Source organism: Rhipicephalus microplus, chromosome 7 (genome assembly GCF_043290135.1).
Source record: "Rhipicephalus microplus isolate Deutch F79 chromosome 7, USDA_Rmic, whole genome shotgun sequence".
Taxonomy (NCBI): domain Eukaryota; kingdom Metazoa; phylum Arthropoda; class Arachnida; order Ixodida; family Ixodidae; genus Rhipicephalus; species Rhipicephalus microplus.
The window spans coordinates 80473315-80717107 of NC_134706.1; the positions used below are offsets into that span (position 1 = coordinate 80473315).

General features: G+C 46.9%; 1 protein-coding gene across 6 annotated transcripts; it reads left to right on the forward strand.

The window, feature by feature from the left end:
• Positions 1-15863: 15863 nt before the first annotated feature.
• On the forward strand, positions 15864-243583 carry LOC142767517 (japanin-like-RA1). 6 transcript variants are annotated; one of them, XM_075869323.1, is made up of 10 exons: positions 15864-16012; positions 33050-33088; positions 40484-40543; positions 40822-40926; positions 45065-45105; positions 82121-82261; positions 95680-95699; positions 136685-136746; positions 161543-161641; positions 241556-243583. In XM_075869323.1, exons 1-10 carry the CDS (start codon positions 15955-15957, stop codon positions 241852-241854), a joined length of 924 nt encoding a protein of 307 aa, XP_075725438.1. In that variant the 5' UTR covers positions 15864-15954; the 3' UTR covers positions 241855-243583. The 6 variants fall into 6 exon arrangements, with proteins under 6 accessions (XP_075725438.1, XP_075725440.1, XP_075725439.1 ...); XM_075869325.1 differs by lacking the exon at positions 241556-243583 and adding an exon at positions 210714-210872; XM_075869326.1 differs by lacking the exon at positions 15864-16012 and adding an exon at positions 32912-32983.
• Positions 243584-243793: the final 210 nt, after the last annotated feature.

The following is a 243793-nucleotide window of genomic DNA, read 5'->3' on the forward strand; positions in this document are numbered from 1 at the left end:
ACGCCTGTTCTTTGACTGAAGTGTACTAACCTGCCATAACCAGGCCACAGGGACCTTGACTAGTTTCTGCATTGGAAATCGTTGTGGTAGAAGGGAAAAATTGGGAATTGTTGCATGTGTGAACGTTATTTTCTGTCCTAAGTGCAAATAAGGTAACGTTATGCAACAATGAGTTGAAATAAAATGCTTTCTTGACTATTATTTCTAATACATTATATCTTTATTCGGGCACTCTATTCGTCGCCCTAACGGGCGACGTTTTTGTTTCATCTACGACTGCCATGCAGTTTGTCTGCTCGTGCCGTTTGTTTTCCCGGTGCTTGCGTGGAAAGTTTTAAAATACTTTAAAGGTAAAAACTCGGTTTCTGTGAGTTCGAATGCGCTTAAAATTTTGGCGAACCTAGGAAAAGGACACGAGGGTTGCTTTGCTGCTTCGTGGTGCCACAACTTTGAAAGACACCACTCAGCGAAATTTTCCTGCTTCCCGGTGGACGATAGGTTTTGTTCGGTACGAAGAATAAAGTGCTATCCATCTTAAAGCAGCTTCAGGACGAGTCAAAAATTTTCTATTGTTGCTCTACAGTGTTTTTTTTTTGTTTGACACTGCGCATTTTTCTGCAATGTTGTAGACTTCTGAAGCTACTTCTGGACAGTTTCTCGTGAGCCGGTTGATGGCAGCTGACGTTCAGACAGAAACTTTATTTCGGTATACGTTTTACCTGTAGCAGCTCTGCGTCGTTTTTTTTTTCGCAAAGAACTCTTGCGAAGCATGCTCGCTGAATGCGTCTCCTAAACGAACTGAATTGTTTGGCTTACGAAAATTCGGATGAGAGTGACTGCTTGCTCTCCGTGCTAAAAGAATTCGTGTTACCTTTACTAAGCGCGAGCTACGCTTCGCTTTCAAACCTATGACATACTATTTCTTGCCATTTTGCCACCTCATATTTGTGATTTTCTTAAGTGTAGTTTGTGTACATCCGTGGCGGTATTTGTTTTGTTTTCTAGGTGCGATGTATAGCAGAATCAAGCCAAAAGGCCAGTCCTGCAGGGATTAACACGAGAGCAATTGTACGGTGGCTACCGCCTCTTCTCGGACAACTTTGCCGAAAGTGCCTACGCCAACCTAGTCAAAGCACCGCCCTTGTATTCGACTGTTCACACTGTTGCACAGGAAGTTGGACGCATGAGCGACGAAGGTAAGAGAGAAAAATAAACTTTATTTTCGACCCGGCACGCCTTCCCTTCGCCCAGAGAAGGCTTACTTCCTCATTCTAGGTAGCAAAACAATTTATGTGTGGTTGGGAATATGTGTGCCGTTGCAATTCATTATTGCACCTTGTCGCTTGAGGCATAATCCACACTCAATATTTCTGCATATGTTCAAGCTGTCTTTTTGCATTGCACTTCATTCAACCGCGTCAATATACTTTACAGCTGGCTTCCTTCGCCACGTAGTGAAACGAGACCTACATGTACCTGATATTCAAAGACTCTTTTCAATGACCGTGGTTGAATAACCCCACGGTTAAAAGAGCGTCGCCTAGGTGGCAAGTAAGCGCTGGCTGATTGTTGATTTTGGGCACCGATGAAGGCGACGTGTATCTTTGCTTTGCGTAGAACTATTATTCAGGTTGAGGAGCAAGATCGGAAAGCATGAGCACTTCTTTCTTTTTTTCCATCTCGTATGCTACGGCTTGATGTGACCTTACGCCGAAAAGTTTGTGCCACGTGCGCCAGGAAACTGCGTACGCTTCTTTTTTTAATGTATGATTGTGCGTGGTAAAGGTGAAACTAACAATGCAAATATTTCCCACATTCTTGGTGCAGCCAAAGTTGCGATTTTTTTCACAGCGACAGAATTCACGCTCCTAAGAAGCCGTAGTGTAATTGGCCTGGCTGTAAACAATACACATGTCATCTGGCGTTGGCACGTATCGAACTTGAGGTTATATTTAGAACCGCGGAACTAAATCGCGTTTCAAAAAGGGCAAAGTTAGTGCATGCCTCCGGTGGTCGAACTAGTTCACAGTCACTCATTACGGCATGTCTCCCACACGTATCGTTGTCGTTCGAACGGAACAGTTCAATACGACAAAGCCAAGCCTTGCGTAAGCGCTACAATGATCTCCGTAAGTTTGGTTGTGTAGCATAAATTTTACACTGATTCACTGATGTTGTTTTTCTTTTTACAGATAGATTACGATAAGTAATTTTAATTTCTGCACTTTGAGTAGTAAACGAAGTAGTAAACGAATCGCTTTTTATGTTGTTTTTCTGTCCGTTTTTTTTCCTTGTGTGTGTTAAAGCAGATTCTTGCTGACATGCAATATCCCTTCTAACGTGGGGTTATCTAGGGGATAAACACACTTATAGACGAAATGACAGACTGATGAAAAAGTTGCGCGATGAATTGGAGAAAGTCCGCGTTCAGGGTTAGAATATGGCTACCGCTTACGACGCAAAAGTAGGTGAACTCACGAAGAGTGGGAAATCTTGAGCGATTAGTGTGATGACATTGCTGGGAAGCTTGCCTCCTTTATTATCAAGAATAAGTTACCAAGTGAAAATAAAACGAGGCTCTTACCTTGAAGAACAACAAATTGACAATGCAAGTTTAGCAAAACGAAACATAATCTAATCTTAACAATATAGCGATCAGAGGAGTCCCACATGATGAAGATGAAAACATAATTGAAGTGCTGTGTAGAATTGTCATGAAGGTGAAATATGAAGTTAAAGCATCAGATATTGACGCGGTCCACAGCATTCCCACACCAAATAAACTTAAAACCTGATTCTTTTCCTGTGGCAAAAAGAATAAACTTTAAATGAAGTGCCTGAAGCAAGACTCGCAGCTGAAAAGCTTGGTTTATGCAGTGAGCCGCTAAACATCAAATTCAATCACCATTCAGGTTCCCAAAACAAATTCATTTTTTTCTGCTGCCTAGAAACTTAAGAAACCAAATGATTGGCAGTTTATGGGGACAGATTAGTGCGTGATAGAGGCCCGCCGGTATGCATTCAGTGCCGCACACAAAAACAAGTCAATGGAAGACCTTCGTATTATCACGGATGGTCATACTCAGTAACTGTCGTCACTGCTCGACATGTCTGTTAGCTTGATGTCTCTTGAATCGTTCGAATATTGAATTCCGTGACCTCCACGTTTCTCTCCTTTGCACTTAAACAATTGTAGTCTGTAATGTCCTAATGATGAATTTCACCATGTGTGCATCACGTTGAGACATCCGTTCGACATCATTGGCGTATCCTAAACTTGGCGTCATGTATTCACTATCATATTCCGGGTTAAAACCTAAAGTAGAAAGTAGGTGATCCACAGCAGGCACTTCTTTGCACGGAGGTGTAGCTCTATACCTTAAAGCCCGCATGAAGTACAAAGTTTGCCGAGGCCTATGTTTTACAACAGAACGGTGCGCATCACTTTTCATAGAAACTCCTTCCACTTTTACATCAATAAATTGTGTACCACATGAAACCTAATTTACGCTTATGGGTGCGATATACAGACCCCCACAAAACTGGAAGGAAGACTTACTTGAAGCACTACACGTTTTTCACTGAACACGTAACCAATCAGACAAACAGTTTTGTCAATGTTACCTCAACATTGATAACTCTGGCAAGAACAACCTAGCTTGCGAGTGCTTTGGTGTTTTGGCGTTTCATGGTCAAATCCAACTAATGAATAAGCCAATTCGGTATGGTGGCACCAAGCACACAAATTTAGACCACTTAGTATATAAATATTCATACCCTTGCAATACAAGTGGTACAATATCTGTTGATATACCAGACCATAGTTGTCATATTCGTCATTTATAGCAGACCACTTTGTCGTTTTCTGCTGAAGGTGAGAAGAATATGTCCGCAAAGTATATGCCTACAAAACCATAATATCCAGATAAGGTTTAAAAGCATCTGACACTGTTTATAGTACCACTACTGCTGATGGAAAAGCTTGATGCGTTTGTAAATACGCTACATGGTCCCACGAGCACCTCTTGCACTATTGTATTTGTTTGTAAGAAAGATGTAAACAGAAAGCCATGGATTACCCAAGGCCTAATGTAGTCAAAAAATATTGAGAATAATCTACATAAAAATTTTAGGCTTTATTCTTATACAATATACTTAGACATAAGATACAAACTGTATAAAGACACCTTGAAAATTATTGAATACTGCATGGCCGATAATTATCATTCACAAATAATTCGTACCACTAATAATGCTAATACGTGGAAAGTTTTCAACTCCACAATGCATATTGTAACAAAGCCATTATTGCGATAGCTATTACTGTTGCTAGCACTGCCATCACGAATTCAGGTGCACTGGCAGAAACATTCGTTAGCTAAACGCGAAGCATTTCTTAGCGAACTTTGTCGACTTTGCCGTATCTATCTATCTATCTATCTATCTATCTATCTATCTATCTATCTATCTATCTATCTATCTATCTATCTATCTATCTATCTATCTAAGCTCTTCTGACCGTTTCAATAATAAGCTCTATACCAAAATTGGTATGGCATGACATGACTGTATAAGCAGCATAAGCGGATAGTCATAAGTTGAAAATCATGACACATATGTCATGAATGTCATGATTTACATGTCATGGTCTTGCTGCTCCTGCAGTGGTTTCCTTCACGTGACATATTGCGAAACTAGGTATGGTATGACATGAGTGCTAGGAAAACGTAAGTGACCGGCCCTAACGTGGAAATTGTGACATCCATGTCATGCAAGTCGCGGCTACACGCCACGCTCATGGTGCGCTTGCGGTCGTTTTGTTAGCATCAAATACACGAAATTTGGTATTACGTGACGTGAATGAATTACGAAAGGTATGCGTTTCATGCAAACATGATGATCATGACATGCGTGTCATGTACGCACAAGGCTACATACTAAGCTCATGGTGTACCCGTGGCCGTTTCGCTAGCTTCACATATATCAAATTTAGTATAATGTGACGTGAGTAGACGACGGAGGTAAATAACCAGTCCGAACGTAATGATCAGGACATGCGTGTCGTGTAAAACATGACTGCATGCCACACTCATGATGCTTTGGAGGCCATTTCGCCGGCTTGACATATACTAAATTGGTATTCCGTAAAGTGAATGGACGATGAAGGTAAATGACACGTCCAAACATGATAGTCATAATATGCGTGTCATGTAAAACACGACTACACGTTACACTCATGGTGTGCTCACGGCCATTTTGCTAGTCTCACTTATACCAAATTTGGTATTACTGACGTGTACAGATGACGAAGGTAAATGACACGTCCAAACATTATAATGATCACATGTTTTAATGTAAAACATGATATCATGCCATTGTAACAACCTCATAACAAGGATTTTCTATTTATAAGTTTATTAAGGATGAACATATGCCAAAAGCCAAAGGAACTACACAGCAGTTATGAAAATAACTGAACGGCCGTAGTCCTTGCAAACCTCTGCCTCGAATATCGTTGTTTTGCCTTTCAGGTGCGCTGGCCGCTCAGTGGAAGCTCGTGCACGTGCTGTGATGAATCGTGCATTCCGGCTGGCGTCATCTGTCGTAGTGGGGCCGCCAGCGTTCCTCTTCGTTAACAACTGCGTTGTACTCTGCGTTAACACTTATTTGGCGCATTACCCCCACTTTTAAGCGGTATTGCCTCGATACGTGCGATGAGGCTGTCTAGTACCTTTTGTCGACAAGTTTGTAAAATTGAGGTAATAGTACATCAAGAGATTGCGGTGACTAGATTTTATATCGGTCGTAGTACGGCTTGATTCGTGCAATGTGTATACGCTTTGTGAAATTGCATCGCCTCGATTGCAGTTGGCCTGCAGGCGTGACTGCATAAACGAGTTCACTGTGTCGCTGTGGTGTCTCAAAGGGTCCAAAATATAAGCAAATTAGTTTTTAGAGAGGTCTCATCGTCGTACTGGAGCCCATATCCACACTTAGTCGCCAACGTCATACCGCATTTCACGTCTTGCTCGGTTGTCGCGGCCGACTTCAGTCCCATGTTGTTTTTCTATTTGGTATCTTGCTAACTGGCGGACCTCTTTCACTCTTTTTAGAAAGTCGTCACAATCGGAGGTGGTCGGGTAGTCATCTTTGGCAATTCGTAACATGGGGTTCACTGTTGAGGTAACGGTACGACTGTAAACTAGTTCTTACGGGGTGATTTTGGTGGTCTCTTGCATGGCGGTATTGTAATAAAAGTGACGTATGATTAATTTTCGCTTCACTTCGCTGTGCTCGACACCCGCATGCATAGATATTATGTCAGCTCGAGTTCTGTTAAGACGTTTGGTCAGGCCATTCAATTAAGGATGATATACGGTAGTTTTTCTGTGAGCAGTGTGAGTCATGTTCAGCACGCACTTCATAAGTTGCGCCGTGAAAGCCGTTCCGCGATCTGTGTTCACAACAGCTGGAGCACCACGTTGGAGAACTATGCTGTGTACAAAGAATTGGGCCACTTCTTCCACCGTTCCCCGTTCTAATGAGTGTGTTTCGGCATATATACTTAAGTAATCAATCTCGACAACGATCCATTTCTTGCCGACTAAAGATGTTGGCAAGGGTCTGAGGAGGTCCATTCTGATTTGTTAGAAAGGCGCTTTCGGTAGACCTATAGGTTTTAGAAGGCCCACCGGTTTAGCACTTGATGTTTTCTGTATTTGGCACTCGCGACTTGTTTCTACATAGTGTTACACTGAGACAGTTAGCTTGAGCCAATAATGATGCAGGCTGATCCTTGCGAGCGCTCGCGTCAGATATGGGCTCATTGTGGTGCGGTCGTAATATTTCTTGCCGCATGGTTACAGCAACGCAAGCAGGAACTTCTCACGGTCGGGCTTGAAGTTTCTCTTGTATAGAACATTTCTTCGGAGGCAGAACAATGCGAGGTTTTGAGAAAATATACGGGGTACTTGTACGTCAGATCCTTCCGCGTGTTTCATGAGCGAGAATAGTTATTCGTCTGCACGTTGAAGTTCGGCGATTTGAGTAGCCTCGAGAACATCCACAAACAGAAAGTTCTCCTCTTCTGGTAGTGGTGTCTATAGAAGCCCGTGACAAAGAATAAGCATCGGTATACTTCCTCCTGGAGCGGTATACCATGGTTATATCTTATTTTTGCAGTATGAGGCTCCATCTTGCTAGTCTTTCGGGTGGGTCCTTCATCATCGCCAGGCAGCAAAGTGCATGATGATGGCTGACTGCATTGAATCCTATACTGTATAGGTATGCTGAAATGTACTGATGACCCAGAAGACGGTCAGGTATGTTTGCTCTGTGGTCGAATAGTTTGTCTCCACTTTTGTTAGAGTCCAACTGGCGTAAGCTATCACTTTTATTTGCCTATATGCTACTGTAATAGAATGCATCCAAGGCTGATGTTACTGGCATTTGTATGTATTTTGTGTCAGCTATCTCACCAAAGCTAGAAATAATCGGGGGTTTTTCTAACTCTTTTCTTAATTCGTTGAAAACGCTCTATTGCTCATTTTGCCACTGGAAAGGCACATCATCTCTCGTAAGTATCGTTAAGCGTTCTGCGATCTTCGAAAAATTTCTCACGAAGTGCCTATGTTAGGCGTATAGACCTGGTTATCTCCGTCCTGACTTTTTGTCTGCGTGCACTGGAAACCTTGTGGCAGCGGCCATCTTATTGTGATCAGAGCGAACACCTTGTATTCTGATGACATTGCCAAAACATCAAAGTTCTTCGAAACCTAATCAGCACTTCTCTGGATTGATTCTCGAATATGTTGAACAGATTGCCTCTAACACTGACCGCAGGCGCTTGATGTGCTCCTCAAGTGGAGCCGCGAAGATGACCTCGCCGTCTAGTTATACTGTGCAACACTGCCAATTCTATCCGGAAGTACAGTGCCCATCATGCCTGGGAATGTTGTTGGCTCGCAACAGAGACCAAACGGGAGAGCCGTATTTTATAAGTCTGCCCGGTATAACAAAAGCAGTATTCTCGCGATCACCTTCACCAACTTTGATTTGCCAGTATCCACTTTTCTGACCATGTGATGAGAAAAACATTGCACACCCAAATCTATCTAACGTGCCATCGATGCGTGGAAGGGAGTGCACATCCCGTTTATTCACATCATCCAGTTCCTGTAGAGGACAAAAAACCGTAGCCTGATATCCTTTTTGGCAAGCACAACGGAAAATGACCACAGACTGTTAGAAGGCTGGATAACATCATCTTCAAGCATCTCCCGTACCTAATAACTTCCATTTATTTTGGTGAAACACCATACAGGTGCTGAAATACCGGCCTAGTAGACTCGTTCGTTATGCTCCTGTGTTTTGTACTGCTCGTGAGCCATACCTTTGAACTATCGGAGAAACAGCTGCCGAATTCTCGTACGAGGTCGTATAGCTGTTGACGTTGAGTCTATCGGTGGTTAGGATTTGCGTATATTGTGTCGAAAATGTCAGATGATGCTTTTACATTCGTGGACGTCCTTTCAAGACTCAATATTTCTGTGGCTTCACAGAACTCCTGAAGTAAGACTATGGCTGTCCCCTGCCTCATGTGCTGTAATTTGTTTTTCGAAATTTGTCAGGAAAATATTTGGGCACACATTTCGCAGCTGGACAATCCCTCGTGCCACACATACTCCTTTTTCAAAAAAAACATCCATGTTGCTCTCCACCACCGCTTCGTAGTCACTAAAAGCATAATTCTTCACGAGAAGCATTACACTGATACATGGCAGTACAATGCCATCATCATCAACGACGCGCAATGAAGGGGTAGATCACGTGTCTGCTCGTGCTACCTTTATAGCTTTCTCCGTCGAAAATGACACGCTCGACGTCTGAAAATCGATGATCGCACCATTAGCTTGTAGGAAATCCATTCCCAGTACGACTTCCCTCGAACACACGGGCAAGACGACAAAGTCGCCGACATAGAAGAAGTCCCATATTCCAACTCTTGCGGTACATCTGCCGAGAGGCGTTATAAGGTGTCTGAGGTTGAGCGCATTCAGGAAGGGACAGAGTTAGATGCGCTATACCTCAGATACTACGGATAACCAACAAGCCCAAGTGCAACATTAGTCGACTACAGTTCTAGTTTTAAGGTGACCACCTGCGCTACGTATTTGACATGCACTCCATTCAGTCAGAACGTACCTGAGTCGCCTCGCTAAGTTGCAACGTATCATTCAGTAATCTGCACCAGTATCGTTTAAGCGTTGCTCTCTATTCTGTGAATTACCAACGGCAAGTCTGAAGTTATTTTTTTGGCTACCGTGCTTCTTTACCTGTAAATTGTGATCGTCTTCGTCACGCTGGTAATTCAATGGAGGATTTTCATATTCGAGATTAGCAGCGGCCTCGTCGCCACAGGTCCCGGGTTTGGGATAGGCGAACGATGGCTATGTGGCCTTGGGAAGTGACTTCGGCTGGGTGAACAGTGGCGCATGAGAGTGGTGAGTGCGGTTGATGACGACGAGGTAGGTCAAAGTTCTGGCACGAACATAAGTACTTTTCGATTTCGAATGGTCTCTCACCATTTTGTGGACACGGTGTGTTGATGGCGAATCCCCTAAGACCAGCTTGATTGTATCGGCAATAGCGGTAGAAGGGACCAGCCTCTCCGAAGTGGAACCACAAGGGCCTACGCATAGCGTCTCGTCATACATCGCTCTTTCTTGGAGTTGCCGCTGTCGCATGAGGTACACTGCGTGCTGCTTCTACAATATGAGGTGGACTGCATGTTGTCTGCGCGCAAGTAGTCAGCGTCGCTATCGGCAAGCAGTGCAGAGCAGATCACCTGAGCACTTCAGAATACGTTACCGCACATCGTGTCGCCGGCACATCATTGCGTGGCTCCAGCATGACCTGCCGTCTTGGTCAACTTCAGTGAAAGACAGCTCTCCCGCATACTACCGCATAACTGACCGAACGAGCTCCCGCAAAATGCCAAGATTTTCAACAACGCCTGCTGAGTAGACTTCTGCTGACGTACTGTCGGGCTCTCTGCTGCAGCTTCGTTTCTATAGTTGTTGCTTCTGACCGAAAGTCAGCAACAGATCGAGGCGGATTTTGAACGAGTCACCCGAGCAGCTCTTGCTTTACGCCATACATGGGGTAACACACCTTCTTGTTTTCCTTCGTGCCGATATCAGCTCGCTTGCAAAGACAAAACATGTCTTAATGTAAGACGGAGTACTGTACGCAAATGGTAAAAAGATATTCACAGCAGCTGAGACTGAGTTATACCAAAAATAAGCACACCCTTAACAGGCTCCCGTACTGGCTACACCTAACTAACTTATAAACTTTTTGAAAAGAGTTTTTATAATTTTCTTTCAAAAATATGGCAGTCTGTAACGACGAAAAACTTTTATTCAAGTTGCTCTAGAAAAAGTTCGTGAAACAAATTTCTTAGGCTTAGTCATAGATAAACATCTGACGTGGCGCAGTCATGTGCGTGATGTACCAATGAAGATTTTTAAAAATTTTACTGATAATTTATAAGCTACAATATTTATTTCAACATGCATGAATTGTGATCCTTTAACGTAGTTTTGTTCAATCGCATGTGCCATATTGTATTTCAGTCTAAAGTTTTGCATATCCAACAACATTATGGCCGATTCAAGTACCTCAAAATATCGCTTTGCAGATCATTTGTTCTCTATAGCTTACTAAATCATTAACATTTGCTTCATCATCATCATCACTATCATCAGCCTGACTACATTCACTGCAGGACAAATGTATCTCCCATGTTCCGTCAGTTAAGTCGGTCCTGTGCTTGCTGCTGCCAATTTATACCCACAAACTTCTTAATCTCATCTGCCCACCTAACCTTCTGTCTCCCCCTAACCCTCTTGTATTTTCTGAGAAACCAGTTAGTTACCCTAATCACCAGCGATTGTCCTGTCTACACGCTACATGCCCGGCCCATGTCTAATTCCGCTTCTTAATTTCAACTATTATAACATTAACCCCCATTTTTTCCCTAATCCACTCTGCTCTCTTCTTGTCTCCTAATGTTACAGCTATCATTGTTCTTTCCGTTGCTCACTGCATCCTCAATTTAAGCTGAATCCTCTTTGTAAGCCTCCAGGTTTCTGCTCCGTAGCTAAGTACCGTCAAGATACAGCTGTTATATACCTTCCTCTTGCGGGATAGTGGCAATCTACCTGTTATTTTGAGAGTGCTTGCAAAATTTGCTCCACTCCATTCTTATTCTCCTAGTTACTTCAATCCCGTGGTTCGGCTCCGCGGTTATTACCTGTCCTAAGTATACGTAGTCTTTTAGAACTTGAAGTGCACCTATTGCCTATTTCGAAGCGCTGCTTTCTTCCAAAGTTGTTGTACGTTACTTTTGTTTTCTGCAGAATATTTCAAGACCCACCTTTCTGCTCTCCTTGCCTAACTTCTTAATAATGTGTTGCAATTCGTCCCCTGAGTTACTCAGCAATGCAATGTCATTGGCGAAGCGCAGGTTACTAAGGTGCTTTCCATTAACCCTTATTCCCAACCGTTCCCATTCTAGGCCTCTGAAAACCTCCTGTAAGCACGCGGTAAATAGCATTGGCGAGATTGTATCCCCCTGCCTTCCATCCTTCTGGGTTGGTTTTCTGTTGTTTTGTTTATGAAACACTAAGGTAGCAGTTGATCCCCTGTATATTTTTTCCAGGATGTTTATATATGCTTCATCGACGCCTTGATTCCGCAGTGTCTGCATGACTGTTGATGTTTCGACAGAATAAAACGCCTTTGCGTAATCAATTAAGGCTATGTGTAGTGGTAGGCTGCATTCTGAGCATTTCTCCATTGCTTGATTGATAGTATGAATGTGGTCGATCGTTGAGTAGCCTGTTCTAAATCCTGCTTGTTCCTTTCGTTGATTGAATTCTAATGCTTTCGCAACTCTGTTAGCAATCACTTTTGTAAATAGCTTGTATGCTACAGAGAGCAAGCTGATCGGTCTGTAATTCTTCAAGTCATTGTCCTCTTTTTCCTTATGTACTAGGTTGATGTCAACATTCTTCCAAGACTCTGGTACTCTTTCCGTCAGGAGACACCTCGTAAACAGGGTAGCTAGTTTTTCTAACACAATCTGTCCTCCATCTTTCAGCAGATCCTATGTTACCTGATCCTCACCAGCAGCTTTGGCCTTTTGCATGCTCTCCAAGGCTTTTCTGACTTCTATCATTACTGGTGGGGCGTCATCTGAGATACTGCTAGTTCTCTTAGTATTAAGGTTGTGGTTGTCCGGGTCGCTGTACAGATGACTGTAAACCTCCTCCGCTATTTTAACTAACCTATCCATATTGGTAGTAATTTTACATTCAAGGTACCTTAGTGCATACATTCAATTTTTCCCTAACCCAAGTTTCTTCTCTGCTTTGACACTTCCTCCGTTTTTGAGATCGTGTTCTATTCTCTCCATGTTATTTTTTATTTTATTTTATTTATTTATTCAATACTGCCAGCCACCCTTTGGCAGCCAGGGCAGGAGTGGTACAGTGCAGAGTTTAAACACAAAGTTTACACGCGACCAGTAACACGGTACGCGGTACACAGGGAAGCAATAATACAGTAAGCTTACAGATTGTCACGACACACAAGCGCACGCAATCAGTAACACGGCCCACGATTTGCAAAGCAGCAGTAATTCTCGTTCAAATAGCTACATGAATATACAATAAAACCGGCAATGCTAGTCTAATGCAAGCACACACAAAGTACACTACGCGCATTGACCTGGAAGCGTGAAAAAAAAAACAAAAAAAACATACAGTGTGCGTTGTGGCATGGTAGCAAGATAACACGTGAAATATGTTAGTTCAATAGGACAGGGGAACAAGACCAGCACTTCCAATCATACACAATTTTGAATAGCCGTTGAAAAAGCATTTTGATTAGTTAAGTTAGTAACGTCGCGTGGCAAAGTGTTCCATTCTGCTATCGTTCTCGGGAAAAAGGATAGACGGTAAGCGTTTGTTCTCGTGAAAGGCATTAGGATTGTTTTGTTGTGCTTGTTCCGGGTGGGGCGTGACATGTTGAATTCAAGATAAGTATTGAAGTCTAGCTTTGAATAACCATTGACTATACTGTGTAATATTTTAAGTCGATGTAATTTACGGCGGGACTCTAGTGTTGGTAGGTCAGAACGCCTGCGCAGTTCTGTCATGGATACACGCCTGCTGTATGCGTTGTGAATAAATCGCAGCACTTTCTTTTGTACCCGTTCGAGCATCACTGAATCCGTCTTCGTGTGTGGGTCCCAAACAACGTCTGCATATTCGAGCAAGGGGCGGACCAGCGTAGTGTACGCAACGGTCTTCGTTCTGCTTGTACAGTGCTGAAGTCGGTGTCTTAGAAGCCAAAGTCTGCGCAGTGCTGATGATGTAATATTTTGTATGTGTTTGTTCCAGGTGAGGTTTGATGTCATGGTTACACCCAAATATTTGAACTCGTTAACAACCTCTAATTCAACATTGTTAATTTGATAAGCATATTGAAATGGAAACTTTTTGTGCGTTATTGTCATTTGGCGGCACTTTGTTGTGTTGAGGCTCATGTTCCAATCGGCACACCAATTACTCTCAGCTGTTAAGTATTTGTTGAGAACTTTCTGGTCATTTACCGATTCAATAGGGAGATAAACAACGCAGTCATCGGCAAAGAAACGGAAACGCACCGGACAGTCGAACTGTAAATCGTTTAAATAGATAATTAAAAGCAACGGACCTAAGACGGAGCCCTGTGGGACTCCAGAAACAACCGATGACAAGTGAGAGGCAGAGTCACCTATCTGAACGTACTGATACCGGCTTGATAAGTAGGAGTCCAACCACTGAGTTATTTTCTCATTTTTGACCAAGTTTCGAATTTTTAACATCAGGTTGCTATGGGGTACTCGATCGAAAGCTTTTTCGAAATCCAAGAATATAGCGTCAATTTGCCCCCCCCCCCCCCTTATCTAAAACTTTTGAGATGTCGTTGGTCGTGTGTATTAGTTGTGTAACCGTGGAAAATCCACGCCGAAAACCATGTTGATTGCTCGTAAAAAACATGTTGCTCTCAAGATACGTTACTAGGTGTTTAAATATAAAGTGCTCCAAAACTTTACCGGCTGTACACAAAAGGGATATGGGGCGGTAGTTTTTTACAGAAAGTTTGTCGCCGGATTTATGCACCGGAGTAACTTTTGCAGTTTTCCAATCGTCTGGAACCACACCACTTTGTAGACTTGGTTATGCCTTCTTACATCGGATACCTTACGCTTAATAATCAACTTCGAAATGTCTGACAGTTCTATTTTGTCTGTTGTACTTGGGACTTTCGTGCTTTGACGCTTCTTCATGAGATTCTTCGTTTCCTAGGAAAGCTTGCCAGTGTCCTGTCTAAATACTCTGCCTCCAACTTCCACTGCACACTCTGTAATAATGCTCGTCAGATTATCATTCATTGTATCTACGCTAAGATTGGTTTCCTCAATAAGAGCCGAGTACCTGTTCTGAAGCGAGACTCTGAATGTCAGTACTATCCCTCTCAGTGCTAGCTCATTGATTGGCTTCTTCTGTATCAGTTTCTGTCGTTCCTTCTTCAAGTCTAGGCGAATTCGAGACCGTACCATTCTATGGTCACTGCATCGTACCTTGCCAACCACTTCCACATCCTGTATGATGCTTGGGTGTGCACTTATTATGAAGTCTTTTTCGTTCTTATTTTCCTGATTAGGGCTCGTCCATGTCCACTTACGGTTTTTTCGTTTTCGGTAGAAGTAGTTTAAAATCCGTAAACTATGACGTTCTGCAAATTCTACTAGCAGCTTTTCTCTTGAATTTCAAGTACCGATGTCATAATCTGCTACTGCCTTGTGTCTAGCCTGTTTTTTTCCTACCTTTGCAATAAAGTCTCCCTTCAGTATAGTATACTGTGTATTTACCTTACTCATTGCCGATTCCACGTCTTCATAGAAGCTTTCAACTGAAGCGTCATCATGGCTGGCTGTAGGCGCGTAAGCCTGTATCATCTTCATCTTCTATATCTTATTGAGTTTAATTACGATACCTACCAAGCTTTCAATAATGCTATAGTATTGCTCTACGTTGCCAGCTATGTTCCTGTGTATTAGGAACCCCAAGTTTTCTTACCGCCTAATAAATATTCTACCGCTGCATTATGCCAGTCTTTTCCGCATTTGTATTTTCACGTAAACATTTCTAAGAAATATTAAACACAGTCCGTCAGTTCAATTGCATCAACACGTAATGCATTGTGCAAAACGTTCTTCTTCGTTAACGCTGTTAGCAATTTCGCGTGCACGCACAAACTATGGGGCATTTTCTTTTATAAATACTGCAGCCAGTCATTGCAGTATTTTTCCTGGAAAGCTCCCTTTATATTTCATTCAACATTTTCCAATTCACTGCGCCAATACTTCCTGTGAAATCTCTGAAAAAACAACCTTGTTTTTTGTGTTTTATCTACCACTCAGTGGTTTCTTGTTTTTCTTTTGCTTTTATGATATGTTTTTGCCCTATGCCAAGTTTTCCTTTAATAAATGTATAAATAGTTCTTTTGTTGTGCGTACGTGTACGTTTAAAATATTTCACTGTGATTTTTTTATATTTTTTACATATTCACTCTCACACCCTTGTACAGAAATATAAATGAAACTTTTCTCATAGGTGCCCCTTCCGCACCTCATGCTGAGTTGTGTAGTCCCAACTGTATGAATATTACCAACCGTACTCTATTTTTGGTACAAATTATAAACTGATTCGTTATTGTCTTGCTGTAGCAACATTGACGTACTTGGCTGGAAGATAATGCGTCTATAAAAAGTGCGATCCAGTCCAACGACTCACTTGGATACATGTACACGCATCAGCGCAAGCTGACAGAAAAGAAATGAGGCTATACCTCTTTCATGCACTGTTCGCATGTATCTTCATGTTTGCCATATGCGGTAAGTGCTATATGCATTATTACTACGACATGTTATAAACTAGACTTTTCATGCACGTGTTCTATAACTGCAGCAAAATAACAGAATAATATGGACTACCAAGCTTCCGGTCATTAAAAGGTTATGTAGAGCACGATTCAACTTTGCCTTCCAAAGCAAAGGTGATCTAAGAACGTGGCCCCATTCACATTGCTTTATCAGTCGATTACATGGCGTGGTTTCTCGGTGGACACCTAAAGTATCCTGAAAAAAGGTAACGTCTATAGGCCGAAAATTTGGCGTCTGAACTATAATATATCATCTGGCGCAAGTGATGTTGCAAATTGACCGCGACGCTATAGTTGTTTCTGAATCAACTAAGTACCCACTACGCGTCCATGAAGTAACACGCTAGCCTTGTGAGCTGCTGACTTTCGTGATGGTTTAGCTCTAGATTATGTTTAAGTATTTCTGAGCGTGCTGTAATGAATGGGCCTTCAAACGACTGACTTGCTGTAAACGATAAATTCATTGACACCTGGTGCGATTATAGGCTTTGGTGACGTAACATTATTTACGTTGACAAGACTTACTTTCCTTAAAAATAGCGTTTCAGAATATTGTTCAGTCAGGCATAAGATACAAGAATGTTTATTGAAACTAGCACTTAATTCGGCAGGCCAAAGCCTCCTACACGAAAATGGTGAGCTCGTTGACCCGGACGTGGGCTGTGTAAGCTCGTTTACGACGTCACCCTTTCCCTGCTCACGGCCTGTGACTTTAACGAAGATTGGCAACAGTGCGTGCCCGGATGCCTCCCCGCACCTCAGATTGTGTGCAGCGTGCGTGACGTGCGTTGGTCCGACGCGCCCGAGTCCCGCGGCAGTGAGCACTATGTCCTTGCTATTGAAGTCTGCACCTCTCTGTACAAGCCTCGCGCACACGTGGGATGTCATAATGTGTAGGACGTGTTTCTAGAACGTCGGCTGGACTCTGCTACCTCGAATATTGAGGAACGTTTGCTGTGGAAAAACCATTGGCGGGCGGACGTCGATCTGGTTGCCCTCTTGATTATTGCCAAGGCGGGCCATCCATCATTTGACTATCCCTTCGCCCACCTACGGGCTGCTCGCACGGGCCTCACCCACTGGTGGCATAAACAATGGTACACCCACATCTCGCGCCCTAGCATTGTGAATCTTGTGTGGAATTGAGCAACAAACCACTGGATTTGCCCATACAAAAGTAGAGGTAGTACGTCAAGAGCACGGAAATAATTACTCTCATCAGAGTTACTACTTAACTTGGTGAGAGAGTATTGCAGTGTGCCGTCGAACTTACTCTTTTCTTGAAAAGTTAGTGAAAGAAGCTTGAAGTCCTCTGCTTCGCTGGTGGGCTTTTAGTTCATACAACTCTTGCGCTGACGTGGCGTCACTGAAATCTCGTACTCTGTCCTAGGTTTACGCAGTACAAGCAATTGCCTCAATTTTACCGCCAATGACGAAATGGAATGTAGCTGTCTGGTAACCTTTCAGCTTTAAGCGAAGACGCTGGGAGGAAACTCGCAGTGATAATAAAATCATGGTTTTGTTAACCTGAAAGTTCAGTTCTAAAAACGCCAGTAGCAACACATTTGAAGCAAGGAAAAGCGGCAAGGTCTAACGTGTGGGCCGGAATTAGTTTATGGCACAGACATATTGCCACTAGAAAAGTGTACACGCTCAAGACAATTACAAAGTAGAAAGTGTTTACAAAGAAACGTTAGAAATATTTAGAATTGCCCCCTTCATATTTCTAGGCGAGTACTACAACACTAAGCCACGTCCCACCGTGCTTACTGCGCAGAAAAAACGCCAGGCCTGCGTGGTAGGCGCAGCACAGTCACAGCGAAAGCTAGAAGAGCGGCCTTTCAGAGCATTTTCACAGCACACATTAGGGTAACTACTGCAAGCACAGTTGATAGGTACCCACTAGGGCATTAATAATAAACATTTGGGTAGTAGGCCGGCATTCGCTATGCTGTTTTTTGACATTCTTCTGAGGAGTGTAGTATCCGCTAAACACTTGCAAGAGCTTTTGTGCCAATGGTTCATGCAGTGACTGACGAGGATGGGTAATTATGACTGAAGCGCGTATGCCCCACAGGTAATAGGGGAACACGAACAAGTTTTTGTAATGGGTTGGAGCATTAAACGACCCACTCGTTAGGCTATTCGCATTGTGCAACGACTGGTTGTTCTTTCGCTGTTTTAAACCGCTTTATAAGTCGCATTACAGCGATTACTTTCCGGTCATCAAGCCTGTGTGAGGCAAGTTTGACAACAAGTCTTAAGCACTGGTGTAGCTCAGCGGTAGCATACTGGGCTGGCACCCAGCGGACCCGGGTTCACGCCCCACTATGTCATTGGTCTTAGGTCATGCCTGCCTAAGGCAAGTTTGGCAACAAGTTACAAGCGCACGTGTAACTCAGTGGTAGAATATAAGGCCGCAGCCAGCGGACCCGGGTTCAAGCCCCACTGTGTCATTAGGACAAGATTTTCAAAGACGATATTTTTCCTCGGGGACCTTCGACGCAAAAACTTTAATCTGCCTGTCTGTCTGTACATTTGTCTGTTTGTCCACCGTAACCGTGAACTGGGTCCGCCGAAACAGCGCCAGCCGAAAGCCCGAACGGCCGACCCCATCCACAGCGCCCACAATGCTGCTCAAGAATAGCGTTCATACCTGTGCGATTGTCAATTAAAAAGCAATTATTGCGCATATCTCAGGTACCATAACAACGCGTATATATTCTGCATATTCTTATTTTACTAGAAAAGGCATGCATGAGTAATTCCAAGTACCGTAGCGCTCATCACGCTGCGCGGACCATGCAACGCTTGCACGAAGAAGCGAGTGTTTCCAATGCTTAGCTAACACGACACGGTGGTGGCACCAACCCACCGCCTTGCGTTCTACACTTTATAACCTCTGAAACGGGTGCGCACGCCCGTCTCACGCCCACGTGCTTTGGTTTCCAAATAAAACTGCCAGATGGCGCTCAAGTCTCAAGTTTGACGGGTGGGAGTTCAGTTCGCACTGGCACGGTGAATGGCCGTGTTTTTTGAGCGCTCCCGATCGACTGCGCAGATAAGTGGTTTTGCATGTTTTCAGCTTGCCTTTATAATTAATAATGCAGCAGTTGAAATCTTTGTAGCAATAATTACATTCTACGGCTTTTCCGGGGGTCAGTCACCAGGTATTTACTAGTTTTTTTGTGTGTGTGTGCGTTTGTTTCTTTGTGTTTTTTTTCTCCTGCCACCCCGTGGGGGTAGGTGCACGTACATAGAACGCGCAAATTTTCGTTGTAGAGCTTAGACTTTCTCGTAGGGCAAGGATTGTGTTTTGTAATTATTGAGTGAGACAAGTCTTAAGGACAATTGGTGTCATAACGACATGGTTAAAAAAGCTGTAGAGTGTTCAGGATGCAGGGTAAGTTTGAAAATGGACCCAAGTGCAGAAGCTAATGGAGAGGAGGCTGACGGAAAGTGTAGGCAATGTGAGGTCGAGAAAACACAGGAGAAAACGATGGCTGCCCAGAGTGAACAGCTGTAGAGAATCACCGAGCTGGAGACTGCGTTGGCAGCAGAGGAAGAAAAACGAGGGCAATGGGAGAAAGGATGAAGTCTGCCGAGGAAGCACTAGCCAAGCTGAACAAAGGAGCGGCCAATGTGAGAACAGTAGGGCACCGGCAACAAGACCGGCGGACAAAATAGAGCAAGCAAGTTTGGAAAAAACAGGTTCAGCCGGTTAAACTGTCGCAAGGCCAAGCTTCAGCGAAGTAGTGGTGGGGTTGGGAGGGGACAAAGCAGCCGGCACAACAGGTGCAAGTAACCCCCAGGTGCGGAACGCTCCAGCTGAAAAGTCACAGCATGTGATAATCGCCTGGGACTCGAATTCTAATCGATGCGCAGTAGCAATCAAAGAGAGGGTAAGAGGTGACAAGAGGGTTGCAGTAGGGACGTTCCCAGGACGCAATCTGGAAGCAGTCATGAGGCAAGCGAACGCAAAACTCAAAACTACCGCTGATAGACGAAACCTCGTGATAATTTCAGGCGGTTTAAATGATGTCCTAAATAAAGATACGGCTGGACTAGCGACCACACTGGCGAAAGGGGTCAATGACATGCGTGCCACAACTCCTCAGGTACAGGTAGTGATATGCACGATACCGGAAATACCAGTGCGTGACGACCACCTATAAAGAGCGGTTGTCAACGCAAACCAAGAGATATGGTGGGTGAGTCTAGATTAAGGCTTTGAGGTGGTAGAAATAAACAAAGAGGTGCATAGGTGGGGTGGTTTTCAACGAGACAGAATTCACTTCGATGGGTGGCTAGGTCACGAGGTGGGTTGGCGACTTGCAGGACGCCCAGTAGCTTTTGGGGGGGGGGGGGGGCACGCGGGCCCGTTGGGGTGCAGGATAGCTTGTAACGAGAAACCCAACCAGGGAGACTTTTTGACAGGTGTTATGGACACATACGATTTCAAAGTGGCACCAGTATCTAAAATAGGTAGAGTGTGGGGCAGAAATAGACGTAGCCACAAGCGCGGAACCAATTCAGACATAGCTTATATAAACATGGAGAGTGGCAGGAACAGGCTGAAGTGGGAAGATATCGAAGAACAGATCAGGGAGGATAGGCCGATGGTATACGGTTTGGTAGAAATACATCTTAGGGACATGGAACAACCTCCTAAATATCCGGACTACGCGTGGAAATATTTTAATAAAACAGAAAGCAGCAGAAAAGGAGTGGTATTGGGGCATTCATTCATAAAAGTACAGACTGGCAAAGCGTCAAGAAGGAGTGCAAGGAACATTTATGGCTAAACGAAAAAGTGGCAGGGCAAACTACACTCCTTGAATTGGTGTACTTGTGGACTGGAGCAATGACCAGAGAGGAAAACCAGGCAGTCGTAGAGTGCCTAACAAAGGATGTTGAGGAATTAGGAGGAGAGTGCGAGATAATTATACTAGGAGATATGAATGCGCGCATAGAAGATATAGATGGGTATACCAACCAAACAGGCCGAATGATCAAGGATATGTGTGAAAGGCATGATTTGATCATTTTCAACAGTACCGAGAAGTGTGAAGGGCAAATAACATGGGAGGTAGGAAGGCTGCAGTCGACGATAGATTACACATTGATCTCACGTATGATGTATGATAAGCTCAGGGTTATGCACATTGGTGAAGGTGGCTCCAGAAGTCGCGGTAGTGACCACAAACGTATCAAGCTAAGTTTTGAAAGAGCAAGGAAAATGGGAAGGCGACAAGATGAGCAACTACAAGTAAATTTTTATTCAGAAAGACAAATAGAAATAGCTACAAAACAAATGAAGAAAGTAATCACTGAGGATAATAAAACAGTGTGAACATACATAAATCTAATTAAACTGTTTGAGTCAGAGTTTGCAAAGGCACGTGACAAGTCACCCCGGAAAAGAAGACACAAACCCAAGAGTTGGTGCGATGAGGAAGTCAAGAAAGCCATAGCAAAACGTCAGGAAGTGTCAAGGGAACACAGACATGCTAAGCAGCGGGGTGAACCGACCGATGATGTTGAAAGGAAATGGGAAATCTTTCTAAGCTGTAGAAGGCATGCATCCCTTCTGATCAATGAAAAGATTAGAAGAAAGGGAGCTCAGTGGCTGGCAGAAGTACGTGATAAGATAAAAAGTCAGCTGCAAAATTTTGGAACCATCTAAACTCCCTGAGAAAGGAGACTAGCCTAGAGCAAAGTTTCATAATTACAGTTCAAGGTGCTAGGCTTGAAGGGGACGAACCCATTAAATATATAAGAACAATAATGATGAAAAAGTTTCAACAAAGAAGTGCTTCATGAACCACAATAGACAAGGATCAATCAAGTGACGCAATGGCTCCATTTTCACAACAAGAGTGGGAAAGGGCTGAGAAAAAGCTTCCTAGTAGTACATCAACAGGCCCAGATGGCATTCCAATTATGCTGATAAAGACATTAGGTCCGAAGTCTAAACAGACTTTGAGAGAGGCAGTGAGCAATAGAATAATCGATGATGAAGTCCCCAATGAATGGAAACTTAGCAGGATGAGCATAATCTATAGAGGAAAACGGGACAAAGCTGACACAAACAACTACCATCCTCTAACAGTGACATCAGTGGTCTACAGGCTGGTGATTCAGATTATAAAGGAAAGACTGAAGGCATAAATAGATGATGAGGGGGTGCTGAGGGAACTGCAGAATGGGTTTCGGAAACACAGGAGGTTGAAAGACAATCTGTTCTCACTGACGCAGTGCATCGAAATAGCAAAAAAAGAACACGGGCCCCGGTCGCTAGCATTTTTGGATATCAAATGAGCGTACGACAGCGTGGTTCAAGAAGACTTGTGGGGAATACTGTACACACTATGTGTGGAAGGTGGAGTCACTTATCTTTTAGAGAATACCCATAAAGGTAACAAGGCAGTTATAAAGTGGGAAAAACAGGTATCCTAGCCTGCAGAGGTAAAACAGGAGCTTAGGCAGGGGTGTCCTCTGTCACCCTTGTTATTCATTATGTATCTACAACGATTAAAGGCCAAATATAAAGGGAAGTGGACTGGGTTTCAACCTCTCTTTTGTCAAAAAAAGAAAACTCATTGAACAGGCACTACCAGCATTGATGTACGCAGGTTATATAGTGCTAATTGCCGACGACAAGGAAGATTTGCAGAGATTTATGGACATGTGCGGTAATTATTGAGTTAGGTAGGTTTCAGATTCAGTAAGGAAAAGTCAGCAGTAATGATTTTTAATCTTAATGAAGGTAGTGAGCTTAGGATACAGGAGGTCACGCTAGAGATAACAGATAAATACAAATATCTGGGCGTATGGATAAGCGATGAGGCCAAGTACCTGTGGTAACACGAAATATACGTGACGACTAAAGGTAACAGGAATGAAGCGGTGATGAAAAACGGGCACTGTGGAATTACAATAGGTAGGATGTTGTGAGAGGAATGTGGAAAGAAATCATAGTTCTTGGTTTTACGTTCGGAAACGCGGTCTTGTGTATGAGTACTGAAGTTCAAGCAAAATAGAAATTAAGCAACGTAGAATAGGTAGGCTTGCCTTAGCAGCTCACGGCAATATAGCAAATCAGGTAGCACAAAGTGATATGGGATGGACATGATTTGAGGGCAGGGAAGCTAGCAGCAAGATAAAATTTGAGAAGCGATTGAGAGAAAAGGGGGAGGAGCGTTAGCTAGGAAGGTATTCAGGAGCGTTGGGCTAGAAAGACAAAGCGCCCTTAATTCCTGCTTCTCGGGCATGTCACACCATCAGCACGGGTTTGGCCAATCCGATTAGACAAAAGCCATAGCGTGTTTTGCCAACCAAGCAGCGGATTATTAATGAGCAGGTGAACGAAATCATTCGAAACGGAGTCATTCAAGAGTCGGCGAGTCCATGGGCAGCTCCAGTAATTCTTGTTAAAAAGAAAGACGTCTGCTGGGGATTTTGCGTCGATTATCGCCGATGGAATGCTGTAACGAAAAAGACGTGTACCCACTTCCACGTATTGATGATGCCATCTACTGTCTACATTCGGCTTCTTACTTTTCCTCTGTGGACTCAAGATCGGGCTACTGGCCGATTCCCATGCATCCTGAAGATAAAAAAAGACAGCCTTTGTAACCCCTGACGGCGTTTTCGTATTCAACGTGATGTCATTTGGACTGTGCAATCGACGTTCGAGCGATTTATGGACACTATTCTCCGTAGCTTGAAGGGGAGTACTTGCACGTGCTATCTCGCCGACGTCGTCATCTTTGCCGCACCTTCAGCGAACACGATTCACGTCTGGATACTGTACTGACCTGCATAAGAAACTCTGGCCTTGTTCTTAACTCAAAGAAATGCCACATCGGAGACCGACAAACCCTTGTTATTGGACACCTAGTTGATAATAATGGCATCCATGCAGATCCCCAGAAGACAGCGGCTGTTGAAGCATTCAGTGCGCCGCGCTCTGTTAAGGAGCTCCGTAGTTTTCTTGGGCTTTGCTTCTGTTTTCGCCGCTTTATACCCAAATTTGCGGATGTCGCGTATCCGCTGACATGTTTGCCACGGAAGAATATTCCCTTCGAGTGTACTCCGCAGTACGACTCCTCTTTTCGTCAACTGAAGTTCCTCCTGACGTCACGGCCTGTTCTTCAACACTTCAACCCTCAGCTCTAACATAACTGCACACGGATGCCAATGGCATTGGAATCGGTGCCGTCCAAGTTCAATGCCATGGTAACTGCGAGCACGTGATTGCATACGCAAGTCGCTCCTTGGGTAGGCACGAGCAGAGTTATACTGTCACAGAACAAGAATACCTCGTGGTAGTATTTGCGATTCAGCTGTTTCGGTCTTACTTATATGAACGCCCTTTTTACAGTCGTCACCGACCACCACACATTGTGTTGGCTCATCAACCTCCAGGACCCTTGCTGCAGTCTAGCGCGCTGGGCACTTCGGCTCCAAGAGTAAAACTTCATAGTCTCGTACAAAAGCGTTCGACGACATGCCGACGCAGATTGCCTTTCGCGCATGCCACAGAGCACTACAGAGTGTGACGCTGATGACGTTGACCACCTTGTAGCTTCTGTGTCACCAAAGTTTCCCTACCGGAATACTTTCAAAGACAAACAGCGAAAGGAGACCAGACTATCATAGCTCTGCACAGCTCCCACGGCACGCCATTTCTGTGCACGCTAATGGACTTCTGCATAAGAAGAACTTTTCCAGCACTGGCGCATGTTACCTCCCGGTGGTGCCGGAAAGCCTTCGGACAGCGATTTTAAGTGCTATGCACTACGATCCTACGTCCGGACATTTAGGTTCTGCGCGCATGCTCTACTGTGCTAAGGAACGCTCCTATTGGCCGGGAATGCGACAGTCCGTCGGGGTGTATGTGGCCAGCTGCAAGCAGTGTCAACGCCACAAACGCTCATCTACTGCTTCGGCTGGTCTTCCATAGCCCTTGCCACCTCCAGGCACACCTTTCCAACTAGTGGGCATTGACCTACTGGGTTCTTTTCCGAAGTCGGCTAAGGGCCATCGCCGGATAATTGTATGCGTTCAATACCTCGAGCGCTACTGCGAGACGGCGGCCATACCAACCGCAACTGCCAGTGACATCTCTGTGTTCCTGCTGCAACACGTTATCCTCTGACATGGTCCACCTCACGTGATCATCAGTGATCGTAGACGACTATTCGTGGCAGATACAGTTGAAGATCTGCTTCGATTGAGTGAGTCCCATCTTCGTCACTCGTCGCCATACCATCCACAAACAATTGGGTTCACGGAGCGCACCAACCAAACAAATGTAAACATGCTCTCTATGTATGTGGCATCCGACCACAAGAACTGGGATGACGTGGTACCGTTTATAACGTATGCGTTTAACACGGCTAAGCACGAGACAACAGGCTATAGCCCCTTTTTCTCGATGTACGCACAACCACCATGGCACACACTCGACACAGTTTTGCTATTCTCGACGCCCGACAACCTCTCTGTCACCGAAATCATCTGCCTTGCAGAAGAGGCACGTCGTATTGCTCGTCTGTGCACTTTGATATCACAGAAAAAATAAAAGGCGCGCTACGACGTCCACCATCGGTCTGCAACTTGCCATCCAGACGACTTTGTGTGGCTCTCGACTCCGGTACGAAGATGCGGGTTATGCCAAAATTTTTTGGAAACATATGACGGACCGTTTGTTGTTGCCAACGAAATCACGGAAATCACGTATACAACAGCTCGCCTCACGAGAAATGGAAGAAGAGCTGCTAAAGCCGAAGAAGTTCATGTCGCTCGACTGAAGTTGTACACACCAAGGTGAATCAATTACCTTGCCCGGCAGGCTTCGTCTGCAAGGGGAGGAATGTTGCGCATGCCTGGAAAGAAAACGAAGGTGGGTGAACGTGCTGGCCACCCCAAGCGGGAGCAAGAGGGAAGACGACGACGCTGCGATCATCAACCTGTTGGCCACTTCGGCGCTTCTCTTCGCAACCAAAATAAACGGCTTCTTCAGTCGTGTACGTCCTGGTCCTCTTTGTGCGTAACAATATCATTCTCTGTTCCTTTCGTTGTAAGCGGGACTGAATAAGTGGTCTCAAACATGGTACGTGGATGATAGCTTTGTGGTTCACGTCGTTTTCACAGCCATATTGGACATATTTTGCAACACGCAACCAATAACATCATGTCCCATGTTCAGGCCACTGGTCTCGTTTACTCGGCAGCCAAATCGGCTTGGCGTCTCATGCGCCCTCCTGACAAGCATTGCTGGAAAAGTCTTCAAGCCACCTTCACGCAAACGGTACACCACTCTACCCGCAGTCGTTTCGCGTCTCCGCGCGATCAGGCTGTTAATACTGTAGTGGGGAATTCGCAAGGCAATGACTAGTGGGACCATCGCTGAGTGCGAAGCGCGAGCGGGAGCACGGGCTGTAGACGCTGGACTGCCCGAGCATTTGTTTCCGTACCGGCTGTCTGCCTATTACCTGGCGTCGCTATTAAACCCCCTTACAAAGTGGTCGAAGTGTGCTGGGTACGCAAACCTGGAACTTCGAAGGCGGAAGCTGCCCACTGCATCAGCAATGCCTGATCAGACGACCGAGCAAGGCACCACCCAGCAAAGCACGGCCCAATCTCAACTGGTCATCGTGCTTACCACCCTGCGCCAACGAGATCCGCCCTTCTTCATCGGCACCGAGGACCAAGATGTGGAGGACTGGTTGCAGCTGTTTGAGAAAGTGAGCGCCACCAACAAGTGGGACGACCCCTCGAAATTGGAGTACGTCCCATTTTATCTCAAAGACGTCGCCAGCCTGTGGTTCACAAACCACCGTACTGAATTTATCACTTGGGCCGGTTTCAAGACCACCCTCGCAGCTGTGTTCGATCGCCCCGCAGTGCGCAAGCTGCGTGCTGAGCAGCGCCTACGCGGACGTGCACAAAGGCAGGGCGAAAACTTCACTAGCTATACTGAAGATGTAATCGATTTATGCCGGCGCTTCAACCCTGAGATGACCGAACATGACAAGATCAGGCATATCTTGAAAGGCATAGACGATGATGTCTATCAAATGTTGCTGGCAAAGGGCCCAAGTACCGTATCCGAACTTGTGACCTTGTGCCAGAGCTTGGAAGAAATTCGAAAACAACAGGCAGCAGTTCGGAGGTCGACGACTGCAGACGACTCTCTCGCTGCCCTGGCCGTTGGTGGTGACAGCTCCCTGCTGGAGCAGATAAAAGAATATGTACGCGAAGAGGTCGCACGACAGCTTTCATGTCTCTCGTATCTGCCGACCACCGAAGCACCAACGAACCGCCTAACGCCGACAATAAGACAGGCTATTCAGGAGCAGGTCTCCGAGGCGTTGCCATTACCTACGCCTGCCTCTCAACCAACGCCTGTTGCCGCGCCACTGACCTATGCGGCCGTCGCGGCAATGCCTCCTCCATCTCGTCTGCCAATGTATAAGCCACAGCCTGTGCGACCGTCCACCGCGCCGTTTCCAGTTACACCGCAACACGCCGGAAATCCTTGGCGCACTGCTGGCAACCGGCCTATATGTTACTTTTGCGGAATTCCAGGTCACGTTGCACGTCTATGTCGTCAGCGCTTCACAGTTAACGTACCAAGATATCCTGAATATTCGTTTCGGCCTCCATACCACGCGCCTCACGTACCACCCGAAGTTCACGAACGCGATGCGCTAACTGCTTCTGGCGCCCGAACATTCGCTTCTAGACGTTCTACTTCCCGCTCGCCTTCACCTTCAACAAGTCGTCGTTCTGTATCGCCTATGCGTCGACGAACCACCCTCATTGAGACGGAAAACTACCTGCCGCAGCTCCGGAGGCACGAGCTGCGTCATCGTCTAATCGTTTAAGTCCTCGCCTGTCTCCCGCCAATCTTATCGATGTAATCGTCGAAGGTGTACGAACACTCGCACTCATCGATACCGGTGCCGCGATATCCGTGATTAGTCAAACACTCTGCCGCTCTCTTCATAAAGTGACGATGCTTTCTCCCGTGGTTTCTCTTAGTACTGCGAGCGCCCAACAAATTGAGCCCGTCGCGGCATGTACGGCAAAAGTGGTTATTCGAGACGTGTTGTACATCATTGAATTTCACGTGTTGGCTTCATGTTCCCACGATGTCATCATAGGATGGGATTTTTTATCACGTCATCACGCCGTCGTGGACTGCGCTCGGGCCGAAGTGGAGCTGTTACCGTTTTGTGATGCGCCTTTTGTTGATGCGGCCGTATCTAGTGTGGCTAACTTTGTCGTCGCGACGGACATAGACCTTCCTCCTTTCAGCGCCCAGTTTGTCCCTGCCTGCTGTGCTTCACTTTCTGACGCTACCGTCCTATTCACGCCATCAGACATCTTCGGTAGCCGCCACCACACATCGCTGCCATTCACCGTTCTCGAGCTTTGTCAAGATTTACCGGGATATTTATTTCCAATCCCAACTCGTGCCCCCTCAGTTTGCGCCGCAACGAGACGATCGGCCACATTCAACTTATCGATGAAGGTACTATCATGCCTGCCGATTTCTTCGACACCAAGCCGAATATGGAGCTGAACGCGTTGGTTCCTCACTTTGCCTCGAACAGCGTATCTACCGATGCATTTCACCGTTCTATTGACAGCCATCTCGCCCCGGCTCAACGAGAGCAGCTTGTTACCCTGCTGCACGAATTCAAGCGTTCGTTTGACTTTCCCCAAGCGGTGCTAGGAAGAACGAACACCGTTGTGCACACAATTGACACAGGAAAGAGTACTCCTTTGCGCCAGCGCCCTTATCGTGTGTCACCAGCGGAGCGTCGGGTAATTGCAGCACAAGTAGACGACATGCTACAGCGTGGAGTCATCAAGCCTTCTTGTAGTCCTTGGTCTTCCCCAGTTGTACTCGTCAAAAAAAGGATGGTTCAATCCGGTTCTGCGTAGACTACAGGCGCCTAAACAACATTACGAGGAAAGATGTTTACCCTCTTCCCCGCATAAACGACGCTCTCGATTGTCTCCAAGGTGCAGAATTCTTTTCCTCGCTTGACCTTCGCTCGGGTTATTGGCAGGTCCCAATGGCTGAGTCTGATCGTCCAAAAACGGCGTTTGTCACACCGGATGGCCTCTATGAATTTACCGTGATGCCATTCGGACTCTGCAATGCGCCTGCCACATTCGAGCGAATGATGAACAGCATTTTACGCGGTCTCAAAGGAACATTTGCTTGTGCTATCTTGATGACGTAGTGGTTTTTTCACCCGATTTCACTTCGCATCTCACTCGTCTGCGTAAGATTCTACAGTGCCTTACAAATGCCAGGCTTCAGCTTAACCTGAAGAAGTGTCACTTTGGGGCTAAACAACTCACCATAGTTGGTCATGTCGTCTCGAAAGCCGGCATTCTTCCCGACCCTGACAAGCTTCGTGCTGTTGCCGAATTTCCTTAGCCGACTACTGTTAAAGAACTATGGAGCTTTGTGGGTCTGTGCTCCTATTTTCGTCGCTTTGTCCGGAACTTTGCCTCCATCATGGCTCCACTCACCAAACTCCTTGCTGGCCCTGCAGATCTTTCGAATTGGACAGCAGCCTGTGACGAATCCTTCGCAACACTGCGCCAACTCCTTACATCACCACCCGTACTGCGCCATTACAACCCTACTGCGCCAACTGAAGTACACACCAATGCAAGTGGCGTCGGCCTTGGTGCAGTACTCGCGCAACGCAAGCCAGGTTTTACGGAGTATGTGGTCGCCTATGCCAGCCGCGCCCTCACTAAGGCAGAAGCCAACTATTCTGTCACGGAAAAAGAGTGCATTGCGATTTGTGGGCGTTAAACAACTTTCGCCCCTATTTGTACGGCCTAACTTTTGATGTGGTAACTGACCATCACGCACTCTGTTGGCTGGCTTCGCTTAAAGATCCTTCCGGCCACCTCGGACGTTGGGCACTACGCCTCATGGAATTCGACATACGCGTCGTCTACCGATCGGGGCGAAAGCACTCTGATGCAGATGCGCTTTCACGATCACCCGTGAAGTCTGATGATACGGATATATCAGCCCTGGACCTTGCCCTCTCTGCCGTCAGCGTCACAGACATGCCATCCGAACAGCAAAAGGACCCTTGGATTGCCTCGCTCTTGAATATGCTGTCTTACGCATCAACTTCCGGTTACCCGCGTGCTCTTCGCCGCCAAGCAATGCATTTCGCCATACGGGATGGCCTGTTATACCGTCGCAACTATCAAGTGGCTGGTCGTAAATGGCTGCTAGACATACCCAGCCATATGCGGTCTGATATCTGCAAATATTTTCATGCTGAACCGCAAACGCACACGCCGGTGCGCTAAAGACGTATGAGCGGATCCGCCAACGTTACTACTGGCGGGGTATGTACACGTTTGTACGCAAACACATTCGCTCATGTTCCCAGTGTCAGCAGCGCAAGACATTCCCTCATTCACCCGGTCAACTGCAGCCTTTGCCATGTCCTGCACGCCCATTTGACCGTGTTGGGATTGACCTATACGGCCCGCTACCGTGCTCTGTTGGTGGTAATCGATGAATGATTGTGGCTGCCGACCATCTGACAAGGTACGTCGAAACGGCAACGCTACCTTCGGCTGGCGCTCGTGACGTTGCAACCTTCATCTTGCACCGGTTTGTTCTTCGTCATGGTGCACCACGGGAGCTCCTGAGTGACAGAGGACGCGTATTTTTGTCCGAAGTTCTGCAGCAGCTCCTACATTCATGCCGTACGGTACACCGCACATCAACAGCCTACCACCCTCAGACGAACGGCCTAACGGAACGTTTCAACAGAACCCTCGGAGGCAAGCTCGCTATGTATATTGATTCTGACCACTCCAACTGGGACGTTGTTCTTCCTTTCGTGACGTACGCCTACAATACGGTGATTCAATCAACAACAGGCTTTTCTCCATTTTTTCTTTTATATGGTCGTGACCCATGCAACACACTCGACACAATTCTGCCATACAATCCTGATGCCTCCGAGTTTAGCCCAGTTTCTGAAATGGCCGAACATGCCTAAGAGTGTCGTCAACTTGCACGGTCCTTCACAGCCGATAACCAAGCCCTCGAAAAAGATCGCCACGACCATGATCTTGTTCAGAATACCTTCCCCGTCGGTTCTCTCGTGTGGCTCCGACTGCCTTTCCACGCTCCTGGACTGACTCCTAAGTTTGCACCGAAGTATACGGGCCCTTACCGCGTCATACAGCACCCTTCTTCTGTCACCTATGTGATTGAACCACTCAAGCCGTCCACGGACAAGTGCCGCCTTGGTCGTGAGATGGTCCACGTCAGTCGCCTCAAGCCCTGTTACGACCCTCCTGTTCTCTCGTCACCTTGAGTCGCCAGGATGGCTCGTCTTCGTCGCCGGGGCATTGTAGTGGGGAATTCGCAAGGCAATGACTAGTGGGACCATCGCTGAGTGCGAAGCGCGAGCGGGAGCACGGGCTGTAGACGCTGGACTGCCCGAGCATTTGTTTCCGTACCGGCTGTCTGCCTATTACCTGGCGTCGCTATTAAACCCTCTTACAATACAAACGGTTACAACACGCCCCTCATTGACAAGCTCGCGTTCTTGATGCAGCAGACAGCGCGTACGCTCGCCCGTGTCCGTGAATGGTATGCGTACGTGTGAGAACAGCTCTTCTTTATCGACGCTTTCATGATTTCCCATCTCACGTACTGCCTCCTTTGTAGTAATCTCCTCAAATCACAGTCAAAAAATTGACGTCCTCGTCGGTCGAGCATACCAGATTGCTCTCGGGGATCCCTCCAACGCCTCGAAAGATTGTCTTCTACATCTGGGTGTACACAGCACACTCGACGAGTTCCCTCAAGCTCGTCCCTCCACTTTGGTGCAACATCTTTACTGTTCGTGACCTGTCACCATATTCTTTTCTCTATCGGTCAGCACACATCCTCTCACCTACCGAAATTAGTCTCTTAACCGCATGCTGCTCTAGGGGCCTTGTCCATCTAGCCACTTTCGAAAGATACGCTCGTGGGCTACCAGGAATATTGCCGCAAAGCATCTGAGTAGTCTACATGGATGCAGCTCCAGTATGCTCAGCCAGGGACGCCTTCATAGTCGTTTTTCTGTCACCCTGATCAGTGCCTTCAGGTCCAGCAATCATTGTTAGCAGCATTTGGACACAATCTGCCGAAAAAGAGGGAGAGGGGGCCATCACTGCAAGCTGCAATCTCGACTGACAATCAGCAGCGCCACTACTAAGAGGACCAGGACCACACCCACTCGAGGCACCCTTGCAACGAGGCGTGTATAGTGAATTGGCGTGTATAGTTTTATATGGCGTTTTGTGTCACAATTCGCACAATTGCAAATCTTCACTGTGTATGGTGACCTTTACACTGCAATTTCTTCAAGCTAAAGATAAAAAGTGCTTGCTAGTGCTTCAACATCTTCTAGTGGTCTACCAGCGCTCGTGATAGAATCAACTTTCCATATACAGGGCGCCCCGGTTTCACGGAGTACTAATAAAAAAGATAAACGGCGTTACGCGAAGCACACCTAGTACATATATAGTTTCCAATGTACGTGAAGTAGCTGCAACTTTTTTTTTCCTTCAATTGCCATTAACTAATGAGTCATAAATGTATTTGGAACTCAAAAATCACTCCACTAAATATGCAAACGTCAATGAGGCAGATGTGCTTATGTTTAAATGTCGCTGTCTTTGCTGCTTCTTACAACGTATAATTGGTAAGCTATTTTTATCTGTGAATAACGAAAGCCTGAGCAATTTAATTAGAATTTATAGTCCCACGTAGCGCTGTCTTTTTTGCTTTGTCTTCGTCAGTGCCTTTGACTAGAATTCCTTCTGACGATGCGCAGAGAACAAGTATAGTCAAGTACTATTATCAATGTATTCAGCATGTTCTTCGTCGCGTTGCTTACTGTCATATGTATCGTTGCAGATTTCATACGGACAAGCTTGGACTCCGATCTATGCGCATGTAAGTTGGCCATCGATGTCGCAGCTTTTCACAAATAACTGACACGAATGCTTGTGGAGTTCCGGGACACTACAGCGCTACAGAAACTGTTTGCGTATCTTGGTATAATATTTTTGAGAAGGTTTCATCTGAAAGTAAGCTCATTCAGGACAATATCTGCAGTGTCATGTAGTGGCATACGTCTTTTCCTTTTCACGATTGGTTGATTATTCACGCTACAGGGTCGACCATATCGAAAGTTACAACAGCATTAGTATTCAGCCTAATGAATTTGATTCGCAATTGATGTGTTCAGGTCATTATGTTTATTCAAAGTATGAAAAAATGAAGAGTACTTTTCTGCACTATGTATTAGACATCAGCTTCTGTGGTCTCGTCTCGTGTTCGGTGAGAGCTGGAGTCCCATCTACGTAACTATATTCATTTTATTAAAGACAGCTTTGTTTGGTTGGGAAATATGCGTCTCAAAAAGTTAGCGGGTCAGTGCGAAACACGCAGTCCTGGTAAAGCTATTAAGGTAGCTTTTATGAAAGCTTTTTTTAAGTCTTATGCCAGCTACTAGTGCAACTACCCCTGCATGGAGTCCTCTCTGCTATAAACCATCATAACTTTGGTGACGTAGGAAAGGAGACTGCGTCTTTATTCGGTCCTCAGAGGACCGTAGTATCTACTGCACACCTGTAAAGCATTACGCGCACTTTCTTTATATTGTGCCTGATGACATTGGGCAGTGTTCTGTAATTGTTTAGAAGCAGTGAGTGACAAACCCGTTACGTAATCCGCATGGTGTGCCGCCAGCTTGTAGTTTTACTTCTTTAAAATGCTCTACTACACAAGTTAACGTAATTCTTTCCCGGTATGATGGTTAAGGACGTTCGTCACTATGCTTGTCGATAGCGGACGAGAAAGGATTAACATCAACAATTGATGCGAACAAAAGAAGCTTTATATTGCACACTAGAGAGGAAATGGCAGGTGAAAATAAAACTATATATCCAACCCTACACGCCAAGCATCACGCCACCTGCACGAGAGTCAGACCTCTATTATGCGGAGAGCTCGCGGCTACGCTTACTCAGTGTCCAGCGCGTATAGCTCTCGGTTCGCAAGCAGAAACCGCCGCCTCACAGTTTGGGTCCCCGTCGTCCCGACATGATGCGGTCGTCGACGTGCGCAAGGGCGAAGGTGGCACGGCTGGAATGGCTGACGGCACACGGATGCGCTACCGTGTGCAGCGCCGTTTAGTCGGACGTCGCGGCCAACCCAGCAGTCATGGTCGCAACTCCTGAGGCCCAGGGTCAGGCTACGGCTCACGAGGACCACGCCCAGTAGGCCTCGCTCACGAACCTGCTCCTGGCCACTGCACCCAGGCAGGAGCCACTCAGCAGGCCCCGTCCTTGGACCTTGTACAGGCCGACGGACTCGACCTCGAACGGACACACCGGAGCTCGACCTGGCCGACACGCACGGGTCCCACGTCCGGCTCAGGAACGCTGCCAGGAACTCGTCCTCTCGAGCTGCGCACCACTTCGTCTCCCTTCGTTGCCTCAACTCTCGAGCTCTCTTTCGCACGTTCCTTCTTCTTGGCTAGCGCACCGCCAGGTACCCTCGGGTGCACACTGCAGCTCATGAGCTCGCGGCCCACGTCCGAGTCTGGCGCGTCGCTCGGTACGGCTCGGCACCGCTCGGCGATCCTCGATTCAGCCAGAACTCCCCTGGCACCTGGATCCTCGGCCACCCTGAACCTCGCCCGGCTCGGTGGTCCTCCGAACACACGCCCGCGTCTCGCCCGGCAGAACGTCTCGCTCGTCCCTTGCCGATGTGCGACGCTCTGGTGACACCGGCGCTTGATGGCATGGGTGCGGCTACGGAGCAGTCAACCGGCATTGGAGACGCGATGCTCCATGCGGGGAATGGCCAGCCCGTCCAGCGAACAGCTTGCGTCGAGACGCGATGCTCGGCGCAGCCGTGACCATTAGCCAGGCCACGTTCATCGCTGTGCTGAACGGCTGACCGTGGAGACGCCTCACCGAGATCCGCGATGCCCTCGGCAAGGAAGAGAACAGCAGGCCAGGCCGCGCCCCGAGATGCAGTACTCGTGCCGGCAATGCCGCCCCAGCTGGTGGTTGGACGGCAGCAGCGTGGACGGCCGCGTTCCCTGGCCGGAACCTGGATCACCTGCGTCCGACGCTTCGGCCCGCTGTCTTCCGTCTGCCGCTGCTTCGGCTCGTCCCCAGCCACAAAGCTTACTGCCCCGTAATGGTCACACGTGGCCCAATCGTGGCACGCCACCTCTATGGGCCACCACAGGTCTTCAGCTGATTCGCTGACACTCACGCGCACATTACACGCGCCTTGCCCCGCACTTCCGTCGTTGTCGTTTTCTTCACTCATCACACCCGGACATGAAGCCTGTGTAAGGCATGTTTGGAAAGAATTTTCAAGCACTGGTGTGGGTCCAAACTTGTACTTGCTGTGAAAGTTTTTCATTCAAAATTAAATTTGTAAATAAACTTTAGTATTTACTATAAGAGAGCAGTTGTCTCCTATGAAAAACAAATGTCTGCAACTATTATTTGAGATCAGGAAGCCCTCCCTAGAGCAACCCCTCTCATCACCCCAACAACCAAGATCACAAACAGGGAAATACTCAACAGAGCTGACACTGCGATACAAAGTGAAACGCTGTGCAATAATATAGGCAATTCAAAGTCATTAGGTCGAGAGGAAACAGACGTCCTGATAAGGGCCTCAACTTTTAACCAATCAACCACACAATTCATGAATTCGAGCTTCGCGGATATTTCACAGAACTCTAACGACAAATGCTCATTAGTTTTTTCGCCGACAGCGATGGGACAGAAACAGACACAAAACACACAGGACTCAGTCTACTTGGGCCCTGAGCTGGAACGTGTAGTTCAACTTTACTTTTATTTTGAAGCTATCGCAACAAAAGTAATATATGTATCTAAAACAGCTATGAAATCTAAGCACGTTAGTGCATCAGAGAGCCGCATTACTTCTAATTTCAAATCACGTGAAGTCGTTATAATTAAGGAGGCTAATAGGAGAGGAAGCATAGCCGATTCTCCAATAGAGCAGTACAAGCACGAAACTTACAGACAACTGAAAAACCCTGAATACTACCGTAACTTTGACAGTTAACACGCAGTGCAATGCAAACTCATCATGCTTAGCAGCCTGGCTTAGATTCCTTTTAGCAGATCAATTGCTAACGCCATCAGAATTCAAATTTATGAAACCCAACCACCGTGGGAAGGAAGGAACGGACACAGCCTGCGCCATAAGCTGCTTCACATCGGAAAGAAATATATCGGAATAAAAAAGCAAGGTCACAGTCAGCTTCAAATGCTCTTTAAATAATCTAATACACTGTCTTGAGTATGCCGTCTGCACAAAACAATATATAAGCGATACTGAGCAGCAAACTCATGTAACACTGTAAGGACACCGCACTTGTTAAACTAGTTTTTCTCTACACTAATATGTAGTCGGCGCCAATTTGAGATCATCAAAAGCAACAGCATAACTACTGTAATAACTAGAGGCACAAGATACGCTGCCAGTGTAACATAGAATCGCTCTAGCGCACATAGACTATCATTGTGCTGTTTTGATTTTTTTTAATTTATCTATATATGAGTGTGTATTTGGGTATTTATTATTATAAAGTACTGATTTTTAGTACCTTCAAACAACCGCTTTCCTTCCTCTTTCCGCGACACTAAAACCCCTCCTACCCAACATCATCAATGTAATTTTCAACCATGTTAGTTCTCCACATCCCTTTCCATATTTTTACCCCACCTTACTCCTCTCTCCTCCCTTTATTTGTTTCTTTTAGAATGCGGAATAGCTCTACGACTCACGTGTGTAACACTGTTCGTACGTGGATCCGTACGAACGCGTCGCTACGCGTACCCGTTGCCGCAGGTGTTGAATCGGTGCCGAGTAGGTCAGGCCGGAGCGATCCGTTGGCATCTAACTCTTCTCGCACGCAGGTGCACGCTGACGTCACACTCTCCGGCACCCGCAGCATGCTCCTCGAAGCGCCTGCAGCTGCCGGGTCCTCTACCCACTCGGAACACACTTCTCTCTCGCTTCGCCCTTTGTACCCCCCACAATGCTCGACAGCAGATCAAGTGGAAACACTCTTTTGAATCGTTTATCTGCATTGAAACTTAGACGAAACCCAGCCGGGCTACCGCGTTTTGCCTCTCAAACAAACGTTTACTTTAGTAAACGCTACACCGAGTTTCGCTTCTACCCGTTCTTATAGCACATGCGTCGACGCTCGTTTCAACCAAATCATCGTCATGGGCACCGCTGCCGCTTCGCATCTTATCAGGGTTTCCGTCGGGATGATGAATTATAATTTATTGTCGTTGCCTATTTGTTTCCATTTTTCGATTTTTTGAGCCTTAGGTGGCATGCCACCCAATTTTTTAACAAACTCTCGTCACCGCGCCACCTAGAGTGACACTTGAACCATAGTTTCGACAAAGACTCACACGAAAAATACGTGTTCTTCAGATTTCATTGATATGTGGGGTTTAACGTCCCAAAACCACCATATGATTATGAGAGACGCCGTAGTGGAGGGTTCCAGGAATTTCGACCACCTGGGGTTCTTTAACGTGCACCCAAATCTAAGCACATGGGCCTACAACATTTCCGCCTCCATCGGAAATGCAGCCGCCACAGCCGGGATTCGAACCCGCGCCCTGTGGGTCAGCAGCCGAGTGCCTTAGCCACTAGACCACCGCGGCGGGGCTACGTGTTCTTGAGACATCCCTGGTAGTATGGCTTACCGTCAACACCTTAACTATAGTTAACTAGAATATACTCTAGTGGCACGACCGGCGGGCCACAGCTGCTGCCTCGGCGGCCCAAAACGAAACGGATGGCGCTATGATTATTAGCCGCGCCACTGCGCCTTGGGCGCAAGCGAACGCCGGCAGCGTGTTCTCTTGGAGGCCCGGGCCACGAGGCAGTCACTCAGCGCATGTGTGTGAGTATACGCGTGAGTTGGACGCGTTGAGCCAACACCACTTAAATTCATTTCATCAAGGCCTGGAAGCTCTACTGCATACGTCATATGGGCAACGACGATGGTTGATTTGTGCACTGTGGTGACGCACAACGCAACCAACGCCGAAAATTGGCGGCGCCTTTGCATAGGCGTTTCAGTCCCTGCAGTATTATGCTGCATCACTGCACTTCGACGCTGGTATCGGACTCTTCTTCAACTTGCGGGCAACCAATGCTGAGTGCGCCGTTGTAAGCAGCGCGAGAAAAAAGCATGTGGCAACGTCCTCTTTGTGCTTTCGGAATCTTCATATCTGTGATGAGGCGTGCCTATGTTTGTGCTCGTGTTCGTCGGTGAGGGAACATATCGGGAGCAGCTGCAATGCCAAAGAAATTTTGCAACCGGATTTCTTTGAAAATCATGCATCTGATTCGCGAGTGTACGTATTTGGATTTCCGACTGATCAAGCCGCGCGAAAGTCATCTGGACGAGCAGCGCCTCTTCTATTTTTTTTTTTCATTGCCTGGGCGAACGCTCTTCTCAGGCCATCGAGTGCGTGCTCTGCCTCCACTTGCTGCTGTGGCATGGTGGCGCTGCGCGAGTAGACAACGTAAAACGCCTTCATGTGCGCGCGTCTCGCGCGCACACGGAGGCTTTCTAAGACGACGGGAAGCTGCCTCTGAACAGCAGCGCGTATTAGGAAACTCGCGAATTCCTGTTTCCATGTGAGTTAATTGACATTTTTGCCGGCTTTCACAGGTACAGGAGGATGAAAAGTATCACGGACATAGTGATGCGCTGCATTCACCGGGCTCCAACCATGGTTGCAACAAAAAGATGCTATATGGTCATTGTCACGTGTCTAACTACGTCTTCTTATCAATCCTCCAGGCTACAGCCCCTTAGAAATTAATTCGAAACAGAAACGTAGGTTGATACAGCATGTCCACGTTTCTTTCTAAGCTCACTGTACGAATTCCGCAAGTAGTCTCTCAGGCTACGTGCTACTAAATTCGATATATACAGTCGGGTTTTATAGCATTTGATTTTTACAACATTCGCGTTTTATTTTCTCTCTCATACTATTGCGAACTCATCTTTTGCATGCCTCAGTATATAATACTGCTGTGTTTAACTATGCATATCTGAAGAAACGTCATCAGATTGTTCTTGCAAACTTCTTTGACAAAAGACTGTACAGGCGCTTTCTGTGCAAGGAACCACGTAACATGTGCAAGATATCGTGGTAGAAGAGTGAAATAAAATCCAGGCGTCACAATACAAATTGCGTCACAATACAATACAAATTGCCTCACGAGTGCACTCGCGAGGCAATTTGTATTCTGTGACGCCTCGTTCTATACGCCTCGTTCTATTTGTATTCTGTGGCGCCTTTGTAACAGATTGGACGCATTAAAATAACCATGGTTACTTTAATGCGTCCAATCTGTTACAAAAGACCCAGTAATAATTGTTCAACTTCTTCAGCCACCGTATCACGTAATGGCGGAGTGGGTACGTTGCGAAACGCAGTCGTATCTTTGGTTCACATATATTTATAGTTTATAGCACCACCACAGTTTTAGCTGTGACGGTGCTGCACTTATGCACAGGGTTCTCATTTTTACCTTTTGTTTCCTCAGTGATGTTGGTGTTCTGGTCACTTTTACTGCTTTCCACAGAGTCCGTAAACAGTCAGTTGTGTGTGTAGATTTTTCGTTAGACACTGCATGATTTGGTGTCTCTACCAGCGTGGTACATTGAGCACACGTCCCGGTAACCCGACTACAAGTCATGACACACCTTTTTTACGTCCCCACTCAATGTTCATTTTGCTCTTTGCTTAAATTTCTGAGCTCTAATACTGAAATGGAATACTTTTAGTCTCCATAATGGGCTTATAATGCACGCATGTCACCTGTATGTTTACCGTTTAATAGTCTTCGAATCTTTTTTTTTTGCACCAACACATTAGGAAAATAAAAAAACAGGGCACTAAAAAGGCACCATATATCATGGTAAATCGAAGGACAAGCGTAAAGAAATAGCAGAGCAAACACGTTTATGCCATGCCCCCAAGCAGTCATAACCTTCCCCTCAAAAATTCAACCCTTTTTACCCCGTCCTGCTCTACTCATTTGAACCCAATCCAGCATACAACATAAATCTAAAAGCGCAGCCTGGAAGTACATGAATGTGGTGCGTGCACATTTCGAAGCATGCCTACTTTGCCAAATTTTTGCTACACAATGCATAAGTATATTTCTAGTGACTTTTATGAGCTGCTATATGGTCCTGTTAGGATTTGTTTTGTTGATTACGCGAGTTTTTATTTTTTACAGTTGAAACAGACGCAGGAATTATATGCGTGAATCGCACCTTGAACTCTACAGTATGCCCTGGTAAGTTGACTACGACAGTCATGGGTGTTCGGGCTATACATAAATCTGGTTATTGCAGTTATGCTTGTTATTTTATCTACAGTTTCATTGCTTGTTCTCTACGTAAAGTTGACACATCGTTTCACAACGCGCCAGTGTCTCGTTTCATTTTTCTAAGTCACGTATTCAAGGATAGACTAAGCTGTTTAGTCTACTCTCAAGCGCTGTTAACACAGCTCGTTCGAACTGTGAAGCTGGACATCAGTTGTGATTACATGCATTCTGTATTTTGTATCCAGTTGCTAGTAACGGCTCAAGATTACCCTGCGTGAACATTACTTCGAACTCGTCATGCAGAAAAGAGTTGGGCATGGAAGCTACACAATCACCGGAAATGAAACTGGGTAAGACAAAATATCACTGATTCTAATCTTGGCTGGAAGAAGTACGTCCATATTGCCATAGATTGTTATGCACCACGTAATAGGTAGGTTTTATGGTGCTGTGTATATTGCGTTTTCGGCCGGTGCATGTGAGACAGTGCTAAAAAATTTTCTACAATTCTTTTTTTAGGAGCAAAGCTTCTCAGGGCGTGGGCTGAGCGTTCTGTCGTAATTGTATGTAATGTAGCCTCTTCTCATTAATTTTTGAACCGATTAATAGAGAGTAGTACTTGTACATGTAACGAAATGCATAAATGCTGAAAATGCAAATCCTACGATACTAGAGGATGTTATTTGTAATATGGTAAAGGATAAAAATCAAAGCATATTCATAGAGTGAATGGTGATGAATGGGTTGAAGCGTTCATAAGTCCGTTCATGCTTCCATCCGCTCGATCATCCTTGCTTCCGTGCGTCTCTCCGTCCATCCATGTGTCAATCCGTTCATCCGTGCATCCGTGGTCCATTTGTGCCTCCATTCATGCATCCGTCCGTCGGTCCGTCCTCTCATGCATCCATCTGTTGATTCGTTCATTCGTGTGTTCTTGCGTCCGTCCGTGCGTTCATCCATTCATTCTTGTGTCCGATCATCCAACCGTGCGCCCGTCCATTTGTGCATATTTCCTTGCGTCCATCTGTCCCTTCTCTCGTGCGTATACCCGTGTGTTCGTCCATCCGTCCATGCGTCCATCCCTGCATTCTTCTATATGCGTCCGTCCTTGCATTCGTCTATACATCCATCCGTGTGTCCATCCGTGCGTCCGTCTGGTAGTGCACCAAATAGATGGACAGACAGATGACAGATGGATGGATGCGGCCAGCACGTGATTCATGGTTTTCCGATAAAAAAGTATGATACCCGCGATAAAAAATGGCAGCATACCCATGGAGTGAATGATGAAGAGTGGGGCGAAGCATCCGTCTGTCCATTTGTTCTTGCTTCCGTCCGTCCATGCGTCTGTCTGTGTGACCATCCGTGCGTCCATTCGCCCGTCCGTGCGTGTGTCTGTTCGTGCATTCACACGTGCATCTGTGCGTCCGTCCTAGCGTTCGTCCATTCATCCGCACCTGCGTCCGTCCATGCGTCCATCCGTCGGTGCAGCTATCCGTCAGTCCATCCATGCATCTGTCTGTGTGTCCGTTCGTCCATCTAGTCAACGCTCCAAGTACCACCATCTCGCATCTTTTCATCATATATTCCGTATATGCACCGCCATCCAGTGGACATTCCAATGACTAAACGAGAGGTGCCACACGCACACTTTCTTACGGCTCGCGCTTCGTGTCTACTTCTCAGCTTTAACCACCTCGAGTTCATGGTATATACTAGTTCACTGTATTCATGGCACTGTGGCCCAACGCTCGCTAAACCTTTTTAAAACCAAGGAGGTTATGCCCAGCCAGTATAACGTAGCAACCATTTCTTGTCAGATAGTGCTCAATGTACTTGCCAATGGCTGCTAAGGGGGAATGAGAGACAGGAGAATTCGGCTTTTAGTTAACGAGCACGCCACGAATTTCTTATCGTTCAACAACGCACAGAAGAAATCTCTCACCGGCACCACCTTGGAGGTCAGAATGAAAGACTGTTTACACACTGCGACTACAACTGCTACAAAGAGGGACGAACGGGTGCCGCTATAAGGAACTTCGCCCCTAAAAGTATGATACGCGCGAGCGCAAGGTGCGTGCTCACGCACCTTGCGCTTGTGCGTACCATAATAGGAATGATGTCACACGAAGACGTTGGCGATCGCGTGTTCGTCGGCGGCGCCGTACGCCAGGGGGCACGTTGTAGTAAAATAAATGCCGTTTTGGCGCGCGCGCACGTTCAGATGGTCGGCGGTTGAACGAGGCTGCAGAGCGGTGGCGGCTCGCACTCGAAAACGAAACCCCGGTGTGCGAGCGCACGAGGCAGGAGCGTGCCGCGAAGCTGCGCTGCGGCGCAGACAAAAACCCGGCGTACAAGAACGGGAGGACAAAGCGGCGCGGTAGCGGCGTGCGAACCCAGCTTCACTCCACTCTCCATCATTCACCACGTAGATAAGCTGTCATTTTTTTTTTCAAACTCAAACATTCATACGGTCTCTACATTAGTTGGTTGGCATGAGAATAAACACTTCCCAGTTTTTTTATCAACGAAATACCTCGAGGGACATCATTGCCAGTTTATTTTTACAAGGCGAGTAGTTCTAGAATGATTGAACCGTACAAAAAAAGGTGGTAAACGACAGTTGATAAGTGGCGCGTATTGCACCGAAAATCCACTGATCAAACGTGATGTACTACCACTTTGACGCAGCCTGAAAAAAAGTAAATTGGCCTAAACTAACCCATTGTGCCACTCATGCCGTACATCACGCAAGAAACGTCACTAAGTACCAAACAGCCAGCCAGTGTGGTCCTAGAGAGGACTCGGTTGCTTGCAGTGGCCTAGTGTCACGTTGGAGCGGAGGTTTTGCCACCCTGCGCGCTACGCACCCTTTAAACTGCCTTTGAATCGTCTGCCAGTTTTGAACTCGGAATCGAATTCTCCCAGTCTTCGTAGTTGTTGAATTCCTGTAACAGAACGCTCTGCCAGAACAAGTGGGCCAAAGTGCAGAATTCTCGCCTGCGATGAGGGCAAACAGGATCTATCTTATGTGCAGCCTGCTAAGCAAAACCTCTGGATGGATACGAACCTAGATGAAGCACCATGGTCGTGGAAGTCTGCTCTACTTCGCTTTAGATAGTGAGTCAGAAAGATCACCATTCCTCCGTGAAATTAGTCGTAATTTGTTGGAACCTAATGTGAGAGTGTCCGTGCCCAGTACTTTGCGAACTCATTGTGGCCCTTCTTCCGTCGCGGTGCTTAAGTTCTCGCAGAGTTGGTAACAATATCTATTGAGTTCAAGCGACCCGAAAGGACGTCCTGTTCCATGTGGGCTGGGAGCCAATTCAGCTAATTGACGTGATGAACACATTCTGCAACCTATTTCTTTTTTAGAATTGCTATCTTTAAAAATCAAGTTTGCTGTCCACCACGCAAGGGTCTGTATAGCACGCAGTCATTTGTTTAGATCCAGCTTCGTGATTGCGAAGGCAACATGCCCAGTCGCACCGACCATACTGGTCCTTACTAAAGTTGCGGACAAAAGTGCTCTCCAGTGATTAACTGCACAGGTTGAGAACTTAACCAATCAGCTATACTCAGTGGCATCTACTAGAGATACAGTATTTTACAGGCACTTTAAGATAACCTTACATCACGTCACTCATTTTCTCTGATTACACTGTTGGTGATCATTTAAAGACACTATAAAAACAGAGTTGGTGGCTCTGATTTTAAAGTGAAGTGATAACAGCTCTTTCTTCCTCAAGCTAGATCGAATACCTGCTGTCTACAAAACACACCGACCAGCACTAGAGCAGAAAAGCCTCACAACCTGTGCAGGCCTTCGAGTTTTCACAGAGTTTGAGGGCAGTGTTGTGCACACCGTGCTGCAGCAGTTTCTGTGATCAGAATTTTCTTGCCCCTTCTCGCCATTTTTTTTTCTTGAAAGGCTCAAACAACATAAATGACGTGGATCATGAGGAATACGTATTGTGCCGTGAGCTGCTTGTCCTCACTAATGCTCTTTTTCTCATAAGAGACTGTCATTGTCAGTTTAAGAATGTTTTCAGTTTTAGATGTACGATGACCAATTACGTTGACGTCGCCGCTCCTGGAGTGAAAAAGCAGTAGCCCGTGGGTTTAGATCGAGTCAACACTGAGACTGTTTTGGCAATTCCTCGGCAATAACTTTCTTTTTGTCATTGAAATAAAAAGGACAGGTGGCATTTTATCCTGTCTTGTAATGAACGGGATGCGCTCTATTTAAAAGTAGTGTGAGTACTAGTGATGAATGGTACTCGCGACTCTTAACGGCATCAGGCTCATTACTGAATGTTCTTCTTGTAGCTCATACTGTGTTCAATATCTTTTTTAATTTGTCCATTAGTATAAAACTGTTGGTTTTATTGATTGTTTAGAGATTATCTGACACTGGCCTTTCACTCTCACCTCAATGTCTATTTGTCACTGAAGTCCCTTTAAGCCACTTTATTTCTTTATTCACAGAATATACGCCCATCGATAATACCAAACCACCAGATTACCCGGTAAGTAGTCTTAGAAAATGAAGTAGACATTCTTAAACTTAAATAAGAATAGCGATGATTATACGCTCCCCAATGACGATATGATTATGGGAATGCTGTAGCGGGGGACTCAGGTCATTCAAAACGACCACAGGCCTTTCTTACAAATTCTTTCATCCGAAAGCAGACTTCTTTATGTCCACCTTAGCCTATTTTAGAGGCGAAGCTCTTTGAGGCGTGTGTCGCGCGCCTCCTGTATGTAGTAGCCACCTCTCGTATTAGTCCTCGGTATGTCCGCTGGATGGCGGTACTTGTGTGTGATGAATATATGATGAAAAGATGCGAGATGGCAGCACTTTGAGTGTTCACTATATGGACGGATGGTCGGACGGACATGCGGACAGACAGACAGACAGACAGACAGACAGACAGACAGACAGACAGACAGACAGACAGACAGACAGACAGACAGACAGCGGATGGACGGATGGTCGGTCAGTTAGTTGGACATACGGACGGACGACCACGGCCAAAGGATGAATCACGGTTTGGCGATGAATCTCTTCGAAGCTTCACCCCACTCATCCTCATTGACCCCGTGCATATGCTGCGCTCTTTTTTTTCAATTTTGTAGTGATAGTTACATGGGCCGTATTCTCACCGTTTCGCTGTAGCTGGTGAACGCACCAATCATCGTGCCGTGTGTCATGACGTCGGAAGAAAGCTAGTAAAACTGCCTTGAAACAGTGTTTCCCGTTCAAAGCCAGCGTTGTATGTGTGTGTTCCACACATTATAACCGCATTGCAAATGCGTTTCTAGGTAAATGTCAGAGCTGTATTCCTATTTGTGTGTTATAATCTATTTGTGTTCAGTAGCACTGTTTGAACATAACAGAGGAAGGGCTGGTGCTACATTTTGTAAAGGAAGGGTGGGCCGAGCAATGCAATCAATTGAAAAGATAAGAAAAACAAAAAAGGGGTGGTCACCGTTTTCAGGTTATGTTATATGAGTGTGCGAGGAAACATGCGAGTTTTTTCGGCGACAGTGGATCGTTCGATAGAATAGCGTCCCCTTTAGGATGGGCTGGTGACCTGTGCTTTACTAAGCTCCAAATTCTAACTGGTAATGTTACTACTGCTCATTCTACTACTGCTATTGTTAACATTATTATTATTATTATTATTACTTATATTATTAATAATATTATGATTAATAATAATAATAATAATAATAATATTGTAAAATCTTGTCCTGATAAGTCAACGTTCTAGTCCTATAAAAAAGCCTTATAAAATCATAACCCATTATTCTCAGCAGAATAACATTGGTTTACCTGTTTTCCCTTCTTTTATTGACAGTGAAAGCTGTTATGAGATCAAAACTTGGGCCACATTCAGCTCCATAGTTGTCCGCCGCCACCGCAGACGGTGTCCGTAACTACCTTCGCCTAGTTCCAAGTACACAACCTAGTACCAATGACACAGTGGGACTAGTACCCAAGTGCACTCCATGCCAGCCAAGTATTCTACTCCTGAGCAACTTCGGTGCCTGGTACTTGTTCGCAAACTTGCCTTAGGTAGGCTTCATTTCGTGGAGGAATGGTGGTAATATGATTAATAACGCGTTTAAGAACAGCAAAGTAACAAAGAGGTGTTGCGCAATGCGAATAGCGTCACGAGTGGGTCGTGCAATGTTACAACCTATTACAAAAGCTTGTTTTTATCACCTGTTAATTGTGGCACGTACCAACTTCAGCCATAATTCTTCATCGTGGTAAGCCACTGCATGAATACTTGACCAAAATTTCCTTGAAAGGGTCTGGCAGATGTGACGCTTCCGAGAAGAATGATGAAGAATGGCATAGTGAATGCCGGCCTACTACCCAGAAAATATTATTGATAATGCCATAGCTGGTACCCTGCAAATGTGCTTGCAGAAGTTACCCAATGAGTGTTTAGAAGAAAAGGAAAATAAGCAGTTACCCAGCAGTTACCCAGTGAGTGTTTAGAAAAGCCTCTGAATGATCCTTCTTTTAGCTTTCACTGTAAGTGCGCTGTGCCTTCCACACTGCCTTGGCGCTTTTCACTCGGCTTTTTTCTGCCACCAACTCCTTCAGAGAATTTACTTATTTGGAGTGCCGACTTGTTAGCCTTTCTAATGTCCCTTAGCCCCAAGGTTCAAGTGGGCTAGTGCCCTCACACAAACCCGAGTCACGTCTTCACATTCAACCAAACATATGCCGTCTTTTCCTTACATTCCCTACGCGTATGCGTTTCTCTTCAATAAATTTCACTTTATATTTATGCATACTTGGCCAACCCGACCTTGCTTTAGATTGCAAAAGACATCTATTCATCAAACTATAACGAAGTGCACCTTTGCTTATGCAATAATATTAATAATATTAGTAATATAATAGTTTATTTGCCATCTGTGTGAAATACACATGGGGGATTGTCAGCAAAAAGCTGTCTATGGACTGTTTGAATATCCCACAACCCTTTGTATTTGACTGTGAGGCTATGTATATATATATATATATATATATATATATATATATATATATATATATATATATATATATATATATATATATATATATATATATATATATATATATATATATATATATATATATATAGGAAAAAAACACAGTATTTTTGCTGGCGTTTCGGCTGGTACACCAGCTTTTCTCAAAGGATGGTCCACCAACCGAACCGTCAGCAAATGTACTGTGCGAAAATAACGTGCGTCCTATTTACTACACTACTATTTACTACATTTCTCTTCACTCATCATGCCGTCATCGACTGTGCTCGCGCCGAAGTGGAGTTCACGCCATTATGCGACGCTGCTTCAATCGACCCGCTCCTTTCACCTGCAAAAGTTTTCGATGCCGCCGACACTTCGATATCCCCGTTCTTATCCGCCCTAGTCCCGCTTTCCTGTGACGTCTTCAGTGGCTCAACTGTTCTTTTTACGCCTTCTGAAACCGCTGTTCACCGCAAGAGCTTCCTGATCCAATTCGCCGTTCTGAACATTGACGATGGATCAAGTGCAATTTAAGTTTCCAATCCATTTCCCTCGCCTTCCAAGTTACTGTGCAGAGAGTGCCTGGGGTTCGCCGATGACATTGATCCCTCGACTGCACGTGTAGTTCCTGACAATTCGATTACGCTACCTTTTGGCGCTGTTGATTGCTGCGCGTCACCCTTTTCTCCATCATTCACCGACGCAATTTCGCGCTGCATCGACCCCAACCTTACGGCCCAGCAGCGCGCCGACATCATCGCCCTCCTCGAGCGTTTCCGCGCCTGCTTCGATCGACAGCAACTGACTTTGGGCCGTGTTTCCACAGTATCTCCGAAATCGACACTGGCCTTTGCGCTCCTTTACGTCAACGTCCATATCGGGCATCGACATCTGAGCCTCGTATAATCGCGGAGCAAGTTGGTGACATGTTGAAGCGCGGCGTTATTGAGCCCTCTAACAGCCCGTGGGGCTCCCCAGTTGTTCTAGGCAAGAAAAAGGATGGCTCAATAGGATTCTGCGTCGAGTACCGACGTTTGAATAAGATCACGCGCAAAGATGTTTACCCGCTACCTCGCATAGACGAAGCCCTAGATTGATTACAAGGCGCGGATTTCTTGTCGTCACTAGAGCTGCGCTCAGGTTCTTGGCAGGTTCCCATGGCTGAGGCTGATCACCCCAAGACAGCTTTCGTTACCCCCGATGGCTTATACGAATTTAACGTCATGCCATTCGGGCTCTGCAATGCACCTGCCACTTTCGAGTGCATGATCGACAACATCCCCCGTGGCCTGATACGGCAGACATGTCTGTGTTATTTAGACGATGTCGTGATATTCTCAAGCGACTTTTCAACGCATCTTCAGCGCCTCGAGACAATGCTTACTTGCCTCACCTCCGCTGGTCTACAGCTAAACTTGAAGAAGTGCTGCTTCGGCGCTCGAAAACTCCTAGTTTTGGGCCATTTTGTATCTAGAGATGGCATTCTTCCGGATCCGACGAAACTCTGTGCCATTGCCGAATTTCCTAAGCCGAAACCCTTAAAAGAAGTTCGCAGCTTCTTCGGTTTATGTTCATATTTTCGTCATTTTATTCGCAACTTCGCCTCCATCATATCGCCCTTGACTGACCATCTTGCCGGCAACAGCGACCTTTCTGATCGTTGTCAGCTGGTGATGATGCATTCGCCACACTCTGCCACCTTCTTACGTCACCTCCTATACTGCGACATTTTGATGCTCTTGTTTCGACCAAAGTACACACGGATGCTAGCGGAGTTGGTCTCGGTGCTGTGCTCGCCCAGCGTAAACACGGCTTTGATGAGTACGTCATCTTTTACGCCAGCCGTGCACTCACAAAAGCAGAATTCAGTCACCGAAAAAGAGTGTCTAGCCATTATATGGGCCATGGGCAAGTTTCGACCCTATCTTTACGGGCGCCCATTCAGCGTGGTTACAGATCATCATGCATTATGTTGGCTCTCCTCGTTAAAAGATCCCACCGGCCGGCTCGCCCGTTGGGCGCTTCGGCTACAAGAGTACGACATTCACGTCGTTTACCGATCTGGAAGAAAACGTTCCGACGCAGACGCTTTGTCTCGATCACCTCTACGACGTAGTGACAAGTCGCCGTCTTCGCCTGCCCCCCACATATCTGCACTTAGTGTCAGCGACGTGCAACAGGAGCAACGAAAAGATCCTTGAATCGCTTTACTTATCAACTTGTTCAGTCAAACTCCCTCGCAAAATATCCCTAGAGGTACGCGCCGTCAAGTACAGCACTTGGTTATCAGAGATGGTTTGCTATACAGACGGAATTATCTCTCCGAAGGACGCCCATGGCTCCTAGTTATTCCCAGACGTCTCCGCTCAGACATATGCGCCTCCTTTCACGCCGACCCACAATGCGCCCATGCTGGAGTGTTAAAAACTTACACCCGCCTGTCCCACCACTACCCCTGGCGTGGAATGTATCGCTTTGTTCGTCGCTACGTACGTTCCTGTCTCGCTTGCCAGCGCCAGAAGAATCCCACTCCAAGTTCTCCAGCTCCACTACAACCGATACCTTGTCCTGTCCGACCGTTTGACCGTGTTGGTATTGATCTGTATGGACCTCTTCCGATTACACCGGCTGGAAATCGCTGGGTAATCGTCGCTATCGATCCCCTTACGCGCTACGCAGCAACGTCACAACTCTCTCCTGCGTCAGCGAGTGACGTTGGTCATTTCATATTGCATCAGATCATTTTACGTCACGGTGCACCACGTGAACTCCTGAGTGACCGAGGGCGTGTGTATTTGCCGGGCGCCGTCGATTCGCTTCTCAAGGAATGCCAAGTGATTCATCACACCACCACCGCATATCATCCTCAAACTAATGGCTTTACAGAACGATTCAACCGTACATTAGGAGATATGCTCTCAATGTACGTCGCAACCCATCACTCCAACTGGGACAGTGTTCTCCCATTTGTAACATACGTGCATAATACTGCTGTCCAGACAACCACTGGTTTCTCTCCATACTTCCTCCTTTATCTTTGCGAGCCCTCTGGCACGCTAGACACCATCCTTCCTTACCGCCCGGATGTTACTGAGTCGACGAGGATGTCACAAGCTGCTAAATACGCAGAAGAGTGTCGTCAGCTTGCCCGCTCCCTCACAAGTGCTTAACAGCAACGCCAGAAACACCACCGCAATAGCCCGACGCCTCTGGCTTCTTATGCATCAGATGACCTTGCCTGGCTTCGGATCCCTTCAACAAGCCCTGGTCTCTCAACAAAACTGATGTGCAAGTACAACGGCCCTTACCGTGTGGTTAAACAAACTTCACCCGTCAATTACATCGTGGAGCCGCTTGAGCAACCCCATGTTCAACGAGCCGTGGACGTGAGACCGTCCACTTAGACCGCCTAAAACTGTATTACCATCCCTCTATTGTCTCCTGCCCATGAGTCGCCAGGATGGCTCTTTTTCGGAGGGGAGGAAAATGTAGTGAAGAAGATGAGTGCTACTCGGATAGGCAAAAGGTATCAATCAGTCTGTGAAGAGGACGACGTTTGGTTAGCTGGGTATACAGGCTGGTTCCGCCATTACCACTTAACTTGTCGTGACCGCTCTCCTGTTTTATAAAAGAGTGCCGCTCTAAAATGCCTTAGTTTATATATATATATATATATATATATATATATTTTTATATATATATATATATATATATATATATATATATATATATAGTCTAGTAGATCCTCCGTGAGCGGTCACAACGTGGTTTATTTCGACGTTTCGGCCTAGAGTCTGGCCTTCATCAGGAATAAAGATACAGTTTGTCGGTGCTCAGCTTCATACAATCTCAAATCAGAGGGCAAGGAAAGAGGGAGAAAAAAAAGAAAGAAAAAAATGATAAGAAATGGAAAGAAAAAAAAAGAGAAGAGAAAAATAATATACGGTGGACGCCCCTCGGGTGCCCCCTTCCACTTTTCCTTCCACTTCCCCCCTCATCTCTCTCCCCCTCTCCCCTTCCCCTTTCTGATGTCAGCGGTCTGTGTATGTTTCCGTTCACTAGCGCATTCCTCCCGATCAGACGTCCCCTCCTGGCACTGGCAGTTCGGTGTGGGGCAAAAAAGAGCTTTTCAGGAAGTCCTAAGCCTTTAACTACTCGGGGTCCCGTAAACAATTCGTCGTAGAAGGACGGGGGCCGCGTATTGTGGCAGAGGCTGGTCAGCGGGCATTTTAGGAAGTTCTAAGCCTTTAACTACTCCGCACCCTGTCAACATTTCGTCGTAAAAATAGGGGTGCCCCGTATTGCGGTAGGCTGTGCAAGCGCGTGCAATGCGAATTCCTGGCCCGCTTCTAAATTACGCGTGTCGTGGGGGCCTCCCGGCTGTGCACATGGTTGCTGTTGGGCATTTCGTGCATGGCACAATTGTTTGGGTAGTAAAATAAAGCAGAAAACAAACGACAGCTGCACTTAGGAAGAGTAGTTACACTTGGAATTGTTTTGGGTTGTCCAGTGCCCTTCGCAGCTGCAGTGCCGTGAACTCGGTTACTATTTTCATCGTTGCCGTTATTGTTTTCTAATGCTTTATGTGCTGCAAGTGTACCAGGATTCTCATTTATTCCTCTATAGAGGGTGTTAAATCGGTGGATAAGGTTACCTTATCTGCAGACGCATGACCTTAACTGCAGGTTACCTTAACTGCAGACGCATGATGGATCACCTTTCGGGAGTTTCTCATCCACCAAACGCGCGACTCCGTCGTCAACTCCTGCACTTTAAGCTGGATAATGGGGTTCTCTACCGCCACGTCTACCACCCTGACGGTCAGCGCTGGGTTCCTGTACTGCCACGCTCTCTTCGACTTCAGGTGCTCGAAGCTTTCCACGACGACTTGACTGCTGGTCATCTTGGTTTTAAAAAAACTCTTGACCGCATTCGATGTCGTTATTACTGGCCTGGCCTTTCTTCTAGTGCAGCGCGGTACGTCAGTTCCTGCTACTCATGCCAGCGTCGTAAACTCCCTACGTCTGCACCTGCTGGACTTCTACAGCCACTTCCGTGCCCGTCAATGCCTTTCGAGGTTGTAGGTGTTGACCTTTACGGGCCTCTCCCCATCTCATCCGCTGGCAAACGATGGATAGCGACCGCCGTGGACCACCTGACACGATACGCTGAGACTTCCTCTGTTATTACAGGCTCAGCTGTGGAAGTTGCAGACTTTATTCTTCACGCCATAATCCTGCGCCATGGGGCTCCTCGTGTACTGCTAGTGATCGCGGCAAAGTGTTCCTGTCACAAATGGTAAATGAAGTACTGCGCGCTTCTGGAACTACTCACAAGACAGCTTCAAGCTACCACCCTCAGACAAATGGCCTCACAGAAAGATTTCACCGAACCCTTGCAGACATGATAGCCGTTTACGTCCAACCCGACCACAAAAACTGGGATACTCTTTTACCATTCCTGACATTCGCTTACAACACCGCCGTTCAGCGAACAACTTGCTACTCACCGTTTTATCTCGTGTACGGACGCACCCCGACTACCTTTCTCGATGTCTCCTTCTTTAGCAGCCATGGGAATCCATGTCAGTCTTCTAGTGAAGAATACATTTCCCGCCTGGCCCAGTCTTGACATCAGGCTCGCATCAATACTGAAGCGAGACAGCACGAGCGGAAGATCACCTATGACGAATCCCACCGCGTTGTGTCTTTCCAACCTGGTGACGAGGTGCTGCTTTTGACACCTATTCGCACTCCTGGTCTCTGTGACAAATTTCAACCACGCTTCATCAGGCCATACATTGTTTTAGAACAGACTTCGCCAGTTATCGCCAGTTATCGTGTCACACCACTCGTCGCCCCAACAGACCGCCGCTACCACAGCACAGAGATTGTACACGTTTGTCGCATGAAACCTTTCACGCGACGTTCCCCGTCACTTTGACTTACGGCGGCCAGGGTGTCCGCTTCCAGGTGGGGGGAATTAGTGCGGGCATTTGTTACTTGCATCGTCCTCAGCCCTGCATGATCACAATCACCATCATCCGCTTGTCTCTTTGTCCTCATTGCCACTCTGGGTCATCATCATCGTCATCGTCTGTGTACTGGCCCTGCCCGTTCGTTTTGTGAGGTCTTTCCTCAATTAAACGCTGTCGCAACCAGGACTACCAAGACTTCATAATATATATATATATATATATATATATATATATATATATATATATATATATATATATATATATATATAACATACCCCTGAACTTTTACACAATTATACACCCCGCACTGTGAGATGGTCCGTAGCGTCACCATGGACCCGAGCTAACCCCACGCATAGTCCTCCTTGGCTAAGCCGTGTCCAGTGAAAAAGGAATTCTGGGGGTTGAGGCGACGCCAGGTGATTGGACCTTTAGCCCCCGCCCCCCCGGGTGGAGGCAACACACCCCATTGGCCCCGGCTTGAAGTAGACGGTGCCCCTGGACTGGCTCACCCAGGGGAAATCGGCAGTCGCCTATCCTCTCCCTACACTTTTGTCCTTCCATCACTTTTTATCTTTCCCGTCTTGTTGTTTCTTCATTTTACTTCCAATTTCTCTGGCGGTGAGGGTTAACCCTGTGCAAATAGCCTACCTTGGTCTAGAAGCAGTAGGTTATAATGGCGTTGTACGCCAGGCGTCCCCAAGTTTTTGGTATTTACAAACTTGTAGCGTCCCCTCGTTGGGCTTCATGCTGAGTGATCGCCAACGCTGCTGAATAAAAACAAAACCGGCATGTATAGAGCATGCTCCTTACTTAGCGATCGCACCGGCTTGAAGTGGGTACGTACCGATGACATAAACTTTTAAATTCGAAGCATTTCTTAGCGAACTTCGGTGACTTAGAGCATATCTATCTATCTATCTATCTATATATCTATCTATCTATCTATCTATCCGCCAACAACTGTTAGTTCTCCTGGCCGTTTCGATAATGGTATAGATACCAAACTTAGTGTGGCATTACATGACTGTATAACGAGCATAACTGACTAGTCATAACATGAAAATCATGACGCGTGTCATGGATGCCATGAGTTACCTTCCAGGTTCTTGCTTCTCTTGCGGTGCTTTCATTCGCACGACATGTTGGAAACCTTGTACGGTTTTACATGACTGCATGGGCAACACAAGCGACAGACTCTCACATGTAAATTACGACATGCGTGTCATGTAACATTATGACTACATGCCACACTCATGATGCGCTTGCGCCTGTTTCGCTAGCTTTGCATATACCAAATTTTGCATTACGGGACCTGAATGGATGACGGAGGTATGTAACTAATGCAAACATGATGACTAAAAGATGCGTGTGATGTAGCAACATGACTACATGCAACGCTCATTATGCACTCGCGGTCGTTTCTCTAGCTTCCCATATGCGAAGTTTCGTATTGCGGAACGTGAATGGAAGACGAGGACAGGTGCGAACATGATAATCATGAGATTCTTGTCATGTAGCAACATGACTAAATGCCACGCTCATGATGCGCTTGCTAGATTCAAAGGTAGCAAATTTCGTATTACGAGACGCGAATGAATGACGAAGGTATGTGACTGGTGCAAACAAGATACTCATCACATGCGTGTGATGTAGCAACATGATTACATGTCACAGTCAAGGCGTCAACACATTTCGACGTAACCCAGCACGCGTGTGCGCTGGCGTTCATTTCGTCGCGTCATGCCGGCGATGCCACGCCAGGCGCTGATATGCTTGCGTGGCTTGGACCTTTGCTTTGACGCATGCGCGTTTGAGCGCGCCCTGCCTCCGTCCTTGATGAAGAGGGGCAGACGAAGTGCTGTTTGGTTAACGTCATCGGCGCGAAATGCAGCCTGTTGCATTTCGCGCCGGTTGCCGCTGGGCCACGCATACGGACGCTTGTCGCGCCGGTCGCACTTGGCGCCAGAGTGCTCCCGTTTTCTTAGCGTAGCGTCGCTGCATCCAGCGTAAGGGCGCGTCAAGGTTACATAGAAGTATATTGGGCCCTTCATTGTGCGCTCGCCGCCATTTCGCTAGCTTCAGATATACCAAACTTGGCTTTAGGGACGTGAATAGACGATGAAGGCATGCGACTTGTGCAAACATGATAATCATGAGATGCGTGTCTTGTAACAACATCACTTCATGCCACGCTCATGATAGGCTCTCGGTAGTTTCCCTAGCTTTACATGTACCAAATTCGGTATTACGTGACGTGAACAGATGATACAGGTTGTGGGAATTGAGGCTAGCCCACTGCCTTTGCGCGGGCTTTGCCGCCTTTTCTGCCGTTCTCATGTCCCGACATGTCTGCCCTCCTTCTCTGTCTGCCGCGCTGAGAGAGTGGAGTGACGTTTAACTCCCTCACCCGGTAGCGGATGTTGACTGTGGCGCCGCGCGTGGAGCCTCCCGAGAGGTTTTCGCGCGCTGCGTCAGGAGCGGACAGATACTCTCCGGGACAGCAAACGGTGAGCCACGCAATCTCTTCCGTCCGTCGACTCCCGTAACTCGGGGCTCATCAGACTTCGCTGACGGCGCCTCGCGCCCGAGGCGAACGCTTACCTTTTGTTGCCCCGCTGCGTACGCACGGCCGAGGGGTGGTACGGTGTCCTAGTGTGTGAGCGCCTTTGCCCCAACGCGAGCGCCTTTGCCCTCGCTCGAGCAACCGGGCCTTGGTCCCGGTGTCTCCGTGGGTCACCTTTACCGCGGAGATGTGCTCGTGGCACCCTGTGTAGTACTTTGTGCCCGTGGCGTGGATAAGCCTATTTGCTTTCCCGCCGCGCCTTTTGCAACGGGCTGTACTGCGTTTGGTGTTGCCACAATAAAGTGCTGCGACTTTGAGCAGTATCGTGTTCTCGCCACGGCGACGGTTAACGCGTGCCCTGCGGCTCGCTAAGACCGGACCCACGCTGGTGGCCGTACTCCTTCGGGATACGCGTACACCACACTGGCGCCCAACGCGGTATCAAAAGCTCCAGCTTTTGACTGCTCTTAGCGAGTCAGTTCGCCTGCGCGATTCGGGCTCGTCGCAACATGGCTGCTTCGCGGGATTTTTGCCCGCTGTCCCTTTTGGCGGATGCCGCGTTGCACAAGGAGGTCATTGCCTCTATTGACGGGAACCCTTCTGCACCCGTCCGTGTCGGCACCCCCTATTGCGGTGACGACACGAGGCGCCTAGCCGCTCCCTTTGGAGATGGCGCGTCGCTTCAGAATGGGCCTCTTGCCCTACCCGAACGTTGCGCACAAGCGCCTCCGACTGCTAAAGTGCCCTTCGGCATGCATGGCAGTTCGTCGGCACAGCGCTCGCAGTCGGTTCCCGGCGGAATTGACGGGGCGCGGGCCTTGGCCCTCGCCAACTTTTGCCCGCCATCAGCCGTGCAACCGACACTTCGACCACACGATGAGCAGGTGCCTGAATTGTCGATGGTAGCCGCACCAAGTGCGCCTTTGGTTCGACAACAGGCCAATCCCACAAGGAGCCTATTTTGCTCTGGTATTGGCGCGCAGGGCGGTGGTCTGTTTGAAACCACCCCACTGATCGAGCTGGGCGACTGCTCGCGTTCGCTCGACCGCGCCGCTAACGCACCAACGGTTTCCCTACGAAGCCGCTGCGATGACGCAGACGTTGCTGCAAAACGCCGTGCAGATGATCCAAGCACTCTCGGGAGCTGTGCAAACGCTTTCGGCTGGTCCGAAAAGCGGTCACCCCGCTGTTATGTTGCCTTTGCCAACCTACATTGGATACCGTGATCAGCTCACCGCCCGAGATTACCTCGACTCTCTGTCACGTTATCAGAGAGCGTTGGGTTTGGATGATAAGGTGGTGCTCGAACGTGTTGTTCCAGCTGCACTGACTGACGCGGCGGCGAGGTGGTATCGACTTACCGGTTACCGTGCAGCAAACCCTCGAGGAGTTTCGTGGGGTCTTTTTGCGCGAATTCCTACCCGCTGACTACGAAAGTAGGATGCGGCGAGAGCTCGAGCTCCGTACACAAGCTCCTAACGAGTCTTTACAGGAGTATGTACGTGCGATGGATGAACTTATTTCTATCGTTGAGCCCCAAGCCTCGAACGAGGAACGCGTCGAACGGGTGATACGGCAGGCCCATCCGACTTTTTCGGCATACCTGCGCGGCGGTCGCTTACGGGACTTGGAAGAGTTGGCCGCCGAGGCGAAGCGCATCCAAAGCGACGTTCTCGCCGCGCGCGCCTATCGCCCGCCGCCGCTAGCCAGCGATGCCCTTGAGCCGCCCTGCGCTTGGAGAGGGGCCATGGCCCTTCCCCAACGGCAACAGCCTCTCGGCGCCGCCTTTGCGGCTGCAACCGGCTGTGCGTGGGAGTTGAGCGATTGCGTTCTTGACCCCTTTACACATGGAAGGCGGGCAGCCTGCGCTGCCCCGCCTGAAACCTCCATACAGGAACGCTTTTCGACCCAACGTAATGTAGGAGGTGTGGCTCGCAGAAACGTATCCTACGATAACGTAGCGATTTGATCACGACAGCTCGAGGCTGCTCCATCTGGGAATACAGACCGTGACGGAGTGCGCTGTTACCGCTGCCGTGAAAGAGCGCACATAGCAAGGGAATGCACCGGATCCAGGCCTCCTGCGAGGCAGGGAAACGGGGTTCCGGGTCGTACGTGAATGCACGAGCGACCCAATCTTTGCTTCTTCCCTCTGCGTGCAGGGCACGCACTTTTCTTGCTGATACGCACGCGCCGTTCATTCCGGTCACCATTGCCGGCCAAGAATTTTCGGCTTTGCTGGACACGGGCGCTAGCGCCTCGTTGCTTGGCAAACAGGTGTCCCACTTGCAGAAGCACTCAGTGCGCTTGCAGGACAGCCGAACGACATTCACCCTTGCGAAAGGCGCGGCCCGTTCGGCAAGCGCTGCTAGGTTGACTGTCCGATGGGGAGATCGAATGAGACGCTGCCGTGTTGTTCATCTTCCAGGGCTCAATGTTCCAGTGATTCTCGGTCGGTACTTTCTCCTTAATACCGGTATCGTTGTGGACATTGCGAATGGCGGCTATCGTGATGGCCCATTTTGCCAACTCAAGCCGTTCATCAGCCCGCCGGCGCTTACCGTCGCATTTGCGGCAGAAGCGTCGGAAACGTGCCCTCCGCAGAGTTCGGGGCCAAGCCCCCGCTCACCGCATTTGCCCTCTCACAGTCCCCTTGGGGAATGAGATGCGCGGCACGAACCGTGTCGTGCGCCAACTCCGGGGTCGTACCCTGGCGTTCCGCGCTCGTCGGCTCGAAACCCCTGTGTGGATCGACCGACACGACACGAAGAGGCACTACATCCTTTGGTCGCCTGCGCGACTCAGTTGGATGAAGCACAGAAGGCTCGTCTGTCGACACTGTTACGTCAGTACGACAAGCTCTTCACCGATCAACCTGGCTGCACCGATTTAGAGAGCCATGTGATCGAAACTGGTGATGCGCTTCCTTTGAAGTGTAACCTCAGGCCCGTCAGTCTCGCCAAAAGGCGGATTATCGATAGGTTGCTAGATGACATGCTTGCGGCTGGCATTATTCGCCACTCGTCTAGCTCCTGGGCGTCTCCGATTGTGCTGGTTCCTAAGAAAGATGGCAGTCGTCGCCTGTGCGTCGGCTATCGCCGTCTGAATGGAGTGACTCGTAAGGATGCCTATCCGCTCCCCACGATAAACTCTATCGTAGGTAACCTGGGTGATGCATGGTACTTTACCACGCTTGACGCCTCTAAAGGTTACCTACAGGTCCGGATGGGTAATCGTGACCAGTGTAAAACTGCGTTCACGTCCCACAGAGGGTTGTTCGAGTTTACTCGCATGCCCTTTGGTCTTTGCAATGCTCCTGTGACGTTTCAAAGACTCATGGACCGCGTCCTCGGGGAAGCAAAGTGGTCATACTGCATGTGCTACCTCGACGACATCGTGATTTATTCACGAACCTTCGAAGAGCACTTGGCTCATGTTGCCGATGTACTCGAGAGGTTGAGGACCACTGGGATGACATTTAATCCCGCTAAGGTCCAATTAGCGCAGACCCGTGTTCAGTTGCTCGGGTTTACGCTGGGCGAAGGCTCCATAGAGCCGGATCGGGAGAAACTTCGAGCTATTCTCGATTTTCCCGTGCCCAAGGACGTACGTGGCCTTCGCCGCTTTCTAGGAATGGTCAACTTTTACCGTTCCTTCATTCCGTCCTGTGCCCTACTGCAGGCGCCCTTGAGCAAACTCTTGGGTAAGTCTGCTGAGTGGCAATGGGGACTTGAGCAGCAGGAGGCGTTTCGCCGACTGTCTAACGCCATAGCGGAGACAGCGCAGCTCAAGCTCCCCGACCTGACCAGACCGTTCGTTGTACAAACTGATGCGAGCGATCTGGGTTTAGGAGCTGTTCTCCTACAGGAATACGATGGCGTGTTGCAGCCATTGGCCTTTGCCAGCCGCTCCTTGGTCTCTGCAGAGAAAAATTATTCTGTGACCGAAAAGGAGTGCCTTGCCAGCGTGTTTGCACTGCGGAAGTTTGACGTCTATCTTGATGGGACGAAATTCGTAGTGCAAACGGATCACAGTGCGCTCAGCTGGCTGATGCGGCTCCGTGAGCCTGCCGGCAGGCTGGCGCGCTGGGCTCTCCTGATACAGCACTGTGACTTTTCGGTGCAGTATCGAAAGGGGAGCAACAACGTGGTAGCTGACGCGCTATCTCGTGCTCCATTGTCGGCCGAGGACCTTGATCCCGGTGCGACAGCCGCTAGCGGTGCCTTAGCACATGCAAGCGTCGGGGGCGAAACAGCAGCTTCGCTGCCATTCGGCGAGAAGGGTGAGTCCCCATGCGGACAAACCTTGGCTGCTAACCAGGTAAGCGGTGCACCGCGAAGCGGCCGAGTGGGGGAGCTTATCGAAGGCCACGAGGCCGAGAGCGAACCCGCAATGCCGACTCAAGCGGTTGTTGCCGCGGTCCTGAGTGGGCGCGATACCTGACTCCCTCATTTTGGGAGAATGGCCATCGCTTTCAGCAGAGAAGAGCTTCTGAAGGCCCAGCAAAGTGACCCGTTTTGTCGCGAAATATGCGACGGTCTCGGAGAGATGGAGCGCCGTGACGCTGCTTGTCCTGCAGCGGGCGCCGATAACGACTGTCTCGACGAGATGGAGCGCCGTGACGCTGCTTGCCCTGCAGCGGGCGCGAATAGGGGGCTCGAACCAGCGTGCGTCGCTGAGTCCGAGTCCCCGGCGGATTTATATTTGCTGGACCATGACGGGCTCCTGCTGAAGTATATCGCCACTGACGACGAGTCCATAGACCCGTTTAAGGTGGTTATGCCCAAAAGTCTGAGAGTCGCACTGTTGCGATCCTCTCACGACGAACCCATGGCCGGTCACCTGAGTGGCTCGAAGGTTTTTGCAAAACTGAGCCGCGTTGTGACCTGGCCTGTCATGAAGCGAGACATTTTTCGCTATTGCCGTTCTTGCCGCGTATGTCAGACGGTGAAATCAAGGGGTGGCAAACCGCCCGGTCTGATGAAACCGATTGTCAGTGAGCGTCCGTGGCAAGTGGCCACGTGCGATCTAATGGGACCGTTTCCCAGAAGTAAGCAGGGGTTCATTCACCTGATGGTAGTCGCTGATCACTTTTCGAAATGGGTGGAACTTTTCCCACTTCGGAAGGTGACAGCGCGAGCAGTGCTTGAGAATCTACAGGAAGTGTTTTGCCGGTTGGGTTTCCCGGAAAGGCTCATCACTGACAATGCTTCGTATTTCACCGCTCAGGCGTTTGGTGTCACGGGCCGTTCCCTCGGAATTGATCACTGAACCACTTCACCCTACCATCCTCAGTCCAATTTGACAGAGCGTGTCAATCGTACGCTCAAACCGATGTTGGTGGCCTTTGCCGAAAGTCAAAGGGACTGGGCAGACCATTTGAGTGAGCTCGCGTTCGCTATTCGAACATCCGAGAGTCGCTCAACTGGTTTCTCGCCCGCCTTCTTAAATTTTGGAAGGGAGTGGGCAAATACGGTGACCAGCGTCACTCAATGCCAGCTCGAGGACGAGGAGGCGCGGGCAGACTGCTCTGCTTACGCGTCGTCACTTCGGGACAGGCTTTGTCGAGCTTTCTGCAAAGTGAGGCAAAGTTTGGCGTCGGCCAGGGCTCAGCAGAAGGACCAATATCACCACAAGCATCGCCATCTAGTTTCTGAGGTTGGCGATCTTGCCCTGAAGCGCAACCACGCTCTTAGCCATGCTGGTAAGGGGTTCTCAACCTCGCTCGCTCCTAAGTGGCTTGGTCCGTACCGAGTGGAAAAAGCTTGCACTCCACTCGCGTACTTGCTGAAAGATCCCCATTCGGGAAAACTCAGCCGTGCCCATATCGCAGACCTGAAACCCTTTGTCTCACGGTCTGACGAGCTCGCGCCAGCGCCCCGCGGCACTTCGCGCAAGCAACGGGGCACACCCGCGGTGGCGGACCGCATTCGGACCCCGCACCGGTATAATCTGAGGAAGTGGTCACCCTTGTGATTTCGCGCCGGACGGCGGACTTCTCCGCGACCGAAGGCCCTCAGTTCACTGTCTAGCCTCAGTATAGGTTAGCTTCTTTACGGCCTTTTCTCGTAAAGAAGTTCACCCCGCCCAGTCTGCTGCCAGTGTTTTTTCTAAGTGTTCATGTGTATTTCATGTTTTTTTGTGTAGTAGTGTTATTTGTATTTTATGTTTTTTGCCAGATGTTGAGCGTCATTTTGCTTTTTACTTTTTTTCTTGTGTTCGTTTCGTCTACCGCGAAGGGAGCTGTGTGTGACCTTCAGTGTCGGTGCTTGCCGGGAGTGAGAGACGAAGGACGCTTTGCACCTACAATCGCGCAGCTGTCGGCGGTGTGTGTGCGTGCGTGCTTCTGTGCGTGTGTAAGTGCGTGACGCTTCAGTGCGAGCCCGTGAAGAGTGCGCCATGGCTTTCCTCCCATCGACGCCGACACTGGAAGTGCTGGCGGGGGGGGGGGGGGCATTGACCCACTGACGTCAGACCATCTGGCTGTGCTCTGCTCTCGGCCGCCGTCGAAGAAGCCCTGCTGCCTTTCCCACCATGGCTCCAGCGCGAGGCCAGCTGAAAGCAGCTATATGCTGCCGGCTAACGCCAGGGTGCCTCGCAGCCAATTCGGGTTCGGTCTCCCTGACCACTGGAGAGGCCCGGCTACCCGCAACGTCCAGCTCCGTCATCGAGCCAGAAATGCGGGGCCTCCGAACAACCGAAGCGGCTTTCGTCGGACTCGCGGCTTATCAAGAGCAGCAACAAGCCATCAATGAGCCCCCTCCCGTACCTCTGATCTCGCACTCGGGCATCGCACCCAGCGGACACTGTCACGCCCTTCCGCCCCTCCGCGCAGTGGACGCTATCCCGCTTCAGCACCACGAACACTAGTCCCACATTTCTGTGCTCCCTTTCGCAATTGTTTTATAGTTTCATGTGTTTATTTTGTTATTTATGTTTTGTTTCTCCTTTTTCATTTCATTAGCAGCAGTAACAGGGCTGGACTGAGGTTAGCTGTCGCTCATAGCAGTGTCATTATAACTGCATGGTTGACGTCCGGCTGCCTTTTGCAGACCGGTAAAGGGAAATTTAGGAGAAGGGGATGTGTGAATTGAGACTGGCCCGCTGTATTTGCGCGGGCTTGGTCGCCTCTTTCTCCGTTCTCATGCCCCGACATGTCTCCGCTCCTCCGCTGTCTGCCGCGCTGGGAGAGCAGAGTGACGTTTAACTCCCTCACCAGGTAGCGCATGTTGACTGTGGCGCCGCGCGTGGAGCCTCCCGAGAGGTTATCGCGCGCTGCGTCAGGAGCGGACAGATACTCTCCGGGACAGCAAACGGTGAGCAACGCAATCTTTTCCGTCCGTCGACTCCCGTCACTCGGGGCTCGTCGGACTTCGCTGACGGCGCCTCGCGCCCGAGGTGAACGCTCACCTTTTGTTGCCCCGCTGCGTACGCACGGCCGAGGGGTGGTATGGTGTCCTACTGCGTGGCCTAGCTACGCCGACCCATCTCCCTTTTAAGCCAACGCGGGCGCCTTTGCCCTCGCTCGAGCAACCGGGCCTTGGTCGCGGTGTCTCCGTGGATCACCTTTACCGCGGAGACGTGCTCGTGGCACCTTGTGTAGTACTTTGTGCCCGTGGCACGGATAAGCCCATTTGCTTTCCCGCCGCGCCTTTTGCAACGGGCTGTACTGTGTTTGGTGTTGCCACAATAAAGTGTTGCGACTTTGAGCAGTATCGTGTTCTCGCCACGGCGACGGTTAACGCGTGCCCTGCGGCTCGCTAAGACCGGACCCACGCTGGTGGCCGTACTCCTTCGGGATACGTGTATACCACAAGGCAAATAACACATCCAAACATGATAATCACGACATGCGTGTCATGTAACATGACTACATGCCACACTCATAATGTGCTCGTGGTTGTTTTGCTGGCTTCTCATATACCGAATGTGGTATCAGCTGACGTGAATATATGACGAGGGTAATAACGCATCCAAACATGATATTCATGACATGGAAGTCATGCATGGCATAATCTACCTCTGCCTCGTAAAGTGGGGCTGGTTTTGAAGCGACATATCAACCTTCCTCATTCGTGCTTCGCATATCACCGATTTTTACGGTACGTGGAATTGCCAATTTTTTAACCAGCCAGCAGAAACATTTCCTCACTTTCACGTCATTCACTCTGAGAAAATTGGAAAGCAAGCCAGGACCATATCTCCCTTCGTATTTTCCAGGTGTCTTACTGAAAATCTCGCGGCAGGATACAAGGTAACCAAAATAGCTAGCGGAGACCTCCTCATTGAAGTTCGGAACGAAGAACAGTTTGAAAAGGCTAGACCATCTCTCACCTTTCTGTAGCACACCGATCATCGTAACACCACACAGATCAATGAACACAACTCGCGGAGTCGTATCTCACACAGACTGCTTAACCGGACTGAGACTGAACTCTTGAAAGGGTGGAAGAGCCATAATGTGACCAATGTACAGAGAATTATCAGCAGAAGAGACAACAACGAAACACCAACGAGACACCTAATATTCAAGTTAGCTTCCAGTAAACTACCAGAAGCAATGCAAACAGGTTACATGAAGACCTCTCTCCGACATTCATACCAAACCCCGTCGTTGCTTCTAATGTCAGAGGAATGGCTATGGCTTCAAAAGCTATCGTGGTCGCCAGTCCTCTGCACAATGTGGAGTCCTGCGCCGCGTGTCTGAGAACTGCAAAGAGCAGCCGCATTGTGTAAACAGTGGCGAAAACTATGCTGCATATTCAGGTTCTTGTCTATACTGGAGAAAGAAAAGGAGATAATAACGCTGAAAGTGAAAGAAAACATTTCTTTAAGGAAGCAAGGAAAAGGGTCTCGCCGTTTTATGGCCCAACACAGGCTGACGCGGTGCGTCAGGGGCCCTGCCATACCGGCCCCTGCCACTTCTTCGGCCCACGCATACCACTGGTTGTTGACACCTGCTCCAAAGGTGGCTGTAGTCCAGGCTACTCCTACTCCCGAACAGAGATCGGAGACTCCAGGGTCCTCAAGTTTCAGGGCCTCGCCTGACGAGCCGAGGCCCAGAATTCGAACTAACATCTCTCACGTGCGGGCATCCAGTGCCCCACATGAGGCAATGAATACTTCAGTACCCTTGGTGCCGAAAGAGCGGCGTGGCTCCTTAGAGCGCGTCAAAAAAACAAAAAATCAGAAAACAGGGCCTCGTGACAGCCATGTTACTTCAATTCACACTTCCCGCCTCAACAGCCACTCGCTCTTTGTACATACAGCACTACTTTACTTTTACCATGAACACTCAAAAAATACAATGAAACGTCAGGCAGGGGTCTTCTCAGGAACCTTGACGATGTCCAACCACTTTTACACTCACTAGAAGTCCTGTGTGCACAAGAAACACACCTAAATTCAAAACACACCAGCTTTCTACGTAAATGTGCTATTTCCCGAAAAGACCGAGATGATGCCGTGACATCATCTGAAGGTGTTACCATCATAATGAATCCAGGGATGGCTTGCACATACTTCACACTCCTAACATTCATTGAGACACGGGTCCTGAAACGAGCGGAAGAAGTCATCGAGAAGCACAGCCTGGCAGCCTTCGTGGCTTAGCCTCCCTTACCCCTCACCCCTTCGACTAATAAAGTTGTTACTCACTTGAGGCAGTGACTGTTCGAGCTGTGCTTTTCGACAAAGTGATCACAAGGTGCACTTTTTACATACCTCCGAGCTATCACCTACAAGAACAAGACTTACTGTCCTTAATCAATGAACTTCCGGAACCTTTTGTTCTTCTTGGAGTCCTGAATGCTCATAGCAGGCTATGGGGTGACTCGCGTTGTGACGCCCGAGGTCGACTGATTGAACAGTTTCTTCTCGCTTCCAGCGCATGCCTCCTGAATCGAAAAGAGCCAACCTATAATAACCCCGCTGACAATACATATTTTTCCTTAGGTCTAAGCATAGTGGCTCCGTCGCTTGTGCCTCTACTCAACTTGAAACGCATCACTAATCCCTACGTAAATGACCATTTTCTCGTAGTTTTGAGCACACCTACACCAACTGAATGCCTGCAACAGGTTTCCAAATGGCTATTAGGCAAAGCTGCCTGGGAACAGTTTTATACCGTTACTCATTCAGGTTGGCGCGATATATGTACTTTAAGCCCTGATTCTGCAGTCAACTACCTTAAAGTGTTTTGGATTGAGGCGGCAACAAAACACAGCCCACAAACAATTGGACACCCTGGAAAAATACGAGTGCCATGGTGGACCTCTAAGTGCTGAAATGCGCGCATGGAGCAAATCAAAACATGGAGGTTGCTTCGGAACTCACCGACAGCCGAAAATGTTGACAGCTTTAAGAAAATAAAGCCTCAGGGCAGGAGAAGGCGTCGTCAGGCCAGAAGAGAAAGCTGGCAGAACTTTCCTTCAGGAATCAATTTATATACAGAGGAGGCTAAAGTCTGGAACATGGCTGTAGGGTAGCAGAAAGACAAGTACACACACTCCCACTCCTAAGCACACAGGGCGACTTCGTGGAAGATCAGGTGAACTTCCTCAGCACACACTTCGAACGGGTGTCCAGCTTATCACTGTACTGATGCTTTCCGAAAATACAGAACAAAAATAGAAAAGCAAAAACTCGAACACAAAATGTACAAAATACGAGGCGTACAACCAAGCTTTCAGCTTAGCTGAGTCCAAACATCACTGGATTCCTGTAGTGGTTCCGCCAAAGGTTCTCGCCGTGTGGTGTATGAAATGTTATAATATAAAACCTACCAATCGAACCGCTAAAAAATTTTACTTTGTACAATGCTATATGTTTCTCTGGCACTATTCCTACTTCCTGGAAAGAGGCTGTGGCTACTGTTATTCCCATTTGGAAACAGGCCAGGGACCCTTTTTCAGTTTTGAGTTAAAGGCATGTTGCACTTACAACCTTCCTGTGCAAACTTTTCGAAAATAAGGTAAACTGCCGACTTGCACACTTCCTTGGCCCAAACAATTTCCTCGACCAAGTCTAGCATGGGTTTCGACTGTGTAGGTCCACCACCGACCTCTCGTATCGAGGCAGAAGTAAGATATGCTTTCGTCCACAAGCAGTACGTCCTTTCTACGTTCTTCGATATCAAAAAAGATATGATACAACATCGCGCTTTGGGATAATGAGAGACCGGTCCCAAGTTGGCGTGCAGGGCAGAATGTTTACCATATTCAAAAGTTACTTGTCCAATCGATCATTTCGTGTTCCAGCGGACAGCGTTCTTTCTTAAACATTTGTCCAAGAAGCAGGTGTGCCGCAAGGTGGATTTTTATTATGAGAATGAATTCTTTTTATTTTAATAATAAAAACCACGTATATAAATAAAAAATTATCTTTTTATTATCAAAATGAACTTTTTATTATCGAAATGAATTATTTGCACTTGTCAATAGTTCTTAATATGTTTTACTGCACATACACTGATGACGTCAAGCTTAGTTTCAAGTCTTGTAATCTGCCAATGTGTGAGCGGCAGGTTCAGCTTGCTCTGAACAAAGTCTCCGATTGGGCAGAAGAAAACGGGTTCCGACCGAATGCACAGAAAAGCACGTGTGTCTTGTTCTCCGGGAAGAGAGGCATTCATACCGAACGCGATATTCAACTGCTTGGTCAACGACTCCCCGTCAATACCGACGATAAATTCCTAATCTAATCTTGGACACCAAGCTAACCTTCATACCGCAGATCAAGTATTTTAAAACAATTGCATTAAATCCATAAATGTTACAATAGTGTTGTCATACACTACGTGTAAAAGTGACAAGAAGTGTTTGATGAACTTGTATAAAAGCCTCATAAGTACTCGCCTATACTGTGGGACAATAACATATAAGTCTGGGACACCTACTGCCCTTAAAATGCTTGATCGTGTTTATCATCTAGGCATTCGCCAGTGTACGACTGATTTTCACCCTAACCCCGTGGAAAACCTGTAGGTGTAATCGAACGAATGATCACTCCATCTACAGAGATGTCATATGTCTTTTAAATATTATCTTAAAATGAATGCAGACAAGGAACACCCTTGACATGCTACAATAAATGATGTGTCAAGTTCTGCTGCGTTTAAAAACCGGCCTTCTGCGAGACATTCCTACTCCCTCCGTGCGAGGAGCCTAGCAAAGGAAACCGGTGTGCTGCTGGAGCATCGTTTCATGGCTTGCGTAGTATGCCTGCCACCGTGGCAGTGGCAAGTAGTAGATTGTGAAGTGTCTTTCTTGGAGGTAACAAAGTACGCACCCATTGAACATATTCAGACATACTTCCTGGAACAACAACATGAATACACGTGTCCTGAGTTCTTTGCGGATGCCTCAAGGTTCAGCACTTCTATGTCATACGCAGCCCTCAGCCGATCCTTTCCGGAAGCCGGCGTGCTGCAGTCTGATTAAAGCATTTTCACTGGTGAAGCTTATTGATACTTGCGGCAGTTCATCACTATAAACAAGATAAGTGACAAAAAGCCATAATATACACAGAATCCCTAAGTGTAGTGAAAGCTCTAAAAACTCTTAAAAACACAAAAGCGCCGTCCTGGATTCACTTTACTTACTTTTATTCACAGTCTACTCATCCCAACAGCATGTTGTAGTATGCTGGGTGCCAGGGTACCAAGAGATACAAAAGAACGTTTTGGTGGACCAGCTGGCTAGATCTGCCAACGAAGCCTCTAGCGCCAATACTATAATACCGATTCCTCCACTTAATTTAAGGTCTTTTCTAAAACAAAATCTTAAAAGTTATTAGCAGAGCGCATGGGACACACTAACAGGTAATAAACTGCATGTCATCAAGCCGCAACTTGGTCATTGGCCGCCAGTATAAAAATTACGCCACATAGAAATAATACTTACATGGTTAGGAACAGGACATACACACACGACACATTCCTTTCTTTTGTCTTGGGGTGATCCACATTTAAGTGAGTGATGTGGATAAGCACTTACCATACTTCGCATTTTAATCCTGTGTAAATAATTATACACGCTGAGAAGACAACATTTTTCATTACACTACCGACAACATACATCGCGTCATTTTGCAATGATCGACGGTGGTGAACCAGTTTTCACTCATAAACTGTTATCGGCTTTTTTAAGAGACGTCCGTACTTTTCACGCCGTATACCCGGGCATTCGGTAGCACGACCTCTCCAGAAAAGTCTCTGCTGCGGTGCCTACACAGAGCGAATCACTTGCCTCACGGCCCTTGGACGCAAGGACGTGAATGATCGAGGCGCTTGTGCGGATGCCATACATGTCCACCACGGTTTTTCCTACCACAAGCTTTCATCACCCACTGACACTACGCATATTTCACGACATGGGCATGATTTTATTACTTCTGTGTTTTATATCTGCCTCAGCATGACAAATTTTAAGGCCCTTATATAGCCGCCTTCACAATCATTGTCCACATCTTTAGTACCATGAACTGGAACTCTTTGGCCATGAAATGGCCCTTGCGCAACAAAACACCGAACATCATCATACATACTTACACAAACAAAAAGCCAAACACACACACGCATATATGCATACAGGCTTCTATGGCTTGCGTGGAGCTTTCTCCGCTGTCTGCACTCTTTCCTGTCTTCCTTCTAATGTTACTTCCGCTTCGCAGCAAGCTAAGTGGGAGATCAGTTACCAGAGCAACACTACAGTATTTGGTATTCGCCTTGCGCTGGTTACCTCAGGATCAACTAGTGCTGGAAACTAGGCCTGCGCCGTTTTTTCCTGTGTCACACTGCTTTACCGTACGGCCATCTTTCATTACAAACTTTTAACTTTTCGAAACCTCATCATCAGGTGATTACATCTTCACGCCGCTACCAAACTCCATGTGCTTCCCCCCCCCCCCCTTCCTGTTCAAGTTAGGCGATTGGTTGTGCAATGTTTTTTGTTGGTACTTGTTATATCTGCCGTGCGAAAACACTGTGATAGAGAACCCTAGGCGCGTTTTCGCTGTAGCTATACATTGGCGAATACCAACTCTGTGGCTCGTCAGACATTTCAAGGAACTTTTTGAAACTCGAACGCGGATTTTGGTCGTCCTGAAAAAATGTTGGAGAATAGCCAGCCTATCAAGGTCACAAACAAATGCCATGAATGTTGGTGCAAGATTGCTGCGGTGATGATAAGTGCAAACAAACATGTGGTATATATTGGTTATAATGTCAATCATGTGTTCAATAAGGCAACTGAATTCAGCGTGGAATGTTATAATCAGGCAGTGCATTATTACACAACAAGTTAATGAACAATGACTGTGAATGAGTAATAGCGACCATGGCATTGGTGAAGGTGAGAAGGATTACCGTCATGAAATTGATGCATTCTACTAGGCAGCCTCCAATAAAGTATTCAAGTCCAATCTACTCATTACCTGTTGTGGGCAGGAGAAAATAATGAAAATGGCTTCAGTGCGCATGTGTTTATTATGGACGTTCTGGAAAAAGTTCATACCATCTCGCCGGATCTTGATTTATCTTTACGAGAGCCGTGTCTGATTTAAGGTATGAATGGCACATAGTGAAGATTTTCAGAAGCAAAAACGACGCCATGAGTTGGAGCGTAGGTCACCGCTGATGTTTTTTGCTATTTTTTTTCATCTTTTTCGACCACTCGAGTGGGAGATTTACGATAAAAAAGCACTGTAGGACTGCTCGTTGTAGATATTCTGGGCAATGACGGCCTTGAAATGGAAATTCCCAATCCAGTCCTTGCACAAAACTTGAAGGAAGCAATGTCCATTCTACCTTCTTTCGCACGCCTATTGTGCCCGGTACGTTGACTTTACTTTGCTTTCTGGATTGGTGACAACGTAGGCCGAAGTAACAGCGTCTAATTTAAAAGCGCAAAGTCCTGAGAAGTTCAACGCCTAGTTGAGACATTTTGCGCGTTTCATGTAACAATAGGTGGCGAAGATGAGAGAGCGCCTGTACGAAGGGTAGTGAAAAGAACTAAAGTCTGGCCTATAAAGAAGAATGTGGGTCAGAGACTCTTTTAAATAGCACCGAAGTAACTTTTGAAGCTAAATATCCCGGCATCTCCACGAAGCGAACTATCATAGGTGGTTGATGTTCTGGGTATCGCATCGGCGAGTAACGCAACGTTATCCAGGTGTTCCACCTTTTAATAATAACAGATTGACATAGGGTAAATTTAGTTCGCCTATCAGTCCGCTTAGGCAATAACGCGAAGATTCAGAATGCAGGAGAGGAGGATACGGCTCTAAAGTGAATCGAAGCATCCGTCTTGCTACGGGGTGTAAAGGTAGCATTGTAATATGCGTGAATTGTAAAGGCGTGTATTGCTCGACCGGCGCCTTTGTGTTAGATATTTCTTTGAGAAGGCTGAATATTTAGGCAAATTTTAGTGGAGATTGGTTGTCTTCTCGATAGGTTGCTTTCGCCAGGAGCAGAGATCTAATACCTAACAATTAACCTATGTCTACATTGGTTTATAGTGAACCACTTTTTCCGAATAAATTTTTTGTCGGGCTAGTTTGCCATATGCTTACTGAAATACAAAACGACGTGTACCATCAAGGAAGAAAAGTAAAGGCAGAACAGAAATGGCATCTTTAATTTTCTTCCTTCATGGTACGCGTCTTTTTATAATTATAACTTTTTTCTCACATAAGTTTAGATTATATAGACTACACTGTTTCATACCGTAACCGCAACGGAAGACCACACTAGGCCCTGTGGAACTTCGCCCTTAAAAGTACGAACTTCATCATAATCTAGCAAGTGCGGTGAGATGGGTTCTATTGAGTATGGATAACAGCAAAGGGTAGGCCTAGCATATACCGAACGATTTCATGTACATGTCAAAGGCGCATCTTATTTGCGCAATATGCTAGATGTGCGATTCCTTTGGGTGCAAATGGTTTCCTTGCACAGCTGGGCCATCAATTAGCCTAAATTATGCATTTTCGCGCATACGACATTCACAAAAGAAGCAATTACTTTGATTGCGACGTGCTTTGAGCAAGCAGCTGCAGTCTCTGAGGGCCGCAGTTTCCCCTTTGACTCCTACGGAAGAATACAAACTTGTCAGGCAGGCCTCATTCAACTAATGTCGTGGTATATTTTTTTCTGTGCAATAAATTCGTTTTAAGCGTCATGAAGCTCAGCGAAAAAATGACGATACGAGTAAAACATGCAGTACGCCATGAATGTGGCTTCGTTCGTCAGTATCTTGCTATTTTGCAAGTGTGGGCTCTTGACAGAAAAAAATTACCACAGAATGCATGCCCCCGCGCAGGAAATATCATTCGCCCAAGCTATACGTCAGAACACGGGACTGGCAGACTGACGCAGTGATAAGGTTTACACAAGAAGCCGGTACTTCCTGTTTGGCTTGCGCGCATGTAAAGGACCACAGATGGGAATAAATGTACTTCAAAAACTGTTTTATACGGGTGTAATGCGACAAGCACTCGATTCGGTCGAGCTACAGGTTAGGGCACTGATACATCCGTGCTGTATATTATGAGTTGTGTCATAAAAGATCCCAGTAAGAAGCCAATGATGCGCGCGTATTGATTGAAAGAGGTTAGAGTTACCTTGAAGCATCGTCCCGTGGCCGTTGGAATAGAGCGAGAAACGCCGATTAAACTTGTTGGTAAGAGTCGGTAAACTGCAACTTCTCCCCTGTTTTCGTACATCTCTGAAGTAGGCTTTCGAAGTGCAAAATAAAGTGCTTCTACTATTATCAACATGCTATTCATTGCTTGTAGCATTTAGTTTCCGTCAATTAAAGATGAAAATTTACTATAACAGAAAGATAGTGTCTTTCAAACCAATATCTACATCTAAAGGCAAACCATCTTTTTCTGTGTTGATTATTCCATTTCTCGAAATGAAAAGGGGTTTGGCGTCGTCAAGGGGTAATTTTCTCAGCAAAGGCTATTATTTTTTATTTGTTTCATTTGTTTTTCTTTTATATACGTATTACTGCAGACCCTAATCGGGTCCATGCAAAAGGGCAGGACACAAATGCATACATTCACAGGAACCACAAAAAAATAGGACAAGCTTAAAAGACTAAGAGGAAAAAAAGAATAACACTAACATCAGGACAAAAAGTAATAAAACTAATAATAGAGAACATAGTGCGCACGCATGAATCTTACATAATACGCATACAAGAGCAATAACACTTTTGAAATACTCAAGAACAGCAACAGTAAAGCTGAGGAACGAAGAGTTAATCAATGTGACTTTATTGATAACACTAAATAGATATACGTTCAATAGAATCCGCGTTCATTTTTTGTGATACCTCTGGGTTATTCCAATCGTTTAAAGTTCGTAGAAAGAAAGAGAACTTAAGTAGGTTAGTTCTGGTGCTGTATGGCGTTAGAGAAAGGTCGTGACGATGCCTTGTTTGACGTGCTATAAGTGGGGACGCTCAAGCCTGTGGTTTAAGAAAGTAGCAATTGTTTTTAAGTTGGAAAAGAAATTTTACCCGGTGTATTTTCCTTCGGAGTTGTAGAGTCTGAATATTGGACGTATCATTAGGGCTGTGGGAGAGGCAATTATTCTATATTTAGAAAAAATAAACCTAACTGCCCGGCATTGTATCATTTTTAATCCATTATTGTTAATAATGTTAGTTTTTGTCCACGGGTCCCATACGATGCAAGCATATTCGAGGTTTGGTCGGATTAGTGATGTGTAAGTCAAAAATCTAGTGTCACGAAGAGCATGTTTTAGTTTGAGCCTGAGGATACAAAGTTTTTTGAAAGCAGAGTTCCAGATGTTGGAAATTTGGTTATTCTAGCTTAGTTCACTGGTTAATGTGTTTCTAAGACATTTATATTGGTTTACTTTGGTGAGCGGTGTGGATTCTAGGTTGTAAATTAAAGATATTTTGTAAAATTTTGTTGTTGCAGACACGTAAACAATTTTTTTCTGTTTTCAGTTCCATTCCCCACCGCTTGCACCATGACAAAATGTTTTGAAGGTTAGAGTTAAGTACTAACTGATCATTGAGGAAACAAACTTCGTTAAAGAAAACACAATTGTCTGTCACTATCCTAATTAGTATCACGAGACTAATTTCATTAACAATGTCATTTATACATATTAGAAACAGTAATGACCCCAAAACACTATTCTAGGGAACTCCAAAGCATACGGAATGTTTATTAGAAAAATATGCCTAGTGAGAACTTGACAAGTTACATACAAAACGTCATTGACTTGTGCGAACGCGTCGATGTGAAGATGACAGAGGTGGACCGCATCAAGCATGCTTTAAGGGTATTGACGAGGACGCCTTCTAGATGCTCATTTCAAAAAGCCCTGCTACTGTCGCCCAAGTTACCGAGCTCTTCCAAAGCCATGATGAGCTCCGCCGGCAACGTTTCGTCACCCGCCGTGCTGTCCCCATCAGGAATCGATGTCGGGCTTAACTTCCTCGCAACACCCCGTCCTCTTCTCGCAGATCAAAGATTTCGTACGCAAAGAAGTTGCCCGCCAACCCTCGCTCATCTCTGGCCTACCGGAGCGCAGTGCGCCGCTTAGTCCTACTCTACGAACTATTAGACGAGATCAAGTGTCTGAGGTCTTTCCTCCGCAGCTGGTGCCACCAGTCAATGCACCATTGGCGTACGCCAGAGCAGCAGCACGACCACGACCACAGACGTTCCAAGCGCCACCTCCACTGCCTGCACCTGTTTATGCCGCCCAGCCGCTACAACCTCCAGTTCGCCGAGTCCCTAATTTATGGCGCACTGCCGACAACCAACCGATCTGCTTTTCGTGTGGTCTACCTGGGCACGTTGCACGTCTGCGCTGCCACCGCCCACTCCACTCACGTGATAACCCACGTCCATATGAGAACGATTACACGTACACTCAATACACTCCAGACCCCAAATTGTACGCTCCTCAACCAAGCCACCGACCAGATCCTGATCAGCGATCTCGTTCTCCACATCGACGCTCGCCCTCCCCCATGCGCCGACGCCCCACGACAATCGACGCGGAAAAACTAAATGACGCAGTTCCCGAGGCAAGAACTGCGTCCTCGTCGCAAAGCACAAGCCCTTTTCGTTCGCCGCCGAATGTAACTAATGCCGTTCTTCAAGGTGTACCCGTACTTGCGCTTATTGATACTGGTGCCGCAATATCTGTTATTGCCGAAAAAGTTTGTCATTCAATTTGAAAAGTGGCAACGCCTTACTTGGGTTCATGTCTTCATACTGCCACTGCACAGCCTGTGCAGCCTGTGGCCTCGTGTACTGCCAGACTTGTAATTCAAAGAGTGCCCTACACCGTGCAGTTCGTAGTACTCCCACACTGTTCTCATGATATCATTTTAGGTTGGGATTTTCTCTCCCATCACCAAGCCGTCATTGATTGCGCCCATGCCGAAGTCACCTTTCGTGCCCTTGGTGATGTGCTACTAGTGCACGATCACCCTTTCTACGCGAAGTTGGTCATTAGTGACGACACCCAGATCCCTCCACGCGCTACTGTCTTCACACCTGTGTCATGTTCCGCCGTCGTCGACGCTATCGCATTCTTCATGCTTCCGCTGCTTTCGTTCATCGCCACTTATCACCACTCCCAACCACTCTCGTTACTCTTCAAGGTGGTGCGACCAACGTGCCTGTGGAGAATCCGTTCCCATTCACGATTACGCTGCTTCGAGGCGAATGTATCGGTTCGATAGAATCATTCGAAACCGTCGCTACATTTGACGTTCCTGACGAATCATCGGAAGTCAGCGCCCTCTCCTGTAGTTCCGTGAATGACCCTTCCACTACCAACATTTTTAACCGTGTCATCGACGAAGGCCTAAACCCACAACAGAGGTGTGAGCTTTTGAGCCTCCTTGACAACTCTCGGCCATCTTTTGACAGTCACAGTGCTACTTTAGGTGGAACATTTACCGTATGCCACCAGATCGACACAGGTAATCACCCACAACTACGGCAGCGACCATACCGTGTTTCGCTTACTGAACGCCGTGTCATCAATGAAAAAACAGGTGACATGCTAAAGCGAGGCGTCGTTCAACTATCACACAGTCCTTGGGCATCACCGGTTGTTTTAGTTAAAAAGAAGGTTGGCAAGATACGCTTTTGTGTAGATTATCGTCGCCTAAACAAAGTAACACGAAAGGATGTTTATCCTTTGCCTCGAATTGATGACGCCCTCGACTTTTTACAAGGCGCAGAGTTCTTTTCCTCCCTTGATCTACGCTCTGGGTACTGGCAAGTGCCCATAAATCCGGATGATAGACCAAAAACTGCCTTTGTTACACCAGACGGCTTATACGAATTTAACGTGATGCCATTCAGCCTATGCAATGCGCCGGCAACATTTGAGCGCATGATGGACACTATCCTACGAGGCCTCAAATAGAACACAGGATGGCGTTCTTCCTGACCCCACTAAGCTACGTGCTGTTCGTGAGTTCCCGAGGCCCGCGTCTCTCAAGCAGCTGCGTAGTTTCATTGGGCTTTGCTCATACTTCCGCCGCTTCGTCCAGGATTTCGCCTCGACCATGGCGCCTCTGACAGACCTACTTCAGGGAGACCGCAATCTATCCGCGTGGTCTCCAGCCTGCGACAGTGCCTTTGCGAAGCTCCGTGAGCTTACAACACCACCCATACTGCGTCATTTCGATTCAAGCGCTCCCACAGAAATCGCCACAGATGCTAGTGGTGTCGGTCTTGGCGCTGTACTTGCCCAACAAAAGCCTGGTTACCAAGAATATGTTGTTGCGTACGCGAGCCGCACTCTCACAAGAACAGAAGGAAATTATTCGGTAACTGAGAAAGAATGCCTAGCAATTATCTGGGCCATTACAAAATTTCAGTCTTATCAGTACGGCCACCCTTTCGATGTTGTTACCGACCACCACGCGCTCTGCTGGTTATCCTCCCTCAAAGATCCCCCAGGACGCTTGGCACGATGGGCTTTACGGCTCCAAGAGTACGACATCCGTGTCATTTATCGCTCAGGCCAGAAGCACGCCGATGCCGACGCTCTTTCGCGTTCACCTGTTTTTATTGATATTGCGAGTGTCTCCATACAAGACAACTTCCTTCCACTATCAGGACCCATCAATATTGTTGCGGAGTAGCGCAAAGATTCGTGGATTGCATCTCTGATATATTACCTATCTGAAACACTCATCCACCCGCCATCTCGAGCGCTACACCTACAACCCTCGCACTTCACCATCCGTGATGGAATACTTTATCGCCGCAACTACCACCCTGATGGCCGAAAATGGCTGCTCGTCACACCAGCCATCTCCGCGCCAGCATATGCGCTGCTTTCCATGCCGATCCGCAGTGTGCGCACGCCGGTCTGTTTAAAACCTACGCTAGACTACTTTTCGGTTTTATTGGCGCGGCATGTACACATTCGTTCAAAAGTACATTCTATCTTGCACAGAGTGCCAATGCCGCAAGCACGATCCTAGCCGTCCTACTGCACCCATGCAGCCGTTACCGTGCCCAGTGCGACCATTCGACCGGGTTAGAATAGACCTTTATGGTCCTCTATCATATACCTCAGCTGGGAATCGCTGGACTATTGTAGCGATCGACCATCTCACGAGATATGCCGAAACGGCCACTCTACCAGCCGTGACGGCACGTGACGTTGCGTCTTTCCTGCTGCAACGTTTTGTTCTGTGTCACAGCGCTCCACGTGAACTTTTGAGCGACCGAGGCCGCGTCTTTCTTGTGGATGTTATTCAAGAACTTCTTGCAGAATGCCATGTGATTCACCGCTGTACTACCGCATATCGCCCAAAAACAAATGGCTTGGCCGAGCGTTTCAACCGTACTCTTGGCGACATTCTTTCCATGTATGTCGCCTCCGACCACACCAACTGGGATCTTATCCTTCTCTACGTAACGTACGCTTACAACACGGCAACTCAAGCGACGACAGGCTTTTCTTCCTTCTTTTCACTTTATGGTCGAGAACCATCATCTCCAATCGACACAATTCTAAGCTACTGACCCGACTCATCCGAAGGCACACTTGTTTCCGAAGCCGCGTGGTATGCGGAAGAATGTCGGCAATTAGCTCGCACCCTTACAACACAAGAACAAGGACTACAGAAATTTCGTCACGACGATGGACGGTCCAACTACCAATTTTCACCCAACTCTCTTGTTTGGCTGTGGATACCCACCAGTGCTGCTCCTGGTACCTCTACAAAGTTTGTCAGCAGGTACCATGGACCTTATCGCGTCATAGAACAAACTTCCGCTGTTAACTACCTGATCGAGCCCCTCACGGCCACTGTGAACCTGCGTTGCCAAGGCCGCGAAATCGTACATGTGGATCGCCTCGAACCTTATCACGAACCACTTGTCCTCACGACACCTTAGAACACTTACTTGGCACCATCTTCAGCGAGAGGGAAATATGTAATGATGAATGTAGGGGGTCATACAAATCTCGGCAAACACATTGTCAGTGCTAAGCACGAGACGCTCGTCCCGGACTGTCGCTGATTTCACTAGCTAGGCCTATGCTCTCGTACCTGGTCTCGAATAATATATATATATATATATATATATATATATATATATATATATATATATCGGTACAAACTGCTTGTGATTAGACAAATAAGCTGCTACGCTGTTGATGTAGGCTGGAAAGCTAATTTTCTGCAATTTGTTTACGAGTTTACTATGAGTAACAAGGTCGAATGCTTTTTGAAAAGCCAAAAATATAACGCCAATTTGGCTTGACTTGTCAAGAGTACTAGCAAGGTAGCGAATGATTGTCGTAAGATGTGTTACAGAGGATAACTCTTTGCGAAAGCCATACTTGTGAGGAGCCAGTACATTGTCATGATTTAGAAACTTAGCTATTTAATTAGTAATTATATGTTCAACTAACTTGCCGCATGCAGACGTCAAATAATTGGGGCAATAATTGGTTAGTTGGGCTAAGTCGCCCTTTTTTGAAATGGGAACGACCCGTGTAGTTAGCCAGTCTGCAGGAACAGTAGCTGATGACAACAAGGAACGATAAATGTTTACTAGACAGGGAGCTAGTGCTGCAGCATACCTGCGCAGAAAGGCATTCGGTATGATGTCTGGTCCTAGACGTAACAGCTGGTTCTGATATGATATCAGGGTTCGAGTGACATGCCATGTTATCAGGTTTTATATTGGTATCATGATGATAAAATACGCTTAGAAAAAATTTTTAAGGTGCTCCGCGATACATTTCTTATCAACGGCGACGAGGCCTTTGTTAACCATTTGGTCAAGTGAATTTGTTTTTGATGCTTGAAAAAGACCAAAACTTTTGGGGTGCTGTGTGGATAAAGTTTCGCAACGTGTGCTGAAAATACGAGCGCTTAGCTAGCCGTACTTCTTTATTTCGTTTATTTTGCATTTGGTGAACAATAACACGTGAGGTTCGTTGTCACGTTAAGAGCTTTACTTTTCTTTTGAGGTGTAAGATCTCTCTCGTTAGCTAAGGAATAGTAGAGGATGTTTTTATGATTTTGTTGGGAATATAGTTGCTTAGGTAGTGAGCAATGAATTGTTTAAACCGATTCCAAAGGACAGTAACATTGTTGCTATGAAAGCTGTCAAGACTTAGTTCCAGGTAGTCTAAGACAATTTCGTCTCTGGCACGAGAGCAATCTTTAACTGTGATCGTTTTTCACTCTCTCGTGCTAAGCACATCCAAAGAAAAAGAACAATATACTAGGTTGTGATCAGAAATCCCACTATCAACCGACACATAAGAGTTTTCTAGAGAACGACTAATAAGCACGAGGTCAAGTATAGATTCTGTTGAACCACAAGCATGCGTCGGCCTAATAACTATCTGATGACGATTGTGAGGCAGGATAATGTCCTGCAAGTACCGTAAATGTGAAAGACCTTTGGTGCAAAAAAAACATGTTTTCCCAATTGACATGAGGTAGGTTGAAGTCTCCTATAAGAAGTACTTTGTCATTTGTTAGAGACGCCATGTGTTCAAGAAGATGGTGAAGGAATGCAGGGGAAGATTCCAGTGCTCGATAAGCGGCAAAAAGCAAGAATGTTCTCTCCCAGCAAGAAAACTTTATTGAAACAATTTCTAGCTTATCAGCCTGCGGTAGAAGAGTAGCAGTTATGGTTTGTTTTAACAAAGCAGCCACCCCGCCTCCTCAAGTACTTCTGTCAGGCGATACACCCGATACGACAGAGGAAACAATATTGCATTTTAAATATCATCGTGCCACCATGTTTCAGTTATGACGATTACATGAAGATTATAACTTAAAATTGTAGCCTCAAAGATTTTTGATTTATTTACGACACTGTGGGAGTTAATGTTTGGAACACCAAGTCCTTTAGAATCAGGGGAAGCCTTAACAGAAGAAAGTTAAGAATTTCTGGACTTCTTTTGACGACCACGCATTTTTATCCTTGTGTTGTTACTCTCATCCCATGTGAAGAGTTCATTGTTGATACGCAGTTTATCATCAAGTAGGCGAACTTTCTTGCCTTGCTCTCTATTAGTTTTAGCGCTATCCCACAGGAGTTTACGTTTCCTTAGGAAGTAATCAGGAAGTACACGAGTAATCAATTTAGACTGATATGCGAGTATCTCTAATTTTATGAGCGTTTTTTAGGATTTGCTTGTTTACATTGTCAATGTTGTTCTTCCTGTTAGCATGTTCGGCTAAGTTTATTTTTCATTTATGAATTCTGGCGATGCGCAGCTTAATAAGACTGTCTTCCAGTTTTTCTATTTCTTGTTTGTTGTAAGAGCAGGTGTTGCCCATTGATTAAAATTTCTGCCCTGGAATGAGTATCTGTAAAACTAGAAGACCTGTGATTACTGCCCCCACTTCTTCCGGCCAGTTAGTGTCAAGTTGATTTGTATATTTTTTCATTGTTTTGTCTAGTAGCAGATGCGGAGTAGGTGAATATAGCTTGATATATTCTCAGAATTACATTTCATTTTTAGATATTGTCACGGGCTAAGTAGATGCTTGAGGATGACGACCACGAAGTGCAGAGGGGAACGTGCTCGGACTGCAGCAGTGTTGTACGCATTTGCTCGCTAATATATTCGTCGTGTATTATTCATTCCCCGTAACATCACATATGGATATTTAGCCAATTTCAAGCCAGACAGGGCACGTGAGCAACAGGGCCGCAGCTCTGGCTTTTAAAAAAGCCATATCAGTAACTCCGCTGAGCCCCGATGTTAGCAATACCTGGCACCGGTAAAAGGTGCAGGAATCTGGATGCGAAGCCGGCCACTGTGTCATCACGGAAAATATTCTAATACCATGCTACCGGCCAAGGGTTGCTGCTCATTAGTGGCTTCACTGAATTTCTTGACGGCTTAAAGGTCCGGCTGCAAGTCACATGGACAACGACTTCTCAACATTAAGGGTTACTCATGGTGAAACAGTGTTCAAATAAACAAAAATACGTGTCGTTCTCCGTCATCGAAATCTGGGTGCTGTGGCTAACATCAAGTTTGAAAGCGCGACACACACAATCTAGGAGGAGGAAGGGAAGAAACGATACGCAGGTAGGCTAACCAGAGGCACGTCTGGTTTGCTACCCTGAATTCTTACTTCTCTAAAAATAAAGAATTTAAAAATAGCTCAATCACTGTTTTAAACTTTGAAGAGTAAGAAAGAACTTTGTGGTATATACCCAAACTGGGCTGTTCCGCTTTCTACAAAGTGGTCTTACTTCTACCTGTGATTACCTCACCATGTAAAGCATGTTGCTGTCAAGCAGCTAGTCTCAAACATGGACTTTCAAAGAAAACCGGATGGCATTGCATATCAAGCCAAAGATTTTAATGGTTGTGTGACTGCTTCACTTATTCTGTCTCTTCTTGTTGTGTAGCGTCGTGTACTGAAATACGTATCCTAATTTTTTTCAGCTTCCTGCTTCCCAAAATATGCTCTACCTCGTGGGTTACTCAGAGAATCTTAGTATGTCAGAGTACCCATGCGTAGCGTCTACCTACATGTATTACATGTGGGGTGCGCATTATCGCGAATTGCTATTGAAAACAAAAAAGGTGAGTGACACATATAACACTCATTACTATAATTCTTTGCCCGGGGACACTTCATATCTACCAACGCTTCGCGAAGGTCTTTAAAGAAGGTACAGTCATGATATTGACACGTGCGGTTCTTTTGGTTTACGAAGGAAGACGCTATCACTTTCTGTTAAGCGCAACGCAGGCCGCGTTTATCTTGTATGCCACTCTGGAACGCGTTACGACGCGTGTATAAAAAACTGACACGTGCGGTTCTTTTCGTTTGCGAAGGAAGACGCTATCACTTTCTGTTAAGCGCAACGCAGGCCGCGTATATCTTGTATGCCACTTTGGAACGCGTTACGACGCGTGTATAAAAAGCCGGCGCAGTGCGCCACTGGGGGTCCTTTTTCCGTCGGCCGACGACTGTTCACGCCGCTGTTGCTATGAGTTGTGTTTGGCCCCGTTTTGCTGGGCACAAGTTCGCCCAATAAACAGTTCGCCTGACACCGCCCTGACTCCTGCGTGCTTCCTCTGAAGTGCTGCGTGTATCACAACCTCGTGACATCTGGTGGAGGTGCTTCTCGGTCCATGTACCGTACGCCCCCGTCCAGCCGTGAGCCAAGCCCAAGCCGGCAAGAGGACGACGCCGACCCGGTCGTTCGAGTGAGCCGAAGACAACAAGGACTACCGCCCGAATACCTGCCGCTCCCCGACAAGGACAAGAAAACAAAGGCTGCTACGAAGCCGGCATCCACGATGACGGAAGCAAGGTCTTCGGCAACCGTGGTCGTCAACCAGCCCAAAGAGCCGCCTACCTTCCGCGGATCGACCTACGAAGACCCGGAAAGCTGGCTTGACATTTACGACCGCGTCGCAGCCCTCAATACGTGGGACCCGGACGACAAGCTACGTCATGTGTATTTTTACCTGGAAGACGCCGCAAGGACTTGGTTCGAGAACCGCGAGTCAACGCTTCGAACCTGGGACGACTTCCGCGTTGCTTTCCTGCGCACCTTTGCAAGCGTCGTGCGAAAGGAAAGAGCCGCAGCACTGCTTGAAACTCGGGTGCAGCTCCCCAACGAAAACGTAACGATCTTTACGGAGGAAATGACGCGACTTTTCCGCCACGCCGACGCCGACATGTCTGAGGACAAGAAGGTTCGCCTGCTTATGCGAGGAGTGAAGCAGGAGCTCTTCGCCGGACTGATCAGAACCCCGCCAAAGACGGTACAAGAGTTCCTCTCCGAGGCTACCACCATCGAGAAGACTCTTGAAATGCGGACCAGCCAATACGATCGGCGCATGTCGCCAGACGTCGCAGAAGTCCGAGGACTCTGCCCCGACGACCTGCGCGAGACCATACGTGCTATTGTTCGTGAAGAACTGCGCCGCATGTTGCCATCGTCTCAGCCCCAAGTCGCCTCTCTCGAAGACGTAGTCCGCGAGGAACTGCAGCGCTCACTGAGCGTTCCTGAACGGCCACAGCCCCAACCGGAGGCGATGACCTACGCCGCTACTGCACGACGACCTGTCGCCGCTCCTCGCCAACACCAGGAGCCAACGTCTCCGCAGTTTCGTCGCCAGCCACCGCCGCCACCCCCGACGCCTTCCCGCTCGCCAGTAATCCAGCGCTCGCCGAGGAAAACTGACGTTTGGCGCACCCCGAACCACCGCCCACTATGCTACCACTGCGGCGAAGCCGGGCACACCTACCGCTACTGCCAGTACCGTGAGATGGGACTGCGTGGCTTCGACGTGAACGCGCCGCGTCCGCGCCCAGGTGAGCGACCTCGCGACATCGCCGACTACATCGCCGGATCGCAGTGGCAACAACGACGACCATCCCGTTCACCTTCGCCTGGCCGCTACGTCTCCCCGGATCGCCGCCAGTACACCGGCCCTAACCGGGGCCGATCCCCAAGCCCCTACCCGGGAAACTAAAGGCAGCAACCGATGGAGGTGCGGTTGCTGCACGACGCAATGCCGAAGATCCTCCTCCGCCGCCGCCGCCGCTGCCGATGACGACGACCACGACGCACGAACTTTCCCGACGTAGTCGCAGTACGCCACCTGAGCAGAGTCTTTACGACAAAGCCTCGCCGCCGACGCGACATAGCAGCACCGGACCAAGCCGACGCAGCCGTGATCCAACGCCCCGACCTAACCGGAACGCCAGACGACGAACCACCGACCTCGACGTGATCATCGACGGCCACAGCGTCACCGCCCTAGTCGATACCGGCGCCGACTACTCTATCATCAGTGGTCTCTTCGCCGCTAAGCTCAAGAAGGTAAAGACTGCATGGGAAGGACCGGATATCCGAACAGCAGGGGGCCACCTTATAACACCGACTGGAACCTGCACGGCAAGAGTCACGATTCACAGCCAGACGTATTCTGTGAATTTTGTGGTCCTGCAGCAATGCTCGCGAGACGTCATTTTAGGCATGGATTTCCTGGACCAGCAAGGCGCAGTAATCGACCTAAGATCCAGGTCAATCACGCTGTCCACGGATAATGCAACGGCGTCAGACTGCAACGTCGCTCACAATGCCTTGAATGTGACAGAAGAGCAGGTAACCATCCCGCCACTGTCGAGCGTCATCATTTCCGTCGGCACCAAAGCGTCTACCAACTTACAAGGTGTCATCGAAGGCGACCAGCACCTGCTCCTAAACCGTCAGATGTGCGTCGCAAGAGGCATAGCCAAGCTTCATGACGGCGAAGCCAAGGTAATGGTGACGAACTTCAGCAACGAATATAGGCACTTAAATAGGGGCACGACGGTAGCACATCTAAGCGAATTTGTGGAAGCGAGCAATGCCTTCGCCCTCACTGATTCTCAGGGAGCCGCAACGTCGACAGCAGTGTCCGCGCCCGCCTTCGACGTCAATCAAAGCCTTTCCAGGCAGCAACAAAAGGAGCTCAAAGCCTTACTCCACCAATACAAGGACTGCTTCTCGTCGTCGTCGAGGCTTCGTCAGACCCCTCTCGCGAAACATCGCGTCATAACCGACGAATATGCCCGTCCGCTCCGTCAGAGCCCCTACCGAGTTTCTGCACGGGAACGCGAGGCCATCAAGCAACAAGTCGACGAAATGCTGCGTGACGACATCATTCAGCCGTCTACGAGTCCGTGGGCATCACCCGTGGTGTTGGTGAAGAAGAAGGACGGAACCCTACGTTTTTGCGTCGATTATCGTCGCCTGAACAACATCACGAAGAAAGACGTGTATCCCCTCCCACGGATAGACGATGCTCTGGACAGACTCTACAACGCCAAGTATTTTTCGTCGATGGATCTCAAAACCGGCTACTGGCAAATCGAAGTAGACGAGAGAGACCGAGAGAAGACTGCCTTCATAACACCAGACGGCCTATTCGAGTTTAAGGTCATGCCCTTTGGTCTTTGCTCGGCGCCTGCGACGTTCCAACGGGTTATGGACACAGTACTTGCAGGCTTGAAGTGGCAGACTTGCCTCGTCTACTTGGACGACGTAGTCGTATTTTCTTCCAACTTTGACGAGCACCTCCGGCGCCTTGAAGCTGTTCTTCGGGTAATCAAAGCCTCGGGACTTACCCTGAAGCCAGAAAAGTGCCGCTTCGCCTACGAGGAACTATTGTTCCTTGGCCACGTTATCAGCAAGTCGGGAGTGCTCCCTGATCCACAGAAAACAGCTGCGATCGCCGACTTTCCTGCACCCACCGACAAGAAAGCAGTACGCCGATTTCTTGGCCTCTGCGCTTATTACAGGCGCTTCGTGAAGAACTTTTCGCGGATCGCCGAGCCACTCACGTACCTCACGAAGGCCGACGTCGACTTCAAATGGGAAACGCCGCAAGTCGAGGCATTTCAAGAATTAAAGCGACGCCTGCAAACGCCGCCAATACTGGCGCACTTCGACGAAGAAGCTGACACCGAAATTCACACGGACGCAAGCAGCACAGGGCTCGGCGCCGTGATCGTGCAGAGGACCGACGGACTTGAAAGGGTCATCAGTTACGCCAGCCGGTCACTTTCGAAGGCAGAAGCCAATTATTCCACGACAGAAAAGGAATGCCTTGCCATCATCTGGGCTACATCAAAGTTCCGCCCCTACCTGTATGGCAGGCCTTTCAAAGTCGTGAGTGACCACCACGCCTTGTGTTGGCTAGCTAACTTGAAGGATCCATCAGGGCGCCTCGCACGGTGGAGTCTCAGACTACAAGAATTTGACATCACCGTCGTCTACAAGAGCGGACGAAAGCACTCCGACGCCGACTGCTTGTCTCGCGCCCCTGTCGATCCGCCGCCCCAGGATGACCAGGACGACGACTCTTTCCTGGGACCCATAAGTACCGACGACTACGCGGAACGCCAACGAGCTGACCCGGAGCTCAAGATCCTCATGGACTACCTGCAAGGCAAGACCGCCGACGTGCCGAAAGTATTCCGCCGAGGACTGGCTTCGTTTTTCCTGCGAAACAACGTCCTCCTGAAGAAAAACTTCTCGCCGCTCCGCGCCGACCACCTCCTCGTGGTACCTTCAGCGTTACGTCCAGAGGTTCTGGAAGCATTACACGACGACCCGACAGCCGGACATCTTGGTGTTTCCCGCACACTGTCACGAATACAAGAGAAGTACTATTGGCCTCGCCTCGCTGCCGACGTCGCCCACTACGTAAAAACATGCAGAGACTGTCAGCGACGCAAGACGCCGACAACTAGGCCAGCCGGACTTCTGCAACCCGTCGAACCACCTCAACGGCCATTCCAACAAATCGGCATGGACTTACTGGGGCCGTTCCCGACGTCAACTTCTGGCAACAAATGGATTGTCGTAGCCACTGACTACCTCACCCGCTATGCCGAAACAAGGGCCTTGCCCAAGGGCACTGCCGCCGAGGTCGCCATGTTCTTCATTGAGAACATCGTCCTCCGCCACGGAGCCCCCGAGGTCCTCATCACCGACAGAGGTACGGCCTTTACGGCTGACCTAACGCAAGCGATCTTGAGGTACAGTCAGACAAGCCACCGCCGAACCACCGCGTACCACCCACAGACGAATGGCCTCACCGAGCGTCTAAATAAGAACCGCACGTGTCAGTTTTTTATACACGCGTCGTAACGCGTTCCAGAGTGGCATACAAGATAAACGCGGCCTGCGTTGCGCTTAACAGAAAGTGATAGCGTCTTCCTTCGTAAACCAAAAGAACCGCACGTGTCAATATGTAACCTGTCATAAGTTATTATCCTTAACATCACACGGCTGGGCCCACGAAACATGATACTTTGAACACAACTACGCATACAGGCTTTATCCTTCACCTGGTCGTATCAAGCCAGACTTCGCTAAGTTAAGCTTATGCGTAGTATATCACAAATATCTGGTGATCCACGAGATGTGTGCGCCCGTGGACACCTCCGTGGACGCTGTTTAGGTTCATGTATTTCAATTATTTTTAATAATTTTATGTATTGCAGGATGCCATTTTTGGCGAGAAACGTACAGAAAGGAAGGGAGCACAGACAGGGGTAGTATGTGCTCCCTTCCTTCCTGTACGTTTTTTTTCTTTGCACAAAACCCACCCACAACGGAATACCAACGCCCCAGATACTCGGCTCTTGTAAGCTGCATTGAAGCAAGTGTTTTTGATATTCCTTCAGCTTCACTTCTTAAGCTTGAGAAGTCATCTACTCGAACAGCTGCCACATGTGAAAAGATACAGCGTAGTCATCCTCTGTTTAGCTCCGTGTTAGACAAAAACATATGGTTAATGTCTTTGTATATGCTTGGTATGATCCATTCATATCACAATAAGCTGCTTAGGAGAGCTGTGGCTGATGGTCTGACACGACTGATCTCAAGAGCTAGTAGTAAGAAATGGAGAAAAGAGCGTCTTCCGTTTTAGAAGCTTTCTCGTCAAGCTTCGTTGCACTTGCCCTGTCCGTTCACGGTGGCGTGTACAGTTCTTTCAATATCTCCTTCTAGAGTTACCATTGCGGTCTCACGCAGCTGCATTCTCTACGTTGAGTTCCGCAACTGTCCTGCTCCCGCTCAGGCGGTGACTGAACATTTGGCACAGGCAGATGTAACTGGATAGGTTACTGCTTGAGAGTGGCGCCTGTATAGAGCGCTCTAAAGTCTTTTAACATAGAGGAAGTAGTGACCACTCTCCTCTATATCCTCTGTAAAGTGTACAACCCTCCTCTCTCAAGTGTTTAAATGTTATCTATATGCTCTCCCGAACGGCGACCGTGTGCGTGCGCGAGCCCTATAAACCAACTCACGCCACTTTTCTATAGAGAATGCTATGTCACGCTAATAACACGTGCGCGGAGCGGGAGGCAAGAGACGGAAGAGGATGGTGCGCTGCGTGGCGACTCGGTTAAAAAAATGGTGGTACTTTTCTAAAAATTCATGGATATCAAAGCGCTTGCATTGGAAACGCCACCTTTCTCTTTGCAAGGAGCTCACTCAGAGAACATTCTTCGTTATCACTCTGCAGCATGAACACTCTGGAAGTCCTGGCAGCACCACAGTGGTCCTACAATGCAGCAGCAGCTCAGGCTCATCGCCACCACCCTGCAGTGAGAGCCAAAGAGATCAAAGCGAAAAGAGCTCACCGTCAGGCAAGCCCAGAACTGCGAGCAAACGAAGCAGAAATGTGCACGCCGTGGATCAACCATGACACGTCTTCATGTGAGGGTACAGCGATGCGGGCAGAGGATTCGCAGGTTACTCGATCTGCGAGCAATACCCTTCAACGTCATTCACTTCGTCAATATAACGGTAATTTTCGGGGCGAAGTTTCTTCAGGCGTGGGTCATGCGTCTTCTGTATGTAGAAGCAACCTCTCATTTTAGTTTTTGGAATGTCCGCTGGGTGGCGGTACTTGTCATGATTCTCAGTTCGGACTGGCACGGTGGATGGCCGTGTTTTTGAGCACTCCCGATCGACTGCGCAGATAAGTGGTTTTGCATGCTTTGAGCTTGCATTTATTATTATTAAGGCAGCAGTTAAAATCTTTGTAGCACTTATTACACTGTTCGGCTTTTCTGGGGGTCCGTCACCAGGTATTTACTGGTTTGTGTGTGTGTTTGTTTCTATGTGGTTTTTTCGCCACTCCATGGGAAAGGTGCAGGTATATTGAACACGCAATTTTTTGTAGTAGAGCTTAGACTTTCTCTTTTTCGTAGGGCAGAGATCATGCTTTGTAATTATCGAGTGAGACAAGTCATAAGGACAATTGATGTCATAAAGACAAGGTTAAAAAAGCTGTAAAGTGTTCAGGAAGCCGCGTGAGTTTGAAAATGAACCCAAGTGCAAAAGCGAATGAAAAGGAGCCTGATGCAAAGTACAGGCAATGTGAGGCTGAGGAAAAAAATGGAGAAAACGATGGTTGCCCAGAGTGAACTGCTGTTGAGAATCAGTGAGCTGTAGACTAAGTTGGAGAAAGAGCAAGAAAAAACGCGGGCAATTGGAGAATGGCTGAAGTGCGCCAAAGAAGCACTAGCCTTGTGAACAAAGGAGCGGCCGACAAAGAGAACAGTAGGGCACCGGCAACCAGAACAGCGGAGAAGAAAGAGCGAGCAAGTTTAGAAAAAACCGGTTCAGCCAGTTCAATTGCCACAAGGCCCAGCTTCAGCGAAGTAGTGGTGGGGCCGGGAGGCGACAAAGCAGCCGGCGTCACAGGTGCAAGCAACCCCCGGGTGCAGGATGCTCCAGCTGAAAAGTCACACCATGTGATAATTGCCGGGGACTCGAATTTAAATCGATGTGCAGAAGTAATCAAAGAGAGGGTAAGAGGTGACAAGAGGGTTGCAGTAAGGACGTTCCCAGGATGCAAGCTGGTAACAGTCATGAGGCAAGCGAGGGCAAAACTCAAAACAACAGCTGATAGACGAAACCTCGTGACCATTTCAGGCGGTTTAAACGATGTCATTAATGAATATACGGCAGGACTAGCGACCACACTGCAAAAGGGGAAGATGACATGCACGCCACTTATTCTCAGGTACAGGTAGTGTTATGCACGATACCGGAAGTACCGGTGCGCGACAGAGGCCTGCAAAGAGCGGTTGTCAACGCAAACCAAGAGATATGGCGGATGAGTCGAGAGAAAGGCTTTGAGGTAGTAGAAAGAAACAGAGAGGTGGACTGGTGGGGTGGTTTTCAACGAGACAGATTCGAATTCAATGGGCGGTTAGGTCATGAGGTGGGTTGGCGACTTGCAGGACGCGCAGTAGCTTTTTAGGGGGGCACGCGGTCCCTTCGCGGTGCAGGATGGCTGAAAACAAGGAAAACAACTAGGGAGATTCTTTGACAGGTGGTATGGCCAAATACGATTCCAAAGTTGCACCAGTATCTAAGATAGGTAGAGTCCGGGGCAGAAATAGACGTAGCCACGAGTGCCAAGCCAATTCAGACATAGGGTATAATAACTGGGGCGGCAGAAAGAGGCTGAAGTGGGAAGAGATAGAAGAACAGCTAAGAAAAGAGAGGCCGATGATATACGGTTTTGTAGAAACACATCTTAGAAACATGAAACAACCTCCTAACAATCCGGACTACGCGTGGAAATATTGTTATAGAACAGAAGGCAGCAGAAGGGGGGGTGGTATTGGGGCATTCATTCATAAAAGTATAGACTGGCAAAGCGTTAAGCAGGAGTGCTATGAACAATTATGGCTAAAAGGTAAAGTGCCAGGGCAAATGACACTCCTTGGTTTCGTGTACTTGTGGACGGGAGCAAAAGCCAGAGAGGAAAACCAGGCAATGGTGGAGTGTATTTGAAAGGACATTGAAGAGTCAGGAGGAGAGTCAAGATAATTATACTCGTCAAGATAATTATATGAATGCGAACATAGAAGATACAGATCGGTATATCGACCAAAGAAGCAAAATGATCATGGATATGTGTGAAAGGCATAATTTCATCATTTGAACAGTACCGAGAAGTGTGAAGGGCAAATAACATGGGAGATAGGAAGGCTGTAGTTGACGATAGATTACGCACTGATGTCACATAGGGTGTATGATAAGCTCAGGGGAATGTACATAGATTAAGGTGGCTCGACAAGTCTCGGTAGTGATAACAAACGTATCAAGCTAAGTTTTGAAAGAGCAGTGAAAGTTGGAAGGAGACAAGATGAGCAACTACAGAAAAGTTTTGATTCAGAAAGGTAAATAGAAATAGCTACCAAACAAATTGAGAAAGTATTTACTGAGGACAATAAAACATCGTGGATATACACGAATCTAATTAGACTGTTTAAGCTAGAGCTTGCTGAGGCACGTGACAAGTAACCCCGACAAAGAAGACACAAACGCAAAAGTTGGTGGGATGAGGAAGTAAAGGAAGCAATAGAAAAACGTCAGGAAGACCCTAGGGCACACAGACATGCTAAGCAGTGGGATGAACCGACAGATTATGTTGAAAAAAAAGACAAATCTTTCTAAGCTGTGAAAGGAATGCATCCCTCCTGATCAACGAAAAGTATATTAGAAAGGCAGCTCAGTGTCTGGCAGAAGCACATAAAAAAACAGAAAGGCAGCTGCGAAATTTTGGAACCATATAAACTCCCTATGAAATAAGACGAGCCTAAAGCAGAGATTTATAACTACCGCTCATGGTGCTAGGCTAGAAGGGGACGAAGCTATTGAATATATAAGATCAAGGGTGACAGAAATAATTTAACAAAGAAGTGCTTTGTGCACCACAATAGACAAGGATCAATCAAGTGGTGCACTGGCTCCATTTTCACAACGAGAGAAGTAAAGGGCTGAGAAGAGGGTTCCTAGTAGTACATCAACAGGCCCAGATGGCTTTTAAACTATGCTGACAAAGACATTAGGTCCGAAGTCTAAGCAGGCTTGCAGAGAGGCAGTGAGCAAAATAATAATTGATGGTGAAGTCCCCGATGGCTGGAAACTTAGCAGGATGAGCATGATCTATAAAGGAAAGGGGGACAAAGCTGACATAAACAACTGCCATCCTATAACAGTGACATAGGTGGTCTACAGGATGGCGATTCAGATTATAAAGGAGCGACTGAAGGCATGGATAGAGGATGAGGGGGTGCTGAGGGAACTGCAGAATGGGTTTCAGAAACACATGAGGTTGAAAGACAATCTGTTCTCACTGACGCCCTGCATCGAAATAGCAGACAAGGAACACAGTCCCCTGTGACTAGCATTTTTGGATATCAAGTGAGCGTACGATAGCGTGGTTCAAGAGCACTTGTGGGGAATTCTGGACACACTAGGTGTGAAAATGGAGTCACGAATCTTTCAAAGGATATCTATAAAGGTAACATGGCAGTTACAACGTTGGAAAAACAGAAATCCAAGCCTGCTGAGGTGAAACGGGGGCTTAGGGAGGAGTGTCCTCTGTCTCCCTTGTTATTCATGGTGTACCTACAAGGATTAGAGGCCAAACTGTGGGAAGCGACTGGGCTTCAACCTCCCTTTTGGCAAACAAGGAAAACTCAATGAACAGGCACTACCAGCATTGATGTACGCAGATGATATAGTGCTAATGGCCGAAAACAAGGGAGATTTGCAGAGATTGATGGACATCTGCGGTAATGAGGAAGATAGGTTAGATTTCAGATTCAGTAACGAAAAATCAGCAGTCGGGATTTTTAATAATAGTAAAGGTAGTGAGTTTAGAATACCGGAGGTCACGCAAGAGATAACAGATAAATACAAATATCTTGGCGTATGGATAAGCAACGGGGCCGAGTACCTAAGGGAACACGAAATGTACGTGACTAATGAAGGTAACAGGAATGCAGTGGGGATGAAAAACAGGGCACTGTGGAATTACAATTGGTATAATGTTGTGACATGAATATAAAAAGGGGTCATGGTGCCTGGTCTGACGTTCAGCAATGCGGTCTTGTGCATGAGATCAGAAGTTCATGCAACATTAAAAGTTAAGCAATGTGGAATAATTAGGCTTGCCTTAAGAGCTCACGGGAATACACCAAATCAGGCAGTACAAGGTGATATGGGATGGACATCATTTGAGGGCAGGGAAGCTAGCAGCAAGATAAAATTTGAGAAGAGATTGAGAGAAATTGGGGGTGGGGGAGCGAGGGGCTAGGAAGGTATTCAGTTACTTGTACATGAAGAATATCGGTACAAAACGGAGGAAGTGAACCAGAAAATTAACTGGTAAATACTTAGAAAACAGCAGGGGGCCAAACCAAAAAAATTATCGGTTAAGAAGAAGGTGAGGGATGCTGAGACCGACATGTGGAGAATTGGCATGATTAAGAAGTCCGCACTAGAGATCTATTGAATATATAAGCAGGAAATTGCCAAGGAAAGGATCTATGATAATACTCGGGGTAGTTCTCTGCTGTTTGAGGCCAGGACGGGAGTATAGCGAACCAAGACATATCGGGCCAAATATGAAGAGGTAGACACGGTATGCAGTGCGTGTGGAGAGGAAGAAGAAACTTGCAAACTCTTGATAATGTGCTGTAAAAGGCTTCACCCTATAGTTCGGGATGATGACGCAGAGTTTTTCAAAGCAGTGGGGCTTAGGGACAGAGAGGGCAAAATAGACTTTAAGCGGGTAGAATCATTTAGAAGGAGGTTATCCAATTGGTGGCTAAAGTCAAGGCACAAGTGAAAATTAAACCTGTCACTGCAAAGTACGAGTTCTCAACCTCACAATTTAAAGAAAAAAGAAATAAATATAGTTTTTGCTTCACTAAGTATTACAGCTTGGTGGCGTGAGCCACCGGCTGATCTAAAGAGTACAGCTATATCAATCTACTTTAATCCAAAAAGATGGGAGATGGCGGTTCTTGGAGTCTTCACTAGATGGACAGACGCTCGGACAGACAGACAGAGCGACAGACAGATAGACAAACAAACAGGCGGACGAACGTGGGAAGCGAGTGATTCACCGTTTGCAATAAAACCCTTCGAAGCCTCACTCCATTCTTCATAATTCGCTTTGTGGATATCCTGCGATTTTTAGGTGCCAAGAGTCTTATGGTCATGCTCAATCTTGCGTGCGGAGTGAATGCCCTTACGCCACGTGAGCGCTTCTCCTCCTGTAACCTTCTCTATGCTTGCCCTTTCTGTCCTCTAGGCGTCCCTTTCAGGGGCGTTTATTTGGGGGTGCATTATTCATATGCGCCCCGTTCCCCTCTCTCTCCTATTCGATGCTCGTTCTTCTATCGTCTCAAAACACCAACGCCGGTAGCGTCTGCTAGCCTACACTCATTCCCTTTTCTCTCCTCTAGGCAGCCATCTCAGCGGCGTTTACACCCCCATTGCGCATGCGCGGTTTTTCCCGTTTCTCGTATCCTACGCTAGTCCCTCTCACACCTAACAACGGCAACACAAGAAGCCTTTTCTAACAAATTTCTCGGTCGAAAAAAGAAAAACTGACTTCTCGCGCTGCGAAACCGTTCACTGGTCACCCCGCATGTATATTCACTGTACTTTGACCTCGAAGGTAGTGCCGGTAAGAGATTTTTGCATTCGTTGTTGAGAAAAAAAATTCGCAGGTCACACGATAACTGAAACTGTACTGCAGGTATTTGTGTGTAATCGAAGACTTCTGTTTTTATTGCTAAATTATTAGTGATTGGCATGTTTCACTAGAAAACACCCGTATACACCGCGTGCTTCGCACTTCCCCAGTTTTCTGTTAATTGATAGATTGATTTCTGGCGTTTAACGTCCCAAAACCACCATATAATTATGAGAGACGCCGTAGTGGAGGACTTCGAAAATTTCGACCACCTTGAGTTTTTTATCGTGCACCCAAATCTGTGCACACGGGCCTACAACATTTCCGTCTCCCCAGTTTTCTGTGCAACACCACGATGACCGCCAGTGTCAACGGCACTACCAGTAAGCGTTAGCGCGAAACGCTTTCCATCTACACATGGTTATTTTTAGCGGGAGGTGTTGTAAGGTATTGACAATCTGACGCGAAAAAATGCCCCTTTCAGGCAGCGTCATCCTGCTGTCAAATCGTGTGCCCAGTTTACAAAACGACTTTACTGCCTCTGTGTTTGTTTTCGTGTGTTGTTTTCACAAAGCGAAGGAGACAATAGGCAGCCTCGCCATTTTTATTAGGAGCATTGCTGTCCCTAATCCAACGTTCTCTTATACCTCTATCTACTCCGAGGAACCGCCTCACACTTACATCCTGATGAAAGTCCACCTCAGCCATATAAGCACTGTATTATTTCTTTACCAAAAAGTTTCCAGATTTCTATTGATCCGTGCTTCCGATCATGAATCGCTGCTCCATTATGGCCTTTCTGTGCAAGGCAATGTATGCCGTGCCATGTGTACATTGTGATCAATCTAATGCTACTATTCTGTGGGCAATAAATTGTCTTTTGCAGAATTTGAGAACTCTAGTTTAGTGTACGCAAGAAGTATTCGTGATGGTAACATTTATAGTCTCTCACTTTCTGTTGTTCTTTTCAGAGCGGTGGACCGTGGGACAGGTATGTATATTGAATGGAAATGGTAGATCTTATAAAAAAGCTTTGAAACGCTCTCCAATAATTACGCTATGGTTTGGCGCATTATTTACCGCAGCTTATGTGAGGTAGTGTTAATTTTGACGCAGTCAAATAACCCTGTTCAAAGAAGACAGATTTGAAGTACTTTAGTTGGCTCCCCAGAAAAGTTATGCGTGGTTTTCAAAATGTCTGTTTTCACAGTGATGTCGAAATACAGCTGGCGTCAATATTACACAGTAGCGAAGTTTTTACAAATAAACGTAGTAAACGGGTCTTTGAATCACTGGTATAGCTTCACTGCAGCGCATAATTCACGAGGAGATAGAGCAGTGTATTGCTGAGTACTAATGTGTAGTGCTTGGCGGACGACGTTGACAGGCACGTTTCTCTAAGGACGTCTTATAGCGGAGCTCTAAATCATTTATATGCTACGTACTGCCACCTAAAAACTATCGCGGTCATCAAGCAGCATGTGCTCTCTTCTGTATTTTCTGCTTCATTGCCACAGCACGTGTGCCGAATCGTCTTTTGTGAAATTCATTTACCCTTATGTGCAAGTGAGCGAGTTCGAAAAAACCAAAATTTTAAAAAGCAAGAAAATACAGAAAAGATAAAGAGAAATAGACCTATTATTATAAAATAACAGACACAAAAAAAAGAGATTGAAAAGAAGCGGGCATACCATATAAAAATAGTATAAAGCCGTTATACTTCTCGCTGTCACCTAAGCAGCAGAAATCCGTGTTTTCCCAACCCTCTCAAACGTAGAGGGGGCATCTTCCGTGAATCCTAAATTTACAAGCCCACATACGTTTATGAACGTCAGCCGCGCAACGCGCAACGCGAATTTCTTCTGCCGCTGAATTCCAGTTACTAAGGTGCGCGTAATGATCTTCCACGACATCACCACTTGCTGTAAAACGTAAAAAAAGACATGGGTACTGAAGACGAGTAGTACCCAGTGAGGTGGAAAGATTAAGCGGAAGTTCAGAGGGGTTAGCCAGTTCTTAGACGGACTCATTGCCAGCGCTTCAATGGCTGTCGCAAGTTTATTAAAATTATTTATTTATCCATTATTTAGTAAATTATCCCACCTTTTATACGAAGTCTTAGGCAGGAGTGGGTATACATATTCATATATTATTACATTTTACAATTCAAGAAAACAACAGAAAGAACCTATAACAAAAACAATGCGTCAAGAAAAACAGTATTTGTGACACGTTCATTTTTCCTGTACATCTTGATAAAATTTCCTTGTATATTTACTTCAAAGTTATTCACTTCACGCATTCCCGAAAATACTGGGTCGCTTTAAAGCCGGGATGTCGTCAAGAATAAATTTGCTGGCGTTTGGATTGAATCAGCCGGCAGTTGCAAGAATTTCAGTGGCACATAGAATGAAATGACTGGCGCTTTGACTAATTTGAGTGGCAACGAATTAAATTGACTGGCAGCTTCATTACTTTGGCTGGCGCTTAGAATAAATTGAGCGGCGAAACCTGTTAAACATTTCTAGCTTAGAAACATTGAAACATGTGTCAATGTAACACTTTTTTGAAGGCAAAGCATTTCTCAGCGAACTTCGGCGAGTTTGAGCTTATCTATCCATCTATCCGGCTACAACTCTTAACTCTCCTGGCGGTTTCAATATTGGTGTCGATACCAAACTTTCTATGGCATAACATAATTGTATGAAGAACATACTTCACTAGTCATAACATAAAAATTTTGACATGTATGTCGTGAATGTCATTATTCACATTTTATGGTCCTGCAGCTGTTTCGGTGGTTTTGTTCCCATGGCATGTTGCAAAACAGGCATGCTATGCCAAGATTGCAAGGTGAACACAAGCGACAGACCTAACATGAAAATTATGACATGCGTCTCATGTAACAACATGACTACATGCCATGCTCATGATGCGCTAGCGGCCGTTTCGCTAGCTTCACTTATACCAAACTTGGTATAACAGTACGTGAATGAATGATCTAGGTATGATACTGGTGCAAACCTAATGAACGTGAGATACATGTCATGTTACAACATGACTACCACTACGCTCATGACGCGCTCGCGGCCATGTCGCCAACTTCAAATGTACCAAACTAGGTATTACGCGACGCCAGCAGACAACGTTGGTAAATGACATGTACTTCCGAACATATAATCACGACATGCGTGTCATGTAACAACATGACTACACGCCACACTAATGATGTGCTTCCGGCCATTTCGCCTCCTTCACATATGCGAAATTTGTTATTACGTTAAGCCAATTGATCACGAAAGTATTTGACTGGTGCAAACATGGTAATCATGAGATGCGTGTCATGTGAGAACATGACTACGTGCCACAGTCAAGGCGCCAATACATTTTGACGAGACGGGGTGCGCGTGCTCGCCGGCGTTCATTTCGTCTCGTCACGCCAGCGTTGCCACGCCAGGCGCCGGCTCTTCCATATATTCGCAGGCGTGCGCCGCGCTTCGTTGCTTTGATGCATACGCGTTTCAGCGCGTCCGGCATCCCTCCGTTACGAAAAGAGGGAGACGCAGAGTTGTCTAGGTAAAGCATCGGCGCGAAATGCTGCATGTCGCATTTCGCGCCGGTTGCCGACGGGCCACGCCGATGGACGCTGGTCGCGCCTGTCGTCAGAGTGCTCGCGTTTTGCTAACGTAGCGTCGCTGTGCCCAGCTGCGCGCACATCAACGCTACATTCGAGTATACTGGGCCCTTCATGATGTGCTCGCGGCCGTTTTGCTAGCTCCATATATACCAAATTTGATGTTACGTGACGTCAATAGATGACGAATTATATGACTGGTGCAAACATAGTAATTCTGACACGCGTGTCATGTAAGAACATGACAATATACCACGCTGATAGCGTGCTCGCGGCCATTTCGCTAGCTTCACATATACTAAATTTGGTATCACATGACGTGAATGGATGACGAATGTAAACAACGCATCCAAACATGACAATCATGACACGGAAGTCATGTACGGCATCACTTACCTCCATCTCGTAACGTTGTGCTGATATTAAACTGACATATCAACCTTTCTCATTCGTACTTCGCTTATCATGGATTCCCACTGTACGTGGGATCTGCATATTTTTTATTGTATAAAAGCAAGGAGGTCGCAAAGCCTAAAAAGTGTAAAAGAGTGACAAGAGGATGAGGCTAAAGAAAAAAGGAGGACAGATAGTAAAGCACAACCTAAATAGAATAAAAAATTAAGAGAAAAAAGCAACGTCATTGAGAAAGAAGCAGTGAGGGAAAGAAATAGATACATGAGAATTTGAAAATTAACCTACACATAAACAATTATAGAACAGAAAGAAGAATTTACGGCACTTCCATGAAGAAATGATGATGAGGGGGGGGGGGTGATGCATCCGTTCGTCCACCCGTCTGGCCGTCCGTCAGTCAGACTTTCTGTCTGTCTGTCTGTCTGTCTGTCTGTCTGTCTGTCTGTCTGTCTGTCTGTCTGTCTGTCTATCTGTCTGTCCGTCTGTCCACCAATGACCGCCATTTCACCATGATGTATGTGGCATCGTTTGCTTCTTAGATTGGAGCTATCGTCTTCCACCTAACTTTCAGCCTTTGAGATCACAATATTTCTAACGCTGAACTGAAGAGAGCTGTATATCTCCATTGTACTTGTAGCTGATATGTCTGTCTGTCTGTCTGTCTGTCTGTCTGTCTGTCTGTCTGTCTGTCTGTCTGTCTGTCTGTCTGTCTGTCTGTCTGTCTGTCTGTCTGTCTGTCTGTCTGTCTGTCTGTCTGTCTGTCTGTCTGTCTGTCTGTCTGTCTGACCCACCTGTCCATCCATTCGTCCATCAAATAGACAAAACTGACTAACTCCAACTAGTCATAATATTGCTATTGTGAGGAAGAATGTGGACACATGCGAAAACGCATTGCCATCGCCTGGCTCGCTCGGCTGTTCACTCCCTGGCTACGCTTTGCCTGCTGCTGCTGCTATCTTCCCGGTCACTGTGTACCTCAATACACCCCCGTAACAAGTGGTGGAGCTGCTGGGTCGGGCCAACCTGCAACTTCGCAGCCGGAAACACAAGCCAGCCTCTGCAATGCCGAATGAAGTGCCAAATCAACCGCAGCAACAATCTGCTGTCCTGGTACCCACATTGGTCTGCCCTGGCCCACTGCGTTAACGCAACCCACCAATCTTCAGTGGTACAGAAAAGAAGGATGTTGACGACTGGCTCGCCGAATACGTACGAGTAAGCGTGATCAACTGCTCGGATGACGCTGCAAAGCTCAGCTACGTGTCGTTTTCTTTGAGCGGCGCCGCCGGGGTGTGTCATCGAAACCACCAACGCGAATTCCCGACTTGGGCTGCTATCAAAACGCACGTGATGGAAGTATTCGGGCGCCCCACTGTTCGCAAGCTTTGATCCGAGACACGGTTGCGTGGCCACGCGCAGCAGAATGGTGAAAAATTCAACAGCTACATTAAAGACGTTGCCCACCTGTGTAACCACGCTGTTGTCGCAACGGCTGATGCCGATAAGATGAGGCATATCTTGAAAGAGGTTGAAGACGATGCCTTTCAGATGTTGCTGGCAAAGAACCCGTCCACGGTGTCTGAACTTGTCAGTCTTTGCCAAAATTTTGATGAGCTGCGCAAACACGCACAGCCACGCGCCACTCTCATCAATAGGTGACTTCAATGTGGGGTTTGGCTGTTGCTCCTGATGACTCATCTCTGCTGCTACAGCTTAAGGATTTCGTTCGTGAAGAGGTTGCTTGCCAGCTTTCACTGATGTCACTAGTTCAGGACCAGTCGAATTTCTCGTTGGCGCCTCCTCTCAAAAACATCATCAGGGACGAGGTTGCCGAAGAGGTCTCGCCTTCGCTCCATCAGGTTTCGACTGCTGCTCCCCTGACGTGCGCTGCAGTCGCTTTCAGGCCGGTGATTCCAGGTTACAGCCCTCGTAATGCGCCTATTCGCCCCCCAGTATCGCCGCCCGCCCGCCCAGTCATACAGTAGGCACGAGCCGACGACCCTCGGCGCACGCTAGACAACCGTCCCATTTGTTTTCATTGTGGCCTTGTTGGAAATGTGGCCTGTTACTGTCAATTTCGTGGACCACCTATCTCCATCAGTGTACGTCCACCATGGGTAACGTATGCGCCACGTCAATCCCGTCGCAGTTATTCAGACGACTACGAATCTGATCCTACCTTCCGGACCGCACCCTCCTCTCGCCGCTCGCCTTCTCCTCACTGCCACTCCCTTTCGTCTATGCACCGAAGGGGGAGCCCTAAGCGCCAGGAAAACTAATGCCCCTGACACACGGGCACCCTGAAGTCCTTTAGACAAGGGGACATCTTTCGGAAAGGCGTTCGGGCGCAGTGACACACGACAAAGGAGTAACTCCTTTCCGGCAAAGATCCTTTTTGCAAAAGCAGATCCCACATCTACTTTTCTCGCAGGAAGGGAGTACTCTCGCATACAGTGTGCATAATTTATCAATAGAAGAAAACGTGTCGCAACCCTGCGGTGCCCTGTCAGTATTTTTTTGCGCTGAGAAAATGTTTTCATTTTCAGCAGCAGTGCGATTTGTTGAAAAGTGAAGGCCTATATTCTATTCATACTCTCAAACGCCTGCATTACGTCACTAGCGCGATCATGTTAGGGTTGCCAGCGGCAGTTTCTGTGTCGGTGACGTAGTATCTTGTAACAGTGGAGTCGGCTCAGTCGGTGAAGAAAAAATCGCGCGTCCAGTGGACTGAAAAGGAGACCTGGGCGCTGATGAAGCTATGGGAGGACCATTTGGACGCCTTGCGAGGGCAAAAGCACAACGGTGGAGTGTACCAGGCGATTGCCCAGAGCCTCACCGACGCCGGTATTCCCCGTACACGGGCGCAAATTCACAGCGAAGTTGCCTTCGCAGCATTTAGCTCATCTTCGATGGAGCCGAGGGCGACAAGAGTCAGGCCCACCTCAACTGTTACTTTATCTCTGTCTCTGCGCTGAGACATCGCGGGACCACGATGAAACGCGGCACGCCGTCACTGACCCAGCTGGACGCAGCCATGCAAACGCACGACAAAAAACAAAAACAGCAAAATGCAGACGGGTAATAGTTGCCAGACGAACTTAAGTTGCTGCTAAAAATACATAAAAGCGAAAGAAAATTACAGGTATGCGCAATATAAGCCACCAGACAATAAAAAAACGGTTTTATGCTTCGGCATCGTTGAATGGGATGTACATGCGCAGATTCTTTTTAATATTTCCAATTGTGCTGCTTCCACAAACATCGCCATTGTTTCTGCAGCGTTCTTCTGAGGCACCGCCTAAAGCAGTAGTCTGGTGCCGTGTGTCATCAGCGCCACTCCTTTTTGCAAATGGTCCCCTTAGGCGACAAAAGGGGTTTACTTCAAGGTACATTACTTTTGCCCGTGTGTCACGGGTATAAGAAGCGAAGTTCAGAAGGCGAGAACTTTGGTTCTGGCGAAAGGCATAAGGCCTCTAATTTCTCCCGGAAACGTTATTGAAGTCGCTATAGAAGGAACATGAATGCAAGCCCTTTTCGACACCGGCACTGCCCTTTCAGCGACTGATGCCCGCATTTGCCGCCATATCGGAAAAGTCACGACGCCTGTTTCTGGCCTATCCCTTCGTACAACCAACGCGCAGCACGTCGAGTCATCCGGTGCCTGCACAGCCCGTGTCGTCATCCAGGATGTTCTTTATGTGATCGAATTCATTGTGCTGCCATCTTGTTTTTACCACGTCATATTAGGGTGGGTTTTTTTCTCTACACATCGTGTGATCAAGTGCGCCCGTGCTGAACTCGAGTTGTTCCCAATTCAGACAGACGTCATCAATGACAAGGACACATGTCGCAAAATCACAGTTTGTGACGACTCCATTGTTCCTGCCCAGTCCACTGTTCTCTCCATCTCTTGTGACTCCGAAGACGGCGGCTCAGTGCTTTTCGCACCGTTGGCACTTTTAGTTCACCGCCGACCACTGCCATTGCCATTTGCCGTTCTCGAGTTCCATTGAGGCGCCTCTGTGATGTACATCACCAATCCATCGTCCGAGCCAATCACTTTGCGACGCCGGGAAACCCTCGGCAAAGCCGAGCCGCTGCGTCATCTTCGATATTAGGCACCATGGGCGACCCCACTATCATGGCCACCCTCGAGACATAAACTCCTCGGCCACTACCGCGATTTTTCACACCAGCTATAGCCAGCGACCTTACTACGACACAACGAGACCAACTTCTTCGCTTTCTTGACAATTTCTATTCCTCTTTGGACTGCCAAGCAAGAGCACTCGGCCGCACAATGACTGTTTCAATACTATCGACACCAGAAGCCATGCGCCCATTTGACAGCGTCCTTACCGAGTGTCAGCGAGTGAGAGGCGGCTTATTGATGACCAGGTGAATGACATGTTTAAACGCCGTGCAATTCAACCTTCCAACAGTCCTTGAGCATCACCTGTCGTCCTTGTTCGGAAGAAAGATGGCACAATACAATTTTGCGTCGATTATCGCCGGCCCAACAAGATTACCTGAAAAGATGTGCACCCGTTGCCATGAATTCATGACGCACTCGACTGCTTGCAAGGAGCGGAGTTCTTTTCTTCCTTGGATCTCCGCTTTGGCTACTGCAAAGTGCCCATGGCTGAAACTGACCACTCGAAAACAACGTTTGTAACACCATATGGATTATACGAATTCACTGTAATGTCATTCGGTCTCTGCAACGCGCCCGCCACCTTTGAACGCATGATGGACGGCCTCTTACGCGGCTTGAAGGGGAACACTTGCCTCTGCTATTTAGACGATATTGTTACGAGGCAGTGGGCATGGCTCCGCCGTCGTAGACGCATCTATGAAGAAGAAGTCGATACGGCGTGTGAGATCCTAGCAGCCCTAGGGTGTCATACCTACCTGTAAATATTGCAAATACACTCGTTTCTCTATTCCGTGTATTTGTAATCCCCGTAACAAATTGGTGGAGAGGCTGGGTAACGAGCGCCATACAACGGACATCCGCAGTGGTCGTCAAATCAGAGTTTCCGTAATGAAACACGGGATTTATCCCACGGCCACCTCTCCATCAGCCTCGGTGACGCCTGCACCATCCACGGCAACGCCTCCACTGGCCCCACCCCCATCAACGTACGTGCTGGCGCATCCGAAACATCCAGGAACGTTCTGCGGTACGGACGAAGTTGATGGTGACGACTAGATAGCTGACTACGAACGTACCAGTGCGCACAACTGGTATGCCCCGACTCTCATGCTGGCCAACGTGCTGTTTTGCCTGAAAGGCACGGCCAAAGTCTGGTACGAGAACCACGAGAAGAAGATCGGCAGTTGGGACACATTCACATTCAAGGAGAAGCTTCTCCACTTATTTGGGAAGCCCATCGGTCGAAAGGCGGCTGCAAAGAAGTTGTCTTTACGTGCTCAGACGTCCACAGAGCCGTATATCTCGTATATACAGGACGTGCTTGCTCTATGTCGTAAATTCGACAACGACATGTCGGAGTCTGATAAGGTTGGCCACGTCCCCAAGGGGATAGCGGACGATGCGTTCAACCTGCTAATAGAGAGTTTTTAGTATACCGGGCTTACCGTAATACCGGGCGTACCATGATACCAGAATCAAAATGTGCATGCGCAGATGCGTACGACGTTACGCACACCGCTTACCGTACGCGTGATATTTTTCGGATTTAAGGTAGCGTAGGTTCACGTAGTGTACGTAAACATGGCGGCGCTCTCGGACCCCACTTCGAAATGATTTTGGCGCAGTTGTTGAAAAATTCACTTTGTTCACAGCAAACGACTGTTCAATGTGACTTCGCTTGCCGTCAGTTAGCTTCGATGATTTCGTATTACGGAAAAGTTGGCGTAGTTTTTGAGAGAGCTTCCCATTTTGAACGCGCCTTGGCCTAACTACAAGATCCATGTAAACAAATTGACAACGTAGATGTTTTCACGTTTTGTACGTGGTTCATATTTATTTACATTTATTATCACAAAAGTAGACTGCTAACAATGCTTCGCGCGGTGGCATAGGCAAACATTCTCGTTTTCTTTTCATCTTCACTGTTTAACTTATTGGCCATCTAATAGGTGACGCCACCATCTCATTTGGGGCACGTAAACCACGTAAGTGCTATTTCACTACATTATAAGACGCTGCCTACAACGAACGTTTGCTGCATGGTAGCGCCATTCCCTTAACCTACGCTATCACGCTAACGCTAAACTATAACTGTCTAACGTGCCGGAACTGCGTGGCCGTCGAGGAAATTATTCAGGGATGCCGGAGTTTTGAACAGGCCAAAAGCAGGCGTATTTCAAGATCATTCACTCGACAGCCGAACAGCACTGCGACGTCCTCCTGCGAAGATGGACTGACCTCTCATCGCCAGTCTTCACCGGCGTCTGAAATTACGCGAATCTTCCGGCGGGAAATCGAAGCAATTACACCTGCTCTTTCCTCCAACGGCCACGTCGATTCGCAAGTACCTAAGGTTTGCGTGGTACAGTTGATTGTGCGGGAAGAACTCAGCGATTCGGGCTTCGATGTCTGCGCCGTTGCTCAGTCTCGACCAATTAGCTTCCGTTCAAAATCACCACCTCGCCCCAGGTCACCGCCCCAGGAACGGTCTTTTTCCAAGCTCTCGCAATCCGGCCGAATGGCGAACGGCGGATGATCAGCCGATCTGCTTTAACTGCCGTGGCATAGGGCACGTCACACGGTATTGCCACAACCATTGGTCTTCGTCTTGAAGCACAGTATAATACTGCTCGCCGCACCGACAGCTACCGCCTTTTCCAGCCTCCTGTGCCGATCTCCGACAGCTACCGCCACCTTCCACCCTTCGATACCCTTGATACACAGCACAGCCACTCACTGTCACCTCGACGCCATTACTCTCGTTCGCCGCCTGGACGTCGCCCGTCATCCACTTCTCCTTTACGACGACGCCCGACATCCCCACTCAATTCTCATCAGGGAAACTAAGCGGTGCAGCTCTTAGAGGTGAAGCTGCATCCTCGATACCGACCTCGAATCCTCTCCTTGTACTGCCGACACGACGAAATTTGATCGACATAGACGTTGACGGCCTCACTGTTACTGCGCTTATTGACTCCGGGCGCATATTTCTGTGATGAGTGCCCGACTTCGTCGCCGCCTGAAGAAAGTTCCCACACCGGCTGCTTCTGGCATTATTCGTGTTGCCGATGGAAAAAGTCTTGCCATCAAAGGAATGTGCACAGCATGCATCACAATTGCCGATCACCCCACATCTGTTCTCTTTGCAGTTATTGAGCAATGCCCCAATGACCTGATTCTTGGATTAGATTTCTCGTCCATTCATGCCGCTCTCATGGACTGTACAACCGGCGTTCTCCAACTTGAACTTCCTTGACTTGGCGCTATGCCGTCCTCACCGTCACACCGCTTGTGCGCTGTTGATTATGTTCGGCTGTAACCGCAAGCCACGACGTTTGTGGCCTTAACGATATCACCAGCTTTTCCTAACAGTGACTACATAGTGTCTCCATTAGTGAATGTGCTCTTGGTGCGAAGTGTAGCTGTGCCGCATACCATCGTGACTATCGTGGACAACTACGTTCAGCTTCCGCTTCGCAACTTCTCCCACAAGTTCTCCCACAAGGAATTTCGTTAGGCCATGTTTCCCCACTTGACGCATGTAACATCGTGACATTAGACCCTGAAGACTGCTCGTCCCGTATTGCAGCCAGCTGAACAGACGCACCTACCAATGACATCACGATGATGATTGCCCCTTATCTTCTGCCCTGTCAGGCTGCGCAACTTCACCACCTTTTGAACACCTACCGGGGTATTTTTGACATCGATGACCACCGTTTAGGTCAAACGTCCGTCGTGCGTCATCAAATACATACCTGTGATGCTAGTCCTGTTAGACGGTGACCATATCGTGTTCCCAGTCCCAACGCCAGATTATACAACGAGAAGTCGAGAAGATGCTCTCCAATGAAGTCATAGAGGCCTCTTCAAGTCCATTGCCGTCACCTGTTGTTTTAGTCAAAAAGAACGGTGGCAGTTGGAGATTTTGCGTTGACTACCGTGACTTGAACAAGATAACCCGCAAAGAGTATATCCGCTGCCACGAATCGACGACGCCTCAGACTGCCTTCATGGCGCGCAATACTTCTCATCCATAGATCTGCGTTCGGGCTATTGGAAAATTTCTGTCGACGACTTAGACCGCGAAAAAACGGCCTTTGTCACACCGGACGACGTTTATCAGTTCAAGGTGATGCCTTTTGGCCGTGCAACGCGCCGGCAACGTTCGAACGCATGATGGACTCTCTCCTCCGTGGTTATAAATGGTCCATCTGCCTTTGCAACCTCGACGATGTGATTGTTTTTCCCTAACATTTGAGAGCCACCTAACTCGTTTGTTGACCATTCTAGCCGTTTTTCGTCGAGCGGGACTCCAGCTGAACTCGAAAAAGTGCAATTTCGGCCGACGATAAATCACTGTCCTTGGTCATCGTGTAAGTTCTGCTAGCGTCCAACTGGGCCTTGACAAGATTAGCGCTGTAAAAACATTCCTCTGCCTTCTACTACCATAAATTTTCGTTATTTTGTGGGCTTATGCTCGTACTTCCGACACTTTATACGCAATTTCGCTACAATTGCACGACCACTCACTGATCTTGTCAAAAAGAATGCGCCCTTCTTGTGGGGCCAAGACCAAGCAGCTGCATTTTTCACGCTGATCCAGCTGCTCACTTCTCTACCAATATTGGCTCACTTCAACACTTCCGTGACTACTGAACTTCGCACAGACGCTAGTGCTCACAGCATCGGCGCTGTCCTCTCTCAACACGAAGGGGGCCAAACGCGTGTTATTGCGTATGCCAGCCACCTTCTTTCCACTTCTGAGCAAAACTATTCGATAACAGAGCGCGACTGTCTTGCGTTGGTCAAGGCTGCAGCGAAATGTCACCGCTACTTGTATGGCCGGGAGTTTTCAGTTATTACGGACCGCCACGCTTTGTGTTGGTGGTCGTCGCTCAAGGACCCTAGTGGTCGCCTAAATCGCTGGGCTCTACGTCTTCAGGAGTGTAACTTCGACGTAATTTAAAAGTCTGGCAGGTTACACCGAGGTGCCTATTGTCTCTTGCGTTATCGGGTGGACCCTGTCAGCCTCGCTGTCAATGAGAACGATTCCTGTGTGCTCGCCATATCTGATTTTCGCGACATCGGCACAAAGCAGCGCCGAGACGCAACCCTTAAGACGGTCATTGAGCGAGTTTCTTCTGGACATTCCGACCCTTCTCTCCATCAATATGTCCTCCGCAACGAAATTCTGTACCACCGCGACATGAAGACTGATGGCCCGGAATTTTCGTTAAATATTCCCCGACACCTGCGTGCCACTTTCTTCAACATCTGCATGACGCTCCTACGGCAGGACACCTGGTTTTTTTACGCACCTATCACCGCGTGCGGCAACGATTCTTTTGGCCTGGCCTGTATAAATTTGTGCACCGCTATGTCGGTGCTTGCGAGCACTACCAGCGTCGCAAACGTCCTGCTCTCCGTACGGCTGGCCTGCTCCAACCTACCGACATTCCCTCGGAACCATTCTTCCGCATCAGCCTTGACTTGCTCGGACCTTTCCCAACGTCAATGTCAGGCAACAAATGGATCACTGTCGCAACTGACTATGCGACCAGATATGCTATAACTTGTGCCTTGCTAAGTAGCTGCGCTACAGACGTCGCAGACTTTCTACTGAATGACGTCATGCTGCAGCATGGGGCTCCGCGGCAGCTTCTGACGGATAGTGGCCGCTGCTTCCTCGCAAAAGTTATCCACAAAATCCTCCGTAGCTGCTCTACCGAACATCACCTTACTACTGCCTACCATCTCCAGACCAACGGTCGCACAGAGCACACCAACCGAACTCTTACAGAAATGTTTTCCATGTACGTCTCTGCTGATCACCATGACTGGGACGCAGTGCTCCCCTACGTTACGTGTGCGTACAATTCATCAAGGCATGACATCGCCGGCTATACTCCGTTCTTTCTTCTGTATGGCCGCAACCCTGCGTTGCCATTCGACACACTCCTTCCTTCTGATACTACCAAACCAACGGTGTATGCTCAGGACGTTGCTTCATGAGCCCGCGTCACTCGCCAAATCGCACACACTAGGCTCAATGCTTCTCAGGCCTCACAAAAAGTGCGCTACGATGACTGGCACCGGGACGTTGACTACCCTGCTGACTCTCTCGTTCTACTTTGGACGCCGCATCGGCGTGAATGCTTGTGCGAAAAACTCCTTCCACGATACACCGAGCCCTACAAAGTACTCCACAAGGCCACCGACGTCGACTACCTCATCACTCCCGTTCAACCACACTCATCTTCTGCCACACCACCTACTGATGTTGTTCATGTGTCGCGACTAAAACGCTACTACAATGCCAGTCCTGACTGGCTTAACATCGCCGTGACGGCGCTTCATCCACCTGGGGGGATGTTACGAGGCAGTGGCCATGGCTCCGCCGTCGTAGACGCATCTTTGAAGAATAAGCGGATTCGGCGCGCTGATCCTAGCAGCCCTGGGGTGTCACACCTACCTGTAAATATTACAAATACACTCGTTTCTCTATTCCGTGTATTATTAATCCCCGTAACAATATTGCCGTCTTTGCGCCGGATTTCTCGACCCATCTACAACGGTTGCATCAAGTTTTGACCTGCGTCCTAAATGCTGGTCTCCAGCTTAACTTGATAAAGTACCTATTCGCCGCTAGAAAACCAACTATACTAGGCCACGTCATCTCCAAAGAAGGCGTCCTTCTCGCTCCTGCTAAACTTGGAGCCGTCTCTGAGTTCCCAAAGCCTACTAACCTAAAAGCACTGCGCACCTTCATTGGCCTATGCTCCTATTTCGGCGCTTTGTTCTTAATTTCGCTGCTGTCGTCGCACGTCTCAATGCACTCCTCCAAGGTGACAACGAACTCTCTACCTGGTCAGAAGCTTGTGACGATGCATTTACAACACTTCGACGCCTGCTTACGTCTCCACCAATTTCGCGTCACTTCGCTCCGAGTGCACGCACAGAAATTCACACTGATGCTAGTGGTGTCGGCCTTGGTGCTGTGCTCACACAACGTGACGATGCCAACGCCGAATACGTGGTTGCATATGCCAGTCATGCACTCACAAAACCTGAGGCTAATTACACTATAACCGAAAAAGAGTGCCTGGCCATCATAAGGGCTCTACAGAAGCTTCGCCCCTATCTTTACGGTCGTCTTTTTGACGTCATAACAGGCCCCCACGCCCTGTGTTGGTTGTCAAACCTCAAGAACCCGTCAGGTCACCTTGCTCAGTGGGCCCTTCGACTCCAGAAATACGACATCCGTTTTGTATATCGTTCTGGCCAACAACACTTTGATGAGCGCGCCCTGTCGTGCTTCCCACTCATTTCAGACGCCAGCGCGTCTAGTCACAATCACGATATTTTGCCACTTGAATTCTTGGACATGGCCCCGGAGCAGCGAAGTGACCCATGGATCGCCACAATTCAAAACTTTTTGTCAAGCCCCCAGATCACCCCGGCTCCACGAGCATTACTCCGCCAAGGGCAGCATTACGCTATCCACGATGCTTTTTTATACCGCCGTAACTACCACAACGATGGCCGCACATGGTTATTGGTCATGCCCCGCCATCTTCGTCGAGATCTGTGCTCCACTTTCCACAATGACCCTCAGTGTGGCCATGGTGGCGTGTTCAAGAGGTACACGTGCCTTCGCTTACGCTATTAGAGGCGTGGAATGTACAGCTATGTCTGCAAATACGCCCGCTCATGCCTCACCTGCCAACGACTGCAAACAGTCTCGCACCTCTCCACAGAACCTCTCCAGCCACTTCCCTGCCAGCCCACCCAGTTTATCGCGTCGGCATTGACTTGTACGCGCCTCTTCCATGCACACGCGCTGGCAACCGATGGATTGTCGTCGCCTTGGATCACTTGACAAGATACGCCAAAACCGCTGCATTACCTGCCGCAACAACCAAGGACGTTTCCTAGTTTATTCTACGCAGTTTTGTTCTCGGCCATGACGCCCCTCTTGAACTGCGCAGTGATCGCGGCCGTGTATTTCTCCCAGACGTGTAGCAATCACTCCTATCCGAATGCTGAATTATTCAACGCACCACTACCACATATCACTCACAGACAAGTGAATTAACGGAACAATTTAACCGAACTCTGGGTCACATGTTGTCGATGTACGTTGCGTCAGACCACTGCAATTGGGATCTTCTTCTTCCGTTTGTCACATTCGCGAACAACAGCGCCTCCCAAGCCACCGCCGGATTTTCATCATTATGCTTGCTATACGGCCGCGAGCCCACTAGTACCGTTGATACGATTCTGCCATATTATCCAGACGTTGACGACTACCAACCTGTGTCTGCGGTGGCTCACCACGCCGAAAAATGCCAACTGGCCCGTTCTTTCACCTACGACCAACAGTGTCACAAAAACAGTGTCACGACTCCCACGTTCCTCCTGACCTTTTCACCGTCGACTCTCTCGTGTACCCTTGGGTACCACCAGTTGCTGCTCCCGGCCCTTTTGTCTAAGCTTCTTCCGAAGTATCGTGGACCCTACCGCGTGGTTGCGCAGACCTCTTTTGTTAATTATGTGGTTGAACCCGTTACGCTAACTTACGACATTGGGCGTCAGGGGCGACAAACAGTCCGCATTAACCGTCTCAGGCTGTATTAGGACCCTCTCTTTAGGTCGCCATTATGGCTACCTCTCGATACCGGGGGTTATTGTGGGGAAGAAGATGGACACATGCGGAAGCGTATTGCCATCGCCTGGCTCGCTCGACTTTTCGCTCCTTGGCTACGCTTTGGCTGCTGCTACTGTTATCTTCCCGGTCGCTGTGTACCTCAATAAACCACCGTAACACTAAGAACGAGTGCCATAGTGATCCAGACGAAGAAGTTGAGAACTACAGCAGAGAGATATGCGCGAACACTTCGTTAGGCAGCTCAGCTCAACTAACAAGTTGCAAATACATTCATTCCTTCCAATCTCCGCCTGCTGGTTTCGTCTTCGTCATAACATCTTTGGTGGATAAGATCCCCATCCTCGCCATGGAACTCTGCCGTGGGCGCTCACTGGCGGCTTTCTAATGGCCTGTCGGGACGATACTTCTTCTTCGGTCATCAAACCTCCTGCCCTGCTTGCCAACCCACCGGCCGCCACAACTTTTGTGACGCCTCTCACCGTGAAAGATTTTGGCATATTCTCAGGCTGTGAGGGTTCTGACGTCGACAAATGGCTAGCCTCTACGAACTCGTCAGCGCCGCTTACATGCGGGATTTCACCCGTATGCTCGTGAACGCATATCTTTTATTTCGACCAAACCCCCTCGTGTCTGATCTGGTTCTACAACTGTGAGCATGACCATACGAGCTGGACCTGTTTCAAGAAAAAGATCCGTGAGCTTTTTAGGAATCCCTTTGGTCGTCATCAAGCTGCAAAAAAATGCGTGGTTCCCTATCGCACAAACTTCCATGGAATCATAGATCAGTTACAATCAGGCTGTCCTCGCACAATGCCGCGAAGCTTACGAAAATATGTCCGAGCACAATAAAGCTGTGCATTTTCTAAAGGGTATCGCTGACGATGCTTTTAACTGGATGGTAGGATTGTCTGGCTAGCATCTGATGTGAGCGGACGTGTTTAGAGCGTGCTCCGACGAAATGAACACATGGCCAGCGCTTCGCTGTCAAGCCATCACCGCAACTGTTGCGGCGCTAGGCGCTCATTCGCTCGTTATCTACTGGCTGCAGCTGATACTGAAATGCTGCTTTCTGAGCTCGTCGGTGGCACCACCACCCGGCTAGCTGCCAACGCCATTGCTGATAGTATCAACGCCGTCAAGGTTAGGAGCTTTCACGGCCTCTCCAGAGCCCTGTGTGCTACCAACCGATGGGCCACTACCTGAGGATATATACATACAAGCTTCAGATGAAATGGCTGCCTCAGTGACACCGGCGACTGCAACGAACGATTTGGCAGCCGCTACGATTCCTTCGTCAGTGCTGCTGCTGCCGGACAATAACGCATTCGCCGCTCCCCGGGAGCTCGAGGAACAGAATATCATTGAAGGTGAGCCTGACGATGCTTTTTATCAAGCCCGCATAATTTCTACTGCACCGAATGGAAAGAAACGTGCGCGAGGCTCGCTTTTAGCGACTTTCGAACGACAGCACACTAGCATGCCCGGGGATCACTCTCGCATGATAAGTGCATGCCACACGGTCTTTGCTTCTACCCGTTACCTCAACAAAGAATATTATCAAATACCAGTTGGTTATCGCCGAAAGCAGCAGAACCATGCAGCGGTCGTATTGACGCTGAGCTCAGCCACCCTGCACTTTTATCAGCACACTGTCATCCTTCGGCGTAAGCAACCACTTTGCGTCGTAGATGAGCATTGATTGATATGTGGGGTTTAACGTCCCAAAACCACGATATGATTATGAGAGACGCCGTAGTGGAGGGCTCCGGAAATTTAGACCACCTGGGGTTCTTTAACGTGCACCCAAATCTGAGCACACGAGCCTCCTTCATTTCCGCCTCCATCGGAAATGCAGCCGCCGCAGCCGGGATTCGAGGCCGCGACCTGCAGGTCAGTAGCCGAGTACCTTAGCCACTAGACCACCGCAGCGGGGCTAGATAAGCAGTTTATACGATTGTATAGAGTAATAACTCGCCGCACTTCGGCTCATCTCAACCTCTCTGAGGAAACCCCACTACCGTAGTTCAGGGTTCACTATTTCGGACATTGCAGCCAGCTCACAGTCGACGCGGCTGAACCGGAGGTTCTCACGATAGCTCTCTGGCTATCGGAGGAGAGAAAAACGCCTAGCCTGCGCGGAAGGCGCAGAACAATCACAGCGAAGCTAGAGGAGTGGTCTTCCACAGGCTTTTCTAAACACTTATTGGGTAACTTCTCCAAGCACACTTGCTCGATGACCACAAGGGCATTATTATTAAATATTTTAGGGTAGTGGGCCAGCATTTGCAATACTAATTCTCGTCATTCTAATGATAAGCGTCGTATCTGCTAAATTATTGCGAGGAATTTTGGGTCAATGGTTCATGCAGTGGCTGACGACTATGAAAAATTATGCCTGAAGTGGGTGTGTGCCATAGTTGCTTGCTGAGTATAAACAAGCTTTTGTAATGGGTTGGAGCATTGGACGACCCTCTTGTTGTGCTGTTCACAATGTGTGACGGCTGTGTGTTCTATCACTGTTTTAAAACGCTTCATAACTGGTATTAACGCGACTGCTTTCCTGACATCAAACCTGCCTTAGGCAACTTTGCTACCAATTCCCAAGCACCATAAGTTGCTCGCTGATAGAATACTCGGATGGCACACACCGCACCCAGGTTCTAACCACCTGTTTTTTTTTTAATTTCGCGCGATTTGGTTACAGACACCACCAGCTGTGGCGGTGGACAACTGCAGCGCTGCGCATGACCAGAACTGTGATCTCAAAATCACTTTCGCTGTAAAAGTATCCTTTCATGCGTGCGAAGGGATTAATCGCAACTACCTCAGAGGTGTCATCCACAATGCCGGAGACATGATATGGGAGGAACTAATGAAGTAATTGCACTGCCACAAGTCCAAAAATCTGCAGGCACACCCACTTGGAGACACAGGCACTACCATGATCACATTTGAAGGTAACACCTTATCCTCTAAAGTCGGCTTACGGTCATTTACGATCCGTGTTTTTTTTTTGTTATCGTGTCCAAGTTCCCGTTTGTGACTTATGCCACAAAATAGGCCATCACAAAGAGCGGTTCCCCAATATTTCGGCAGCTAGATGCTCGACATGCTGTGTGCGGCAACAAGAAGTGGGTACGCAGTGCCAAAACACAGAGCAGAAGTGCGGCAGCTGTGGTGGTCCTCTCCTGGGCCCATCCACGAACTGTTCGAAGACACGAAAAATAAACAACAAAATGGAACAAAACCACATGCCGGCAGACAAAAGGAAACGCAAGAAAAGGAACACGCAGAAGTATCAGCGCTGCTCCTTCACGATACAATGTGATCCTAGACCCATGCTCAAACCAACATACCAGGGTTTTTACACCGGGCCGCCAACACTACCAGCTGCGCAGTCAGAAGGCGCCGGGTGCACCACCTTCATTAATGTAGTTCAACGAGCGAACGAGCCGCTAACTGGCTCTAGTATACCACATTCATCAAGCTCAACACTGGCGTCATGTGCGCTGCAAGCTGCTTGGACTGGAGGGTCGAAGCGTCCTCGAGGGGGCGCAGTTCACTCAACAAGGCTTCTGCTTACCAGCGACCATTCACGTCGTCCCGCTCCGACGGCACTCCGAGAATTCGAGCTGTGACTAGAACACCGTATGACTCGAGTAGAGAAGTCCATTTATGAGAGAGCAGAACTGCTTATTACTCGGGTCATTAAAAATGCGTTAAAATCACCATCGAGCGCATCACGCTTTCTGGCATGGTCACCCTAGGCACAACTCTGACGACAATCGCAGCTGCACTTGTGATGCGTACACCCTTGGTACCGTGAACTTCACGGCTCCTGATACCACAAAGGTTCGCCCTGGCTGGTTTTTTCAAAAGGATCGTCATCCACAACAGCCTTGCAATAAAATATCCATTCGCTACGTAGCAAGAGGGCTGAAATGACTCCTTGACTTTCCAGCAAGATAGACGATACCATTCCGGTGGTCATTGCATTTCAAGAAGTCAACGACCCTCGATTTAAAACAATGGGCTACGACGGCTACGCCCCGACTGAATAACAAGGTATTGCCATGAAGACAGCATTGTATGTGTCACAAGGAACTACGCACATGCACTCAGATATGCAACCGTGGTGCAGCATTGATCTTAGTGTTGTCGGATGCCAGCTGGAAGTCTCACCACAGCATACAAATATTTGGTTCTGCGTTTATGTGGTTTTAGGAAACACTAGAAATTAAGCCAATAAGGGACCGCTTGATCTTACCTTCAAATAGCACTTCAGCATGATTTATCCACAAGATGTCATGATGCTGTGTGGAGACTTGAACTCTCAGCATGTCACCTAGGAATGCAACGAATCCAGCCCGCGTGGCAGGCGCATCATTGAGGGCTCCTCGGAGATCGGGCTGACGCTTCTGAATTTGCCCCAAACACACACGAGGCTGGAGCAGACAGCTCATGAAGCAGACACATCGACAGATCTTAGCTGGAGCACCCACTCACAACACTTTCAGTGGGAGGTGCTGGATGATTGCACGGCAAGCGCCCGCTTCCCCATACTCATACGATTTCATATAGGGGACGCAAATACGAAGATAAAGTCACGTGCCAGTACATAGTTGAGTCACATCACACACTGTGACAAATACTGCAATTAACTACAGCAACAGCCTCCAGTCAAGAGCATTGACCATCTCTTATCTCAGCTTTGCGCAGCGAAATGGCAAGACACAGAAAACCTACGGCTGTTTTGGACCACCCAAAACTTGAAAGGCATTCTCTCACTGTAGAATAGAAGGCTACGTATTCTGGCTCAGTACGGGCGGTCTCGCAACGCTGCGCATCGAAGCACGGTTGAGCAAAATACAGCGTTCTAATGAGTGAGATAATCAAGGTTAACAGTGGAAGTGCCTCAGACTGGCTGGCCGGCGTTTTGATAGGACGATCGATCTTTTTCAAAGGAGCCGTGTCATCTTTGGCGTATTAGTTTTAAAGACCTTAGTGGTGACGTCAGTTCCTAGTGATGACGCGTGTTCTGCTGATTATCGCCATCTGAAAAGAAAAAATATCAAGCAGAAATTGCTGAGCTCGCTTTCCTTCCAGCCATGTGGTAGTGATTGAAAATTGTTCTCGGAGAGTGGAAAAAAGAAAAAAAGAAGAAAAAACGCAAAGTTGACGCAGTGTGCTGCAAAAGTGGTGGCCGTGACTGACGCGAAGAAACAAAAGAGTTTAAAGCATTGGAGCCGGCAGACGGAACAGACGGTCGCCGTGTCCAGCTACCACAAAGGGTTGCTCACGATAGCAGCGACCCTTTCATTTGTCGGCTCTCATCTAGGTTTTAGCGTTCTATTGAGGAATATACGACTAGGCTAGCATCAAACCGCTGGATGGGAATTTGTGAAACCATCAATGGGCACACTCATACATTCAAAGTCTGGGTCAATTTGCGCTCTCTCTTCGGTCCACAAAAGAGCTACGATCGCGCTGCTCGGAGGGCCCTTCGGGAAGGCATCAGTATCAGGGGCTTGCCGAACAAGCTGCTCAAGTGCTTTTCCCGCAGACATCTCACCCCACAGACAATACGTACCAGAAGGACCCAAGCGCGGAAGACATTGAGTCATTTAATAGGCCTTTCACAATGCTCTAAATGGAGTATTTCTTCCAACATACTAACACGCGGAGTCCTCCGGCAGCCGATATTTTTTGCATTGCTCATTTACGCAATATGCCCCATTAGTGCAAACACGCTCTCATTAAAGAGTTTAACACAGTCTGGGATATCGAAATACTGCCCTCCACTTTTAAGTGTTCGGTAGTAAAGCCCATTCTGAATTCTGGTAAACCACCCCATACCTTATCCAAACTCTGTCCAATCATTTTAACCTTGTGTGTCTTTAAAGTAATACAAAAAATAGTTAACCCACGCTTGATGTGATCCGTCGAAAATCGTGACATTTTGGCCCCTACGCAAGCCTATCAACTACGCAAGCAACTACGCAAGCCTACGCAAGCCCTACGCAAGCCTATTCCACGCAAGCCTATCAACTCAAGGTGTACTTCTACGTCTAAAAGAAGACGTCTTCGACGCCTACTCGGTGCACCCACGGGCTGTTGTAGCAGTAGACATGCCCAAGGCATTAAATGGCGTACCACACAGTACCATCATGACGAAAGCACGTGCCCTTGAGGCTGAAGAAAAGTGTGTAACTTCACAGCAGGCTTCCTGGAAGGGCGAAGCTATCAAGTCAAAATCGGCCAACACACTAGTACTGTATGAAACAACCACGTAGGTGTCACTCAAGGCTCGGTGATCTCACCAGCCCTCTTTCACATAGCCATGTACCAGCTATCAAGACGCCTTGCGGACGTACCGGCCTGAAACACGTCGCCTATACCGACGATGTACCCGTGTGGGCACATCCAGAATTCGTCAGTGAGCATAAAGATTTCTTACAAAGAGCCCTTAACATTATTGAGGACTACGCAATGAAAGCAGGTTTAAACACCACTCCAGATAAAACGGAGTTTGTCGTCATTGATGCTGACGGAACCACGCTCGTCAAGCAGGAAGAAAAAGCGGTGTTTTAAAATTCACGTAAGTAACCAACCTATATTAGGAAAATCCACTACCTTATAATAGGTATGTACCTATACGAGAATCGCACAACGAGTATTTGGCTCCAGTGCGTTACGAAGACTTGCAAACAAATCCTTCGTGCTTTACGGAGAATTTTTTGGCACTCAGGTGGGGAAAGCGAACGTGAAATGCGACAGTTCGCTCAAGCTTTTCTCGTCTCACCTATCATGTGTAAACTGCCGTATTATCCGGTCAACCACACGCCGATAATCAGGCTTGGCTGGCTGCTTAACGAGGCCAAGCGCATGGTTCCTGGACTTCCAAGGTACACACGCTCGGATGCGCTCAAAAGCTCCAGTAAAGTCAACAGCACGACCGGGCTTGTCGACATGTTCATCCACAGACAGGAGACGAGGCTTCGTGCAACATATGCCGGGCAATACACACTCATGCTTCTCGGGTATGACATCAACTGTCCATGCTACTGACAAAAAACCGCCTTGGCAAATCGTGCTTCTCGCCGATGGGAAACCACCTCCATTGTATATGGAGCCTAATCAGCGAACGCGGCACATTCACTACGCCAAAAGGCATGCTAGGGCTACGAGTTCCTTCCCCGTTACTGAACATATCGTACAAACGGACGCTGCACTTCCTGCCAATGGCACCAGTATGACCTGTTATGCCACTTCGTGGTACGACCAGGCAAACAGAAATTAAAGCTGACGTTATCGTGTTTCAGCAGAACCGACGTGCAGCACTCGAGCAAAGCTAGTAGTCATCTTAGATTACTTGGAGGAGGCCTTCGAGTGTCACCCCAAACTGATTCCATTCATCATAGAGTGTACCCTAATTCCCGGGGCGCCCGTTGGGCATGTGCTAATGTTCTTTACACAGATCCTGTACTTCAGAAGATCCGACACCAGACGCACCTGCTCCTAGAATGTGGTCATGGCGTTACAATACAGTGGGTTCTCTGGCATTGCGGTATCCCAGGAGACGAGAAATGCCACAGATTAGCGCACGCTCATCTCTACACCACGGTACCCTGAGCTTCCAATACTCCTTTCGCTCTTCCGGCTACCCCACCCGAGCTAACAGATCCGATAACAGGTAAGCACATAACAAACAACGTCGTGCTGCCTACTCCACCGCAGTGGGTAATCCGCTCAATACCATCGCTTCCTTCAGGTACTTGGCTGCTGACCAGCAGGTCGCGGAATTAAATCCCGACTGCGGCGGCTCCATTTTCGATGAAGGCGGAAATGTTGTAGGCCCATGTGCTCAGATTTCGATGCACGGTAAATAACCCGAGGTGGTCCGAATTTTCGGAGCCCTCCACTACAGCATCTCTCATAATCACATGGTGGTTTTGGGACGTTAAATCAGACATATCAATATAAAAACCATCGCTTCCTTCGAAGGTAATGTCAAGGCGAGAGTCTGTCCTTCTTCAGAAAATTCAGGTAGGAACACTCCTGACTCCTTTCCTGCTGAACCGTTTTTACAGAAGTAACGCACCACCAACCATGATAAGTTTCTGCTCCAAGTGCAACTGTTGGGCTGATCTCAACCACATGTGTTGGGAGTGCCCTGTATACAACCCCCTAGGCTTCGTGCCGGGGCCACCATAAAACGGTGACCCAGGCTTTCTCTCCGGAAATGGGCCTACCCGGTGCCTTCGCCCCCATATAGCGCCATCGAGTTCTGACGACCACTCATCTTGTTCATCGAAGACCCGGCCACGCCACCGGTCGGCGACCAGCTCCGCAAAAGCCACAAGATTCAAGTTATTCAAGCGCCCCCCCCCCCCTTAGCTGCCTCCAAGACATCCGTTCATAAAACGGACGCAGCTCTACCGCGTTTGTCTGCTATAGTGCTCTGTCCCTAGTTACCGCAGCGCCCTCGGCGTGAGAAAAGTGAAATGGGAAAACAAACATGGTTTCATTCATTGAACTTCTTGGTACTCAATGATGTGTCGTCTGTTGTTGCCTTAATTCAAGCAGGCCGCCAGCTGGAACATGTTAAAAGCTAGCGCATCTTCCATCGATTAGACCACTTTCCGAGTACAGCAGTGACATCATCATGCTTCGACCTATTTCGTCCATCCGACAGCTGTGCAGGTTTACCTTGATCGTCAGGCGTGAACTTGAAGCAGCCGCCCCTGCTACAGTGCCACAAACATCACCTGACTCCACTCCTTCAATTCCATTTCCTCTTATTCAAGCCGTTATAGGACAGCGAATCGCCAGCAAGGATCTTCGCTCTGTTTCGACGCCTTCTCGTACCGACTGCCGGGCAACAATTCAAGTCCGCACGTCCATCACCGTCTGGCTCTCCACCGACAATGCGCAATCCTTCTGGAGAGTGAACACCTGATGACAAACCTATATGCCTCTCTTGACTCCGTATTGGGCACATTCCTTGTCATTTTGAAGTCTCCAGCGCACCTTCAATGCCCGACTTAGTTATCGTCAGGAGACCAGCCCGGACCATTTTGCCTATGAAGAACCTGTAACTGATCGCCGTTATTCTCGCTCTCCAACCCCCCAACGTCACCAGTCTCGTTCTTCCAGCCACCATTTTATCCTCCTACCCTCGACGTTTCACAAAGGAAAACTAAATGTCGCAGCCTTTAGAGGTAGTGCTGCATCGATTGGACTGCTCGAAAGTCTTCTACTCACCTTACAGATAAAATGAAACCTTATAGACATGAAACCGACGGTGGGCCTGTGACTGCCCTGGTCGACACCAGGGCTCAACTTTTTGTTATGACCATTTATTTTCGTCGTAAGCTCAAAGACGTTCTGACGGCTGCGACGACTAAGTTCGTCCGTGCTGCCGATGACAGAACTACATCTGTCGTTGAAATGTGCGCAGCTCGTGTAAGCATCGCTGATCGCCAGACTGTTGTTTTGTTCGCTGTCCTCGAAAAGTGCTCGCATCATGTTATCCTCGGCCTCGACTTCCAGTGGACGCATTCGGCCCTCGCTGACTGCAGGCCAGTACGCTCCATCTCTGATCGCCCATCACAGGCTTGGCTGAGCAACGACCGAGTAGCCTCGGCACTGCCTAATCTGCTCGTTTTCCGCCTCAAACAGTAACCTACGTCAAGTCAAGTTTCTATCAAACCCACCACTATGTATTGACTCCCGTCAGCTATGCCCTCATAAGCCGCGGTATTACGTTACCACACACCATCCTGCTCGTTGACGGGAACTCCACGTGCCTCCCAGTGGCCGATTTCAGTTGGATACCTCAGGTGCTGCCACAATGTATCACGTCGGCACTGCTTTCTACCTTAGAAGACAACACAGTGTATGTTTTCACGAACCGCTCCTCTCAACCCCTCTGCCCAGCCCCACTCAACTCATTGTCCCGACAGGGCAGTTAGGTCGATGATAGTCCCTAAACAAGCAGCGCAACAGACGGAAGAGCTCCACAGCGGGCTGCTCTCTTACATCGACGTTATCGACCTCGGCTGCCGTCCATTGTGGAAAGCTACTGGAGCGACCCACCACTAAACACTAACGATGAGCCTCCTATTCAAAGGCGTCTCTATCGCGTTTCGTTGTTGGAGCGTCAGATTATCTATAGTGAGGTTGACAAAATGCTTGCCAGTCACATCATCGAACCATCATGCATTCCTTACGTATGCCCAGTCGCGCTAGTCCGCAAGATGACACATGGCGTTTGCGCGTCAGTTATCACGATTTGAACAAAGTTACAAATACACTGTGACAATCTGCCAAGAATAGGCGATGCTCTTAATTGCCTCTATGGTGCCCACTATTTCTCCTCCATAGATCTACGTTCTGGGCACTGGCAGATTACGGTGGATGCCATGGATCAGGAAAAGATGGTATTTATTATACCCGATGGCCTAGATCAATGAAAAGTCATGCCCTTCGACCTCTGTAACGCACCGGCACGTTTGAACGGATGAGGAACTCGCTGCTCTGAGGCTTTAAGTGGTCCACCAGTTTGTGCTATTCGGACATTGGCGTTGTTTTTTCACCTACATTTTAAAGTCTTAAAGAACACCTTTCAGTTTTCAATATCTTTCGTCGTTCTGTGATCCAGCTTAACTCATTCACATGTCACTTTGGACAGCACCAAATTAGTTTTTGGCCATTTAGTGGACGGTAACAGCATACAACCCGACCGGGTGAAAATCAGCGCAGTCGAAAACTACCTTGTACCATAATTTTCAAAAGTTGAACGCCACTTCTTCAGACTTTTCTCTTCTGTGGCTTCATCAAGAATTTTGCGGACAATGCGACACCTCTTATGCAGCTCCTTATGAAAGACGTCCCCTTTCATGGGGCTCTGAAGAAGCATCTGCGTTCTCGAATCTAATTGCGCACATTATTATTCCTGCACATTCACATTCGGCTCACTTTGGTCCTACTGCTCCTACTGAGCATGGCAGCGGCAAAGTGCTAGCCCAACAACAACGCAGTTATGACTGCGTTATTGCGTAGGCCAGCCGCGTCTTATCCGCGTATGAACGCATTATTCTATCGCAGAGCGGGAGTGTTTTGCTCTCGTAAGAGCAGTCGCCAAGTTCAGGCCGTATCTATTTTCAGACGCACAATTTCGGTAGTTACAAACCATCATGCGCTCTTCTGGTTGAACTCTAAAAGATCCCTCGGGGCGCCTTGGTCAATGTGCTTTGCAGCTGCAAGAATTTTCATACTCCATCGTGTACAAACCTTGCCGCTTGCATCAGGATCTTTATTGCCTCTCCCGGTACCCCATCGACGATCCTGCTGACCTCAACACGAACACGGTGCAGTTCATTTTCTCAGTGTCCAACTTCATTCACGTTGGGGGAAAACAGAGAAAGTATCCAATCCTGCTCAACATCATCAGCCGCATGGAGTCTTCCCCAATAGACGCCTGCGTCTGTCAGTTCGTTTTTCAGGAGGGTGTCCTACACCGCCGCAGTTTCCAACCTGACAGGCCTGGCCTTCTTATTTTCGTACCTGAGCATTCACGACGCAGCGTCCTCGCTGAATTTCTCGACGCGCCTACAGCAGGGCACCTTGGCATATCATCCACGTACGAGCGCCCACAGCGCCATTCCTACTGGCCAGGTCTTTCTCGCTCAATACGCTGATACTTCGCCACGTGTGAGGTGTGTGAACGTCGCAAAGGACCATCGCTGCTACCCGCTGGCCATCTCCAATTATATTCGAATACCCACGCAAACACCTTACAGCATTGGGTTAGGGCTCCTTCGTCTTTTTTCCAAATCAACAGTAGGCAGCAAGTGGATAGCCATGGCTAGTGATTATGCCTTATGCTACACTATTGCTCAAGCCCTACCGACGAGTTCTGTGACTGACGTTGATGACTTCTTGTTACGTGATGTTATACTATTTCACGGTGCACCAAAACGGCAGCTCACTGACTGTGGCCGTACATTTCTCTCCCAAGTTATCCTGCTCCTGTTCTATGCAGCGCAAAGTGACCACAACTTACCACCCGCAAACCAACTGCCTCGCGTAACACTTTAACCATACTCTTGCAGATATGCTTGCAGTGTATGTATCACCAGACCATCGAGACTGGGATCTTGCCCTACCTAAGGCGACGTTCACGTACACCTCGTCCCGACACTACACAGCAAGTTTTTCACCTTTATACGTATTGTGCGAATTGGAGCCAGCTTTACCATTTGACACCATCATTTCCAGCACATCGTCCAACAGCGAGCATGCTCGTCACGCTATTGCACAAGCCGACCATCCCCGTAAGCATGCCCGTCCTTGTCATACAGCATCACAGAGCAAGCAACAAAATTACTATGATGCTTCGCATCGCGGCGCACATTTCGCTCCGCTCTGGATACCCTTGTGCTAAAGAAGTCTCGTCATCGTAGGGGAGGCCTATCTGAAAAAATTTTGTGTCGTTACAGGGGACCTTACCGTGTGTTGCGGCAGGTAACGCTTGTTACTTGTAAGATTGGCCTCCTCTCTGCGTCGTCAACACTTCTGTGGCCTGGTGTTCTTCACCTGTCACAGCTCAAGATCTACAACTCTGCTTCTGGGGGCGACCTATAAAGCTCCTGGACGGCGCTCTCGCCACCAGGGCTCATGCTACATACTTGTTGCATAGCGAATCACATGACGAAAAGGACGATGACAGCAGACAGACTGGCGCAAGCTCTTCATTCGGAAGAAGGAGAAGGTTGAAGCGCGTGAAATACGCACCTGCATAATGAACAATATTCACGTAATAGCCTGCTAGGTACGCGGCAGCATAACGAAACGTTCGCTTCGCAAGGTTCGCAAGGCCTGCAAGGTCCACAAGGTTGCCGTGCACCCTGCCTCCGAAGTTGGGCTGTTCGACAGAGTTGTGGTCCGCTTCTGGGGGATTGTAGTGTTAAACCAGCGGTTACTTTCATCTCTTTTGTTTTCCCAGTTTGAACTTATTGCATTTTCAATATGCGTTTCTTGATTTCTGTGTCATCTCCGGGCCAGAGGGCGTCCTTCTAGTCTGCTTTCATTCTTTCACAGAATATACCTCTGAATTTCTATCTACGTAAAGAAATCAACAGTGCTCCTGTGCCTGGGGTGCCAACGAACGGAGGAGTTATTCCAATGAAGGATCCCAAAGCGACACAATCAGAGCTATGCATGGGGACTACTCACTATTCACAGATACCCGAGGTTCGACAGTGTGAATGTTGCGGCATCTTCAGCTGCTCTCTCAACCAGGCCTGCATCAAACATCTTCTAAAGTGTGATGGTTTTGCCTCATCTTCAGTGATCTGTTTTGTTCCCACTCACTTTGCTTGTAGTAAAGGCCTAGCTCGTGTAGTAGACGGGAGCTTAACTCCAGTGGAAATCCTGGACGTTTTCTCGGAGGCAGCTGTTTTATCTGTTTAACATTGCAACAGGCTTGTCAATAACGTGGGGGTTTCTTCCTAGACGGTTATCACCACATTTGCCGGAACACCACGCCCTTCAGAGACAAAAGATTGGCCTTTATTCTATTGAGTTGATCTCCTTGCCCCATGTAGAATGTAGAAAATGCAGAAGGTATGGACATAGATAGCATGGGCGGTTGTCGCTCTAATGTGCAATGTTGCATCTGCAGGGCCAATCACAGTGCCAGCGAATGCAAGTCTAATAAGGAGTCTTGCGGCTTATGTCAAGCCAATTGCAATGCCGACTACTCTGACTGTCCTGCTAGAGCAAAGAACTACAATTTATTGACATAATTGAAACAAAGCGTTGCTCGTGCAGGGAAGCTCTAGCAGAAGTACAGACCAGGACTCAATGATATGCAGAAGTTACAGCCCGACCGCCTCTCGCTATGAATGAGTCTAAGGCTCAGTCGATTTCTTCACCGTCTAAAAAGCGGTAGAGAAGTCCCTGAAACACTGATTCTTACCATATGTGAGGCATTGGCTCAAGTGATTTCTTTATAGCCATCTGGTATATCAGACAACTATTCGAAAGCTTGAAAAAGCCTATCCATCTAAATAATTTATCACTTGGGTCTCAGTTGGAGGCCCAAAGTGATAAGAATGTTCGACTTAATTCACAAAGAACTGAGCAGGACTATATCTCTGATTCTCGATCCTGAGAGCTTAAGAATGTAGAGATGAATGTCCGAATCCTTAAACGTCCAGATCCGCGAACAGCAAGAATTGAAGTCCTATTCCGAAAACCAAGAAACGCATGTAAAAACCTTTCACTCAGAATAATTCCATTATTACAGTAGTTCGGAACAAGCTGTTGCGGCTGCTTTCCTATCATCAAAATAGGGTACCTTAGAGACCATTTATATACCTGCCGTTGCAAACTTTAAGCTGTAACAGATGTATTATGCTTTATCTCACAACATTTCCAAGACAATGCAGTGTTACATAAAAGTTTGTTATCATCTGAAAAATTTTTCAATTACAAATTTATAACTGCTCTCGTTTGAATAGGAATACCTGAGGGGAGGAGTAAGATTTTTATATAACATGCAACTTTTCATTAGGCGAACGTTGTTTTTCGGGCAATATCATCTGATTACGAAGTTCTAGTAGTACAGCTTGTACTTTCAGGTGGTGCGCCACTACTATCGTGAACAGGTACTTTCCAACTGGCGTGAAAGTGGAAAGTATTTTGGATTCTATACAGAGTTTCTGCAGACTCACCGCATTATTTATGGGGGATTTTAATTCTCATGATGTAACATGGACATTTCATACAGATGCATGGGGTAAAATTCTGTGGAAGTGAATAAGTAAAAATCACCATACATGTCTAAATTTTCATGAACCTACATTTATTCGATGTAATGCCAGATCTGGTTAGACGTGCAACTTGCTAGCTCAAGCCTTCAGATTTTTTCTCGGACGGTGGTTGATACCACCAATAATAGTGATCACTGCTCAATAGTTAGTGGTGTCAAATACTCCTTAGTCCTATTGCATCATCAGATTCACTCCTCTGTAAACTACTCAAACTAAAAAAAATCGCGGTCAGCTTTGGCGTCTTTTAGTAGCTCTGAAACTGACATTAAAAGCATAAGTCTGTGTTTCGCGCTAAACGCTCTATTAAAAACGCACAATTCACTGTAGCCTCAGAACCAGGGAAACTTGTAAATGTCTAGCGAAATTCCGATTGTGAACAAAAGTACGTGCACAGAAAGGCTGCATAAAAAAACTGGAAATTAACCAGTAGCCTACTTATTGTAGCAGTTATAGGTACGTCAAAACTATGTTTAAAAGAATGGTTTCTAGGTTGAAATCTATACGTGAGGGTAACCGTTATGTAATTATTTTTAAAAGTAGCAACAAAAACCTTTCAATAGTTCGCATGGATTTCACACATAATAAAGTTAATTAAAATGGTTTTATACTCTACGATAATCACATTTTTACAGATAACTCAGTACTAAGTCCTTGTCAGATATAATTTATACCTGGATGTTCCACTTGGGATACACATATATATTTAGAGGGACACGTTAAGCTTGCTCATCACAGCCGTCTCTATTCAGCATTTGTAACTCTAGACTTGGCTAAAGCATATGATAGTGTAGAACATGGCATCCTGGTCAACTCATTAGAAAGCTTCAACTTCGCGCGATATATTATCAATTATATGGACGAATTTCTAAAGGATAGAAAATTTACTGTTCACAACGAAGTTTATCACCTCCAAACTATAGCCAGTACAGCCGTGTTCCTCAAGGTTCCAACCTCATTTCTGTTTATTTAACATAAGTTCTGCTTCACTCCACAATAACGTCCAAGTGTACGTATACGCAGATGGCCTTGCGTTCTTCGCTGCTGCATCTGACTCACATCTTTGCACGCAACATTACAATCATATCTAGCAACATTAAAATTTTGGTTTCAATATATTCAAATGACTCTAAATTTTAGCAAAAGCTCTGTGACTGTTTTCTTTTGAATTCTTCGCTTACAATTTCCCTTCATTATCACCAACAGTTGATTCTACAAAATGACTCTGCTAAATATTTAGGGGTAATTTGTGAGCAAAAACTGACTTGGGGAAACAACGTTGAACATAATAAATGTAAAGCAACTCGTGCTATTGCAAACATTCGCAAACTTAGTCGACCACCCACTGGCCGATGCAAGGACAGTCTAATTATGATTTCTCATATATATGTTCGTACGATTCCAAATTTTGGTTGCGTTCTATATTCTGAGAGGCCAGCATATCAGGTTAATTTCCTTGTTATCTTAGAACGAGAGGCCCTACGAAGTTGTTTGGAGATTCCAAAACACACTTTGAACAGTATGTTATATCCAGAAGCCCTAATTCCCGCCCTAGCTTGTAGATTCCATGTGCTTACCATTACAGCATATTTGAAAGTTCCGCTGCTTCACTTAGACAGGCACAGTTTGTATTCATTTTCGAACCAAAGATACTTTTAATTAGCTTGGTCTAGTGTAGACAGACCTCAAACTTTGTTCGTTAAAGAGCAGCTAGCACTTTTGAAGGTTAACATATGCAGCATTGTTTCAAATGGCTCATTGGAAAAATTAAAATTGATTTGATATAACATTTCCTTCTAATGCCAAACTTTTACCTACCAGATATGTGAAAGGTTTGTTTGAAGACTGTCTACTTCAATTGGGAATCGTTAATGTTACTGCTACAGATGCATCCATGTGGGAAGAGACAGCAGGGGTAGGCATCTTCTAAGAGACATTGTCTTCGTCATTCTCAATAAGTCTCCGAGGTTACACTCCTATATTTGAAGCAGAGCTTTTAGGAATTATCAGTCCTTAGAAAACTTTCTATCAATCATTTGGCAGTCGTTAATATTGCTGATTCATGGTCTACATGTAGATACATAGCCTCGACTTCTGCATTCGAGTATTCTCCTTGGAATGCTTTCGCTTCTTGAATTCTAAAACACTTGGTTACAGTACTATTGGTGTGAGTGCCAGGTCACAGATGCGTATTTAAAACTGAAATGGTTGACACTCTAACATGGTGTACGCTAGACGGTCCTGTTATGTCCATTGTACCTGATACCAGTTTTGTTACTGAATCCTGAAACAAGAAATATTCTTTAATTCTGTAATCTATGAAAATTAGATTACCAGTTCAAGAGTTCGGTAATCTTTCTTTTGCTTGCAATAATAAACGGTGCCCCTCTCCCTCTCGCAAATCAGAAGTGCGCATCACAAAATTCAAAATTCCGAGACCGTAATGAACCTTTCTATATATATATATATATATATATATATATATATATATATATATATATATATTGTGAGCATTGTTTATGCGTCCCATCTTTTCATCTGTACATACTCATCATCACTAGTCAAGCTTAGGTTGTGGGGCACATACTTGAGACAATAAAGAAGAAGGACGTGGCAGACTGTCTCGAGGAGTGTTACCGCGTGAGTGCCATCAATAACTGGGATGAGCCTGCGAAACTCACCCACGTTGCATTCTACTTGAGCGGCGTCGCAAAAATGTGCTTCTTAAACCACGCCACAGATTTTTTGACATGGCCCGCCTTTACGCGCCAGCTCCACCAGATTTTCGCCAACCCGTCAGTGCGCTCGGATATCGCCAAGAAAAGGCTTGGTGCACGTGTTCAACGCACCGGCGAGTCTTACACTTCTTATATTGAAGATGTCCTCACCCTTTGTCGCCGCATCGACAACCATATGGCGGAAAACGACCGTGTGCGCCACCTGCTAAAAGGCATTGCGACTGTCGCTTTTAATGCGCTTGTGGTGCAGAATCCCCAGACTGTAGCCGATGTTGTAGCTACCTGTTAGCGCCTCGAGGAGCTTCAAACCACTCGGGTGCAACCTGATATGCCTGATCTCAGTTCGAGTCATGACACAACAGAGCTGCGTGCATTGATCCGCTCTATCACCCGCGAGGAACTTCATGCACAGGCTTCACCTCGCCCCCTTGATATCCGAACGACGCCACGTGCTACTAGTTTACGCGACGTCCTGAGGGAGGAACTGGTATTGATCACAGGTACACCAGTTCTGAGTTCACACCCGTGCCCATTCCAAGTTATGCTCACGTTGCTGCAAAGACACCTGCGCCCCAGAAAAGCCTGGCCTCGATGACCATCTCACCAGTTCCGAGCTCATATCCCGTGGCCATGCCAACCTATGCTCAAGTTGCTGCTAGGAAACCTGCACCCCAGCAAAATCCAATGCAGCTACCAGCAGCCGAATCGCATGGTTCGCTCAACTCACTCGCACCGCGACCATCTTCCCAGCCTTACAACGACAGGCGCACTTCGCGGCCGACTTGCTTCTATTGCGGCATCCGTTGTCACATTTCAAGGTTTTGCCGATGCCGTCAGCAAGACGAAAGACGCAGCTACGATAACTTTGAACGGGACGACTTCTACTCCACTGGACCACCCTATCGCCGACTGTATCAGAACAGCACTCGTTGGTCGCCGTCTCCGCAGAACCTTGGCTCAGTTGGCAGTTCCTGTTTCTCACGTCGTCGCTCACCTTCACCGATGCGGTGTTCCTCTTCTCCTCTCCGACCTTCTACTTCAATTCCTGACCGCCAACTGGAAAACTAAACAGTGCAGCTTCGGGAGGGAAAGCTGCATCTTTCGAACTGCGTGAAACTCCTTTTGACCGCCCATCGAATGTTTTATTATTGTACCTTGAAGGTATACAGACAGAGGCATTGGTAGACACAGGCGCATCACTTTCCGTAATTCGTGCAGACTTTTGTGCCCGCTTGATAAAATTTAGGACGCCATACGATGGCCCTCCCCTTCGTTGTGGCAGATGGAGTCCCTATTCAGCCTTCGAGTGTTTGCACAGTCTGCGTTTTCATAGATGGCATCCTTCACCACATTCAGTTTCTTGTACTTCCTTGGTGCACTCACACAGTAATTTTATGATGGGATTTTCTTTCTTCGGCATCAGCTTTCATATTGTGTCGTCAGCGAGTAATTAAAATGTCAGCTACTGAGAGTTCATTCGATGTCGAACCATACAGCTTCCGTTTCGTTGCTGCCGCTGATTGTTTCATTTCGCCAGGCGATGAACAAATTCTAACGATCACTTCGGATACTATAGTTAACGGTGTCATGTTCATAGCCCCATAAGTTCGCTCCAAACCTGCGGGGCTTACCATAGCACCCGGCCTTGTGCGGTTTAACGACAGTAAAGCATTGGTCACCACCTTGAACCCAACTTCATCGCCAGTGATGCTGCCCCAAGGCACTGCTGTGAGCTGCTTCGCTGACAGCGAGCCTTTCTCGCTGGTTCCCCTTCACTCAGAATCAACGCCTTTCTCTGCTACTACTGATATGAAGGCTACCACTGTTGCTTTAAATGACACCATAAGTCCTCGCCTCACTGCCGAGCAAAAGAAAGACCTCTTAGACCTTCTCTAAAAACACAGCCTTTTGTTTTACGTACATTCCAAAGTTCTGGGCCGCACCTCCGTTGCAGAGCACAGCATCGAAACCGAAGGCAGCTCCATTGTACGCCGCCGCCCATACCGTCTGTCTTCGGCGGAACGGCAAATCATTGAGAAAAACGTCACCGACATGCTCAAACGGGTTATTATTCGACGTTCATCCAGCTCTTGGTCGTCTCCTGTGGTGTTGGTCCGAAAAAAGGATGGCTCTGTCCGCTTTTGTGTTGATTACAGAGCGCTCAATAAGATCACGAAAAAAGACGTATATCTGTTTCCACGCATGGATGATGCACTGGACTCCCCACAAGGCGCAGAATATTTCTCCAGCCTCGACCTCTGATCCGGGTATTGGCAAATACTTATGCGCGAAGCAGACAAGGAGAAAACAGCGTTTGCGACGCCTGACGGGCTTTACGAATTCAACGTCTTGCCTTTTGGCTTATGCAACGCTCCAGCAACAATCGAGCGCATGATAGACACCGTCTTATGTGGTCTCAAATGAAAAACTTGTTTATGTTACTTAGGCGACATCGTAATTTACTCTTCTACTTTTCCTCAGCACCTTAAGCGTTTGGACGAAGTTTTAACGTGCATTTCGAACGCTGGTCTACAGCTCAATACAAAGAAGTGCCACTTCGCGAGCACAAGCATCAAAGTATTGGGTCACCTTGTCAGCAAAGATGGCGTTCGACCTGACCCCGACAAGGTTGCTGCCGTAATTAGTTTTCCACGTCCGGGCAATCACAAACAATTGCGAAGTTTCGTGGGCCTGGCGTTTTACTTCCGCCGCTTCATCCGTCACTTTGCTGCCATTGCGGGGCCATTACACAAGCTTCTGACGTCAGAAACGGCTTTCGCGTGGACTGACGAGTGCTAGTGTGCTTTCTAAGCCCTTAAGCGTGCTCTGACATCAGACCCCGTCCTCCGTCACTTCGATGAGAGTGCATCCGCTTTCTGCACACAGATGCCAGTGGCCACGGAATCGGTGCTGTCCTCCTCCAGCGCGATGAAACATTGCGTGAGCGACTAGTTGCGTATGCCTGCCCCGTACTAACACCTGCGGAGCAGAACTACTCGATAACAGAGCAGGAATGTCTCGCTGTCGTTTGGGCAATCCAGAAATTTCGACCTTAGCTTTATGGACGCCACTTCACTGTGATCACCGACCACCATGCCCTATGCTGGTTGTCCTGAAGAATTTGTCTGGGCGCCTCGGTCGCTAGATACTGCGTTTGCAAGAGACACTTTTGACGTTGTGTACAGGTCTGGCAAACAGCATCAGGATGCTGACGCTCTCTCTCGCTGCCCTCTGCCACTTTCATCTCCAACCACGAATCCTCAATGCCCCTCAGGTGATCAAGCGGCTTCCTCTTCACCCACGTTGTCACCCCTGGCAGTTGCTGGGTCACTATCTTTAAACTGCAGCGCACAGTTTGCCGCGTGCCAACGTGACGACACCTACTGTAACCGCATCATCGGATACTTGAATGGCTCGTCTTCTCCACCTAATGCCAGACTACGTCGTCAGCTACGGCAGTTCAAGCTAGAGAACGACGTCCTGCAGCGCTATACTTACAATGCGGATGGGCATCGGTGGGTGCCAGTACTTCCCCGTTCACTGCGGAAACAAGTTCTCGAAGCATTGCACGACGACCCATCAGCTGGACACTTAGGATTTCAAAAGACCTAGAACCTCATTAGGAGCCGTTTCTTCTGGCCTGGTCTTTCTACCTTTGTGGCTAATTATGTCGCTTCTTGCACACTTTGTCAACGCCAGAAACGACCAACTTCAGCTCCTGCTGGCCTATTACAACCCACTCCATGTCCCGATACACCTTTTTGTCGTTGTCGGAATAAACCTCGTCGGGCCACTTCCCGTAACGCCAGCGGGCCACCGCTGGATCGTCACAACTGTCGACCACCTCACACGATACGCGGAGACTGCTCCTCTACGCACTAGCTCTGCATCAGACGTTGCCGCCTTCTTTTTAAAGCCATTGTGTTGCCTCATGGTGCACCTCGCGCGTTGTTGAGTGACCGAGGCAAGGCCTTCCTGTCCACAGATCTCGATGAAATCATAAAAACTTGTGGCACAGTTCATAAGACCACATCCGCTTACCACCCGCAGACAAATGGCCTGACAGAGCGATTCCACCCGACTCTAATCGACATGATATCCATGTACATCGGGCCGAACCACAATAACTGGGACAAAATCTTGCCGTTCGTAACATTTGCACCCAACACCGCTGTTCAACGAACCACCGGGTATTCACCATTTTTCCTCGTCTAAGATCGTGTGCCGACATTCACCATTGACGCCTGTTTCTTCAATGTAACGACAAAAACGTCCACGACTACGCCAGAACATTTCGTTTCCAGGCTCGCTGAGGCACGGCAACGTGCTCAACTCATCACGGAGGCCAGTCAACAAGACCGCAAGCAACGCTATGACAGCTTCCGTCGAGACGTCACTTTCCGTCCTGGAGATGAAGTATTACTTTGGACGCCTGTTCGTACTCCAGGATTGTGTGAAAAGTTTCAGTCACACTTTCTCGGACCTTGCGTTATTTCTGAACAGGCATCTCCTGTCAATTACCTTGTCACTCCCGTCGAGGGTTCCTCGGACCGTCGTTACCGTGCCTCCAAGATAGTTCACGTTTAACGTCTTAAACCCTTTACTTTGTTCGCCGTACACTTCCCGCCCAAGTCTCGGCCGGGCCGGCTGCTCAAGTGCGCAAGGAAAATAAGTGTGAGCATTGTTTATACGTACTCATCATCACTAGTCAAGCTTAGGCTGTGGGGCACATACTCGAGACAATAAAGAATAGTCTTGAGGGTACTGGACGCCATCTTAGTATATATATATATATATATATATATATATATATATATATATATATATATATATATATATATATATATATATATATATATATATTATACAGATCTGGTGAGGTGCCATCTCCCCTTTTCTTTTACTGTCACGAGCCAGAAAACATCGACCATTTTTTACTTATTTGCCAATGTTTTACAAGCCACAGGAAGAAAAATTTAGAAACTACATTAGGAAAACTAAACACTACTTTCACTTCTTAAAATTATATCTCTTTTGTGGCTTCTTCTCTAGGCCACAGCCACAGGTGGGTATGGGTAGCATTTTGTGAATTTCGGAGACACAAGAAAATTTGCTTAGTGAATTTTCTTCTATTAGTATTGAAATTCTAGTTCTTTGGAATCGCCAATCGTCTATTCATTTCAATTATTAGTTATTTACCTGATTTATTCGTCAGTCACCCTAAAATAATCTGCTCTAATATTCTTTAGATGACCAATTGTTTTTCCTTCATCATAATTTGAAAACTGTTTTCCCCATTACAATATTCACAGATTTAATGGTCAAGCCGTCGTTGTAGGCACGAGCCAGAGCACAAACACTAACCAGTTGTAGTTGCACTTATTCTCCCTAGTTGGCGCCTGCTGGGTCTGCCTTCCTCGTAACAATATTTCTAAGGACATATACACTCAACGATATCTATTAGGCGATTCGTACGCTAGACATGGTTACAAACTACTACTACTACTACATTAACTAATACTGCTACTACTGCAGAGTAGGGAACGACCCCCAGCCTAAAGAGCATCGCTCCTAAAATAAAGTTTAAAAAAGCTTCGGAACAACGCTGCCATTTCTGCTAAGGTTCAATAACATATTCGTTTACATTATTCTGTTGACACCTTCTATGCCATGGCAGTTACTGAAAATTTGATATTGTGCATTTCTCAGAATAAAAGCATTGGGAAAATTTTGTACATTTCCTCCTCAAAACAAGATGCACAAACATCTTGCACATTAAGGCAGTGCTCTACTTCACGCACAGTATAATTATTGTTACGAAGTCGTGACGTGCGCCAAGGCAGCAGACTCGTTGATTATATGAAACTCTTTATTGGGGCCGCACTTGTGGCCAACAAACAAAAAGTAAGATTAAAGCGATACACACTGACGCCATAGCGGCGAACAGATCGTTGGCCGTCAATCAACTGACAAGCGGTGAAGCATGCCGGCATTTATACACTTTCCACTGAACATTGTTGTGTTATCGCTAGTGGCTACGTACGTTCCAGAATAATCTGAAAGGTTCACAATTTGGGCCTATTCTTGACATAACGATCTATTACATCCTGGAAACTTCTCTAACGATGTAGGTGCGGATTGCGCTGAACATAGTGTAATGGGGAGTAACAAAACTTGAAAAAAGGAACGCGGCTATATTATGTGTGTCACGTCGGCATCTGTACTTCATACGCCGCTGGTTTCAGCTTTTCGGCATCTCGTATTAGATAGCGTCTAATAAGGTTATTTATACCTGTGGCTGCTGACATTTTTATAAAATTGGAGTGGCTGCCATATATATCGCCGCAAGTGTTCAAGCTCTGGTACCGCACATCGCTTGCTTGGTTGATAATAGTTTTTTTCGGACTCGCACTTTTATCCATACTCCAGACTGGCGATAGTTTCATCTATGATAATTCACACTTTTGTTCATTGAAGAAAATCTCTGATTTTTGTTGCTTGCTATTGTTTCAATGTATTCAAAGGCCGCTTTATTCAATATTTTTCTATTTTGTTAGTCCGCAGTTTTCCTTTTCTAAATTGGCAAATAATTACTGTTTTTCTTGTACAAATTGAAAATTTGCCTGCAAGTACAAATATAACAGCAGCAAAATGAAAATAAGCACCTCAATTCATAAAGAAAAAACTTTACTGCTGAACACATGTTGCAAACGACACCCGAGCATGGTAAATCATGATGCTTCTGATCTGTCATTGAGAGCTTTGAAATAAAGGCACATATAGAAGCAGTTGACTGCCCCGCCGCGATGGTCTAGTGGCTAAGGTACTCGGCTGCTGACCCGCAGGACGCGGGTTCAAACCCCGGCTGCGGCGGCTGCATTTCCGATGGAGGCGGAAATGTCGCAGGCCCGTGTGCTCAGATTTGGGTGCACGTTAAAGAACCCAAGGTGGTCAAAATTTCCGGAGCCCTCCACTACGGCGTCTCTCATAACCATATGGTGGTTTTGGGACGTTAAACCCCACAAATCAATCAGAAGCAGTTGACTATTCGCAATGTCTTTAAAAGGTTGAGTCAGAAGTGCATGACTAGTGAACTTTTGGATTCTGCGCATCTGATTTTTGTTGTTATTGTCCAGTTATGATTTGAAACACTGTTTAAAACAATATTGAAATCATTGCTTAGTCTGAATGAGGGCTACCGCTTTATCTAGGCTCATGTAACCCGGAGTTTTTGATAATACAAACTTTTTGATAATTAAAACAATATCTAAAGGTCTCTTGGACTTTTAAATAATGAGGGTCGACTGCATATTTTATTCCTCGCAACGTAAGTCTCCACTTACCTCTAAGGGCATCTTCCAGAGCGTAACATTATTTTCGTATTGAGATAAAACTGCACTAGCGGGCCAGAGCGTAGTGCGACTAACGTAGGCCCGGGGATCGTTTTCTATGTATTTTAATTTCTTTGAAGTCTTGGACTAAGGCCCGAATCTGCATTTTGAAATACTCTGGTCAATCCATTTCAGGAAAGGAATCCTTCGAATAGAAGCCACACTCTGCTCAATGAGAATGAACCTATCATGGGCGTGTAAGTATCACATGCACCAGTACATATCTATAGAATAATTGAAACATAGGTAACACGTGCGTTGTTACTTCTCAACTTTATATATAGTAAAATCACGAGCATTCATGACTATTTTATAGCAGTTTTCTTGGTGAAGATATGCGGCGAAAAAAAATCCGAGCAGGTCTCACGCCTTGTAGGAGTAAGTGTCATATAAAGCAGTCAGTGAAAACGGGTCATGACATATTTGTCTTGGTTTTAACCCAAGAATAACGAAGCTATTAAGTTGAGTGCACTTTTTTCATCTTGTACTTGGATACTATCCCCATCATAAACAGTTATGCAACACAGAGTTTGGGTAACTTCCAATAATTATGAAAAAACTTCCCAACAGATGAGTAAGCTCCAAGGAGATAAGTAGGACCAATCATGAAACTACTCCCACCACTAATGAGCTTGTGCCATATATATTGAGTGAATTTTACCAGAAACTACTTTTCTTAACCTGAAATAAAGCAACAGATAGCCTAACAAACGGTTGCCAAGCGACGGTGGCCAGCCTAAGATCCTGAGCATGCACACTTCAAGAATACAAAGGAACGGCAATACAGGGGTGGCTGCGAGAAGATCACAAAGCAATGGAGAACCTGCTCCAAGGACGACTTACGCGCGGGGTGTCTGTGAATGTCTTTGGTTTAAATTGAAGCTTTCTGCGCTGAAAATATTCTTAGACGTTACCCACCATCAGACAGCCGAACCTTAGGAACAAGTATTCACCTTTAAAAACTTACAAACAACCAAGAAACAACCTTCATAACCCAGAGAAGACTTGGAAACAACCTGAAAGAGGCGACATTTTACTTCGGAGTCATTAAGTTCAACTCTTCAATGCTTGCGCATTCTAGTTATCTCTAATACACGCAAGCTTTGCCATTTTTTATAAAGTTCCCAGCATCTCAGAGCCTCGGCCTCTCACCCATCCATGCAACTCATGTTGTGTGATCCCGCTCACTCTAAATCACAAAATGCAGGCCATAACAAAAATAAAACACTTCAAACCGTATTCAAGGGAAGGCAAAGTAACTGCCAGAAATAAATTACGCTATCTCTGGCTCACAAAGACCATGATGTGATGCAAAGCAGCATTGGGGGCTGCTTAGGCCGTTTGCCGTTTGCCCTGGGCCCCTGTAGTCCGGAGTTGGGGGTCACTTTGCCGCATTTAGATTGCACATCGGCGCATCGAGCCTTTCACTGCTTCACCCACAGAGCAAAGCCATGGCCTGCAAGGGACGCTCATCGGCATACTTTCGAAACGCGGTCAGTGTTCTGCTGGAACGCAGGCAGATGCAGGTGCGGCGTGAATCGGAGCAGACGCATGCTTCACAAGCTCTGTGTTTTGAGAATCACTGTGTGCGCAAATTCTGAACTACGACGCCAGACCGATTATCCCTCGATTCCGCAAGTGAAAAGAAGTCGGTGGACATCAAAACATCCAGTCGGGCTAATTATCTCGAACTTTTATTGGTGAAAAACCTTGGTGAATGTGTGAGACTCTGCTAAGCCTCGGGTCCGGCAGCAAGTACAAACGCGCGACTGCTGCTCAAGCCATCTCGACGCAACATGTGCGCCCGTCATTCGTGTTCACGACCCAGAAAGCATGCAAGTTCAAGAAATTCAGCTGGCCACTCGATCATCAGCCCATGTTTCGCTTTATTACGAAGGGGTACTTCGAGAAAGGCGTCGCAACCACCCAGGCACTCGCACACCTCCGACGGACGTAGAGACACTGACAACCTCAAGCTGTGCAACAGGAGCTAGTTCCACCCTTTCGGGGGGTCAACCAAGCAAGAACATAGGTACACCATGCTACTCGCCTCGCATGGCTTCCGATGAATAGATGATAGTCATCAAACGCAAGTAGGCTTCCAACTTAAAGCAAAATAGAGGCAGAGGCAGCATCGGCAACCGCATACGGGCAGCCATCTCTCAACGTAGCATCGCTGCAGAAGAAGCCCTGAACCTGACACACCAATACAGCCTACACCCACTGTGGGAACAGAACCTCATCATCGTCACCACCAAAGATGAGTGTGTGCTGCGCATCCTCCTCAGCTTGGAGCAGCTGTTGTTGACCGACAAAACCATCAACTTGCAAGCTTAACTCAAGGCAACTTACAACATTGGGAAAGGCGTAATCCGACTGGCGAATGCATTCACCACTGATTACATTCTGGCAAAAACTTCCTCGCCTAACAACGCATTCATCGGGGCCCGGAGGCTTGGCTCGAACAATATAGTAACTCTCACATTTGAGCACACCAATATCCCGAGGCTCGTCTTCTGCCTCAACGAAGCCACCTTAGCACAGCAGTACAGGAAAACCAACGCAGTTTGTGTTATTTGTGGAAACCTGGACATCAAACGAACGTGTGCCCTGCGTCCATGCCGGAGACCAAACGGCGTTCGCTTTGTGGCAAAACTGAACTGCACAGGTCGCACCCACACATGTACCATCAAGCTGTGTGCTCTGTGGCGGGTCACATGCTACCGCCACTCGCAACTGTCCGCGCAGATATTGCCAATGAGCCTTCGCCAATCCTTTCGTCCAGCAGGCTGCCCAAGCTCTCGACCGCAGCCGGACACTGTCTACTGACCACAAGGAATCACAAGTAAGCAGCAACGTGGCTGGCAACGATACCAGTGCCACATCATCCCAGCCTTGATCCATGAAGCGGGCGTCGTCCCGATCCAAATCACGGTTCCAGTTCAGGGGAGCACAGTGAGCCCATAGGCACAACGGGTATGACAAGACTTCTACACCGCCATTCCTTGGCCTTCAAGCCAACGAGTCCTCAGATGAACTGGGCATCAAAGGTGGCCTCCCAGAGTAACCAAAATAGATATCAAACTTCAGAATCTCCGTTATTCCAACAGCTCCTAAGCACTATTGAGAAACAGAATTGAACGCTAGCCCAACTGCAGCAGATAGTTCCACAACAGAAGCAGGAAATGGACTGTCTTCCACAGGCAACTACACAAATAAATCAATATCCCAGACATCTGCAGCTTCCACAGACTGCGAGAGGCCCGTGTTACCTTCTAGGATGACAGAAAGGGACATTTGTTTTACCCAATGCAGCAGTTTGACCTCGCATAATCAAGCGTCAATAGTCTACAAGCTGGACAAGGCCCTGGGAGAGAAATTCAGAGCTTTTACAGCAACTATAACTCGGATGGTAGAGCCATCAACTTTAAGTCACGTCACCACACTCGAAGCTAGGATTGCACAGCAACTTCGTGAACTTACAATGCATTGCATCACTCAGGTGGAATTTATAATCATCATCATCATCGTCGTCGTCATCATCATCATCATCAGCCTGACTACGCCCACTGCAGGACAAAGGCATCTCCCATGTTCCGCCAGTTAACCCGGTCCTGTGCTTGCTGCTGCCAATTTATACCCGCAAACTTCTTAATCTCATCTGTCCACCTAACCTTCTGTCTCACCCTAACTTGCTTACCTTCTCAGGGAATCCAGTTAGTTACCAGGCAGAATTAATCATAGCCAAATACAATCGACAGGTTTCACAACTTCATGAAGGCAAGCATCTCAAGGGGGTGAAACAGCTGCCCGGGCGGCGTGACAGGCCAGCTACTGCCCTATACATCAATCTAGATAGCGACGACGTCTCCACCTTGCCCCGTAATGGCTAGCAGAAGTCCGCAGTTTTTAATAATACCTTGGAATTGTCGCAGCTTGCGCCGTAAAGCAGCCTTGATACATGACCACATAAAACCTTACAATCAGTGCCAGAAGTAATAACTTTACAAGATGTCGGTCAACACGCAGCCGAACTTTCGATGTATACGGCTTACGCTAGTGCCAACGGTATATCAGCAGTTACGTTCGTCAATAACCCTGATGCCACTCTACAGCACGACCTTGCCATCAGGGGCGCTAGCTTGTATTATGTATTCATTCAATTTCTTCCGCGCAAAAAGTACCGTAATTCAATATACGTTCTAAATATATACAGTCGCTCACGGGACCGACACCATAGGTTTGCTGAGGTCATCTGGAAGGCCAAAGCAATAGCTGAACGCGCTCTTATGCTAGGGCTGGATGACTTCAATGCCAAACATGCAGACTGGGGTTACTTCGTCGAAGATGCGAAAAGGCGCAAGTTACACAATCTAGTGATCGTAGAAGGGCTCACGCTACTCACGGACGTGGACTACCTCACGCAAATCGGCAACAGGGTATCACGAGACACATGCCCAGACTTTACAATGGCTCTCAACGCTCGGCAACTAAAATGATTAAACTCCCGGGGAGCGCTGGGAAGCGACGATTCTCTCATTCATACTACCCTGACATATGGCCGTCATAAAACACGAGATAAATCAGTCCAACTGTTAGAATGGCACACTTTCGGTAAAACGGAGAACTTTCCATTTAACAAGCCGCCCGATCACTATGAAGAATGGTCACAAGCACTCATTCGGCAGAGGAAGAAAGTGACCGAACAAATCAAAATCGACCGGGGAACACCAGCAGTACATCAGCACCTGCTGCACCTCTGGTATTCAAGACGTCAGCTGACCAGGCGATGGACGCACCAGCAGCTTAACCGCAAGCTAAATCTTCGCATCGCGGAAGTAACAGCACAAGCAAAAGAATATACCAACAAACTTGCAAAAGATAATTCGCAAAGTGTGACGCACTCACGGGCGCATTACACACTAAATCGGCCTTGCAGTTACTCCGGTCTTATTGTCCAGACGAATCACGCGCAGCCGCCCACCAAAACCATCAGCAAGCAATCCATGCTAATGCAGTAGACACTGCTGAACTACTTCAAGGTCTAGAGAGCAAATACATCAATGTATCCGTGAGCGCTGACCACGTTTTCGATTACAAAGGAATCACGAACCCGCAAATGGACCGAGATTCCCCGGCTGCGAAGATGAGAGCGGCAATATATATAAAGCGTCGCGGAATGGCCCGAGGTCCTGCCCAAACTACTGCCACCTTAATGACCAACTTAAACGGACCCTGCAACACTCTTTTGAGCATAGTCCAAACTGCTGCTGATTGGTAGTAGAGCCTCCCGGCAACATGTGAACCAGATAGTATAGCGCAGCACGCTGCCTAGAATTCACATTGAATTAGCAAAGTCGGCTAAAAATTGCTCTCTCAATTCTCAACCAATCACGCAGCCAGGCCAAAAATCACTTGTAGTTAGCCAATCTCTGCGCCATTGGCTCATTTGAACATGGCGCGCTCAGTCATTGGAGAGATTGCCACGGGAGGCCGTCACTTATCCACGCGTGCATGCGCAATCGCAATGAAAAAGCCACGTATTCAAAGGAAATAGAAAAAGTACTCAAGGTCACAAGGCGTCTTAAAAGTTTTGTGGCGTTGAATTTGTGAAGCAATACGCTTTTCCAGTAAAAATTTTATGGTTACCTAAAAAAGTGTTAAGGACCCTTTTAAGTGACGATGTGCTCAATATATTTACTAATCTGATTAATAAGCATTGAGTCGATGGCACACTTCCTCAGGAATGGGAAGCGGCCGAAAACCTTCATTCTTAAACATGGAGAACCGAACAACATAGACAACCTCCGTTCCATTTCCTTAACCAGGCTACAGGTAAGGTCAAGGAGAAGGCACTGTACGTTCGCCTCACTGAATCAATGGAGGCTAAGGACTTTTTTTCCGAATACCCAGCTTTGTTTTAGATATCATTTATGGGCACAGGATTATCTATTTTATCTAAAGCACGACGTAATCAATCGTCCCAGTGGAGTCACGCAACAGGAGCGTGCCATCCTGGTGATAGACTTTGAAAAAGCTTTTGATAATGTCCGGCACTCAGCTAACATGGCTAACCTGACTAAAATAGGAAGCGGCCAAGGCGCATACAATTATGCACCTTGGCCGCATAATATTTTAGCGTAGATACAATGCATGATAATCTGACGATTATCATCATGGAGTGTGCAGTGGAAGTTGGAGGCAGGGTAGTCAGACAGGACACACGCAAGCTTTCCCAGGAAACGAAGAATCTCATTAGAAAACGTCAAAGCATGAAAGTCTCTAGTAGAACAGACAAAATAGAACTCTCAGAGCTTTCGAAGTTGATTATTAAGCGTAAGTTATCCGATATGAGAAGGTATACTACGGAGAGAATTGAACACGCTCTGAAAAACGGAGGAAGCGTCAAAGCAGTGATGAGGAAAATTGGGATAGGGAAAAATCGGATGTATGCGCTGAGGGATAAAGACGGCCAAATAACTACCAACGTGAATAGAATAGGTAAAAAAGCGTAAGAGTTTGACAGAGATCTGTGAAGTAGCCGGGATAACCACGACTTTAATACAATAATTACTAGCAGTAACCTAGATTACACCCCACCAGTAAGGATACAAGAAGCCAGAAAAGCCTTGGAAAGCATGCAAAGAGGCAAAGGTGCTGGTGAGGATCAGGTAACATCAGATCTGCTGAAAGATGGAGGACAGATTGTGTTAGAAAAACTAGCCACCCTGTTTACGAGTTGTCTCCTGACGGGAAAAGTACCACAGTCTTGGAAGAATGCTAACATCATCATAATGCATAAGAAAGGAGATGACAAGGACTTGAAGAATTACAGGCCGGTCAGCTTGCTTTCCATAGTATGCAAGCTATTTACAAAAGTAATTGCTAACAGAGTTAATAAAACATTAGAATTCAATCAGCCGAAAAATTAAGCAGGATTTTGAACAGGCTGCTCAACAATCGAACACATTCATACTATCAATCAGGTATTAGAGAAATGCTCAGAATATAACCAACCACTATACATAGTCTTCATAGATTACGAAAAGGCGTTTGATTCAGTAGAAATATCAGCAGTCATGCAGACATTGCGAAATCAGGGCGTTGATGAAGCATATATAAACATCCTGAAAGAAATCTTCGGGGAATCAACTAACATAGTGCTTCATAAAGAAGGCTACAGAATACCAATCAAGAAGGGTTCAAGGCAGGGAGATACAATCTCCCCAATGATATTTACCGTGTGCTTGCAGGAGGTTTTCAGAGGACTAGAAGGGGAGCAGTTAGGGATAAGAGTTAATGGAGAGTACCTTAGTAACCTGCGCTTCGCCGATGACATTGGATTGCTGAGTAACTCAGGGAACGAATTGCAACTCATGATTACGGAGTTAAACAAGCAGAGCAGAAAGGTGGGTCTTAAATTTAATCTGCAGAAAACGAAAGTAATGTACAACCTCAGAAGCGAGCAGTGCTTTGAGATACGTAAGGGTCCACTTGAAGTTGTAAAGGACTGTGTCTACTTAGGGCAGGTAATAACCGCGGAGCCAAACCACCACATTGAAGTAACTACAAGAATAGGGATTAGTGGAGCATATTTGGCAAGCACTCTCAAATTATGCCAGGTTGATTGATACTATCCTTCAAGAGGAGAGTTTAGAGCAGCTTTCCTGCCGGCACTTAGCTACGAAGCAGAAACATGAAAACTTACAAAGAGGGTTCAGCTTAAACTGAGGACGACGCAGCGAGCATTGGTAGGTGTAGCCTTAGGAGACAAAAAGAGAGCAGAGTGGATTAGGGAACAAGCAGTGTTTAAGGATATATTAGTTGAAATCAACAAGAGGAAATGAACATGGGGCGGGCATGTAGCGCGTAAGCAGGACAATCGCTGGTCATTAAGGGTAACTAAATGGATTCCCAGTGAAGGCAAGAGGGATAGGAGAAGAGAGAAGGTTAGTGGGTAGATGAGATTAAGAATTTGCACACACACACACACACACATATATATATATATATATATATATATACATATATATATATATATATATATATATATATGTGTGTGTGTGTGTGTGTGTGTGTGTGTGTGTGTGTGTGTGTGTGTGTGTGTGTGTGTGTGTGTGTGTGTGTGTGTGTGTGTGTGTGTGTGTGTGTGTGTGTGTGTGTGTGTGTTGTAGCAAAACGAGGGCACAGACACATCACCCGTTTCTGGTAGGCCTGTGCTATTATATCACTTCATAAATTTCTTCCTTTCACTCGCCCAGTTAACGATCAAGCCCTTGTGGTTCTCTTTCTTGTCACAATGGCGCCGACTGCGAGCATGGTAGGCTGCCGACACCTACAATGTCTCCTCTGCATGGCATAGGCTGTTCCAGAGTGGCCAGATTCTGCTACCCTGCCTTCACCCGGAAATTTCCAGATCAGGTTCCAGTCACCGATACCGACTATCTCGTAGTGGTCGCAGGTATAAGATGCACTGTGCTCTGCCTTAGAGTGTCGCCGACAATCGGTCTGCCTGAAAGCGCCGACAATTCATCGTGAGCTTCTTTACAGCGCATTACCTCAGCCGCCGCCAATTCTGCGGCGCACTTGTTTTACTTACTGAACGATAGATGCGAACATTGTCAAACGTAGATGCGACGTGCGCGTTGGTTTTAAAAGGCCTTTTACTGCTTGGTAATGCCTGGCTGATTAGTGACTGGTCTCACGGGAAAAATGAGTTTGGATTGACTTGGTCCTCATGTGACACACTGGTAGTCCGAGTTAGGTGCTCCCTGTCAGATGTGAACTACCATGCCACTGGGTGTGGCTTGTGCACATCAGCTTGTTATGGTTCGGATAAATTGGAACGATAAGCGATACTTCGTTGCCTGCATGACAAAATGAATAAACGTTCGACAAGCGATGCATTGTCTGTCACTTTATTTGTTCCAAAGGTGTGGCTCCACGCAGTAGGTAGGCTTTTGTGTATTGGGCCATGAATTCGTTTTCTGCGGAATGCCCAGGTTTTCACGCGACAATGACCTCTTTCTCTGAATTTTTTGTAGGTCAGGCCTTCAGAGTGCCTGCTCGTGGCGTTAGGGCCCCTTATCTGAGTATGTCTGATAGAAATAAGTTGTCCTAATTTCACCATGTAATAGAAAGACTTGTCACCACTTTTTCATTGGCTGCAAATGCGGTATAATCACAGCATGCATCGCAGACTGTATCATGTTAGTTACAGACACAAAGTTCGAGGGTTGAAGTGGTGGGCCTTACCTATGTGGTTGGTGGGCGCGGCAGGTTCTTAAATGGGCTGCCGGTAAGCTGAATGTGCAGTTGTTGTCTTGCGGTGCGTCTCATCCTACGCTTCATCCTCGATAGCAGCCATGTAGGATTGGGTAGTCATGGACCGGTGATAGTTACTCCGTTCAAAACAGCTATGAGCTTGCTGCTCCAGTCTGCAGAGTTCTGATACCGCACGACTTCGTATATATGCCATGCCACGGCAGTATTTCTGAGATGGTATTTGTCCATGCACGGCTTGTTTATGTCCATCCAGACCTCGTCTTCTCCGACAGCATTTACAGTCGCCGCCCATTTCTCGGCGCCGTTTTGGAAGCCACAACAAACCGGTGGTCTGAAAGCAGCCGATGGTAGGAATGCGGCAGGTGAACCTCCGAAGAACGATGACGTCACGTAGCCTAGTTGATATAAATGCCGCGAAGCTGTACCAGAACTCTTTGAGACTCTCGGGTGAGTTATTCTCATGGTGTTCGAGGCGTCTGCGGCAAACACGGAACCAATCGCGTGCAGGTCGGCACTGTCAGGGCCTTGGCCTTGATGCGCAGTCGCGCGATAATTCAGAAAAGCTCGGTGGTGCTTTCGGTTGATACATATGCGTTGATAGTGGCTAAAGTGCTGATTGACTATCGAGGCAGGCGTTGTCCTGGTGGGAAGCGTTAATGGCATTTCCACGCAAATGTAGCCCTTGCACTGTCTTTGTCGCATCACGGCAAGAGTGACCTTGAGCCATCGAGAAGGCCTGGATGTTGTCCTACCATTTGTAGTGTTCTTGAGAACAAAATCGTATAATAGAAGGCGGTTTTCTTCTCTATCTTTCTTTCTCTTTATATATATATATATATATATATATATATATATATATATATATATATATATATATATATATATATATAAAAGGCCGGCAAGAAGACATAAGATGACGAAATGATCAGCCTGGACAGCGCCCACGGTTCCTCCAAGGAGGACGACGTCGAAGCGGCTGCTCTTTTGTTCTGTTAATACAGACCTCGTTTTCTCTGGTCGCACCGTCGTTCTGTATCCTGTTATTAAATGCGAAGCATTTGTTAGCAAACTTCGGCGACTTTGAGCGTATTTATCTATCTAGCCACCTACGCCTTTTAGCTCTCCTGGCCGTTTCACTAATTGTATCAATAGCAAACGAGGTATGGCATAACATGACTGTATGAAGAACATATTTGACCAGTCACAACATGAAAAGCATGATATATATGTCATGAATGTCAGGATTTACATTTCATGGTCCCCCAGCTCTTGCGGTGGTTTAGTTCACATGACATATTGCAAAACTGGTATGGTATGACATTATTACATGGCGAACACAAGCGACAGACTCTAACATGAAAATCATGACATGCGTGTCATGCAATAACAAGACTACATGCCACGGTCATGATGCACTGGCGGCCGTTTCGCTAACTTCCCTTGCACCAAATTTTATATTACGGAACGTGAATGAATCACGAAGGTATGATACTGGTGCAAACATAATAAACATGCGATGCGTGTCAATGTCAACATGACTACATGCCACGCACATGATGCACTCACGACTATTTCGCTTGCGTCACATGTACCAAAGTCGATATCACGTGACGCGAATGGACGATATAGGTAAATGACAAATCCCAACATGATAATTACGACATGCGTGTCATGTAACAACAAGATTACATGCCACACTTATAATGCGCTCGCGGCCGTTTCACTAGCTTCACATATGCCCAATTCGGGATTACGTGGCCTCAATGGATGACAAAGGTATGTGACTGGTGGAAACATGATTATAATGAGATGCGTGTCATGTGAGAACATGTCTGCCTGCCACAATCAAAGCAGCAATACATTTCGACGTCACGCGGTGCACGTGCTCACTGGCGTTCATTTCGTTGCGTCACGCCGGCGTTGCCACGCCAGGCGCCGGCACTTCCATATATTCGCAGGCGTGCGCCGCGCTTCGTTGCTTTGATGCATACACGTTTCAGCGCGTCCGACATCGTTCTGTCACGAAAAGAGGGAGAAGTAGTGTTCACGAAAAACATGGAGAAGTAGTGTTGTCTGGGTAAAGCATCGGCGCGAAATGCTGCATGTCGCATTTCGCGCCGGTTGCCGACGGGCCACGCCGATGGACGCTGGTCGCGCCTGGCGCCAGACTATCGAGAGCTCGCGTTTTGCTAACGTAGCGTCACTGTGCCCAGCGTGCACGCACGTCAACGCTACATTGGAGTATATTGAACCCCTTCATGATGCGCTCGCTTCCATTTTGCTAGCTCCACATATACCAAATTTGGTGTTTCATGACGTAAGTGAATTACAAAATATATGACTGGTGCAAACATTATAATCCTAACACGCGTGTCATGTAAGAACATGACAACATACCACGCGCACAGCATGGTCGCGGCCGTTTCACTCACTCCATATATTCTAAATATGGTATCACGGGACGTAAATAGACGACGAAGGTAAACGACGCATCCAAACTTAATAATCATGATACGGAAGCGAGGTATGGCGTCATTTACTTCAACCTCGTAAGATTTTGCTGATTTTAAAGTGACATACATCAACATTTCTCATTTGGGCTTCGCATATCATCGATTCCCACTCTACGTAGAATCTGTCTTATTTTTCACTTCGCGACATTGGTGGAGCTGCTGGACTTCTCCTACTAATGCTTGGGACACCACTGCGCCCTGGCGCTTTGAGTCCGCCATCTCAACCCGTTTCTGCAGTGGATACTCGCGTCCACCGTTACAGTCACCGACAGCGAGGCCTTAGTCCCGAGGCAATCCCACTCGAACTTCTCCAGGAACACACCGTGCCTGGAGTATTGGCTACTGGAGGACCTTCACAGCTTACTATTGATCAGCCTTTAATTCTCTAGACCTTCCATGGTCAGGTTTATGAAGACGTTGAGGACTGATTAGCCCGGTATAAGCGAGTAGCCAAGACCAACCACTGGCCCACTGAACAAAATCTATCGCGCGTCTAAGGTAAAAAACTCCGACATTTGATGAGGGGCGTCAAAGAAGAGCTGTTTGCCGGTCTCCTACGCAACCCTCCAACAAGCGCAGCGGAACTTGTCAAAGAGGCTACAACAATCGAGCGAGCACTGCAGCAATGGCACCGATACCATGACGAAGCAAACAGCACATCTCCCAGCCTCTCTGCTTTGACTGCCGGCAGTGAATATTCTCTGCGTGAGCTCATTCATGAGGTCGTTCGGGAGGAGATCCTAAACTTCCTTGTAACTTCGCAAGAAAATACCATGGATTGCGTTGCAGAAGTTGTGCGGCAAGAACTCCACCAGGCATTTTTGGTGCTCGAATCGCTCTCAGAGTGATCTGTTATCTATGCATCCGCCGTCCATCAACCCACTCCATTGACGTACAACTCGTCACCACTGGCTTATCGCGGCATCAGCCAAGCGCCTTACAACGAGCCATGGGCCCCAGCTTCGAATCCGCCGCAGCCGTATCCACAGTCTAACGTGCCTATACAAACGTCACCGATGTACACTCTGCCGACATCTGCATCTTGGTCGCAAAGGATGCCCACCAGTCGACCATTCATACGTAAGACGGACTTGTGGCGCAAAGTCGACCGTCGACCGCTTTGCTTCCATTGTGGGGACACCAGCAATATTTTCCGCAATCGCCCGTACCATGACCTTAGACATCAAAACTTTCTACAAACCTCCCCTCGTGCTTATTTCGATAACCGCAGTGACAGCTGTGCAGGCCCGCAAGCAGAGCAATCCGATGTGCCGTATCGTCGACGCCGCTTTCCTTCACCTGCACTAAACTTGCCACAGCAGCGCAGTTACGCTGAGGTGGCCCGGGGCAGATCTCCTAGCCCTCGTCGGGGAAACTAACAGCAGTGACCTTTGGGGGGAAAGTTGCCGCCCGTCGAGATGCTATCACCCCCCCCTAACATCTTCTCTACGACGCGATACGACGAATGACACCACGGATCGTACGACGGATGATACCATGGACGATGCGATGTCAGTAGCGAAGGTGTGTGATGATACCATGGACACACCTTCAATGTCAGTAGCGAAGGTGTGTGGCCTGACTCTGAAAAAATAGCTGCCGTTACGAATTTCACAGCGCCAACTGACGAAAAGGTGGTGAGACGGTTTTTAGTACTGTGAGCGTGCTACCGACGCTTCATTGAGAACTTCTCGCACATTGCCTCGTCGTTGATCTACCTTACCAGAGAAGACGTCACATTCGTATAGAATGAAGAACAGTAAAGTCATTCAACGAGCTGCGACAACGCCTTCAGAAGCCACCAGTCCTCGCACACTTTGATGATGACGCCCCAACAACAGTGCACACCGACGCTAGCAATGTCGGCTTAGGAGCTGTACTCGTGCAGCGGCAGGATGGCATCGAACGAGTAATCACTTAAGCGAGTGAAACTCTTTCACGTTCCCAAGAAAATTATTCCACCACATAAGAATAGTACCTTATGGTGGTGTGTGCGGTTATAAAATTCCGCCTATATCTGTATGGTCGTCCTTTTAATGTTGTCAGCGACCATCACTCCCTCTGCTGACTGACAAATTTTAAAGACCCTTTATGAAGCTTGGCACGCTGGAGCGTGAAGGTTCAAGAACTTGACGTGACGGTAGTCGACAGATTGGGGAAGTGCATTCAGACACTGATTGCCTTTATCGTGTGCCATACGAACCTGCGACGGCAAAATATGACTATACAGCCTTTGTCCTAGTTGTAAACACGGCAATTGTCACACAGCTGCAACGAGACGGCCCAGAACTAGAACCCAAAATACGTTTCTTGGAGGGTCGCACTTCAGCTGTACCTAAACTGTTTGCGAGAGGGCTGTAGTCATTTTGCTTGCGCAACGACGTCCTGTATAAGATGAACTTCACGCCACACGGTAACGCCTACTTACTCGTCGCCCCAACATCTCTAAGAAGCAAAGTACTACAGGCATTTTACGATGAACCAACATCTGGTCACTTGGGTTACACGAATACGTTATGCAGAGTGAGGTGGAAATACTTCTGGCCAAGTCTGACGGTGGCCATTCAACACTATGTTCGGACGTGCCTTGATTGCCAGTGCAGAAAAGTCCCACCCGACAAACCAGCAGGCTTCCTCCATCCTATCGACGTGCCTGCTACTCCATTCGCTCAAGTCGGAATGGATCTTTTGGGCCCATTTTCAACCTCATCGGATGGTCGCAGATGAATTGTAGTAGCCACCAACTACCTCACTCGTTACGCCGAAACCAAAGCTCTGAAGATGAACATGGCAACTGAAGCAGCCCAATTTTTTGTAGAGAATGTGGTGCTGAGGCATGGCGCTCCCATGCCATCCAGTGGTAATAACTGACAGGGGAACTGCATTCGCAGCCTAACTATGACAGGCAGTTTTAAGACTTAGTGGCACATCCCGCCGGCGAACGACAGCGTATCATCCGCAAGCTATTGGTCTTACGGTGCATCTTAACAAGACACTTGCGGATATGCTCTGCATGTACGTCAATATGGAGCATAAAACCTGGGACGAGATCTGCCATATGTCACGTTCGCCCATAACACGGCTCATCAAGAAACAACAAGAACAACACAATTCCGCCTTTTTCATGGTGGTGAAGTCACCACTTTGCTGGATGCTACGCTGCCGCACGAATGCGAAGACGCCAGAAAGGATGCTGATTATATCACTCAGCTTGCTGAAGAAGCCCTACAACTTGCACGCCTACGTATTAGTCGCCAGCAGGACTACGATTCAAGACGGCACAACCTTCGTCGCTGACCAGTCTCCTACAAACCAGGAAAGAAAGGTTGAATATAGACTCCTATTCCGCGTCATGGCTTCTCAGAGAAACTGTTAATACAGTACCTCGGTTCCTGTGAAGTTCCACGACGCGTCAGTGACATTATATATGAGGTTGTTCCTGATACTGCGCACTCCTTAAGGCGTCGAAGGTATGCCCCAGAAGTTGTGCACGTGGTACGGATGAAGCCTTATTTCTCTCAATGAACTCATGCGTTTCCCACGAGTACAAACCAATTTGATTGTAAAGCATCGAGACGATGCTTTCTTGAATGGGAGGCTAATGTCATGGCTAAAGGCCATGACGTTAGAGCACAGAGCGAGTTGTTTCTCGCAAAAGCTTACAAAGCCTTCCTACCAGAACCAGTGAAGTCAGCGCAAGCCAGGTCAGAAATATTACAACCCATTCACGACTCCCCAGAAGGCGGACACACCGGCCAACAAGCCACACTCCCGAAACTACAAGAACGTTTTTGGTGGTCGAAGATGCAAAGTAGCATCCGTTCTTACGTCGCCAGTTGCCAAATTTACCAGCAGTTTAAGCGACTGCCTGGGTGTCAACCTGGATTAATAACACCAATCCAGATACCCGAAACAACTTTCTACACGATTCGCATTGATTACATGGCACCTCTACCCACCACCACTGCGGGAAACCGTTACGTCATTGTAGCAGTAGACTACCCGTCAAAATACGTGGAAGCGGAGGCCATGCCATCTTTAGCATCTACTTACCTAATCAACTTCCTCAAGCACCGATTTGAATGGAGACATGGCTTACCAAAAAAAGTTAATATCTGATCGAGCTACAACGTTTCGGAGCGGGGAACTGAAAAAGTACCTTTGCCCGGCAGGCGTGCAGCACCACTTCGCATCCGCGTTTCATCCTCAAGCAAATGGCCTTACTGAGAGAACCAACCAGACCATCCAGGCACGATTCGCTCCATATACGAAGGCAGGGAAAAGAGGAGAGACCGACTGGGACGTCCACCTTCCGTCAGCCGCTTTTGCGATTAACACGGCACTGCGGACTTCTACCGGGGAACCGCTCTACGAAATTGTTTATGGGAAAGTACCACAGCTGAAAGCGGTCCTCAGTCTGGATGCTCCCATTATAATTCCAAGTGCCAACGATCGCAAAGCGGCCTGTCAGAAGATCCGAACTGAGGCGATCAAGAAAGCCACCCACGCACAAGAAAATCAAAAGCGCCACTATGACAGACGCCGCAGACTCGCTCCTGCTTACAACATCGGTGACGAGGTCTGGGTGCAAAGGGGCACCAGCGGGCCTGGCAAGAAGCTACTCCCTAAGCTCGACGGGCCATTCATAATTACTCAGCGTGTAGGAGAAAATGCCTGGCGTGTTAACATCTCAGATGCGACCTTCCCTTTTGATTAACGCAAAAGAAATAACTTTGCCGTGCATGTGTCGCGCTTGAAAAAAGTAGTCGGACTGCTGCAGATGCAATGAACTGTGATTTCTTTTTTTTGTTGTCAGGTCCGCAGTGTGGCCGAATGTAACGAAGAGTGGCGTGGCAGCTGTGCGCCATGGGCTGAAAAGCGAGAAGCGAGGAAGAAGAAGCAGAATAGAACAGCTTGCCCGACGAACGGGTGCTGTGTCTGTCTCGCTATATATATATATATATATATATATATATATATATATATATATATATATATATATATATATATATATATATATATATATATATATATATATATAGGCAGGCATAGTGGTTGAGTGGCCGTAGCGTTGCATATAGTCTAGTAGATCCTCCGTGAGCGGTCACAACGTGGTTTATTTCGACGTTTTGGCCTAGAGTCTGGCCTTCATCAGGAAGAAAGATACAGTTTGTCGGTGCTCAGCTTTATACAATCTCAAATCAGAGGGCAAGGAAAGAGGGGAAAAAAGGAAAGAAAAAAAGAAAAGAAAAGGAAAGAAAAAAAAAGAAAAAAGAGATAATAATATACGGTGGACGCCCCTCGGGTGCCCCCCTTCCACTTTTCCTTCCACTTCCCTCCTCATCTCTCTCCCCCTCTCCCCTTCACCTTTCTGATGTCAGCGGTCTGTGTATGTTTCCGTTCACTAGCGCATTCCTCCCGATCAGACGGCCCCTACTGGCACTGGCGGTTCGGTGTGGGGCAAAAAAGAGCTTTTCAGGGGAAGTTATTAGAATCAAAACGAGTAAGAACATGTCTGCCTGCCACATATATATATATATATATATATATATATATATATATATATATATATATATATATATATATATATATATATATATATATATATATATATATATATATATATATTGTTGCGGTACAACGCGAATAAAACACAGATAGACCTTGGGACGACGAAAGGCAGCGTGTCCTGAACAGCTCAGTCACAAGATCGTCTTCTTCAGCCTCGAGAGAAGCTAGAGGCCCACTACCTCGTGCCCACTAAATGCCCCATCATCGTTATCGTCCACATGTAGACACGCGTCATTTGCCTCTCTCCCAAAGAGCATCGCCCCGATGCGCAGTCTGTAATGCAGTTTTTTTTTCTAAATTAAAGTATCATGCAATCACTCGCTGACGTAGGGTTTCATGCGGACTACGTGAACGAGTTCAGGATGGTGCTGGCGACGCCTCGTACTATACGAACAGTCGGGAACAACTTCGTAAGTGACATCGCTCAGTCGTCGCACAACTAGGTACGGTCCAAAGTATCTTCTTAAAAGTTTTTCGGAAAGTCCTCGTTTTCGTATGGGCGTCCAAACCCATACTTTGTCGCCAGTTTGGTAGACGACTGTTCTGCGGTGAGCATTGTAGCGGCCTGCATCGTAGTCTTGCTGCTGGCTGATCCGTAAACGTGCAAGTTGCCTACCTTCTTCTGCGCGTTCCGTAAACGTGTCGGCGTCCGGGACGATGTCGTCGCCTTCGTGCGGTAACGTTGCATCTAACATGGTTCGTACTTCCCGTCCATGAACGAGGCTGAAAGGTGTCATGCGGGTCGTTTCTTGCTTGGCCGTGTTGTATGCGAACGTTATGTAAGGCAAGATTGTATCCCAGTTTTTGTGTTCGACGTCAACGTACATCGAAAGCATGTCTTCAATGGTTTTGTTTAGACGCTCTGTCAGCCCGTTTGTTTGTGGGTGGTATGCGGTGGTCTTACGATGCGTTGTTCCACTCAGCATCAAAACATGGTCCAAAAGAGCTGCTGTAAATGCGGTTCCTCTGTCTGTGATTACGACGGTTGGTGCACCATGCCTCAGTACAATATTCTCGATAAAAAATCTTGCCACCTCCGCTGCTGTACCTCTCTGGATAGCCTTTGTCTCGGCATAACGGGTCAAATAATCCGTCGCGACGATAACCCATCGGTTGCCTGCAGTAGAAGTAGGGAGTGGGCCCAAAATGTCCATGCCGATCTGGTGGAATGGAGTCATTGGGACCTGTACGGGTTGCAGGAGGCCAGCTGGTTTAGTTGGCGGTGACTTGCGTCGCTGGCAGTCGAGACAGGTACGGACGTGGTGCTTCACGGCTGTGGTTAGTCTTGGCCAGTAATACCTTTGCTGTACCCTGGCCAACGTTCTTGTGTAACCCAAGTGGCCAGAGGTAACCTCGTTGTGGCATGCTTTCAGTACTTCGGTGCGAAGGGCTGCTGGGATGACGAGCAGATAGGCAGATCCCGTCGACGAAAAATTTCTTTTATAGAGTACTCCGCCACGTAAACAAAATGATGACAACGCTCTTGCGAAAACTCTTGGCGCCTTCCGAGATCTGCCATCCAAGTAGGTAATTAAGCCAAGCAACTCAGCGTCGTCTCGTTGTTGCTGCGCAATGGTGGTCGTGTCGAGGACACCGAGAAATGATGTTTCCTCCTCCTCGGGTAGGGTTGCCGACTCAATGGGTGAACGGGACAAACAGTCGGCGTCCATATGTCGCTTCCCTGACTTATGTACGACTGTCATGTCGAATTCCTGCAGCCTGAGACTCCAACGCGCTAATCGGCCGGTAGGGTCTTTAAGATTAGTTAACCAACACAGTGAGTGGTGGTCGCTAATTACTTTGAAGGGGCGGCCATATAAATACGGACGAAATTTTGTAACCGCCCATACCACGGCGAGACACTCCTTCTCAGTCGTGGAGTAATTAGCCTCAGCACGTGTTAACGTTCTGCTTGCGTAAGCGATGACCCTTTCTGCGCCATCTTGCTGCTGCACAAGCACAGCTCCCAGACCGACATTGCTAGCATTGGTGTGAAGCACCGTAGGGGCTCTCTCGTCGAAGTGGGCAAGGACTGGGGGTGTTTGTAGTCGCTGGCGAAGATCGTTAAAAGCAGCTTCCTCTTCGTTATTCCACTCAAAGGTGACGTCTTCTCTTGTTAGGCGAGTTAGTGGTGATGCTATGCGTGCGAAGTCCGCGATAAATCGTCGATAATACGCGCAGAGGCCGAGAAAGCGTCTGACAGCCTTTTTATTGGTCGGCATAGGGAACTGTTCTACGGCTGCGATTTTTTCAGGATCGGGACGAATACCAGCATGACTGACGACATGACCAAGAAATCGCAGCTCTTCGTAGCAAAAGTGGCACTTTTCAGGCTTCAACGTCAGGCCCGCGGACTGTATGGCTCGTAAGACCACCTCAAGTCTTTCAAGGTGCTCGTCAAACGTCGCGGAAAACACTATGACGTCGTCGAGATATACTAAGCATGTTTTCCACTTCAACCCAGAAAGCACAGTATCCATGAGTCTTTGAAAGGTAGCAGGGGCTGAGCACAAACCGAATGGCAAGACCTTAAATTCATATAACCCATCTGGTGTCACAAAAGCGGTCTTCTCGCGGTCTCTCGGGTCCACCTCGATTTGCCAATATCCACTCCGCAAGTCCATTGAAGAGAAGTATCGAGCATGTCGAAGTCTGTCGAGAGAGTCGTCTATACGCGGTAGTGGATATACGTCTTTCTTGGTCACCTGATTTAGCTTCCGGTGGCACGTCGACCGTCAAACCAAGGTCGTTGAGGACGGAATGAATCACCTCGATGCCAGCAATGACGGGCAATATGTCCTGCACCTCCGCAGTGAAAGCATAGTGGACGCCTGTCCACGGTGCGCCATGCATCTGTTTTCCGGGTCGGTGGACGCGTCGATGCCCATGGGGTGGCTGTGGATGGCTGGTTGTGTGGCTGTAGCGTAGGTGTTTGATGCAGTGTCTGCTCTTGCGGTGGATACGAAGGGGCCATCGGCACCTGGTGGTACAGCGTCGGCATAGCGGGTGGTGGACGTCGGAGAGCGGCAGCGTAGCTCATAGGACGCTACTGAGCATCAGGACTAGCCGTAGACAACGCTTGGTGGATTTCATCGCGTACGACTTCAGCGATCGATGCGATGGGATTTTCAGCAACAGGATTCCGCAACTTCTGCAGTTCCTCGCGAACTATCTCCCTAATCAAGTCTCGCAAGCAGCTCTGACTCTCAGACGTCATGGCGGTAGCCTTGATTGGGACATTGCAGGACATGCGGTCATATTGCCTGCAGCGTTGATGAAGGGCCCGCTCGATAGCCGTAGCCTCCTTAATGAAGTCAACCACGGTAGTCGGAGGGTTGCGCAGTAGCCCGGCAAAAAGCTGCTCCTTGACACCGCGCATGAGGTAACTCAACTTTTTATCTTCCGTCATGTGCGGGTTAGCTCGTTGAAAGAGACGAGTCATGTCCTCGGCAAACATTGCAACGGTTTCGTTGGGTTTTTGAACCCGTAGCTCCAATAACTGCTGCGCGCGGTCCCTTCTATCGATATTGGCGAAGGTATCGACGAACTTCTCTCGAAAGTCGGGCCAAGCTGACAGATTGCCTTCTCTATTTTCATACCAAGTACGAGCACCGTCGTCAAGGTAGAAATGGCGCGCCAAAGCTTTTCCTGTTCCGACCAATGATTTACCTTGGCAACACGCTCATAGTGGTCAAGCCAGTCGTCAACGTCTTCATGGGCACCGCCACTAAAGCGATCGGGAACGAGGGGTTGAAAGAGGGTCACCTGAGATGGGTGCGTCGGAAAGCTGCCTTGGGGCACCTGTTGCGAGCTTGCGTTGGCCATTGGTTGAGCTGTGCGGTGCCTAGCAGGTTCCGGCGAGTGAGTCAGCTCTGGCGCGAGGCCTCGCAACCGTCGACTGGAGCGATGCACCGGTGTTTCTACAGGTGACAGTGCGTTTGGACTCGATGAGCGGCTCCCAGCGGGCGTGTGGAGCATCAGACAGGGTTGCGGCCCAGCACCTCCACCAGTGTCGCGGTACAACGCGAATAAAACACAGATAGACCTTGGGACGACGAAAGGCAGCGTGTCCTGAACAGCTCAGTCACAAGATCGTCTTCTTCAGCCTCGAGAGAAGCTAGAGGCCCACTACCTCGTGCCCACTAAATGCCCCATCATCGTTATCGTCCACATGTAGACACGCGTCAATATATATATATATATATATATATATATATATATATATATATGTGTGTGTGTGCGTGTGTGTGTGTGTGTGTGTGTGTGTGTGTGTGTGTGTGGTGCGCGTGTGACGTAAGAAGTTAGTGATTGTTGGTAGATGCCGATGAAGAAGTCCCTAGGAATAAACATGGCGTATGAGCCAGGCGACGTCTTCCACATCTAGTGTCACACGAGCCGACAGGATGAAGACCTGTCCACAGCTCATCAACCTTACATCATTCACGAAGCCACCGGCATTACGCCTCAACTGAATATCGACCACAGAAGAGGTGATCTCAGGCGCATGCAGTTACCGGCATCTGACAGAACCATCGACTGACCTTCCCATCCCCAAGTACACCGGATCAGCAGGCGATGGACCTGTAGAGGACTGTTCGAGCTCCGCGCTACCGCTGCATCATGGCCGGAACGGGAGATGGTTACAAATTTCAGCGACTACATGACTGGTGAGGCATTCAAATTTTACCTTACATACATATTCGATAAGGATGAATCGTGGCAAAAGATCAAAGAAGAGATGATTGCCTGGTTTAACGACTATGACACAAACCTACTTATTGCCAACCATCTGGAGACAACTGCAATCTATCGTCAATTCCCTAGGCAGTCTTCAAGCATTCGAAAGCCCAGCGCGTATCGACAAATGCCACAAGACGAAGTGGCACATAAGTTCACTGACAGGTGACGATGTGTAATTCGGGAAAAACACAACCATCGAGCGCACCTCCCTTCTGGACGAAAATTGGCAATTCCGAAGTCGTCGCATTAACAAACGACAACAGTCATCACTCATCCTACTGATGCCCTTCATGCTTCGCCTCGCATACATGGTCCACCACCTGGGTTTTCAGCACGCGGTTCTTCAAGCGCTCCTAACGCTCACCACTTGCCTTCTAAGGACGCTGTATTCATGGTAGATGACCTGGCGCAACGGGAACATACCCTGTCAAGCCATTCTCCTTTCGTATGGTTTCATGCATCACCGTCTGGTGCACACACTCTCGACAGTCCAAACAAAACAGAAGGGTCAGACGCATCGAACATCACATGCTACCAGGCGCAAGAACTACTCGCAGTGAATCACGTCACCGAAGCCTCTCAAGAGCATGGTAGCAATGATGGCGCACCACCAACCATGCCCGATAAGCAAGACACCAGTTCACAATGCACCAGCTGCCTTCAAGACACGTCAAATTTCAAAAGAAATGAATCTCCCATTCTGCAAGAGGATCCACTACAGTAATTTCCTGAGCCGTATCAGCAAAGCATGCAAAGCCAATTCTACAAACTCAAGCGACAACAGGAGAAACTACAACCAAGGCATCGACGTACACAAAATTCAACGGAAGCACACTCACCAATTAAAGAGAGAGGAAAATAAGATCTCCAATCCGAAGACTGTTCCAAGACGTGAAATTTTCTCGCACAAAGGAAAGTGGCCAAAGATGCTCCCTACACCTGCAGTTACACGGGCAGCAACACCTCGGAAAACGCCAAGAAAGATGTGGTAGCACTTCGTCTATACCGCCAGTCCTCAGGCATCACACCGTCACAGTCTGTCAAGAAGCACGCATTCTAGAAGAAAAGCGTCTGTCACAGCCATGACTCAAAATTTAACGCAAGAGACATCCGACCTTCCAACGCTACGAAGACTCCCAACCTTGTTCTACAAGGACTCCCAAACGCGGGAGTGTCATTCAGCGCCATCTGTAGCCATCTGAGTACAGATGGCGCTGACTGGCACTCCCCCGTTTAAATTCACATATCAACTCAATAAAGTGTCTGGGCACCTAGCCGTCTTGATAGCTCAGCTGTTAGGGCATTGAACGCTTTATTCGAAGGTCGTAGGTTCGATTGCGGCTCACGGCAAGTTATTTTTTCACCCACTTTTCTTTCTTCCTATTTATATTACGTTGATTCTAATAACTTCCCCTATACATTCCTTGACATTAATGTCTGTTATTTCTCATTAATTGTGTGTTAAAACACGAAAAAATAGCCCTAAGGTATACACTCTTTTCCCTTATATATATATATATATATATATATATATATATATATGGGATATAACTCATCCCCTGATGAAGGGAGGACCCCTCCCGAAAGTGTTGGGAAATAAATATATTGATTCTTGTTGACAACGCTCCCGTTGTGCCATATCCCATACCTTCACGAAGACTAACTGGCCCATTGAATTATTACTCCCACTATATATATATATATATATATATATATATATATATATATATATATATATATATATATATATATATATATATATATATAGATGAAATAGATGATCAGAGTTTCTTCCGGCTACCGTAATAAAAGTGATAAACTTCGAGAATAGTGCAGTATAGGAAACAAAACAATAAAATATTTATTTAATCCTAACAGTTTCGGCTGGTGGACCAGCCTTCTTCGGAGGATGTAAGTGAAATGATACAAGTTCCCGTAGCAGAGGGTCACCCTCACAGTTTAAAGACCCTCCAAAAAAAGAGAGAGAGAGAAAAAGACAAGCGGGCGAACGAGGTAGCAACAGACAACAAGAAGCAGAAGAAGGAGAGGAACTAGAAAGGAGCGACGGAGAGCCGCCGGAAACGAGCGGGTAATTCTGGCATTGTTGCTGCGTATAGGTAATACGTAATACGTATAGGTAATACGTATAGGTAATACCTATACGCAGCAACAATGCCAGAATTACCCGCTCGTTTCCGGCGGCTCTCCGTCGCTCCTTTCTAGTTCCTCTCCTTCTTCTGCTTCTTGTTGTCTGTTGCTACCTCGTTCGCCCGCTTGTCTTTTTCTCTCTCTCTCTTTTTTTGGAGGGTCTTTAAACTGTGAGGGTGACCCTCTGCTACGGGAACTTGTATCATTTCACTTACATCCTCCGAAGAAGGCTGGTCCACCAGCCGAAACTGTTAGGATTAAATAAATATTTTATTGTTTTGTTTCCTATACTGCACTATTCTCGAAGTTTATCACTATATATATATATATATATATATATATATATATATATATATATATATATACTGTATCTTTAATCCTGATGAAGGCCAGACTCTACGCCGAAACATCGTAATAAACCACGTTGGGACCGCCGGTCATGGAGGATCTACTGGACTTTATATATATATATATATATATATATATATATATATATATATATATATATATATATATATATATATATATATATATATGCCAGGTGGTTTTTGTTCGTTTTTACCACGAAACGCACTTTCTGTGTTTTATACCTTTTCTTCATGCCAGTATTGCCAAATTTGGCAGTGCAAAGTAAAATTCTAGCGAAAGCTGCGGCGTTTTCATCTTCTGGTTACAAATAATAGTGATCAATATGTCTTCCAACGAGTTTACAGGAATCTTGGATTACGTCATGCAGGTCTACCCCCAAAATTGAATGGTCTCCAGAAACAGTATTTGATGCTATTTTACACGTGGGACACTATGGTTTTGTCCGACCTGATACAAGAAGTGGGAGGTACGTACCTTGACATGCATGTTCGCATTGTTAAACAAGTCATTGAGGAGGCTGAGGTTTATCGTGTAGTTCTTCCTGTGGAGCTCAGAAGTTGTGGAGCTCTGAGGACAGCCGAACGGAATCTAATGTGTATAGATAGCTTGCCGTTAACGATCTTAATAACAATGGTGTGGAGTAAGGTGCACGTTTGAATAGTGCGCGTTTTTGAGTACGTTAGCAAGTGAGCGAAGTGCACGCGCGTGGTTCGGCGTAAACGATGATGACGGTGAAGACATGACTTGTGAGACGCGAAGACGCATGGTGCGACGTCAACAAGAAAGGAAAATATCCAATGGTCTGAGAACACGAAAATTCCAGGCGCCAATGGCTGGGCTCCACGAAACTTCACCGTCGTTATTATAACAGGACAGGTGGGCCAGAATTAGAGAGGAAGCCCAAGGGGAGTTCAAACAGAACAGTGGCACGACGAGATTATCTCCGGACCGGGCACTGCAGATGGGGCGTCAGGTGTCGGACGCAAGCCTCCACGACTACGACCGGCCGTGGCCTTCTGCCATCGTGCTCGCGCTTGAGGGGACTGTAGCCAGCCGGGCCTGCAGACGTAGGTTACAACAGACAAGCAACAGCCATCGGGCGACAGGCCCGAGCTGTGCATCCATTTGCCTAAGCAGCCTGACCCTGGTTCCTCAACGCGTTCCCACAAGCCAGCGTTCGCCTATTGCCTAGAGCCAGCCGTGTCCACTCCTCAAACCACAGCCACCACGTTCCCGTCTGATTTAAGAACGAATCGCCAGCCGCAGCGTTTCCTCATCACCAGCCACCCCGCGTTGTAAACCGGAGCTGGCACGTTCCTGTCTCTTAAACATCACCCAGCACTCAGTGAGTTGATGAGACCGAACTGCCATCTTTCTCTGCTCCGCCACTCATCCGCGTCAGAACTATTTTCTGTAGATAATTCTCTTGAGGGTTAGTTTTGTGTACCACCTGAGTGCTTCACCACTTGTAGTGAACTTTTTACTAAGTGTCTTGGTTTCGTGAGAAATTTTCGTCTTTTTACCTTTCAAACAAACGTTTTGTGCACGTATTGTTTGAAACCAATGGCTTTGTCTCTTGTTAAGACTCCCGGAGATTCACACTTAGAGATTGCATTGGATTGAATAAACTTTTATTTCGTCCTCCAAAACACAGATCACTGTGTTGCGGGCAGCTCCCACGTGGGGACTGAGATTCCAAGCTCCTCAGCCGCCTCGCGGGCTTGGTGGACAGCCCAAAGCTGAACTGCCAAGGACGAGCTGCGGATTGCCGCCTCCCATCTGGCAGAGGTGATGTTCGATATATGAGCGAATTTGGTGCACTGCCAGAGCATGTGTTCTAATGAAGCTATTTCCCCAGAATGTGGACAAAGATTACATGGGTATAGGTCAGGGTACACGATGTGTAACATTACCGTAGCTGTGGCATTGCACGTACGCGTCCGCTTCAGCTACAGGAGGTGCGGGATTCGATCCCCAGTGCCGGCCGGCCACCCACCGGTAGCTAAACAGGGTACAGGCGGCCTTGGAGGGGCTGTGACGCGTCATCCCAGTGGTGAAGCTCACTCTGCCTGGATACTCCCGACACGCTGCGTGGGGACCCCGATGATGTGTAACATTTTCAAAGTGGGATACATCCGCGTTTGCAAAAGGATTAATGTAAGTGCTTGGGGCCGGGTTAGATTTTTGTGAGGTGGATGGAAAATTCTTCTAGACAGGTAGAAATGTTTAGTGAGCTCGTTATTTGTTGTAAGAATTTCCCGGTTATCCCCTTCACCGGTAGAACGCATCCCCGGGGAGGCGCGGTTGGAGAGTTCGCCTCGTGTGCTGCTTCATTGAGATTGGGAGGGGAATCGTTGATTTGCCCAAAGTGAGCTGGGAACCAACTCAGAAGATGATGCGTAATGTTCTTGCCTTGCAGTATTCTCAGAGTTTTATCAGAGACCGTCCCCTTGGCGAACGCCCGTAGTGCTGCCATGGAATCACTGTAGACGACTTCAATGCTATCCATCTTGAGTGCTAAGGCGATGGCTAGCTGTTCCGCAATGATTGGGTCTTTCGTCCTGACCGTCGCAGAGTTGACGACATGGCCAGCCCCATCCACCACCACTGCCACAAACGCTTTCCCATTGGCGTAGGAAGCCGCGTCAACAAATGCGACCCCTCGTTCCTCGTTTGAGACTTGACGAAGTATAGTCCTGGCCCTCGCTACTCTTTTTCCGACGTTGTGTTCTGGATGCATGTTTCTTGGTATAGGCGACACCGTGATATTCTCCCTGATGTTTTCGGGGATATCACTGTAATTGCGTCTGATTGCCATTGGGTGTTGGCCCACCTCCTGCAGGATCATTCTCCCCGACCTTATTGTAGATAACCTTGCAAACTGTGCTTTTTCTTGGGCTTCTGCTATTTCTTCGATTGTGTTGTGAATGCCAAGCTCAAGCAGACGCTCGGTGCTGGTATGTACCAGGACCTTATTGATAACTTTCCTGAGCAGCACATTCAGTGTCTCGGACTCTGCTCTTGACCAGTTGTGCATTGCTGCCTCGTACGTGAAGTGGCTTAGAACAAACGCATGCATCAACCTGATGAGGTTGTCTTCCTTGATCCCACTTCTTTTGTTGGCCACTCTGCGTATGAGGTGCACCACACTGTCTGTTTTCCAAGTTAACTTGGCTATAGATTTGCTGTTGGCACCGCTAGACTCCATCAGCATGCCCAGGACTTTGATGAAGTCGACCCTCTGGGTGGCATCTCCTTGATTTGTACAGAGGTGGATGTCTATCTGGTTTAACGGCTTCCATCCCCTGGGCTTCGGCCCCCGGCGTGCAGTTCGATACAGTAAAGGTTCTGACTTACTCGAGGAGCACTTGAGCCCAGAAGGACGAAGGTACTCTTCTACGGTGTCAATCGCCTCTTGCAGGGCGCTCTCAATCTGCCCCTCGCTTCCACCTGTGCACCAGCTGGTAATGTCATCTGCGTAGATGCTGTGCTTCAATCCTTCAATGCTCGATAATTTCTTTGACAGTCCAATCATGGCAATGTTGAACAGCAATGGAGAAATCACTGCCCCTTGCGGCGTGCCCCTTGCTTCTAGTTTGATTGCTGTGGTCTCGATATCTGCAATCTTCATCACGACTTTCCGATCTGTACGAAAGGACCATATGTAGTCATAGAAGGCTTTCCCCTGACCAAGCTTGAAATTGGTTCGAGTATGAATGAGTAGTGGATGTTGTCAAACGGTTTTTCCAGATCTAGGCACAGAATAACTCTCACGTCTCTGGTTTTGTTGTCGATGGCCTGGTGTTTGATAAGCTTCAATGCATCTTGTGTGGATAGCCCTGCCCTGAATCCAACCTTATTGTGTGTGTATATATGTCGTTATCTTCCAAGTACTTGTTTATCCTGTGCAGTATGGCATGTTCTGCAACCTTGCCGATACTGTCAACGATATTGGCCTCATGTTGTCCAAGTTAGAGGGCTTTCCTGGCTTAGGAATAAGGATCGCCCTAGCCAGCTTCCACTGCTCTGGCACCCTGCCTTCTTTCCATGCTGCATTGATCATATCATTCAGGGTTTCAATTGAATCGTCATCAAGGTTACGAAGGGCCTTGTTTGATATACCGTCCGGGCCAGGGGCCGACCTGTCGTTGAGATCATGCAAGGCTCTTCTGATCTCCTCGATGTTGAAGTCACCCTCAAGACCTGGATTGGGCCTGCCCTGGTACTGTCTACTTGGTGGTGCCAATCTTCTTTTGATTGGGAGGTACTTATGCACGAGCTGCTGCACAACTTGCTGCTCTGTAGTGCGTTCTATCTCTTTATGCAAAATTCGAGCAATAACAAGCTTTTGATTTGTTTTGGTGGTGTTTTCGTTGAGGAGATGCTTTAACATATTCCATGTCTTCCCATTGTGCATCTGACCATCGACGGAGTTGCAGATTTCGTCCCATTGCTGCCTGGATAGTGCGCGACAATGTTTCTCGACTGATCTGTTTACCTCAGCTATCTTCTTCCTCAGTCTTCGGTTCAATCGCTGACCCTTCAACGATTCAGTAGTGCTTGCTTTGCCTCAAGAAGATGAGCGAGCCCGCTATCCATTCTTTCAACCGGAAAATATGTGGTAATGGTGGAGGAGACGGATTTGATGTCATCTTTAATCTGCTTGACCCACTGTTCCAAGCTTGTTCGTGGCCATCTTGTTCCCTTTCCATCCTTATCTTCCTGAACTTATCCCAGTCTCTGAAGTGAAATTCTCTCTGCTTTTTACGCTCTACGGAGAAGGTAGTGGCAAGAATGCAGTGGTCACTCCCTAGGTCTACAGCAAGGTTCATCCGCTGGGCCTTCTTTATGTTCCTTACAAATGTTAGGTCCAGGGTGGAATCCCTGGAGCAAGAAGTACCAAGCCTTGTTGGTAGGCTGAGGTCTGTGATTAGGATGAGATCAAGTTCATTGGCACTTTGCCAAAGTAGATTTTCTTTCCCAGTATTGTACTTGTAACCCCATGTATGATGAGGGGCGTTGAAATCACCAGCTATGACGAGTGGGCATTCCCCGGCGATATTAACAGCTTTCTTTAGAACCGTCTTGAACCCTTGCTTTTGTTCCTTTGGACTGCTGTATATATTAAGAATGAAAATGCTCTGACAGTTGCTGGTACTTGGCACAATCTCTATCATGACGTGTTCCAACCGGCCTGCTTCTATCTTGAGGTCGTGGGTTACGTGCGTTAGTTTGTTGCATACGAAGGTGCAGACTCCCCTCCCTTCAGTATCCCCTATTACAGGCCGGAATCCAGGCAACGTTGCTCGTGGTGAAAGGGTCTCTTGGGATAATATAATATGAGGCTTTTCTTGGCTGTTCCTGATATACTGCTGTGGGGCTGCCTTCTTTTTAAGGTAACCTCTACAGTTCCATTGCCAGATACAAAATGCTTCACGTAGCGCTGCCATCATGGTTAATACATGGACGACCAGAGCCTGATGCTGCACCTGTCGACAGGTTTGGTACTACTAGTATTGGTGGCCGAAGGGGTGAGTTTGGTGCATGAGGAGGCCTTGCTGTATTGTGCAGATCTGCTTCGACCTTTGTAATGCGCAAAGTCATATGCTCTTCCAGTGCCACCACGCTTGACTGTAGCCTACCCATCTGCTCGCTAAGATTGGCTACTACTTTGCGTAGCGTGTCAAAGACCTTTTTCATATCTGACATGGTCGTTTGGTTGGCTTCCACGTGTTCTGCCATGACTGCCCTCTTTTTTGTGGTTCTCGAGTCTCCCACGTTTTCAGCCACAGGGACATCAACTGCCTGAGGCATTGGCTGTGAAGACTGCGCACTGGTTAGCTTTGTGAGAATAATTTTTATTTCCTTTAACTCAGCTGATAGCCTCTCATTCGATTTTGTAAGTCTCGTGTTTTCTTGCTCTAGCTGTGCAATTTTATCATGCTCTGGCAGCTTACCTGTCATCACCTCTGCCGCGCCGTTGCGCACTCGCTCAGCCCAGCTGCTTTTCGATGTAACTGCAGGCGTCCTCCCCGGGTGTGAAGCCGTGATCTCGAACTGAATGCCTGGCAGCTGGCCATTCGGGTGCCGCCCAGGCTGATCCCAACGCTGATGGGGACCTTGAGAACACGAGCGCCCCCGTGATTGGGAGCGGGCCTTGGGTCTAGAACCTCTTCTGGAACGTGACCTCCCCCTGGAGTGGGGCCACCTTTCCTGTTCTTGTGTAGTCTGGAAGCTCTGGGTCCCGTAGGCTAGAATAAGCTGCTTGTCGTTGATGTCTGGACTCGATGTCATTGATGCGTCCCGGGCTTCTGCGGCTGCTCGCGATCTTTCCCAACGTCTGCGTCTGATGACGTATGGCACTAAGAATCTGTTCTTGCACTCCTTGTCTGCCGTGGGATGGTGACTGTCGCACAGCCTGCATCTTGGATTGCACTGGTGCAGGCTATCTAAGTTCTTGATCTCGCAGCCTCTGCAGATGGTTTCAGCTGGGTTCGGACAGACGTCATACCGATGTCCCAGCTTTCCACAGACGTACCTTGTATCGATGTTCTTGCGGTAAAAGGAGCACTGCAAAAGTGAAGGTCCATATCTCACGAATCTGGGCACCTTGTGTCCTTCGAACGCTATGATGATTGTCCCGGTGTTTTTGATTCTCTTGGCCTGCAGCATGAGCGGGTTGTTCGCGTTCACAATCTTTCGAGTCAAAATGTCCTGAGTATCGCTTACGAAGATCCCGCGAATCACTCCTTTACAAGTATCGTGGGGTGCCGTGGCGTACGCGCTAACCTTTAAAACCTTGCCTCCAATGTCAATTTGCTTGACCTTGAGGTATCTTGAAGCTCTGTCTTGGTCCAAAGTGCTTTCCACCATAATGTTCTGCTGCAAGTTGGAACAGACGATGTCCTGCATGGCCTCCACCTCTTTGATGCCGGCCGCCAGTAATATCGCGTCTGCCGCGGCTCCAGTGCCAATTCTCGAGATATTTAATCCTCCACGGGGTCCTAGCTCAGTTTTGCTGAAGTCCTTGGGTAGTGGCGGCATGGGTCCACCTCGCACGATTGTATGCTTGGTATCATACCTACTACGACTGGCTCGAGCGTCTCCCGCAACGCCAGCTTTGGTCGAACCCTTGGCAGCAGGAACACTAACCACGGCTTGCTTATTCCTTGAGCGTCTCGTTTCGGCTTCCTTCCAACCCATGTCTTCCGTGCAGTCCTCTGGAGAGATGTCCTCTCCATCTACTTGGTATTCCATTCTCAGTTGCAGGTCCTGGAACGCGCAGAGCGTTGAGTCACGTTGGTGCCGGGTCGGCGCATCGGCGACAATCGCCTCCTTGGTTGTTAGGCTTAAATCCCCCGGTGGCGTTGCCGTGTAAAAGTGCCCCAAAACGGTTTGAAAGTCCACTCACCAGCACAAAGGTGGTATCTGCTGATTTCTTGAGAAATTAGGCACAAGATGGGACTGAAAACTCGGCGACAATTTTGTGAATACCACAGGAAAGCATTCTTGAAAGCAGGAGCCGATCTTCGCGCGTCCGCACTGGTCGGCACATCTCACACCTAGAGAGCTCTTGCTAGCATTTAAAAAAAAACCTTGCATCTGAAATTGGCGTACGCGACAGGACTTCTCTGCTACTTCCCTATCAAACTTCTGTTGTTACAAACAATTTGTGATGCAAGGTTTTTTTTCTAGTGTTAGCAAGAGCTTTCTTGGTACAAAGCTGCGAGAGTCCTAACAAAAGACAAATACGCTGGTTTCTAACAAAACATGCCCAAAACATTCAACAGAAAGGTAAAAAACCGAAATTATCTCACAAAACCAGAACACCTAGTAAAAACTGCCAGATCCCACGTACGGTGGGAATCGACGATAAGCGAAGCAAGAATGAGAAAATTTCATATGTCACTTTAAAATTAGCAAAACATTACGATGTGTAGGTAAATGAAGCCATACATGACTTCCATGTCATGATTATCATGTTTACATGTTTTGTTCACCTTCGTCGTCTATTCACGTCACGTGATTGCAAATCTAGCATAAGCGGAGCAGGCGAAACGGCCGCGAGCACACTATGAGCATCGTATGTTTTCGTGTTCTTACTTGACACGCGTGTCAGGATTATCATGTTTCCACCAGTCATATATTACGTCATTCATTCAAGTCACATAACACCAAATTTCGTATATGTGGAGCTGGCAAAACTGCCGCGAGCGCATGGTGAAGGGCCCAGTGTACTCCAATGTAGCGTTGACGTGCGCGCACCGACGCAACGTTAGCAAAACACGAGCACTGTATAGTCTGACGCCAGGCTCGACCAGCGTCCGTCAGCGCAGCCCGATGGCAACTGGCGCGAAATGCGACATGCTGCACTTCGCGCCGATGCCATAGAGTAACATTACTCTATGCCTATGCGTTACAAAGACAACACTGCTTCTCTCTTTTTTTCGTGACGGAGAGACGCTGGTCGCGCACAAACGCGCATGCGTCAAAGCAACGCAGCACGGCGTGCGCCTGCGAGTATATGGCAGGACCGTCGCTTGGCGTGACGCGACGAAATGAACGCCGGTGAGCACACGCACCCCGTCATGTCGAAATGTATTGGCACTTTGAAAGTGCCATGTAGTCATTTTCTCACATGACACGCTTCTCATAATTATTAGGTTTGCGCTAGTGACATACCTTCGTCATTCTTTGGTTTCACGCAATACCGAATTTGGCCTATATGAAGCTAGTGAAACGCCCGCCAGCGCATCATTTGTGTGGCATGTAGTCATGTTCTTACATGACATGCATGTCGTGGTTATCATATTTGAATGTGTTACTTTCCTATGTCGTCCATTCACGTCGCTTAATATCGTGTTTGGTACATGTGAAGCTAGTAAAACTGCCGCGAGCACATCATGAGCGTAGCATGTAGTCATGTTGTTACTTGGCCCGTATCCCATATTTAGCATGTTCGCAGAAGTGACATACCGTTGTCATTCATTCACATACCATAATACCAACTTTGCTATGTGCGACGCTAGCGAAACCGCCACGAGTGCACCATGAGCGTGGCATGTAGTTACGTTGTTACATGGCACGCATATCATGATTTTTCTGTTAAGGTCTGTCGCTTGTCTTCGCCATGCAGTCATGCCATACCATTACAGTTTTGAAACATGCCATGTGAACAAAACCACCGCGAGAGCTGCAGCACCATGAAAAGTAAATCACGACATTTTGATATACATGTAAGGATTTTCATGTCATGACTATTCAATTATAATCTTCATAGAGTCTTGTTATTCCATACCTATTATGGTATTTTTGCCATTATCGAAACGGCCAGGAGAGCTAAAAGTCGTAGATAGATATATAGATAGATAGATAGATAGATAGATAGATAGATAGATAGATAGATAGATAGATAGATAGATAGATAGATAGATAGATAGATAGATAGATAGATAGATAGATAGATAGATAGATAGATAGATAGATAGATAGATAGATAGATGGATAGATGGATAGATGGATAGATGGATAGATGGATAAATAGATAGATAGATAGATAGATAGATAGATAGATAGATAGATAGATAGATAGATAGATAGATAGATAGATAGATAGATAGATAGATAGATAGATAGATAGATAGATAGATAGATAGATAGATAGATAGATAGATAGATAGATGGACGGACAGACGAACGGACGGACGGACGGACGGACGGACGCGCTCAAAGTTGCCGAAGTTCAATAAGAAATGCTTCACATTTAAGAAGTTCACTACACGCGGTGAAACACTCATGTGACACACAAAAGTTGACTACAAGACAACTATCTACAGAAGGTAGCCCTGACGCGGCTGAGCAGCGGAGCAGAGAAAGATGGTAGTTCAAACTCACCAACTCACTGAGTGTTGGGCGACGTTTAACAAACAGGACCGTAGTAGCTCCGGCTTCAAACGCGGAGAAGCTAGTTATGAGTAAACGCTGGCTGCTGGCGATGCGTCCTGAAACCAGACCGGAACAAGTTTGCTCTGGCTTTAGCAGTGGACACGCCTGGCTGTTGGTGATGTGCCAACGCTGGCTGGTGGCGACACGTCTAGGAATTAGGATCAAACTGGTTAGGCAAATGGCTGCACAGCCAGGGCCTGTCGCCCGACGGCTGTTGCTCGCCTGTCGGAACTGAAGTCCGCAGGCAATGTGCAGGTGTTCAGAACCGGCTGGCTATAGTCCCCTCGAGCGGGAACGCGCCGGCAGGAGGCCCCGGCGGATTAAAGTGTTGGAGGCTCGAATCTGACACACCATGGCCCATCTTCAGAGCCCGGTCCGCTGATTACCTTCCCGTGCCAGCGCACTCTTCAAACTCTTCTTGTTCTTCTCTTGGGCTTCTTCTCTCGGTCCCTCTTGTCCAGTTATGATCGGTGATCGTGAAATTTCATAGAGCCCCATCATTGGCGCCTGGAATCTTCGTGTTTTTAGACCATTGGATATCTTCCTTTCTCTTTTGTTGACGTGGGGTCACGTGTCTTTGCGCTCTCGCACGTGATGTCTTCATCATCATCGTCGTTTATGCTGAATCACGCGCACGCGCTTTGCTCCCTTCTCCAAGGCACTCAGAAACGCACACTATTCAAACGCGTTCTAAACATCACATTATCCCCCATTTAGGCTTTTAAATGCGAAGCATTTCTTAACGAACTTAGGCGACTTTGAGCGTGTCTGTCTATCTATCTATCTATCTGTCTATCTATCTGTCTATCTATTTACCTATCTATCTGTCTATCTATCTACCTACCTATCTATCTATCTATCTATCTGTCTAGCCACCTACGACTTTCAGCTCTCGTGGCCGTTTCGATAATGGGATCGATACCAAACTTCGTATGGCATAACATGACTGTATGAAGAACATCCATGACTTGTCGCACCTTGAAAATCAAGACATGTATGTCATGAATGTTATGATTTACATTTCGCGGTCCTGCAGCTCTTGTGTTGGTTTCGTTCACTCGGCATCTTTCAAAACTGGTGTGGCATGGCATGATTGCATAACGAACTCAAGTGACAGATCCTAACATGAAAATTATGAAATGCGTGTGATGTGACAACATGACTACACGCCACGCTCATGATGCCCTCGTGGCTGTTTCGATAGTGTCACATATACCAAATTTGGTATTACAGTACGTGAATAGATGACGTATGTATTTGACTGGTGTAAACATGGTAATCAAGATATGCGTGTCATGTAACAACATGACTACATGCCAAGAGCATGATGCGCTGGCGGCCGTTTCGCTAGCTTTACTTATAGAAAATAGTGTATTACGGCACGTGAATTGATGACGAAGGTTTGATACTGGTGCAAACATGTTAAACATCACATGCGTTTTATGTAACAACATGACTACATGCTACGCTCATGACGTGCTCGCTGCCGTTTCGCTAGATTCACATGTACCAAACTTGGTATTACGCGATGCGAACGGACGACATAGGTAAATGACACATTCAAGCATGATAATCACGACATGCGTGTTATGTAACAACATGACTACATGCCACACTGATTATGCACTCGCGGCCGTCTCGCTAGCTTGACATGTGCCAAATTAGGTATAACGTCATGTCAATGGATGACTAAGGTATGTGACTGGTGCAAACATGATAATCATGAGATGCGTGTCATGTGAGAACATGACTACATGCCAAAGTCAAGGCGCCGATACATTTCGACATGGCGCGGTGCGCGTGCTCGCCGGCGTTCATTTCGTCGCGTCACGCCGGCGTTGCTACGCCATGCACCGGTCCTGCCATATACTCGCAGGCACGCACCACGCTGCGTTCGTTTGACGCATGCGCGTTTCAGCCCATGCGGTGTCCTTCCTTCACGAAAAACATGGAGAAGTAGTGTTGTCTGGGTAACGCATCGGCGCGAAATGCAGCATGTCGCATTTCGCGCTGGTTGCCGTCGGGCCGCGCCGACGGACGCTGGTTGCGCCTGGCCTCAGAATATAGAGAGCTCGCGTTTTGCTAACGTAGGGTCACTGTGCCCAGCGTGCGCGTGCGTCAACGCTACATTGGAGTATATTGAGCCCTTCATGATGCGCTCACCGCCGTTTCGCTAGCTGCACCTATACCAAATTTGGTGTTACGTGACGTCGATGGATGGCAAAACATAGGACTAGTGCAAACCTTATAATCCTGACACGCGTGTGATGCATGAACCTGACAACATACCAAGCTCATAGCATGCTCGTGGCTATTTCGTTAGCTCCACATATACTAAATTTGGTGTCACGTGTTGTGAATAGATGACGAAGGTAAACGACGCATCCAAACATGATAATTGTGACACGGCAGTCATGTACGGCATCATTTACCTCCACGTCGTAACGTTGTGCTGAATTTAAAGGGACATATTAACCTTTCTCATTGTCCTTCGCATATCATCGATTCCTACTGTACGTGGGATCTGCCAATTTTCCTTCTCAGAAAAACTGCCGCTTTGTGCGCGGAACATACCGGCGAGACAGTACACCACACCAATTTCTACTGACATTTGAAGTACACTTTTAATGTATCACACGTCTAACAAAATACAGAGGCAACTGCATGTTGACGGGAACAACACCAAGGGCTGGGTTTATTGACATATCTTTATATAGGTGAAGGGGGCAGGGCCATTTCAGTGATAACCACAACGATCACGGTATCACTGTCAGAACAGTATAACACTGTCAACATTCCTACATAATGATGCCGACAGCGCGTGCCCGATACATCAACTGGAGGGTTGTCAGACAGTTCGTGTGAGGCCCCCATTAATCCAACATCGACGTGCGGCAGACTCGCGAGCTTTCACTTTAGGCTTCGGCCAGCAACGCCTCAAAGGCCTCGAAGTGGTACATCTCATATTTATTAGCAGGCCGGTCGACCCATGCGGGTCTGCACGTGTGATGAGATATGGGCCTGACCGACGTCCTCATACCTTTCGAACAATTCAAACAAGCATTTAATTAAAACAATGACCATATGCAGGACATTGCAAAAAATAACAAAGAAAAAACACTAATATGCGATGATGAGAAGAACAAAGCAAACTATGCTCTAAAAGAACACTACAACAGGTGTTAAAGAACACTACAACACTACAACAAAAAACTCAAATACGCGAAATGTAAATGAAATAACATTTTAAAACTAAAGGAGTTACAAATAAAACTTACCAAAGAATAATGCTCGCACTTCAAAATTTCTAGCTGCGACACAGCGCACAAAATTACTATTATTGAAGAGCTGACTGCAATAAAATAACAGTTCAAAAAAGTCACAACAAAAAAATTGGCCCCATATCTGCATGCAATCTCCAAATGTCGCCGAAATATGATAGTCTTGCGTGTGGAGAGAGTGAACAAAACATTTATTTGATGTTCTGCGCAAGAAAATCGGTAAATGGTATTCCGGAGGCGCTGCGTTAGAGTGCCTCAAGCGTGCAGTGGAGGTGAACGAGCGCATAAAGTCACGTCACACGTGAGACATGAGTGGCGTCTGGCAGTTTTTTTTTTTTGAAAACGAAACGCGTGGCTCGGAGACGGTTGTGCGCGCCCGTCTCAGATATGACAAGGTGTAGAACGTAAGGCGACGGGTAGGTGCCACCACCGTGTCATCTTAGCAAAGCGTTGGAAACACTCGCTTTTTTGCGAAAGCTTTGCATGGTCATCAGCGCAGCGTGATAAGCGCTACGATCCTTATAATTACTTATGTATGCCTTTTCTCGTAATAGACGAACATGCAGAATATATACGTGTTCTTAAGAAACCTCAGATATGCGGAATAATTGCTTTTTAATTGACAATCGCACACGTACAAACGCTGATTCTTGAGCAACATTGGGGGGTACTGTGGATGGAGTCAGCCGTACGGGGTTTCGTCTGGTGCTGTTTCAAGTACCCGGTTTGCGGTAACGTTGGACAAACAGACAAAGGTACAGACAGACAGACCAAAGTTTTACGTCGAAGGTTCCCAGGGAAGACTATCGTCCTTAAATGTTCCATACGGACTATGCCAGCTCTTGAAACACGTAGGTGAGTTGACGGGGGGCCGCTGAAGATATCGCCAGCTTATTAGACGATGCCGGTGCCCGGTAATGCAGCCGCCTCTATACATTGCGCGGGTCACCCCTTGGTCATCGCCTACGCGAGATTCTTGACACCGAGAACCGTGCTTCTCGCCGGTCAACTGCCAATTCTGACGCAGTTCAATCTTTTTCGCAGCGAAAGTGCACTCCCGTCTCATTTGGTGGTCCTTTCCCTTTCCTTGAACACACGTGAGCCCCTTTCGGTACAGGTGTAGGAAAGACGCGGCGATGCCATCGCTGGGTCATTAGTCGCCGGATGTCGCCTTTCCTTGGATGATAGGGCACGCGGGCGAGACCAAAAGTGCAGTCGTTTGTGACAGGGGCATTGAAAATAAGTTCAAGCATTTGATTAAAAGCAGGATCGTAACGAAGTCTCTGCGGAGGCTTGACTGTACGAGCAGACCTTCCTGGGCCCACTCTCTGATCTGTAGAATTTGGCGACCCGTGGCGCGCACAACGTGCGGGTGCCACGCTGTCCGTAGTGAAGTGTTGAGGTGAGTGCCCAGTGATGGTGCTGAGGCAGCTGGCGAGACGTCTGGAGCTGATGAGCCTGGATCATTTGGCTCACACTCGGAACAACTGTCGTCGATGACGTCTACAGCACACCTCTCACCGGTTTGCAGAAATGACGCCTGTTGCGCCAGAACAACCGATGATCTCGGGTGTGAAATTTGTAGAAACTGGGCGCAGCAGATGACTTGCCTCTTCTGTGACCATGTTCTGTCCCCGAAACTTACAACCGACCCTTTAGCCAAAGGTCGTACGTGCTTTCCGGTGCTCTTATGCTGGTGCTTCTTTACCGTGGTTGTCAGCACTGGAGAAAAATCGGGGAGATTAGCTCTCAGGCATCTGCCTTGTAGAAGATCCGTTGGTGATGGGCCGTCTTCTAGTGCCGCACAGCGGTAGGTCAGCAGACCCAGCTAGAAATGCTCGTGCGCATCCGCACATTTATTTATGATACGCTTGGCAACCTGGACCCCCTTTTCCACTAGGCCATTAGACAGATGTTAGTGGGGGCTCGAGATGACGTGAGTAAAATCGTATTTTTTTAAAAGGCTCCAAACTCCTTACTTACAAATTGTGGACCATTGTCCGTGAATACTTCCATAGTCTTTGTACCGCGCAAAAATTGCACTCAGTGCCATCATGGTCGTCCTTGCAGGGGCATCGGCGAGTTTCTCGACATTAAGAAAGTTACTAACAGAATTCAACGCCACAATGTATGAGCTTCCTGGGAAAGAAAAAGTATCCACACCAACTCAATACCACGCGCATCCAGGAACAGGACACATCATCAACGGCTCCTGCTGTTGCTTATAAGCATATTCGCAACCCATTAGGCAACTCTGGATAATTCTAGTTATATCGTGGCTTATAGGCACCCGGCAATGCAGTTTACGAGATCTAATTGTAGCGCCAAAACACACAGCCTAGCGAATAGGCGCAGCAAAACCGAGCCTTCCAATGCGTAGCCTAGCGAGTAGACGCAGTAAAATCGGACTTGCACGTGCATATGATTTTTTTAGTTGTGAGCAGGAAGGTCACGGCTAATTATGTAAGCCCCTAGAAAGCGTTCTCTGAAAACGTGCCAAAAAGGGCATTGACACTTCAGCGTGTCACTGTGTTCTGCAAGCGTTTAAGTTTCTTAGTATCCCTGGCGGTCGGTACACAACAATGCTGAGGCGGCCCGAAAAGTGTCGTCGCACCCTCTGGTCTACTGTTGGGTTGCCTATACCAGTCCAAAAAACAAGGCGACGGGTCTTGTTTGCATTTTTGAAGCCCAAGGTGCCCAGAATAGGTTCTGTCAGGATATCACGGCGCATGCGTCTTTCGTGTCCTTTCGCAATATGCCAATAACAATAGAAAGCTCCAAAGAGAACGACTAAGCTCTCTTCAATCTTTTCGCCAGTTGAAAGGCAAGAGATGGCTGTACGGAGGTAGTCGTCCCTTGCTATTTCAATTAACACTTTTTGGAGTCTCATGGGTGACCAGGTAGCCCAGGGCTGCAACTGCGAGCACTTCCACATTTTCTGTAGCCTTACTGGTGTCATCTTGAGCAGCTGTAGATTATCGTGACAGCATGTCTGCCAGAATAACATGCTATCCTGGAACATACAGTAAAACAGTCATAGTTAAGATATCTCAAATAGAACATTTGCAGGCGGAGAGGCATGGCACAAGTTGATTCTGCAACTATGGACAACAAAGGCTTGTGATGCGTCCCAATGACAAGCTTTTGTTCTTAAGTGAACTGGTGAAATGTATAGCAGCCAAAACAATTGCTCAGCGCCTCTTCATCAATTTGCGCGTAATGCTGCTCCGCGCCCGTTAGCACAAGAGATGCATTTGCCACTGGCTGCTAGTCACTGTTGTTACACTGCAAAATCGCTGGGCCCACGCTGTCTTTTGGAGCGTTCCAAGTTAGCTTTTATTGCTGTCTAAGATCAAAGATGGCTAGCGCTGGCGTTGTGCTTAGAATCTGCACGACACTTTTCCACTCCCTTAAGTGGGAGTCAGTGCACTCGAACTGTGCATGTGGTTTCATAAGCACTCACAGTGAAGCCGTATGCTCAGACAGGCATGGCAAATATTTACCGAAACGGTTTCTAACGCCAATCATACGCTGCACATGTGACTTGTCTTTAGGCACAGACGTTTGCTACAAACTATTTCAAAGTTTGAGGTTTGTTATATCTGGTCATTATAAAGGCATTACGTTCTGAAAACATTTCAAGCTTTATAGTTACCATTTTATTTCTTTGAGGAGTGAAGCTTGTGAAGCCAAGCTTTTGTACCTGTATGTCTCTCTTGGTACGTGACCGCCTGGCTCTATGACTAACTCAGCAGCTGCACATGGACATACGGATGGTTGGACTGACCGACTGACAGACAGACAGAGAGACAGACGCACGGACAGGCAAACACACACACACACACACACACAGAGAGAGAGAGAGATAGACAGATGGATGAAAAATTCATGGTTTACTGATAAAACCCTCTGAAGCTTCACCCCTCTCCCCTTTAATTACTCCGTAAATATTCTATGAATTTTAGCGTGTTGTTTTTTGTAGGCCCGTGTGCTCAGATTTGGGCGCACGTTAAAGAACCCCAGGTGGTCGAAATTTCCGGAGCCCTCCACTACGACGTCTCTCATAATCATATGGTGGTTTTGGGACGTTAAACCTCACAAATCAATCAATCAATTAGCGTGTTGTTTTTTCCGTCCAAAAACAAATACTTTTCCTTGTACAGTGCGTAACTTTGAGGGAAAATATTGAATGCTTTGCTCGTTTACTATGGTGGTGCTTTTATTTTAGCAAGCGCAATGTTTTTCCGTCACAGGCTACAAAAATACTTCTTGGGGTTAAACGTTACAAAACCATCATATGATGTTGAAAGGCGCTCTAGTGGAGGGCTACAGAAGCTTCGATCACTTGGGGTTTTTTGAACGTGCACCTCAGTATAAGCACACGGGCCTCAGCTGTTTCCACGTGCATTGAAAATGTTACCGCCACCACCGCTATTCAATATCACAACCGGCGAGTGAGCAGCCAAGTGCCTCAGCCACTAACAACCATGGCGGGTCCTTCAAAAAATATCTTCACGAATTCATATCGTGCGCTTCAGCTAAAAAGCGCTGAGTGAAAAATCAACGTATGCCCTATGTGTCTCTAGTTGATTCTCCTGAAGCTTATCTTCTGCTTCACTCACTAGATTGGTTATTCACATCCTCAGTGTCTTTTTATTTTCTCGGCATCACTTACATGTTCTTTTTGAATAATTGAGGAAACAGCTGGTCGCTTACAAGCTTTAGCGGCGAGTCTTCATTCGTGTTTGCGTCACCCTCCGTGTCTCTGCCACTCTCAGCTGGTGATGTTGGTTGGTTGCTTGGTTGATGATTTGTGGGGTTTAACGTCCCTAAACCACCATATGATTATGAGAGACGCCGTAGTGGAAGGCTCCAGAATTTTCGACCACCTGGGGTTCTTTAACGTGCACCCTAATCTGAGTACACGGGCCTACAACATTTCCGCCTCCATCGGAAATGCAGCCGCCACAGCCGGGATTTGATCCCGCGACCTGCGGGTCAGCAGCCGAGTACCTTAGCCACTAGACCACCGTGGCGGGTGGTTGCTTGGTTCCTCAACACCTTGGCGCAAACCACCTAAGGGGATAGGCCATGAATGGGATGGTGCCTTGCTTTTTAAATTAATTCACTTCTTGAAATAGAGGGTTGGAAAAATTAGGTAATATAGGTAATAAGTTAAAGTTGTTAGATTTCTAAAGAAACAAAAAGAACGTTGAAAAGAAAAACGTAATAAATGCACAAAAAGAAAGAAACAGTTTTATGATTCTATACTTAAAACAACTGAAGTTATCTATTTTTAGAATTCCATTCTTTTAGATTCTCGTAAGAAGTTTGTAACAGCCGTAAAAGCGCTCCTGTGAATGAAACCAAATGCGACTGTGCCAAATGAAAGAATCACGGGAAGTGTCAAGTTTAAGTCCAACTTTCGTATGGGCTCTTCTAGTAAATTTTTCCTTTATTTTGAATTTTCGGCATGACAAAAAAAAGTGCTCCGTAGAGTCACTCTCATTACAATAAAGGCACAAAGGCGACTGTGCCAGACCCGACCTGTGAAGGCAAAAGTTCAATGAAGGGACTCGACAACGCAGCCTTTTAATTACTATTTCTTCTTTTCTTGATGAACACCACTTGTTCTTCCAAGGAAACTTTAGCTGTGGATAGCCTGATAAAAGCAAAAGAGATTGTTCTAAGTTATTGGCCGTTGTGCGTTTTTCAAAGCGTGCTTCTGTGATATATTCCAAAGTAGGCAAACTAGGTAAAACAGGACCATCAAGGAAAGATACAGCTAGTGCATCTGCATGCTGATTGAGAGCTAAGCAGCAGTGGGCGCGGTCAGTACTTGGGAGGGGGACCACCCGAGAACACCGAGTATTGACGGCACCTTCTTTTCTTTTCTCATCTTCTAACCCCTACCACCACCACCTCTATGACCTGGTACCCAAACTAGACGAACGAGTCGCACGTGTCTAGGAATGAGCGAGTAGACAGTTGGCGATGTCCTGTCTCGCTGCCGTCGGTTTGCACTGGGCCTCCTCTTCATTTGTCCTCTGTGACTGATTCTTCGTTGTGTTATTCTGTGGCCAGTAAAAAAAGAAAAAAAGTTAAAAAAGTAAATAAAAATAAAAAATACAAAAGACAAAAAGAACGCTATATATGTGCTTTTAGAAAGGATAAAGAACAATAGAACGAGAATAAAAAATTGAAAAAAAAACCAGAGAAGAAAAAGAAAAATTTTTAAAAATAAAGAGAGAATAAAAATACAGCAATAAATGAAGCAAAATTATGAAAAATATATAGAACGCACTCACGAAGGGATAAATTTCAAGAACTATCGATGACCGTCTGTCTTAATTCAAACTTTACTTCCTCAAAATTAGATTGAGAGAATCATTAGTATCTGAAGCCCAAGAAAAAATTGCATGAATTCTTACAGGCCAACCACTAATATTGTCTGCAACGCAGCATTCGTTCGCACCTAAAATCTGGTTGTTATTATTATATATCAAAAATTGAAACCAAAATCCAAATAAAATTGCAAATCGGTGTACGTGTACTTCACATCTGTTACTTGGAAAGAGTGATGAAACCGATTCGCAAACCGATTTGACACTGACGGGGCTGGGGGATAACAGTAATTAAAAGTCTTAGTTTTACAGAGCACTCATTTGAGAAGAGAAGTTTAATCAATGGACAACTCCTACTTTCACTACAAACAAGAAAAGCAAGAACTCCAAGACAGCTCCATTAAGCTGCACATCACGAGAATTCGTCACTGAAGATTTAACTCGACCAAGCGTGTTAGCAGCAAGAAAAACATTGTAAATCAAAATTAGAGCTTTTCTTTTGCAGCAAAAAAATTGTTATGAGACCACAACTCGGGTCATGCGCCACCGTAGTTGTCCGGCGCCAACACCGTTGGTGCGGCCGCCGTAGTCCGTAACCACATCGCACGAAATCAGAAACAAAACTAGCGCCAATGGCACAGTGGGGCTGAAACCCGGGTCCGCTAGCTGCCAGCCCAGTATTCTGCCACTCAGCAACACCGGTGCTTAGGACTCGTTGGCAAACTTGCCTTTGGCAGGCTAGATGTCTGGAAAGCAATCATGTTAAATGGACCTATAAAGCGTTTTAAAATATCCAAAGAACAACCTGTCTTTCCACAGAGCGAATAGAGTAATGAGTCGATCGTCTAAAGCTTTAACCCACTACAAAATTTTGTTTTTTTTTTACCTACTAACTGTGGCGCATACCCACTTCAGGCATAATTCGTCATCGTCGTCAGCCACTGCATTGAACATTGGCACAAAATCACTTGCAAGTGTTTACCTGACACCTCACTTCTCAGAAGAATGACGAAAAGTAGCATTGCGGATGCGGACCTGGTACTAAAAGTTGTATTTATTATGCCGTAGTGAGTATCAAGCAAGTGTGCTTGCAGCAGCTACCCGATGAGTGTTTAGAAAAGGCTATGAAGTCTTGTCCGCTGTGACTGTGTCCGACTGTGACTGTGTTCGCTGTGACTGCGTCCGATTCAACTAAGGGTGGAGTCTGCTTCTCCTGCATATCCTTTATTCTCAAATTTTCACTTGGCTCTGGCCTGTTCATTTTTCTTTTCAAATTGACATTGCCTGCTATATGTTTAGGGTGCAGGCTGAGAATTTGCTTTTCATACCTCCCAACAAAGAATGGCCAGTACAAAGAGGAGAAGCGGTTACTCTGGTCCCGGTACCACGTCACAAAAAACGAGATGACACAAGCGTAGGCTACGTTCGATGCGAACGTTCGTTTGTGTTTTCTTGATCTTATGGCTCATGACAACTCAGTGAGATTGACCAAGAAAGCGTAAAATACTTCTGGGGGAGAGGCATTACAACTATGTGTAACAATAAGTTCATATTAAAATATATTCAATGTAAAACAAACCGCAGAGAAAGAGAGAAAAGTCGGGAAAGAGGAAAGTTAATTTGAGAAATTTTCAGTTTTCAGTTTTTGAGACGACCACATAGCTGCGTTTACTTCGCTCAACCATTCCTAATGGTTGTTAAAACACATTTTGATTATACACAATAGTAATTATTAGAATGGGGCTTACATTGGGATACGTTTGGATGCCTGAATAAGATCGTAAACGGCATCAAAAGCATCCCTGTGGCAATGTCCCGAAATTGTGGTACCAAGCTTCAGTACAGCATCACCATCAATCTAACGCCTATCTTCAGAAATGGAATACCTAAAAGCCTTTTTCTAAGTATAGAGTATGGGTGAAAAGATAACAAATAATGTTCAATTGTTTCTATTTCTCCTCAGAATGCACAGAGGGGTGACATCACCTGAGTAGCCCTCTGTAAATATAGACTTAGAGGGTGGACATGGTTTGAGGTTTAATAATCAAAACTTCGAGCTTTCTGGACTGACTCCACTGGGGTCGCCATGAAAACTTGAGGTGTTTATATTCTGTCCTTGAAGCTGTTGTTTTTATTATATCAGCGTAAATTGCTCATTTTTATATCATTTTGCGGTTTTACATACAACTTGTGGCAGTACAGATGTTATTGCGCTATCAAGCGCGGCTTATCACAAGTAATCCGCCAGTTCATTCAATCTTAATCCGCAGTGACCTGGAGCCCAAAGTAATCTCACGAGCCTCCAATGTGGTGGCACTAATGTTTGGAATCACCCTATAGCTTGAGAGTCCCGGAAGCTGCACAAATGGAAAGAGAATTTGTCATTATGACTGCGCCGTTTTGACTTGACGGAAGTTTTAGAAGTGCTAAATTAACCGCCACTAGCCAAGCTTCAAACACTGGAGCAAAACAAGGCAGTCACACTGAGAAGATTCAGTCAAGTAAATCCGAAGCAATGCCTACACCTGCCTTTTAAATATTCACTGAAGCATCTGTGGCTATTGCATTATTTGTTTCAGCGTGCACTAGGTAATCTATAATATGTGTTTCAAAGCTATGAGAGACTGGGACTTGGCTTGTCCGAAGAAAATAATATCATATTCACTCATAACCTTACAATTGTAGCACATAGTCGCATCTACCTTTACAATGCTCACATTTATACATTGTAGTTTGTTTTAAACAAAATTTTTTGAAGTATGTGAAACTGTGGCCAATGAGCAAAAAGTAAGGTGTCCCGCTCTGGGATAAAAGCATATTGAGACCTACTTGCCGGTAAGCTATAAAATTTCAAAATGCTCGTACTGTCAAAGTGCGAAATCAACAAAGTAGTGTAGGCAAGCGCACTTCGAGGTAAAAAAAATTACAGTCACAAACCTGGAGAGTCCCAGACACATTCACAGTGCTTCTCGCTCTAAGACAACCAGACGTTTAGTTTTATAAACATGGCCACCCGAGAATAGTGTGCATCCGCATTCCAGGACTGTGCGCATGTAAATTTTGTACAACATTATCAAACTGTGTCCTCGTAACCGCTATTTTCGCTAGCACAGCTTGTGTAGTAATTCTGAGGCCCGTTGTGCCTTGGTAGCTACATACTCTATGTGGTGCCTCCAGTCAAGCTTTCCATTATAAACGATTCTCGATAATTTTATAGAGTCCACTTATTCAATGAATATATAAACTATATACTTCTGAAATTGAAATTCAGTCTTCAAGTGGAAACACCAGGAGCCCACTTTTTCTGACACTTAACGACAATGCAATCAACTGCAATCGTATTTGTAACATATTAATGCATTTTTTCAATTCAAGTTGCAGTAAGTAAATATCCCACACAGAAGCGAAGAATGTTATGTCATCAGCATAAATGCAGACACTAACTTCCTGTTCTGTTGGAATCGTGGTGACTAAGGCATTGAATATTGGTGGAGATAAGACTGCTCCTTGGGCAACTGCGCGTGCGTGTTTAAGATGAGGAATATCCATCCTTAACGCAGTAAAATTCTCTTTGTTTTCAATTTTCTGCCACACACCTAATAAAATATAGTGGGAAGTTTAGTCTCTTTAGCGCATGCAATTAAATGCACAGCTCTACACTGCCATAAGCTTTGGCTATGTCAAGACAAGCCGTCAAGTCAAGATCCTTGACGATGTGGCGCATAACCACGCTGCAGGATTGGCCAAGAACCGGATAGTTTTCATGAATTTGTTCCTTATAACAGGTTAAAACTTATCTATTCACGAGAAGTAAAAGAAAGATGCAACAAGACGAATTTGATGGTTAAATTGTAAATAATCTGTAGTTTATTGCAATAAAGCGGCGTATTTGATTTAATGTGAATTTTGAAAACTCAAAATCTACCGAAGAATGATTTCAACACTCAAATCTCTTTGAACTTTTAACAAACTCCTACAATGCGTCAACAATCTTCCCGTCACTGTGGCCAAGAAACAAAGCCCCGAAAGAAAACACGTTTTGAGCGTTTGAATCTACTTCGAGAAGGTGGCAAACGGAACCTAAAGTGTTTTCACGTAAGGCAGAGAATCAATTACAATAAATCAGGTATTGTTCAGTTGACTCATTTGCTCCTCAAATAGGACAATGAGGGGAGGCTGCCAGACCAGCTCTGTGTAAATATAATTTTAGCTGTGGAATTTGACTGTGCAGTCTAGTGATTGCGACTTCCGTTCCTCGCGTTTGACATACTTTATTATTCCAACGATACAACAATTGCTTGAATTCTGGTGTGGCTGTTAGTGAAGGTGTAGAAAATTCCTCTAACAGCAGTTTCCTTCTTAATCTAGCACCTATCGAGAATTTCGAAGCTGGTATTGCCTCCATAACAGGCCATATAAAGATGATTTTGCCAGCACATCTGCCATTTCATTTATATAAATGCCCTTATATCCTGGAACCTAGACAAATTTGATAAGATTGAGATGCGAAGAAACTAATGCTTTGAAAGCAATCTAAGCATGCCAAGGTTCACTAACGCAGCTTATTCTCTTCTCTTTTGAGCAAGTTGAATTCGACTCTCTAAATCTGCTGGGGCACACCAAATAGAGCAATCACTACGAAAACCGATTTGGTTCGGTTTTAATACTAAGTTATCTGCTATCCTAATACTTACTCTGCCATGTAGAACTGACTCTACTAGCTTGAACATTTGAGATAATAGAGAGATGGCACTGATATTATCGACTGTAAATTCTAATTCTGGCTTTTTAAGCATAGCAACGACCTTCACTATCCTCTAGTCCTGTGGTACTCTTGATTTTTTCAAGCGGTAGTTTATGACATTCGTGACGTCACTTGGCGATAAATTGAACCAAATTTTAATCATGGAAACTAATATTTCATCTGGTTCAGAAGCCGCAGGGGGTAAACAACTAATCACCTTAGATATTTCAGTCTTTGTCACTTCGTCAAAGTTAGTCATGGTCGTAGTCTTTTTCCAGTTTTTCAACACAACCGAGGTATGTCTGCTTTCCAGACCTTTACAGATTTTTCTAAAGATGTGGCCATTTCTTGCGCTGACAGATTTTCATAAGCTGCATTTATTGATGATGGGTAGATTTCCTGAGCTCTCATATATTGGAGCAGAGCTTTTATATGTTTAGGCTTTGACAGGTATTCATAATGCCTGCTGTCATATTCTTGTTTAGCTTTAGCTACCGTTCGCTTCAAGCCAGGTGCAATAAATTTCTAATCTTCCAAATTTAGGGGGGATCGATTATGTAAAAGCTGCTTGCAAGCTGCTGACGTAGTTGGTGCTGCCTTGTACATTTATCATACCACCAAGAGTCACAAGCCCTTTCGTGAATTCAATAGTATATTCCGCTCTTTTGGGAACTCTTTTCGTAAGTGCATTCACCTTCATTGCCTTAGCATCATCGCTCTCTTCCGAGTGAACAGCCAATGCTGACTTGAGACCATTATTAAATTTAGTATAACTTACAAAGCCTTTACATTAAAACATGGTGGAATTATCAGACAAGAGATATCAACACCTAATGGTAAGTGGTCACTGTTGGTGCCACACTCTAGCGCTATTGAAGAAGTATCGATAGCTGGATGGGAAAAACCTAAATCTAAGGCTGACCTGGAGTGATTGCGACAAAATATGAGGGTTCTGACGTTGAGGCATGTTAGATTATTATCTATTGCCCACTCCCACGAGCGTTTTTTACCCCAATGTATCAGGTCCCGTTAATTAGGGAGGCGATCGCCGGGCTAATTCCAAGGGCTGAAGTATGGATGTAAAACTTTATTTTTTGAAAAAAGAAACCCTGCAGGGTTACCGGCCCGGGCTCAGGCCACCCCGACGTTTTTTCGGGGAGGCGTAGGCTTTCCACCGCTGTCTGGGCCCACTGGATTGCCCACAGTTGGTCGTGCAGATCTGAGCTAGTCAGCGCACTTAGCCAACGCTCCTCGAGAAGGTCCGGTTTTATATTGTCCTCTCGGTATATTAGTGTGACCTGTGTGCATTTCATAGAATATGTGCCATATCTGCGTGTTCATGCTTACAAAAGGTACAGTTTGTTTGTGGGTATTGTCTGCAATTTACCGTGTTCAGGTGTACTGGTTTTGAAAAGGTTCTGGTTTGCAATCTCCGCCAATCTGTTTCTTGAGATCTGTCTAGCTGTTTGTGTGGTGGAGGATATTCTTCTCGTTGTCGCTTATAATGTGTCAATATATTATGATACGTGACCAGTTTGTCTTCGTCGTCTAGTATCGCATATTCAATATTGTCATCACCTCAATCATCCCCATCGCCTCCAACGCAGTCGTCCTCCTTTCTGTGGTCGGTGTGGGGGGCCGGGCCGTCGCTGTGCAAGCCGTGGTGGGTTAGTTCTCGCACGGTTCGGTGGGCCTTTTCATTGAGATTTGGAGGGATGGTCGAGTCTTCGATGTTTAATTCCCCCATGTGCGCTGGAATCCACTGGAAGTATTTAGGTACGATTTTGCCGTTCCGGAAGTCTTCTGCTGTGCGGTTCAGGATTTTGGCTGCTTCGGTGGAGACCCATCTCTTTATGAAATTCCTAATGGCCATCTTGGAGTCACTGGTTATTAATCGGTCGTGTTTTTGACCATTGACTAAGACCAGTGCAATGGCCATTTCTTCCGCTGCCTCCGAAAATCTGGTCTTTACGGAGCCCGCGGTGAAGGTCTTTCCTTTTGTGTCTATGACCACCATTGCGAAGAAAGGGCCATGCACAACCCTATTACTGTTATTATTATTTCGGGAATACCGGGCGGCGTCTGCAAAAAGCACACCCTGCCGCGTGCCGTGGTATTTAGGGATCATTTTCGTGTGGCATTTTCGTCTCTCAACGTTGTGTGCAGGGTGCATTTTTTTTGGATGTTTCCCGTAATTATCGCGGACCGGACATCTAGGTGAATCTGCGTCTTGGAAACTGCACCACGAAAGCGTAGACAATTTAGAAGTGGTCCTATTTGGCGTGCCAGCAGACGCCGGCTGTGGCCCAAATAACAAGTCAGATTCGAGAGTTGATAAACAAAACAAAATTATATTCTCAATTATGGCAGATCAAATTGATACAATATATGCACACTCGACACTAGTTGAATACGATATGGCACCAGTCAAAGAACGTACTGCACAGTACAATAAGCCACACTCGAAACAACGGACACAAACAACAACACGCACTCTAATGCAGTCGTATGCATCGAACAACCAAGACAATTAAATACTAAAGAGTTCGAAAACTTATTCAGTTCAGAGTTCTTGGAACAAAAGTCTGAATAATACTCTTCCGAGAATCACTCACTCAATGTCCAGCATTGTTCACTCTAAAAAAATATCGAGTAAAAAGGGTGTCTTTTCGTTCCACAACAATAATTGTCATCAGGCTTGCGTGCGCTTTCTTTCTTGAAAACTCGGCGCTGGCCACATTCCTATCGAAAATGCAATGTAACCCTCATAATGGGCATGTCAATCGTGACCGGAATGTACCGGGCGCGGGGCGATTGCGCGAGAACGGAACGCAGTGTAGATGACGATTATTGTCGTGGGACAAAAAGACACACTTTTTACTCGCTCTTTTTTTATACTGTTGTCGTTCCGCTGCCCCCGAAGTTTCTCTTCCAGGAAACTTCGCGTCTTCAATGGGCCGCTCTCCAAGCACCAAACTTCTTCGCCGGTAACACGTCGGCTTCCCACGCGCAGCTGTTGTCATGCGTCTTCGCTCGCTGGCGGTAGACACACACTCCTGCCTGTAACACGAGTTTTCACCCCTCAGTTGGAAATCCTCTTCTTCTCCTCCTTTGTCACTGAGGGCAAAAGGCTTCGCCCACACGGCGGAAAGACCCTACGCACACTTGCGCAAAACTTTCATCTTCTGCCTATGCACACGGGCGCGAACTTTCTTCTTCTCCTCCTTTGTCACTAAGGACCAAATGCTTTGCCGACGACACGGCGGAAACACCCTACGCACACTGGCGTGAAATTCCTTCTTCTCCGGACCGCCTATCTTCGCTGCTCGGTTAAATATCTTCCGCGCTATATTCCATAATATTGCCATCGTTTCGTCGGCGTGATACGCAGCGAAGGCTGGGGAAACCGCGAGACGGTTAGAGGGCCGTCCGCAACAGATGACACAACTCTGCATCACCATGGTCCTTTTTCTCGAGAAACTTCCAGGGCTTGCTCGGCCACCGATGTCAGGAGGTTAGTCTGCGAGACTACGCTTCCGAGAGGGGAGGAACGGCGCACCCGGGGAGCCTTTGGTTGTTTATTTTCCTCTTTATCGTTGACTTTGAGGCACCTCTCTGCGCTTGGTATTGTTACTGTCGCTGGAATTCGGTGGCGCGCGCTTTTTCGGAGCACTCGTTTGTGACACTGCCCCCCACTTTAAGAATAATATCACATAATATTCAAAACCACACAAACGAGTGCGAACAGTCATCACACACTTAAAGATCGAACATAGTCCGTCGCTCATTTCGCGTCACAATCACAATAAAACACTCAATACAATTGCACGTTGCAATTCAATCTCACAACATATGAAACAACCACAGGTACATGAGTACAACACTTCATCCCCTATTTCAGACAATACAAATGTACAAAGGTCTGTTTTTACAATAATTGTACAATCCTATACATCACGTCACCGCAATAAACACTTTGACTCGCTCGACATACACTTGTGACACAAGATAACAACAACACAACAAAGTGAGGCTCAACACTAACGAACACACTCCGATTCGACCTCAGCACCTATTCTATGCACTTCGAGCTGCGCTTGCGCCCTTTTTTGCGGTGCTCGCTCAATCTCTTCTTATTTTTTCTCGTTCTCGTCCTTTCCAACGATGGTATCTGAGGTGGCGTCTCAGCCATCATTGTCACTTCCGACACTGTTAACGGGTCGTAACATTCAACCGATCTTGTCTGTTTATTCAGCAGCTTGTTAATGTTACGACATTGGGCCTGGCTGACTGATTCCGCCACCTTTACACTGTCGGTTGGTTGAGGTCGTGCCGACGTAAGTCCAGCTGCCGAGCACGTTCTCTCGTTCAACACGATTATCTCCTGATTCACTGTCCCTTGCACCACGGCTTCATCTTGGGCTCGAGTGAGATCCATCACGGGATGCTCCTCCACTGCGTCTCGCGGTCGCTTGGTTGGCGAGAGCTCTATCTTTGGGTCTTGCCCCAGACGTTCGGGATCGCTCGGCCCTCGCGCCCCGTCGATGTTTCTGATGTTAAGGTCGTACAGGGGGGTCATCATGCATGGAGCCGTAACCTTTCCGCTGAAGTACGGGATTTCCACCTCAATTTCTGCTTCAGGAAGCACCCGAACCGTACTGTCAATTAGGCATACTGGTTTCGTTTTGCCTGTTAACTCGCTTTCCCGTACCAAATTTCTCCGCACTATAACAGTGGAGCTACCGGTATCTCTTAACACCGTAACCTTCTTTCCCGCTACTTTTCCAGGCAGCGTTGGCATTCCCTTCGTAACACCGGTAGGCCGTTTTGTCATTACAGCACCCACAATAGCAAGTTTCTCCCCATTTTTCAACTCTACAAATCCGTCGGTGAAGGCATCACCATCAGATTTCGGTGCTGCTAGCACACATGATACCTGGTGAGTTGGACTCGCTCCGTTACGACATGCGTCTGCTTTGTGCCCAGTCTTACCACACTTGAAACATTTTACAACCATAGGGCTCGTATAGTTAGTTCGACAGCTGTTAGCGCGATGACCCACTCGGTTACCCAGAAAACTCCGCGGAACACTTTCCGGTGCATGCTTCTTTTGTTCGGGTGCCGACTTCTTCGAATCTTCAGGACACTCCTACTTGACCTTGGCCAGATTTGTGCCACCTTGCGCTTCCGAGAATTGGTCGGCCAATTCAAGCATGTCTTCAAGCGACTCAGCTCTCCTCTCTTTCAAGTACAGCCACAGGCTTGGGTGGCAACTGGTGAGAAATTGCTCTCTAATAAGGTGCTCTCTAAGCTCATCGTACTCCTGCGCTGTCCTTGAAAGTTCGATCCGTCGGTCAAAATAATGGCTAAGTTGGGCGGCGTACTGCGTAGCCGTCTCACCATCAGCTGTTTTTCCTGTCCAAAATCTGTCCCAAAAACTTTCTACAGTACATATAAATCGCTTCAGAAAAGCAGCTTTTTCCTTTGCATAGTTCGCTGCATCGGTAGGCGTCAGCCTACCGTACACACTGAGCGCTTCGCCCCTCAAGCAGGTACTCAAAGCAGTTGCCCATTGATGTTCCGGCCAGTTCTGGCTCCTAGCAATCGTCTCAAATCTGTGAAGGTACGCGTCAAGGTCGTCCTTCCTTTCATCAAACGCTACGAGCAGCTTGCTTGGGTTCAAGCGGGAGCCATGATCTTCCAGTTCGCTGCTTTAATCTCTAACTTAGACCAGAGTTTCACTTCGCTGTTGCAAACGGAGCCGCTCGAGTTCCATCTCGTGCTGCCGCTGCCGTTCCCTTTCCTCTCTTTCTTCTTTGAGCTGTCGCTCCCTTGCCTCTATTCTTTCGCTATTTCAGCTGCCAACCTCTCTCGTTCCAAGTCAGCTGCTTTTTCTTCCTTGGCCCTCTCAGCTGCCAACCTCTCTCTCTCCACCGCCTGTCTCTTCTTCTGGCTCACACACTTCCACAGTTCGGTGCCAGAAAGACCCATCTTCTCACCGAGAGCTACTAACTTTTCGAGATCCATGGTGTCTCGCAAATAAAATCTTGCCGCGTGCACAAGATATCTGCCGACTCAGTCTATCGAAACTCTCTGCCCACTCGCTAACGAGAACACTGAGCAACACACAAAAAATATTTCGATAGCACTATCGACGACTCAAGGCTCCTTCTCACTACTTTGGACACACTGTGCACTAAAAGGTTCTGTCAAGGACGCCAGATTAATTGTCACAGGTCCCGTTAAATAGGGAGGCGATCGCCGGCCTAATTCCGAGGGCCAAAGTATCGGCCCCCGAGGTGCACCACGAAAGCGTCGACAATTTAGAAGTGGTCCTATTTGGTGCGCCAGCGGACGCCGGCTGTGGCCCAAAGAACAAGTCAGAGCCGAGAGTTGATAAACGAAACAAAATTATATTCTCAATTATGGCAGATCAAATCGATACAATATATCCACACTCGACACTAGTTGATTACGATATGGCACCAGTCAAACAACGTACTACACAGTACAATCAGCCTCACTCGAAACAACGGACACAAACAACAATACGCACTACAATGCAGTCGCATGTATCGAACAACCAAGACACTTAAAGACTAAAGAGTTCGAAAACTTATTCAGTCCAGAGTCCTTGGAACAAAAGTCTCAATGATACTCTTCCGAGAATCACTCACTTAATGTCCAGCGTTGTTGTCGTTCTGCTGCCACCGAAGTTTCTCTTCCAGGAAACCTCGCGTCATCAATGGGCCGCTCTCCAAGCACCAAACTTCGCCAGTAACACGTAAGCTTCCCACGCGCAGCTGTTGCCACGCGTCTTCACTCGCTGGCGGTAGACACACACTTCTGCCTGTAGCACGAGTCTTCACCCCTCTGGTGGAAATCCTCTTCTTCTCCTCCTTTGTCACTGAGGACAAAAGGCTTCGCCCACACGGCGAAAAGACCCTACGCACACTTGCGCAAAACTTCCATCTTGTGCCGAAGCATACGGGCGCGAACTTTCTTCTTCTCCTCCTTTGTCAGTAAGGACCAAAGACTTCGCCGACGACACGGTGAAAACACCCTACGCACACTGGCATTTGTGACACCCAATAAGTTCTTAAACCAAACTCATACCCAAACTTAGTCTTCAATTAAAACTTTGTCCTTGCCCTACGACCTTGTAGATATATTCAAACTTTATGTGCATTGTGCTTCATTCAGAAAATAAAGATTAACTGAGGTAATAAGAATGCTGTTTAGTGATGTATTGTCTACTGTGAATATTTCACATTCTGACGACATATATTTGTACGAACATTTGACTTTCGCACTAATGCTATTAATAATATTATATGCTAAACCCCACCTCTCAGTGTAATTGAAAGTTTAGTTTAGTTGAAAAGACCAAAAAATATTTAACTGAAGCAATTTATGTACCGATAGCCACGTCTTTTGTAGTGCTATAATATCAGGAGCGAATATACAATTCAAATATACCCAGTCTCTCCTTGCAGAATAAATTGATCGTGGTTCAAGTGAAGAATCTTAAGTGACCCTATGATTTTAAGAGCTACTTCCGCTACTGTTTTGTATTGAATGTTTTCATTCAAAAATTTCTTTGAATTGCCCCTTCCCTTCTTCTTCAGATACTTTTTGTTTCTTTTAATGTTTTGGTGAGCTTTTGACAGAGGGGATATACATCCCGTCACTGGTATAGGGTTCAGATCAATGTTTGAATTTGTGCTTTTGCATCTTTATCTTCACTTTGGCTCTGGATCCCTACTGCAGAGAAATTTGTAGGCGGAGAATACGATGTTACGGTTTCAGTCATCGTCATTAATTGGTCGTGAAATCTCAACATGTTGGAAATCCAGTCCTGAATTTCCCAGCGTACGAATTATATACAAGTCATCTGGTTAGTCATAATATGAGATAGAGACTAACAAAGGTTTAAAGGCGGGCATTCCATGGCCTTTTTCAAAGCTTTTCTATGACATCCCTGATATTCAGGGAAACTAACCCATTCATTACAGAGTTGTGACGGGCTAAAATACGAGCATACCCCTGAGTTCTGACATTTTTTTCTATGACTTCTCGTCGGGAACAGTGCCTACGTCCTATCACGTCAATAATGTGTATTTATCGAGCCTTAACTGAGCAATCAGGATTATTCACACAGCGTGGTTTGTGCCAAGTAAAACATTTATCTCTTTTACCTTGGCAGTCGCCCGCCTTCTAGGTGCTGACCTGCATCCTTAGTTGGTGTGACTGCATCGCCAGCACTTCGCAAATTGGAGTAGTCGCGGTGATAGTGGTTACACTCTGTATATTAGTGGCCACGTCTTCATTTCGTTTGGGAGACTCGCTCCAGCAAACGTTAAAATTATTGCCTCTGTGGGAATCTCAATCTCCTGTACGATACGTTCACACCTATAAACAGAGATTGCACCAGCTTCGGAAAACTTCTCTAGTACCTGAGTTTGGATCATGTTAACATCAATGCCGCGAAAAATGCCTTTCCCACATGGCATATGCTGTAAAATAAAGGTGCTCATCGGGTTGGTCATGAACATCGAGAAGGTCTTTGACACAGAGCTCATCAGATCAAAATCGTAGAATACCATGCCTTTCAAACTGGCGAGCAACTTTGATGCTGTGGAAGTGAGATGTAGTGGCTCTGAGCTTCACCTGAATCATTTTCGGTTTCTTCATTCGAATGCATCCATAATTGCTTGGGAACACGCCCGCGGGAAAGGCAGAGATGCCGTTGCGCAGAAATTGATTCACTTGAATCTCCTGCGACGGAAGAAACGCAGACCAAAGAAAAGCATCTGGTCAAGGGGAGGAAAACAGCATCTGTGTGCTCTTTCTAGCGCTCAATGTGTTCACTATTTAAGTATAGCACTCTAAGAACACCTAACAAAGACCACAAAACCTCAGCAACCTCTCATTCTCTGTCCAAACGACTAGAGCAGGCTTTTTTTCAAAATTATTCAATTTTCATTTGTTTATGAACGCGCGCTCATCCATGCCCGCTGCTTTCTCCTGCTTGTCCTTTTCATTAGCGAGTTTTAGGAGACGCTATGGTGAAGCCCGAGGGAAAGAAATCGTTGTCGTACTTTGAAACAGTTATGCTAACGATGCGGGGCGTCTGTCTCAATGCAGTGTGGCAATGTGACGAAAGCAAGTATTACGTGCAAACTGTGTTACCTGTGTTCCCATGGGGTGCAGGACTCTAATATAAGGGTCAAAAGGTATGACGCTTCATACTCGTGATGACCTGCGTCCACTGCCTTGGCATGTGGCTAGCTAAGGCGTTTCTTGTTCGCACGGCAGAAAATAGCTTTGTTAGGGCTGCAACAACACCGCCTTCTTCACGATTCACGTAGAACGAGAATACAAACGCCTGCAATACGGAGGCAGAGTATTTTGCGCCCAGTGGTGTCACCTCTTACTGTGATTACGTAAAGGGCAGTTAGCACGTGACGCAGCACCTCCACCACCCTTCTGGCGTACGTGGTGCATTCATTTTCGGTTTATCTGGCACCGTGGTATGGAAATTTCGCTATCGCACTCTTCATACTAGGCGCCTAAAAACTGAACTGCTGGTTGGTGGCAGCGGTCGTAGTACCGTTCCTGGCCATTTTGTGCGTTTTCAGTACTATGGCGTACCTTAGCCCGGATGACGTGGCAGGTGGTTTGTTTTGAAGCGGAAGTCTTACTTTCAATGGGATGCTCAAACTGGGGTCAGCAGACAATTTCAGAATCTGTTCATACAAAACTTCATAAGGTGAAGTTCCAATTGATACCTCAAATGCCGTGTTAGTAACATGTTCGGCTGCTTGTAGGTAATTGTTCCAGTCAGCTTTATTTGCTTTTTGTTTTTACAATAAGGAATAAGTCGAGCCTGTAAAGTCTGGTTGTCTCTCTCTGTCAAGCCCTTCGCTTGTGGTGGTACGCTGAAGTGAAACGATGTGCGACACCAGCGTTTCGTAGGTACGTTCGGAGCTAACGACTGCAGGAAATAGTCACCCTGTCCGAAGTAACCTTTCTAGGTAGGCCGTGTTTACATTAGAAGTGGTCCTGTAGAAAAATGATCACAAAGGCAACTGTGAAGAGAGTGCACTGCAGTAACGTCCATGAACTTGGACAAGCGGTTCACTGCGACTAAAGTATACCGGTTCCCTCTGCTGTAGCCGGTAATGGACCGACGTGGTCAATTTCGGTGGTGTCAAAAATAGTGTCTGTGGATGAAGTAGGCGTAAGTAGTTCAGGTTGGCATCCGGAGCGGAACTTATGCTTTTGGCACACCTCGCAGCTCGCGACATACGATCGAACGCTTCCCTCCATATTCGGCCAGAAAAAACGTTCTTGGACCTTCCAAAAAGTAGTTCGGTGACCTGTGTGTTCACCTTCGAGGGCATTTCGAGAGGTTTCAGAAGATATATTCAATGGAATGACTAAGAGGTGGCGTTTTTTCGCTTAGTAGTCCAATGGCGTCTCTACAAGGTTCTTCCACGAAGGACAAACTTTAAATTGCAGTGTGTGTCTTCGAGAGATGCTATTATTGCTTATAAATCCGCATCGTACCATTGAGAGTTTAGGAACTCCTGTGGCGAAAACCAAATTCAGCCTTCTTTGGCTTGTGGAGAAACTTCTTCGCACGGGTTCTCCTACAGTACATCGGCAATCTCGGTCAGTGTTCCTGCACGATGCTTCACGTCGTTAGGTGTAGTCTTGGAGCCGAATCATCAAGCGAGTGAACTTGTGTTTCATGTGTTGCTTGGCAAACATCCATGCAATCGCATCTTTTCCGTCACTATCGTGAACTGGCGGCTGAAAAAGTAGTGCTGTAACTTCTCGTTCAGACTACAAACCACAGCCAGGCACTTTAACTTATTTGAGGGGTAATGGCGTTCAGTGTCGGATAGCTTGCGGCTATCCTAAGCTACGACATGCTCAGCTCCATCTGGGTCGCACCGAAAACGGCTCCTAGACTAACCTGGCTAGCGTCCATGTGCACTTCAGTGTGCCATTCATTGTAGAAATGACTCAGAAGGGAACACCATGTAGTTGCTGGAGTATCTGAAAGATGGCATCCTGTGAAGGGGCCCAAGTAAAGCCAATGCTTTCTTGAGCATATTTAAGAGTGGGGCCGCCGCTGACGCAAAGTAATGAACGAATTTGCGAAGCTACGATGTGAGATGTAAAATTGCCTGCAGCTGTGTCAGACACGTCGGAGCAGGAAAATTGGCTACGGCTGCTACTCATTCCAGCAAAAGTTGGACACCTACTGCAGAAACTGTGTGTCTCAGGTAATAAATCATGGGAGATAAAAACTGGCAATTTCCTCCATTCAACCGCAATCTGGCATCAAATAGTCGTTAGGGAACTTCGTCTAAATTTTATACAAGTTTTTTTATTTGTTGCTTCCATGACCGATATGCCGTCAAGATACACAACGCAAGCGTGATCTTTCTGTGCACCCAGGGCCATGTTCATGGCACGCTGAAACGTACTCGGTGCTGTTGGCAGCCTAAATGGCATGTGGTTGAACTAATAGGATCCTGAAGGCAGTTTTGCACTTGTATTCGTCGGCAACGTTAATTTGCCAATATCGTGCATAAAGATCAAGGGATCTGTAGGTATGCGACGTTGAAGTAAGCTAGTACCTGGCAGCTGCGACGTGCTTTACGCGAAAATTGCTCTATGCCATTCGAGCACCGAGGAAAGTGTTGTAGGTTCGTCAGGCTCTCCTCTAGCAACTTCAGTCAAATCAGAGACTGATGGACGTAGAAAAAAAATTGGCCACATATCCACTGAGTCAATGATGGAGAGTGGGGCGGAGCATTCGTCCGTCCACTCGTTCAGGCTTCCGTCCGTCCATGCGTCCGTCTGTGTGACCGTCCATGCGTCCAACCGCCCGTCCGTGCGTGCATCTGTTCGTGCGTCTGTCTCTGCATTCGTCCATGCATCCACTTTTGCATCCGTTCATGCGTCTATTCATGCATCTGTCCGGGTGTCCATTCGTCCGTCAGATATAGTGTTCAATGTACATGCCAGTGGCTCCTAATGGGGATCGCAGCGTGCGCGTTAACTAAAAGCCAAATTCTCCTGTTTCTCGTTCCCCATTAGCAGCCGTTGGCATGTACATTGAGCACTATTTCTTATTGTTCAACAACGCACAGAAGAAATCTCTCACCGGCACCTCCTTGGAGGTCAAAATTTTATACTTATTACATACTACAATGACTACGAGGGACGAACGGGTGCCGCTATAAGGAGTTTTGCCCCTAAAACTTTACTACGCTTGATGACGAGCTGTACGTCACCAAATAGGAGATAGTCTGCTCCCTGGACTAAGTCAGTGGGAAACTGCTCGAAGGCCGGAACAGCAGCAAGAAATTTACTCCCGGCTTCTATTAGGAGCTGAATGTCTAACGCACCAACTGGTGAGGCGCTGCCGCTGAAGCCACGAAGGGGTAGCTCAGTCCAAGGCTGCAAAGTGGTGGGGGCGTGTCGTCAAAGCAACGCTGTGCGCTGCGCTCCAGTATTTACTTGAACTGTACGTTCCCCGATGCCATCGACGTGGAGGTGAACTGTAGAGAATGGACGCCATTGATATTGGATGGCTAGGTGCGAAGCTTGCGAGAAACTCTCGTTTTCATGGCCGCATTGACTGCACCGACAGCAAGCATGTCGCCTTGTAGCACGTTCCTGTGTGGAGGGGTCACGAAACTGCCTCCTAGCAGTGTCCTGCAATTCTGCCACCTTTTGAATGAAAGTGCTAATGTCGTTTGGTTCTGTATGCACAGACAGTATTGCAGCGTGCCTCGAGTCATATCTGTCATTGATAACGTACTGTCTGGCTGCCCAAGTGGGCCAGGCTGTGTCACACGCCTGAAGGTAGTGTAATTTGTCGTAAATATATGCGAAAATAACTTCTGTGGGTGCTTGCCGGTGTGACGTTATCTCCATAAATAGCGTATTGTAGGTGCCTGGAAGTGGTGCAAATATAGACGTCAGTGCAGCGCTCCAAGTAGACTACGAGGCGTACTTGTGTCCCTGGAAATGCTGACAGACTTGGGAAGCTCCTCGGAGATGATCTTTCGCTAGAGATTTATTGGTCAACTCTGGCCAACAATATCTTCGTGCAACAGAGTCCATGGTGCCTATCCTGGTGGTAGCGTCGTCCTCAGAACCATGAAACTCTGAAATTGCACACTCAGGAAGTAGCCCAAGTGTAGCACATTCCACGACGTACGCAGTCATTTGTTGGGGGCTCGTGGAAGCACTAGGCTGGTATACACCATAGTGATTTCAGATCTCTCATGCACTAAGGTGTATACCACCGTAGTGCTTCCACGAGCCTCCGACGTACGACTTCGTCGACACAACTGGCGTGCAGTGAGGAGATTGAACTTCGAGGCTAGGGAGTTTAACCTGCGGCTGCTGTCTTTCCGCTTCTGTCTTTCAGAATCAAATCGAAGCCAACGGCATATCAGATGGCCGATGTATTCTTCGGTGCAGCAGACGTCGCATTCTGCATTGTCGGTCTATCCGATAAGGGTTGTATATGCTTTTGTGAAAGCAACCCCCAATCATAGGCGACAAAGAAGCGAAGCTTCACGTCGATGAAGTCTGGATGGAGGTTGAAGTTCCAGTCGAGGGTTTATTTGGTAGAGTGTCGTATGTCTTATGCTTGGGGTGTTCCACTCCAGCACACACAGACTACGTGCCAGGTGAAAAAGTTGCTTTGCAGCGTCAGTCCTTGACAAAGGAATCGGAAGGATGTGCTGTTCTTGGTGCGATCCGAGCCGCGTTGTCAGCCGAATCATTACCACTGATCCCTCAATGGCCAGGAATCCACTGAAACTTTACCTCGTGGCCTATTTCTGTGACGTGGTGAAGAAGCTTGACAACTTCGTAAGTCAACTGTTCATGGCAACCTCGTCGAAGGACTGAGTGCATGCTCTGTAGGGCCGGTTTTGAGTCGGAAAACACCGCCCATTTACTCTGTCTTTCGGATTTGATGTACTCTAGGGCGCCACGCAAAGCCGCAATTTCTGCCGCTGTAGATTTAGTGGCGTGTGACAGCTTCATTCGCAGAGTGATTCCTCTAGCTGGAATCACCACCGCACCGCCAGAACCAGACGCTGTGGTTGAACCATCGGTGTATATGTGCACGTGGTTATTGTACATTTCGTGCAGAAGGTGCAAGCTCAATTGTTTTAGGGCTGATGAAGACAAATTTGATTTTCCTGTATTTCTGGAATTTAAACACGTACTTGCAGAAGTGTCAGGCATCACGGAAGATACACCAGTTTTTCAGCAGGCATAAAACCTGACGTAAACGACGCATGCTGTGCACAGAAAATTGCAGTAAATTTTGTGCGGGGCCTCTCAGTAGCCAGGGTTCCCAAGTGGTGGGAAGGATTCCTAGCATGTTGCCTGAGGTACGCAGGCATCGTTTCAATGCTGATGTGCGTCATGATCGAGTAGTCCTGCGCAATGGGAATTGTTTCAGCTGTGAATGCGCAGCAGGGTAAACCAAGGCATATCCTAAGCGCCTGGGCTTGAATATTTTGGATTGTGCGCAGGTTTGTTTTGCACGTGTTAGACATAACAGGTAGGCTGTACTGCAGGAATCCAATAAATTTTACCTTGTAAAGCTGTAACACAGACTCGAAAGCCATCGCCAATCTTTTCCCGGCAAGAAACCTGAACAAGTGACAAATGGGGGTCAGCCGCTTTTTCACGTAGTTTACGTGTGGGGTCCAAGACACATTTCAGTCGATTACGACTCCCAAAAACCTGTGACTTAGGCTGCATGACACTAACTGCCTGTTAATTGATATGCCTTAAGCGGACATTGGTTTTCTGATGAAAGCCACGACTGCACAATTTCCACTTGTGATTTCGAGCCCTTGTTTGCGTAGAATGTGCGATGTCACTGATGCTGCCTTTTGAAATCAAGCGCGAAGTTGAAGTCGAGTCACACCTGATGTCCACACACAGATGTCATCAGCATAAATGGAAAGTCGTACACTGCTTGGTTGCTTGCCAAGTAGTCCAATGAATGTTAGGTTGAACAGCGTCGGGCTTCGCACTCCGCCTTGCGGGACTCCTCTGCTTCAGTAATGCTCAGGTGTCGGCCCATTCTCTGTCTGCACGTGAAATGATCTATTCTGTAGGTTGCACTGAACCCACGTATATAGCTTGCCACCGAGTCCCGCTCTTTCTAGTGCACTGAGAATGGCTTCGTGGGTTATATTGTCGTATGCCCCTTTAACGTCAAGAAACAGAGCAGGAGATAATCGTTTGCAGGCCTTCTGGTGCTCTACATATATCACCAAGTCAACTACATTGTGAATTCCTGAGTAGCCTCGTCTGAACCCAGACATGGCATCTGGATATATTTTGTAGAACTCTAAGTACCATTCCAGACGCGTTAAAATTATCCTTTCCAAAACTTTTCTCAGAAAGCTCGCGAGGGCAATCAGGTGGTAAGAGGAAATGTCCAAAGGTGACTTTGCGGCTTTGAGAAGTGGAATCAGGCGACTTGACTTTCGTTCCTGTGGAACCATGCCAGCTTGCCAGGAGTCGTTGTACAGCAGCAAGAGTGCCTTCCGAGCTTGATCTCCTAGGTGACACAGAGCGCGGTAAGTAATGCCGTTAGGTCCTGGCGCTGAAGAACGTGTACACAAAGCAAGCGCAGCCTTTAGTTTGTCCTTTCAAAACAAAATCTCCATTCGGGGATCACGAGAGGATACAGAAAAGTCGGGCGTCTTCGTCCGAGTTGAATTTGCCCCACAGGCAATCCTTCGACAGAAAGAATCTGCGACATCAATCTCTTCGCAGCGTAAGTGAAGGGCCAGAGATTTTAATGGGTAGCGCTGAGTAATGATTGTACGAAGACCCCGGATAGTTCTCTAGATGAGGGACAGAGGCTTTCTGGGATCCAAAGACTCGCAAAAGATACCCATCGTTGCTTGTCCAACTTGCCCATGTGACGCTGTATTTTCTTTTGTGTGCGTCTGGCCACTCTCAGATCATCAAGTGACCTCGTGCGTCTATAAAGTCGTTCTGCACGATGACGAATTGCTCGGAGTTTCTCGAGATCAATGTCCATATCAGTGCGAGATGAGCTCACCGGAAGCGAACGCGTGGTTGACTGTAGGGCACTCTTTATAGCGTCCTCTAGGTTGAAGGGTGAGCCGCCAACACAGTTTTACGTGATTCACTTGTATTTTTGCCAATCGGTGCACTGGGCGGCTCTGGAGGACTTGAGACTTCGAGAGCCGTCAATCTTCAAATATTGTTGCGGGTTCGCGGCTATGCAGCTATGCGGGCGGTGCGAAGAAGAAGACGACGACGTTTTTTGGGCTGTTCGAAATACACAACGGCTGCCATCTTGACTGCTGGAGTACTTTTCTACTCTAAAGTAGTAAATACATTCGCAACATTTTGGTGGTGGCGCTGGGTACGACGCAAGACGGAACTTCGAAGCGGACGTGTTCTCGACTGCCCGACCATGGCAACAGAAACCAATTCTGCCGCTCCTGTTTCAGCCGCGACTCCGGCGCAGCCTGTACAGCCGGTCGTATTGACGCAACCGCGCGACCCTGGCAACTTCTGCGGCACCGACCATGTTGACGTTGACGACTGGATTCCGAAGTTCGAGCGGTTTGCAGCAGTGTACCGGTGGGACCCTACGATGATGCTCGCCAACGTTGGCTTCTATCTCTGCGGAACAGCTGGCGCGTGGTTCGAGGCTCATGAAGCGGACATAACCAGCTGGGATACTTGCAAACAGAAGCTTCGTGACCTGTTTGGTAAGGCCGTCGGACGCCAGCGGGCCGCTTCTAAAGAACTCTCTGGTCGGGCACAAACTACGACCGAATCATATGTCACCTACATCCTTGACGTTCTCGCCCTTTGCCATCGTGCCGACCCCAACATGTCCGAGGAAGACAAAGTAAGCCATTTACTTAAAGGCATTGCAGATGATGCTTTTAACATACTGGTTTCCAAAGACTGTTCCACCATTGATGACATCATCAAAGAGTGCCGCCGATTCGAAGAGCTGAAGAGTCGCCGGGTCGCCAAGAATTTCTTGCGACTTCCGAACACGGCCGCTACGTCATCTTGCGAGGACCTTCAGCCGCCATGCAGTCAACCACATAACAACGAAAGTGTGGTTCGCATCGTTCGTAGAGAAATCGAGGCCGCGTCTCCGTCTTTTCTGACCCGCCCATCTGATGATCGACCAACGATCTCGTTGATCCAACAGGTCGTGAGAGAGGAGCTGGCAAACGTTGGGCTGCAGCCTGTGTGTTCGTTGACGGAACCTCGGGTCAGTACCATAGCGCCTTCTCCTGCACCAGAAAGATTCCGCCGCTATCGTGATCCTGCTCAGTGGAGGACACAGGACGACAAGCCTATATGTTTTCATTGTCATGGTGTAGGACACATCTCCCGCTACTGTCGTTTCCGCACGTATCCACCTCGGTCGTTTCCTGGCTATCGACGTGACGACAACCACCGGCCCCTGCAGTACAGCGCTCGTGACGATGGACCGTACAATGGCACTCCTGCGACACCAGTCCGCCGGTCCAGCCGTTCGCCGTCCCCGCATGACCGTCGCTCCAGGTCACCTCAGCACCGCCGCTATTCGTCGCCCCACCCTAGTGGACGCCCTTCTTCGGAAAACTGAGCAATGCAGCTCCCGGAGGTGACGCTGCATTGGACTCCCGACCTGAAAACCCTCTGCTGACCTTGACTACGGACAAGAACCTGCTTGATGTAGAAGTGGATGGCCTTCCTGTTACTGCCCTTATTGACACCGGCGCACATATTTCAATTCTGAGCTCTGACCTCCGTGCACGATTAAACAAGGTCCTTACGCCGCCAGAGTCCCTATTTGTACGTGTCGCTAGTGGAGCGACCCCGGCTGTGCTCGGAATGTGCACCGCGCGTGTGAGATTCGCCGACCGCCAGACGTCCGTTCTATTCCATGTTCTCGCTCACTGTCCACATGACGTCATCCTTGGACTCGATTTTTTGTCCGACCACTCCGCTGTAATTGACTGCTCAGCCGGCGTCGTGCAACTTGACTTGCCTGCGGCCACCGAAGAGTCGAAGATGGTACAGAACAAGCTTTCGTGCGCTGAGTTTGTTCGCCTCCCACCCCAAGCCCTAACTTGTGTCACAGTTGAACCATATCCCAGTGTTCCGGATGGGGATTACGTGGTCTTTCCCTCTCCCGGTGTTTTATTGGCCCGCAACGTTTCCTCCCCGTACACCATATTAACTGTCACAGCGAACAAGACGTGCCTTCCTCTTCTGAACTTCGGACTCAGCCCTCAAATCCTACCACAAGGCATTGTTCTCGCCACTCTTTCACCGTCACACGAGTGCCAGATCTCATCAGTGTCACGTGAACTGGCCACAGTCGCCTCGCCGAACCTGCATAGCACCGACGCAGCCAAATCTACACGGCTCAACAATGTAACTAAGATGATTGCCTCAGACCTCTTGCCGTCTCAGGTCAAAGACCTCACTGATCTTCTCACGAGCTATTCGGACATATTTGACTTTGACGGTAGGCCCATAAGTCAAACATCGCAAGTCAAACATCGCATTAATACCGGTGATGCAGCTCCAATTCACAGGCGTCCCTATCGAGTGTCACCATCAGAACGCCAAGTTATCCAACAGGAGGTGAATAAGATGCTCACAAAAGGCATCATAGAGCCCTCATCGAGTCCGTGGGCGTCCCCTGTAGTCTTAGTTAAAAAGAAGGACAATACCTGGCGTTTCTGCGTGGACTATCGGCATTTAAACAAGGTCACCAAAAGGGATGTCTACCCGCTTCCTCGTATTGATGATGCCCTGGACTGCCTTCATGGCGCAACCTATTTTTCTTCGATAGACTTACGCTCCGGTTACTGGCAGATCGCCGTGGACGACCTCGACCGGGAGAAGACCGCCTTTGTAACGCCTGACGGTCTCTACCAATTCAAGGTAATGCCGTTTGGCTTGTGCAATGCGCCGGCAACGTTCGAGCGGATGATGGACACGCTTTTGCGCAGCTTTAAATGGTCTATCTGCCTGTGTTATCTGGACGACGTGATTGTGTTTGCCCCAACCTTTAAGTCTCACCTCGAACGCCTTTCCTCAATTCTTTCAGTATTTCGAGAGGCTGGGCTCCAACTTAATTCCTCGAAATGCCATTTTGGGCATCGCCAAGTTACTATTCTAGGGCATCTCGTTGACTCCTCCGGCATCCGCCCCGATCCCGACAAAGTCCGAGCTGTCCTGGATTTTCCTGTACCGACTTGTGTCAAGGACGTTCGAAGTTTTGTGGGCCTATGCTCATATTTCCGACGATTTGTCAGAAACTTCGCAGAGGTCGCACGCCCCCTCACTGATCTTTTGAAGAAAGATGTACCATTTGAGTGGGGTCCTGATCAAGGCACGGCCTTTTCCCAGCTCATAACACTTCTGACCACGCCACCGATTCTCGCCCACTTCGACCCGTCTGCTCCAACCGAGGTCCGCACTGATGCTAGTGGCTACGGTATTGGCGCGGTTTTAGCCCAGCGTCAATCCGGTCACGATCGAGTTCTTGCGTATGCCAGCCGGCTCCTTTCTCCTGCCGAACGCAATTACTCTATTACGGAACGCGAGTGCCTGGCGCTTGTATGGGCAGTTGGTAAATTCCGCCCCTATTTATATGGCCGGCCTTTCACAGTTACCACTGACCATCACGCTCTATGCTGGCTTTCAGCCCTCAAAGATCCAACGGGGCGCCTTGCTCGTTGGGCTCTGCGCCTCCAGGAATTCACATACACAGTGGTTTACAAGTCTGGCCGTTTACACCAAGACGCCGACTGCCTCTCTCGGTACCCCGTTGACGCTCCAGATCTAGTAACCGACGACGCGTCCATCTGTATTTCCTCGCTCTCTGCTTTCGGCAACATAGGATGTGAGCAACGGCGTGACGCGTCCCTACGCGAGCTAATCGACCGCCTGAACACAGGCTGTACAGACAATTCGCTTCGCATGTTCGTTGTCATAGACGGCATTTTATACCGCCGCAACATGCACCATGTGGGAAACGAACTACTACTCGTAATACCCACTCATTTGCACTCGACCGTACTTCAGCAACTACATGATGTACCAACGGCTGGCCACCTTGGTGTTGCCAGAACGTACGACCGTGTCCGCCGACGCTTTTTCTGGCCCGGCCTCTACCGTTCTGTACAACGTTATGTTAGGTCTTGTGAGTCGTGCCAACGCCGCAAAAGGCCAGCGGTACACCCCGCCGGGCTCCTTCAACCGATCGACGTACCTGCCGAGCCTTTCTATCGTGTCGGCCTCGACCTGCTGGGCCCTTTCCCTCTTTCTACCGACGGTAACAGGTGGGTCGCCGTCGCCATAGATTACTCGACCCGTTTCGCAATTACGAGACCTCTTCCAAGCAGCTGCTCTACAGATGTCGCCGACTTTTTGATTCAAGACGTCATCTTACATCATGGTGCTCCTCGTCAACTGGTCACCGATCGCGGTCGCTACTTTTTATCTAAGGTAATTGACGATCTACTTCGTTCTTGTGCAACCAAGCACAAGCTTACGACGGCCTACCATCCTCAAACAAACGGCCTCACAGAACGTCTGAATCGCACACTCACTGACATGCTCGCCATGTACGTGTCGACGGATCATCGTGACTGGGACATTGCGCTACCCTTTGTCACTTTCGCTTACAATAGCTCACGCCACGACACTGCTGGATATTCTCCCTTTTACCTTTTGTATGGAAGAGACCCGACATTGCCGTTCGACACGCTTGTACCCAACCCTACCGACCTGTCCACAGCATATGCTCGCCGCGCTATTAGCACCGCGGAGAAAGCCCGTCAGATTGCCCACCAGCGCCTTTCGGACTCGCAGCTCCGTCAGAAACGTAGCTATGACAGCCACCATCGGGACGTCCACTTTAGTCCAGGTGACCTCGTTCTTCTGTGGACTCCGTCGCGACATGTTGGTCTGGCTGAAAAGCTTCTACCCAAGTATTCCGGACCTTATCGTGTGCTACGGCAGGTAACTGATGTTACCTATGAAATAGCACCTCTAAACCCTTCGATACCTTCCACATCTTCCGACATCGTCCACGTCGCTCGCCTCAAGCCGTACATCTCGTCCAACACCTGCTAACAAGCGCCGGGTCGGCGCTTTTCGCCGCCGGAGGTCGATGTTGCGGGTTCGCGGCTATGCAGCTATGCGGGCGGTGCGAAGAAGAAGACGACGACGTTTTTTGGGCTGTTCGAAATACACAACGGCTGCCATCTTGACTGCTGGAGTACTTTTCTACTCTAAAGTAGTAAATACATTCGCAACAATATGTTGGGATGTGGTCACTACCCCTTGTTTCCAAATCCGAAAACCAGTGCACTCTGCTGGCGAACAAGCGTGAGACGAAAGTCAGGTCCAGGTAACTGCTATAGGCCGATCCGCGCAGATAAGTAGGGCTGCCGTCATTCAAGAGGATAAGTTCACATTCAAATGCGAAAGGCAATAACTGTCTACCCCTAGTGTTGACCCTGGAACTTCCCCTTAAGTAGTGGTGGGCATTGAAGTCACCAGTTATCACCTATGGCTGGAGAGTTGAATTCGAAATTCCGTGCAAGCGCTCACGGTCTAGACGACTTGATAGAGGTAAGTAGGCTCCGATTATTGTGAATCTAATCTTATTTTTTACTGTTAGGCAAACGCACTGGCTTTCTTCGTCAGGGCGTACAGGGTGATGAACATAAGTTAAGTCGCGCCGTATGCGCACAACGACCTTGCTGCGCTCTCTATGAATAGAAGACATAAAGCGCTCATATCCAGACAGTCTCATGTGAGCTGACAGGTTCGGTTCACAAATCACAATTATAGAAAACTGGTTCGGGAATACATATTGCCGGAACTCAGACATACGCGCCCTAAGTCCTCTGGCATTTCACTGAAGGATTGATGCGTTCTTCACCTCCTCTCGAAAGGATAACATGTTACGGGCCATCGTTTTACCTTAGAGCTGCAAGCACCGGACTCAAAGTGTCCAGCACCTGGAGTGCGCTCTGCGCTGACGGGGTGTTCATGCTGCTTAGGAGCATGCGCATTGCGCTCATAAGGGTCTGCAACATGTTAATGACCTGGCGATCCTCAGTTGTCTTTTCATCAGTGGTTCGTGATGACATCGAGGTTGGCGGGAATAGATGCACCTCTGAAGCAGGCTGTGTTCGTGGAAGTGATGGCCACTCTTTACGAGGTGGGAGTCTTGACCCTGATTTTTTTTTCGGTGTATCCGTCTTCGCAGAGCTTGATGATGGGGGGCCAGTTGTTCTTGCTTGAGATGACGTGTCTCTATCGGCAGATGTCACGTTTCGTGATGATCTTCTGTGATGGTGCCGACGTCGCCTGACAGTAGCAGCGGCTTCTCTGTGCGTTGAATTTTCGCGCACCATGCGTTTCAGCACCACGCCTTCACTTCGCACTCGCGGGCAATCTTTAGACGACGCTTTATGAGCACCGTGGCAGTTGAAGCATTTGAACGCAGTTGCGTGGCAGGTGTCTTCTGAATGAGGTTCGGTAACAGAAGGCACAAAACACCACGGTCACGCGACATCGTTTTTACATGCTGCCAAATATTCATAAGAAGAGAAACCCTGGCAGAACCAATATATTCTGCACGGGAACGTTTACGGAACCCATTTCTAGTTATATTGACTCTTTAACCAAAGACATACCGGTCACACATGAGTCCTTCTTGCGGGACACAACCCATTTCTTTCGGAAAATATCTGACGTGAATATTCCAGAAGGTTCATTCCTCGTAACATTGGACGTCAATTCACTCTACACAAATATCCCACATGACGATAGTATAAGAGCACTAGTTGAATCGTATGGCACCCACAAAACCATCGCCTATCAAAGTGAAAAACTATTTGAAACTTTAACGAGGCTTGTACTCGAATTGAACAGCTTTCAATTTAGCAATGAGTACTACCTTCAAATCAACGACACGGCAATTGGCACAAGAATGGCCCCAAACTACGTTTACATATTCATTCACCATATAGAGTAGAATTTTATTTCATCTTGTGATATCAAACCTTTAATCTATAAATGGTACCTAGATGATATATTCATGATTTGGATACACTCGGAAAACGAGCTGCTCAAATTCATACAGGCATTTAACCAAAGGCACCCCAGCATTTCTTTAACACACTCCTACTCTAACACAAAATTAAGCTTCCTTGATGTACTTATTCGAATGAACGATGGTGCGTTAGTGACTAGCTTATACAAAAACCTACGGACAGGCAACAGTACCTGCGCTTCAAAACCTGCCACCCGCGGCACTGCAAGACCCGCGTTCCCTAATCCCAAGCGCACAGATAACGACGAATCTGCTCCCGCACCAAGAACTTCCACAAAAACAGCACACATATGCGCGAAGTACTCCTTCATCAAGAATACCCGCCAGCTATCATTGATGATGCCATCAAAAAGGCGGAAAATCTGGACCGCTAGCCTCTTCTATGCCACCAAAAAGATACCGACCAGCACCGTAACAAAAATTTGCTATTAACTTTCACGAGCAACCCACCGAACATAAAAATGTCCTAAGAAAACACTAACATATTGCAACAGAGCGGGCGACTATCGAAAATTTTTCCTTCTCCCCCTTGTGTTGTATACAGGTGGCCGAACAGTATAGAGGATCATTTGAAAAACTCGAAGATAGGCGTGAAACCTCAAACAGGGTGTCGCCCTTGCGGAAAAAGCAGATGCAAGGTATGCAAACACATGCAGACAACGACAGTAGCGAAAAGCACCCATTCGTATTTTAGGCACAGGATAAGAGGTGCACTGGATTGTGGTTCGGATAACGTCGTACACTTTCTAGAATGTGGTATATGTTATATGCATTACGAGGGCCAGACAGACACTCGGTTTACAATTAGATTCAACAACCATCGAGTCCATGTACGTTCCCTGCCAGGTCTTCCACTTTCAAAACACAGTACAATTAAAGACCACCTTTTTGATGACATCAGTGTTACACTATTTGAAAGCAATTTTCGAACAATCAGGGAACAGCTGCAACGGGACTCTTACTTTATCTATAAACTCAACACGATAAAAAACGAAATAAATGAACCCCCAGGCACTTTGTCAGCGTTACGATTACTAAAAGACGCAAACGCTCCTCTCTAATCAATAAACTGCCCCTAGGCTCCCAATACAACAATAATGTTACCGCCTAACAAAGCTTTTAGCGTGTACATCTATAGAGAAATCGTTTGCCGCTTCAAGCACAGCCGGAACGCACAGATTAGGGGTCCCGGATGTCGTACAGATGCCCGCCCCTCTTCTCTTTTTCTTTCGCTCTTTTTTTCTTTTTCTTTTTTTCCTTCACTGACAGGAGCCAATGCATATAATGAATATTGATGGCGATGCCACAACTACCGGCTCTTTCATAACTTCCGACGTTACCAACATGCACTTGAAGTGTTTAGGCTCTCCCCACCAATTTGTCGTAAGCTTCAAAAGAGGGCAAGCTGCCAGCGGATTGCACTGGAGGGTGAAATACAGAAATTGTGGCCACAATGTCCACTCCGGACAAAGGAAGGTTGGTGGGATGTATTGTTGACAAAGATGGCACGGCTCGTTTATGGTCCTCTTACTCTGTTGAGCTCATTTTCCTTCCTAATCACGCCGTGTGGCTCTTGCTTTTCTTTAACGTTTCCTTCTGTTTTTCGTCTTTTTTGTTGTTGTTGTTGTTGATAATTTTCTTCTGCCCCTTCTCTCCTGTCTCGAGAAGCTATAAGGAGACACTAATATGCGTAAATATTATGACGCCTTCAAAAAGAAGAGGTTCTAGTCGAAAGGTCGGCTGAATAAATAAGTTATGTGAACGCGCATCTATGTTTATATATATATATATATATATATATATATATATATATATATATATATATATATATATATATATATATATATATATATATATATATATATATATATATATATGTGTGTGTGTGTGTGTGTGGTGGGTGTGTGCTCACCCCCCACTGACGGAAAGGGAGCGCCAGGTTAAGGCACAACTTACGTAAGAGTTTTTTTATAGCAGTGGCGAGGTTTTGTGCTTACCTACATTTATTTAAATATATTTTTCAGTAAAGCCGAACTGTTCGCTGTGGGCCAAGAAAAATTACAAGACCGATGTTGAAGTGACGACAAAGGCCTATTTTATGTCAATTTGTGACAATCCAAAGGTGATTTCATATCCAGGAGCTTGTCCATCAGAATAAAACTCACCAGCTCTTCTCGCAAAAACATCGCATCTTCCCTGTGTGACACTTTATATTTATAGTATTATCCTGTCTTTCATTCTCAAACTTCCTTCAAGGAAGTCTGCGATGCATCGATGAATAAATTCTATAAATGACTGATATTTCTGCTGCTGCTAAACAAATCCTCCAACAGCAGCACTTTCTCATATCAACTGCCATTAAAAAGTGCCCATCGCGCGATCATAACAATGCTTGGCGCATTGGGTACTTACGTGCATACTCAGGCGTCCTCATACTGAATGAAAACGCTCCTATTTTTTATTTTAATGAAGAATTTGGGGAAGTATACGGGTAGGAAAAAACTTTTATCAGCCAAACGCTGACTGATGAATTCCAATATTAGGGTCACTTTTCAGCAGCTACACTCAAAGGCAGTGAGGCAAGAAAACATTAGAGAGCCAAAATGGAAACACTGGGGTGACTTTATTAGTTTCGTCGGACTTAAAGGCTGTTCAACATGTCTCGAATGCAGCGAAAAAAAATTCCGTTCGCTCTGCGGGTCAGCAGCCGAGTACCTTAGCCACCAGACCACCGCAGCGGGGCATCCTATATAAGTTCAAAATGCTCAACAGTGGCCATTACCAAACAAACACGGCCACGCAATTGCGACAGCTTGGCCGGCCCGGCCCTATTTCGACTGGTCCCAGAAAAAAATCGCTCCAACCACTGCGATCAAAACGAAAATTTCCAACAAAGTGGAAACTCGCCGCGGACTGCAGCGGTAGGAGCGAACTGGCCGTTTTTTTTTTTTTGCAGCGAGCGAATTCGCGCACTGTAAATCGCTGCTTTTTGTGTCATGTGAAATGGCCTTACTTCTGGACACAGGACTAAATATACCACGCGTGTAGTTACGCATACACCTATCTATAAAAAAGACTATGTGTAGTTTATGAGCACTTGCGCCTCACAGCCAGCGCCCTGTGGGTGTAAATGATACCGTTGCGCACACATATTGTTCGGTTGGTTTTGTGCCGAGTCCACGTGCGGCAAGGACCTCTTAGGTTATGAGTATTCGTACTGCTGAAATGGTGCTACAAAGTAAAACAAAGTCATACAATCTATGATTGTAGTGTGGGTTACAGTAGTATAAATTCGTATCAACTTGCGCTGTTGTGAGTTTTTTCAGGATTATTCCAGCGGTGTTTTGGGTGATTCCTGACGCTGCAATTATTATAAAGTAGGCCGACGAAGTGCGAAAACATGCGAAACAGAAGTGTTTCAATTCAATCCAAAAAGTTCATGTTTTAGGTTAAAAACCCAAGTACTACTCCCTTTTAGGCTGTCAGAAGAAATACTCGACAAACTATTCGGCAACACCGATATTTATATTCTTGTGCTGTGAGTCTGGAAAACGTATAAGGAGACAGGTATCTGACGTGCGGAATGTTGCGGAGATACTTTTGTGAAAAATCTCTTTTTTATTAAAGAATGTTTACACTCCGCAAAAGCATTTACCAAATGCACCATAATACTCTAAACGCGGCAGAAAATAAAAACTTCATTTATAATATTTTTTACAAAACTCTACTGTCAATAAATTATTCATTAGTCTCGAAGGGAGAAATAAGACGTACTTTAGCTGCATAGAACGTGTGAGAACGATGGAGGCACAAGTATAGTAACGGGGATACGATGCGAATCATTACTTTGAGATGTACTATCACGAGTAAAAGATTGCAAGATGCGAAATGGTCAATAAAGCTGAATTCTCGCTTAGTCTGCCAATGCATTTTCTAAACAGATGTTCAATATTACACTTGGCCTTCCGGTCTGCACAGTAATACAATCATTATTCAGGCACTGATATCGCAGAAATTCACAGTTGTTGTAAATCCCAAATCCCGTCAACGTTTGTTGTTGACAGTGCTTTGAAGTTTTAATTCAATCTCCGTGAACCAGAAGTTAATTTTCTACAAAGCATGCAATGTGCTTTCAGCATGTAATCATTACATTTATGATCTACGGGTTCAAAGAACGTGTCATGCAGTACAGACCGTGTTTCACAATCTTCGCCGCTCGCTATTGTTCGGTCTTGCGACTTGTGTGCTCAGATTTGGGTGCACGTTAAAGAACCCCAGGTGGTCTAAATTTTCGGAGCCCTCCACTACGGCGTCTCTCGTAATCATATACTGGTTTTGGGACGTTAAATCCCACATATCAATCAATCAAATCATCAATCGGTCTTGCGACTTGTGCTTCTGTGGCCGTCATCACCATTCCCGTAACTGCAGCTCGTGCGACTTGTGTCACGAATCGAGGGCTAAAACTTTGTACTGTGCAATGAAACACCACTCGAATACAGTAGCCCTGCCATTGTGGTCTAGTAGCTAAGGCACTCGGCTGCTGACCCGCAGGTCGTGGGATCGAATCCCGGCTGTGGCGGCTGCATTTCCTATTGAGGCGGAAATCTTCTAGGCCTGTGTACTCAGATTTGGGTGCACGTTAAAGAACCCCAGGTGGTCGAAATTTCCGGAGCCCTCCACTACGGCGTCTTTCATAGTCATGTGGTGGTTTTGAGACGTTAAACCCTACAAATCCATCATTTACTCGAATACAGTAGAAACGTTTCGAGCAAATGTCACACGTGGACTTGCCTCCACGTGCGTTAATTTTCGAACGCATGTGAAGACACTGTTTCAGAATGGTATTAGAGTGGGTGTTAAATGGCTGGCCACTCAAAAGTAATTTATCACGCTGCATTAATTTTGAGAGGCACACAAGGCGATGACTTTCTTTGGCAAAGGTTAAATTGTCACTGTCGTTTTGCTGTCGGTGGCATTGGGTGCATCGACACATTGGGCGGCATCGTGTACCCCACTTTTAAAGTAAGCGAAAACCACAGATGCATGTGTAATTGGTAGCTTGATGATGATGATGATGATAATGATGATGATGATGATGATGATGATGGTGATATAGGCTTTTTATTGGCGCAAGAGTTATGCTTCACCAAATAGCCCTACAAAAATTACATTGAAGTAGCAATGTATGGTTTGAGGTGGCATGTTGAAGATGTGAACTATGGTACTATTACGTGGCTGTATAGGGGCCTGCAACTGCATGCCCTAAAGAGAGTAAGACTTATAGTTATTTGAAACCATACGAATGAATTGAAATACGTGTAACACGAATGAATGGCAGTGATCGTTGAATATATAGTGAGGTATATGGTATAAGGCAAGCGGGTTAGGGGAAGACAAGCTTAGGTGAGCACCTAAGCACGTTCCCCATTCGTGCTTCGCATATCATCGATTCCCACTGTAAGTGGGATCTGCCAATTTTTTACGTGACGTGAATAGATAAGGAAGGTAAATGACACGTCAAAACAGGATAATCTAAACATGCGTGCCTTGTATAAGTGGACTACATGCTACGCTCATAGCACGCTCTCGGCCGTTTTGCTAGCTCCACATATACCAAATTTGGTAGCAGGTGACATGAATGGTTGACGAAGATACGAGACACGTCCGAATATGATAATAATCACATAGAAGTCAATAGGTGCGTATTTTATCACCGCTTCGTAACGTTGTGCTGATTTTAAAGTGAAATAACAACCTACCTCATTCATGAATCGCATATCATCGATTTTCACTACTTGAGATCTGCCAATTTTTTTGATAGATAGATAGATAGATAGATAGATAGATAGATAGATAGATAGATAGATAGATAGATAGATAGATAGATAGATAGATAGATAGATAGATAGATAGATAGATAGATAGATAGATAGATAGATAGATAGATAGATAGATAGATAGATAGATAGATAGATAGATAGATAGATAGATAGATAGATAGATAGATAGATAGATAGATAGATAGATAGATAGATAGATAGATAGATAGATAGATAGATAGATAGATAGATAGATAGATAGATAGATAGATAGATAGATAGATGGATGGATGGATGGATGGATGGATGGATGGATGGATGGACGGACGGACGGACGGACGGACGGACGGACGGACGGACGGACGGACGGACGGACGGACGGACGGACGGATGGACGGACGGACGGACGGACGGACGGACGGACGGACGGACGGACGGACGGATGGATGGATGGATGGATGGATGGATGGATTAGTTTGTAATTACGGAATATATAGATTTTTGCATATCAAGCACATATAATCAAAAAAACATAACCCTCAGCATTTTGCGATACATCATTGAAAACTTATACATTTGTAGGGCACATGAAAAAAGTGTTACTTGTTTTTTGATATTGCGATAGCAAATATACGGACACAGTCGGCTGGATTTCGCCACTGGTGTCGGCGTCTTGCACCGTATATCTGTGCTTGTCTATATATATGAAAACGCAAGAAATAAAAAATTCAAAAAAAGAAATTATCAGCAACATGGCGCGATGAGCGCGCGGTGGCTCTCATCTTTCACGCGTACTTTGACCCGCGGAGAGGAGAGGAGCGGACGATCTCATGCGTGCCCTTATCTCCCGGTGAGGAGGGTCATACGACTTGGCTGGCGTTGGGCTTGCACTAGAACAATTGTGTTGCAGTTATGGGGCGCACAAAGGTCATTTGCAATCGCTGCACAGCCTCCGTTTGCGAAAAAGGCGCACTTTTCTGACACAGCGAAGTAACAACTGAGACGCTTAATCGCGTTCACCTGTACCTGTGAGTATGTTTCGTACTTCATTTGTGTGAGAGAAACGCGGTGCACGTTTCTCTCTGCTTGCCATTCTGCGCGTCACCTTGCAATTTGTTGCTATCGCGTTCATTGCTTCGCCTTTGTGGCAAAGCTATGACTTTTTTTAAACAAGAACTATATGTGGTACCATTGGCTATCTTGAGTATAGATGGGTGTGTATCACACGACTAAATTATTTCATAATCTAAAGTTTGAGTGCCGTAGTTAGTCCATAGTTTTGATCCTGTCAATGATGTTGTACGTAGGCTCTAACGGTAAACGTGAGTTGTGGTTGCACTGCTGCTAATCCAGTTTTCTAAACATTATAAGTACTTGCATCTCGTCGGGTTAGCGTCAATTCTAGCCAAGTGGCATCCACAATAGTTTATTCATTTATCAGTCTTCAGGGCTACCATTTTCGCGAGCACAAGCATTAAAATCAGCTTACCACTTCGCTTGTTCCTAATGCTTTTTATCTTGTTGCCATTATTGCGCAAGAGCAGACAGCTGGTTATATAAAAATCACTGTGTTTCAAGCTGCTTGAAGATAATTATGGTGCGAAGCTTTCGGAGACGATTACTGTGATTAAAGTTGAGATAGTACTGAGACTGATTTTGGTTGTGATACTTATATATTTTTTTATTCAAAGAGATAGTTCTGAGACCAATTGTGATATAGCGGTGATTCTTCTTTATAGCTGATACGAGGTTCCGAGTTCCGGGTTACGTTTTGACTTCATAATCACGGCTTCATTAGCTGTCGTCTCTGGTGTAGAATTTTTTTGTCGGTATTGCCGGCTTGCATCCGCTTCAAGTTGTCTCAACTGCGCGTGAGCTTGGCGTTTTTCCCGCTTAGTCTTTGCTTCCTTAGTCCTAGTGTGTGGTGTAGAACTTTGTTGTCACTGTCGCCGTTTTGCATCCGCTTCTTTCTCTTTTGTGTCAGAAGTAGCTTCCTGTCGACGGTGACGCTGATAGTCAGCACGTCGCGTTTTCCTGCGTTCGTCTTTGTCTATATGAGAGAAGATTATGTGTGGTATAGAACGTGGTTATATGTATATAGCGTTGAGAGTAACGCCATCACATAGATGGATGGATGGATGGATGGATGGATGGATGGATGGATGGATGGATGGATGGATGGATGGATGGATGGATGGATGGATGGATGGATGGATGGATGGATGGATGGATGGATGGATGGATGGATGGATGGATGGATGGATGGATGGATGGATGGATGGATGGATGGATGGATGGATGGATGGATGGATGGATGGATGGATGGATGGATGGATGGATGGATGGATGGATGGATGGATGGATGGATGGATGGATGGATGGATGGATGGATGGATGGATGGATGGATGGATGGATGGATGGATGGATGGATGGATGGATGGATGGATGGATGGATGGATGGATGGATGGATGGATGGATGGATGGATGGATGGATGGATGGATGGATGGATGGATGGATGGATGGATGGATGGATGGATGGATGGATGGATGGATGGATGGATGGATGGATGGATGGATGGATGGATGGATGGATGGATGGATGGATGGATGGATGGATGGATGGATGGATGGATGGATGGATGGATGGATGGATGGATGGATGGATGGATGGATGGATGGATGGATGGATGGATGGATGGATGGATGGATGGATGGATGGATATGGCTGTACCCTTTAGATCGGGTGGTGGCTAGCGCCACCAAGCCGTAATACTTATTGAACCAAAAACTAGATTTTTTTTTCTTTAAAAAGTGAGTTTAAGGATTCTTACTTTGCAGTGAAGGGTTTAATTTTCTCTCGTGCCTTGACTTTAGCCACCAATCAGATAACATCCTTCTAGTTAAGTCTACCCGCTTAAAGTCTATTTTGCCCTCCCAGTCCCTAAACCCCAGTGCTTTCAAAAACTCAGCGCCATCATCCTGAACTATAAGGCGAAGCCCTTTACAGAACATTATCAAGTGTTCGGCAGTTTCTTCTTCCTCTCCACACGCACTGTACACTGTGTCTACCCCTTCGTATTTGGCCCGATATGTCTTGGTTCGCAGTACTCCCGTCCTGGCCTAAAACAGTAGAGAACTACCCCGAGTATTATCATAGATCCTTTCCTTGGCAATTTTCTGCTTAAAGGTTCAATAGCTCTCTAGTGCGGACTTCTTAATCATGCCCATTCTCCACTTGTCAGTCTCCGTTTTCTTCACTTTCTTCTTAACCGATAGTTCTTTTTGGTTTGGCCACCTGCTGTTTTCTAAGTGTTTACCAGTAAATTTTCTGGTTCGCTTCTTCCATTTTGTATCGACATTTTTCATGTACAAGTAGCTGAAAAGCTTCCTAGCCCAATGCTCCTCCCCCATTTCTCTCAATCGCTTCTCAAATTTTATCTTGCTGCTAGCTTCCCTGCCCTCAAATGATGTCCATCAACATATCACCTTGTACTCCCTGATTTGGTGTATTCCCGTGAGCTCCTAAAGCAAGCCTACCTATTCCACGTTGCTTAATTTCCAATCTTGCTTGAACTTCTCATCTCAGGCACAAGACCGCATTGCCAAACGTCAGCCCAGGAACATCTACAATTACCCAAGCGCCCTCTGTTGCTTTTAAGTTGAAGGTTACATGGAAAATGGTTCAGAAATGTCAGACAGATGAAGACGTGTTATGGACTGACGGGAGACGCCAGACATCGTGAGGTGTTAAGAAGCTTCGTTCCTAATTATCTACTGTTCGACATAAGTCTGTACGTACAACGCTGGTACAATTATTTAGCATCATTTTATAATGTGTCGCTCTATAAAAATTTGCAACATGGCCAGCTTCCCTCCTCATGCTTCACATAACGTAGATTTTTAAGATTTCCAAGAATCTGTGCAGATATCTATCAATTCAGACGATATTGATGTTTGAACATTTGGTGTAAGACGTCCGCAGATACGTGTGAAACTTCAAAAGCTGCGAATTCTATTACGGCGTACCTTAGAGAGCAAAGCCTCGTGATTTATCCAGACAAATTGGCGCTGGTTGCGTTCACGTGGAAGGCAATGACGTCATATTCCATCACAATCAATGGACAAATCGTTTGCTGCACCCCCACACACACAGGTTCTTGGGAGTCAACATTCATCGAAATCCCTGCTGGAGTCCTCATGTGACCAATTTTTAAAAAAGCCCCTAACAGCCATCTCCCAACTTTTCAACTTCCTCGGGGGAAAAAAGGGGGAACGTCAGTACGCGCAATGTTGCAGCTATACAGAACGTTGTTCCTGGGAACCTGCGGTACAGCTTGCCTGTTTTGACGAACACCTGCAAAAGTAGCATACGTACAATAAAAAACGCCCAGGGTCAGGCACGCCCCGCCATGTTGGTCTAGTGGCTAAAGTACTCGGCTGCTGACCCACAGTTTGCGGGATAGAATCCCGGCTGTGGTGGCTGCATTTCCGATGGAGGCGGCAATGTTGTAGGCCCGTATGCTCAGATTTGGGTGCACGTTAAAGAACCCCAGGTGATCAAAATTTTCGGAGCCCTCAACTACGGCGTCTCTCATAATCGTATGGTGGTTTTGGGACGTTACACCCCACAAATCAATCAATCAGGGTCAGGCACTCAGACTTTGTCGTGGATTAGCACGCTACACATCCACAGTGGAGACCATCGCAAATTACCAAAGATCATTCGGCCTCAATGCACATTACTCTAGAAGTGCTTCGAGCACATTTTAGACCCCCTGCCCACCATCCCGCTTCGCTTCCAGAATAACGACCGAGTGCCTTCTTCTGTAAGACAGTATTGATTTACCGTGGATGAGTGCCTTCCAGGAGGCCACACTCCTCTGAAAGGTATCCTGACCCCCCCCCCCCTTTCGTGTTTAGAGCACCCAAACCAACACTTCACTGTGCTAAGAAATCGCGAAAAAGCGGATCTCACAACACCAGCTTTGAAGCAGCTGACTCTACTTATGCCGCAAGAAGGACACAAACCACCACGTTAAACTTTATACGGATGGCTCGACAAATGTTAGGGGATCTGCAGGAGCTCTGATCTTCCCAGAAAAGACCGAAACCATCCAATTTTGCACGTCTCACAACACAACATCTACCACCGCAGAGCTCGCAGCACTCCGCTGTGCACTCCGCAGGAGTGATCAGGAAGCACCTCTGAAATGGTGCATTTTCACCGATTCAAAACCAGCTCTGTGTTGCATTCAAACTGCGCTACGTCATGGACCTCAAGACCGATTGGTACTGGAAACAAGACAATTGTATGAAGAAGTAGTAAAAAAAGGACGTGGTGTAACTTTTGAATTGTTACCAGGCCACTGCGGATTCATCAATTATGAGCATGCCAACGATGCAGAAAGAACACTCCAAAAAATGGCATGATGGATCCGATTTCACTGTCAAGAAGCGACGCAGCAGCAAGGAATAATACGTTCCTGCACGATGTCACCGGGTCTCTGTGGAACACACCCGGGTTTCTACACACCCGAGTTCACCCTCTGGACCAATACGTACGACCTTCCATTCCATTTGCGTCATCTAGATTTGAGACAGCCGCTCTCTGCCGTATGTGGCTTGGGGTTTCTTACACTAACGTCTTTGCTTGCCGCATCGGATGGGCAGACAGTGCTGCGTGTGATCATTGTGGCACTGACGAAACCATCGAACATATTTTGTGCAAGTGCCCTCAGTAAAACTGCCAGAGACAGACCTGTAGGTCACGTCAAAGCTATATTCCTATAGCTTTAAAGCCGAACGACCCAGGCGTCCTGAAGGATCTTTGAGGGGGACAACCATCACAGGGCGTGGTGATCCGTGATGACCGAAAATTGCCGGCCGAATAAGTATAGTCAGAATTTTCCAACTGCCCATACAAGAGCGAGGCACTCGCGCAAAGTGGTGGAAAACTTGCACTCGGATGAGGAGAGGAGGCGACTTGCGTAGGCGATTACACAATTTAGACCCTGTTGCCGCTGGGCGAGAACAGCGTCAATACCGTGTCCGCTGGCGTCAGTGCGAACTTCAGTGGGCAATAAAGGGTCGAAATGAATTAAGATGGGCGGAGAAGTGAGCAACGTAGTAAGTCGGCGAAACGAATTGGCTTGCTGGGGACCCCAAGAAAGTGGTGTGTCCTTCTTCAGTAGCTGTGTCAAAGGATGGGCAATGTCGGCGAAGTTGTGGACAAAATGCCGGAAATCGAAACAGATGTCGACAAAGCTCCGTCAATCTTTCGTGCAACGTGGTGTGGAGAAATCTTTGACGGCGCGACTTTTGTCGGGATTGGGTTGCACGCCATTAGCACTGACAAAATAGCCTAGTAAAGTGATTGTTTGGCGGCCGAAACAGCATTTGGAGGAGTTGAGTTGTAGGTCTGCCCTTCTGAAAACTTCCAGAACAGCTGACAGACGTCTAAGGTGAATTTTGAATGACGACGAGAATTCAATAACGCCATCATGATAACACAGTCACGTTGACAATTTGTAACCCCGTAGCAGGGAGTCCATCCTTCTCTCGAATGTAGCGGGAGCGTTTCATAAGCCAAAGGGCATTACCTTAAACTGAAAAAGTCCATCCGGTGTAAAAAATGCAGTCTTTTCACGGTCTGATTTGTCGACGGAAATCAGCCAGTATTCTGAACGCAGGTTGATAGAGGAGTAGTCAGACCCGTGCAGGCAGTCGAGGGCATCGTCAATCCGTGGCAGTTGGTAGACGTCCTTGCGCGTGACCTTGTTTAAGTGACGGTAGTTGACGCAGAACCGCCAGCTGCCATCTTTTTTTTAGAACGACTGGTGAGACCGATGGACTGCAAGATGGTTCAATGACGTCTTTTGTGAGCATTTTGTCAACTTCACGTTGGATGACTTGTCGCTCTGCATGTGACACGCGATAAGGACGTCGTCGGATCGGGCTGGCGTCTCCAGTGTTGATCCTGTGAGTAACAACTGACATCTGACCTAAAGGGCTGTCACCAAAGTCGAAGATGTCCCTGAAGAATGCCAAGATATGCAAGAGAACGGCTGCCTGTGCTGTAACGAGGTCTGGTGCGATCATCTTGTCCAAGTCGACATCAGTGGATCTCTGTAAAGAGGATAGAGTAGCGGGCAAAGAAGCATCTGCAATGAATGCAGAAACAGAACTTTCACTGGTGGAAGAGACGTTGGCTAGAGTAATGCCATCTGGAACAACATGAGTGCACCAACTGAAGTTCAGTATCGATAGCGACGCCACATTATTCGTAATCGTCAACAGAGTATGAGGAAGGGCAACATTTTTGTCTAATAACACGTCCGAAATCGGTGCCAGCACATAATCGCCGTCGGGTACCGTAGAAAATGACCTCATGGGTACATAGGTAATGGCTTGGGGCGCTAGGCGAACGTACTCGACAGAACACAAACGTGGTTGAGATATAGTAGGAGCGTCATAGCAAAAAGGTAGGTCAAGCTGAAGCAAGCCTATTCCACAGTCAATTAAGGCATAGTGCGTGGCAAGAAAGTCTATGCCCAGGATGAGTTTATGAGAGCACTTCTCGAGCACGGCAAAAAGCACAGTTGTGCAGCGGTCAGCAACACTAACACGTGCGGAGCACATCCCAAGCACAGGAAAAGTTCCACCATCGGCGACTTGGATGAGCGGAACTGTGGGCGGTGTTAAAACCTTTTTAAGGCGGCGGCGAAGCTTCGAGTTCATCACCAAAATTCGGGACCCTGTGTCTACAAGGGCAACAACAAGTGCATCGTCTACTTTAACGTCTATGAGGTTGCGTCGTGTCAGCATAGTCAGAGGATTTGGCTGGCGAATCGTCGATGCAGCATCACCTCTGGGAGCTGCATCGTCTAGTTTTCCTGAGCCAGATGTGCAGTCGGCGAAGAAGGACGGCAAAATCGGAGTGATCGTGACGATGGGCGACGAGACAAGGCTGAGCGAGGCTAGTGGCCAGGAGGGGATGGTGACCTTCAATGCACCCTCGACGAACCGTCACCACCGGCTGGCCGAGGCGGCGAGTTCCGAAGTAGCCATCATCTGCGCGACGGTTGTAGCCATAGGAAGGCTGACGCCAATACCACCTGCTATTGCAACAGCGGGCTACATGACCAACGTGATGGCAGTTAGATCAATTGAGCCGGTAATCAACAGTACTCCACTCAGCGGGATTGCGAGAGCGCGCTGGGAGCCTTTGGCCTTGGGCGTAGGAAACTGGCAGACGATGGTCAGACGTTCGGGAGAAGGCGGCGGCGCACACAGATTCCAGGCTAACGTTCGAAAGCTCTTGGCGAACGATGGAATGCACGAAAGGCACCATTTGGCAGCTGGACTCACAGGCACGATAGAAAGTTAAAGCAGGAGACATAGCTTCAAGTTCTCGACGAATGATCTTCGTGACGTGTTCTGCAGTCAGCGGTGCCTGTGGTACAGGCATGTGTTCTCACGATCATTTTGCTGCGGTGTTGGGAAGTCGAACGAACTGGTGGGAAATACGTCGGCTCTTGGCGGCCTCAAAACGCTGGCACTCTCGGATAATGGCATCTACTGTGTCACAGTCCTTGAAAATCAGCAAATCGAACGCGTCATCGGCAATGCATTTTAATAAGTGCTCCACCTTCTCGGACTCCTCCATGCCATCGTCTGCTTTGCGGCAAAGGGCGAGGACGTCCTGTAAGTAAGACAGGTACGACTCCGATGACGTTTGAGCGCGAGATGCCAGCTCCTTCTGCCAGTCGATTTGCCAAACAGTGCATGCATCTTTTCTTTGCGCGCATCCCAGCTCCCAATTTCCGCTTCGTGGTCTCAAACCACACTTTGGAAGTCCCTTTCAAAAAAATAGCATGTTCACCAGCATGACCGTTTCATCCCAGCGATAATTCCTGCTTGTTCACTCGTACAGCGGCGACCATTCTTTAATGTCGACATTGTCGGTCCAGCAGAACGTGCCAGGCTTTTTCAGCTCGGGCAGAAAAACTGTCGTCGTTGCGGTTGCTCCTGCGGGAGCTGGAGCCGAACCCTCATGTGCCATCGTGGAAGAAACCAAGCGTCGGCTGCTTCGTAGCTCCGTCTTGGTACCCGGCACCTCGACCAAAATGTCATGGGGTGAGAGTAGGCAAAGGGTAGAAATATATTTACAGATTGTACACGGAGTACAGAATATCCTTGAATCAAGATGGCGGAGTGGCAAGAACAACACGAGCTTTTGTTCAATCGCCTTCTTCGTCACCTTTATGGTGCATTCGTTGATGTTAATGATGACTTGTATCAAATATTCGCATAAAACGCGTGATGAAAAAAGCGTTAAACGAATTGACCTCGTCTCTGCATGTTACACTGCAAATGTAGTCGAAAGACGATAGTATTGTGTCTGAAGAGAGTAAACAAAACGTTTATTTGATGTTCTGCGCGAGAAAATTGGGGACTGGTAATCTGGAGGCGCAGCGTTAGAGTGCCTTGAGCGTGCAACGGAGGCAAACGAGCACATCAAGTCACGTCACACGTGAGACACGAGTGCTATCTGGCAGTTATCCTGAAAAATGAAGCGGTTGGTGTGCGCGCCCGTCTCTGAGGTGATATGGTGTAGAACGCAAGATGACGGATTGGTGCCACCACCATGTCATCTTAGCAAAGCGTTGGAAAGGCTTGCCTTTTCGTGCAAGCGTTGCATGGTCAGCGCAGCGTGATAAACGCTACGGTCCGTACAATTTCTTATGTATGCTTTTTCTAGTAAAAAAAACACATACATAGTATTGACGTGTTGTTATGGTGCGTCAGATATGCGCGAGAATTGATTTTTATTTGACAATCGCACAAATATGAATGCTCAATCTTGAGCAATATTGTTTGGCACTGCGGTTGGGGTCGGCCGTTTGGGGTATAGTTTGGACACTTTGGTGCCGTTTGGGATACCTTTGAGGGCGAACAAACAGACAAATATAGAGACAGACAGACAGACAGACAGACACACAGACAGACAGACAGACCAAAATGTTTGCGTCGAAGGTTCCCAAGAAAATTTATCGTCTTTAAAAGAGATGAGAGGTCTGGGGTGTGGCCTCCCTGGCGACAACCTGTTGGTGTATGCCCTCTCTCACCGAAGCATGCTTGGTCACCCTGGTGCCATATTTGGAAACTACCTCTCATGTGAACGCAGCAACGAACCGTCAGTCCTCAGTGCCCAGCGGCTGCTAAGCAACTCTCCAAGATGGCGGTCAGAGCTGTGAAGCGGGAGGGGGGGGGGGGCATGGTGCTTGGAATCTTTTTGTCTGTACAGGCTGCCATTGGAACGTTAGCTTGGCTACGTTGCACGCAAGAACGATATCTAGTGAGGCTGCTCTAACTGTGATATTCGAGTATTTTATGTGTTAAATGGGATCTAATGGGGCTCAGCGAGGTTAGGAAAAAAAGAGAGGCTTTTACACTGCTAAGCAACACATGTTCTATGCAACCGTGGATAGTTTACTGAACAGAACTAGGCGTGGGGTTTCAAGTGCAAAAGAACATCGCTGGCAAATTAGAGGAATACTATCGCATCAGTGAGAGGGTGGGAAGTATCATGAATAATTTGACAAAAGGTGCAGGATGAAGGTGGTAAAGCCCTAGGCACCTACATGGACCTATGATGATCATTTCGTTTAACGCTTCTAAGAAGATGTTGAATCAGCCTTTAATAAAGTAAAGACAGTATACTGTTCTGATGGGCTACTTTATTGCAGAAGTCGGTGAATATGGCAGCGGTTCTAGGAATGGAACCAGGAGGTATTAGTAGAGTTCGCAGAATGTACTAATTAGCAGATTTTGAATGCCCTCTTCAGAAAACAGGCTAATCGTTAAGTGGACGCAGCATAGTCCTAATGGCGAAACAAAAAATGAATTAGACTTCTATCTGCATGCACAACCACGCATTGCAGAGGATGCCGAAGTAGTTTGCAAGATCTGATACAGTGATCATATACTGGTAAAACATCGTGTTTACCTAGATTTTGAAAAAGCAAAGGCAGAAACTGAGACGCCACAAGCCAATTTATGGGCTAGTGGTGAGAAGAAAAGAACATAAATCAGAGTTTCTCTTCTGAATATATTGGAGGCTGTAAACATAATGAACGATAATCTTACTACTTTCATCAAAAAGTGTGCAAATGAAGTCGAAGGTCACTAGACAGGACTCTGGCAAACTGTTTCTGGAGGCGATAAATATTATTATGACACGACGTTGACCTGACAGATGCCTAAATTCTTCATGGCTGGAAAGATGACCCTGTAATCAATGTCTAGAAAATTAGGACCATGCGAGATAGCAAATATACTAAAAAACACCTAATCGTTATCTTTGGCTCCATCTTTCTTACTGAGACACTTGTAACTGGGTACACGAATAACTGGGTACACGAAGATCCGTGGTGGCCTATCCATTGGTAATTATGACAAATCATGATGACCTAAAATCACACCAAATATATAGTGGTAGGGAAGATTTCACAGCTAATCAATAGGCGCAAGGTAGCAGACATCAGAAGATATAACAAGGAGAAATTTGAACAGGCTGCAAAAAGCGGCAGAAGCCTAAAAGCTGCGAACAGAAACCTGTGTATAGGAAAAATTGGATTTATGCATTAGAGACAGAGTATGCAATGTCACAGCCAATGTGGATAGGATATTTTAAATGGCGGGAGGAGTTCTTAAGAGAGTTGCACAGACGCCAAAACAAGCATTATGTATCGTAAGAAACCTGGAGGAGTTCGACATCCTACCAGTCACGACAGCAGAAGTAAGGAAATCCCTTGAAGGAATGCTAAGAGAGAACGCCGCTGGGGAAGATAAGGTACAACGGACCTGCTAAAAGATGGCGAATTCGGGCACCTTATATACGAGCTGTCTCTAGACGGGAAGGGTAGCATAATCTTGGAAGAATGCCAACATCATTTCAAACTATAGAAAGGAGACATCAAGGGCTTGAAAAACTAGAGGCCAATCAGCTTACTGTCTGTTCTCTACAAACCATTTACAAAAAAATAAAAGTTAATGCACTTATGGCGACAATATAGTTTAGTGAATGAAATGACCCAGCAGGATTTCATACAGGCTACTCCACAATAGGCCATATTCAAACTAGCAATCAGGTAATAGCGAAATGCGCAGAATACAACCCAGCCCTATATATAGCTTTCATAGATTACGATAAGGCGTTTGACACGGTCGAGACATCAGCAGTAATGCAGGCACCACGGAATCAGGGCATCGACGAACCCTACACAAAAATATTGGAAGAAATCTACAGTGGACCCAAAGGTACCATAGTTTACTAAAAGGAAAGCGACATAATCCCAAAAAAGATGGGTGTAAGGCAGGGAGGGATGCACGTTCGCTCCAATGCTAGTCCCCACGTTTGTACAGGAGGTTTGCAGAACCCTAGATTCAGCCAACCGAGGAACGTCAGCAGGTCGAACTCCAAGCAAGCCTAAGCTCGGGTCACGCGTGTGCATCACCAACGCCATGGCTTGCCTTGCTGGTTGCTTAGTCGTCGTCTCACTTTGTCCTCTAGATTGGCCCCAAGTAAAGACCATAGCCATCCTGGGGACTGGAGGTGTAGTCACTATAGCGGGCTCATAATACAGCTTCAGACGACTAAGATGTACAATTTCTCTACCATGACGAGGTAAACCATCAATTGGTGTTAAAGGCTTCATCTCATATTTGACTGCTGACGTATGGGCGAGACTGTGATAGGGCCCGCGATATCCAGCCACTAATTTCAACGAAAGGCCAGGAGTACTCGGTGGAACCCAGAGCGAAACGAGGGCACCAGTTGTAAATGTAGGGAGAGGTCGGTGGGTGTGGTGGCGTAGCTTGTGGTTACGTTGGTGCTCGGTTGTCAGTGAACGGGCCAATTGTCTGAAAAATTTGGCGTTCCTGGCAACATTCAAAATTGCGGTGTACTCAGGTGAGTGAGGCGTATAGGGGAAGATAGTGTCCAGCGTGCATGATGGTTCGTGTCGGTACGACAGAAAGAAAAGGAAAAACCCTGCGGTCACGTGCGTAGCGGTTTTAAACGCATACGTTAAGTGTGGAAGGACAGTGTTCCAATTGGTGTGGTTTAAAGTGCTGTACACTATCAACACATCACCGAGAGTGCGAATAAATCGTTCTGTGAGGCAATTCGTCTGTGGGTGGTATGCTGTCGTCATGGGGTGACCGATGTTGCACTGAACGAGCAACGCTTGAATGACGTCAGAGAGGAAAACACGCCTCTTGTCACTCAAAACTTCGTGGGGAGCACCGTGGCGAAGAATTATGTTGCACAAAATGTAAAACTCGCTTTTCCTTGCGGTTTTTGTGAGTAGTGCTGCCGTCTCCGCGTAACGCGTGAGATGGTCCGCGCCAACAATTATCCACCTAATTACAAAAGACGATGAGGGAAGTGGTTCGTATAAGTCGATACCGACGCGAATAAGTAGACACACAGAGCAAGGCAGAGGCTGAATTGTACCAGCTTGGCGTTGAGATGAAGCTTTACGCCGCTGGCATACAGTACAAGCACGCACGTACTTGCCAACAAATGTGCATATGCCGCGCCAGTAGTACCGCTAACGCAGACGGTTGTACGTTTTGAGAGAATGGGCGTGACCGCTTTGCGGTTCACTGTGGACATCAATACAGATTTCCGAGCGCATGTGGTTGAGCATCACCATCAACCACCTATGTGTTGCAGCTTATTCATTGTGCTAAGTTCAGTGTGCAACGTATACATCGTATTTTTAAGCTTTCCTATGGTTTTAAATTTTTAGTTCGTGCGCCATGACAAAATATGTTGGAGAGATGGAGGTTTGAGTTTAAAGCGTCTTTATCTATGACCAACATTTTCGGGATTCTTCTTTTTTCCTTGATAGTTCCCACCCATTCATTCGTTCATCTTGCAAGTTACACTTGGGAATTCCTAAGCTGATATTGTTGTTTTTCAAGCTTCTCCGCGCGCCCGGGTTTGTGTATATTTATGAAGGAAGTTTACTCTGTAGTTAGGTTTCTTAAAACTCGCTTTCCAATGGAATATTTGTATATGGTCTCACGCAAGACAATATAAAAGGGTTTACTATATATGCTTTTCCCTCTTTAAATGTACGGTTGATTATACTCAGATCTTTAAGGTCATGATGTGTTGAAACGGGTGTGCAAAATGTATGTTCATGTCTGATTAAAAAACTGTTTTATAAACTTAGATCTGAAACACTAGTCAATAAAACTTGGTTGCAAAGAAAAAAATATTTTCGTCTCGACTTTAATGGCCATTTCTGCAATGTACCTGAAACAACAGAGCATTGCTTCGTGAACAGAAAATACGTCATTCTATTTTGAGATGTCCTCCAATGATATTTACAGAAAAATTTTGTAATTATTTCGTACACTGTTCGTTATATCATGGCAACATCTCTTGACTAAGTGCCATTCGATATATTCTTTTCTCATCAGTATACACAGTCTATGGAAGACGCGTATGCGGCACCGCAATGCTGACCCGATCACCTCTTCACGCACACATTTCATTTGAATGGTTATTCGCTTAAACGATGTTTAAGAGAAAGTTGACTTTCGACCACACTGGTGCCCCATCCTAATGAGGTTCTTAGCCCTGGCACTATTGCTGTGCAGCGAATGATGGTGAACTCTTCCTAGACCATATGAACGGCCACCTTCCAATTTCTTTCTCAGCAATTCTTGTACGTTCATGGTCGCTATCAGACTGCAACAGAGCAACTCTGTGCGATATTGTGTACTATTTACAACGCATTTTATTAAATACCCTGTTGAGTATAAAATAGATGCGTGGCTGTGTAATAGAACATCTGCCTGCTACCCAACGGAGCCAGGTTCAATCCCCACTCAGATCCAGAAAGTTTTATTGCTAAATTTATTTCCATCCTTCTCGATTTTTCGATCACCAAAGATGATGATTTTTTTTCTCGCCACTGATGATGCCGACGCCGGAATTTCTGCTAAACAAGCTTTTTAACGCTATCTCATTAAAATGTCCTCCCTGAAAAACACAGGGCTTGGCGATTAGGTTTCCAATGCAAAGCATTTTTAGTGAACTTCAGCGACTTCGAGCGTATCTCTTTCTCTATCTATCTATCTATCTATCTATCTATCTATCTATCTAACTAACTAACTATCTATCTATCTATCCAGCCACCTATGACTTTTAGCTCTCCTGGCTGTTTTGATATTGGTATCAATACCAAATTTATATGGCATAACATGACTATATGATGAGCATAACTGACTAGTCAGAACATAAAAATTATGATACGTAAGTCATGAATGTCATGGTTTACATTTCATGCTCTTGCTGCTCTTGCTGTGGTTATTTTCATATGACATTGCAAAACGGATATGGTATGACATGGCTGCATGACAAACATAGTGACAGACTCAAAAGTACAAATCATAATATGCATGTCATGTAAGTCAGGACTCCTGAATAACACTACGCTCACGGTGCGCTCACGGTCGTTTCGCTAGCCCCACATATACCGAATTTGGTATCAGGAGAAGTGAATGAATGGCGAAGGTAAATCACTAGTGCTAACATGATAATCATCAGATGCGTGTCATGTATGAAAGTGGCTACATGCCATGCTCGTGATGCACTCGCGGCTGTTACGCTAACTTCACATATACCAAATTTGATATTAGGTGACACTAACGGACGACGAAGTTAAAGAACACGTCCAAGCATTATAATCGTAACATGCGTGTCATGTAAAACATGACTACATGCTACGCTCATATTGCGCTCGCGGTCGTTTTGCTAGCTTCACCTATACCAAATGTGGTGTTAAGTGACGTCAATGAATGACGAAAGTATACCAATGGTGCAAACATCATAATCATGACATGTGTGTCATGTAAAAACATGACAAACAACATACCACGCTCGTGATGCACTCGCAGCCGTTTCGCTGGCTTCACATACACCAAGTTTGATATTACGTCGCGCGGATGGACAACAAAGCTAAATGACACGTCCAAACTATATAATCATGACATATGTGTCATGTAAAGCATGACTACATGCCACGCTCATGACGCGCTCACGGCCATTTCGCTAGCTTCGCATGAAACCAATTTCGTATCACGTGACATGAATAGACGACAAAGGTAAATGACGCGTCCAATAATGATGATCTCGACATGCGTGTCATGTGAAACGTGACTACATGCTACGCCGATGGCGTGCTCACAGGCGTTTTGCTAAGTCATTGACGGCGTGATTTACGTCCACTCATTATCTGATTTTAAAGTGGCATATCAACCTTCCTACTTCATGCTTCGCATATCATTGATTTTCCGTGGGATCTCCTAATTGTTTTTGCCGCACCGCCGTATAACCGTGCTTTTTCTGCTTCCTAACTGGGCGAGGGACAAGCATGCACATCTAAATATGTGCTGAAGCTTATTGACACACGCCGTTGCGTTGCTTCAGTCAACCTTCTAATTTCACATTTTACACACGCATATTTAGCGAATATAGCGGAAAAATACAGTTTCGACAGCCTCAGCGATGCCGATTCATGATGGCTGGTGTAGAAGGCCGTAGGCGTCTTCAAAGAAGGTACCCTTGATATGTCAACTCCGCTGAGAACGCGATCAGAGACAGGTAGCGTCCGACGAAGTAGAACAGGACGTAATCACTGGCTGGGATATCGAACACAGCCAGAGTGAGGCCGCTGCTGCAAGGCCTCCATCGAGTTCTAGTGTGATGCAGAAATTGACTGGATTCTTTCAGTGCAAAAATTAGCCTTCGGTGCTGCCCTACTGAAAATTCCTATAGATAAGACCCGTATCAATACGATGTTATTGGTTTCAGGTGATAAACGGATTATGGCCCATATAAGAAGTATAAGGATTACGGCCCATATAGGGAATATAGTACGTATAGAGAATTTTGGACCATAGAGGACGTATGGGGTATATGGGCCATACAGGAGTTATGGGGTTTGTGGGTAGCCTAGGTGATATGGGTCCGATGAATTTCCTAGATCCTGCTAAAAGTGTAGCAGCTTGGGCTAGTTGGTATGGCATGATGATAGTTATAGCGCGAGAACAAAACGACGACACAGAGACAAGAAGGACACGTGTCTTTCGTGTCCTTCTGTCTCTGTGTCGTCCTTGTGTTCTAGCGCTATAACTATCATCCTGCTAAAACACATGATGTAGTGCGAAAAAGAGAGAATGGTCACAAAGAACCACACATCATATAATTTTAGGCAAACATAAACTAGCCCAAGGACAAGTCCTTCTGCAGAACATCCCCGGTTCCTATGGCCAAGTAGTAAGAGTGATAAGTAATGTTTGCCTGGGTGTATTAACGAGGCAATGCCAATTTATAAAGTGTAAAGAACACGAATATGCCAAACAGGCCATTTAATGGCGCTTTTAAAGTTCAGTAGGCTGAATGGGTGAAACAACGTGTTGTAAATAGTGTCGTATCGGGACATTGGAGAAAAATGGCAAGACAAACATTTTCTCATCATCAAATGTTTATTTATACGATAAAACATTTTACAATGAACTCTTTATCTTTCTCAGCCAACTAGGTGCATGCATACCTGCTGGCTGCTTCATGAATTCGACAAAGCCATCCGCATTTTAATGGGAAAATACATGTAGCACTTATTCTATATTTTACTTATTTGTTTACCTGTAAGTTAAAACATTAAGCAATTACCATAGAGGGTACTGACAGAAAATTTTGTGACTAAGATAGCCTGCGAGATTGATTCTCTTGATCATGTATGTATCGAAAAATATGATGAGCAATTATACCTTAGTAGGCCAATTATATCAATATTGAAGTTTTTCTGCCTGATTCAGTGCTACGCACCGCACCTCGCATCATTGAATCACTGAAAAAGACCTGAAGCTGAGTCTCAACTTACAGGCGCCACCATTGTGTCCAAGCTCAAAGTTTTCACAGCTATATTATTTACATCATACTCGTTGTTGTCCTTTGGCCACACTTGTGCTAGCAGGCTACTATTCATTGTGTTGTGTTCATGCCTGATGTGAACATGTGGAACGTGAGGAAGCCTCAAGGAAATCTTTGCACCCAAACGACATTGATTAAGTTGACGGCAACGACATTGTGCTGCATATGCAGCGGCAAAAAAATGTGAGCACACAATGCAGGCAGCACGGAAGTGCGTCAGTCTTCTGTGTGAGGAAGGAGCAAAATACGCCTTAGTGGGCCATCTCTCAAGCCAAAAGCGCCGAGCTCGAGCTACTTGCCCCAGCGTTTCGATTCCTATGTTGATTGTCGCCGCCTGTTTTAACTCTCAATAGACCTGCTGTTCAATTACTATTCATGCCAGGAAACCCCATTTCATGTGTACCATTTTGAACACTAGCTAGCATTCGTTGCACTCGGTGGCTCATGTTCTCGGAGCCGTGCCAAACTTAAACTAGTCTGTAATTAAAAGACAGCCATTGTCCATCTGTCCCATGTTGCAGCAAGCAATTCGCTGCATCGTGACTCATAGGCTGTCAACAATGTTAATGATGCAAGACAAAAATTTGGGTCCGTACCTCTTTAAGGAGTAATCACTACTCACAACCTTCCAATTTTTCACTGTTAGGGCCCTGTTCAGGGGCACCTATTTGCCCTCTTGATTGGCAAAAACCCCAACACGGGGCTACTATCGGGCTCTTGTTCTGTAGCTGAAGGACACTCCACGGGAGCTTTGTGGCCTTCTTACGTCACGACAGCAGCAAAGACCGCTGCTCCTTCTTCTGCCTCTCAGATGAACCTGCATAGGAAAAATGTCTCTGTTATGCTTTTTTGTGTGAAGGAGGAAACGATATGTAGTATAGCCAATTAAAGGCACAATTGCGTCAAAGAGGAGACCTCTTCATCTTGTTCTTCGAGTGCCTTAACGATAATAATAAATGTCCCGCCATTTAGGGGCTTGGGTCATCTGTTGTCATCACATAAATTGGTTTCATTTTTTTATAAAGTGTAGCAGAAGGCGGATATACAGGAATTGGTCATGCTAAAATATGATTCACATAAAAAACAGCACCAATAACGACGGACAAGAAAAGAGGGAGACAGACAGCGGCACTGACTTACGACAATATTTATTTGCTAGAACTGCACAATATTTACTTGAGTAGTAGTATCTGACAAAAAAGAGAAAAATACAAAACAGAGAAAACAGAATTCACCTAACAACCGAGTAATCATCGTGGTAACGAACCATGAACAACAGGTGTGCCAACGTTCTGAAGAATGTCTTTTTGTGATAGAACAATCGAGGACCTGCTGACACATGCACTGCACAGCCTTTTGATTTCTGCAGCCTCATAAATTTCGTGTATCTTCTCATCCCGATGACGCCTAATGACGGTAAAATGATGAAAATTGGCGACACAACCGCAGTCTCGACAATGAATGCCGAGGTGGCCCGAAACTGTAGAGGAGACGTTGTGAGCGTGCTCTTTCAGTCGCTCATTTAAACACCTGCCTGTTTGGCCGATGTACCACTTGCCGCAGGACAGGGGTAGAGCGTACACCACCCCTTCGATGCATGGAACGTACTTCTTCCGATGCTTGATTTTGCAGCCTCGCTCTCCCCTGGAACCAGAATTTACGGCCTTGCACAACCTAGCCAGCTTTTCTGGGGCAGAAAAAAACCAGGTATACATCGCACCTGCTTGCTACTTTTTTGAGGTTGTGGGTGACGCCGTGGATATAGGAAATAATGGCAAAGTTTCGTTTCTCCCGTCCCTTATTCTTTGTATGAGTTCTAGCATTATTCTCTGGGCTAATTCTGATTTCTCAAAGTAGACACTCAGCAACGGCGGTAAAAACGTACAAAGGCAAACCAGCTTCAGTAAGGCGTTTAGTTTGCTGATTAAAGCTTGACTGAATCGTGTGATGGCTGGACCATCGCAGAGCGTTTGTGTAGCAAGTCTTAGCCATAGTGCGCGTCATCACTTTTGAATGTGCTGAACCAAAAAGGATGACTGGCTCGTTAGCGCGTGGCTCATAAGCCCAACACACGTGGGAAGGACTCAATGTTAACATCAAATCTAGGAACCTGATGGCTCCTCTGTCCGGAACTTCATGTGTTATAACAAGCGGAGAAAGGCACTTACTGAAAGTTTCCAAAATACTAGTTGTTTCAGAAGAACCAGAGAGACCACAGAACCGATACGTCTTCGGTTTATTGTTGACAGAACACGAAAAAAAATATGCAGAGCGTGCCCCTAGCTACTTCTTCTTCCTCGCCTCCGAGCTCCATCTTCAATCTGTTTTCTACATCATCCCGGCGGCCAGATTCAACCGAAGCAACCTTCGAGCGAATACAACAGTTGAATCGGCCTCTTGACTAATTTTCCTTCAGGTGTACGAAGCAAGCATGTTCTCACTAGTCCATCCTTGCCTGGGAAAATCTTCTCGACCTTGCAGAGTTTCCACTGAGTTCTTTTTCGCGCTTCTCCAAGCGGAAGTACATCTCCTTCTTGTACATTTGTGTGACGCTCTGTTTTTCTGCTGGCACACTTAAACTCCCTCAGGTACTCTTTTTTTCCATCTGGTCCACCATGTTATCATTGCCCGTTTTCTTGCACTCCAGTAATTCAGCAAACTGTGTTCTTCAAGTCTGTTTTCTTCCTGCTTGTTCATACCTTGCCTGCCTCCTATAACGTCCGCCGGTGTGATGGGTTGTGGCTCGTTAGGATCGTCATACACATAAGTAAGAGGCCGGTTGTTAAGTACTCCTTCTGTTTCAACAACCACAGTCCGTAGTTCTTCTTCATCCAAAAGTCGAGCACCTATAGGTTTTGCCATGGATGTCTTAAAGCTTCTCATCAGTCTTTCATAAAATCCTCCCCACCATCGAGCTAACTCTACAATAAACTTCCATTTTATTTTCGGGTTACTGGTATACTGTTGAACCCTTTCATCTTCCATCTTTAATATCTTGTTCATCTCTTTCTCAGATTTCTTGAATGCCCTTGCATTATCACTGTAAATAGTTGTACAAATTTCTCTTCTAGCTACGAATCTTCGGAACGCCTAATAAACGCTTCTGATGACATCTTCTTGACAAACTCGAGTTGTATGGCTCTTGTTACTGCACACGTAAATATCACAATGTAAAACTGCAATTTTTTCGCCTTTCTTCTCTCGAGCATTTAGCGGTCCAGCAAAGTCTATACCAACTGTGTCGAATGGCCTTGTCTGTGTTATCCTGTCAGCTGGTAGTGATAGAATTTCTTGTGCCATTGGTCTAGAATTTAATCTCCTACATGTGATGCATTTCTTTATCACATATTTCACCATATGTCGGGAACGCAGTATCCAAAACTTCGTTCTTAGATGTGTCATTGTTGCCGCAACGCCGCCGTGCATTGTCACTTGTAGCGCGAACAGAACTAAGAGTTCTGAAAAGTGACTTTCTCTTGGTAAAATAATAGGATGCTTCTCGTCAAAGCTTAAACCACTCCACTGAAGCCTCTCTTTCACTCTTAGGACACCTTGATCATCTTCGAAGATGTTCCTGCCGTACAGATTCATGTTATATATTCGTGTCACTGCATTTTGTAGCGTTTTCTGCTCCTGCTTTATCAGCACAAACTCTACCTTGACCAATTCTTCTCCTGTCAGCGAACCTGTTTTCCTTTCTTTTCGTCGGTTTCCTATATAACGCATCACTCACGCGGTAACTCGTAACGCTTTCTTGTATGATCCAAATCTACTCACATCAATTATCTTTTCTTCACTCGTAGTGGTAGTAAAGCTTGCCACTGTCTTTTCTTCGTTTTGTTGTCATCACTGTTCGATTCTTGCGTGATGTCATAATCAGGCCTTTGTTTTTCATTCTTGATCCACGTGGGGCCTTTCCACCATAATTCACTGTCCAGCAAAGCTTTCATCTTCATCCCCCTTGTCATCAAATTCACAGAATTTTCATCACTTTTAACCTAAACCCATTGACTCTCATTGGACTTGCTCTTAATTTCTGCTGCGCGGTTGCGAACAAACAGATCTTTCGCCTTGCTAGACTTTATCCAGCATAATACAATTTGAGAGTCAGTCCAGAATTTCACATTCCTTAGTTTACTGATGAAATTCTCAGTTATATGACTGGCCAATCTGACTGATATTGTGGCCGCCAACAACTCCAATCTTGCTAGTGTAATCTTTTTGATTGGAGCGACTCTACCCTTTGCAATGATTAAATTTGCTTCATTGCTTTCATCGGAGTATTTTGTTACAATGTATGCTGCTGCTCCATACGCCATTGGACTCGCATCGGAGAACACGTGTAGAGTCGATGCTTTCACTTCAGCTTGCCTGTTGTCATAGCATCGGTTGATTGATGATTGATTTGTGGGGTTTAACGTCCCAAAACCGCGATATGATTGTGAGAGACGCGGTAGTGGAGGGCTCCGGAAATTTTGACCACCTGGGGTTCTTTAACGTGCACCCAAATCTGCGCACACGGGCCTACAACATTTCCGCCTCCATCGGAAATGCAGCCGCTGCAGCCGGGATTCGAACCCGCGCCCTGCGGGTCAGCAGCCGAGTACCTTAGCCACTAGACCACCGCGGCGGGGCCATATCATCGGTTAACGGTGAAGTCATCTAAGTGCTCAAGCTCCTCCGACCAGTCCTGCAAGCTGATCTATGCTGGCTTGGTGACGGGTCATCCCATTTCAGTTTATCCATCCATATTTTTTGCAGCAATATTTTTGCTCTAACTGAAAATGGTGTCAAAAAAGCTAAAGGGTCATATAGCTTTGCCGTCGCCTGCAAAACCTGTCTTTTTGAGAGTTGTCTCATGTCCTTGTAATTTCGCCATGTAGTGTCGGGAAAGCTCAACACGTCGTCTACGAAATTCCATTTCAGTCCCACAATCTTGATTTGTCCTTCTTTTCTTATCCCTCGATCCAAATCCTCTCCTTCTTCATCAAATAGTTTTCTTAGCTGGGCGTCATTTGAAGCCCATTTTCTTAAATTCATTCCCGCATTGCGAAAAATATCTCGTGCTTCTTTGTATATCTTTGTCGATGTCGAGTATTTGTCGGCTCCTAGTAAAACGTCATCGACGTAGATTCTTTTCCGGAGTTGCGCCACAACTGCAGGATATTTTTCTTCGAATTTATCCAAATGCTGATGAATCGGGGCCGCTAGAAGGAAGCTACTTAGTGTAGTTCCGAAAGTAACCCTCGTCATCTTCCACGTTTTTATCTTCGGGGTTGGCATATCTTCGCTGGGTATTCTTTCCCACCACATAAATCGCAGTGCGTCTCGGTCATTTTCATGTATCTTGATCTGCAAGAATGCTTTTTTCACGTCGGCTGACATAGCGATCTTGTGATGTCGAAAGTTCATCAGCAAGCTTCTGATGTCGGGGTTTAGGTTTGGCCCCTTTTCCAAGTTGTCATTCAAGGATTCATCTGGATTCTGGCTTGACGATGCGTCAAAGACGATCCGTATTTTGGTCGTTGTTCGGTCCTTCTTACTTACTACTTGATGCGGCATGTAGTATACAAATTTATTCTGTATATTGAATACAGCATCTTCTTCGACGTTTTCTGCTATTTCTTGCTCGAAGCACTCTCGAATAGTTTTGTCAAAGGCTAGGAGCACATCTTTATCCTTGCATAATTTCTTGGTCACCTGGATAAGCCTCTTCTCTGCAATGATGTTATTGTCGTCCAGTGTTACGTTTTCCTTCCATGGTAGCCACACTTGGTAACTTCCTGCCTTGAACTCCATTGTTTGTCGGACGTAGTCTAGCACATGTTCATCGTTCATCTTTGTTGCAGGTTTCTCCTTGATGCCCATGTTTTCCAAGTCCCAGAATCTCTGCAGTTCGTCCACAGTCGGGCCCGACTTGGCACTGACCTTGAGTACCATAACCGTCGATGATTTCATCGGCACACAATGAAGTCCTGCAGGACCTTGGACAATCCATCCCCATATTGTTTCTATTGCCATTACTTTTGGATGAATCTCGCAAATGCGACCAGTGACTACAGTCCAGTAATAATCTGCTCCAATTATTATAGAAGTTTCCATATTTTTCTTTCTTTGTCCGTCTTCTCGTTGTCATCAGCCAAAGAAATTTCCAGCTATCTTGCTCTTTCGTGTATTGTCAGCGGTGGCGATGGTAGCACGTCACAGGATATAACTTCTATCTCCAGTGCCTCAATCGTGACTGGCTCCGATGTGGGATCCTTCCTTACGCTGACCTTGACGACTTTCATGTCTAGTTCCATCTCTCCTCCTCCAAATGATCCAACAGTAATCCTTTCGGATCTTTTTACCTTGCACGCTAGTTTTCTTGACAATCTTTTGAGGATTAATGTCCTCTGACTCCCGTTGTCCAGCAGAATCTGTGCGTAGCACCCGCTGTCTTCTCCCTCCGTCCACGAAAAGGCTGTCTGCAGTAGTATGCACTTGTGTTCATCAGACTGCTGTGCATGCATGTTGCAGGACTTGCTGGTGTCTAACCGGTCAGGTTGCGCGCTTTTACGCACTTGCTCAACATCACCACTTTGCTGCTGTGCAGACTTTCCTGCAGGCGTACGTGGTCGACACATGGATGTCGCGTGCCTTCCCTTGCATGTTTTGCAGCATACGTTAGCGCAGAATATCTTCGCCGTGTGGTGAGGTCTGGTGCATCTGAAGCACCTTCGTTCCCGTCGCAAGGCTTCTTTCTTCTGTTGCATACTAATGCTTCTTCTGCAATCTTCCGTGTAGTGTCCAGTCATCTCACAGAATGTGGAGTTCTTAATGGAGGTGCTTTGAAGCGTAGATGTTCTAGTCCACCTCATACTGTGCGGTGACTGGGTCACTTCGTATTTTTCCTCTCGAGTTTCTTCTCTGCTGCGTATATATATGTTTGAAAACTCCATAATTTCTTTCAAACTGCTCGTGCTGTCTCTTGACGCTGAGTCCGATTCTGTAGTTGCTGGTCTGTTGTCACCTTTCTTTAACTCCTTCATCTTCATCTCAATCCTCATATCAACCGGTAGCGCAGATTTTACAACAGGAGCTATCACTGTGGCATAACTATCCATTTCCACTCCTAACGACTGCAGTGCTCGTGTTTTCACTTGCAACGTTTGGAAGAGTTTCTTCAACCCATCTACATCTTTAGGACTCTTCACTGCTTCCAAGTTTGCAAGCTCTTTTATGTAAGTCTCTCTTAAATTATCTTCTCGTCCGAAGGTTTCTTTCAGAAGAGCGACTGCATGCTCGTAATTCTGATCAGAAAACTGCAAACCTTCTATGAGAGACGCAGCCTCCCCGCTCAGAGACGCCAGAAGATAATTAAATTTTCGATTCTTCGGCATGTTCACTCTGTTATGCACCGATGTCTCGAACTGATGCGAAAACCTTGGCCATGCTGTTTTTTTCTCATCAAACTTGATCATTTCGAAGCGTGGCAACTTAACAAGCTCTTGCGTCTCCAAAATTTGGTTAGTACCTTGCACTCAGCTCGCCTGTTCTGTGACTATTCTCGTAGTCAGTTGCGTCGCTCGTTCTAAATCGCGTAATTGCTCCTCTATTTTTGTCGTTGCAACGACGATCTTCATCTCATAATGCAAAACTCTTTCAAATTCTGCCTCCGCGTCGTCTTCTTCAATGAACGGTTCAATCTGTTCGTTAACTAGTCTTAGCGTCTGTGACACGCTCTTCATCTGGTTCAGAAGCGTCATAAGTTGCGCTCGATCGGCGTCTTCTTCTATCTTCTTGTCGATTTCGCTCATAAGCGTCGTCACATTTGCTCGAAGCGTCTTCCGCTTCTTCGATAAGACCTATTTATTCCTGCTTAAAACGTGTTGAAAGAGCTCTTGCCTGTTTATGTGCGTTGCCAACAGTCGTCGGTCGTGGTCCTTCTCTCGACGGTTCGTCCTTGAGCCAGACGCTGCTGCTTCGTTCTTCAACCCGTTGTTGCGAATGGGGTTGAAGTCTCTGCGTCTGTTTTCAGATCATCCTGGTCACGGCGCCATGTTTCAGAAGGACCAGAGAGACCGCAGAACCAATACGTCTTCGGTTTATTGTTGACAGAACAGGAAAAAAAATATGCAGAGCGTGCCGCTGGCTACTTCTTCTTCCTCGCCTCCGAGCTCCATTTTCAATCTGTTTTCTACACTAGTCAATCACGAACCGTCCCACGAGGTTCCAGCTTGAAACAACACGAGGAAGTCGTCAATATAGCGTAATACTTTTTTAACAGTTGTCAATTCCAAGCAATTCTGAGTGGCACAGTCACGGCTGGCTAAAAATAAACCACTCAAAATGGGCGCAAGGCAAGGTCCTATGCACACCCCTTGACGTTGCAAGTAAATACGATCATCCCACTCTGCAAATGTCGACCTTAGGTAATACTCTAGCAGTTCCATAAAACCTTCAACAGATATGCCTACTGCATTCTGATAATTCACTTCGCCAAAACTGTCAATGCACCCGCAAATGCAAGCTCGAAGCTCATTGTGTGGCAATGAGTAGTACAGATCTTTAATATCTATTGAGCATGCCTGGTAGCCAGAAAATTTGTTATCTTTAAGAACGGAAATCAAATTATTGGAACTTTTAGCTAGGAACGAATCGTCTATGCTTATTAACATCAGTTTACCCTGAAGAAATTGTGCCAGCATTTTTTGCCACGAGTTCGCCTCAGATACTATAACACGAAAAGGACAGGTAACTTTGTGCGTTTTCGCGTTAGGAAATATTTCCATGCTAAAGTTTTTCCCGCCATCCATCTTTTTTACCAAACCATCCAGATTCAACGTTTTACAGACACTTTTTGTCTATGTTTTAAGCTTTGGAAGCGACACATTAGCTTGGGGCTGAAAAACAGAAAAAAAGTGCTTCACCACCTTTTTTTTTTTATAGAGTTCACTCGGAATAATAACAAAACCTCCCTCCTTATCTGCTGCTACCAAGTTCAATGACTTATCCTTCAAGAAGGATTTTACTTTCTTTACAGGAACCCAGTTTAAGCCTGCTCTATGGTTACAAAGAATGTCACAACCCTCGGAAACACACCCCTTGGCACAGTCAGCAGGCACCTTCTTGGAAATTCTGTGGACCAGGCTCAAAAGTTCCGCCCTTCACCTTCTTGGTTCAACAGCATACTTGGGGCCACGGCTAAGCACACTGCGGATGTTCTCAGGCAAAGACACTGTCTGTCTGTCTGTCTGTCTGTCTCCTTCTTTTCTTGTCCCTCGTTATTGGCGCTGTTTTTTATGTAAATCATGTAGCAACTCGCCCAAGCAGCCACGTTAGCTAAAATATGAATTTAATTAAACAATTCAGTAAAATATACAGAGCACTCTCCAAAAAGCAATTGAAGTGGCCCCGCTACACTTTTCGTACATGGTCAGAAAATGTTTTTGGGGGTAGTCGAGGCACCTGAGAGCATGTGAGACAGACATAATAGGGCAGCACGCAGCCTGTAATCTATAATTTATCATCAGTCGCCTGAAAGACGCTGTTTTTTCTCAAAAAATTAGGCTTCAAATCCAACTGATCACTCTTCACTTCAAGTACAATGTCTACAATCGCAACGATAAGCTGCCACGTGCCAGTGCACCTGTTCGTGATTACACTGAGAAGAAGCCCATGTTTAAAGAAAACAAAGCGAATGAAAGCGCTCAAGGTCATGATGCACGTTAATAAATAGGCATAGCTTCTTGCCCCCTAGTCCTCCACTCCTGCGCAGCTTTAATTGCGCTCACTCGAACGAAAGCAGAAAGAAAGCACGTAAACGATGTGACAAAGTCCTGTAGCTCCACTAGTACTTCGCAGATAGCAAAAAATTTTGCAACAGTCAATTTGGGATTAAGTTTCTCTAATGAAGGCATTCGATGATTGCTTGGAAAGGTTTTCAGGGCTTCTTCATTACAAGGCAATGCGAACATGTGCCTGTAACATGAAGGTAGGCATTCTTCCACCTGATATGGTTTGGTTATGACACAACTTAGCCATCACAATTCCAGCTTGCTGTTTCACATTTAGTCGACCTGTTCCAAAATTTCACCCACTCTACAGACCACCCCTTTAGATCAGCCAATTATTTAACAATGAAGGGAATTTGATAATTATGTGAGCAAATATAGCACATGCATACAAAAAAGATAAGTGCAAGCAGCAGCAGTGTAGACGGTATATTCAGGCCGTATGAGGAATGTTGGGGAACTGGTAGTGATACGTACTAATGCATCAACAGCAAAGCAAAATGTTCAAAAAAAGCGCAGCTGCCTACCTTGTTATTTATGAGGGCCAAACTGTCAGCAGCAGTCCCCCACTGGCACCTGCACACCAAAAAGAGAAATTTTGGATAGTTTAGTCAGCCATAAGATAACGTGATTCCACACAAGCATGCAACCATAGTTGACACAGACGAGCACTTAAACAACATTAAAAAAAGCCCTTAAGCACAGCCCCTAATGAGCCCTTCGCAGCTACACGAGCCACCAACAACCACTTCTCCGAAGCATGCACGCTCTTGCACCCTCCTCCGAAAGAACGCACTGCGTCACTAGCCAGCATGCTTCACAACAAACGCTGGTGCAAAAGCCCGAAAAATTGAGAACTCAGGACACAATGTCACGTGGAAGCCGCTACAGTGCTATCAGACAAGCATGCAAAGAACTTTTTCCTTTCAAGGCCTTACCTTTGTTTTGCTATGCATGGATGAGTCATGTCAATAATCCTCGAACCATGGTGCAAATGGCAACTATTGGCACCCTTGTTCAAAAATTATAGCAATGGAGAATCGAGATTAGCAGTTACTTCTTCTGGATTCAATCTCACTTAACTCTACAAAACAAAATGCTCGTTAAAGCAAATGTGAGCGCTTCCAAGAGTGAAGGGATCTTCGTGCTGTTAGTAGTCTCAACAAAACCTAAGCGCTGAGAGCACACTATGTAAACAAGCCGTCTAATGATAGTTAATCAAATGGCAAGTGCTTGCACTCGCACCGGCGCGTTTATGTCCATATTGTTATGTCCGATCGCCAGTGAAATATTGTATTGTAAATGAATAAAGTATTAACAGCTCACTGCGTGCTAGCCATGTTTTTCAGGACTATAAAGTTCTACCATCTATCCATCCACCCTTCCACCTCACATACATGCACACACATAGTTAAATCACAATACAAATCAGATGTGTTAATCAATAATGGGAAAAATATTATACTGTACTCAGATAAACTCAGGCA

What these genes read in the sequence shown, in the direction of transcription:
- LOC142767517 (XM_075869323.1), top strand. Translation starts at nt 15,955, where the DNA reads ATGAGGCTATACCTCTTTCATGCACTGTTCGCATGTATCTTCATGTTT. An exon ending in CTTCATGTTTGCCATATGCG is followed by an intron (nt 16,013 to 33,049) that starts GTAAGTGCTATA and finishes GTATCGTTGCAG; the next exon opens with ATTTCATACGGACAAGCTTG. An exon ending in ATCACCGGAAATGAAACTGG is followed by an intron (nt 40,927 to 45,064) that starts GTAAGACAAAAT and finishes CTTTATTCACAG; the next exon opens with AATATACGCCCATCGATAAT.